The sequence below is a fragment of the Schistocerca cancellata genome, chromosome 4 (assembly GCF_023864275.1).
Source record: "Schistocerca cancellata isolate TAMUIC-IGC-003103 chromosome 4, iqSchCanc2.1, whole genome shotgun sequence".
NCBI classification, from domain to species: Eukaryota; Metazoa; Arthropoda; class Insecta; order Orthoptera; family Acrididae; genus Schistocerca; species Schistocerca cancellata.
Genome location: NC_064629.1, coordinates 202,297,733 through 202,586,090, shown reverse-complemented (window position 1 = coordinate 202,586,090; position 288,358 = coordinate 202,297,733). Strand labels below are relative to the sequence as shown.

General features: G+C 40.3%; 1 protein-coding gene across 1 annotated transcript; it reads right to left on the bottom strand.

Moving 5' to 3' along the window:
* Nucleotides 1-78,860: 78,860 nt before the first annotated feature.
* Nucleotides 78,861-271,166, bottom strand: LOC126183192 (uncharacterized). The gene is made up of 21 exons (XM_049924935.1): nt 270,716-271,166; nt 232,072-232,200; nt 231,517-231,678; nt 231,068-231,418; nt 214,555-214,695; nt 207,393-207,772; nt 206,826-206,985; nt 176,432-176,682; nt 165,126-165,320; nt 164,924-165,045; nt 164,631-164,839; nt 152,119-152,290; nt 138,345-138,731; nt 137,207-137,368; nt 121,859-122,092; nt 105,037-105,139; nt 101,007-101,573; nt 99,795-100,006; nt 88,571-89,116; nt 85,543-85,644; nt 78,861-85,167 (listed from the first exon to the last, which is right to left on the bottom strand). Exons 1-21 carry the CDS (start codon nt 270,743-270,745, stop codon nt 83,255-83,257), a joined length of 6,528 nt encoding a protein of 2,175 aa, XP_049780892.1. The 5' UTR covers nt 270,746-271,166; the 3' UTR covers nt 78,861-83,254.
* Between the last annotated feature and the right edge of the window lie 17,192 nt (nt 271,167-288,358).

The window sequence follows — 288,358 nt, the reverse complement described above, 5'->3', positions numbered from 1 at the left end:
AGGCGTCTTGTCGGGCCTAGGGAGGGGATTCTCTAACCTAAAAAACCCCCATGTGCACTCCACACGTACTCCGCTACCCTTGTAGCCGCTTCCGGCGTGTAGTGCACGCCTGACCTATTCAGGGGGACCCTACATTTCTCCACCCGATAGCGGAGGTCGAGAAATTTGCACCCCAGATCTCCGCAGAATCGTCTGAGCCTCTGGTTTAAGCCTTCCACTCGGCTCCAAACCAGAGGACCGCGATCGGTTCTGGGAACGATACTACAAATAGTTAGCTCTGATTCCACCCCGCGAGCGAGGGTTTCCGCCTTCACCAATTCCGCCAACCGCCTGTACGAACTGAAGATGACCTCTGAACCCAGACGGCAGGAGTCATTGGTGCCGACATGAGCAACAATTTGCAGTCGGGTGCACCCAGTGCTCTCTATCGCCGCCGGTAGGGCCTCCTCCACATCTCGGATGAGACCCCCCGGCAAGCAGACAGAGTGAACACTGGCCTTCTTCCCCGACCTTCTCGCTATTTCCCTAAGGGGCTCCATCACCCGCCTAACGTTGGAGCTCCCAGTAACTAATAAACCCCTCCCCCCATGTGCCTGCTCGGACCTTGCTGAAGGAGCAGCCACATGTCCCCTCACAGGCAGAGCGGGCGATGCCACACGGCCAGCCTCCACATTGACCTTCCGCCTCATGCGCCGCGAACGCCGCCGAACCCGCCACTCCCCTTGGGGAGAGGGTGGCCCAACCGTTTCTTGTGCAATAGCAGGTGGGAAGAATCAGACATCATTAGGTTATCCCCCACCACACCTATGTCATTACGACCACCTGAAACATCTCATTACCTCGAACAGCGACAGCCGGTCGCTGCCTCGGCAGTAAAGCTTCACGCCTCCTAGGGGCAGGTGCATCGAGTTTACAACAGTGGTGTTAGCCGCAATTTGTATCAGTCTTAACGAGTGGGTGTTTTGGCTGACAAGTAACTGTCTGTCATATTTCCGAGCACAGTTGAATTTTTTGATCCTGTGTGTAAACTGATTAAACCTGGTGCTGAAGGTAAAACGACTGCTTGTTTTTACACATCAGCGTTCCTCTAGTTCCCTACTATTAATTTAATACAGGTGTATTACCAAAGTGGTATTTTTAAATTTGCAGAAATGTCACGTCGTCGTGAATGTCGATATAAGCCGGACAACTTCTGCTACATCTGTGGGAAGTTCACTTTTGCCAGAAATAGGAAGAAAATTTCTTCAGTCATAAAGAAAGCATACAAACATTACTTTGGGGTAGAGGTAGGAGACCAAGATAAAGAATGGGCACCACATTTCTGTTGTGCTACATGTTACTGCAAACTAATTCAGTGGTGGAAAGGTAAAGAGAATGTGGCGTTGTTTGCTGTTCCCATGGTGTGGAGAGAGTCTAAGGACCATGTTACTGATTGTTATTTCTGTCTATCAAAAATTCAGGGTTTTAGAAATAAAAAGTCGAAGAGGCACATTGTTTACCCAGATCTGCCTTCAGCGAGAATGCCAGTGCAGCATTTGGAACAACCTTCCAGTACCTTCAAGGGCTCGAGGTAAATTCCGAGTGACAGTGAAATAAGAAGTACTGAAGAAATCACAGATGATGATTCTTTATATCACTGCACAAGTGAGTCATCGCCACATGTGTTAACACAGGCAGATTTAAATGATTTAGTACGTGATCTAGGACTAAGTAAACAAAAGGCGCAGCTCTTGATCAAGATTACAAGAGTATAATCTACTGCACCAAAGTACTAAAATCAGTGTGTTCAGGCACAGAGAACGTGTCTTTATTTCTTATTTTTCAACTGACGAAGCACTGACATTTTGCAATGACGTTGCTCAACTTCACTTATATTTCACAGGAGTGAAGACTTTTCATAGATGCATCGAAAACAAGTCTGAAGGGTGTTTTGCTCCATAACGGAAATAAAATACCGTCTGTTCCAGTAGCTTACGGTAGTTTGACAAAAGAGAATTACGAATTCGTACAGAGGATGCTAAATTCATTAAAATACAATGAACACAAATGGAAAATATGTGCAGATTTCAAGGTAATTGCTATGGTACTGGGAATGCAACAAGGCTACACAAACTATGCCTATTTTCTTTGCGAGTGGGATAGTCGAGACCGAAATTCTCACTATGCGAAAAAGAAATGGCCTAGGCGAAGATGGAAAGTTGACGAAAAGAATGTACAACGTAAAAGTCTGATAGATCCTGAATATACACTACTTACACGGCTTCACATCAAACTTGGCCTGATGAAACAATTCGTGAAGACCATGGATCCAACAGGCTGTGGATTTGCATATCTAGCTACCAAATTCCCCCGTCTTTCAGTTGCAAAAATAAAGGAAGGTGTATTTGTGGGCCCACAAATCAGGGAGCTGCAGAAGGATACAAATTTTGAAGCATGTTTAACTGATAAAGAAAAAACCGCATGGGACTGTTTCGAGATGGTGTCGGAAACTTCCTCGGAAGAAGAAGAGCTACTAACTACAAAGCAATAGTGAAGGATATGATCAAAGCATATCAGGATTTGGGGTGCAATATGTCTTTGAAGGTACATATGATGGACTCTCATCTGGACTACTTCACAGAGAGTTGTAGTGACGTATCAGATGAACATGGGGAAAGATTCCATAAAGACATTTCTACCATAGAAAGGCGCTATGAAGGGAAGTGGGTACCTTCTATGTTAGCAGATTATTGCTGGAATATCATTCGAGAGAAGAAAGATTCACAGTACAAGAGAAAAAAGTGATGTGCATTACAAGGCAGTGGCTCATTGTTTGTCAATTTTCTGTAATTTCTCATGTCAAATAAATGCTTCAAAGTGTATACACAAAGGTTACTGTGTTATATGTTAGATCCCACCCTCCACTAATGTGATGATCTTATAACATCATAAAGATGTGCATTTGTTTGTTGAATTTCACCTCACGTTTGCTGCACTATATCAGAAACTGAAAAGAGAAATAAAATTGCGATTACTCAGAAACTATCCATGACAGAAAAATACCAAAAACAGTTTTCAATTCAGCACTCAAAATACAACTAGTATCACAATATTGTTTATCAGAAATAGAGAAAAAGGTTTTTCTTTGTAGAACGATTATAATCGATAGATTAGCAGTAATTGATGAAGAAGAATTATCTGGAAACAAAAATTATTATAATGAAAAAGTTGGAATAATAAAATCGTTAAGAAATAAATTTAACGATTTTATCACTATTAATGTAAACGGTATACCATATATAATTAGATTTAAGAATAACCCGCCTCACGCATTTTGGAAGCTGGAAAAATATGGGAAAAGATTGGATAATACTTTAATTAATAAATTACCATTCGAATTCCATCTTCCTGGTTACAGTTATTGCAGTCCAGGAACAAAATTAGAGAAAAGATTAGCTAGAGCTGATACAGGAATAAATACATTAGCTGAAGCTTGTAAGAAACATGTCCTACAGGGATAAAAAAATTAGAAAAAAGACTTCTCAGCAAATAAATAACTTCAGTTAGCTGCAAAAGAAAAAAAAATGTATGCTGAAGATGCTTCAATTGGTGAAAAATTACCAGCAACAGCAGTTAGAGGAATACTGTTGGAAAACGAAAATTAGGAAGGGCTGCAGCCATGAGTGCTTCAGCTGTCGTTGTCTTGAATGAAGATGGCTGGGGATTATAAAATTCATTATGAAATTTTTAATCTATATAAATCTATAATTTTACTGTTGATTATACCTTACTTACAAGCAGTAAATCTAAACCTAAGCTTATTAAAATTAAACTAAATAATGAACAATTAAATAGTATTAACAATGCTTAAACTGATGCTCAAAAAAGAAAGAGAGACAAAGCGACAGATAAAGCAGTCCTAGGACAGCGTCCAAAAACTGGTGGTAATTTGCTCATAACATTATGTATACCTGTTGTGAAAAAAATTATGAAATACCTTACAAAAAAGAAAGACAGTTCAGCACCAACTGGAGCAGGCTTAAGCCTATGCCCAGGATTAACAAAACATGAAGGAAGTTTTTTACCAATTTTATTATCAGCATTAGATGGAATTGGTTCAGCAGCTGTTGGTGCAGCAACTATTGCATAATCTGTTCAGAACAAACAAAAAGATGAAAAAGAATTAGAAGAACAAAAAGGACGTAATTTACCAATAAAGAAAAATTTGCAAGACTAAAAAAGTAAAAAACTCCAGAAAATAAATCAATAATATAATAAACCTGTATCTAATTTTGATTTACAAAAATAAGGGAAATAATTGAAAATGAAATATTTTAGAAGTCTTTTATGATTGACAATTTGCATACTAAATCAAAAAATTTTGAATGTGACAGTTAATTTAGATATTTCTGAGAATATTGGTACTCACTGGATTTGTTAATATAAAACAAATAATACAAAAACTGATTGTAATTAATAAATGGGAAAAAATTATTTATATTATAATGTTGAAAGATTATAAACTTTTCATGAACATATTTCTGGTCATTTATGTTTATTTGTGTAAAAACTGTTGTCTTTGCCAACTAAAGCAGCGTTAGCTGAAGCAGGCTTAAGCCTGCAGCTGGGTATAGAACTGTGTGCAGATAATGATTAATTTTTATATTTCGAATCTAATAAATTGACATTTTTGGAAAGACACTAAACAAGCAGAGAACTGAAAAAATTGAATCAAAAATTTAAAAAAACAGGGATTAGTTTCTTTGGAATAAAAAATAGAAAATATACTAACTGATTTAGCAGACATTGATCCAGAAATAATAACTTAATTCAACAATTTCAAAAAGAATTATGTAAACATTTTAAAACAACTAAGTCTTACATTTCTTTTAAAGGGAGAAGATTACTAGAAGAGAGTGGTCCAAATAGTGGTTATGATGCTGTTACCAGGCAATACTTCAAAAAGAATTAAAAGATCTTATCACAAACAGCGAATACACAAGGATTTTAATATAATTCCATAATTGTATATTACCAAACAAAAATTAGCTGAATGCTACACAAAAAAATAAAAAACCGTTATCAGATTTTTTTTTAAAATTTATTTAACTCCACACATAAACCAATTAAGTAATCATGAAGATAAAATATGTGCTAAACAAATAATTTTTCTACATTTATGACTGGAAATTTTAAAAAATCATAATTTCAAGTACTGTTTTATTCATAAAAAGTTTTTGTTAGTGGTAAAAATGTAAATAAAAACTTATCGTTTAATGATTTCGATTTTTTGTTTGTTAATTTTTCGAACTAACTCCTACTATCCAGTCAATAATAATAGTGGATAAATCAAATTTGATATCAGTAAGACTAAACTTAAAGTTAAAACTGTCCCAGTAAATACACTCCTGGAAATGGAAAAAAGAACACATTGACACCGGTGTGTCAGACCCACCATACTTGCTCCGGACACTGCGAGAGGGCTGTACAAGCAATGATCACACGCACGGCACAGCGGACACACCAGGAACCGCGGTGTTGGCCGTCGAATGGCGCTAGCTGCGCAGCATTTGTGCACCGCCGCCGTCAGTGTCAGCCAGTTTGCCGTGGCATACGGAGCTCCATCGCAGTCTTTAACACTGGTAGCATGCCGCGACAGCGTGGACGTGAACCGTATGTGCAGTTGACGGACTTTGAGCGAGGGCGTATGGTGGGCATGCGGGAGGCCGGGTGGACGTACCGCCGAATTGCTCAACACGTGGGGCGTGAGGTCTCCACAGTACATCGATGTTGTCGCCAGTGGTCGGCGGAAGGTGCACGTGCCCGTCGACCTGGGACCAGACCGCAGCGACGCACGGATGCACGCCAAGACCGTAGGATCCTACGCAGTGCCGTAGGGGACCGCACCGCCACTTCCCAGCAAATTAGGGACACTGTTGCTCCTGGGGTATAGGCGAGGACCATTCGCAACCGTCTCCATGAAGCTGGGCTACGGTCCCGCACACCGTTAGGCCGTCTTCCGCTCACGCCCCAACATCGTGCAGCCCGCCTCCAGTGGTGTCGCGACAGGCGTGAATGGAGGGACGAATGGAGACGTGTCGTCTTCAGCGATGAGAGTCGCTTCTGCCTTGGTGCCAATGATGGTCGTATGCGTGTTTGGCGCCGTGCAGGTGAGCGCCACAATCAGGACTGCATACGATCGAGGCACACAGGGCCAACACCTGGCGTCATGGTGTGGGGAGCGATCTCCTACACTGGCCGTACACCACTGGTGATCGTCGAGGGGACACTGAATAGTGCACGGTACATCCAAACCGTCATCGAACCCATCGTTCTACCATTCCTAGACCGGCAAGGGAACTTGCTGTTCCAACAGGACAATGCACGTCCGCATGTATCCCGTGCCACCCAACGTGCTCTAGAAGGTGTAAGTCAACTACCCTGGCCAGCAAGATCTCCGGATCTGTCCCCCATTGAGCATGTTTGGGACTGGATGAAGCGTCGTCTCACGCGGTCTGCACGTCCAGCACGTACGCTGGTCCAACTGAGGCGCCAGGTGGAAATGGCATGGCAAGCCGTTCCACAGGACTACATCCAGCATCTCTACGATCGTCTCCATGGGAGAATAGCAGCCTGCATTGCTGCGAAAGGTGGATATACACTGTACTAGTGCCGACATTGTGCATGCTCTGTTGCCTGTGTCTATGTGCCTGTGGTTCTGTCAGTGTGATCATGTGATGTATCTGACCTCAGGAATGTGTCAATAAAGTTTCCCCTACCTGGGACAATGAATTCACGGTGTTCTTATTTCAATTTCCAGGAGTGTATAAAATTAATTTTATTTAGTGAATTGATTTTAGAAGCAAATGAAGGTGATACAACAGAACAACAATTATTTAATCTTTAATCTGTATAACTGAATAATCTTAATCACTTTGCAGACAATCTAAAACATGGACAGTTTAGTGACATACTTCATCCAAGTAGAGAAACAGCATGAAATGGAAGGAAATGAATTGAAGGTATTCGTTCAGTGTGTAAAACTAAAAAACGCGAATTTGTGAAAATAAATGGTAGAAATAGGTGCAGTACAAGGACTGTTCCAGCAATCGCTGTCTAAATATTTGGTAAAAAAATTATTTATGTATTATATAATCTCAGCAACCTGATTTGTATAAAACCTAGGACTATTTTTTCGTCAATAATTACTAATACTTGTTTACCGTTATACTTAAGTTTATTGTTTTTAAGATCTAAGAATCATTCCATTTATTAGAAGAAATTTTATTTTTGGTGTTTTTAAATTAATATTTTTTTCAGTTTTATTTTTTAATAATTATGATATCTAATGGAAAGATCAATTAAAGTGATTTTTTCCTTGTGTGAAAAAGAAATTACTAATGAGATAAAAATTACAAAAAAGGATTTACCTTAGAAATAGGTCATATTAATTGTATAATAAAGAAACAAAGTGCATACAACTTAGAACATATAAAAGTTCTTGTTATAACTGGAAATCAAAACATTTACTTAGCGAAATTCGTAAAAAAGGGGTTAAAATGTTTGCAAATATATTCGTAAATGTGATAATAGTCGACAAAAAAAGGAAGAAAACGTTTACATTGTAGCAATAAGGCTAGTAAAAAGTCAAAATGTAAACCAAAATATTTGAACAAGTCGAACGTTTTTTTGGAAAATTTCTGTCTAGACTCTATTTGAAAATGCTGCAACAGTTAGGTGAGCATAAAAAATATTAATAACAATCTGAATTAATTTTTTAATTGTTAAATATTTTCTTAGAATTTTATATTTTAAAAACGTCCTGTATATAAATTCATTACAATTCTTAAATATTTAATTCTTTTGAACACACACACACACACACACACACACACACACACACACACACACACACACACTTTTTAAGATTTTATATATTTCATGTTTTTTAAAATGTTTAAATTTAATTCTTTTACATTATTTAATTTATCTATTTTAATTATTATTTTTTAAATTCGTTTATACCTTTTTAAATGTTTAAATTATTTCCTTTATCTTATAATGTCCTTGTGGTGATGTAGCTATCCCCGTTTTTAATTTTTATCATAATCACTTGTATTTAATTCGTTTATCATCGAGTTCATATTTCTATAAAAATCTTCAGGTTTAATATCATAAATAAAAGAATTGGTATCTATGTAAAATAAATAGATATTTTCCCCACTTTTTTCAGAACATTATAATGAAAATCAAAACTTTTATCCTAGATGAATCTAAAATTCTTAAATAGCTCTATCGAATTGTAATGTTTTTTTCATTTCATGTGTACTGCTGCTAATATTGTCATGTATTCAAAATTTGGTTTATACCTGCATTTTATATATCTTTCTGTCTCTACTATTATGTTAATATTTCGTCTGTATCTAATAATTTCTATCATTTTAAGCCACAACTCTATGAACTTCTGTTAATTTTAATCCAAGATTTAGGCACTGTTTAAGATTTTGATAACATAAAATATATTCTTCTTTATTATTTTATGTTGGTAATAATTTATCTCCTAAAGGTACATTTTTGTGTTAGTCATGTAATTTTTTATGGTATTCTAAACCAACGTCCAACATAAATCCATATTTATAGTTGTGCAGTGTTTCATGTATTTCTTCAGCATTGCGATTTTCTGGCTGTAACCACTTCAAATTTCAAAATGGAAAAACCTGCGACATAGCTCAGCCATATAAACTATTTACATCAAATATGCTATATTTTGTGATTCTGTTTTAGGATTAAAGATTTTCATATGTTTATTATTAGCTTCTGTGTGTCATTTAATACTTTCGGAAATACCTCATTGAATTACTTTTTCTATCATTACAACAATTGCAGGATCTTTTAATACAGCTTGTTCAATTTTAACATAGTGCATGAAGCTGTATAATACCAAGTGTGTTATAAGATTCAGTACAAGTATTTCTAACCTTTTCGAAAATATTCAGTGATATTAAAACATCAGATTTATTATATATATTTTTATATTGTTCTCAGTCTTTAATGTCAACTTTTTTTCCAAACAGTCTTTGCACATCTATAGTGTTTTGCTTTTACATCTCATTAATTACACCTCGAATAAAAATTTTTTGTGAGGTAATTTTTTTTTGTTTTTTAATTTTAATTTTCTCCAGAATCCATATAATCGTATAGATAAACAATCATTAAATTTAATTTTTCATCATAACAATGCTTTGATGTTTCTCTAAATTGTTCTTTTTAAAGACGAGAATATAATTGATCAATAATTAATTGAATAAATCTAAAAGTATAAAAAAATTTAAATGTTGAACCATTTCCAACTACAAATTTTACTTTTTAAAGATTAGAAGACAATTGATCAGTAATTAATGGCATAAATCTAAAAGTACAAACAATTCTTAAAGTTGTGCATTCTCAGCTACTTAACGAAATTTATCTTTGTTCATTATTTGATATAGCATTTAGATTTTTATTATCTACCACTAATTCTTTTATAATCAAATGATCATCATAATTTGATAAATTATGAATATAATTTTGAAGAAAAGAAGAATTTTTATAATTTATATTACAATATCTGTGGATGGCCTCTCGAAATTTTCTCTTTATTTTTCTCCAAGAGTAAATGGTTTTTCACAAATAAAAAATATTTCAAAATTTCAAATTTATTCTACTTCTTTAGTCAATATTATTACATTTTGTACATATAACTCTTTTAATTGCTCTAGGTTCATGTTTTAACATTTCTAAAAATTTTGTGGTGTATTGTTACTAACATACATTATGGGTGGTTTATAATCTCCACTAGAATATTTTATATAATAACTAAAAGATATTGGTAAATGTTTTTGATATTTGTTGATATGAGATTTATCTAGATTTGGTTGACAAGTAGTAATATTTTTAATGGTCATTCGAAATCGGCATATATTTCGAATCTCAGCCTCAATAATTATTTATAATTTTTAAATCTAATTTTTCACCTTTTTAGATATATGTATTTTCACTTCTTTATGTTCTTTATAATCATTTTCATGGTTGCCTACTTTTTCTTGAGAATAAAAAATCTATCACAAGGAAATTTTTTTGATTTGTGCTTATTTGCTTGAAAAGAAATTAACCTAGATAAATCTTTTATCCAACAATAGTGCAAATTATTTTCATTTTGAATTAAAAGAAGATTAATGTGTGTTTCTTGTTAATTTTTTGTATGATAAAAAGCATATAATATACATTTTTCGCATAAGCATAAACATTAATGGAAATATTTTTTTCTCAAATTTTGTAATGTCTGTTAATTATAATAATAGAGTTATTGCAGCCAAACTGGCTATTTAGTGCGTGAAGTACAGGAATTATTCTCGTTTCACTGCTATTATTTCTAGTCACTATAGAATTTCACCAGTGATTCTATTCTCATCCTACAGATGATATCTCTCACACTGGTCACCGTACCTTGCACATATACTGCTCATGCTGGGGTTGTGAAAACTCTGGGTGTTGCACAGTTTGTGATGAAATTGATGCATGGAGAGTCTTGTCAATATGTGGCAGAGTTTGTATCCTCTCTGCGTCCATTCGTGGTTTGTCATGGCATCTGTAACATAGAAATCGTTCCATATTTTGTGTTTCTTCTCAAGTACTTCCATCAATAAGTCATGGTAAGCTATCATCACTGGTAGCAAGTGCTTCAGTCGCAGCTCTTCTATGAACAAGGTCTCTCTGGCCAATTCATACACAAGCTGCGAAAGTGTGAATGTGGAGAGACATAGCACCCTTTTTAAGTAAGTAACCTTCAGTTCTCTATTTGTTCGACATCTGTCTTCTTCAGATGAATCCATATGGTTTCTAATCCATAAATTGCAACAGGTTCAACTTTAAGTACAGACAGTTGTAGGGCTGTTTCCAGGGAAAGTTTGCCTATTGCCTTGATATCATTTATGGCTCTCGTTAGGGTGCTGGCTCTGTAGTTTATGTGGCGTGTGAATACTGTTCCCTGTGACTGAAGGGTAACTCCTAGGTACTTAAAACTGGTGACTAACTTTAGCGGTGTCTCTCCAACATAGAAACTGCTGGGTCTTCGTCCTCTTCTAAAGGTCATGGAGACTGCCTTCTCTTCATTCAAGGATAGGTCGTTTCTTGTGCCCAGTAGACTAACTGGTTGAAAGTTTTCTGCAGATCATCCTCAGAAACTGAGGGTAATGCCATGTCATCTGCATATGTGAGTAGATTTACATTGTCAGGTTTTATTGTTTCAATGGTGTCTGCCATAGCTAAGATGAAGAGTAAGGGGCTCAGTGGGTCACTTTGCAACACTCCAACTGTTTGTTGTTTCAGGCTGGACTTATCAGTACCATCATGTATTTCCACCCAGTTGTTAGTGAGAAGATGTCTAATGATTCGCAATAGGTGATGTCTAGGACCTAAAGTGGTTTCCAGTTTCTTCATTAGAATGGATCTGTTGATTATGTCGAACACTTTGGTGTAGTCCATGAGAATTGCATGAAGCTTTCCCATTCGGTTCGCTAAGTGCATTTCTATATCAGTTTAGAGACTGTATAGCTTGTGTCGTTGATCTCCCACATCTGAAACCAAACTGTGAATCAGGGAGTTTCTCATTGATGATATCTCTAAGACGCTTGCACAGTAGTGTTGTAAAGATCTTGAATAGGGTGTTCTCTAGTGCAATGATGTTTGTTAATTGCACTGGAAAATTAATTTTTTTCATTTTCAAAAATTTCTTCTACTGCTAATTATTTTACAATTATGAACCCTGTCAACATGCTCTTTTACTGGATGTAAAGCTGATTTTACCGAATATAGAAAACAATTTTATCATATTTTTAACATTAATTTCAGAATTACTTTTGGTAAATCGATACATGAAGAACCAAAAACCGGTTTATGTCTATTAACACATAATTCTAAATTATTCATAGAATTCTAAAGCCTATCCTGAGTGTTTTCTTTGCCTTTTTTCCATTTCAGTTAATAATTGTTTTGTTCACCTTTGGTAATAGTTTTCAAAATGAGTTGTTTCTAATAAAACTTGGTTTTTTGTTTTAAAATTAAACTCTTGTATTTCTTCATGTCTCTTAAAACTATAATAAAATCTAATAATAACTGTAATTCTCCTTCATAACAGAGTATTCTAAAATTTGGTGATTACTTCTTCTTTAATTTGTCTAAAAAGTTTTGTGGTTCTGCGATTTTGTTGATATTATAAATTTCAAATGTTATTATTCCAGATTAAAAAGCAAACGTTTTTATATTAATTTGTTTAGTTCTTTTAAATTCTTTATCATCAAGTTTTAGAAAGTTATGGCCTGAAAAAAATTTCTGACAGTTTTCCTGTTTGATTTATTGATTTTTGTCTATGAGAAGCTCTTTTAAAGATTTATTCTGCACTCTGTTATCATTATTATTACCCTTATCATTATTATTAGTGTTATCATTATGACTATTCTATCATTAAAATCGATTAATTTTTTAATATAATTATTGTAATTTCTATGTTTTTTACAAATTTCTCAAAACTCTTTTAAAGATTTATTCTTCAATCCATTGTCATAATTATATATATCTATAAATCTGGTAATGTATATAAGAGCTCTGGGTTGGAACATATTTTTGTTTTCTATTTACAATGTAAAAAATATATTAGATTTTTAAAATGAAAAATAAATGTGTAACACAATTTCATAAATCTAATGTATAAGGAGAAAAATTTATTAAGTTTTTTTATTGTAAATAAAATGAAATTTTCTTTTGGTGGAATTCAATAGCTAATTTCTAAGGGGAAAAATGGTTCAAATGGCTCTGAGCACTATGGGACTTAACATCTGAGGTCATAAGTCCCCTACAACTTAGAACTACTTAAACCTAATTAACCTAAGGACATCACACACATCCATGCCCAAGGCAGGATTCGAACCTGCGACCGTAGCGGTCGTGCGGTTCCTTACTAAAGCTCCTAGAACCGCTTGGCCACACCGGCCAGTTGTAAGGGAAAATTTTTATTAGATTTTTCTTTTTTAAATAAAATGATATTTTCTCATGATGGAATATAAAGATAAGATTTGGTATAGCCTGTCTTTAAGGGAAATTTTTTATTATATTTTTATTTTTTGAATAAAATGAAATTTTCTTTTCTTTTATTGGAATAGAAATATATATTTGGTTTACCTTATTTATAAGGAAGATTTTTAAAAATGAAAAATTGAACTTTTGGAATAGGAAAACAGAAAATCTAAAAATTATGAAAAATCAGTAAACCTAAAAAATTGTGGACCAAAGATGATGCTTTTTAAATTTTTCTTAAACAAAACTGTAAAGAAAAAGAATAAATCTATAATTACAGCTTTATAACAAAAAAGATTAAAAAAGCATTCCCCTGGTCTAGAATCGGCAAACTCAATCTTCTCACATTGAACTGTTGCACTACACCAGGCAAAAGGACGTCTGATATCACATTAGGGGGTCTCCCATGACTTTTGTCACATCAGTGTATAATTGGTCGCCCCTGAGAATTCTAAGTCCTTCCATATGCATGTTCTGGCAACACTGTGGGATGTGGAAGTATTTGGAAGATGTGCAGTCACTTTTTAAGAGCTGTTAGAGCGCTGTATCCGCTCATCATCTAGTGGTAAGCGCCGTGCAATGTAAATATGAAGTCTCAAGTTCGAGTCTGCCCTATTCCCTATATTTTTAATTTCTTTTTGGTTGACTGCTGAAGTTACCAGTCTATGTAGCCTCAAAGACAATTCACTTCACTTTCTATCCACCTGTAATAATAAAGACTTCCAGAAACTATTGCATCACACAGCTCACAGTTGCGACAAGATCTGAACAGTTTACGCCCATAACTGCTGCCACCTGCTGTTAGTACGCCATCCGCTGCCTAACGCCAGAAATCGTCATCAGGTGAATATGGCTTTGGCCTGTCAGTGTGTTTGTCAACTGTCATTTCCATATTTAAAGTTCTAATATTTATCTTGCAGTTACGTATTGGTTTTTGCATGATTGAAACTTATGAAAGTTGTTCGAGAGGTGTAAGACAGACTCGCAAGTGAAAAAAGACTTACGTTTGTGACATATTACTCGCTTTGGATTTAACAGAGGGGTGAAGGCAGCAGAGGCAGCTTGGAACCTTGTATTGAGCAATGTGGTATCTTTTTCTTTCTTTATGTTAAAGGTTAAGATGTAAATTACTCCCTCACCCATAACTGACAATTGTGAGGAAGCATATACTTAGAGAACTGCTTGCCCCAGTGCTGAGGCATGGGCAAGCATGTTGGAATGGCTCCAGCCCACAGGATGCTGGTGAGTAACATGGTTACACATGTACACATTTAGTTGTATGTGTGCATGTTATACACCTTTAACTTGTTATTCGATTACAGTTGACGGTATATATATATATATATGTGTGTAACCCACAGTATTTTCTCTATAATGTAATACTATTGTTTTTTCTACAAGAGCGCTTAATCCACCTGGATATGGATTCAGGGGTCCAGACCTTACGAAATACCACCTGCATAATTGACACTAGCATGGCTACCATGACCTGGTCCATCATTGCAGAAGACACTACCACCATCACTGTGCTTCAATCCTTCATCACAGGCAACTTCACTGCCACAACTCGCCACTGCACACTCCCTGCTGAATTATCTGACCCATCAGCACTGGGGACCACCCTTGAGCATCTTGGGCCGATGCCCACTACCAGTTGTAGTGAGCCTCTGATTAGGAGCAGTTCTCTCTCCCTTCCAACTGATAATGTAGGTACACGCCAGGTTAGTGGCACTCAGTGATTGCAGTGCTTTTGAAGCGTGGATCTCCTTTACTCGACTGCTTAGTATAGGGACCCAATTCAGTTTCTGAACACATGTAAACCCATTGTGCAAAGAGAGTTCTCCAAACTCGTTAACGATCCACAGTATCCTGTCATCATGTGTAATGCATTGTTATGCTGTGAACTCACACATCCTCAGAAATGAGACAATGGTGTTGAAGAGAAGACCATCATCCATATTTGTGGGAAAGACAGTGTGATAATGCAGAGCACTTCAACTGCTCAGTGGTTTCGAACTTTCACCTTGAGTGCCATACTAAACTGTTCTGCTGAGGCGAAGGTAAGAGGGTCTGGTAAGGCTTTCATCTGAGTACTGAATGTACTGAGTACAAGAACGCATGTATTAACGTCCAAAACATTAACGACCAGTTTTATTTTGCATTGTCAATCCTGGCTTATGAAAGAAATTTATAGAGTCATCCTGAGTGTCCAGCTAAATACTGGGTGGGTAATAATGTCGCTGGCAGTTATAACTTTGATGGTATCGAATTCCCAATTAAAGTTCAGGACATACCTAAATTTGAGAAGCAAAATACCAATGTGCTAGTTCATATGTATGATCTAAAGGGTAGCAAGCCAGATGATAAAGGTAAAATCACTAATAAAGTCATTGGGTTTTCTGATTTCGCCAGTCAGTGCAAGACGCATACAGATTTACTGGTATTCTCTGAGGGCGACAGTCAACAGTACTGCTGGATCAAGAAAATATCCAAACTCCTGTCCTCCTTAACCGAGTAAATATAATCATAAACGACATTTCTGTCCTATATGTGTCAACTCCTTTATTAAAAGCGAGCATTTAGCAAAGCATCTAATAGATTGCTCTTAACAGGAACTTGTATGTGTCAAAATGCCCACAGAGGAAAATAAATTCTTAAAGTCTAAGAATGCCCACCATCAGGAACACTGCCCCTTCATAGTGTACATTGAATTTGAGTGCCTCCTTGCTCCTCTGACACATTGTGAGGGTCATCTACAGCCTTCCACACCATCTTCACAGAATGACACATACCGTATGTGGCAGCATGTCAAGTTACATTCTCATATAAGCATAATTATATTGCCTCATACATTGGGGATGATCCTGCAAAACTGCTGCTCACTAATCTTCAACAACTTGCTTGGAATGTTGATTGGCGTTGTAGCAAAACATCCCCATGACCAAATTGTGGGAGAATGACGATATATATAATATTGTGGTTGAATGCCACATTTGTGATCTGTCATTAGACAGAGATGCGCAAACTCCATATAAAGACCACTGTCTTCCAACAGGAAAGTTCTGCGGCACCGCTCACAGAGCATGCAATTTGAAATATCAGTTACCGCAGCACAGATCCGTCTTCTTCCAGAATTTGAGTGGATAATATGCTCACTTCATCATTGAGATATTGGCTGATTTTGGCTTGGAGAATGATCAGGTTAGTATCCTGCCTGAGAGTGTTGAAAACTACACTTCGCTCTTCAAACGAATGATGTCTAAAATTACATTCCGCTTCCTGGACTCACTGCACTTTTTGCATGCACCACTTTAGAAATACGCTGAAACAATGCATTAGGAAGATATACATATTACTCGAGGTGCACATCCCAATGACGCAGTTCCAGCGTGTGACAAAGAAGGAGGTCTTCCCATCAGAATATCTGGATTCTGTGACAAGACTTGATGAAAGCATATTGCCTGACTAACCGTATTAACTGTCAAACTTAGTGGCAATGGCATAACTGATGTGGATTATTGGTGTGTGGTGAATATTTGGCAGGAATTTACTATCTCTAATTTACGAGGGTATGTGAGAGTTTACATGGATGCAGACATGCACTTGCTTGTAGACGTTTTCGAGAAGTTCCAAAGTGTATGAATGATCACATGTAATCTGGACCCTGCCTTCTATTACACCACGCAAGGGTTTTTGTGTGACAGTATGTTGAAAAAGGCATGTGTCACCACTGAGTTATTGACTGATCCTGACTTACTCCTCTTTTTCAATCAAGGGTTCTGATTGGGACTTTGCCAATGTGTCAATAGCCACACAAAATCAAACAACCCACAGATTTGTGAGAAGTTCAGTGCATCCAGTGAGCTGAGTAACATCCTGTACTTGGATGTACGCAATTTATACTGGCATGCCATGCCACAATTTCTGCTTATTGGGGAATTTTGATGGCTGTCCAATGATGAAACTACAGGGTTAGGTGAAAAGGAAGTCAATGATTGGGCTGTTGATTCTATTGTGGAATACATGATTGATGTAGAAATGATGTATCCTAATCGTCTGGATAATGCCTACAGCAATTTGCTGCTATGTGCAGAGCAACTAGTTCCATAAGTCAGGTCCCTCCCCAAGCTGATGACGTCCGTGGAAGACAAGGAGAGATACATAATGCATTACACAAACTCCAGCAGTGCATCAGTTTGAAGATGAGACATATAACAATCACCTGTTCTGTCTTCTTCAGGCAGTTACATTTGTTGAATCAATATATTCATGTAAACACAGAACAGAGGGCTCTCGCAATGTGTGACTTTGAAAAGGACTTTTTGACGCAAGACAATGGAGAATTTAAGAACATGACGCGAAATTCATTTAAGAACAGAGTGGGATGGGCATTATGGTGCAAAGAAATATGCCACCAGGCCAAATTTTAAATGGGCCACCATCTCCAACAAGAACTTTGTTGCTCTGGAGATGGCTAAACTTTTGGTACAGTCAGTAAGTGTATATTTTACCTATCCAAACTCCACATGTACCAGTTTCATTACAAGTTTGCGAAAATTCATTTCATAGACCTGCAGTTACATTATATGGGTATGGACAGGTTTGTCTATGAGGTGAAGGTGCGAGATCCATATGAAGTAATAAAGGGCCACCCACATGCATTCATAACATCTGCTATGAAGCTGATTATCCTTGTGGTATAATAATACCAACAACAAGGTTATTGGTCTCATGGAAGATGGGGAAAAGAACAAAAATATAAGCATATAGTACAGTGACAGGTGCCACTAAATGGTGGACAAATGGTGTGCATCGTGTGGCATCAATGGTGCGCGAGATTGAAGGCTACTTGGAGTGTCTGTCAGTGGTGTTGGTGGTGCTCCGCCTGAGTCACTGCATTTGGTATGACAAGTCAGTTTCCCATCATAGGGCCATGAGGTGTACACTGTATTGCAGCTGAAAATCAGTCTGTCGCCTCTTGACGATAAGCAGGTCGTTTGTGCAGACGAGACTGAAAAATCTCCCATTCTCACACTGTTCACTCAAGTGATTTTAAATAGCAAGTGTGTGTTTGTGTATGTGTGTGGTGAATAGTAGGATGACCTGTTTATCATAGTTTAAATCGTTTTGTGTGTGTCTGTGTCAGGATGTGCTATAAAGAAATGTATGTGTATATCTTATGTTGTGTGTCTGAGTTTATTGCACATTATATCTGTAAAGATTTGCAAGTATATATTTTTTCACATAAGTTTTTCTTCGCCTGCTGCAAAAATGTCTTCCAACATTGCAATAAGAAAATCTTTTTTCCATCGCGATGTTACAACAATCCAATCGCTTTTTTTTCCTGTTCTGTTTGAAGAGTTTCATAGGAAATGTATTTATTACTAGTCATTAATATTACCAAAAAAGTATCTCTCTATTGAAAAAAATGTATTGTTACTGATGCTACCAAAGTATAAGTGTATTATTTTATTGAAGAATAAAAAATGAAAATAATTTGTGACCATATACCCTTATTATTATTTGCAAAACCCCAGATCATATTGGTAGTTACAATAATTCAGTCAAAGTCGTGTAGTACATGAAGTGTGTGAAATGTGCAGATCAGACACTTATTTAACTTGAATTCTATTAAAAAGGTGTGATTTAAAGATGAAGATAATACAATTCATAGACGGATCCCTTGGGATTTTGCATACCCATCAGCACATGTAGGTATCTGGGAACAGGCAGCTTGTGATCGCCACTGTTTCCAAACATGCATAGAAGCCATCTCTAAAATTAAATCACCTGTGCTTGAAGAAAGCCATAGTCATCATATCTGGACAAGATCACATTATCTTAATGAAAGTAACTCATTAATAATGTGGTGAATTTGTTTTAAATTCATTTATTTAACAACCAATTTAAAAGTAATTTTACTTTTCTGAAGCTGACATAACACTATTTTGTTCATCTCCAGATTTTTTCTTGAGTTGCCTGAGGGCAGGACATCCATAGGATTCCATACCCCAGATAGTTGCATCCTGGTAGATACTACACATCCATGCTGCCTTCTTGATGCCTTTGATGTGGACAATGGTGTCTGTGAGGTAAAAAGTTTGAAGTGTTGTAACTGCATTCTTGTAAAGACTCATTGCAATGAATTCCATGGAAAAATTCTGTTAGCCATAATGCAGTTCCTATGTATTGCCACACTTCACATACTTGAAAGGTTCTGGTGATGCTATATGTCGTTATTATGCGTCTGTCATTTGTAAATCCAATTAATGCGATATCCACCAATAAAAATTCTAAAAAATGGTTCAAATGGCTCTGAGCACTATGAGACTTAACTTATAAGGTTATCAGTCCCCTAGAACTTAGAACTACTTAAACCTAACTAACCTAAGGACATGACACACATCCATGCCCAAGGCAGGATTCGAACCTGTGACCGTAGCGGTCGCGCGGTTCCTAGAACCGCTCGGCCACCCTGGTCAGCTAAATAAAAATTGTCCACATTCGTCGTAGAAACCTTGTGTGTCCGAAATGATGTTCCTACATTGAGGCATCATAGTGAAATGCTTTAGATGTGGCTCAGCACTTGTTCCTTTCTACAACTCGTTGCACAGTTCTGGTGAGAGGGCCGGCCGGGGTGGCCAAGCGGTTGTAGGCGCTACAGTCTGGAATCGCGCGACCGCTATGGTCGCAGGTTCGATTTCTGCCTCGGGCATGGATGTGTGTGTGATGTCCTTAGGTTAGTTTGGTTTAAGTAGTTCTAAGTTCTAGAGGACGGATGACCTCTGAAGTTAAGTCCCATAGTGCTCAGAGCCATTTGAACCATTTTCTAGTGAGAGGTTAACAGTTAATCACGCAGTAATGCAGAGCTAGAACGTATGCTCTGATACCTGCTGAGAAGTTTTCTGGAGATTTGAATTCAACATGTACATCCACAGGATCAGGTTCCACAGATTCGTTTTGATTTGAATAATCTATCACAATGAGTGGTGCCAGTTCTTAGAATTTCCGTAGGGTGAGCAGACATCGATCTTTTTCTTTAACACCCTCACAGTAAGAAGGGCGAAACCTTGCATAAATGTTGAATACTAGACTGTAGGTTCACACATGGCTCTAAGCACAATGGGATTTAGCACCTGAGTTCATCAGTCTCCTAGACTAAGAACTACTTAAACCTAAGTAACGTAACGACATCACACACATCCATGCCCAATGCAGGATTCGAATCTGCAACCGTAGCAGGAGCACGGTTGCGGACTGAAGTGCCTAGAACCTCTCGGTCACAGCGGCCGGCAGACTGTAGGTGTTACGATTCCACTCCGCATGTAAATTGTCATAGGGATAAGAAACTGAATTCAGGTAGGTAATGGCATTATTTACATTACAACTGTCGAACATCCTTGAATCATTTCGCAGGTTTCCATTTGTGTTGCTTTGAAATGATAATGAATCTTGGTTTCTCTAACTGTTTCATAACACAGATGTGATTTCACACGAGCCAGAGTGATAAACGTCGTAGACAAATGGAAATCAGTTTTGACAGCAACTAACACAGATACTGCATTTGTAAAGTTGTTCTCGTATCACTGCACTTTGAACTCAATAGAATTGATCTGAAGCCAAGATCAGACGTTTGTTGCGAGAAATAACAAGACATTTAAGCAACCAGACTTGCTGTAAATCACGCACGAAGCACTGTCGCTCATGACTGCCTAACGCTGGCGGGATGTAGAACAATGCACCATTAAAAAAGAGTAGAAAATGTGGCATTTGGATGGCTTCGTGGTTGCTGTTGTTAATCATCTTGTTATCAATGTATCAGTTTCAGTACTGAAATGTATTTCCCAGATTCGGATACAGAAGCAGTTCAGAAATTCCCAGATGACTGACTAAGAAATAACCTCAGTGGCTTCTATGTATACCTATATGGTGAAATCTCTGCAATACGCCTTTACATCATACTCAGATAATGCAGAAAAATTACGCTGAGGGCTGTGTTTAAGCTAGCAATTTTCATCACTCTTGTTTCTAATTGTGATACTATGTTACCTAAGAACGAGAGCTTATGTCTTCAGCCGGTATTACACGACGATCCGCCGCGAACGGTACTGGTCTATCGCGACAGCCATCTAGCGGTAGAACGGGTGAAACTACGAAAATTAGCAGACACATTATCTGCACGCAGGAATAAAGAGCAGTTCTAAACTGCCGTCAATCCGCGCATGAGCAGTAGGCAGCGATAATTCGCGCATGTGCAGAAGGGTGTACCACGGTGCTTTCTGCTTGTTTTTTGCTTATTGTTAGGCGTCTAGTGGCTAATTGCAGACGTTCTTATTCTGCATTTTTTTCAGTAAACAGGTTTTACAAATGCAGAAAAGAAACATTTTTGCGGTAGACTCTTATATACTAGCTGTTTGTGAAAGCATTTTTTCTATTGATAGCTTCGTATTCTAGAAATGAAGTCCGCCCGCGGTAGCTGAGTGGTCAGCGCGACGGACTATCAATCCTAAGGGCCCAGGTTCGATTCCTGGCTGGGTCGGAGATTTTCTCCGCTCAGGGGCTGCGTGTTGTGTTGTCCTAATCATCATCATCATTTCATCCCCATCGACGCGCAAGTCGCCGAAGTGGCGTCAAAGCGAAAGACTTGCACCAGGCGAGCGGTCTACCCGACGGGAGGCCCTCGTCACATGCCATTATTATATCTAGAAATGAAATGGAGCAGAGAGGAATTAAGCATCTGAAATCAGGCATACAGCGAGGAAAGGTGTATGTATGACCCACTGTATCATAATAAGGTAGTCGGAAATCGTTTCTTTCTGAGGAATATGCATATAACGTTATACGGTGATTTTCGATTTGTATCGTAATGTAAGGATGTAGAGGCTTGTCTCACTAGGGGTAAGATAGATACTACCTACAGGAAAATTAAAGAGACCTTTGGAGAGAAGAGAACCACTTGTATGAATATCAAGAGCTCAGATGGCAACCCAGTTCTAAGCAAAGCAGGGAAGGCAGAAAGGTGGAAGGAGTATATAGAGGGTTTATACAAGGGCGATGTACTTGAGGACAATATTATGGAAATGGAAAAGGATGTAGATGAAGACGAAATGGGAGATAGGATACTGCGTGAAGAGTTTGACAGAGCACTGAAAGACCTGAGTCGAAACAAGGCCCCGGGAGTAGACAACATTCCATTTGAACTACTGATGACCTCGGGAGAGCCAGTCATGACAAAACTCTACCATCTGGTGAGCATGATGTATGAGACAGGCGAAATACCCTCAGACTTAAAGAAGAATATAATAATTCCAATCCCAAAGAAAGCAGGTGTTGACAGATGTGAAAATTACCGAACTATCAGTTTAATAAGTCACAGCTGCAAAATACTAACGCGAATTCTTTACAGACAAATGGAAAAACTGGTAGAAGCCGACCTCGGGGAAGATCAGTATGGATTCCGTAGAAATGTTGGAACACGTGAGGCAATACTGACCTTACGACTTATCTTAGAAGAAAGATTAAGAAAAGGCAAACCTACGTTACTAGCATTTGTAGACTTAGAGAAAGCTTTTGACAATGTTGACTGGAATACTCTCTTTCAAATTCTAAAGGTGGCAGGGGTAAAATACAGGGAGCGAAAGGCTATTTACAGTTTGTACAGAAACCAGATGGCAGTTATAAGAGTCGAGGGGCATGAAAGGGAAGCAGTGGTTGGGAAAGGAGTAAGACAGGGTTGTAGCCTCTCCCCGATGTTATTCAATCTGTATATTGAGCAAGCGGTAAAGGAAACAAAAGAAAAATTCGGAGTAGGTATTAAAATTCATGGAGAAGAAGTAAAAACTTTGAGGTTCGCCGATGACATTGTAATTTTGTCAGAGACAGCAAAGGACTTGGAAGAGCAGTTGAACGGAATGGACAGTGTCTTGAAAGGAGGATATAAGATGAACATCAACAAAAGCAAAACGAGGATAATGGAATGTAGTCGAATTAAGTCGGGTGATGCTGAGGGAATTAGATTAGGAAATGAGACACTTAAAGTAGTAAAGGAGTTTTGCTATTTAGGGAGTAAAATAACCGATGATGGTCGAAGTAGAGAGGATATAAAATGTAGACTGGCAATGGCAAGGGAAGCGTTTCTCAAGAAGAGGAATTTGTTAACATCGAGTATAGATTTAAGTGTCAGGAAGTCGTTTCTGAAAGTATTTGTATGGAGTGTAGTCATGTATGGAAGTGAAACATGGACGATAACTAGTTTGGACAAGAAGAGAATAGAAGCTTTCGAAATGTGGTGCTACAGAAGAATGCTGAAGATAAGGTGGGTAGATCACGTAACTAATGAGGAGGTATTGAATAGGATTGGGGAGAAGAGAAGTTTGTGGCACAACTTGACTAGAAGAAGGGATCGGTTGGTAGGACATGTTTTGAGGCATCAAGGGATCACAAATTTAGCATTGGAGGGCAGTGTGGAGGGTAAAAATCGTAGAGGGAGACCAAGAGATGAATACACTAAGCAGATTCAGAAGGATGTAGGTTGCAGTAGATACTGGGAGATGAAGAAGCTTGCACAGGATAGAGTAGCATGGAGAGCTGCATCAAACCAGTCTCAGGACTGAAGACCACAACAACAACAACAATCGTAATGCCTTAGTATACGAAAGTTCAGGTTTGATTTAATTGCACCTCTTGCTTGATTTCAACATGCCAGAAAAGAGAAACTGGCTGTGAAAGAGAGAAAGTCCTTGCAGTTTGCCCCAGTGCGTCAGACGAGGACTGCAAAATTCTGAGTATAGTCCAAACTTGGAAAAATAACACAAGGTCACCTAAGTATTGGTCATTTAATGTGTTGCAAATTGCACTGCATACATCCACAACAACTTTTGAAGTGGTGGGCTGTGCTATTCTGTGGTTAAAAGCCAGACTCTTAAAAGATTCCCCATTCGCCAGGAAACGTAATGTTACAACCAGCCGGCCGGAGTGGCCAAGCGATTAAAGGCGCTACAGTCTGGAAACGCGAGACCGCTACGGTCGCAGGTTCGAATCCTGCCTCGGGCATGGATGTGTGTGATGTCCTTAGGTTAGTTAGGTTTAAGTAGTTCTAAGTGCTAGGGGACTGATGACCTTAGAAGTTAAGTCCCATAGTGCTCAGAGCCATTTGTTACAACCAGCCAGCGACATAGCAGGGCGTTCACCTTTTTTTTTTATTAATGATCTAGGCTGGTATGATCACAAAACATAACCATGTAATTCTTACTCTCTAGAAGGTGAGATAGCCTCCCTCATGACTGTATCACACTTTCTGTTTCCATCTTCTATCACAGACAGCAGCTTCTCGAAACAGGCCATGTCCATCCTAAAGAAGTTCCGAAATTCTTGCGGATCTTCGGGCCTCAGTTCTCTCATTAACAGTGAATATATTTCCCTGCCCTCCACCCTTCTGGTCAGCCAGGGTCGAACCCAACAACGTTTGACTTTTCGTTTTCGTCGCCGTTCTGCCCTAATGCGAAGATTTACTGTCACTGCCAGGGCAATAGCTCCAAAAACAAAAACAAGTGGATCCTCCATGTACAATATGCTGTATAAATGTAAATTTCGATATTCATATACCTGTGTAATCAAGTGTCGTAATATAAAACTGTTGCGTCTGTTATTCGGAACAGTACTAACCTACATTTGAGAAAAAACTATTACATAATACATAATGGTACAAAACAATTTCTTTATAAATAGGAACCTTGAGTTCACAAATAATTTGAACGTATGACGCTTCAGTATATCATTCAGTCACCCTTGAGTTGCGCGCGGTAGAACGAACGACTTTACAAGACATCAGGACATAAGACATCTATTTTCTTTTCGCGCATACAGTCTGCTGCTGCGAATGCGCCTTAGGTATATCCCGCGTGGATGGTGTAATAGGTCGGAAGTGAACCAGTCTGTAGTTACAGGTATGCACGTTAGGGGCGTTGGTGCATAGGTGTACGGTTAAGGCACATCGTGTAATACGGGCTTTCCGCTTGGTACCCTAAGAAGCATATCGCCAGTTTCACCGCATATTACTTCATTCCATTTAGAAATTAATTCACGATCGAAGCCATGTTGTTTCTCAGCTAGTCTCTTCCTGTGTCTTAACTACAAATGTTCACAGCACTGCAGGTTAGTTTGGACCAGCTGGCTACCCAGTGATGTTCTATACTGGCCGGGACAAAAGTAGAGTCCTCAAGGTCATGGCCGCTCCCTGCCGACAACAGGGGCTGCGGGCTGTGATTCGCCCGCCTCTCGGCTTTGTTGCCATGTAGATACCGTTATCGGTGCGGTAGGTCAGAGCAGCTGAAATCTCAATGTTACCATGATATATCGGGTGTTAACGTCTGACCTGTGTCTTACTGTCTTTAGAAAGGTGCTTTGACGTGTGTTCGGTGGTGAACAACAACGCAGGAGCAACGGCCTACTTGTAGTACTCCTCTGGTCAGTGTTTGTAAAGGGCGGAAACACATTCGTAAACAATCGAAAATTATCATATCGAATGTACTCAAGTTTTTTACTGATCTGGCCGACAATGAAGAAGCGAGGAATAACTTAAATTTTGCAAAATTCATAAACTTACTGCTAAAGCATGTGGTGTCTCCAAGTCAATTGTAGGCCGTATTAGCAAATCTGTGTCATTGGCAGAATCTGCAGACATGAATGAGTGTTTCGATTCTCCAAGAAAGGGATACGAATGTGAACGTAAATCAACCGACTTTGACGATTTTAACAAAGAGTTCGTGCGTAGAACTGTACTTGGATATTACGACAGAGAAGAGTATCCAACGGCTAAAAAATACAGGCCGACCTCCGTGAAAAAATAAATTTCTTGGGCTCAGAGACTTCCGTTCTTCGTCTTCTCCACTCCCTTGGTTTCCGATTCAAAAAGTGTAATGACGGACGGAAGTTCTTAATGGAACGCAGAGACATTGCAGCAGCAAGAGCGAAGTTTTTGCGTACAATGCACTTCTTGCGTGCTGAAGTCACCAAGCCTGTAGTGTACGAGGATGAAACTTGGGTTTCACAGAACCACACCAATAAGTATATACTGCACGACTCCAAAGGAAACGGCGGTTTGAAAGTGCCTACTGGTACAGGTGGCCGATTAATCATCGTCCACGCTGGTTCATCAACGACAGGCTTCGTACCAGAGGCCAAACTTGTTTTTCGCTGTGGGAAAAGTTCTTGCCAATCCGATTACCATTCAGAAATGAATGGAGAAGTTTATAAGAATTGGTTTATTCGACTGTTGTCTGCGCTGGAAGAAGGGTCAATTATCGTAATGGATAATGCCAACTACCACTCCATTCAGATAGAAAAGCTGCCACGTTCAAATTGGCGCAAGGCAGATATTATGGAATGGTTAAAGAGAAAGAATGTTTCACTTTCAGTCAATGAAACAAAGGCTGAAGTCCTGTCTAAGGAAGAAATCGTAGGTGCCAAAAAGACTTACGAATTAGATCAACTGGCAAACGAAATGGGACACCAAGTGGTACGTCTACCACCGTATCACTGCCAGTATAATCCCACTGAATTGGTATGGGTCCAAGTAAAGCGAGATGTAGTGAAAAGATATACTACTTTCAAACTTTCTGACGTCGAGAAGCTAACACACGAAGCTCTTGACAACGTTACTCAGCAGGACTGGGAGAGGTGCATAAAACACGCAGAAGCGAAAGAACATATCATCTGGGTGAGTCGCGTAAGACGTAACGATCCCCATTATTCCGGGGGCGATTCCACGTATCGACAAGCGGTGTTCGGCGAATCATAGCGGACTGTGGGGCGCATACGTTGGTACATGCACAATAATCACAACGTTGATATTGACCGAGATAATGAGGCAAGTACATGTTTTTTTAAATGGGACGCTGTACTTTTTTTACCATCATTCGAACGCTCTGGAAAAGACACGTATAGTGATGTAACGCATGTTGCTATTGTGATTCAAACTTCGCTTAAGAGACGCTGGGAAATATTGTACGATTGAAGGTCGATGCGGTCGGAAGCGGCTGCAGACTGTAAACACGCCTCGCGCGACACGCAGGCCGAGTTGGCGTGCTCTATGCAGCAGGCACGGACTACGCTACGTAGGTAAATCCTCATCCGCCCTCTTTTAAGCAAAGTTTGAATCACAATAGCAACATGCATTACATCACTTTACGCGTCTTTTCCAGAGCGTTTGAAACAACGTATGTGCCCCATAGTCCGCTATGATTCGCCGAAAACCGCATCCCGATACATGCAATCGCCCCCGGAATAAAGGGGGTGTTACGTCTTACGCGACTCACCCTGTATATATCCATCTTCATGGCTCACCGGCCATTTGACCATCTTCTACTGTGCAGATGCACAGACAGTGCCCGAACTCTTACGGGAATCGGCAGTAAAGCCGCGAATAATGAGTGTAATGCGCAGGGGCACTATGAATATAGTGCAGGACAATAAGTTGCGAATTTGGGTCTCACGGGAGGCGTACCAGAGATAAGTCCCTATACTCGCACTCTCGTCTGTGTCCTCGGTGGTTCAGATGGATAGAGCCTCTGCCATGTTAGCAGGAGATCCCGCGTTCGAGTCCCAGTCGGGGCACACATTTTCAACTGTCCCCGTTGACTTATATCAACGCCTGTATGCAACCATGGGTATTCATTTCATTGTAATTTCATTCTAACCAGCTGCATGGTCACCGATGATATCTGTTCTTTCGGAAATGTCCGAATGAACACGTCCGAAAGAACAGATACCATGTTCATATATATACATAGATGATTGATCTTTCGAGAATATGCTTATCGGCAGACAGTGCTCGATCTGTAAGGTCGCATTTTTTATTGTATAGCACGACATGTATCACGATCTCTATGCGACTGTGACTTTGTATGTATGAAGAGATTATTATTGGTGGACAGTTGTCTTTGCTCTATCTTGTTTCTGTGTGGCGAGCAGGTATATACAGGTTGTCCACAAAGTCTGGGTAAAAAGGGAATTCTAATAAATATTCTATATTCTATAAATATCAATAAATAAATAAATAAATAACAATAAAATAATTTCTAACAATTCTAATAGATTTTGTTTTTTCCAGATTGAATGGTTGCTCTGTCTAAAGAACGAGTACAGTTGGTACTCTTAAGTGGACGAGAAGAATGGTCATATCAAAAAATTGTGGCCGAATTTAGCCTCTGACGTCCTCATCGTCAACCTATTTCTTTTACTGCCATCTGTAAATTAATCACAAAGTTTAAAGAAACAGGCAGATGGACAAACCCCATCCCAGGCGACCAAAGACTTCAGACGAAACGAAAGATGCTGTCTTGGCCAAGGTTTATGCTAGCCCAGAGAAATCGATTTCTCAGACATCCACAGAGTCGAGTGTTCCAAGATCAACCATCAACAAAATCCTGGCAGAGGAGAGGTTTCAGCCATACAAGATACAGATATTGCGTCACTCAAATTAAGATGACCCCGATAGATGCATGTAGATGTGTGAATGGTTTGCAAATAAATTGGATGAAAATATCAATTTCACTAAAGACTGTGTTTCATGTTAATGGTGAAGTGAACAGATAAAATCTTCAATACCGGTCTGAAGGAAATCCACATTAGATAAGTCCATCCAAACAGCATGGCTGCCATAAAAGATAATAGTGTGGTGTGTTCTGTGGAAAGCTCATATGTTAGGACCGTTTTTCTTTGATGAACATGTAACAGATCAGACTTATCGAACATGCTGAGAGACAAATTGATGCCTCAGATTGAATGCTTGGTTGAGGGACTTCCAGACTGGTTTCAGTAGGTGAGGCCCCTGCCCCTGCAGCTGTTAGAGATTGGTTGAATGACAGGTTTGCCCAGTGGATTGGGAGGAAAGGTCATGTGGAGTGATCCCCTCGTTCGACAGACCTTTCTCCCCTTGATTTCTTTTTCTGGGGTACGCTGAAAGAGAAAGTTTACTTGATGAAGATTACAAATTTAAATCCTCTGAAAGAATGCGTTACCAGTCAGTGTGCTAAAATCGACACAGTGTAAACCCGTTCCATCGAGCTCACCTTAATCTTGCAAAGCACAACAAATTATGCATTGAAGAGCATGAAGATATTGCTGGAAATGTTATTTATTAACATTAAAATGACTAAAATGCGCCTCACTATTATTTATTAGAATTCAATATGTACCCAGATTTTATGGACACTCTGAACTTCAGATTATTTCCACATCTATTTAGAAGTCTTACAGCGACTTTGCGCTGTAATATTGCCAGAGTTACATGTTTGGAAATACAGGCAGATCTTGCCCACTGTCGACGAGGTTCCAGGATTGTGTTTTGTAGCCAATTTTTTTCTTGATGTACCCAGTAGGGTTCAATTGTAGGAGGGATATGTCACTTATACCAGTCCTACCCACGTTTTAAAGATACTCGTTATTAATGCACAGATATGCTTTTGTAGCAATAATTTTATAAACACTGTAGTGTACAGTGTCTAGCGTCTGTCTTTTCTGATTCTTAAGATCTGTCAGAATTACGTTAATAGCGATGGCCATACTAGGATTTTCCTGTAGTTAATATACAAGAATTCTAGTGAACTTGCCTATATTAATAATTCCACAATATTTATTTTGTTTAGACATCATAATTACGTGTCTTCATTCCTCCTGGGAGTTCTGCCTTGCTGAAAATGAAGTCACCTCCGTTATTTTTAAAAGCTTGATAGTTGGTTGAGGAGGGGCTGCATGTTTCTGATTGGTTCAGAGTGAATAGATTGTGGTGAGGGAAGAGCTTGTCGGCTCAACTGTTAGCAACGTTTATCCGCAAAGGTGTGCACAGATTTCCTCTGGCGAGCATGTAGTCTGCAAGTTACAGAGTCCAGAGGGAAGGGAGGAGGGTAGTGCTTAGCGCTTAAACTGTTATAAGCGTTTATCCGCAAAGGTATCCACAGATTTCCTTTGGATAGTGTGTAGGTGTCTGCAAGCTACGACTGGCTTGCCTATGTGTATCTTACTTTGTGCAAATTTCTCTACCATGCCTGGGGAGATTGTCTGGCGTAGTGTTTGGCGGAAATGTGGACTATCCCGTTCATAGCCATGCATTCGGTGGCCACCGCGGCCACTCGAGAAGTTCCATAACCCACCAGCGTCTCACTTGCCTCATTAGACATGTGAATGCTGTGGAGAGTTCCTCATAATCTAGGTGTGTATTTTTAGCTGTCTGTGATATTTCCACCGTCGTCTTGGAATCTGTTTGCCATTATTTCCATGAGTGGTAGATCCCTCGGCCAGAAAAGATATAGCAGCAGAGTCAGCCATTAGACTGTAGAGTATTACATCTATTATAATGCAATTTTCTCGGTCATTGCTGGCTAGTGTGTTCGCCATCATACTCCAAGCACCAGTGTTCTCTGCAATACACCCAAACCTCTGAGTCCGAGGGATGATCTACCTTGCAGGCGACACGATTTTCATTGAGGTGTTTTCAATTACTGGTCGACTTTATCTCTAGGTGCGTATTTTGTAGCAATGTGCTATGCATACAATATGTAAAATTTTGGAAAATATGGAAAATTGGAGTAATTATATGTCTGTCTAGGTGTGGCGTCTGCTGGTGCTTCTAATGACGAAATATTAATTTGTTATTAACAAACAGACACAGCCTACAACCTATCTCTATGATGACCACTCAGTTGTCCCAGTTATAAAAGATGGAGCTGGGAGGTGTGCTTCAGTATCAGTGATATCTAATTCAGGTGCATACTGTATTGTGATTGCTTGAGATGACAATGTGATGTTGAGAACACTGAGGTGGACAAAATGCCTAAAATTGTGGAAAACTCAGTAAAAATACTAAACCAGGGGAAAATGCGTAAGATTGAGGAAAACAGGTTAATATGGATAAATACATAAAAATCAGAGTACTTATATATCTGCCTGGATGTGGTCTCTGCTCGTGCCTCGAATGATGCATTATTAAACTGATATTAAAAGACAGAACTTAAGTGATATGACTTAACGTAATTAGTCATAAACAAATACACTCCTGGAAATGGAAAAGAGAACACATTGACACCGGTGTGTCAGACCCACCATACTTGCTCCGGACACTGCGAGAGGGCTGTACAAGCAATGATCACACGCACGGCACAGCGGACACACCAGGAACCGCGGTGTTGGCCGTCGAATGGCGCTAGCTGCGCAGCATTTGTGCACCGCCGCCGTCAGTGTCAGCCAGTTTGCCGTGGCATACGGAGCTCCATCGCAGTCTTTAACACTGGTAGCATGCCGCGACAGCGTGGACGTGAACCGTATGTGCAGCTGACGGACTTTGAGCGAGGGCGTATAGTGGGCATGCGGGAGGCCGGGTGGACGTACCGCCGAATTGCTCAACACGTGGAGCGTGAGGTCTCCACAGTACATCGATGTTGTCGCCAGTGGTCGGCGGAAGGTGCACGTGCCCGTCGACCTGGGACCGGACCGCAGCTACGCACGGATGCACGCCAAGACCGTAGGATCCTACGCAGTGCCGTAGGGGACCGCACCGCCACTTCCCAGCAAATTAAGGACACTGTTGCTCCTGGGGTATCGGCGAGGACCATTCGCAACCGTCTCCATGAAGCTGGGCTACGGTCCCGCACACCGTTAGGCCGTCTTCCGCTCACGCCGCAACATCGTGCAGCCCGCCTCCAGTGGTGTCGCGACAGGCGTGAAATGAAGGACGAATGGAGACGTGTCGTCTTCAGCGATGAGAGTCGCTTCTGCCTTGGTGCCAATGATGGTCGTATGCGTGTTTGGCGCCGTGCAGGTGAGCGCCACAATCAGGACTGCATACGACCGAGGCACACAGGGCCAACACCTGACATCATGGTGTGGGGAGCGATCTCCTACACTGGCCGTACACCACTGGTGATCGTCGAGGGGACACTGAATAGTGCACGGTACATCCAAACCGTCATCGAACCCATCGTTCTACCATTCCTAGACCGGCAAGGGAACTTGCTGTTCCAACAGGACATGCACGTCCGCGTGTATCCCGTGCCACCCAACGTGCTCTAGAAGGTGTAAGTCAACTACCCTGGCCAGCAAGATCTCCGGATCTGTCCCCCATTGAGCATGTTTGGGACTGGATGAAGCGTCGTCTCACGCGGTCTGCACGTCCAGCACGAACGCTGGTCCAACTGAGGCGCCAGGTGGAAATGGCATGGCAAGCCGTTCCACAGGACTACATCCAGCATCTCTACGATCGTCTCCATGGGAGAATAGCAGCCTGCATTGCTGCGAAAGGTGGATATACACTGTACTAGTGCCGACATTGTGCATGCTCTGTTGCCTGTGTCTATGTGCCTGTGGTTCTGTCAGTGTGATCATGTGATGTATCTGACCCCAGGAATGTGTCAATAAAGTTTCCCCTTCCTGGGACAATGAATTCACGGTGTTCTTATTTCAATTTCCAGGAGTGTAGTTACAGCCTGCAGCCTCTTCCTATGCTGCCCAGCTCCAGACCCCCCGCCCCTTCCCTCTAGAGTGTCCCAGTTATAATAGAAGAAGGTGAGGAGGGATTGCTTGATCCTCATTGGTCCAGTGGGGAGGAGGGAGTGGGAGTGGGGGAGGAGGGATAGGCCTAGGTGATTCACCTGAGTGAACTTGATCAATACTTGGTGGTTCCCCATGGAAGAGGCAGTGGGGATGACCTCGAATGTAAGTCGGCCAGGTGGGTAACCTGATAGTGGATATGTAACCTGATACCCATTATCTTACCACTGACCAGAATGCAACTTTTTTTTAATAGGCTTTTATATTTGACTGCTCGCACCATACATGCTTCAGCGATGTCTCACTGTGTATCCCAAACATGTGGGCTATTCATAGGGTGACTAACATCTGAACATTGTTTTAAGAGAGATAAACAACATCTGGCCATGATTTTTAAGGGAGATTTAGCATGCTGGTTGCAGTCAGCATTATCCCAATGACCGACACTGAAGTCACACCTGCATAGCCCAAAGTAAGCTCAGTTACATCGGAAGTCATGGGCTTTGACCAAGAATATTGTTCCTCCTACTTTTTCAAATAAATACAGGAGTACCGTACTGTATTTAATCTTCTTACGTCATGGAGTTTTTACATCTTCATTTTCACAGTAAGAGTGTGTGATGAAAACTGATTCATTTTAGGAGCATAGTAGGTACAATTACAGAAATATGACTATACGAATTGGAATATTTCATGTTGACTGTTCTCATGTTTCCGATTACTGTCAACTTGTACAGTCCATCAGTACTATCTCTTTTCAAGCATTGTGAAATGTTGTTGTGTTGTGTGAGTCAACTGAGAAATAAATAGTGTAACACGCATACATACATTAATCCTTGTTCCATAGATCATGAATTCGATATTTCGTAATGATGTGGAATGTGTCACTTTAACATAAGTTTTCTTTAGACAAAAAAAATTATTTTTTTTTTTTTTTACAGTTACTGCTTCATATCTAAGAATTCATCTATTGAGTAGAAGGAGTTGTCATTCAGAAATTCTTTTAATTTGCTTTTAAATGTTGGTTGGCTCTCTGTCAGACTTTTAATACTATTTGGCAAATGACCAAAGATTTTTGTGGCAGCATAATTCCCCCCTTTCTGTGCCAAAGTGAGATTCAATCCAGAATAGTGGATATCATCCTTTCTTCTAGTGTTGTAGCTATGCAATTCGCTGTTATTTTTGAATTGGGATGGGTTATTAATGACAAATTTCATAAGCGAATATATGTATTACGAAGTTACTGTGAATATCCCGAGTTCCTTAAATAAATGCCTGCAAGATGATCTTGGGTGGGCTCCAGCTATTATTCTGATTACACGATTTTGTGCAATGAATACTTTCTCTCTTGATGGCGAAATGCCCCCAAAATATGATCCCATAAGAAAACAGTGAATGAAAATAGGCACAGTAGGCTAATTTAGTGATATGTTTATCACCAAAATTTGCAATAACCCTAATAGTGTTACACATGAACATCTCTGTAATCCACTTTTGCAAGTACTTTTGCTTCCGTGTGTTTTTTATACCATAACTGCTGATTGGTATAAGGCAAACGCATCCATGAGTTACCAGTACTGATCAAGAAACAAAGAAATATTCCCCCTCTCACAATACCTAATTACGTGCAGGCTATGTCATTCTTTCTCCACTCATTGGATTCCTCTGAGCAAAAAACTCTCTGATTTCTGTAGAAGTATGAACACAAAAATGACTACATGTCCACTATAGTGTCGATTATTATATGAAAGCAATACGAGATCTGTTGGTCAAGGAATTTGAACTATCGATTGTACTTTGTGGGGCTGCAATTCATAACAGTGATCACAGAGGAAATATACGAGAGAAACAGCCGATCAATAAGGGAGATGGGGAAATTGCTATAATGTCTGAGATCCTGGGAAATACTGGAGAGTTCGTCACCCTAAGCTCAGTAGTCGCCAAACTGTGGCCCACATGCTGCATGCGGCCCTAATCAAGTATTTGTGTGCCCCGTGGTTCGCAGCCATATTTTATAATAGTATACTTCTAGCAAATAACACCTGAATGCAGAAGGTCAGTTAATGTTAAAAGCTTCTTAAGAGTGTAGTTTCCCTGCTCAGTCACAAAAAGCACTTACGGAGACGGTAATATTTTAAGATGTCCTTAATTTTAGTTGACATTGGTGAATTCGGCTATAAATTAAGTAAAGTAGGCTGCTTACTCAGGGAAGAGGGGTAAATAGTGCAGCCACTACAGGGTTAAAGGACATGAGAGAGGGAATGTTTTGTGCAACTCGTGTCGATCAGCTACTGTGATATAAATTTTTACATGGTAGTAACATGGATTTATGGATGTGCATTACACAGACAATCATCTTCAAATGCGTAATATTAAATTAAATTAAAGCTGTTGCAGTACAACACAACGAGTAGAAGAAAAATGACATTCAAAACATACGTGATAGTGTCTTACACTGAAGCGCCAAAGAAACTGGTATAGGCATGTATATTCAAATACAGAGATATGTAAACAGGTAGAATACGGCGCTGCGGTCGCCAACGCGTATATAAGACAACAAGTGTCTGGCGCAGTTGTTGGATCGGTTACTGCTGGCAGGTTATCAAGACTGATGTAAGTTCAAACTTGGTGTTTTAGTCGGTGCATGAGCAATAGGACACGGAATCTCCGAAGTAGCGATAAAGTGAGGATTTTCCCATACAACCATTTCACGAGTGTACCAGTAAGACATCATCTCTAACATTGCTGCAGCTGGAAAAAGATCCTTCAAGAACGGGACCAATGACAACTGAAGAGAATTGTTTAACATGACAGAAGTGCACCCTTCCGCAAACTGCTGCAGATTTCAATGCTGGGCCATCAACAAGTGTCAGCGTGTGAACCATTCAACGAAACATAACCAATATGGGCTTTTGGGGCCGAAGGGCCACTCGTGTACCCTTGATGACTGCACAACACAAAGCTTTACATCTTGCCTGGGCCTATCAACACTGACATTGGACTGTTCATGACTAGAAACATGTTGCCTAGTCAGACGAGTCTCGTTTCAAATTGTATCGAGCATATAGACATGTACAGGTATGGAGACAACCTCGTGAATCCATGGACCCTGCATGCCAGCAGGGAACTGTTCAAGCTGGTGGAGGCTCTGTAATGGTGTGGGCTGCGTGCAGTTGGAGTGATATGGGACCCCTGATACGTCTACATACGACTCTGTGACACATACATAAACATTCTGTCTGATCACCTGCATCCATTCATGTCCAATGTGCTTTCCGACAGGCCTGGGCAATTCCAGCAGGACATTGTGACAGCCCACAAGTTCAGAATTCCTACAGAGTCGCTCCAGGTACACTCTTCTGAGTGTAAACACTTCCGCTGGCCTCCAAACTCCCCAGAAATGAACATTATTGGCCATATCTGGGATGCCCTGCAACATGCTGTTCAGAAGAGATGTCCACCCCTCTTACTCTTACGAATTTATGGACAGACCAGCAGGATTCATGGTGTCAATTCCCTTCAGCACTACTTCAGACATTAGTCGGGGCTGTGCCACGTCATGTTGTGGCACGTCTGCATGTTCACGAGGGCCATACACGATATTAGGCAGGTTACCACTTTCTTTGGCTCTTCAGTGTAAGTTGCATAAAAAATTTAAATACAGTTACAACTACTGTTATTAATCAGGTAATCATCAGCTTATACACAAGACAACACCACTTCTTCAAGCAATTACAGTGTCACAACTTTGGGCCACTGAGGGTGGCAGCAATTTGAAACAAAGAGCAATCGACATGACGTGTTCTGAATGGTAGTGGTTTTTAAGGACCAGTACTTGGGGTCTGGCAGCCACGTTATTGAGCCCTACTGGTGCTAGTCTGTTCAGGGTTCATGATATACTAACTGATTTAGGTTATCAATTGAAGTACTGAGTTCAAGAAGCGGCCTTGTCCGCTATTTTACGGTATCTAACTTCAGAGTCATGCAGTGTATACCAGTGCAGTTGGCATTATTTAGCGTAAAAACGAGACTTGTTACACACTATGTTCACAGGAAAATTCGTGAGCTAAGTTGAAAAAGAGGACTTGTCAGTTGACAAGTCTTCTTCTTGCACTAAGTTCTCTACCGCTTGATGGGAATAGTGCCATGTGCTCACTTTCATTTGTTTTAGTGGTGGCAAGATGACCGACAGTAGCAGTGACATTGACACACCACGCTCTGAATTCTTTCGGGAAAAGAAACGGAGACCTGAAATTTGGAAAAAATATTTTGTAACTGAAGAAAGTAAGTGGTGAAGAACATGAAAATTCGAAAGGAGAGCTTGTTCCAGTAAGACAAACTGGTGCAGACAGCAAGTAAATACACCGACAGAAAAAATTTGCAACACAAAGAAGGAGTTGTGCAACATAAACGAAAGTTAGTAGGCATATTTCCACATGTGAAAGTTGATGTCTTCTCAGATTTCGCGCCAGTCGCACAAGAGTGGCCCTAATAGGCCGTGCAGTGTATACTAGTAAGATGTGGTGTGTGGGTGTTAGTCAAGAATGTCCTCAAGATGACAAAGACACCATTATAAACGCCTCATCGAGTTTCAACGAAGCCCTTGTAATAGGTCTTCAAGAAGCTGGATGTTCCTTCTGCAATATTGCAGAAAGACTTGGCAGGAATGTAGCAACTGCACATGATAGCTACCAGCGGTGGTCACAAGAATGTACAATCGTAAGAAGATTAGGTACGTTCAGAGTATGGTTCTGGTGCAATGTACTGCATCTGCATCAGCCGTTTGAGCAGCAAGTTAGCACCACAGTGACACAACAAACTGTTACAAATCGGTTATTTCAAGGACAGCTCCCAACCAGATGCCCTGTGGCGTGCATACCACTGACCCCAAACCGCCGCCATTTCGCTGGTGTCAAGCAAGAGCTCATTGGAGGGCAGGGTGGAAGTTTTCTGATGAAAGCGGTTCTGCCTCAGTGCCAGTGACGGCCATTTGCTGGGTAGGAGGAGACCAGGTGAGCACCTGCAACAAAAATGGACGTACAGATGGAGTTATGGTCCGGGCTACGATTTCATGTAACAGTAGCAGCTGTCTCGTGGTTATCCGATACACCCTGACTGAAAATATGTACGTCACTCTAGTGATTCAACATCCTGGGCTGCCATTCATGAACATCATACCAGTGGCGTAGCGTGGGGGGAGACTTTGAGACTTAGTCTCCCCTGTATTCGTGCTTAAAAAAGATTCAATAGTAATTCATAACAAAAATATAAATAACTTTCTGCTAAGAGCTCCAAATGTGCGAAGACATCAGTCTTGTAGCCCGCGCAGCACCCCGAGTATTGGTGTATTTGCCTGCTTGAGACTCGACTGCTCTCAGTCTCTGCCTCCCTTCCCTTACCTGGCTGTGTGTGCCTGCGCCCCCTCCACTTCCCCTCTTCCACGAAGGCCGGTGCGCTGCACTTGCTAGCAGGTATCGAGACTAGTCTCTGCCGCTTCTACGCAGGATTTTAACACGGAAGTGAACAGTCGCGCGGTTTGTGTTCATAGTCATTCTTGTGTGATTTTAGTGCATATTTTCGTTGTGTCGCCAACATGAGTGAGCGAACAACTGAACACCTTATAGAATTTTTATTAAAAACGCCTTTTTCTACATTAACATACCGTATGAAAAAAAGTGCGAATTGAAGGACAAACGACCTACTCCTATACTCAGTGTAGTTTTAAGTGAAGCCAAACAAAAACTAGCTGTTCAGACAGCCTGGTACGAAAAGTATACTTGGCTGACTGCGAATGCAGTTAATAACAGATTATATTGTTATATATGTCTTCTGTTTGGTAGTGAAAAGAAATGGTGCAATGAGGGCATTTGTACAATAAAGAACTTTGACCGGAAAGCACCAAAGCATCAGATATCAAAACGTCACCTGCAGAACAAAGAATCATTTCAGTTATTGGGCAAAAGTAGAACTGAGCACGCCCTTTCTGAAGCCGCTCGTCTGACAGCAACAAAATACAACGAACAAGTTGCATACAACAGGAGAGTATTGGCATGTATTATTCAGGCAGTTGTAATTCTTTGTAAACAAGAACTAGCCTTTCGTGGTCATCGAGAGGATGAATCCTCCAGCTACAAAGATAACTATCTGGAATTGAATTTACTATCTCAAGGAGAGCAGTTAATCCAAGACCATCTGTTATCATCTTCAACCTTTAAAGGAACTTCTCCAGATATACAGAATAATGTAATAGAAATGATAACTCTGGCAGTTAATGAGAAAATAAGATCTGAAATTCAGAACTGCAATTTCATTTCGATTCAAGCTGGTGAAATATTAGGCGTGTCATGCAGGAGTCAAATGAATATAATATTCAGATACTGTATTGCAGACAAAATTGAGGAAAGATTCGTTGGATATTACGATGTTTCTGGAGATAAAACTGCTGAAGGTTTGTCAAACATTATTCATGCAGTATTGAAAGAATGAAATGTGGAAAGAAAAGTAGTTAGTCAAACATATGATGGCGCTTCCGTAATGGCGGACAGAGAAAAAGACGATTACAATTGGTGAAGCAGTTCTCTCCCTATGCGCTGTTTATTCATTGTTACGCACACCAACTGATTTTGGTACTGTTATGTGCCTCCAAAATCATACGACAAGTACGCATGTTTGTAAGTGATTTTACTGCATTCCATTCGTTTTTCAGCAAATCATCAAAACGAACTGTATTGCTAAGAGAAAGGACTTAAAACTGCCACATGCAAAAAACACTCACTGGAACTTTCATTCCAGGGTAGTTTGAACAATATCTAGTCATTTCTCAGAGCTAGATAGTGTTTTCAATTATACAATTGATGATGCAGACTCTCAGTGGGACCCAGAATCTTAGAGTTAGAGCTGTGCTGTGAGAATGAAACGACGGATGGATGATCCTACGTTGGTCTACTTGCTTTGTTTCTGCCGAAGCTGCTTTGTTTATGTTGTTCAATTCTTTTATGTTCTTCAGTCAAAATCTATCAGTATAACTGCTTACCACGACGAAATAAGAACTGTTTTCAGAAACTTACGGCAATTAAGAACGGAAACATTACTTGATGAATGCATTAAATGCAGTTTGTGTTTGAATGGCAACTTATCATTCCGTGACAGTCAAAAGACATCTCTCAGGGCACTAACTTACGAGATACTGGATTTGCAAATTGTTCAGATGGAAAGAAGATTTCAAGAGTTTCCTCAAATTCAGTTTGTGAACTTTTGAACGAAAAGTGTTCCCCGAACTATCAAAAGAATTTCCAAAGTTGAAACTGCTTCAGTTATTAGAACAGTATCCATTTTTCTAACAAGGACAACTTGAAACATATACGCTGATGTGAAAAACACTTATCTCCAAGAGTACTCTTAAAGTACGTTGTCAACAATGATTTAGACACTGTTTATGAAGAAACAACGAAGTTCCTGCGTTTGGTTTTGACCCTACCTGCAACTACAGCAGGCAGTGAACGAAGCATGAGTACTCTTAAACGAGTGAAGAATTATTTAAAGAATTCAGTGTCCAACACCCGGCTGTCGTGTTTGAGCACTACTTGCAGAGTTATCCAGTGATCAGATCTTTGTAGACCGAGTTATAGACTCATTCGTGGAAAGAAAAGACAGGCACATTGCACTTGTGTACAAGAAAATATAAATGCTTCTTCTCTTGCTGCTAGAGTTCTACAAATTTATCATCTTTTCTTGAACAATTTAGTTATTATTATTAGTGGCAGCGGTAGTGGTGGTAGTAGTTGTAGTTGTTGTTTTATTTGATGCATTTTGTTTCATTTGTTTAAATTATTGTTTCTTGTACTATTTTGTCTACCTATAATAAATGTAGAGTCTCCCCAACCTTTACAACCACGCTACGCCACTGGTTATTAATGACAAATTTCATAAGTGAATATATGTATTACGAAGGCACTGTGAATATCCCGAGTTCCTTAAATAAATGTCTGCTAGGTGATCTTGGGTGAGCTCCAGCTATTATTCTGATTACACGATTTTGTGTAATGAATACTTTGTCCTTAATGACGAATTGCCCCAAAATATGATACCACATGAAAGCAGTGAATGGAAATAGGCATAGTAGGCTAATTTACTGATATATTTATTACCAAAATTTGCAATAACCCTAATAGCATAAGTAGGAACATAACTGTTTCAGCAGATCATCAATGTGTTTCTTCCAATTCAATTTCTCATCAATGCACAAAGCCAGAAATTTTGAGTATTCTCTCTTAGCAACAGACTTCTGTTTATAGTCTATATTTATCAACGGTGTTATGCCATTTACTGTACAGAATTGTACAAACTGTGTTTTCTCAAAATTTAGTGAGAGTCCATTTGCAGAGGACCACTTAATAATTTTCTGAAAGACATTTGTAGTTTCCTCAGCTGATTCTTGCTTGTTGGATGTGATTACTATACTTGTATCATCAGCAAAAAGAATTAGCTTTGCATCTTCATGAATACAGAGTGGCAAGACGTTAATATATATTAGGGACAATAAGGGACCCAAGACTGAACCCTGTGGGACACCATTCTTGATACCTCCCCAGCTAGCGGACTCTGCTGGTTTTTGCAGACTATCTGTTCTGTTAATTTCAACTTTCTACATTCTTCCAGTTAAGTATGAATTAAACTGTTTGTGCAATGTCCCACTCATACCACAATACTTAAGCTTATCCAGAAGAATTTCATGATTCATGCAATCAAAAGCCTTTGAGAGATCACAAAATATCCCAATGGGTGGTGTTTGGTTATTCAATGCATTTAATATTTGATCAGCGAAAGTATATATAGCATTTCTGTTGAAAAGCCTTTCTGAAAACCAGTTGCAGCTGGAAAAAGATCCTGCAAGAATGGGGCCAATGACGACTGAAGAGAATCATCCAAAGTGGTAGCAGTGCAGCCCTTCCACAAATTGTTGCAGGTTTCCATGCTGGGCCATCAACAAGTGTCAGAATGTGAACCATTCAATGGAACATCATCAATATGGGCTTTTGGAGCCGAAGGCCCACTCGTATACCATTGATGACTGAACAGCACAAAGGTTAATGCCTCACCTGGGCACATCAACACCAATATTGGACTGTTGATAACTATAAACATGTTGCCCAGTGAGTCTTGTTTCAAATTGAATTGAGTGGATGGACATGTATGGGTATGGAGACAACCTCATGAATTCATGGACCCTGCATGTCAGCAGGGGACTGTTCAAGCTGGTGGAGGCTTTGTAATGATGTGGGGCATGTGCAGATGGAGTGATATGGGACGCCTGATATGGATAGATACGACTCTGACAGGTGATATGTACATAAGCATGCTGTCTATTGTGCTTTCCGACAGGACTGGGCAATTCCAGCAGGACAATGTGACACCCCACAATTTCAGAATTTCTACAGAGTCGCTCCAGGTACACTCTTCTGAGTTTAAACACTCCCGCTAGCCTCCAAACTCCCCAGAAATGAACATTTTGAGCATATATGGGATGCCCTGCAACTTGCTGTTCAGAAGAGATGTCCACCCCTCTTACTCTTATGAATTTATGGACAGCCCGGCATGATTCATGGTGTCAGTTCCCTCCAGCACTACTTCAGACATTAGTCGAGTCTGTGCAACATCATGTTGCAGCACTTCTGCATGCTCGTGGGGACCCTACATGATATTAGGCAGGTGTACCAGTTTCTTTGGTTCTTCAGTGTATTATGAGCCAGAACAGAAACATGGAATAGTAACAGATTAATAATTTTATTCTGACTTAGGTTAAAGCTTGTTTCTGAGACACTGTTATATGCAAAGACATTTGTAGCACTTCATGGCATTGCGAAACGATGAATGGAAAGACTGTGTCAGCTTTCCAGGAGGGTGTGTGTTCACTATCAGATGGTTGAGAAAAACACAACCAACAGTCCAAGACCCCAGAGCATACCAGTGTTTTAATATGACAACTTATTTGTTCATTTCTGTATAGGATTGCGCATTATGGGAAAACCGGTGGAAGAAAGAAGAATCTATTGTGCAACTTGTCACTTCAAAATTATGGAAGCTGTTCTTGCAGAAATATGAGCCAGATATGTACTTAATTTATCAAGATATGATTAGATTTTGTATTAGATTAGATTTACTTTCATTCCAATTGATCCGTAGTGAGGAGGTCCTCCAGGATGTGGAACATGTCAGAAAAACAACAATACATGACAAATATTTACAACTAAAACAAATAAGCTAATGTACCATTCCACAGGTCCCAAGTGGAATGATCGTCATTTTTTAATGAACACTAAGAGTCATTTTACAAATACTAATGCACTGAATTTAAAATAAAGTTTTTTATTTATTTATAAGGTAATAAACATGTAATACAACTACAATAATACTAATTTACAATGAACACATTACTACACTGAAATTGTGCAGAAGTTATGTTGTACTTATATACAAATCAGTTGGTTTTACTAAGAAATTCATCAATGGAGTAGAAGGAGTTGGCCACCAATAAATCCTTTAGGCTTCTCTTAAACTGAATTTCATTGGTTGTTAAGCTTTTTATGGCTGCTGGCAAGTTATTGAAAATGTGTGTTCCTGAATAATGCACACCTTTTTGTACAAGACTAAGTGACTTTAAATCCTTGTGAAGATTATTCTTATTTCTAGTATTGATTCCATGAATTGAGCTGTTGGTTTGAAAAAGTGATATATTTTTAATGACAAATTTCATTAAGGAATAAATATATTGGGAAGCTGTAGTTAGTATCCCTAGTTCCCTAAACAGGCTTCTGCAGGATGTTCTTGAGTTCACACCACATATATTTCTTACTGCACGTTTTTGTGCCCAGAAAACTTTAGCTTGGCTTGATGAATTACCCCGAAAAATAATCCCATATGACATTATGGAATGAAAGTAAGCATAGTATGCCAGCTTTTTCATTTTTATATCCCCTATGTCTGACAAAATTCGCATTGCAAACAGAGATTTGTTAAGACGCTTCAGCAATTCTGTGGTGTGCTCCTCCCAGTTGAATTTATTATCAAGCTGTAATCCCAAGAATTTAACACTGTCCACTTCTTCTATCTTCTTGTCATCGTATGTTAGACATATACTCCAAGTTCTGAACTGCATGTAGTGTGTTTTTTCAAAGTTTAGTGACAAAGAATTGGCTAGGAACCAGTGATTAATGTCCACAAATATTTTATTGGCTGATCTTTCTAAGACTACACTTGATTTGCTATTTATTGCAATGTTTGTATCATCAGCAAACAAAACAAACTTGGCATCTGGTAATGTTACTGATGAAAGGTCATTGATATACACAAGAAAAAGTAAGGGCCCCAAAATGGAACCTTGTGGGACCCCACATGTAATTAGTTCCCAGTTGGATGATGCCTGATAGCTTGATACATGTCTCTTTCCTAATAACACCCTTTGTTTCGTGCCAGAGATATAAGATTTGAACCATTTTGCAGCATTTCCTGTTACACTATAATATTCTAGTTTACTTAAAAGGATATTGTGATTTACACAGTCAAATGCCTTTGACAGATCACAAAATATACCAGTTGCCTGCAATTTTTTGTCTAATGAATTAAGCACATTTTCACTGTAAGTGTAGATAGCCTTCTCAATATCAGAACCTTTTCGAAATCCAAACTGTGACTTTGACAGTATGTTATTTGAGATAAGATGGTTATAAAGACGACTGTACATTACTTTTTCGAAAATTTTTGAGAATGCTGGCAACAGTGAAATTTGACGGAAAATGTGAAATCCAATGGAACTAATAAAAATGTATTCAGTCCCAAAGTGAAATACCATTACTTCTACAACTGTTTCAAAGATCATTTCAGCTATGGATTTGATCATGCTACAGTGGATATATGTGGGATTTATGAACAACTTAAATGTAAAATCAACAGTGAAACGAACATAGATTCAAAGACACAATCGTTAAATGAACTTAAACTTCACAAGTTAAGAGTGAAAGCATTTCACGGTAGTATGACGAGCTGTGAGGAATTGGTTAAAGGGGATGAGAAAGGAGCAGAAAAAAATGATTACTTTCAGTTATATACAGAATGTTCCAGTTGCACGTATACCTGTCACAGAAATGTTCTATTACAGGCAATTTTGGGCTGTTGTTTTTAAGATACATGGGTTCTCTAATGATAAAGTGTTTATGATGAGACAACTGCTAAAAAGGGCCAGATGGAGTTTTTTTTCTGCTAATGGGTTTGATTGAAAGTCATATAGCTACTACTGTAAGGAAACTGTATTTTTCTCAGGTGCTTGTACAGGCCAAAATAGTTATGATTTAGTTGTTCATTTTTGGTAAACTTTAATGCACAACTGTAGGTTTCCAGTAGTATGACATATGTGTTCTTCACATGGCCATTCATATATGGCATCTTCAAAATGGTCTGACATATTATGTATTAATCTGACAAAGTTGGTGTTCCAAATGTGTCCTCAAAATATGTTTTTTAATGTTGCTGATCATTTTGATTCCTTTTCCAAAAAAAATCTGTACAGTGAAAGGAAATAAGTGGACTGTGACTTCGGTTCAAATATTTTAGTCTCCAGTAACATAAAAAGGTATAACAGTATCTCCTCATTGCAGTGGCCCTAGTTATATACAATTTCTCACTTGCAAAACCTGGTAGGCATCCTCCTATGTCCGGTGTGCCCCCAGCCTACTTTGACCTAGTACCAATAAAAGCTGCCAACGCCAATGATATTGTTTAAGTGCTGGAATTAATATTTTTAGAACACCAGCATTATTTCAAGGCCACTTTTGAGCGATTTTCCGATAAAGGACAACAACCAACACTGCAAGATTCAGAAAGTCATGGGACTTGGACTGATTTCAAATTTGCTTGTAATATTCATTTGAAAACTGCTGCAATGAATCTAATTTTGTTCAGTTATGTCAACTTGAGTGTGCCAGAGTATGAAGAGATTAAATATATAGTTAATATTTCTATTTTGTACTTATTCAAAATAAGGCCTTTCTGTTCGGTGCAAAAGTGGCCTTGTTGGCAGTTTTTAAACTCATTTTAATGATTGGAAAACTCCCTCAAATTCAAACATTTCTTCTACATACACTGCTAGAAAAAATTAGTATATCTGGAAGGACAACATCGATTTTGATCCGATGACGGCTTATGCCACCTGGGGGATAGTAGATGTACTGAGAATGGTTTCAACATTGTGTGCCAACAGATAGTGTAAGTGGCATAGCTAATAGAGTGCCATTTTTGTCTACCCTTTAAGAGGGAATGCTCACAGCCAGAAGGATAAGTGTGGTGCACATGTGTGAAGCAGGCAGGAAACCATATCACGGAGATGCACTCGTGCTTCCTACAACCATATGAACGGGTACAAAAGGGGTCAAACTGCGGCCTTCCGAGCAGTGGGATGGTCCTTCCAGAGAATTGCCAAACAAGTTGAATGTGCTGCGTCAGTTGTGCAACGATGCTGTTATCAGTGGCCATGTGAACATTCTCACATCTGTAAACTATTTTCTGGACATCTACGTAGCGCAGATGCCCGCCAGTATTGTTGTATTGTAAGGGCAGCAGTGGCAGATCATACAGCAACCACAGGACAGGTAAGAGGGCTTGTGAGCCCAGACATGTCAAAACAAACTGTGGCATAATGGTTATTATTTGTGAGATTACAGGCACTCACACCTCTAGCCTGTCTTCCACTCAAGCTACAGCATCCATGTGCACAGCTTGACTGGTGCCATCAGAGGATGGTGTGCCATGGTCTTCAGTGATGAAAGCAGATTCTGCCTGCATGCAAGTGATGGTTGTTCATGTGTACGGCGTAGATCTGGTAAGCGCTGCCTTGTAGAGTGCATTTGTTAAAGACACACTGGCTCCATCTCAAATCCTAGTGCATTTTTCAAAGACACACTGGCTCCACCCCAAGCCTTATAATCTGGAGTGCAATAAGCTGCAAGTCTCGTTTACCTTTAGCATTCTTTTTCTGTTCTTGCAACAGGAAGGTGATGTTTTGCTCCAACAGGATAACACTCACTAACACACTACCCATGAAACTCAATGTTCTCTGCAAGACGTGCAGCAAATTAACTGGCCAGCATGATATCCAGTCTTGTCTCCAATCAAGCATGTGTGGGATGTGATGGTTTGAGAAGTGACTTGCGTGACTCATCAACCACAACTCTTAAAGAATTATGTGAACAGGTCAAGCAGACATGGCATAACATATCATAGGACAGTATTTGCCATCTGTATGATTGACTGGATGCCAGTCAGCACCTGCATTGCCGTATGTGGAGGGTACACCACATACTAATACGGGTGCTTCAGTATGAGTCTATACCTGATACCTCAAACCCACTTGTGCTATTGATCTGTTAATGTAATCACTTCATGTACTCTATGTGCACTGTCGCAGCAATAAATCTTGAGTGAGGGTGTACTATTTTTTTTTTTTCCACCAGTGTATGTACAAAATGACATACAGCACCCAAATGTACAAAAAAATTAAGTCTATTGCAAAATTATGCAATTTATAAAGTTTTTGCTGTTTTTCTCAAAATGATTGCTGATGGACTAGTCACCTTCTTGAACTCAATGCTTCAATCAATCATAAGATCAGTATATATGTGGCTCGAGGTCCCTCATCACAATGTCAGTATTTGTGCTTGAGCAAAAATGTTTGACAACCACTGCCCTTGCTATTCCCAAATACCATAGAATCCCTACTGCCCATCTCTTTTGATGAATGATTGAACCCTACACAATTGCTGCTGCAAGATTTGTGGCATCTACTTTCCTTTGGGTGTGAAGCTGGCACAACACAGGTCAGCATTTCATGCAACCCCATGAGCACTTGTGATCAGGGTTTGGGGCTGAGGAGCTGCTGTGTGCAGTGGATGATAGGCTGGAGTGGCTGCAGGAGGTGGACGTAGACACGTTTAATGACTGTATTCCTGTACTACCAAAACACATAGATGTCATGTGTCCAATAAGTAGAATAGAGGGAGCACATGAATGTCCACAGAGTGAGTGAAGAACTGAGGAAGGTGGTAACACAGCCTAATTTGTAATTGCCATTTTCAATAATTCTTTGCAAAAATCATGATATGTAGAGAGCCATTTGGCAGCTTTCAAGACAATTAATTTACTTAAATTCATTATAGCCCATGTTAACTGTAATTATAATTTTCACCTCTAATTTCACAGAAAAAAGGTAGCACACAGAAGATATGCTTTAGGTATTTTTAATGGTACGAAGCAAAAGCATGAACATATCAAATCAATTTAATTAATTAAAAATTATGGGATAAACCTTATGTGAGGTGTAGGGGAGTCCCACCACATACACTCCTGGAAATTGAAATAAGAACACCGTGAATTCATTGTCCCAGGAAGGGGAAACTTTATTGACACATTCCTGGGGTCAGATACATCACATGATCACACTGACAGAACCACAGGCACATAGACGCAGGCAACAGAGCATGCACAATGTCGGCACTAGTACAGTGTATATCCACCTTTCGCAGCAATGCAGGCTGCTATTCTCCCATGGAGACGATCGTAGAGATGCTGGATGTAGTCCCGTGGAACGGCTTACCATGCCATTTCCACCTGGCGCCTCAGTTGGACCAGCGTTCGTGCTGGACGTGCAGACCACGTGAGACGACGCTTCATCCAGTCCCAAACATGCTCAATGGGGGACAGATCCGGAGATCTTGCTGGCCAGGGTAGTTGACTTACACCTTCTAGAGCACGTTGGGTGGCACGGGATACATGCGGACGTGCATTGTCCTGTTGGAACAGCAAGTTCCCTTGCCGGTCTAGGAATGGTAGGACGATGGGTTCGATGACGGTTTGGATGTACCGTGCACTATTCAGTGTCCCCTCGACGATCACCAGTGGTGTACGGCCAGTGTAGGAGATCGCTCCCTACACCATGATGCCGGGTGTTGGCCCTGTGTGCCTCGGTCGTATGCAGTCCTGATTGTGGCGCTCACCTGCACGGCGCCAAACACGCATACGACCATCATTGGCACCAAGGCAGAAGCGACTCTCATCGCTGAAGACGACACGTCTCCATTCGTCCCTCCATTCACGCCTGTCGCGACACCACTGGAGGCGGGCTGCACGATGTTGGGGCGTGAGCGGAAGACGGCCTAACGGTGTGCGGGACCGTAGCCCAGCTTCAAGGAGATGGTTGCGAATGGTCCTCGCCGATACCCCAGGAGCAACAGTGTCCCTAATTTGCTGGGAAGTGGCGGTGCGGTCCCCTACGGCACTGCGTAGGATCCTACGGTCTTGGCGTGCATCCGTGCGTCGCTGCGGTCCGGTCCCAGGTCGACGGGCACGTGCACCTTCCGCCGACCACTGGCGACAACATCGATGTACTGTGGAGACCTCATGCCCCACGTGTTGAGCAATTCGGTGGTACGTCCACCCGGCCTCCCACATGCCCACTATACGCCCTCGCTCAAAGTCCGTCAACTGCACATACGGTTCACGTCCACGCTGTCGCGGTATGCTACCAGTGTTAAAGACTGCGATGGAGCTCCGTATGCCACGGCAAACTGGCTGACACTGACGGCGGCGGTGCACAAATGCTGCGCAGCTAGCGCCATTCGACGGCCAACACCGCGGTTCCTGGTGTGTCCGCTGTGCCGTGCGTGTGATCATTGCTTGTACAGCCCTCTCGCAGTGTCCGGAGCAAGTATGGTGGGTCTGACACACCGGTGTCAATGTGTTCTTTTTTCCATTTCCAGGAGTGTATCATCAGTGGGGGAAGCGGTGGGGCCCAGATTTAAAAAAAAAAAAAAAAAAAAAAAAGACGCCTCACATAATCAATGGATGCCACTATAGCGCAGTATTAGTACTGTGGCTACATTCTTGTATCCCAACACTTGCCACATTGTCTGTTACTGACAAACAGTCAGGGTCTACTGTTACGGCAATGCTGGAGTAATACTGGTCATTCTTCATATTTTCCTGTCCCCGTCAATACCTATCAGTAAACAGAATGTCACACTAATCTGGGCAAACTCTACTGAATGGGCACATAAAACTCCATTTAAAAAACATTTTGTTTATATTGCAAAACAAAGTGACATTTTTCATCAACTACGGACATCACATAAAACACATGATTAGCAGTGTTTGGACCGACTCCATCTAGAAACTACAAAATGAAACTGCTAATATCTTCCAAAACATCAATCAATACATGCCTGACAGCACATGATAGAGCAGGCAGGAGGGCTTAACAACTAACTGATTTTGAATGAGAGCCCTCACCTTCTCAAGCACTACCAGTAACAGCGGAGAGGGGAGTGAATGAAATGCGTGCCAAGTGTGGTTGCGACAAACACTTCAGAAGCGTCAGCTGTGAAATGAGGGACAACTGTGCTGCCTAATAGAAGCAGTGGCAAGTCAGCTCAGTGTAACACTGAAAATACCTTTGCGTTTCAACTCCCAGTGGGAGGAGCCTAATTTTTTTTAACACAAAAAGATGGGTTTGCAAATTGTTTAGTGTCTGTCAACACACCAAGTACTTTTAGGATGTTTAATTTACAAGGCCACTACATTTCTTACCACATCAAAAAATATGGAAATGGAAAATGTGGAGGACCTGAGCATGTACAATAAAATTTGAAATGTAAAAGGAAGCTCTGTGAAGAGGAGGAAAGGACAAAGAAAAAGAGAGGAGTTTACCATTCACATGAGATACAAAAGTGCACCTATTTTAGCAAAGCTCTTTTTCCTTTCCATGGGCAGTGATTTAATAAACGAATGCTTTGTGGTTTCAGCTGAACATGTGTCCACTTAAGGTAAAACAGTTTCGCAAGGTGCCGTTATCATAGGAGAATCGTGTTGCATACATGATATGGCAGACGACGATCAGAAGCAGCTTGCAAATTTTTGAAAGTTTAGCCCTTGATGAAAGGGTAACCATCATATGCTACCCATTTTTATCAGAAGTGTAAAGTGTGAACAATTGTTTTTGACAATGAAGAACAGTAAAATGCAGTTGAGAAACTCAGTCAGAAGGTAATATGACCTAATTGCTATGTCTGAAATGCACACAAATGATTTCACCAAACATAGAAGCTCTAGTAAAAGTGAAGAAGAGCAGAAATATCAAGAGTGAAACAGCTGATTAAGTAAAATTGGAAATATGTACCTACTTAATAATAAAATTATATGGCAGCATTACGTTTTTTTAGTTTATTTTATAGTGGTGAACCTCATTAACAGTGACTAATATACTTCTCGTTGCACAATTAATTAGCCTGAGAAACACACAGTGTCTGCCTCATCCTCTCCCAAGTCTCCATGCGGCTCCCCTCTCCCTTGCCACCACTCAGACAATGGAGGTGGTACAGCACTCACTCCTCTACTACTATTACATGCCTGCACTCGCAGAGCACATTGGCGATAAAGTTATGTTAGGATAAGCAGCAGACTTGCACAATGAATAAAAAGGCTTACATTTTCTTTCAGGGTATATAATATATCTGTGACCACACAGTGAAAACCAGTGATAACCTTCAAAGTTGGTGGTGGAAATGTTGGAGATTATACAGGTGTATCAGAAAGAATCATCCAATTTTAAAAAAATCATAACTATTATGTTATTTGAGATATGTGCGTGAACAACATACTACCAGAAAGAGCAAACTCTCACGTTTTACATGGTTCTGCTAGGTAGCAGCAGTGTGTGCCCAGTTCAGTTCTAGTAAAAATGGTGTCGGGACAACAGAAAGTGTTTTGTGTTCTACATTTTGTGCAGTGCAGGTCAGTAATAACTGTTGAGTGTCACTTTTGTACTAGGTATGGTGTGGATCCTCCTACAGTGTGGAGCATTAGATGACGGCACGAACAATTCCGAGAAACAGGTTGTTTGTATAAAGGTAAATCACTGGGGCACCCCTGAGTGTCCAACACAGACATCAAACACATCCGCCATAGTTTCACAAGGAGTCAGCAGAAATCCATTCGTTGTGCAGCTCGACAGCTTAACACGCCCCCGATGTCCGTGTGGTGTGTGTTGAATCAACGTTTACACATGAAACCATGCAAAATTCGGCTACTGCAAGCTCTTTGTGAAGGTGACAAATAACAATGCATGAAGTTCTGTAATTTTGTTCTTGGCAAGATGGAGGATGGCGGTTTTCTTCCACACTTAGTGTTTAGTAACGAGGCAACATTTCATTTAAATGGAAAGCGAACCGTCATAATGTGAGAATATGGGGTACAGAACACGCACATGAAGTTGTAAAACATGAGAGGGACTCTCCAAAGTTTAATGTGTTATGTCCAGTTTCACAGGATAAGGTGTATGGTTCATTTTTCTTTGCCGAGAACACTGTTACAGGAAGCACATCTCAGCATGCTTGAGAACTTTCTTTTCCCACAGCGGAAGACTGATTTGAATGACTTCTTTTACCAACAGGATGAGGCAATGTCACACTGGCATCTGAAAGTGCAAGAATTTTTAAATCAAAGAATTACTGAACGATGGATTGGTGACACTGGACCAAATGATTCAGCCTTACATTACTCGCCTCCAAGGTCACTGGACCTGACTGTATGCGATTATTTCTTGTTGGGATTTATAAAGGACTCTGTTTTGTGCCTCCATTACAATGAATGAACTGTGACATCACATAACAGCAGCTGTGGAGGCTGTAACTCAAGACATGCTCGCTGCAGTGTGGGAACAATTTGAATACCGCATTGAAATATGCCATGTGTCTCAAGGGGGACATATTGAACAAATAATTTTTTTGAGTTTCCTGTTCATCAAAAAACGTAATTATTGTATATGTTTATTAGTTTCAGAAATGTAGATGTGCCAAATTGGATAATACTTTTTTGATACACCCTGTATAACAGAACAACAGTAATTGTTATTTGCAATAGAATAATAGAGTTTCTCAATATTTTAGAATGCTGTCAGCCAATCTGGGTTCAAATACATACATACAAATCTTGAGAGATGACTAACACTCTTTTGAAATAAAAACAAGCACCAAAAATATCATCAAAGTGAAATTCATAAAAAGCTAATTTACTACGGAATACAGTGAATTTATTACTGAATAGAATTGTGGGACCGAACCAACCTGTAAAAACTGAAGTGTGATAAGTATTTAATGATTTGCTAATTTATCAAAACTCACATTGCTATCACAGTTAGGTCCTGTTAGAGGCAGGTGGCCTAGAGTGTGATTAATCTGAGTGTCACACATCAGATATGTAACTGTATAGTCTACACAGTACATTACTGTGACGGCTGTTTCTTTCAATCAATTGCTTATTATGCTATATTAAACACGAAGACATACAAGTAGCAACAGTAGAGGCAGAAAAAATATTAGGGAAAAAGTTAAGAACAAAGAAAAATGGCTTGATCAGGCTAGTCTGTAAAAGCTGGAAGCAAAGCAAGAAAACTATATCTTATCTGCATGACAATCAGTGTGAGAGTAAAAGGGAAGAAGTCAAAAATCAAAAGAAGCAGATAGCTAAAACAGTGCACAGTGAGAAGTGGAAGTTCAGGTAGTAGCCGACAAAAGAAAGAAAGAAAGACAGACAGAAAGAGAGAGAGAGAGAGAGAGAGAGAGAGAGAGAGAGAGAGAATGAGCAGTAAGAAAGATAGCAGACAAATGTTCAAAAGAACATAAAGCAGATAATGAATGGATAAAGGAATCCAACACTGATTAATAACTGTAGAAGCAGACATGTTCACTAGTAAGGAGAAGATATAGGGCAGGTGTGTGAATATTCTGAATGTAGAGGATCCACTTAAGAGGTTCCCAGTTTCTGAGGATGTAAACAAGATGGAAGAAGAAGTTGAACTCACTGAATAGGATGTGAGTGGTGATTAGAAAATTTGAAACACAGGAAGACCCCCAGCCACAGTGAGAACAAAATAACTGCATAATTGTTGAAGACAGGAGAGAAAACACTGCAGAGCAAACTTCTAATCTCATTCAGATGGTGGTGATAATTATCTTAATGCCCAAGAAGAAGAGCAAAAGGGACTGTAAAAAAATATAAAGGGATGTCATTGTTGAGTGCGCAACACAAAATCCTTTCATTAATCTCATTATATAAATTGAAGAAACTGATTAAACAATTAGTTGGAGGTTACCAGGCACTGCTTCATACAGGAGGATCAACTATAGAGCAAAGATTTACCATGAGACAAATCTGGGAGCATTGGAAGTTGAACAGATCACTGCAAGGCACGCGATAGCATGAAATACACACTGTTGTAATAAGATCAGCAAGACCTTTTTTAATTTTTTTTTTTAATTTTATTTGCCGCTATGAGTTTGAAGCAGTGGCTCATTCTCAAGTGATATCTTATAATGTACTACTTGAGAATGAACCATTGCTAGAAACCAGTAGTGGCAATTACAATATAAAAAAGACAACTCTGGTGGATATTTTTACAACAGTACGCACTAATACAATCTGTTAAGACTGCAGAACAGCATACAGAAAATGTTCAAACCATATGACAATGTCCACCGTCAAGCCTGTAGAACTTCCTGATGCAGCATGGCATACCATGGAGTTGAATGACGCAAAATTGGATGTTGAGAAGTATTTGTACTTGAATGAACAACGTTCAGGGATTTCTGCAGCCCACAGCAAAATGTAGATGACATTAACCAGTGGACATTTTCAGTCTTCTCAGACTATATTTGAGCAAGAGTCTTCCAATCATTGTACTTAAATGTTAAAACTGTCTCAAGTCTTGTATGAGAGGCATTCAATAAGTAACATTTTTCTAAAAGCAGGATGGTTTTATTCAGCATTTCAATGCATCATATTATTCCCCACTCTTTGGACTACAAAACCCTATTTTTCAACATAATCTCTGTTCAATGTGATCGCCTACACCACCTTATTGGGGGGGGGGGGGGGGGGGGGCTGTATGCCCACGTGGTATCACTCTACTGGTTGAAATCAGTGCCAACATCTTGCTGCATCAATGACCACCAATGTAATGTGCAAGCAATTCTGCACTGATGATCCTTCATTCTATTTACAGTCTTCCACTAGGTGACGAAGAAGCCTGCAGGCACACACTCTGAGTACCCCAACTGAACGATGAGTGTGTCTCCACCACTAGAGACATCCAGTTGTGCAGCTATGCGTTTCATTGTGATCCACTGATCACCTCAAATGAGTGTGTCCACAGATTCCAACACTGCAGGAATCAAAGCTGTGTGTGGCCAACTGGCACGTGGGAGATTGAGCAACCTTGTTGGAATTATGACAGACACCTCACCCAACGACTCACTATGCTTTTGTTCACTGCCTTGTCTCCGTAGACATTCTGCAAGCACCTATGAATATCTGCAATGATCTCGTTTTCTGCCAAAAGAAACTCACCGACAGCTCTCCACTTGGGACATGCCTCCATTGCAAATGAATTTTGAAGCCTACATACAGTGCAGCCACCTATCAGAACTTCATGAAACTGTAGGGGGCTGAAGAGGGGATATTCCATAATGTTCCACAACAAACTCTGCATTTTTGCAATCAAAATAGGCCAAGAAAAAAAAAGTGTTGCATTACTTATTGAACACTCCTCATAAACTGACACTAAAGTTCTAATCCGGGTTTGATTCCCGGCGGGGTCAGGGATTTTCACCTGCCTCGAGATGACTGGGTGTTTGTGTTGTCCTCGTCATTTCATCATCATCCAGGAAAGTAGCGAAATTGGACTGAGCAAAGATTGGGTAATTGTACGGGCGCTGATAACCACGCAGTTGAGCGCCCCACAAACCAAACATCATCATCACTAAAGTTCTAACTCCATGTCACTAGAATCACCAACATTTTAACTGTTGAGAATAAAACAAGCTCTGTATTTGAATTTGAAACATTATTATTCAAATTAAGGACCTAAATAAACTTGTAAAAGGGAGCTGAAATGCTGACATAGCTGAACAGAACTGTAAAAATTTAAACGATCAGAAAAATAAAAAGAAGGGGGTGTTAACAGAGAGAGGATATCAGCGAATGCCTTACTGTCGGAGGGGTAAGTTGATATACATAATTTGGCAATGGAAATAGTAACCAAAGTTAAAATGCAGAGAAAGACCTTGATTGCAAAATGTATAAACTGCAGTAGAAGTATTTATTGTACCTTGAAGACAGGTATAAAAGGATGGTCAAGGCAGTAAGAAAGGACACCTGAATCAAAAGCCTTCTGGCAACATACATGTGGTTTCAACAGAGATTTGTGCACCTGTTAAAGTAATGACTGATCAGCTTCCCCATATCGAGTCTGATTCAGCAAACAATCTAAAACAAAGGCAACTCACATTAAACTATGAACAAACAAATAATTTGACTCCTGGAAAAGGCCAAGTTATTGAAACCTCGGCCTAAATTATGATAGGAAAATTAATTGTAAACAATGAGACCTAAATGAGAATGGAAAAACAGAAACATAATAAGATGGCTATAAAGATATTTTCCATTTAACCAGAATTTAATTTTCTAATTTTTTTTTTTTTTTGTTAGTGCAAAACACTGTTAATAAAATCACTCAGAGAAGAAACTGTTTCAGTTAAATTTAACCATGACATGGAATGTATTGATTAGGCATTGTGGAAGGAATCTGCTCAGAATTTGCCTAGGGTGGTATATGAAAACTGTTGATTACATCAGTTAGTCAGAATAACCTGCAATTGCTGCTTTGGCAAAAACAAGATATTTGTGTGGCATCTCATTAAGCATTCAGTTTTTTCCCTACACTAGTATGGAAACAATAAAAAAAAGCATGTACAAAGACATTAATAGGTTGTACTTATTAATACATGAAGAATTAGTTCCACTGTAAGGAAACCAGAGTACAGAATGAGAATTCTCGTTTTTTAGGTAAAAATTGGTTCTTGAGTGCTAGGAAAACACAGTGAAAACAAAAGGGTTTGGAGAATATTTCTCTTGTTGATAATTACTGAAGTGGTTGTGTGAATTTCCTGCCTCTGGTCAATCACTTGATAAATGTTACACTAATAAAGTAAATTCTGGTCCCTTTACTTTCACCTTATCTACTGCTGGTGATTTCTACGCAAGATTAGGTGTCAGTCTCGTCTTAATGGACCAGATATGTTCTTTCTTATTTCATTTGTTCAACACAACTAACTAGTTCCCTTTTCAACTCACATGTACAAACTCATTTACATCTTCACTTCATTTTTGTGCCCCTCCCCGCTTGTCCCACGCACTTACTCTCTTCTTCTAGTAACTGGATTGCATATTCATGTAACCCTACTGATTACGTGGTAAATAAGTGTATTAGTGTGCCATTTAAGTGTACCATTAAAGGTTTCATTTTTCTTTACGTAATATAGCAGAAAACGCGAAAAGACCGTACAGTCGTATTTTCTGTTTACGTTCTGCTGCAGCAAATCTATAGAATTTCGTTTAGTTGTTCCTTGCTCTCTCCAGCAATTTAACTTAGTGTACCTCTTCATTATTTAACTAGCATTTCCGGAAAGTAGCGTAAAGTTTAACTTGTTGTTTCAGAAACTTTGCACTTTTGTTTTTGTTTACACACAGTTGCATATAGGCCAAATTTGTGTAACCATATTTTCGTGTTTATCTGTAATTTAACTGACTTATTCTTAATAAACTATTACGTTTATCATGAGTGAAAAGTGCTTGACTTGCCGTAGAATTGTTAGGTCGGGGCTTTGGTGTGATGGGTGCTGTAGTTTTTTCCATGTGGGTGACTGTAGTGGCGTGGGAATGGGGGAAGTAAATGAGACTCATCAGTGGTTTTGTAGGATTTGTAGTAGAGATAGGAAGATACTGGAACAGGAGGGGAAAATTGCTGCCCTTCAGGCTGAGTTAGACAAGGCCAGGGGAGATCTTGACAGGTTAAGGAGGGAGAAGGGTAAAGAGAGGTGGGAAGTGGCAACAGGCGGAACAGGCTTAGAACTTTGTCTGACAGCTTTATGGTGAATGTGGAAAATAGATTTGACCTGTTGCTTCAGTTAGAAGCTGGTGAGCCTCAAGCAGTTGCAGGTGTAGACAGGGCACAACAAACTTTCAGCAGCAAATTGAAAAGTAAGAATGTAGGGAAATCAGTAAAGAGAAAGAAAGTGTTGTTGTTAGGTAGTTCCCATGGAAGAGGTGTTGGCCAACTCTTGCAGGATGAACTAGATCAGAATACCAGGTCACCAATTTTTTTAAACCTAGTGCTGGTCTGGAGCAGGTGACAGAGGATTTAGGATCACTTTGCAAAGATTTCACTAAGGAAGACACCGTGGTTATAGTGGGTGGGGCAGGTAACAGTATTGACAGAGATCCTGGGTACAGTATAGAGTGTGACCTGGCGAAGATTGCATCAGCATCAAAGCATACTAGTGTTGAGTTTGTATCTGTTCTTGGGCGCCATGACCGACCTCATTTGAACTCTTCTGTCAAGAGAGTTAATTTGGAGCTGGAATGGCTGCTCATGTCGGGTGCGGGGTCACACATTGGTGTGGTTCATCAGTAGGTGGGATTATACTAGGCATGGCCTTCACCTCAACAGGAAGGGGAAGGGTAAATTGGCTGGGGAAATAGCAGGAAAGTTAAAGGGGGGAGGCACTGTCATGAGTGGTAAAATACCAGTGGTTATAGGATTCAGAAAAGACCCTTTTTTAGGGTAGGGAGGACAGAAAGAAAGCAAATTTTAAGAGAGGTTAGAACTGAGACAAACCTTCAGTTTGAGAAAGAAATCAAAAAACATAATTCCAGCTTATTACATCAGCATAAACAGCCATTGGTTAAGAATTTTCAACTGTCAGCAGATATTTTAACTCCACCCAATTTTAACTCAGTCAATGTGAAATGTCAGCTATCTTTATTGCATCAAAATATTCGAGGACTGAGAAATAAAATTAATGAATTAACTATCTGCATAGATGAATTAGAGTCTTCAAACCCAGCTGACATAATCTGCCTCTCTGAACATCATGTGACCACTGGTATAGAACTTTTAAGTGTTACAGGGTTTAGGTTAGCATCTCACTTTTGTAGATCAGAAATGGAGAAAGGAGGAGTTGCCACATTCATCAGGAACTGTCATAAATTTAAGAACATAGACATTAATAAATTTTGCCTAGAACAGCATATGGAAGCATGTGCAACAGAATTAGATTTTCACAAAAAATCTTTCATAATATTAAGTGTATATCGAGCACCTGCAGGTAACTTTAATCTGTTTGTAAACCACCTTGAAGCTGTACTGGCCCATTTAACAACCAAAAACAAAGAAATAGTGGTTGCTGGTGATTTCAATGTAGATTTCCTTAAAGCCTCTCCCAATAAGAACTTATTTGAGTTAGTAACACTATCATTCAACTTAATTCCCACAGTAAAGTTCCCCACTAGGATAGCCACTTGCTCACAAACAGCCATTGATAATATCTTTATAGAAAAGTCCAATGAACAAAATTATATTACAAAACCAATAGTCAATGGCCTCTCAGACCATGACATGCAGTTCCTTCTGTTAAATGTTAATACTGAACAGGATATAAAATCTGTTAAATCTGAGCTCAAGAGGGTAATCAGTAAGCCAAAAATTGATTATTTTAGGACACTCCTCAGAGACTTTCACTGGACTGATGTTTACAGTGCTCATGGCATGAATGAAAAATATAACATTTTTGCTAATAAAGTGCTTACCTTATGCGAACACTGCTTTCCCCCAAAACTTACCAAGGTTAGAGCAAAGTCTACAAAGAAGCCATGGATTACTCGAGGAATAGGGGTATCTTGTAAAACAAAAAGAAAACTGTATCTGTCAATCCGAAACATTTCCAATGTTGATGCTATAGCACATTATAAGAAATACTGCAAAATATTAAAGACTGTAATACGGATGTCAAAGCAAATATATTACAAGGAAAAGATAGTCATATCAGATAACAAAATAAAGACAATATGGGATATAGTGAAGGAGGAGACCGGTAGAACCAGACATGAAGAGGAACAAATAGCATTAAGAGTAAATGATACATTGGTGACAGATGTGTATAGTGTTGCAGAACTTTTTAACAAACATTTTATAACTGTTACTGAAAAGATGGGGTTGTCAGGTTCGGTAGATGCTGCTATGGATTACCTTAGACCAGACATTTCAAGTAACTTCCATAATATGATTTTGACCCTCACTACCCCAACAGAAATAATGTCCATCATAAAATCTTTAAAATCAAAAACATCTAGTGGGTATGATGAAATATCAACAAAGTTAATTAAAGAATGTGATTCTGAGCTAAGTAACATATTAAGCTATCTGTGTAACCAGTCGTTTATCAGTGAAATATTTCCTGAATGGCTGAAATATGCTGTAGTTAAGCCACTGTTTAAGAAGGGAGATAAAGAAATAGCATCAAATTTCCATCCAATTTCACTGTTGCCAGCATTCTCAAAAATTTTTGAAAAAGTAATGTACAGTCGTCTTTATAACCATCTTATCTCAAATAACATACTGTCAAAGTCACAGTTTGGATTTCGAAAAGGTTCTGATATTGAGAAGGCTATCTTCACTTACAGTGAAAATGTGCTTAATTCATTAGACAAAAAATTGCAGTCAACTGGTATATTTTGTGATCTGTCAAAGGCATTTGACTGTGTAAATCACAATATCCTTTTAAGTAAACTAGAATATTATAGTGTAACAGGAAATGCTGCAAAATGGTTCAAATCTTATATCGCTGGCAGGAAACAAAGGGTGTTATTAGGAAAGAGACATGTATCAAGCTATCAGGCATCATCCAACTGGGAACTAATTACATGTGGGGTCCCACAAGGTTCCATTTTGGGGCCCTTACTTTTCCTTGTGTATATCAATGACCTTTCATCAGTAACATTACCAGATGCCAAGTTTGTTTTGTTTGCCGATGATACAAACATTGCAATAAATAGCAAATCAAGTGTAGTCTTAGAAAGATCAGCCAATAAAATATTTGTGGACATTAATCACTGGTTCCTAGCCAATTCTTTGTCACTAAACTTTGAAAAAACACACTACATGCAGTTCAGAACTTGGAGTATATGTCTAACATACGATGACAAGAAGATAGAAGAAGTGGACAGTGTTAAATTCTTGGGATTACAGCTTGATAATAAATTCAACTGGGAGGAGCACACCACAGAATTGCTGAAGCGTCTTAACAAATCTCTGTTTGCAATGCGAATTTTGTCAGACATAGGGGATATAAAAATGAAAAAGCTGGCATACTATGCTTACTTTCATTCCATAATGTCATATGGGATTATTTTTTGGGGTAATTCATCAAGCCAAGCTAAAGTTTTCTGGGCACAAAAACGTGCAGTAAGAAATATATGTGGTGTGAACTCAAGAACATCCTGCAGAAGCCTGTTTAGGGAACTAGGGATACTAACTACAGCTTCCCAATATATTTATTCCTTAATGAAATTTGTCATTAAAAATATATCACTTTTTCAAACCAACAGCTCAATTCATGGAATCAATACTAGAAATAAGAATAATCTTCACAAGGATTTAAAGTCACTTAGTCTTGTACAAAAAGGTGTGCATTATTCAGGAACACACATTTTCAATAACTTGCCAGCAGCCATAAAAAGCTTAACAACCAATGAAATTCAGTTTAAGAGATGCCTAAAGGATTTATTGGTGGCCAACTCCTTCTACTCCATTGATGAATTTCTTAGTAAAACCAACTGATTTGTATATAAGTACAACACAACTTCTGCACAATTTCAGTGCAGTAATGTGTTCACTGAAAATTTGTGTGTGTGTGTGTGTGTGTGTGTGTGTGTGTAAGTATAATCTAACTTCTGCACCATTTCAGTGCAGTAATGTGTTCATTGTAAATAAGTATTACAGTAGTTGTATTGCATGTTTATTACCTTATAAATAAATAAAAAACTTTTTTATTTTAAATCCAGTGCATTAGTATTTGTAAAATGACTCTTAGTGTTCATTAAAAAATGACGATCATTCCACTTGGGACCTGTGGAATGGTACATTAGCTTATTTGTTTTAGTTGTAAATTTCTGTCATGTATTGTTGTTTTTCTGACATGTTCCACATCCTGGAGGACCTCCTCACTACGGATCAATTGGAATGAAAGTAAATCTAATCTAATCTAACCTTCCACAATTTAACTGCTATTACTGACATTTTGATGCTTACATGTCCCTTAATTTGGTCTTGAGTTCCCTGTACGTTTACACTTCCCACTACAGTATGCTGAGTATTTTTTATTTGTCAGTGTTCAAATATTCCATAAAGGAGTGATAAGGTTACACTATATTAGCATTTTTGTTCATAAACTGTGTGACTAATCTATCATTGTGTTCCTGATGGAACCAGTAAGTTCCTTCAGATCAAGGCAAATGAAAATTTGGATCCAGATGGTTGGACTGTGATTATATTCTTTTTTTTCCACCAGATAAGTTAACGGCATTTCTTATCAACATTATTAAATGAGGAGAATGGTCCCCCCCCCCCCCGTACTATGGCACTTTGGAGCACCAATCCATAGAAATCAAGAAATTGCAACAAGGTGAAAATGAGGTTGAATGATGTTAAGGTGTTGAAGTTCAGGTATTGTGTTCTGTACTATTATGTCATATTATCGTAATACTGGATTTTCTAAAAGATAACTATTAAAAAAAATAAAAATAAATAAATACTCTCTTACATAAGAGAGAATACAGATCTGTGTAAATTAGTGTACTGCAGTCACCTTGAGAATGTATTTTAAATGCTGGGATTGTCTTCAATAGCAAGTGAACCTTGTATTTCCACAGCAATTCTAATTGACAGGAAGATTAAGAGGGACTACTGTTGAACATCCTTCTGATTATTTAATCATTTGAGACAGGGCAGTGGCTTGGTGTGGATAACGGTGGGCAGGAAATCAGTTGTGGACTTTCCAAAGATCCCAGATTTAGAACAAGAATCTGGACAGACAGGTAGGAAATGACATGAGCAACCGAGTCCACTGCCTTGACCACGACCACAATACCAGTTTAGTCAGCATATTCTAATGGACAGTAAGTGAAATTTGATAAAATAACGAGGGTTGGAACTTTAATAGTGGTAACTATTTACTTATAGCTTGTACAAAATAGATACGTGTTTCAAAGTTTTACTGACCTTCAAAGTAGTCACCAGCATTGTGTATAACTGATTGCCAGTGATGTGGTAGTCGTAGGATCCTCTTAGCAGTGCCAGTTGAGTTGACAGTTCGAACGGCGGGGTCTATTGCCCACTGAATTTGTAGCAGTTCTGAAACAAATGCTGTGAACTGTTTCCTTCAGTTTAAAAATTGAGTTGAACTTATGAGGGCTTAAGTCAGGGGAGTACAAACAAATCAGTAACGGCTTGCAATATACGTCCTTGAGCATAGTACTACAAAGTGTTGGTCAGGTCCTTGAGAAAGTGTCATCACTTCTGTCTCTAAGCTGGTCATAGGTTGTGTTCCAAAAATGAACAGCATAGAGACAGAAGTGATGACACTTTCAGCAGGACCTGACCATAATTTTGCAGGACAAAGCTCAAGTATGTACAGTGCAAGATGTTACTGATTTGTTTGATTGATGGGGCTGCTAAGTGCTATACCACCTACTGCACTCCCCCTGACTTAAGCCCTCGCAAGTTCAACACGATTTCTAAACTGAAGGAAACAATTCACGGCATTCGCTTCAGAACTGCTATAAATTCGTTGGGCAATAGACTGCACCGCTCAAACTGTCAACACAACTGGCACTGCTAAGAGTATCCTACAACTTCAACATCGCTGGCCATGGGTTATACACAATGCTGGTGACTACTTTGAAGGTCAGTAAACCTTTGAAACACATTTCTATTTTGTACGAGCTGTAAATAAGTAGATGCCACTATTAAAGTTCCAATCCTCGTATGTTTTAGGGTAACATCTCTGCCTAAAAGGCACTTTACGTTCTAAAAGTATTTTATGCCATATGAATCTAAATCAGTGTCTTCTGTTTCCCTCATCACAGTGTATCAGAGAAAAATACTTCACAAGTAGGTAAGAAACAAAGAGCCTACATCCATAACACACAAGCAAAATGTCAAATCTGTACGGTAATTAGGTTACCATTACTATTGTAACTGTTTTAAAGTAAGTTTAGTTTCAGATATTTATACTGTATACTTCAATACAGAAATAAACCACCTATCTGAAATGCAACAATGTCTTCTCATGCAACATCAAGAGTTGGTACACACAACAAATATAATACTGATATGAATATTCGATAGGTGGTAGGTAGCAAAACATGTAATTTTTTGTTTTTATAGATATAATGCACTAAAGTATTTTTCAAAAATTTGAATGAAATATTTAAAAATTCACAACTGTATAAAATGGTGAGAGGCACTTAGCACAAGAGAGTGCAAAAAGTAATTGCTGTAAATGTTTCATTTTCTGATTGTTTCTGTTGGGCATTAAGCTGTGATGAAACCATAAATAGTTTTCTGACACATTTCCATCTGACTCCTCTGAACTGAAAACAAAATGGAGGAATGGGAAAGGGGGGGGGGGGGGGGAGTGGAGGGGAAAAAACTACCTTACATCTCTGTGCTAATTGACCCACGTGACATACTCAACTTTACATCTGTTCACACAACCTACTCAGAAGTGTTGTTTAGAATGTACTTCATACTCAACTTTATTAACTTTACAAGGTTATCACTGCAAGACTAGTCTTAACAAACTGTAAATGTTAAATCTGCAAAATTTTCAGGAAACTGCCTTACACTACGCTGTCTCACTGTGTCCATAATGTTGGTTTCTTTTCTTTTCACTACAATATACAGACTGTCCCACTCAAACCTCCCTGATTTCAAGGACCCAGGAGAGAAAAACCACAGTAGATACGACAATGAAAGATGCACCACATTGCAGAGCATCTCAAAGAATTTATATTCACACATCAGAAGGGCCAAGTATCATCGCCAGAGTGCAGCATGGTCGCATGAACTGAAAATGGCGACTCCACAACAGTGCGCGCCAGTAGTCGTGTGGTTTGCAGAAACAAAATTGCAGATTACTGTGCAAAGAAATTATCGTCATGTGTATGAATATGATCCACCTTATGTGAAAACAATTAAGGAATGGTATAGAAAGTTACTGGCAACAGGAAGTGTTCTGAAACATTCTGGCAGTGCATGTTACGGAGTTTCAGAAGAGACAGTGGAGGACATCAGACAAACATTTCTCAGAAGCTCACATAAGTCAATTTGTCATGCATCTGGGCAACTTGATGGACCTTGATCAACATTGCATCGTGTAGTTCACCAGCGTCTTTGTATGTGTGCTTACAAAGTGCAAATTTTGCGACATCTGATGACAAACCATGCCAACAACAACTTGCTGCGGATATGCTGCAGTGTATTGATATGGATGCCAGCTTCCTGGAACGATGTTTATTCTCAGATGAGACAACCTTTCATCTATCAGGAAGGCATAATGTTTGGATTTGGGGTTGGCAAAATCCGCATGTTGTCATTGAACATGTTCATGATAGCCCTAAACTAAACGCCTGGTGCGGGCTTATGCACGAAAGGATTGTTGGACCGTTCTTCTTCACGGAACAAACAGTGAATGGGTCAGTGTATCTGGACATGTTGGAGCAGTTTATGTACCCTCAGATTCATGACTTGCAACCCAACATCATTTTTCAGCAAGTTGGAGCTCCGTTACATTGGTCAATGGCTGTTCGCAAATCCCTGAATAGGAAATTTCCTAATTGTTGAATCAGATGCAGAGGACCCGTTGCCTGGCCACCACATTCAGCCAACATTATATCGCTTGTTTTCTTCATGTGGGGATTCGTGAAGGACCGTGTGTATGCGATCAAAGTGGATGATATTCCTACGTTGCGACATCGTATCACTAATGCAATTGCAACAACAACAGAGGAAATGTTACAAAGAACTTGGCAAGAAATTGCATATAGACTCGATATTCTTTTTGCTACAAATGGTTCACATGTAGAGGTGCACTGATGATAAATAAATAAATAAATAAATTCTTTGAGATGCTCTACAATGTGGCGCTTTTTTCATTGCCGTATCCACTGTGTGTGTGTGTGTGTGTGTGTGTGTGTGTGTGTGTGTGTGTGTGTGTGTGTGTGTGGTCCCCCCCCCCCTTGGTGTTTGAAATCAGGGAGGTTTGAGTAGGACATCCTGTACTATTTAATAAATTATGGTTAGTTAAATTACATGAGAAGTAAACACAGATTTTTTGTATTTCACTTTAATTACATTTTAATACATGCAGAGCCCTGCACTTAGAAAAAAAAATGAAGACTATCTGAAGCAATGTACACTAGTTTCTTATAAAGTCTATATCATGCAAGAAAATACCTCATTTCTGACAAAAAAAGAACAATAAGTAACAGCTTTGCGCACAGTGAATGCAAACTTTCAAAACCAAGTTAACAGAGGTTTTGAAATAAAATTTTCACCACGATTGTTAAAAAAAGTGCATAGAAAAGATATTACATCACAACACTTTATTAATTTTGTCATACTGTACATGAACTGCTTTATCATTAGTGGAAAACCAAAGTCCTATCAAATCTAATAAACTTTTGACCCAAATCTCTAATGACAAGTATTTTGAAAACTGCATTCAGTATGCTGCTATGTAACTATACATTACCAAAGTAAAACTTTCAGTAATAGTCAAAATTACTGCTAAGCGATATGCATATATTTAGAATTACATGGTATCTTATTCTAAAATTGTATTTATTTATATCAGTTATTACAGTTTTGTGAGGTATACTCTTTCATATTAATTATGCATGGACTGACATTTGGTCCTCTTAATTATACTTAAATTTATGAACATCAGCTATTTGTAGCTGCTACTATTAAGAAGCTTGTATGTCACTATCAAAATTGAAGCTATGGTGCTTGAATACCTACTATCATACACTCTTTCTTTTAATCTGATGGGCAAATATAATTCCGAAAATCTTCTCAGTGTCTCAGCCAGCTGAGAAGTTGAGAAGGTTTCCCGAATTATACACAATGCTTATAAAATACAAATGTTCTACTTATGGTGATCTATATTTCAACAACGTATCTTAAAATTTCAAGTATAATATTCATAAGTACTCTTGTATTATTTATGTGCTACACATCATTTAATAAGTATTATAACCATCACACATATAATCTACAATTATCAATACAATAATTTTATTTGATTGTTCTTTTTACAAAATGAAATTTTTAAAAATGAATAATTGAAGTATCTGTTACGTATCAGTAAACAGATGATGTGCATTTTAATCCACTGATTTGCTCTAGCCCACATCGCAATCGCAATCAAGCACTCAACTGACATATTATCACTTGAAACTACAAGCAGCATCAAACACACAGTTCACACTGCTGTAAACATATGCACTGTCAATAAAGGAATCAGTTTCTTCATTTGCACATTCATACAAAACAGATTTTTTTTTAAAGTGAAAATCACCTAAAACTCCACATTTCATATAGGACTATGCATTTGTTAGTTTTATAATTGCACCACAGAACTCCATTATTAATGACTATTAACTCATATACTGAACATTGGTCAGTAATTCAGACGACAATTTGGTGTTGCTCCTGTATAGGCACTTTTTGACAATTTATATTGAAATAAAAATTACATTTTCAAAAACTTACATTTAAGTCATACCACGTAAACTTCAGCACTGATGCATAACTACATACTACACTCACCTTCCTGTTTCTCCTCATAATCGAAGTTTTTCCAAGTGTGTGTGTGTGTATGTACTCCTAGATAAAATAAATTATATTTCTTAATCAATTCACATAACTCTTTACAACATGCTCTGTTGTGTGAACACAGTAGGCTTTCATTAATTAATCATCAGATGCTGACAAGTTCACAAGTGTTGCCAGGTTCTTTCACAAAGGAAAAACATTAAAATGATTTTTTTCTAAATATTAATTCTGCCACAAGTAACATTTGTGGACAACAACTCATTTAAAGGTTCCTACAACAATGTAAATTGCTTTTCATCTGCTATAATAGATTATTCTTTTCTCCAAGACTATAAGAAATAACTCTCACTACATCTGCCTCTTTCCTTATCCTAAAGGCTATTTCCCTACATCAGCGCCAATAGCAGTTATTGGGACTCCTTTCTTGCAAGTGAAATTAATCCAGTGATCAGATGAAACCATTCTTGGTGTGAGAAAATTTTGCACAGCAAGTAATGCTGCAGCATTCCGCATTGAAAAGAAATCACTAACTTACGATAAAAATTAAATAATTGCCCTAAAAATCTGTTAATAATGTAATGATCCCATAAAAACAACATATAATTAGGGATAAATTTATTCAAAAAATTTTTACCTCAACACACATTTGTCTCATCCTCACTATCAGTATACTGTCTGCAGCATACTAATCATTTAACGTCTACCAGAATAATAGCAAAGCTGACTAAGGAACCAGACTGGATAATTATTGACTTGCATACATGCATTCATATACTGGCTGTAATTCTGTCAATTACAAATTTGAATAATCACTTTTAGTCTTGTTTAATATTAAATAAAAAGACATTAGGTTTTAAAACAATTATTGGATTATCTCTCTTCCTTAATTCATTCTAAGGGATAAACGTTTTAGAGGACCTAAATTGGAGCACCTGTCAGAAGCATGTGACGTCATCAGTCTCTGTTAATCCCTGTAACTGCACTAAATTTCTTGCAAATTTGGTACACCCCAAAAATGTTTCAAGATTATTCTAACCATTACACACAGCAATGTATACTAATTATCTACAACTTTGTTGTTTAACAGTAGGAAGTTAGTAGTCTCAGAGGTGAATCATTCTTTCACAATACATACAAATGTTTATATATCAGAAGGTATTTGTTAATTACTAAGCAACATGTTCCATCACTCAAGAAAAGAAAATAATGTTGACTGATTCATCACTTTTGTTTCATTGAGGCACCAAAACTATTACTATTGATTTCACTGCTACTGATTCTGACAACACTCGTGACCTTCCCAGTGAGGGTAGAATTTGTCCTTCAAGAGTGTTTATTATTTCATTTAAATCTCAACTGCATCAAGTTCATTTTCCCTCTTAAATAATGATTTCAGAAAGGCCAACAGTTCTAAAAGCAAACAAGTATTCTCATTGCAAGTTATGAACTTTTGCGTGGCAATATTATTATTTTTACTTCATTTGTAATTACATTCTGATACCATATTTCTCCCAAAGAACAATGACAAAGGCACAAATTACTAACTAGAAAATATTTAAAAACTCTCATTTAATTTTAAACAAAAATGTTACTATATTTGTACATAATGGAAGACTATTTATGAATGGTTGTCAGGTCCTGACGGACACCTGCAGCTCAGCTGACAGCAAACTGGTATTTATCCTGAAACTCTGCACACACTGTCCCCATGTTTTCCATTCAATTTAGAGATTATTACCCGAATTAAAGTTGGCCAACAGACACACAGAATTTTAAAATGGCCCTGTGAACACTTTACTGGCCAGGTATACTACCTAACTGAAGCCTAGATCATTGTTCACTCATCGCTCCTGATATCACATGGCCTTAAACTAGTACCAGCATACGCCTTGAGAATCCAAAGTGAAAATACTACCTTCAGTCAAATGGCATTTCAATTTGCTTCCGTTGCAATTCTGAGACACAGACTGACATTACCATACATAATTTCCGATGGATCATTCATCACTGCTCATTTAGAATATGTTTATGATAGGCTTGTTGGTCTGTATGTGAACTGAGATATAGAAGTAAAACAGAAAATTATCATACTGTCATCACAAACCACCAAGACATTCACATTCACAAAACCTGAGAGAAAAATATTTTCTCTTAATAAAGACATATTTGCTACAACTATTAGTAATTCCCTGTCCCCCTGGTGTTCACACTGCCTTTTAAATGTTAAGAAATCAAGAATTCTTGCTTATCTGGTGTTTTATTAAGGCACAGAATCGTCTTATGAAACATTTAACACTAATTATAAACTTGAGTTGTCTTCACAAATTAGGTAATCAGATGTTTAAAATTATATTAAACTTTTGTTCACATCTGTGTAATTCTATGCATCAGAATGGAACGACTTCGCCTGTAAGGAATATATGTTGCATTATTTTCAGACACAAACTGACCATTCCAACAATATGCATACTTCTGACTGAAAACTCATGCAGACCTCATACTCAAAAAGCTAAATCATAGCTGCAAACAAAATTTTCACCCGGGATCACTCTACAATCATGGTTAAAATAATTACAACCCGTAATGCAACTTTCAAAAGTTAATGAGACACATTTACATATTTAACATGTGTGTGAAAGATATGGCACGCATGAAGAAAACTCACTATTACAAATTTTGTGCACATTAATCTTTCAAATCTATAATAATGTGTCCTATGAGACATGCAATGCAAAACAACAGTTCTCGTTCTCAAGGTTTACCACAGTTGGAATTCAATTGCCGCACTATGACTAGTGCTCTTTGACACTCAAAAAATTGAGTACTGGCAGTGATCTCCGTGAGACAAATATAAATACATTTCTTTAACAGTACGTTTAAAAGAAAATGTGCAACTATTTTATCCAAAATACAATGACACACAAATTCACAGAAAACTTTGTGAATAACTAAATATACACTGTATTCTCTAACCCTTCCCCCATCCGGCACACTTCTATTGGGATTCATATTAGCCATTACAATGTTTGAGTGTGACAAGCTAAACAAATGGCTTAAAAAATTGAGGACAGTAAAACCATTATTTTCTAAAACACAAAATTTCTCACACTTACTTAAAAATTGTATCTGTAGCTGTATTTACAAATTGAAGCATTAATTTGAATTTTGCAGTTTACCCCAAATGGAACAACTGTGCCTGGTGACAGAAAGTACATAGTTCATCTCCGCTTGGTACTTTCGGATATTCATAAGCAATATTACACTAGTTATTGCTTTTTGTGGGCACTTCCATTGATGGGATGTAATTTTTTTTTGTGGTGATTTTTTTTTATCTTTATAAAATAACATAAATGTCATTTTAAATTCCTTGTAATTCTAGCCTCTTTCGGACTTCAAAGGATGGATTCATTTTCACCACGTTACTCCGCTATAAATATTTTTGTCACAACAGACTAGAAATCTAACTTGTTTCAATGGTATTTTCATACTACTAAATAGACTGAAGGTCAACAGCTACTAACTGCTTAGAAATTGTTGCTCTCCCAAAAATGGCATGTTAAAAGGAAGAAAATGGAGAAGTGAGTATATTTTTTGATGAGCTGCGTACAGTTCCCAATAAAATTATGTGTCCTGCTCAAAAAGGGTGTAGAAACACAAATTAAGTTTGTGAAAGTTAAGTTCATCATATGTATTTATCATCTATCTAATATTACCACTATATATGTAGCATCTAAAAGCAAATCATGCACTTCACACCACAACCTCAGCTAGTATCTGGTAACGAACTCATTAAATAGTTTCCAAGCACAGCAGGGTATGTCGCCCACCAAAGTGCTGCGCCCGTGCATGCACACACACGTGAGTGCACGCACGCACACACATCTATCTCAGGCAAGCAATGGATGCAGAAGTAATGAATGGTTCACGACAAATGATATTAACCTCTCTGTGTGTAGGAGGGAAGATTTGGGCGGCGGGGGGTGTGTGTGTTTGTAGGTGTAGCGGCAGCTGTCACGTGCATGGATCAGAGTAGTAGTGCATGCACACATGGGCATGTGGCAAAAACCCTCTCAATAGTTTTCAGACTTCAGCAAACCCACAACCAAAAATCATTCACTACTTATGTTGCAAAAAAAAGAATCCAATTATACTGAAACAACCCCTAAGGTAATAATAGTGAGAATGAACTGTAACCCACCATGTTACTTATTGAGATAGGAAATGAAATAAGCCTATAGCAATCATTCAATACCATGTAAAATTCAGGCTAGAAACCGCATTATTGATCAACCATTAGACACTTTTAGACATCTGCATGACGAGCAGAGATATTATGAGCAACACACATGTGATAGTACAATGATGGGCAAGCGAAGATGCTTCCAATACCAAACCATATGTAACCATTCATTCTGAAAGAAGAAGTAATAATCACAATAATAACGAAATGTGTTGAGGCCAAGCAAAATAACAGCTGGGAAAGGAAGTTTGGATAATTATCTTTAGTTACAATAGAAATTAATGGCTTTACAAAGCAAGTCATGCCCACTATTCGAGCAGATATTCGCATTGTGGCAATAACCTGATACACCAAAGTGATAAATAAGAAGAAGTGAATTTAAAGTGGGAAGTGACCTCATGTGGCTTCTCAGTTGGAAATGTAGCATTACAGAAATAGTTCGTTGTACTCAAAAGGTTGAATGAAATTTAAATAAACAAATCCATTACTCTAAATGTAATGCGTTGAGAAGTGGCTACAAAAACACGTTCATGTCAAAAACTGAAAGAAGTTATTGTATTAGACCAAATTGGATATACGCAGAACAAAATTGATATATAGTTGCCATTTACAATCAAGATCTCTGCCAAAATAGCAAACAGATCCTGCAAATAATATGCATTTCATAGTATTTTGTTAAGAAGCATTAGGATTCACAACCCAAATCATTATTTTGACATGTTTACAAATAAATTTAGGAAAATATATTTGACAATTGTTTAGGTGATGTTTACAAGAAAAACACTTATGAATTGATGAAAGATTTTAGAGAAGTACACTGTTCATGACACTTTCATATAAAATTATTTTAAGTGGAATTATACTCTCAGCTGGACTGAATGCAGATGGCCAGTGGTTCTTAAGAGTGAACACTGGCCATCAAACTGTATTACAGCACAGATACAAAACTGATGGACAATACACTAATGAATATTTAAGAGTCCTAGTTTCTTACAAGAATTATGACTTTAGGAGTCAATTACTGAGGGAAAAACACTTCCACTGCAATGGCAAATTAATGGAGCAACACTATCTTCTATTGCTGTTGCAAACAGTTACATAGCAATTTGTGGCAAGGAACTTGAAAATCATTTTAAAAATATAAAGAGTGTTAGCCAAGACATTTGCTATAAATGGCCTAATTCTCTTAATGTAAGGAATGAGCCAACATGGATGATACAGAAACAATAAAAGCTCTTTAAGAGAAAATTGTGACATGGAAAGTACCCAATCGCTTGTAAATAAAGCTACAAAATGAAAAAATTTTATCTGTGTGAAGTTTTCCATTTCTGTGGAATGGCCCAGGTAGGGAGAAGTGCAACATCATGCCAAACATTATAAAATATGAGAATCATAAAAAGGGCAATAACACACTAATACAGAACTTATGACATTTACAATTTGGCTAACACCCTCAAAAACAACTGCCAGTCATGATGTTTTCTATTCACACTGGAATTTCCTCATGAGAAGACTACCATAATGGCAAGCTCTAGCATAAGAACTAATTTATGATACTTTCCAAAATTTTAGCCAATATGGTATTTTACATGATAGCATCTAATGTATTAATTTATGATTTCTTCACTGAATCACGTATTTTGTAGATACAGCTCTGATACACAGCTGTCAGTTACTTACAAATGTGCAATTTGTGTTCTCTGTTAGTATACACCAGTCAGTTATCTCTGAATATATTGGAAAGTAGTATGAATCACATGGGAATTTAGGGGAAAAAAATCACAAATATCAAAAGGAAAATTCACCTGAGAAACATGAAAAATTACAAGATGAAAGTATGACTGGCGAATATTTACATTCTGGAGGTGAAATTCTAGTACCAATACTGCCAATAGACGCAATAGAAGAAGAAAAAAAAAATATTCCTACATTTCAGAACTGTCAGGTATTTCATGGAGAAAAGAGGGATGGGTTAGGTTAGATTGGGTATGTCAACCAGACTCCACAATGAGAAGAACCCATTCAATGCAAGGAGAAGGGGATTTCTCCCTCTTTCCAAAATGTAACTATCACTACTCCCTGAAGAAGGAACTATAACAGTTCTAAAAGCTGAGAATAGTTTTTCCTATCTTCATTGTGTTTACTGGAAGTATTTGAATTTTGTCTCACAAAGGTAAGCACTGGTTACCCATACTTCCACCATGGGGGAAAAAATCAAGACATATATGTGCCCAAAATAAACTGAACTCTGCAAATATTTATAATATAAGTTACACAGCACTCATGACATCACTCATCAAAACTGGACATATCCTGCTTGAACTGTTTAGGAACAGATAAAACTAATTTCAGCAGATTGTATCATGAACTTGTTAATGACTTTCTCTGTGACTTAAACAAACCTAATCCTGACATCATGTATCCCATTCATCAATAAAAACACTAACCGTGACATCACTCAAGTAAACACAGCAGTAAGTTTCAAAGTGACTAGGAAATTTTTTAAAAATGTATTAAAGGGCTCATTATTTTGAACTCTAAACCATAATATAAAATCATAGCTGATAGGAAACTGTCCTCATAATAATAGCATATTAATAAACAAATCTGTCACAGTATTACCAGAACCTTTTTTACAATGATCATAACTTTTAATCCAGAAGGGAATTTACTTTTAGACTGCACTTGAGCTTCCAACATTACACAAAACATGCAGTACTTTCAGTTTGAAACATTAGTTGTAAATCACAAGTTTTGTATGTATTCCTGGAGAGGATGATGATAATCATGAATGCTGAGAGAGGAGCCACATTTAATACCAATTATTTTACAAAACCGGATATGAAAAAAAAAAACTTTTTTCATCTGTCTCTATAATCTGCAATTAATTATTAATAAACCCACTATTTAACTTAATATACTATTGAGGTTGGTTATATGTTTGCCAACTCAAGCTGTTCTAAAAGAGAAAGCCAGGATGAGCATTCAACTGCAGGCAGTTCATAAGGAAAGGCAACTGTAAAATTCAAGCATTGTCATCCATTCTCATGTAAGATTAATACTAAATATGATTTCTATACACATATTTCAGTTATACCTACTTCAAAGCTTAAGTTACCAGATGTCTTGCATGAATATAAATGAATCTCACTAACCATTCAACTGGTACAGAAATGGATTATGATTTAAGATCCTCAGCAGAAATTTGAGAAAAATGTAGTATGCTACCAAATCTGAGTTTTGTTGTTGTTTTAATACAATAACATGGGGTTTGTACTTTTATCACAAAATCCTATACAAAGACTTAATAGGCTACATGACAGCTTCCACTTTCCACTTTATTAATCATAGCATTTCTTACTTCATGAAGAGAAGGCTGTCTGCAGTATGGAACTGACAATAAAGGCACCTCGGCTTCTTGTTCATATTCTTAATAGCTTCCATAACATACATACCATCCTGACACATTAAATATGTACATCAAATTACGGTGTATGTTTCCATAGATTAGTAGGATTACAGCCTACAAAAAATATGTCAATTTAGAATAAAAATGTTGCTCATTTTTCACTACGATATGCAGAACTGAGAACACGTTACATCAGCTATTGAATGTCTGTCGCCACTGAATATTATGAAACAGTGCAACAAAAAATTAGAAAACTCACACAACAGTCCTTTCATACAGTTCACATACCAGTCATATGAACATTGCTTTGACAATAGCAATTAAAAATCCACTCCATATATCACTGTTGTGACTATGTCTTTTATACTGTTTTCTTCATAAGAATCTCAATTTGTGATCACACATTACAATACCATGATTGGTAAGCTCAACTGAAGCAAACCAATGAGACGACTTTTTCTGGTGCTGTAGGTTGAAGAAAAATCTAAAAAAAGGTACAATATGAACAGGTGACTTATTTAACAAGAATATTTTTGCAAAGAGCTGATATGAAATAAATATATGTAGCCATGCTGCATCATACTTATGAAACTATAAAATGGAAGATTAATACAGAAATTCATCTGCAAAATACTAACATACAAAAGCCATATATATAGTGCAGCACTACCTTCATGATATTTTTAAGAAAATCAAACCAAATGAATAAACAAAAGTACATTTCTCATGCAAAACTGTACATTAAAAAGGAACTAACAATCTTCTTACAACTTAGGGTGCTGCATCACAGATAGTGCACAATTTTTTTCCCTTCTAGTTCAAATTCACAGACATGTCAAACTGTGTGCACATTTTTATACATACATGTATACTCTGCATAATGCTCATGCATGTAAGTCATACAATCATACAGACTGATATTAATTATTAGTTTTCATCAATTACAGAGTTATTACTAAACAATTTTAACAAGGGCACTTCCTAAACAAAATTCTGCACCCCATCCATAAATGAAAATTAAAGTGCCACAGTACCTTGCACTTGTCACTCAATTTGAGTGCAAGCACGAGATCCCCCTCCTCGATGTCAGGTGATGCAGACGTGAACACAGGAACACCTACCTTTGAAGTTACTTATGCAACTCAGGAGATAGCTAAATGATGGCTGGTTATTCAACTTAAGATTTGACAACAGATTGTTCTGCATCTGGCAATTATGTATTTACCAACCAACAAAGTTGCAAAAACTATGTAGTTGCGTTTGTAAGGACACAGAAAACCACACTGTGATTGGTTTAAATGTACATCATGGAAATTGGCAAACTCCTGTACAGCAAACAATGAACAATGCCTGCTATTACACTACCCATTATGTCACGAAAACTTCAGATTTTATAGTCACAGTAAGTCTATTACTTACAATGGTACATTTGATATGAATTGGTCTTTATCATTATCTACTAAATACAGTTAAAAATCACGCACACTGTGCTAAATCATGTTTTAAATTGCATTTAACATTTTTCTGGGTCCCATTTCTTTTCTGAGGGTTAAGTATTTCAGAAATGAGTAGAATTTAAATGAGAGAGCCACTAATTACCTATTCACTGGTGAGACTTTTTACTTTCAGATTTAAGCTATTCAGAGGAGTGTACACATTCGCATTCTCTGCCAAAAAGAATCAATGAGATGATACACACAGTGACACAGCAACTATAAACTTCTAACACATTGAAAAAATGCAGTAGATTCTCAATTATAAACTGTGGTATTGTTTTGTTTATTCGATTTATACTGCCTCAACATAATATTGAGCACACAGTTGTCCAAAATGCTGTTTCTTGATTAACTATGTTGGAATATAAAAATGAATTGCTTCAGATGATCTAATGAGTGCAGTCACTGAAAAATTTTTAATAATGAAAACTCATTCAGCAGTTAATGAATGACAGAACTAATAATTCAGGATGGAGAATTAATGCTCTTCTTCACAAAGACTGTCAGATGCAGCTGAGCAAAAAATACATTCTAGGTCAAGTTATTCATTGCGATTAAGGTCCTTTTGTGTCCTTTTGGCAAATCATTTTATTTATGTCTGCGTTAGAATATGAGTAGAAAGTTCACATTCTCCTGCTGTCTATGGTGTGTTATGGAATATCTTTTATATTACCTGTATGGGGGAGTTGAGGTTCAACAGGCCAGCAAATGAAGTAAAACATTTTTTCCTAACAAATATACATGCATGACTGATTTATTCTGAATACACAAAATGAAGGTGGTATCAGATGGTTACCATTCTTTAGGTGTGAAGTAATGGCAACAAACATGCCTGTAACATTTCTGGCATTCAGTTTGTGGTCCTCCAATATCCTTATTCAAATATTCTTAATTTCATGACTTTCAAAAAGTACTATGAATGGTCTGTTTTGCTTAATTTTTTGAAGCACAGCATAGTATGTTAACTTGCCTATGTATGACCTGATCGAGTACTATAAGAAATAGTTGGAGGTTAGAACATAAACAAATTAAAATTAATTAATTTAAAAGCAATTTATTTAATGAAGCTACTTTTAAATGAAAGAAATATTTATTTTCTGATTGAGAAGCAGGTCATTAGTTTTATTTTCTTTACAATAATCAAAAAGATATAGATCAGCATCTAAGAATCGCATAATTCATCAGAAAAACTGATGTATTTTATGAACATAGATGTAGAACAGGTGTCCTGATCATAAAGATGCACCTGAAGTATATTTTCACAATTTTGCTCATAATATATTATCCATGTTAGGTTCCATGTAGTTAACATTAGTAATATGAGTCAACTTCATCTCACAAAGGCAAAACACAGTATCTAGAAATCTTCAGTCTCTCACCTCATAAACCTTCTTACAGTTCAACAGCATATTTTAGTCACTTCAGCGTTTGCCTGTTGAAACCTCATTCATCTCACTCCCATGCACACTATTATTAATGGTGATAGTTACTTAATCTCACACAATACTGCACAAGTGTACGACTGGCACTGGTCATATTTCCTTTATAATCATGTCACTTAAACTAATTGTGTACACAGATAGACATTTCTATAAAGCCAGCAGCAATTTCAGCAAAATGTGCACTGTTTACTGACAAAAAGAAAAGTCCCTGAAATTTAATGAGTACTGAATTTTGTCTTGGGTATTTATCAGTACTAATATCAATAACAAATCAATTACACCAATATGTTTAATAAGTTGCAAACTTTCCCTTCTATCATACACATTTAGCTTACAAAGTTATAACTGAAAAAAAAAAAAAAACCCAACTATAGAAAAACTGTGCGCCTGAACTGTAATGGATTCTCTCTGAAACTGAATCCAACAAATACCTTGGGATTAGGTCGCCATAGTACAGAAACCCACAACAGACAAATATTTACATGAATGAACTAAGACCAAACCTGCAGGGTACCGAAACGAAATGGAAAACATGGAAAAATGTGCTGCAAAAATAAATTATACTTCAGAAAGATGGGGTTGTTACATGCTGACAGACAGCCAAAAACACTGACCCTCTCAGAGATGAGGGGGATAGGGGGGGTTGATGGGGGGGGGGGGTGATGGGTGGGGAGACAGAAAAGGAGAGGGGGGCAGAGGAAGAGGGTGGAAGGGACGGAAGAAGGGAGGGAGAGAAAGGAGGGGAGGGGTGGGAAGGGGAGGGGAGGGGAGGGGAGGGGAGGGGAGGGGAGGGGAGGGGAGGGGAGGGGAGGGGAGGGAGGGAGGGAGAGAGAGAGAGAAATGCACTATTGCCCACTGCAGATAATGTTTATACATACGTATTTCCTCCTCTGTTTATCTGATTGTGTCCATTCTTATTCTGATCAACTGAGTGTAGCAAATGTTATGGGCTGATAGACAATAATTGAGAGCTACTTCTTTCACTTAACCAATAACTAATTTGTCTATTTCTTTATATAAATTGTAAACCCAATTGCACAGATGCTTATCATTGGCCTCCAACTTCAGTAAAACAATGTTTTTGGTACAAGTCTATCTCTAGTGCACTCAAACAACTGTTTTATTTTTTTGAACCTTTTATATTCAGTATCAAAATAAATATTTTGTAATGCCCTAAATACTTAACTATCCTAAGAAAAGTGCCATCACCAAGCAGTGTTGTCAAGATTGGCAGTAACATAACAGTGTCAATGGTCAAGCTATAGTTCTTGAAACAGGTGTCACTTGTGCATTTCCTACCAGTGGAAAATAAAAAGATGAGATGAATAAAACTGGAACACAAAAAAAAGTACCCAACAATGGGTGTACACTCAGAAATGAAGTGTATATCCACCCCCTTTCTCCCACCATCACCATTTACATAAAACAAAGAAATTCTGGGTTGCAAATGGTGGTCAAAACATCATAATAGTGAAGTGTAAAAATAAAACAGTTTTTTAGGCTCAGAACAAATAGAAAGGCACAAAAACATTGGATTTTTATCTGAAGTTGTGTAAATATGATACTGCAAAGATTATGAAGTTATTTTTTATCAGAGTCTGACCTAGAATTACACCTAGTAAAAGCTATTTAATGTAAAATATCAGAACTCTCACTCCACCCAAGAGACTAGAATACTAGAGCACATGATACTGTCATCTAAAAAATTAAAAGAAATATAGTGTGCATATTACTAATGTTAAGCTGAATTAGGATTGTGGAGAACATTTTCTACTGTTGCAGCCAATATTTTGAAAAGAAACAACCAGGTAAAATGAAATGAGGATTGAGCACAAAAAAAAAAAACTTTCTATATGTATCATCATCATTTCCAAGAGCTGAGGATAGGGGCAGTAAAATAGCAGACAAGTATATTAATGATCTAGTGTACACCATTAGTTGTAGTTCAGAAATGATTTTGTCTTCATGGAGAGATTTAAAAACAGAAGACTTTTGCAGATGATACACAGGTTTTTCATGTGTTACAGTAACACTAGAGTATATCTGATGACAGATGAGAAATCACTGAACTACATGTAACATTTTACAGCTAAATCTGTCTCCGGCTTTTTCTGAAGATAAATGGGTATCATACTACTTATTGGCACTCTGTTCCTGTTTTTCAGCTGCTGTTTTTATGTATGCATTAACTAAGGCAATGATTAATACGAGTCCAATGTTATACCAAGACTTCACCACTTTACCAGCCATGAAAAGTAAAGCAAAATTTCATACATATGTAGATATGATTTACAACTGAATGGAAACTATTTTGGGCGACATCGCATGAAAATGTAATTTTTATGCTACAGTAGATACATCACCACAGCCATATACAACTGTGAAATTTGCGAAGTCTTTCAGTCACTTTTAAGAGAATTTAAGCATAGTGAAAGAGAAATTCAAGGTTTGTAATGTCATTGAGGTTCCCAATAATGGAATAACAAGAAAAGCAAGAGCATTCCCAAGTGCTTGCACAACACTGCATGTCTTGTTTGGTGTTCAGTAGAAAGCAGAGATGAGAAATTATTACAAAAATAAAGAGATATTTTCTATATGGTTATTCTACTTCATTCGTTACACTTTATGGACCACTCTCACTTTTTAAAATAACACTCCTAGCACACACAGAATTATTTACACTTTTGCAGAAAATGCTGCTGGCTTTATTGCGAAATTGATACATAACATCATAACTTGTAATGAATTAGAAATGGGTATGTACAAATAGATTTGTAAATATTGTACTCATTGTTTTCATTATACATTCCCGAACACTGACATGAATTGGGAAGCCTGACCTACACGACAGTGAAATTTATAATGTCAACTGAACAATTAAAAGAAAGGGTCCCAACTAATGATGACATTAAAAACTTTTAAATAAGGAAAAAGCTTCTGGATGAACAAAGGGAGGGAAATGAATGAGGTTTATTATTTATATAACATATCACTCCCAACATTTTGTCTTTCTATTGAGGGAACACATTGTGTCAATAATAAAAATAGTTCAGATTCTCAGATGCTATGTGGAAAGAAAGCATGTTGAAAACCAGCCATTTTGTAACTACTCAGAACAGTTTGGAAATGAAAACTTTTAATAAAACAACATTTTCATAAAACACTATGAATAAAAACTTGATCATAAACCAATGTGGTTATTCTAAAAAATAACTAACTCCACAAGAGTTGCTTGTATATATCACAGATAAAAATTTCTTTGTCTTTATTCAAAAATTGTCCTGTGTTCACTTGCATGCCTAAAAACAGTCTTTTAAGGATGGCAATTTTCGTGCACCTTGTACTTATAATTCTATTATAAGACTTAACAACATAATTAATTTTAACTGCAAATATGGTAAATTAATAGTATTTCACCATTACATTCATCAATCAAAACAAGATGGACGTGCACATTTCAACACAGAAACACTATTAAAGGAGCAACAAATTAGCAAAACATACAAAAATTATTAGTACACAATATTTTAAAATATTTGTTCCAATCTCCTCAGCAAGTACTCCTTTACATTACACAAGAAAAACACAGATATAACAAATGTGTGTCACACAAACACCATGGGGTGCTCACACATTTAACTGCACAGGAAGTCTTCAACCTAATACAGGCCTAAGCTATGATAAAATGTGACAACATATATCTAATCAAAATATCTCTTGAAATACTGTAACTGAAATACGTATGAAATTATGGGTTCCTAGGTATAATTTGTAGATCTGAAGGAAAAGTGCAAGCTTTACGTCATCATGTCAGAAAAAAGTCATTTTATGCTCTAAGTTGAAATCTTCAATGAAAAAAAGATCTGAAAGGGGAAAGGGCACAATGAGTCATGATGACTGGGGAAAATGAAATTACAGCTGAACAAGAACACAACTGTTCACTGTTATATATTAGGAGCAACATAATAAATTTTTGAATGACACTGTGTGTTTACCTTCTTTTACTTATATCACGTTGTATTTGATTCCTTTTTACAAAGAAAGTCACATTGCAGTCCTTAGGAAAAAATTAATTGACAATTAGAGCATTCACAATTGTTTTCTAGTGAAAAACAAAATAAATAAATAAATTGGGTCTGCACGTGTCCTACTTCTTTTTTGAACATGGAATTGACTTATTTCACTTGAAACATTTCCGAAAAAGTGACACGAGAATGTAAACATGGGATTATTAACATGCTTTGCCATTGAGCCACAAAAGTTTACATGCAAGCATTGTATTCTTTTGTTAGAGAGGGTTGTGTAAAAGAAGATACTGCAATTACAAAATTACCATTGACACATTCACAGGAAGTGCTCCTAGTGAGCAGCACCAACTTTTTGATGAAATTAACTGAATTTAAATACAGAGAACTATCACGTAAATGCAACTAACTGTAAGGACACCTGACAATGTGGACCGTTTTTTAAATGCGTAATACCTTTAAAAAAGTAAACAAAATCTGTGACTGATACAGCAAAACATCTTCATTCATAGGATGACAAGATTGAGATTTCTATTTTGGAGGCAACAGAAACAGAGACTAAGCAAATGCATTACATTTCCTTTCGAATGATTTTTATAAAATGGAACATATTGCAATGAGTCAACAGGAAAAAATTATACAAAAGAGCATAATGAAACAGAGAAATAGGATGGCTGGCACACATCACAAAATTTGTTGTTTCTAAAAACCATAGTTGAAGGAACAGAAGGGGGAAAGAATCTCACAGGCAGGTTTAGATATGAGTGCAAAAGGCAAACCATTAATGACATGAGGTGCAACAGTTATACAGAAATGAAGCGAATAGCTGATAAGTGACAAGAATCAACCTTGTGATTGGTGACCAAAAAGAGACATTGTTAACATAAGACAATAACTATCGTAAGCAATAAGGAGTGACCTATAACCCAATTTACAGTAATCTGATTCTTAAAAATACTGAATGATTGGGCATCAGTAAGTCGGAGACTACCTGTGCATTATTACTCAGTTAAACACTTTTATCAGTTTTCATTCCCCATGTTTCTGTGAATTAGTCTTGAGACTAAAACATCATTCACATTTAGTAGTTGAGGAAGAGGAATATCTGAAAATAAGAGTGTTTCAAAAAATTTTGCAGGGTAAGAGAAATGTATCAAAATATTTGTAAATATGTAGCTTATTATGCTGAAGTTTCATCACTATGAGACGCTTGAGTGACATCAGCATCAGACACTTGAGTGGTGTCATTATCAGATAGTTGAGTGCTTGGAGTTTGAGATACCTCAGTGGCCTCAGTACGAAACACATCAGCAGATTCTGACTGAAACACTTCATTGGTGTCTGTACTAAACACATCAGCAGTGTCTGTATTAAACACATCAGTAGTGTCTGTATTAAACACATCAGTGGCATCTGACTGATACGGCTCAGTGGTGTCTGTCTGAAATACATCAGTGGCATCTGTCTGAAATGCCTCAGTGGAGTCTGCATGAAAAGCATCAGTAGAATCAGCATGAAACTCATCAGTAGAATCAGCATGAAATCCTTCAGTAGAGTCTGGATGAAATGCACCAGTAGAGTCTGCAGGAAAAGCCTCATTTGGATCTTCATGAAAGGCCCCATTAGTTTCTTCACAAAATGCCCCACTGATGTCTTCATGAAATGCCCCATTGGTGTCTTCAGGAAACGCCCCATTGGTGTCTTCGTGAAATGCCCCATTGGTGTCTTCATGAAACGCCCCATTGGTGTCTTCGTGAAACGTCCCATTGGTGTCCTCGTGAAATGCCTCACTGGTGTCTTCGTGAAACGCCCCATTGGTGTCTTCATGAAACGCCCCATTGGTGTCTTCATGAAACGCCCCATTGGTGTCTTCATGAAATGCCCCATTGGTGTCTTCATGAAACGCCCCATTGGTGTCTTCACGAAATGTCTCATTTGTGTCTTCACAAAATGCCTCATTTGTGTCTTCACAAAATGCCTCATTTGTGTCTTCACAAAATGCCTCATTTGTGTCTTCATGAAATTCCCCAGTGGCATCTGTACGAAATGTATCGGTGGTGTCTCTATGATATGCCTCAGTGGTCTCAGTATGAACCAACTTAACGGTGTCGGTATGAACTACCTCAGTTGTGTCAGTATGAAGCACCTCAGTGGTGTTAGTACATACTACTTCAGTAGTGTGAGTCACTTTAATGGTGTCAGAATGAACTAGTTCAGAGGCGACAGGAGAATTAATCTGACTGGTGTCAGTATGAATCACTTCATTGGTGTGAATCATTTCAATTCCGTCAGGGAAATTGACTTCGGTAGTATCTGTATGAGACAGTTCTGTGCTGAGAAACACTTTGGAGGTGTCACCAAAATTCTTTTCTCTGGCACCAGAAAAACTCACTTCTGTGGTATTATCAAAATTCACTGCAGTAGATGACTCTTGATCATTTCCTGGTTCACCTTGGGAACTTACATGTGATTCATTATCCATGACTTGCTTTTGGTGGTCCGACTGATTGTTACTTGGACAAGGAGTGTTTTCCCCACAGTCTAGATCTGTTGCAGGCTCTGAAGTCACACATTTCTCAGAATTAACACTTTCTTTCTGTTCACGGTGCTCTTCAGATTTTATAGAACACAGTGATGTTTCATCTACTGCCCCTGACCTTTTAAACGTAGTGTCACTATTATTTTCCACACTAACTTCCTCAAACTTGTCTTCTTTAGGAGAAGCACTACTCCACCGGGACCGCCTATTACGATCCCTTTCTGATTTTCTAAATACCTTCTCCTCCTTACATTTTTCTGCAGATGGCAAATCCTCAGCTTTTGCACGCTTTGCTGGACTCTGAAGTAGTGGTGACTCCTCCTCACGTCTACGGTTTCCTGCATGAGGAGCAAATCCAGGTCCAGGTGTTCCAGGACCTCTTCTTGGACCCTGTCCACGGCCCCGTGCATGCCTCCCATCTTCCCACTGCCGCCGCTCCATGTCATCAAATGGTGGTCTCTGAAAGAATCCATCTGGCGGTGGGCCCTCGCCAGGAGGTCCTTCGAATCCTCTTGGTGGATACATAGGAGGTCCCTGATTATCCATCCACATACCTGAAAACACATAAACACTAAATTATACAGTTGTCTATTATCTATGAGATTATAAAATTATTAAAAAATTTGTATTTCAATAGCTGTAGTTGAAAACTGCAACAGTTTGATAATTTCTCTCTTTGCATTTCTATACAACAGAACACAGTGACAGTCTATAACCTAATTGTGCAGATATCATGCAAGCTCTTAAATCTGTTACAATTGTAATAAATGTTCTTACTAACAGAACAACAAAAACGAAATCATTAAAAAATTTCACAATGTTCTTTGCTCTCTAGCTTCCTATAAATGAAATGTTTTTTCCTAACCTATCCACACTATAGAAGAAAACAATATTATTAAAGAAAATATTCATTGAATAATTGTATTTACCAGGTCTTGGACCAGGCCCTGGTCCTGGCCCCGGTCCTGGTCCTGGTCCCATTCCTCTCATTGCCATTGGATGAGGTGGTCCTCTTGGGTGGAACATGGGTCCTACAGAGTTGCAGAAATAATGGACAAATAAGTTGGAAGTCATTTTAGACCATTAATAAACATACTGACAGCAGGACACAGTCCGACATTTATGTCTTTACATGTTCTGGTTTCCTACTTTATGATAAAATGCTGTAAGCTGATTCAATATTCTCTTAATTTTGACAGACGAGACAGCAATCGTTTGGCTAATAATAATAATGATGATGATGATGATGATGATAAATAATAACAACAATAACCTTCTGTTCCCTTGAAACAACGCATAACGATCTATATCAGCAGCACTACAATGACAAGAGATTTACACCAATGAGATATCAAATTAACGTTAATTAAATGAAAAATTTCTCGTGATGCAGACTCTCACAAAAATATCATTAGTAGTAGCATTTAATTTACTATATTAAGACGATTGTAGGGGAGATATAAATGCTAGTATTTACAGTACAGTCATCAATGTAGTTATTAAACATGAAACCAGCATGTAGTAAACTGCAGGAAGAGCTGCAGAAGACCAATATTTGATGGAGGAATTGACTGTTGACCATCAACATAAATAAATGTAATATATTCCACGTAAATAGGCAAAAAGGCCTGTTATTGTATGAGTACATGATTGCAGAAGAGTCACTGAAAGCAGTCACTCTATAAAATACCTGGGAATATATGCATGGGGCAATTTAAAGTGGAAAGACCACGTAAAACTAATCACAGGTAAAGCAGATGCCGCATAGATTCATTGTAAGAGTCCCCTAGAATTGCAGTCTACCCACAAGTTCATTTAGTATGTGTGAAAGTGTCACAAAGACACTCGGTCAACTCCAGTTGCAGATGCTCGATGCTATAAGTGAGGCATTGTGGATCATGGTGCGGTTTGCTGTAAAAATGTCAAGAGTGTACACTCCTAGTAAAGTCAATCAGTATAGTACTTACACCTCCATATACTGTATCTTGTGGAAAGACCATGAAGATAAAATTAGAGAGAGCTGAGCTCAAACAGAAGCTAAACAATAAACATTCTTCCCATGGACTATCCGCAGTTTATAAAGAAAAGGAAGGAAGTAATGATAGTGCAATCAGTACCCTCTGCTGTGCACCATAATGTGGCTTTTTGGGATGATGCAGATGCAGGAAAGTAATGGCGAATTGATCCCATGCCAGTTAAAATCCACACGTTCCTAATTATGCGTGATATCCCACAAAATATACAGAATGACCAAATTAGTAAAACATTACACTGAAAATACAGCCCTTACTTATTGTTTCTATCAATCACATACATACTTCAGGCATCATAAATGGTGAAATACAACTTCAAATCACACAGACTGTTGACATACTACCACCACACATTAGCCACCAAAAGTTCCAACCACTTAACATGAAAGATTTCAACTGTCATTATGAACAGTCCTGAAAGCTGAAAAACCTGGATTTGAAATAGTGACAGAATATTTCCATTTCTTATAAATGACTATCTTACACTAAGGCCATAAACAAGTTTACATTCCTGAACTCTGCTTTGTAAGCTCTATGGGAACTTATTTCATCCCGACACAACTGCCCAGCATAAAAAACAAAGTATGCCTACCACCTGATCAATTTTCAAAAAAGGTACGAAATCATGGAATAACAGAATGACTAAAGCTGTGGACTTTTTAAATGTAATTAAGAGTGTCATAGCGTTGTGTTTACATCATTGTGTATAACTACATTAGATCTGAAACTTCATGACAGATTAAAACTGTGTGCCAGACCGACACTTGAACTTGGGACTTTTGCCTTTCAAGGGCAAGTGCTCTACCAACTGAGCTACCCAAGCACGACTCACCGCCCGCCCTCACAGCTTCAATTCTGCCAGTACCTCGTCTCCTACCTTCCAAACTTCACATGGCTAAGCCATGTCTTCGCAATATCCTTTCTTCCAGGAGTGCTAGTTCTGCAAGGTTCGCAGAAGAGCTTCTGTAAAGTTTGGAAGGTAGTAGACTAGGTAATGGCAGAATTGAAGCTGTGAGGACGGGTCGTGCTTGGGTAGCTCAGTTGGTAGAGCACTTGTCTGCAAAAGGCAAAGGTCCCGAGTTGAAGTCTCGATCCGGCACACAGTTTTAATCTGTCAGGAAGTTTCATATCAGCACACTCCACTGCAGAATGAAAATCTCATTCTGGTTCTACACTAGATCTGTTAGAACAAGGGCCAACACAGTTAAGAACTGTACGAAGGAATACAGAAAGCAGTGGAATGAAATTTTGCCTGGAATGCAGCAGAAATAGAAATGAATGTTGTGGGAGTGATGGTAGTGGACATCATAAAGGAGCCATAAGTATTTGGCATCACCCACCTACACCTACAGTTCTAAATGATTAATGATGCACGACTTGCATGATTTCACAACACAACGAGAAAACGAAAATCCGCTGACATCAAGTACAAATGTTACACGTATATAACATGTGCCCATTTCTACCCACCATTACTATCAATTTTTCATGCCTTTAAGCAGGGAACAAACTCAATGGGAATTACACTTAGAATCTTAGTCTGTAAACACATATATTCTTCACTACTACTTTTTTCTCTATAATACTACCCTCTGTAATACTTGCACCTTATAACAGAAATCAAACAAGTTTCATAAAATGTAGTAAATACAAAAGCAAGACTGCTAATGTCATGTTTGATATTATTATTACCAAAAGGATAATCCAGAGAGGCATGATTACAACTAGATTACACTTTTCTTTCCCCTCTTCTTTTTTAAGTTCTGTATCACACTTACTATGGGTACAATAACCACCTCTTCTTACAAGATAAACAAAAATAATCTTGCCAACCATTACTGACACACGTTCCTTCTAAATTTCTTGGAATTTATATACGAAAGAACAACAGATAAACATTTTAATTGTAAGAATTTCAACTTACCAGGTCCACGCATTAGCATTGGACGAGGTCCAAAGCCTTCAGGTCGCATTGGACCTCTGGGGCCCATCATTCCTCTTGGTCCAAACATTTCTGGGCCTCGAGGTGGAAACATGTCAGGTCTAGGACCTCGCACACGGCCAAAGTCATCAGGATATGGGCCTCTCGGTTCAAACTCTTCAACAGGCGGTCCACGGGAAGGCCCTCGGCGTTCAAAATCGTCTGTTCTCAAAGACATATTGAAATCTTCTGCATGGTGTGGCCCCCTTGGAGGAAAATCTTCATGACCTCTTCTATGATCAAAGTCTTCCCTGTTCTGTACAAAGTCATCAGGTCTCTGTCGACCTTCAAACATCTCATGAGGTGGTGGTCCCCTAGGATCAAAATTCTCTCTCTCATGTCCTGGTGGCAACGGTTCAGTAACCCCTCTTGCTAAAAACTGTCCTGGACCTGGTGGCCTAAAACCCATTTGTCCTGGAGGAATAAACCCATCAGGACCTGGAGGCCTGAAGTCACTTCTAGGACCAGGAAACACTGGTGGTCCAGTAGCTGAAAGAAAATAGAAAGGAGGTGTTCACAATGACAATAAAAACTACCAATATTCTTAGAAACTGACATTATTTTATCATATGATGTAAAGAGAGTTCAGCAAAATTTACATCCTAATAAGTTATTACTCCAAGTGCCCATCACAAACAGTTGGTGAGAGTTTAATATGGTGTATTAGATGACCCAGTCCACAAAATAGTAGGCATTTGTTAGAGAGAACACATACCGATATGGGGTCAGAAAATTTACTCAAAATTTCAGTTTTTCCTGCTCCTTGGTATATTTTCCCATTTCAAAATAATCTCGGCCGTAGGTTTTGCTACCAGACCTCTTCCCAGTCATCAACATTAGTTTGATCTACCCTGCATGTTGAGGAGGTTAGGCACGGGCGAATTCATAAAATTCACACAGGGTCACTTGTGCACCACACCAATGGGTAAATATGACACTTAATTGGTTCACATTCCCAACACTGGAGGTAAGCACTTGATGTATACCAGTGGAATCTATATATAGTTCCCACTGTGTTATATTCACTGTTAAGTTCAGGGACAATCAACGTTCCAAATTATAGCTTGGGCACCTATATTTGTTATGGTGTGCTAACTGTGTGTAGTATGTCAGGGGGCATGCAGATGTTGTTGTACATCTACATTCTTGATCAATTAATGCAAAAGTATTATTTGTGAATGAACTGGATTGATTATTTTGGTAGCAAAAACTTATTTTTTGAATTCTGTGTTCATTGCATAAAATATTTACTAAAATGGTCAGCAGATTCAATCAATTACAATCATATTCAGAAAAAATCTCAGAATTACAGATGATTTAACAACTTAGAAAACAATGAAGTTAAAAAACTAAGACCAATAAAATAACGTAAAATTAATGGAAAGATGTTTATCTCAGGTGGTGAGCACAGACGGCAGTCAGAGCACGAAACATATATGCAAAGATACAAATGTCAGTTGCTGAAAAGCTTGAATACACCACAATTATAAATTTGAGCACTAAAAATTAAAAATAAAGACATTAAATTACATCAGCATTAACTGGTACAAGCCGTAGTTGATCAGTAAAACAATGATAAAAAGTAAATGCAAAACAAACTAGTAACAATCAGTTATATGAGTATTAGCTGCCCTGTGTGAACAGTATGTAAAAGTGTAAAACAAATCAAAGGAATACGCAGTAAAGACGATTAAAAGTGAAGCCATCGATTGTCGTGGAGATGGCACAAAGAGTATCAATATGGTACGTCATTGGTAAGCAGACCATAAACCAAAGGTGTAATGCCGACAGGTGACACAATCTGTCGCTACATGGACAAAGTTTCGGTGAACCACTATCGCATCGAAAAATGGATGCCACTGATCCCCGCGGAGATGTATACAGTTGATGAGACACCAGGAACTGATGAGTTTATAAGTCGTAGTTCTGGTATGCACATGTTGTGCCATTGTTGTTGTGGCAACAAGAAGATGCCACTGGACACGGTGGAGATGTGAAAATCAGTGAACAAACTTGAGTATGCAGGTTGAAAAGTTGTTGGCCTGGAACTTGAACACAGAAAACATATACCAGCAGCCAAAATATGCTGTCTAAAACTAGTCAGCCGGGAAATGGAAAAAATATACAAATAGCCAAAAATAATCAAAATTATCACTAACTGGGAAATAAGTACAGTTTGAGACCCTTTATACCATCTGTGGATCATGTAGCCCAAGAATAAAATAAGATTGAAACCAATAACTAAAAAATGTAAAAAATATATGTTATGTTATAAAGATAAAATAAGATAAAAAAGGGAAACGAAAGAGCAGGAATATTTACTAGCAGATCATCGAAAAGACAATAAAAATGTTTTTAAGTCCAGTTGCTCATTTAGTGAAGAAAGATGGCTCATTTCTGTAACGTGCATAAATCTCGATTTCCTCAAGGATATTAAGAAAGTACCCTTTGGGGGCATTATGAAGAATTTTTAAGTTATTCTGGAGAGAACCTTCAGAATGCATATTTTGCATAAGATGTTGGCCAAATAATGATTTGCCACAGGCACTACCTGTGTGTACTGTGAAGTGGATACGGAAACTTCGGACAGTTTGCCCGATGTTTTGTTTATCGAGCCATTACAAAGAACTTTGTAAATACCAGACTTTGATACTCTAGCTACCAACTGCAAGTTTATGCACCTTCTGTAGAAAATTGTTGGTAGAGAAAAATATGGTGATGTCAGTACTGTTAAATAATTTATTTATATTACCCATATCAGTAATTAAGGTAAATTTTAAATTCATTGCATTTTGAGAGTATCAATCTCCATAAGTTATTGACCAAATCATCAACTTCATTAGCATTGAAATTGTTGGCCGTAGCAATCTGTTTAAGAATAGCTATGTCTTTTTGGATTTTGTCTGACTTTAGCCAAAATTTTAATATTCTACGAATCATTGAATGAAATAACACTTTTTTATATTTGAGTGGGCAAAAAAAAAGTTTATGATAACATCTGTTGCAGTTGGTTTCCTGTAAATAGTAAAATAAATTTATGATTGTGTTTAGAAATGGTGTAAGATCAAGAAAACTGATTCTCCTGACATTTTCATTTTCATATCCTGCAACAAATGAAAGTTTGGGACCAATGTATTTAAAAGTTAGGCTGAAGTATCTGTTTCATCTTTTTTGAAGCAACAGAGTATTGTCACGGCATATTTCTTATAATTAATGATTTACTGGTAATTTCAGGATTTTCTTCAAACAGTTTAATTTCAAAATGATTAACAAAAATGTCTGCTTGATTCCCAGTTAAAGAATTCCCCACTGCTAATGCATTTTTTAAAATAAATTTTATCATTGAAATAAATGTAATCAAAAGCAAGTGTATTTTCAAGCAGTTCAGTACGTTCAATTATTTCTCCTATGCTAATTATATTGCTGTTGTTGTTGTTGCTGTCTTCACTCCTAGGACTGTTTTGATGCCGCTCTCCAAGCTACTCTATAGTGTGCGAACCTCTTCATCTCCAAATAACTACTGCAGCCTACATCATTCTGAATCTGCTTACTGTATTTCAGCTCTTGGTCTCCTTCTATGATACCCCCCACCCACTTCCTTCCAATACTATAGAGGTGATCCCTCAATGTCTCATAATGTGTCCTATCAACCGATCCATTCTTTTGGTCAAGTTGTGCCACGAATTTCTTGTCTCCCCAGTTCTATTCAGTACCATCTCATTAGTTACATGGTCAACCCATCTAACCTTCAACATTCTCCTGTAACACCACATTTCGAAAGTTTCTATTCTCGTTTTGTTTAAACTGTTTATCGTCCATGTTTCACTTCCATACATGGCTACATTCCAGGCTAATACTTTCAGAAAAGACTTCCTAACACTTAAATCGATATTCGATGTTAGCGAATTTCTGTTCTTCAAAAATGCTTTTCTTGCCATTGCCAGTCTACATTTTATATCCTCTCTACTTCAGTCACAATCAGTTACTCTGCTGCTCAAAAGTCATATACTATTTTAAGTGTCTCTTTTCCTAACCTAATTTCCTCAGTATCACCTGATTTAGTTCTACTACATTTCATTATTCTTGTTTTGCTTTTGTTGATGTTCATCTTATATCCTTCTTTCAAGACACTTTCCATTCTGTTCAACTGCTCTTCCAAGTCCTTTGCTGTCTCTGACAGAATTGCTGTCATCGCCAAACTGCAAGGTTTTTATTTCTTTTCCCTGACCTTCAATTCCTATTCCTATTTTTTCTTTGGTTTCCCTTGTTTAATGTACAGATTGAATAACATCGAGGACAGGCTACAACCCTATCTCAATGCCTTCTCTACCACTGCTTCCCTTTCACCTCATGTAACTGACGTCTGGTTTCTGTACATGTTATAAATAGACTTTTGCTCCCCATATTTTACCTCTGCTACCTTCAGAATCTGTAAAAGAGTATTCCAGTCAACATTGTGAGAAGCGTTCTCTAAGTCTACAAATGGTATAAATGTATGTTTCCCTTTCCTTGACCTATCTTCTAAGATACGTTGCAGGGTCAGCATTGCCTCGTCTGTTCCTACATTTCTCCGGAAACCAAACTGATCTTGTGTGAGGTTGGCTTCTACCAGTTTTCCACTCTTTTGTAAAGAATTCATGTTAGACTTTTGTAAACATAACTTATGAAACTGATAGTTCCATAATTTTCCCATCTGTCAGCAACTGCTTTCTTTGGAAATGGAATTATTAAATTCTTCTTAACACCTGAGGGTATTTCGCCTGTCTCATACATCTTGCACACCAAAAGTCTTTGAGACTGTGAAACAAATCCATTCTACTACATGCTCTTTGCTTTCCATATTTTGAGAGATGGTAGCATGGACCAAAACAAGGAAAAAATGTCCAATAATCATGGGCTCTAATGTGCATACCTTAAGAGCTATGAGCACATATATATCTTCCCTACTATGAAACACCTCTTCCACTGAAAACGTGCTCATAAAACTTGAAGTATGTGCTTTAGAGTCTACGTTTACTCGACTTTTTTGCTTTGAATGAGCTTTCCTTTCATATCCCTGAATATTGACCATTCCTCCTGGGACACCCTGTATAAGTTCTCTAATAATAGAAGCCATGAATGGAAGAAGTCGCACTGTACTTACGAAGTTTCATGTTACTGATGATATGAGAAGTCATTTGCAGGTAACGCACAGCTCACATCTAGTTATCATAGTACATAAAATAATCTACATATCATTGTATATGCCCTGGCAATCATAAAATACAGAATTTTGTGGTTTTGTCACTTATTCTTACTTACAGTTCCGTAGGATTATCAAAATCATAACTCTGATGGCTATGAAACAAAGAGGCAAGGTTACTGTAAAAGATGTCATTGATGAAGAGATAATTAGGATTGAAGTACAAGCTCACATTGTACAAGAGAGTGGAACAAAATTAGTCATATAGTTTTCAGAAAGCACATCCTCACATTCATCTTGAGTAATTCAAACACTTATGGAACAAGTTAACTCATCACAACATACAAGCAGTGTTCACAGAAGTTACATTATCACTATTATGGAACTTGAATTGTGGTGGTAATCGCCTTCATTGGTGTATATATATAAATAATAAAACCATCACTAAATCATGGTTTCTGTAGTTAGTTATATGTTCTGTAGGTCATTTGAATGATTATTTTATGGAAATGATATGGAACGAGTCAGTTTGTGGGATATGTATACATGATTAGTATTAACATGAATGATCATATTTATCATTTTATTCCTACTCATGCTTGAAAACAAGCTGCATTTTTAAAGTAGAAATTTGCCAGTGGAATAGGACGAGTTGTCCAGGATAAATAATTTTCCTTTTTGAGACACTGACAACTTTAATAATAAAGGATATTTTTCCCTCTAGTACTGTGTGTATGTTCCTATTCCTCTCAAACCGTAAGGGATTATTTACGATGAATCCCATTAGCGGAAATATGTACTCTGATGGCATAGTTAAAATGCCTTGCTCCTTCAACAGGTACCTACACGACATTCATGGATGAAAACGACATACTATTCTTACTGCTCGCTTCTGCGCAAGCAATACTTTCTTTCTAAGTGATGAGTTACAAGAAACAAGATGAGTTACAAGAAAAGTATTCTGTATGGCATTATCAAGTGGAAATATGCAAAAGATGTCATGAGGTTGATATGTCTTGTTTCCAAGATTAGCAGAAGCAGATGAACTTAATTGTTTGAGAAGCTCAGTAATACACTTATTCCAGTTCATATTTTCATCAATGTGTATACCCAAAAATTTGGAGCATTCTACTCTACTTACTGACACACACTCATGTGCTACATCAGTTGTTGGTATGAGTATTTGTTGTACAGAACTGACTGATATAGGATGTCTTTGTTTTCTTTTCTTTCTTTTTTTTCCTCCCCCCTCCTTTCAAAATTCTGAGAGAGTCCATTATCAGAGAACCACTTAATAATTATTTGGAAAGTATAATTTACAACTCTTCTGTTTCTGTCTCTCTAAATGGATTTACTGTAACACAAGTATCGTCTGCAAAACATACGAATTTTTCTTGTAAGTGGAAGGTTATTCACATATACAAATAATAGGAGTGGATCCAAAATTTTACCCCCGCCACCAAAATTTTCTACCTTTCTAACACTGTCTGAATTATGCAGAAAACATCTTGCATTCTGTTTGTCAAATATGATTCAAATCAACTGTGTGTGAAGCTTTCAGTTCCATGAAACTAGAGTTTTTCTAAGAGTGTATCATGACATTTGAAAGACTTTGAGGGATCGCAAAAAAACAAACTGGCTATATATTATTAGACTTATGAAACGGTAATGTAGAGAAATTTATTTGTGCAAGATAATTTTGTCAGGTGTCATGACAATTTCAAAACTTTTGATGGAATTTAATACCAAGGCACAACAAAGTTATATGGAAGAATTGTGTAATTTTCATTAAAAAAAACGTTTTTGCAATTATTTAGGTTCTTACATTAACTTAAAAGCAGAGAAACACAATATATTTCACAAAACAAAAAACAAACAAACAAAAAACTCACTGTGAATAGGGTACAACTTTTTAACTTAACACAAGTTTTGGGGGTGTTTATGTAAAATCAACCATGTTCCCACACACACACACACACACACACACACACACACACACACACACACACACACACATATATATATATATATATATATATATATATATATATATACTCCTGGAAATTGAAATAAGAACACCGTGAATTCATTGTCCCAGGAAGGGGAAACTTTATTGACACATTCCTGGGGTCAGATACATCACATGATCACACTGACAGAACCACAGGCACATAGACACAGGCAACAGAGCATGCACAATGTCGGCACTAGTACAGTGTATATCCACCTTTCGCAGCAATGCAGGCTGCTATTCTCCCATGGAGACGATCGTAGAGATGCTGGATGTAGTCCTGTGGAACGGCTTGCCATGCCATTTCCACCTGGCGCCTCAGTTGGACCAGCGTTCGTGCTGGACGTGCAGACCGTGTGAGATGACGCTTCATCCAGTCCCAAACATGCTCAATGGGGGACAGATCCGGAGATCTTGCTGGCCAGGGTAGTTGACTTACACCTTCTAGAGCACGTTGGGTGGCACGGGATACATGCGGACGTGCATTGTCCTGTTGGAACAGCAAGTTCCCTTGCCGGTCTAGGAATGGTAGAACGATGGGTTCGATGACGGTTTGGATGTACCGTGCACTATTCAGTGTCCCCTCGACGATCACCAGTGGTGTACGGCCAGTGTAGGAGATCGCTCCCCACACCATGATGCCGGGTGTTGGCCCTGTGTGCCTCGGTCGTATGTAGTCCTGATTGTGGCGCTTACCTGCACGGCGCCAAACACGCATACGACCATCATTGGCACCAAGGCAGAAGCGACTCTCATCGCTGAAGACGACACGTCTCTATTCGTCCCTCCATTCACGCCTGTCGCGACACCACTGGAGGCAGGCTGCACGATGTTGGGGCGTGAGCGGAAGACGGCCTAACGGTGTGCGGGACCGTAGCCCAGCTTCATGGAGACGGTTGCGAATGGTCCTCGCCGATACCCCAGGAGCAACAGTGTCCCTAATTTGCTGGGAAGTGGCGGTGCGGTCCCCTACGGCACTGCGTAGGATCCTACGGTCTTGGCGTGCATCCGTGCGTCGCTGCGGTCCGGTCCCAGGTCGACGGGCACGTGCACCTTCCGCCGACCACTGGCGACAACATCGATGTACTGTGGAGACCTCACGCCCCACGTGTTGAGCAATTCGGCGGTACGTCCACCCGGCCTCCCGCATGCCCACTATACGCCCTCGCTCAAAGCCCGTCAACTGCACATACGGTTCATGTCCACGCTGTTGCGGCATGCTACCAGTGTTAAAGACTGCGATGGAGCTCCGTATGCCACGGCAAACTGGCTTACACTGACGGCGGCGGTGCACAAATGCTGCGCAGCTAGCGCCATTCGACGGCCAACACCGCGGTTCCTGGTGTGTCCGCTGTGCCGTGCGTGTGATCATTGCTTGTACAGCCCTCTTGCAGTGTCCGGAGCAAGTATGGTGGGTCTGACACACCGGTGTCAATGTGTTCTTTTTTCCATTTCCAGGAGTGTGTATATATATATATATATATATATATATATATATATATATATATATGAATTTAGTCTCACCACGTGGCAAAACCATAAATCAGGTATCCATTGTAGACATTAATAGTCCAAAGTATTAAACATACACTATTTCCTGGTCATTTGCAAGCTGGATATTGAATTGAAAACCAAGTACAGGAGAAACAGCAATAGACTGTCTGGTATTAAAAGAAAGAAACTGAACCACAATAAAGTAAGTCTTGGTTACAAATTGTAAATTAGGAATCAGTTTGATAACTTACAAGAAAGAAATGAACCAGAGGGTGAAGGTGCTGAATAAGGTATTTGATGACGAAGACAGTGAAGGCAACTATTGGACACAACAGAAGAGAAATTAATTAAAAGCAAGTCAACTTGTTTAAATATCTGGGTGTAATGTTGCAAAGCGATATGAGATGGAAGGTGCATGAGAGAACTGTGGTACGGAAAGTGAATGGTCAACTGCAGTTTATTGGGAAATTTTTTAGGAAAGACAGGTTCACCTGTAAAGGAGACTGCATATAGGACACTGGTGCGACCTATTCTTGAATACAGCTCTAGTGTTTGGGACCCGTACCAGGTCAGATTGAAGGAGACATCGAAGGAATTCAGAGGCGGCCTGCTAGATTGGTTACCAGTAGGTTTGAACACACACACAAGTGTTATGGAGATGCTTCAGGAACTCAAATGGGAATCTCTGGAGGGAAGGCAACACTCTTTTCAAGAAACACTAGTGAGAAAATTTAGAGAATCAGCATTTGATGCTGACTGCCAAGAAATTCTACTGCTGCAACATACACTTTGCGTAAGGACCACCAAGATAAGATACGAAAGATTAAGGCTCACATGGAGGGATGTAGACAGTAGTTTTTCTCTTGCTCTGTGAACGGAACAGGAAATTAAATCAAAAGTAGTGGGACAGGGTACCCTCCACCATGCACTGTACAGTGGGTTGCAGAGTATCTACATAGATGTAGATGTCAACACACAACTGATTGAGAAGGAGGAGAGTTGAATGACTAGCCAATGCAACCATTGACAGGAGGAAAGAACTTTTCTGGGAGGCCAGAGGGGGAAACGAAGATTAATACAATCAGAAAAAGTAAGTCGGTGACAAATTGAGGCAGCTCTTCTAAGCAATTAAAAACTCAAGAAGAAGAACTGAAATGAGAGCCACTTTTATTCTAGATAGGAATAGTTGCTTAGTGGCCAGTAAAGACAAAGTTTTAAAGACAACACTTCACCACATAAATTAAGCTCCACTAAGATCAATATAACGTACTGAGAAAATGGAAGGTGAGATGGGAGATGAGACACCAGCAGTCAATACAAAAAAACTGAAGAAGAGAATCACAAGGTTAAAGAACAACATGACATCTGGAGAATATGAAATTGTGGCAGAAATGGTGAAAGAAAATAAATTTGTGATCCATAGTAAAATACTGCATCTCATTCATAAGATATGAAACACAGGAGGAAATGTCTGAATAATAGAAATAACTCTGAAATACACATTCTCCAAAAAAAGCCAAAAGACAAACTGCTACAACTACCAAGGCATTCCCTCTGTAACATAGTATACAAAATATTGTCTACATATACAACTAAGGGCAATGTATTCACTCTGAGACACCTATGGGAAAAGTGTTATGAGCATAACATGAACTTTTCACCCTATACATCGACTTTAAAAAGGAACAAAACAGAATTCACATAGAGAGACTAAATAATACTGCAAGAGTTTTTAATGACACAAAAATCTGGTCAATCTAACAAGAATGTGCATACAATGGTTTGCAGTGTGATGGAAATGTGTCAGACACTTTAAATGAAATACAGCTCAGAGAGGGTGACACAATTCTTCTTCTTCTTCTTCTTCTTCTTCTTCTTCTTCTTTTTTTCCCCAATCTAAAGCTGCAGTGGGCCATAAGGAATGCAGTGGTTCAGAATTGAACGTGCCCCGTACATGGTGGATGTATGTAAATTATAATGTAGGAATATGTCAAGACAAAGATGAGCTGAAAAATGTGACAGAAGAAATCATATAGCATGCTGCACAATGTGCAACTGGGCCACCTGGTAGTTAGAATACAGTGCCTGTGTCTGCCCATGAGTGAGCTGATGTGCACCCTTATCCAACGGGGCACTGTAGAACACCCTTCCCCAGGATTTCTAAGTCCTGGCACATACAACAAAGATAAAGATAGATAAGACATCATCGTCAACCCATTGTAACATACAGCTCATATGTAGAAAGATAAGTATGTAGAACAACACTTGCTTTCTTCAGTACAAGGGTTATGACAAGGATATTCAGACCAGTTAAAAATTAAGATGAGTGGAGACAACAAAAAAATAAAGTAGTCTATGATATGATGGATAGGCATTAGATTACATACACTGTTAAAAAGCAAGCAGACCTATTGAACTAGTCACATAGCATTGTCACAACAATTCATGAGAAGTAAACAGCATATTATTAGACTACTCACCATCCCTTTCTCGATCCCGGTCAAGATCACGTTCACGGTCTCGATCCCGATCACGTTCCCTGTCTCGACTGCGTTCACGATCTGGTTCACGCTCCTTTTCTCTATCGCGGTCCCGACCACGATTACGGTCCCTCTCACGATCCTTAGGCCGTTCTCTTTCAGCAGATGTTCTTTCTTGTGTTGCTTTACCCTCTCTTATGTTGAAACCATGCCTGGCAGAGGAAGTATGATCTAGTCAGTCATTGTTTACATGAAAATTAAAAATCATTCACATCAAAAACATTGCAATTTACAGTATTTTAATGATACACAGAAGTACATCAAGGAAAAGTTTTGCAATATGACTTGAGATGAACAAGGCAGAAGCAAATTTTTGTTTCTGTTTGGGCCATCCATAAATGCACTGCAGCCAGAAGCTTTACCTTCTCCAGGCAGTATGGCCACAGCTATTATTGGTTAAGATCGAGTAACGTTACAGAAGAAGAAAGAAGATAAATTAGTAGTTTCACAATTTGCAACAGACTGACAGCTGTTCAATGCTCAGGGGAAATATTTCCTGTGTTTGCAGAAAACTGTCTTCATTGTTCCACCATATTCCAATGGTTCAATGACAACCACCTTCACTGGTTCTTGAAGGGAAACTAATGAAGATAAAATGTTATGTCAAAGAGATGTAGTGCTAACAACAACAACAACAATTATTATTATATATTATTTATATTATCATTATCATTATTATTATTATTATTATTATTATTATTATAACAATAATTAAAGTTGTTAGAAAGTGGTGTGCAGGACAATGAATGCCTTGAGTTGCAGACGCCTAAACACCATCCAACTAACACCGAGAGCCAAGAGTTGGATCTTTAGTCACAATGGTGTTCCAACACATTGGTTAAAATTCATATTGACTCAGTATGCTGCAAGATTCTGCGGTCCCTTCCTTGATCTTCCCCTGTGTGACTGCTTGCATTTTCAGAAGTGAAAATTTTGTATGAAGGAGGGTTGCTTACCAGTGTGAAACAATGAATGTGTTCAGCAGATTGAAGAGATTCAATTATTTAAAGAAAGTAAAATAAATGGGATAATATGGAAAACTGTCCTATCATATTCATAGTCAAATAAATCTGAACTAGCTTAACTCACCTACCTCCTCCATGACTGCTACATACTTGAAATTAAGGAGCATCAATTAAAATTTTGCTTTACCTGGCTTCCTCTTTGTTACAAGTTGCAATTCCATCATTTGCTAGGCTCCTTAGGCGTTCCAGAAGACTTGGTTTCTCTCCTCTTTCTGACCATGGTGTAGAAGGTGTATCAGGAGCTGACGGATCTTTCCTATCTGGCCTGTCTCGATCCCTATCACGATCACGGTCACGATCTCTTCTATCCCTATCTCTGTCACTCCATCTACTGCCACGATCTCGATCCCTGTCACGTTCACGATCACGGTCTCTATCACGATCACGATTTCTGTCACGACCTCTGTCTCTATCACGATCTCGATCACGTTCACGGTCCCTTATATCTCTTTCCCTATCTCTGTCTCTGTCACGGTTCCTTTCTCTGCCGCGAACCTGTCCTGGATAATCCCCACTGCCCTCTTTCAGGGAATCCAACTCATTTACAAGCACTGAATTATTCTGACGACTATTATGATCACCAAGATGTTGACCAGAGTTCTGATGGTGTGACAATGGGCCCATGTGATTTGGCGGAGGTGCCGAAAATGGTGACATTCCATGGCCAACACCTGCAAGAATTTGACCAGCAACCCTGAAAAAAAAGGATGTATAGTAAAAAATAAAATTGTGGGAGAGTTGTCAAATTGATAACATGAATACATCAAAAGAATTAAAAATGTTTCCACACCACAATGATGAAAACCGCGTCTCATAGTCAAAGTTTCCAGTAAATAAAAATTCAAACCAGAGTGGGCAGCGGGGGAGAACGGGGAGGGGGCAGAGAGATGGGAGAGAGGTGGGAGGGAGAGTACCAGGAGGGGGAGGGAGAGCCGGGAGGCGAGACCAGCGGGAGGGGGAGGGGCGGGAGAGCCGGGAGGCGAGACAACCGGGAGGGGGAGGGGCGGGAGAGCCGGGCGGCGAGACCACCGGGAGGGGGAGAGGCGGGAGAGCCGGGAGGCGAGACCACCGAGAGGGGGAGGGGCGGGAGAGCCGGGAGGCGAGACCACCGAGAGGGGGAGGGGCGGGAGAGCCGGGAGGCGAGACCACCGGGAGGGGGAGGGGCGGGAGAGCCGGGAGGCGAGACCACCGGGAGGGGGAGGGGCGGGAGAGCCAGGAGGCGAGACAACCGGGAGGGGGAGGGGCGGGAGAGGCAGAAGGCGAGACAACCGGGAGGGGGAGGGGCGGGAGAGCCAGGAGGCGAGACAACCGGGAGGGGGAGGGGCAGGAGAGCCGGGAGGGGGAGGAGCGAGAGAGCCGGGAGGGGGAGAGGCGGGAGAGCAGGAAGGAGGAGGGGCGGGAGAGCAGGAAGGAGGAGGGGCGGGAGAGCTGGGACGCGAGAGAACCGGGAGGGGGAGGGGCGGGAGAGCTGGGACGCGAGAGAACCGAGAGGGGGAGGGGCGGGAGAGCTGGGACGCGAGAGAACCGGGAGGGGGAGGGGCGGGAGAGCTGGGACGCGAGAGAACCGGGAGGGGGAGGGTCGGGCGAGCTGAGACGCGAGAGAACTGGGAGGGGGAGGGGAGAGGGAGGGGCGGGAGAGCCGTGACGCGAGAGAACTGGGAGGGGGAGGGGAGAGGGAGGGGCGGCAGAGCCGTGACGCGAGAGAACTGGGAGGGGGAGGGGAGAGGGAGGGGCGGCAGAGCCGTGACGCGAGAGAACCGGGAGGGGGAGGAGTGGGAGAGCCGTGACGCGAGAAAACCGGGTGGGGGAGGGGCAGGAGAGCCGGGAGGCGAGAGAACCGGGAGGGGGAGGGGCAGGAGAGCCGGGAGGCGAGAGAACCGGGAGGGGGAGGGGCAAGAGAGCCGGGAGGCGAGAGAACCGGGAGGGGGAGGGGCAAGAGAGCCGGGAGGCGAGAGAACCGGGAGGGGGAGGGGTGGGAGAGCCGGGAGGGGAGGGGCAGGAGACCCAGGAGGGGAGGAGCGGGGGAGCCGGGATGGGGAAGGGCAGGGGAGCCGGGACGGGGATGGGCGAGGGGGAGGGGCCGCGAGAGCTGGGAGGGGGGGAGGGCAGGGAAGGGGGAGGGCTGGAAGGAGGGGGATGGCTGGGAGGAGGGGGAGGGCTGGGAGGAGGGGGAGGGCTGGGAGGAGGGGGAGGGCTGGGAGGAGGGGGAGGGCTGGGAGGAGGGGGAGGGCTGGGAGGAGGGGGAGGGCTGGGAGGAGGGGGAGGGCTGGGAGGAGGGGGAGGGCTGGGAGGAGGGGGAGGGCTGGGAGGAGGGGGAGGGCTGGGAGGAGGGGGAGGGCTGGGAGGAGTGGGAGGAGGGGGAGGGATGGGAGGGGGGAGAGCCAGGAGGGCTTCACATCACCTCCCCCTCCTCTCACCTCCCCCTCACCGCACCACCTCCTCTTCACCTCCCCTCCCCTATACACCTCTCTGGCCCCTCTCCTCTCTGGCCCAGCTCTCTCCCCCTCCCCACTCTCTCCCAAGTGGAGATGGAGTGGGAGATGTGAAGCTCTAGGGAAAAATTTTCACGTCAGATATATACTTTCAAGATGGATGAAATGTAAGTTTTGTTACATTGGCACATTTTGCAGTAACATGTCAACTTGATTGATGGAATAGATTTGTTTGTAATTTTTGTGTGTACTGTCTATTTTGTGCAAAAAATAAACTGGAACACCAGGCCACTAAAAAATGATTTGCTCCATATAATTTATCACTAATGCAAATTTATCCACAGTCTGTGAATATTTTTTAGGAATCTACACCTTTACTTGGAACATAAAAGAAATGAGCACTGAAATCAAATGTGGCCTTACTGCTCAGAATATGATGTGCATGGAAGACAACCCAAAAATACCACCACATATGAATTCATTATAACGGGGCACAATATAGTATTGAACAATTTGTGACTAAAGATATATGAAAAACCTTACAGCAAGGCTATGTTAAAACAATGAGTATGATTTATTTTACATGAAGAATTGATAGCTTTCAGTAAGTTGGGTGTTGCGTTTGCTGAATGCTGAACCAAAACAAATGCGAAAAGAATTTCCCAGCAATGTTAGGCTTCAAAACAATTCAACTGACATTATGTATCAATGTGCTACTGAAGATAACATTTAGATTAATTACTTAATATTAGAAACAAAACAGCAACCATAATTGTGTGTGGATGTTGTGCCCCTGCACCAATGTTGATCTGTTAGGAAGAATATAGCCTTTGTTTTCTGTGACTCTTACTGATTACTTTATGACGGTTGAAACAGTAAGAGGAATATACTGAGCACGTTATCTGGTATAATTTGATGAAAATATGTGACCACAATTGTTTTGGCAATGGTAAAACTAAGCAAACTGATGTACAAATCGCTGGACCATCCACTTTATTAACCAGGTTTGGCAATCTCCAACTCCCAGTTATTAATACATAAAATGAAATTTGTGTCCAGAACGCTGTTTTGAATCAAATGAAGAAGTTATGGCAGTCATGAATGGGTATTCAGCACACCTTCCAAAATCACATATCAATGAATGTGTTCACAATGAGAAAAAAGTGGTTGAACAAAATACACTCACCTCAAAGGGGGTTGTGTCGGAAAAGAAGTGCATTTTTCACTTAAGACACACAGTTTTAGACCATGAAATGTTTCCCCTGACCCTGTATATAGTCTTTTGGGCACCACAGGCAATACCCGATGATAGTTTGGAGCTTAAATAAAATAGACTTAACAGTATTGCTTGAATACTACAAGCTCCAGACTTCTTAATGCTAACTGGAAAATTATGTCAGACTAAAAAATCCAAACTATTTATGATAGTTTCTTTGCATGTATGTCTCCTACAAAGGATATCAGCAGATGAGGTGTAAACTGCTTGTGGCTAAAATAAAAATATCCTTATGATCTCAACAGTAAATTATCACAGTCTAGCCTTAAAGCATAAAACTTTTAATTTAAGGGACAAGCTTGAAGAGACGTGTGTCTGTGTGTGTGTGTGTGTGTGTGTGTGTGTGTGAGAGAGAGAGAGAGAGAGAGAGAGAGAGAGAGAGAGAGAGAGAGAGAGAGAGGGAGAGCGGGGGGGCGGGGGGCAGATGCACAGCAAAATTAGATGTCTACCTGGATGATGAGTCTGCAGAACTGTTTGCTTTACCATCAATATCTTCCATATCCATATCCATGTTGGAAGTGTCATCACGGCTAATTCTAGGCACCTGAACACCTGCAAATAAACCAAAAATGTTATACACTCTTAACGTGTGTAACTCTCAAAGACCCAACTTACTTCTCCACTCCAGAGATTTTCTTTGATAATAACAACTGACAGCACAAATAATAATAAAGGAGTTTCTCTGCCGCTTGAAGTCTCAGTTAAGTATATCGTCTCCAGAAAGAATTCATCAGATGAAATTTTTAAATGCCAGTTATCAGTTAGGACAATTAAAATGTATCACCACTAATGATCATAACAGTCAACTATTAACTGCTAATGACTCATCATAAGTGGAGGATAATGATGAAAACTGATTGCACGGGAAGAGCAAGGATTAACCTTTTGTAACATACCTGGTAGTGAAACAAATGACGAAAGTTACAGCACCTTCAAGAATAGAAAAATTAAGTCCACGATATACATAGAACTACTTACACACTCCCGTCACAGTGAAAAATTGTAGTCACATATCATATCATAAAGGTTAGTAATAAACATGGTAATGGGCTCAGCTTGCTCATACATCACTAGCTAGCACAATTCACATAAAAAATATGCATTATATTTGGTATTACTGTCAAGTTAAGTTACAACTTACTTTCACAGATATGAATTCCACGTGTAAAATGAAAAATGCAAACCGTATGCAGGTCTTTGTCACTATGTCAGTGTAAACTACACTGAAATCCGTTAGCTCACATTTCAAATAAAATTGCACATGACATGTTCAAAATCCAAAGTTCAAAAGACATTCATGTCGAATTTTACTGGCGCAATTGTGTCATCATAGATATGAAAATAGCTTAAACAAAAAGACATGGTCAAAGCCATATGCCTGAACTACAAGGGGTGTTCAATAACCAGTGAAACACTTTTAGCAGGTTAGTTCTATTCAGGATTCCAACACACTATATTATTCTCCACTCTTCTGACTACAAAACCCTATTTTCCAATACAATCTTCATTCAATGCGATGGCCTTACACCACCTTATTGGGAGGGCCTGCATGGCCACAGGGTAGCCCTCCACTTGTTAACGTAGGAGCCAATGTTTTGCTGCATCAATGCCCTCCCTATCATCCACATACTTCTTCCTGCAGAGTGCATCCTTCATTGTCCCAAACACATGGAAGTCGGCAGGTGTAAGATCACAGCTGTAGGGCAGATGAGGAAGAACAGTCCAATGAAGTTTTGTGAGTTCCTCTCGGGTGTGCAATTTTGTGTTACCACACAGAGGAGCAGTTTGTTTACATTATTGTGGCAATGAACATGCCAAAATCGTTTCTTCCGTTTCCTGAGATAGCACAATATGCTTCAGAGTGGACCGCTGCACCATGATGAAAGACGTAAATCAGAATAATCCTTCAGAGTCCCAGAAGACTGTCACCATGACCTTACCAGCTGAGGGTGTGATTGTAAACTTTTTCTTGAATAAGATGCGGTGTGGCGCAACTCCATGGATTGCTTTTTTTGTTCCTGTTTCAAAGTGATGAACTCATATTTCATTGCCCGTGAGGATGTTTGACAAAAAATAATCACGATCAGCATCATAATGTGCAAGGAATTCCACACAGATAGGCCTTTGTTGTTCTTTATGGTCCTCTGTTAGGTGGAGAGGAACCCAGTGGGCACACACCTTTGCGTACCCCAACTGGTGGACAAGTGTGGCAGTAATACCAACAGAGATGTCCAGTTGTGCAGTGAGGTGTTTGCTTGTGATTCATCGACCACCTCGAATGAGTGTGTCCACACATTCTGGCATTACAGGAGTCACAGCTGTGTGTGGCCACTGGAATGCCAGAGATCAGAAAGGTTTATGCAACCTCGCTGCAATGATGACAGACACCTCGCCCAACAACTCACTGTGCTTTTGTTCACTGCCAGATCTCTCTAGACATTCTGCGAGCCTCTGAATATCTGCAATGCTCTGGTTTTCTAACAACAGAAACTGAATGACCACTCTTTGCTCGGAGCACACCTCCATTACAGCCACCGTTTTGCAGACTACATTTAACACCACTATCTATCAAAATTTTATGAGATTATATGAGCTGACTATATCACACTGCCACACAAAAAATTCTGCATTTCTTCAACTGAAATTGGCTGAGAAAAAAATGTGTTGCATTACTTCTTGAACGTCCCTTGCCAATAGCACAAAAGCATGAAATAAAGTGTTTTCTTTACAAAATAAAAACAGCCTATGTAGGGCAGTGACTTCCTTCATGAAATTAGCAGCGGCTCTGGACACACGTATACAAAACACTACGCATGCATTACCTCATGAGGTATTGGGTAAGGAGCTCAAATACCACTGAAAAAAAGTTAAAATAATTCAGCGTATAGAGAACATTCATTTTAATAAGATGTGTTTGAAAGACAAGCTTGTTCCTAACTACACTGCAGTTACTGCGTAGCATGGAGCACAGACACACGATGCAGGCCAGGGCACAACTACACAGAATGGAGCAGTGTGTTCATTGTTGCGCAGCAATGTTCCAATGAGCATCAATAAAGTTGGAAAACTAGAAGAGCCGTCCAGAGCACACATGAACAAAACAAAAAATTTCCTTTGATATACCAACACAGTGCAAAACCTGTTCACTGTTGTGCAGAGTTACACAGTTTCAAGTGAACAATGCACACGCCATGCTGCACTGAACCTCTTTCCTTGGTTTTGTGTGTTACAGTAAAATGCATAAAAATGTACTGTGAAATTAAGTGGTTTAAAGAGGAGATTCATTATCAATTTAAATGTAAAACTGATTACATTGTGATTTGTATTTAGCTCGTATGGCGTCAGGTACATCTCTGACAGACACACAAGTTGACACGTGTACAAATAATGGAGCCAATACTTTGTACATCTGGTAAACAAGAGGTCAGTTCTAGGCACAAGAGGAAGTTAGATGATCTCTATACCACTAAATGTATACAAGTTAGTGACATTAAGGATGAGAAAATAATGTTTCCAACTTAAATTTAGTAAACAAGGAGAGAACCTAACAAACATAATATTTTTCTCAATCTGAGCTTAACCTACTCAAGAAAGGCCTTAAATTTAATGTAGAGCCCACATTTAAAGACAGTGTGATCAACCACTTAACAGCTAACACAAAAGTAGCACTTGACAAGACTCGCCTGCGAATTTACCAAAAAAATAGAATTACAAGCAAAATCGCTATCTTAACTGAAGATCTGCTAAAACATGACAGGAATACCAAACATAATAGAGATTACATAAACAAAGTAGTGTGGTATGAACAAGAACGTAGTACCACAGTACAAGCTTTTGATAATAATAATGTTATAAATCTTGAGAAAGATTTGACAAATAAATTTAATGCAATGATTAAAAAACTCCCTGAAAAACTGTGGAATGATATTCTCAGCACAATAGGTTAGGGTCTGTGTAGTAATCAATCCCAGAACTCCCACCCTCAATCAAAAATTCACAAGCAAACTGCATTAACAATCCTGCATATCTAATTAGTAAAAAGTCGAATATAATAAAAATGAGTACGCTTTTGAAACAAATTACTCAGATAAAAATGTTGTGAACACGGTGAATGAAATAAAAATAGTGGAGCAAAATTTGTCTCATTTGATATTTTAAACTTGTATTACAATGTGCCAGAAACAATTAATATTATAAAAGATAATCTACTTCCTTACAGAAAGGTTATCATAGCAGAGATAGATGAAACTGTAGGATTAGGGCAGTTGATCTTATCATTTAACTACTTTTTATTCAATGAAGTGTACTCTCAACATGAAGGTGTTGACATGGGTAACTGTATAGCTGGCACATTAGTGGATATTTTTGTAACACACACTAAGAACAAATTTTTTAACGAATACACACGCATAGGTGAAAAGATAATTTACTACAAAAGATATGTCGACAACGCACTTGTCTTATTCAACTGAGGCACACATGAAATCAATACAATGGTGGCTCAACTGAATAGTTTGCATCCTAAGATGAAATTTACAGTGGAAATAGAGCAGCATTGTAGTGTTACCTTCATTGACCTGACCCTCACCAACATTAATAGTAGCCACTATTTCAGTATTTATTGAAAACAAACAACAGACACTGTCAGCCACAGCCAGAATTACATAAGAAAGCTAGAGCCCTGAAAATGTCCATCAGACAGGAAGAGTGTTATATTGAAATAAGTCACTGTTACGAATGGATATGAAAGCAATATATTGATCAGTTGGTCACAATGAAGAAACATGGTCACTATAAGATGCGTTCACAAATGGAAAAGAGTAAAGAAATACCAAGATATGCTGTACTGCCACACTACAACAAAATATCTGACAGAATAGCTCATTTGCTCAGTAATATGGGCGTGCACGTCAGTTTCTGAACCCTCATCTCTTTAGGCAAGACAATCAGGCGTGCTAAAAAGAAAATTACCGAGTTGGGATTTACAAAATCAGCTGTGACACATGCGATAATTTCTAAATCAGAGAGATGATTTAATACAAGATTGAGGGAACATATTCGTCTAGCAACAGCAACACTTCATCAGAAGTCTCCCCTGCATAGTAAGAGCTATGTCACTAAAGATACTGATGCTGCTGTGGATCTATCACATAAGGTAGGCAAAGGATGTCTCATGAATATTTTAAAAGAGATCGAGACTTATAGTGATTTTAATAAACACACAGAAATCAACAGAATTGAAAAACAGATGGTTTTTAGACCATTCTTATACAACTTTGAAACAGTAATAATATTATGTTGTTCTTCCGTCTCACTCGGAATGCATCTCCCTATCTGTAAATGTATATGATGTAACTCTTTTATAATGGACCTTCCTAAGATGTAATTATCACCATTTGTAATGATCTCCTGCCACAATTAGTAGACGATTCCCAGATATCTGTATTATTTGTATTATTATTTTAAGAGATCCCATTTTGCAAGGTAACATGCAACGGTCATATGAAATGGTCCCAACGGCTGAGGGAGGACTGCATGCCATCACTTACTGAGACAGTAGAAGACTTTGAGAACGCAGTCCCTTGTTCCACGTATATACTGTAGCAATTTTGTGACTGGGCCATGTTTTGATAGTGTTTTGACTAGCTCTTTGCACCCTAAAATATGCAATAAAGACCTGCACAATCCCCGTCTAAATCATAAAATTTTTTGGAAGTTTCAAAGCTTCATGTGTCCCCAATATTAGCATGTTTCACTTATGAGATTTTCTGAATAACTTTTAGTGATGCCTTTGACCAAATGTGTATTTCCACTGTTTAAGCTATTTTTATATCTCTGATGATACAACCATGCATTAAAATTCGTTCAAATGTATGTCATTTGATTTTTGTCGTTGACCATATTATGTTTAGTTTTATTTGAAATGTGAACTAACAGATTTTAGTGTGGTTTACAATGGCACAGTGACAAAGAACCGCATAAGGATTGCAGTTTATCATTTTACATACCAGAATTCATATCTCATAAGCTATATTTTTACATTTTTATGTGAATTTTGCTAACTAGTGATGCTCATGCAGGTTGTACCCATTACCACAATTTTCATTAGTAGTCTTCATTAGAGAGAGCATTAGATGGAGCTTCCTGCACACTAATGTGTGGAAGATACGATACGTGACTACTGTTTTTCACTGTGGCAGAGGTGTATAAATAGTTTTTATGTATTTTTCTGACTTCATTATTCTATTCTTGAAGCTGCTGTAACTTTTGTGGTTTGCTTCACTACCAGGTAGCTTGAAAATACTTGGAGGAGAAAGGGGGGGGGGGGTGGAGAGAGAGAGAGAGAGAGAGAGAGAGAGAGAGAGAGAGAGAGAAAATTAGCTAATAGTGTAAAAGCATGACATAACACATTTATTTCCACTATAAAAACAGCCTACACAGGACACTAACTTCCCTCACAATATTTGCAGCAGCTGTGGACTCATACACACAAACAACTATGTACGAAAAACATTGGCCGCTGAGATTTGCAACAATGGCTGTAGCTCTTTCAATATGACAAATCTATGACACACTATGACAGAAATAGTGAGAGTGTCTAAGTAAAATACACCACTCACTACAGCATTTCTTCCTCATCCAAATGTTCTTAATCACTTCAACATTATTATATGTAAATTCACATGAACAGTGATCTACATTAAATAATATAAGATAAAGTAAAAAATACATTTGGCCACCATGACAATACAGATGTTGAGAGTGAAAACAGTGACAATTCCTAAAAATGCTGAACATTTCTGGTCAACACTACTACTTGAGTATCAAAACGATTCAGCTTCAGTTTAAGGGTTTGCAGCTCATGTTCTAGTGGTTAGAGTTGCTGCCTCTGGATCACGGTGTACTGGGTTCGATTCCTGGCTGGGTTGGGGATTCTCTCTACCCGGAGACCGGGTGTTTGTGTTATCATCATCATCATCATAATCATCATCATCATCATCATCCATGACAGTGGCTAGACTGGATTGTGAAAAAATTGGACTGTGTAAAAATTGGGACTTCATATGGGCACTGATGATCGCGCGGTTGAGCACCCCACAAACCAAACATCATAATCGTCATCATCATCATCATCATCATCATCATCAGTTTAAGGTCACCCATTAAAAAGCAAACAGATTACCCACATCATGGAGACCAGCATGAGGCATATCTAATAAGACAGCAACAGAGACTGCTGGGTGGCAGCACTGACTGTAGTGGACCAGCCCACCAGCAAGCCAGAATGAACGAAACATTGTTTGGCCACTCTGACACAACAGATGGCTGATACACTCCACAGAGGGACTGATATCATGGGCACACTGGCTGTTCTGGAATCTTTCTTACACCATTTTAAAGAAACTATTTGGTAAAAAAAATTATTCTTTTTTATCATGTAGCTTCAGTCTTCATCATGTAGCTTCAGTCTTCAGTTTCACAGTGAAGTGCCCATCATTTAGTAAATGGTCATACTTACTGTGAAATTTCCCAATGAACTAACACACTGCACAAAATTCAAATAGATTGCGACAAAAAATAGGAGTTGCTATGAATTTACACTTTGTGCAGGTTATCTAACATACTCAATTTTTCTTTAAACTTGGGAGGAAATCTATATCTAACTACAATCTCATGAAAATGGATTTTACGTAGAGGGTTCACTTCTACTCATGCACTCTTAAAAGTACAGTGGTAATGAAATATTCATAACATCTGTTGTATCTTCTAACTTGTTTGAGATACTGAAATTGGTTTCTCGCACACAAAGAGGGGAGTCTTTCACTATACGATTAACACAAAATCATAATTAATGGAATAATCATTTTTTACAGGGACAGCAATAGCTGGTGGAATGAGAATTAGTGTGGCTTTGTAACAACACAAGTGAAGAAATTACATACTTATTTTTATCCTGAGAATGTGGTTTTTCATAAGCTGTTCACCTGATTTGTCCTCAGTTCCTTATTTTATTAAACCACTGTTTCGTGATTACATCACAATTGCAACTGCATTAACATGTTAGTGGGATTCTTGTGTAAACTTCACTGTGTTTTGCACAAGCAGTAAATTTTAATGTGACAACAAGAGAAATGTAGATGTTACTCAAAATTCACCACTGACGACACTTCTCTGAATGTAAAGAAAGGTTAATAAGTCAAATGAAAATAAACAGCTCCTTCTGCTTCAATTTCAATGGAATCTGTAACCCTGTAAGTTTCTAATAATGAACAGCTTGGGGTATGGTGGGTTATTCTCTCATTATCCATTAAACAATCAGTCCATGTGCCTAGATAGGCTTAAGGTTGTCTGCCCCTTCAGGCTGCAATGGTAGATACTTGTTTAGCTGACAAATGCAGTGTTGACGAAAATTCGACTACATACCTACCACGCAAAGGCCACATAACTCCAGTCCATGAGCAGTAGCTGAAAGTTAGTTAAACTTGCAGGATTCATTTGAAAAAATGTCTAAAATTTCCTTTAAGTTGGTTTGTTGTCATTAAAACACAGAAAATACCTTTCAAGCCCATATTTAATATCCCGACATCATTATGCAATTCTACTGACGTCTCTGTTAGTAAAGAAGTGCTCACTACAATGTCTCGTAATCAGCAGGAAACACACCACGTGGAGTTTATGTACGACATGTGATGTTCAAATATGAATATCTCCTAAAATCAACTACTCTCAAAGCTCAAACTTTCCCAAAATACTGGATACTGTACTCGCTTTTCGTCAACGACACGTAGAACCAAACAAACTGTGCGAATTTCTTAATTTTGGTATAAATTTGATCAGCATGGTTTAACGTAGGTGTTTACCAGAAGATTGCTCCCAAGCGACTATACTGACTCATAGATTTTAGGCACAGAGCCCGACTTGAATGTGCGGAAAATGCTAAATTCCTACTAGCTAGTATGTGAAGCAGCCAATCTAATTACCACAAGTAATTTAGACTACAAATCTCATAATGTTGAAACTAAATAAAATTTAATGAAAAAATAAATACAATTACTTTCCACAAAATAAATTACTAATAAATTTAATACTCAACACCCCTTCTGGCTGCCTTTTACAAAATCACGTTGACTCAACATACATCACAAATCCTCCTATTGCACAACAACCTTCTCACATACATTTACACAGTTTCAATAAAATACCACATCCTCACTTTAAGTATGCCCTTCATTCACTCTCCCCAAAACACTCACACCACCACAACACGATGAAACAATAATTTCCCAAAGTACTTTTAACTATTTCAGAAATTTGTGGTAATGAAACCAAACATAATTCCAGAAAATCAGATTATAGGAACCTATCATCATGGCTGTAGTTTCAAATGAAACTATAGATGTATACATTACAGTTCCTTATTCAGTTTCTCAATGCCAGCACAGGTATTGTGTGTTTTAGGTAAAGAATTATATCTCCTAAAGTACTGAAGTTATTGATTTGAAATTTTAACAATAGGGTTGTGTTACCCATAGAATTTGGTATACTAAGTGTGAAAAAGTTCGATTAATATTTAATGGTACTTCTTCAGATGCACAGAGTGTATGTGTAATGTACTGCACGCAGTGCCAAGTAAGTATCTGGCTCGCTCAGCCCAGTAGCCAACACCAGCTGTATCAGTGTGAGAACGAAACATCAGCTCTCCTCCCAGCTCCATGGCAAGCTATGCTTTCAATGCAAGATGACAACTCATAATAATCTGCTATGTTAGAACATGGTACTGAAACTTAGAGAAGTATTCACTTTCTACACCTCAATGATCTGAGAAATATGAAAAATTCACACCATATTTTTGGTCCTATGACGCAAGGACTAAACTTATTCACCTCAGATATCTTTTAGTTTATATAAGATACTGACAATCTATTTTCCCCTTGACAAGCAGTTGGCATGATGCTGCAAGTCAGTGAGGAGATAACAGCTTCAAAGCTACAACATACATTGCCTCAACAAGAAGTACTATTCTGGAGCCAAAAAGGAGCATAGTTCTATTTGTTAAAGCACCGTTAATTTCTTTTATATGCTGCTGTAACTACTCATCAAGGCCAAAACAGATTATATCTTTAATATATCAAAAAGATCTTTTAGGTGAAATAGTTCAGCAACACCATTTAAATGGGGATAAGAACTGTGTGCTGCGAATTGTTTTCGTATTTCTCACTGGAGCATAGAAATAAAATCCCTCAGCCACTATTCATTATTACACACACACTGGGTTACCAGAGTTGACTAAAACTGCAACAGGAGTTATTTATTTTCGCTCAACTTACTGAACTTACTTTACTTTCTGAGAAGCAACATCAGTGGTGAATTTGGAGTAACACTAACATTTCTCCTGTTGCCATATTAAAATTTGCTTATTCTGCCACAACATAGTGAAGTTTACATAATGTCTCCTCACTAACATGCTACCGCTGTTGTGATAATGACAAAATCCTGAGAGAGAGAGAGAGAGAGAGAGAGAGAGAGAGAGAGAGAGAGAGAGAGAGAGAGAGTTTAATTAAACAAGGAACTAAGGGGAAATCAGGTCAACAGCTCATGAAAGAGAACATTCTCAGAAAAAAATAATTATTATCATAAATGTGCATCAGTAATTTCTTCACTTCTGCTGTTGCAAGGCACACTAATTCTCATTTCATCAGCCATTGATGACTCTTAAAACATTTTATTAATCCATTGAAAAAGTGTGCAGTTACTGAATATTGAAAGAACTGTGACAGACGCCCAAACAACAGGGAACTGACATGCATTGAGACTACGAAATAGTGCATTGATAATGGCTAGGCACAAGTCAAAATCTGGATTTGCCAAATGAAATCTGCAAAAAAGGATGACTGACTGCTGTGCTCTATCATTTATAAATCAGATCACTGTCGCTGAGTGCACCCACGTTCCTTATGGAAGGTAACCTGATGAATTTCTACAGAAACAGAAACTACTACATAATAGGTATAAAACAAAGCATAGGGCTATAGACAGAGATGCTGAATGAAACACATTTGTCAGGCAAGAGAGCAATGCGTAAAACCTTCAGTGACTTACTGTAGCAGAATATTGTCAAATTAGCTTTGACAAAACCCAAAGAAAGTTTCATCATATGTAAAGGCTGTTAGTGGCACCAAAGTTAATGTCCCATCACTCACTGACAAGACTGTAACTTAAGCTGAGAGTAGCAAAGCAAAAGCAGAAATGCTCAACTCTGTTTTCAAATATTTCTTTACAAAGAAAAACCCAGTATTTCCCCAACTTAATTCTTGTACCACTGAAAAGATGAATGAAATAGATATTAGTGGCAGTAGTGTTGAGAAACTGTTGAAATTGTTAAAAATAAACAGAGCTCCAGTGTCCGATGGAATTCTTATTAGATTCTATACTCAATTCACTGCCGAGTTAGCCCCTCCGTTAACTGTAATCTATCGTGGATCCCTCAAACAAAAAACTGTGCCAAGTAGTTGGACGAAAGCATAGGTCAGACCTGTCTACAAGAAGGGTAACAAAAGTGGCCCACAAAAGTACCATCCTATATCCTAGACATCCATTTGTTGTAGAACCTTAGAATATATTCTGAGCTCCAATGTAATGAGGTATCTCGAATAGAATGACCTCCTCCATGCCAACCTGCAAGGATTTCGCAAACGTAGATCATGTGAAACCCAACTCACACTTTTCTCACGTGGCATCCAGAAAGCCATGGATCAAGGCAGTCTGGTAGATGTAGTATTTCTCAATTTCTGAAAAGCATTTGACTCGGTACCACACCTATGCTTTTTATCAGAAGTTCTATCACAGGGGGTACCAGATGAAATATGTGACTAGATTGAGGATTACTTGGTAGGGAGGACACAGCACATTATCTTGGATGGAGAATCAGCAACAAATATAGAAGTAACTTTGAGTGTACTGCCCGGAAGCATGTTGGGTACCTTGCTGTTAATGTTGTATATTAATGATCTTGCAGACAATTTTAATAGTAACCTCGGACTTTTCACAGATGATGCAGTTATCTACAACAAAATACAGTCTCAACAAAGCTGTACAAGTATTCAGACAGATTTTGATAATATTTCAAAGCGGTTCAATGATTGGCAGTTTGCATTAAATATTCGAAAACGTAAAATTGTGCGCTTCACAAAAATAAGGTACCCTATGAATGTAATATCAGTGAGTCACAGCTGGAATCTGTAAACTCAGATACTTACATGAATGACTTAGTAGGGACATGAAGTTGAATGACCACATGGGCTCAGTCATGGGTAAAGCAAGTGGCAGACTTTGGTTTACTGGTATAATACTAGGGAAATGCACTCCGTTTATAAAGGATACTGCTTACAAATCAACTGTGCGGCCCATCTTAGAATACTGCTCAAGTGTGTGTGGCCTGTACCAAATAGGACTGGCAGAGGCTATTGAACGAATACAGAGAAGGGTAGCAAGAATGGTCATAGGTTTGTTTGACATGTGGGGGAGAGTCACTGAGATGTTGAAAGAACTGTACTGGCAGATTCTTTAAGATACACAGAAACTGTTCCCAGAATTTCTACTAATGAAGATTTGAGAACAGGCTTTAAATGATGACTCTGGAAATATACTACAGCCTCCTACATATCACTCCCATAGGGCTCATGAGGATAAGATTAGATTAATTACAGCATGGACAGAGGCAAAGGAACATACCCTCTGCCACACACTTCACAATGGTTCACAGAGAATAGATGTAGACATAGAACAGTGTCACATGACTTCACTTCACGAGACACTGCAGGGAGGTTTGGAATTTAATCCAAGACAATGGTGGAAAGACTGGTGATCGGAAACTTTACACCACCACCTTTCCTCTCCTTGACGGAGAAATATTGGCAGTGAAAATTTCATCCCCGGTTTGAACCAGCTTACCTCTGAGTCGAGTGCTACCCCAGAGGCACGAGTTAGTGACCTTGGCTATGGAGGCACGTAAGTAATGCACATTATACAATAAAAGATTACTTAGAGGACTCAGAGTAGACAATAATGATGAAAAGAGAAAACTAAAACACCGTCAAATTATACTAAATAATGACAATGCAATACTCTTGTAAGAAAATGTGCCAAGGTCTATAGTGCATAACTATTGTCTTGTCAATCCTCTGAATTCAAAATCTCGCTCCTCAGGGAAGGAGGAAACTCAGATGGACTGAAAGGAGTGTGTCGAGACATACATGTTCTTGGTCCTGGAGTAACCAGTGGGTATTATGACAAATCCTGTATTATTGTGAGATGAGCCCTGGATGAGTAAGTAAAAGATTACTAGCTACCAATTAGTACAGCACCGTACACACTAATGTACCCCCTAGACGGCCGCAGTGGCCGAGCGGTTCTAGGCGCTTCAGTCTGGAACTGCGCGACTGTTATGGTCGCAGGTTCGAATCCTGCCTCGGGCATGGATGTGTATGATGTCCTTAGGTTTAAGTAGTTCTAAGTTCTAGGGCACTGATGACCTCAGATGTTAAGTCCCATAGTGCTCAGAGCCATTTTTTAATGTACCCCCCTACCAGGTGCCATCTTTGGTTTGGTGTTGGTAGACTAAAGGAATGTTTATACTCAGTTCACAGTGAAATAATTTGCTACCTAACTGTGGTTGTAGACAATGTGACACTTGAGGCAGTGCACCAATGCTGTGCCAATAATAAAGATGAAGATTTTGAAACTTCTGTTCACTTCAACCCATCTTCTACTCATGCATACACCTATCACTAGAGTACAACTGCATTGATGAGCCAAAACACTATGACCACTGCCCACTGCAAGACTGACTGTTGCCTAGTGTCTCTGTCGGTACATGATGCAGTACAGAAAGTATGTAAGAGGAGCAGGGATGAATGGGGAAATCCACTGACATAAGCGACTTTACCAAAGAGTAGATTGTTTTGGCGCAGCTCCTGGGAATGTGTATCTCTGAAATGGTGTAGCTGGTTGGGAGTTTTCATTCTATTCTTATAACCATCTATGGAAAGTGGTTTAAGGACAGTGAAACCATGAGTGAGCAATTAGATGTTGGACTCAAAGCCTCATCACAGAATGTGGAGGTCTGAGGATTGTACACACTGTCCAAGCAAGATAGTAGGTGATCTGTGGCAGATCTGATGCCAGAGTACAATGCTGGTGCAGGCACAAGTGTTTTGAAGCACACCTTTCAGTGTACACTGTTGAAAGTGGGTGCCTGCAGCAGACAAATACTGTGTGTTCCCTTGCTGACCCACTAACATCATCAATTATGATGGCAGTGAGCACAGGATCACTGAGATTGGACCATGGAGCAATGGAAAGATGTTGCCTGGTTGCATAAACCATGTTTCTTGTTACACAAGGCTGATAGTAGTTTATGGACACCCTTTCACCGTGGAGAATGGTTACTCAAAACACGCACTACGCCGTGGACACAGTGCAGTGGGAACAGCATTATACTACAAGGGATGTTCACCATAGCTTCCGTGAGACCTCTGGAAGTAATCAAATGCACCTCAACAGCTGTGGACTGTGTGAACATTATTGCAGACCATCTGCATACCTTAATGCTTTATTTCTTTCCTGATGGAGATGGCATCATCCAGCAGGATAACTGTATGCCTCAGAATGCCACAATCATGCTACAATAGCGAACTGACACTTACGTCCTAGACATCAAATTTGCTTGATCTGAACCCAATTGAACATCTGGAACACTATAGATGTCAGTTCCACACTAACAAATCACCAGTCTGTCATTTACGAAAATTGCGTGGCCTGTGCATAGACATCTAGTGCCACATACCTTCAGAAACCTAGCAAGAATTGTCAAATCCACGTCATGTAGTCTCGCTGCTGTATTGCGTTCCAAAGGTGGACCAACATGGTATTTATTACTTGGCAAAGTGAAGTGGCAATCTCACCAAGGTGGCAACACTGTCGCACTTATGCCCAAGAAACAAAAAGGGGACGCAATACTTGTGCACACACCAGTATTCTTACAAGTGGAGCACTGTTACATGTAGTCTGTTTATCACCGCTTATACATAACACAATCTGTGGAAGATGAAAATCTAATTTTGAAATCAGTATCTGATGTCTGCTATCGTGTTTACATGTTAGGCCTGAAACTATTTTGCTAAACCAATCAAATATCGGTTTTTTTATGTCACTTGTCAAATATGATTTTTTTTTACGGAGAGAGGAGCAAGAAGAGATATTCAAAAGTCTTATCCATGCAAGATTGTTTTATTGCTCTCACCAGATCACTTGCATTATGGAAACTGAACATTATTGTAATGAAAAATTTTGGACACTTACAATGGCTAAAAATATTCAAAATGGATATAAATATTGTCACTAATCACAAAAACTATTTCACGTGACGTTCTACACAATTAAAATTAATATTCATGTTCAAAGCATTGGAACAGCATGGTAGTTAAGATACAATCACAACAAGCAAAGGCTTGTGGGTTGGAATAGTGTCAGGTGGTTTGAAATTTTTACTTTTTAATCCTTAGGAAAATGACTTGATTACTTATTTTTACCCAATTAATTGTATTTATTTTAGTTTCAATCCTTTGTCATGTCATTTAACCACTGTGTTAAGTTTCTATTTGCCCATTATGCTACAGATGGTTTCAAAAAGTCGATTCCACACCTTCCCTTGTAAGTTACCGGATATTTTGTCACCAGGAAACGAATGTGGACAAGGGCATTTGCCAGTAAGAGAAAGTGGGTATAATAATTTACAAATTAACCCACAACAAAGGATAATACAGCTGTCATCAATTAGTCTAATTTTGTTAGTTGAGAAGGTATTTCAGCATGTGTGTATCTAGTTTTGTAAAAGAAAGAGAAAATTTGATTCTCCTCAAATAGATAAAGTAAAGACTTCACAATTAGCAAAATACTTTTCTTCCCTTTACTCCCCACAAAATCACTTCCTCCAAATAATCAAGAGTTTAAAAGGCAAGAAGAAATCTTGTAACTGCCGTGTTGCAGGCAATTTGTTTTTTGACTCATATATGAGAAGTGAATCCAAACTGAAACCCACATCACTGCCTTGCATGCAGAACAATAGAATACTGACCAGCACTTTTCTTCAACAATACTCACCTGACACTGTCATTTTGCCAACATTTGTTTACAGTGCAATGTGAGTGAGTCCGTGTTTCATCAAAGTAAATCTCTGTCCATTTTGTTTCTGGTGCTTTTGAGTGTTGCAGAAATGGCATACTACATTAGGTCCCATTAAAACCTAATATAATATGCCCTTTCAGCAACTATGTCCTCTCATTCACAGATAATAGCACTTTTATTTTGGCACCTTTTAACACTAAATCTCATACAGAAAACAATTTTTCTACAAGTTTCTTTGCTAGCTTTGAAGTTTGGTTATGTATAACAAAACTTGTGTGGTTTTTGCAAAGTTGCTATCTTTTTTATGTTGTTTGCAATAGCGTACAATTGCTGCCTGATGATACCTTTCTTCGCACTGTCAATGGAATACTTCTTGCAAGGATCTTGCTTCTCCTTCCTTAGCACCGAAACTTGAATTCCAGTACCTCCTTCCATAATTTGCAAACCATTCTGTTGCTTAGTTTTTAACTTTCTGGCTGTACGTTCCATCGCCTTCTCAAACAGCACAGTATGTCCCTTCTCTTTCTCATTGTCAACAAATTTAATCACATTAACCACAAGCAGTCATGCCAGCCCACAAAGACTTTTTTTTTAGCATCCATCTTCTATGCTTGCACTGTGATGAAACAATGCACACTACATTAATTGGAACGTGGTTGTATCTAGTAATGTGGTTATGTTAGTTCCTGATATTGCTGAATTACCATTTTGCCTTGCCAAGTACTAGCACGTGATGATAATGGTTTGGCTCATCGATGTGTGAATCACACACGCCCACCATTTCACCACCATGAATCATATTAAAAAAATACTAAACATTTGACCTGTTTAAAATTCTAGAAACTCACCACATAGTACAGTATAGTGTTGACAAGGCTTAGCAATCTCCCCTGCTCTACTCACCACAGATAATTACAGAAACAAAACTTTTACCATAAACATAGTGACTGAATTCAGTGGACACTGTAATATCATATAAATAAAATATCCTCTTTCTTTGACCCTCATTATTTAACATCTGGATGCTTCAATAAGAAAATTTATACAACAGTACAAGTCAGTTAATGTTTGAGATGCCATGCTTACCTGCTAGTTGTTGCATCTGTGCAGGTACTCCAAAAGGAACTCTGAGCAAAGCTTCACTAATGCCTGGAAGGTTTGCCTCCGATGTGGGAGGTGGAACTCCAACAGGAGCAGGAGGAGTAGCATGTGGAAGACCAGTTGCTGTTTTATCCTGTGGAGCAGCAGGTGCAGGCAATGGGATCTGTGAAAGCTGTCCATGCACTGGGCCTGTCATCATTCCCACTGGGCCACCAGCAGCTGGAATGTCAATCACACTGGAGATTCACTTAACCATTTTATACACAGTACAGTAAATTATCTTGTTATATATAATTTTCACTATGGGCAAAATACATACACTACAAATCTTTAACAACTGCACATAACTTGGCAACCGTAAGCACACTGGTCTTAGATTGTTCTTACATACTCACTGGTGCACGAGACTGGCCATAGGCGATACTGCATGATGTGGGCTGAGGTCAGTTCAAGCCCTACATTCATAACATCCAAACTCTACAGCAGTACTCTGAATAGTGCCAAGCTGGCTAATGCCAGAGGTACACCAATCATCCTGCAGCGTTTGGGAGGTTTCCTCCTTTACCATCACATCATACTTAGCTTGCTACAACTTGCAAATAGTATTGTGTGAACACTGCAAAAATGTGATGTCCTTTGACATATCTTGATTGACTATCAGTCACCTCTGTGGATTCTGTCATTATTATTCGAAGCACTATGTATCTGTAGGCGGTATTTCCTTCTTTCTGGTAGGTTTCTTAGCAATTCTGGACTCAGAATATGATGGTGATGACCAAGGTGAAAGCAATTAAAATAAATAGGAATTCATACATAAAAAATATATAAATCATAACTTATGCTGTGTTAACAGTGGCACTGACAACGGTCGCCAGACACAGTCACCACAGGCTGCCTGATAATACTGGCCAACAGTTTAGTCACAGTACGTCCAATCCCAGTCGTCAGTTTTGGCAAGACTAAGGAGGTTACAATCTTTTCGAAGGGAGAAACATCCTATTACATACTTGAGATGATTGGTGGTGCCTTTAAAAAGCAATATTATAAACACACTGCACAATTCCAAATAAATTCAGGAAAACAGACACACATCAATCAACCTTTAATGACTGTTACACATTTGGCTTTCAGACAAAGCCTCCTTAAAACACACACACACACACACACACACACACACACACACACACACACACACACACACACGGTTGCCATCTCCAGCAGCTCGGACCGGGATTGACAGCAGGCCTAACCTTGTTGGCAGGGATTAGTGATCACAATTTCACTATAGCGATGGTGGTTATTCCAGTTAATATAGCCATAAGGAAGGCCAGGAGACTATTTGTGCTAGAACAAGCAGATAAGCAGTTGTTAACATCCCACTTAGACAATAAATGCACATCATTTAGCTGAATACAATGGATGTAGCAGATTAAGGGTAACGTTTAAACTGATTGCAAATCATGCTCTGGCGATGTATGTGCCTAGTAAGTGAATTAAGGATGGAAAAGACCCTGCATCATTTAATAATCAAATTCAGAAAATCTTAGGAAAGAGAGACTGTTGCACTCTTTGTTAAAAAATGAATGCACAAATGTTTACAGGTAAAAGTAGAAAATCATGCGTCCATAAGATCAATGCAGGAAGCATACAATAATTTCCACCATCATATGTTAGCAATAGATGGTGCGAAGAAACTGAGAAAATTGTGGTCACATGTAAAATCGCTAAGCAGATCAAAGACTTCTATCCAGTTATTTGTCGATCAGTCTGATGTGGCAATAGAAGACAGGGAAAGCAAAGCTGAAGTTTTAAATTTCATGTTTAAGAAATCATTTAAGCAGGAGGAATGTACAAACATTCTGTCATATGACTGTACGTTTTACAGAGAGTACTCCGCAGCACTGGCTCTTTACTTAGCTTGCTTTTATTACGAATCTCTTGCCCAGAGCAAAGTCCCATGCAGCGGGATAAAAAAAGTGCAAATGACTCCTGTTATAAAGAAAGGTAAAAGAATAGACCTACATAATGACAGACCAATACCCTTAACATTGGTTTGCTGCAGAATTCTTGAACACATACCGAGTTCAATTATTACAAAATTCCTTGAGAAAGTAAATCTTCTGTTCACAAATCAGCACAGATATAGACAGTATTGCCCGTGAGAAACTCAGCTTACCCTTTTATCACATGATATTCAACAAACTATTGAGGGAGGGCAACAGGTAGATTCCATATTCTTAGATTTCTGGAAAGTGGTGACACGGTGCCCCACTGCAGACTATTGACAAAGGTCCGAGAATACAGATTAGGTTGCCAGACACGAGAGTGGCTCAAAGACTTTTCAAGTAATAGTACATTTTCCTCAACAGCAAGTGCTCATCAGAGCCAAGGGTGTTGTTAGGAATGCCACAGGGAAGAGTGATAGGATCACTCTCATTCTCTATATAAATAAATTATCTGCTGGACAGGGTGAACAGCAATTTACAATTGTCTGCTGATGACGCTGTGGTGTGCGGGAGGGTGTCATCATTAAGTGACTGTAGGAGTAAACAAGATGAATTAGACAAAATTTATAGTTGGTGCGATGAACGGCAGCTTTCTCATGTGGATGAATAGGAAAAACACCCTATAATGTTCGATTACAGCATTAGTAGTGTGCAGTTTGACACTGTCACATCAATTAAATATCTAGGTTTACTGTTCCAAAGCAATATGAAATTGAATGAGCACGTTAGGTTGGTAGCAGAGAAGGTGAATGCTCAACTTTGTTTTATTGGGAGAATTTTGGGAAACTGTAGCTCATCCATAAAGGAGACAGCCTATAGAACACTAGTGTAACCCGTTCTTGAGTACTGCTCAAGGGGTTGGGATCCCCACAAGTTTGGATTAAAGGAAGACATCGAAGTATTTCAGTAGCGAGCTGCTAGATTTGTTATTGGTAGGTTTGATCAGCATCCAAGTATCACAGAAAGGCCTCATGAACTAAAATGGGAATCCCTGGAGGGAGGATGAAGCTCTTGTTGCGAGGCACTATTGTGAAAATTTAGAGAATCGGCATTTGAGGTCAACTGCAGATTGATTCTACTGCCCTCCAATGTACATTTTGCGTGAGAATCATAAAGATAAGACGTAAGAAATTAGGGGTCACACAGAGGTTTACAGAACGTCACTTTTCCCTTGCTCAATCTGGTATTGGAACAGGAATGGAAATGACCAGTAATGGCACGTGTAACCCTCCGTCATGCACCATAGATGTAGATATATGGTGTAATACATCCACAATCAACTTCTTGTGACTTCCCACAGTGATCATAGCAACCCAACAAGCCGTTGTAAAAATGAACTGAAGCCTAAAAATGATGCTACAGTTTGATTTGTTATGTATCACACCACCATTCGTGTTGCTTCCCAAAATACCAACTCAGTTGCTCAAATAGATGTACAAACATTTTTCTGTGTAGCTCGTCTATCAGTCAATCATTGGTAGAGACCTGGAAAATCTGTTTGTAGTAAATACAAATATAGATAAGAATTCTTCCTCAAAATAAAAAAATGCAAAATTACCTAATAAATACTAATTCACAGCAAATCGTACTGAGGTACTATTTTATCAGAGATACTTTGAAACAGATTTATTTTCAGAATGCAAATATAAAATAGCAACAAATTTTCAGTTACTGGTATCTCACAACTTTTGGCAAAGCTCAATTAGGAAAGAGTATGAACACATTTGCAAAATAAAGAGGGCACTTGTACACGAAAGCAAGGACATATCAGTGCACCTGTTTAAGTCATAAACTGCTGCCACATCAATTCCATGAGATTTAGCATTTTAGAAGAAACAAACACATACATCTAGCTGCTGGCTAAACCTGGTATTTAAGCAAGCACTTCAATGTGCCAGTTTTAGGTGGGGATATTTTGAATTGTGGTTGTGTAATATTCCAGAAGAGGTTGGGCCTGAACTACTTCATTTACAATGCTGCAAACCTCAGCAACCCGGTAGTTCATTACCAAATGCTACACACACACACACACACACACACACACACACACACACACACACACACACACTCTGTTTTGATTTGGGTTGTGTGTAATTTTATTTTCTTAATAACGGCCAACCACGTGGTTCAAGCGTGGCACACACAATAGCAGGAGGGATTGGTGACCACTGACCATGTGACAGTTCTGCTTTCGCAGAAACAGAGAACACAGATGTATGCTGGCTGCCCATCAGTAGAGCGCTGCATCTGAATGGCAAATCTGTATGAGCAGCTTTCATTTACATCAATCCCTGCGCATGAGCATGTAAAATTATGTGGCTGGCAGTTCACTCATTGGGTAACACATTGTGCTCAGTGATGGAGTGACAGGCAACAGCTGCATGGCCCTGCCATGGGGCTAAGGAACCAAAGCCTCTACCTATACAGCTTTGACACAACGTAGTAGCATTAATGGGCCTGGTAAGTAATCAAATGTGTTTAGAATTAGAGTTTCTTTTAAGCTGTCAATTTTCCATGTTTTATATAGAGAAGGTGTGTGCTGTACACCTGGGATTCACCACGTGTTACAACAGTACCGTGAAAATTAAGTGATAACCAAATATTGAATGTTATTGTTTCAGCTCTGGAACTGTATATTTCCAGGAAATAATAGTTAGTGAGCTTTCAGTCAGCTGCTAAAATCACATTGGACTTTTGAACAGAATAAACCCAAAATAATTATTTTGAGGAGTGTGACAATAGACTATAATTGTCAACTTTGTTCATAATTAACAAAAGAAACTTCAATCTAGCAACACCATATGCTTTCATGAGTAAACTGAGCAAATGAACTACAGTAAAACCCCATATTAACGAACCTGCTTTTAAGGAAATCCCGCTTTGAAGTAATACTTTTGTTGGTCCCGGCGATTACGCCATAAAAACAGTGTTCCTGAAATTCAGTTTTAACAAATTGCACTTTCTTTTAAATCCCACTTTTAAGGAATAAGTGTGTTACAATTCGCATATTAAAATATGGTCTGCAGCTGCATTTCTTGTTTTCGGACATTAAACCGTAACGTTAGGCTTTGATCATTTGCATTCTTAAAATCAATGTCCGCGTTAGCGTTCTGATATTGGTCTCGTATCGATAGCTGTGAAGTTATCGAGATTTGAAAACACAATTCTTCCGCACTACTGCGCTCCAGCTGACGTGTCTGACGCTATAAAGTGAAAGCATTAAGTGTATACGGTAGTTGTGTAGTCTACTTACAATAGTGTTTTTGTACGTGTAATATGGCCAGAAAACGAAGAAAACTGACAATACAGCAGAAGCTAACAATTATTCGGGATTTTGAAGAGAATCGCAATACCTGTATGAAATTATGTGATGTTGCAAAGAAGTACGATTTGCTTCAAAGTCACCTAAAGTCTTTTAGGATTAACTCTGAGTAAGTTTGCTGTTAGAATATGGAATAGTTTTTTTTTTATCCAACATCTGTTTATGCAATTACGCAGAGCTCTGAGATTCAAAAATTTCAGAAGAGACTCTGAGTTCAAGTATATAAAAGAGTTCGTAATATTGCACTTGCAACTTGTGTACTGTGAAAGTGTCAAGATACAATTAAAAAACATTTTTGCCATTCTATACCGAACAAAATTCTTGAAGTAAAGTCTTGGCTGGCTCTGAGCACCATGGGACTCAACATCTTAGGTCATAAGTCCCCTAGAACTTAGAACTACTTAAACCTAACTAACCTAAGGACATCACACACACCCATGCCCGAGGCAGGATTCGAACCTGCGACCGTAGCAGTCCCGCGGTTCCGGACTGCAGCGCCAGAACCGCTAGACCACCGCGGCCGGCAGTAAAGTCTTACATGTGATTCAAAATAGTTGTAGTTCGCCTCTGTTGCCATTTATGACCAATGGAGGATTACAACAAACTTCCAGCATATAATAGCCAAAGAAATGTCAAAGAAATTGGGTCACGAGTTCTGAGTGACATTATGATGTAAAAGTTTTTGTTTGGAATGTGAGTTGAGCAGCAAAGTTAAAGTGGCATCATACCAAATTATTCAATTTTTTTTTTTTTTTTTTTTTTTTTTTTTTGTGGTTTTAGGGCGCACAACTTCAATGGTCATTAGCGCCCTGACTACTCTAAGAATGCACCGCGAGGCACAAGTTGACAACAACAACTAAAAGGGAAAACACGATAAAAGAGACTGACAGGCATAGGATGAAAAAACAACATCATCAAATGTCCTTAGCGAGGTTCGTCAAACTGATAAAACAAAGAACACGAGCAGCTGCTCGTGGGTCATCCGCTAAAATCGCATCGAAAGTATTAGGCAGCTTAAGATCGAGGCGCAGTTGGTTAAGATCTGGACAGGACATTAAAATGTGTCTAACCGTCAGCAAGTGCCCACATGGGCAGAACGGCGCTGGCGCAGCCGTCAGCAGATGGCGATGGCTGAACCGGCAGTGTCCAATTCGTAACCTTGCTAAAACGACCTCCTCCCGCCGAGAAGGGCGTGAGGAGGACGTCCAAGCCACGGGAAGAGGTTTTAAGGCCCGAAGCTTGTTGTCGGTAAGTGCAGCCCAATCGGCATGCCACAGCGACACAACGCGCTGACAAATGACCCTGCTAAAATCGGACGAAGGGACACAACAAGAAGCTGTCCGAGGCTGGAGGACCGCAGCCTTGGCCGCGGCATCTGCAGCTTCGTTCCCAGGGATACCGACATGGCCAGGAACCCACATAAAGCTAACCGGCGGACCGACGTCCACCAGCCGCTGAAGAGAGCGTTGGATCCGGTGTACGAAAGGGTGAACCGGGTACGGATCACTGAGGCTCTGGATGGCGCTCAGAGAATCTGAGCAGATGACATAAGCAGAATGTCGGTGGCGGCAGATGTAAAGAACAGCCTGGTAGAGGGCAAAGAGCTCAGCTGTGAAGACCGAACAATGGTCATGGAGCCGGTATTTGAAACTTTGTGCCCTGACAATAAAGGAACACCCGACCCCGTCATTGGTCTTAGAGCCATCTGTATAAATGAAAGTCATGTTGATGAACTTCGAACGAAGTTCCAAAAAAGGAGTGGTAGACCGAACCGGGGGTGACCTCTTTTGGGAGCGAGCTGAGGTCAAGGTGAACGCGGACCTGAGCCTGGAGCCAAGGTGGCGTGCGGCTCTCGCCCACTCGAAAGGTTGCAGGGAGTGAAAAATTAAGGTGTTGAAGGAGGCGACGAAAACGAACTCCAGGGGGTAGCAGGGCAGAGACATACAACCCGTATTGAAGGTCAAGAGAGTCGTCAAAAAAGGAACGATAAGACGGATGGTCGGGCATTGACAGTAGCCGACAGGCATACCGACAAAGCAGTATATCGCGCCGATAAGTGAGTGGCAATTCGCCAGCGTCAGCATGAAGACTCTCTACGGGACTGGTATAAAATGCTCCGATCGCAAGTCGTAAACCCCGATGTTGTATGGAGTTGAGGCGGCGTAAGATGGATGGCCGTGCAGAGGAGTATACGAAGCTCCCATAATCCAGCTTGGAGCGGACGATCGACCGATATAGACGAAGTAGGACGGTTCGATCCGCTCCCCACGACATACCACTGAGAACACGGAGGACATTTAAAGAACGGGTACAACGGGCGGCCAAATATGACACATGTGGAGACCAGCTAAGTTTCCTGTCAAAGGTAAGGCCTAAAAATTAGGTGGTCTCCACGATTGGGAGAGCAACGGGACCAAGTCGTAAGGACGGTGGGAGAAACTCTTTGTAGCGCCAGAAGTTAATACAGACCGTCTTCTCGGCAGAAAAACGGAAGCCATTGGCGACACTCCAGGAGTAAAGACGGTCAAGAGAACGCTGAAGACAGCGCTCCAGGACAAGTGTACGCTGCGCGCTGCAATAGATGGTAAAATCGTCCACAAAAAGGGAGCCTGATACATCAGCTTGGAGGCAATCCATTATTGGATTGATCGCGATGGCGAACAGAGCGACGCTCAAAACTGAGCCCTGTGGCACCCCATTCTCCTGGCGAAAGGTGTCGGACAGGACAGAACCCACACGTACCCTGAACTGTCGATCCATTAAAAAGGAACGAATAAAAAGAGGGAGGCGACCGCGAAGGCCCCATGTATGCATGGTGCGGAGAATGCCCGCCCTCCAACAGGTGTCGTAAGCCTTCTCCAAATCAAAGAACACATCCGCGGTCGGGCGCTTCCGCAAGAAGTTATTCATAATGAAGGTCGACAAGGTAACCAGATGGTCAACAGCAGAGCGGCGCCTACGAAATCCACATTGGACATTGGTAAGTAGGCGTCGAGACTCGAGCAGCCAAACCAATCGAGAGTTAACCATTCGCTCCATCACTTTACAGACACAGCTGGTAAGTGAGATAGGTCGATAACTGGAAGGCAAGTGCTTGTCCTTCCCCGGCTTAGGAATCGGGACAACAATAGACTCGCGCCAGCATGCGGGAACATGTCCCTCAATCCAGATGCGATTGTATGTACGAAGAAGAAAACCTTTACCCGCAGGAGAAAGGTTCTTCAGCATCTGAATATGAATAGAATCAGGCCCTGGAGCGGAGGACCGTGATCGGCCAAGTGCGGTTTCGAGTTCCCGCATGGTGAATGGGGCATTATAACTTTCACAATTCGAGGAGCAAAAGTCAGGTGGCCTAGCCTCCTCTGCCTGTTTGCGGGGGAGGAAGGCAGGGTGGTAATGAGCGGAGCTCGAAACCTCTGCGAAAAAGCGGCCGAAGGCATTGGAGACAGCCTCAGGGGCCACAAGGACTTCATTCGCGACCTTCAAGCCAGAAACTGGGGAGTGGACCTTAGTGCCAGATAGCCGGCGCAGGCTACCCCAGACAACAGAAGAAGGAGTAAAACTGTTGAAGGTGCTTGTGAAAGCAGCCCAGCTGGCTTTCTTGCTTTCTTTAATAATACGACGACACTGAGCACGTAAACGTTTATAATTAATACAATTCGCCACTGTAGGGTGGCGTTTAAAGGTGCGTAAAGCACGTCGACGAGCACGTAAAGCGTCTCTACATGCTGCGGTCCACCAGGGGACCGGTACGCGACGTGGAGAAGAAGTAGGGTGAGGGATGGAATATTCAGCAGCAGCGAGAATGACTTCCGTGAGGTGTGCGACCTGACGATCGCAGCTTGTGAAGGTTTGATCCTGAAAGGTCGCCCTGGAAGAAAAGAGCCCCCAGTCTGCCTTGGAGATGGTCCAACTAGAGGAGCACGGAGAGGGAGTATGCTGCAGGAGATGGATAACACACGGGAAGTGGTCGCTCGAATATGTATCAGCAAGTGCATACCACTCAAACCGGCGTGCAAGTTGGGGAGTACATATAGAGAGGTCTAAATGGGAATAGGTGTGAGATGTGTCCGAAAGAAAAGTAGGGGTGCCAGTATTGAGGCAGACAAGATTGAGCTGGTTGAAAAGGTCTGCGAACAAGGAGCCCCTCGGGCAGGAGGCTGGAGAACCCCAAAGGGGATGGTGGGCATTGAAGTCTCCAGTTAACAAAAACGGTGCAGGTAGCTGAGCAATAAGTTGCATCATGTCTGCCCTGGTAACGGCAGAGGACGATGGAGTGTAAACGGTACAAAAGGAAAATGTAAAAGTGGGGAGAGTAATGCGGATGGCAACTGCCTGCAGGCCGGTGTGCAACGTGATGGGATCGTAGTAAATATCATCCCGGACCAGCAACATAACCCCTCCATGAGCTGGGATACCTACCACAGGGGGTAGGTCAAAACGCACAGAGGTGTAGTGTGCCAAGGCAATGTGATCGCATGGGCGTAGCTTCGTTTCCTGGAGGGCTACGACGAGCGGATGATGCAAGCGGAGCAGCAACTGCAAGTCCTCTCGGTTGGAGCGAATGCTGCGAATATTCCAGTGAATAAGTGCCATCGTAAGAAAAGGAAGAGGAGAGAAGGGGTCACCTCGAAGGCCGCTTAGGGCCTGGCTTCGAGCGAGCACTGCCGCCGCTATCAGTAGGCGGACAGTCATCGTCCATGGGGTCTATAGGGTCATCGGCCATCTCGGGAGGATGGCCGGGAGGGGGAGCTTCCTCCGCCGGTGAACGGCCAGATATACGGCTACCAGCGGTGCGGCCAGGCGAAACGGATGACGGCCTGGGGCGGCAACCGCTGGGTGGCGCAGGAGAAGAAATGCGCCGTGGCGGAGAAGGAGAACTGTGCTTCCTATGCACCTTTTTGGAAGGACATTTGGTGGAAGTACCGGTCGAAGGCTGGGAGGTCGAGGGACGGAGGAAGTCTGCACGGGATGGTTCCTTCTTGAAGGACCGTGCATCTGACTTCGGGGTCTTCGACTTAGCAGAAGCTGAGGAAGTGGCTGGTGTCTGTGGTGTGATGGGAGGAAGAGGAGACGTCGACCGCGCGATCTTAGCACTGGCCGAACGGACGACCGTGGTGCTGAAGGTCAGATCGCATGTCTGGGTTGCTACCTCCCGGGTAGTCCGAGGAGAGGCGAGGACAGTACTATATTTCCCCGCTGGGAGCAGCGTGGGCTTCCTACTAGCCAATAGCTTGCGAGCAGCCGAGGTGGACACTTTCTCTTTGACCCGAATTTCTTGGATGCAACGTTCGTCCTTATAGACAGGACAGTCGCGGGAGGATGCGGCATGGTCACCCTGACAGTTCACACAACGAGGAGACGGAGGTGGACAGTCACCCTCATGGGCATCCCTGCCACAAGTGACACATTTAGCCGCATTGGAACAAGACTGTCGAGTGTGATTGAAACGCTGACACTGGTAGCAGCGCGTAGGTGTCGGGACATAGGGGCGAACAGAAATAACCTCGTAGCCTGCCTCGATGCGCGATGGCAGCTTAACACTATCGAAGGTCAAGAAAAGTGTCCGGGTCGGTACAAGGTCGTTGTTGACCTTTTTCATGACCCGATGGACAGCCGTCACGCCCTGCTCAGCGAGGAAAGATTGAAGCTCCTCGTCAGTCAATCCGTCGAGGGAGCTAGTATAGACTACACCACGAGACGAATTCAAAGTTCGGTGGGCCTCCACCCGGACAGGGAACGTGTACAGGAGGGTGGCCCGAAGCAGTTTTTGTGCCTGAAAGGCACTCTCAGTTTCTAGTAATAAGATGCCGTTACGCAACCTGGTACAAGATTTGACAGATCCGGCTATGGCATCAACGCCCTTCTGAATAACAAAAGGGTTGACAGAGGAAAAATCCTTTCCGTCCTCAGTGCGAGAAACTACGAGGAACTGTGGGGCAGGCGGTAGTACTTTTGTCACTGTTGGCTGGTCACGTTTCCGTTTTTGGGTCGAAGTCGAGACAGATGGAGTAGAATCCATTGCGGAGGAATCCCCCATGATTGCCAGCGTCTCCGATGGCGCGCTCCTTCCTTGTGGGGACCCTCTCAGAGGGCACTCCCGCCTTAGGTGAATGTTTACACCTCAGGTCACACCTCCCGAGAAACAGACGGAGGGACCAATCGGCATGGTCAGAAGGTATCAGCTCAGGCAATCACCCCTCCCCGGGCCTGGCCTTTACCAGGGGGTACGCGCGTGCCTTACATGTCTACCCAGGGCAGGGACTTACGCGTTACCCCGTCACCGGCTACGCGTGCGAACGCGTGGGTCGGCCTTCAGACACGCACAGGGAGGAAGGAAGAGGAGGAAAAAGAAGAGAGAGAGGGAGAAAGAGGACAGACTGTCTCAAACGCCAAGGCGGAGACCAGAGAAGGCAAGGAGAAGAAGGCAATGAGAAGGCAAGGAGAAGAAGGCAAGGAGAAGAAGGCAATGAGAAGGCAAGGAGAGAAAGGCAATGAGAAGGCAAGGAGAGAAAGGCAATGAGAAGGCAAGGAGAGAAAGGCAATGAGAAGGCAAGGAGAGAAAGGCAATGAGAAGGCAAGGAGAGAAAGGCAATGAGAAGGCAAGGAGAGAAAGGCAATGAGAAGGCAAGGAGAAAAAGGCAATGAGAAGGCAAGGAGAAGTCAAGGGAAAGAGTAAGGAAGACAATGAGGTGGAGAAGAGCAAAGAAAGGAACCAACAAAAGGAAGGAAGAAACGAGAAGTGAAAAACCAAAAAGACCACAATAATAGGTCGAGGAACCGTCCGTCTCCGGACGCAGGCGCTAACTACCCCCGTGAGGGGGATGGACTCCTTTTAGTCGCCTCTTACGACAGGCAGGAATACCTCGGGCCTATTCTAATCCCCGGACCCGCAGGGGGACAAATTATTCAATGAAAACTACCGCGGGATCGATGATTTCTCAATGTTTGCTGAAGAAGCTAGTGAGCTGAAAGTCACGCAACGAAGTCATGATTAAAGATGAATTCCAAAGTGCATTGCACGTGTAGAATGTATTACTTTATTGTCACAACAGTAAATCTCTGTCAATCAAAGTTTCTGATGAGGTGTTTCAAAGTAAGAGTTTTTATGACCACTAATTTAAAAGAAATGAGAAGTACATTCATTTAATAAATGATAAAGAAGTGAAGCAATAAATGCAGTAGGATTTCAACTTTATCTATTATTCTTAACACTTTTTGTTCACCGATACGAATAAGTGTTTTCATTTGTGTAAGTGAATAATGTTTTGAATAACATTTGTTATTCACAAATAACAAAGAGTAATTTATATCCTCTTTTCAGTATTCGTATAAATTTTGCCATAGTCTGGTGCTAAGTGAAGTTCAAATGGTTCAAATGGCTCTGAGCACTATGGGACTCAACTGCTGTGGTCATAAGTCCCCTAGAACTTAGAACTACTTAAACCTAACTAACCTAAGGACAGCACACAACACCCAGCCATCACGAGGCAGAGAAAATCCCCGACCCCGCCGGGAATCGAACCCGGGAACCCGGGCGTGGGAAGCGAGAACGCTACCGCACGACCACGAGATGCGGGCGCTAAGTGAAGTGCACTGAGCATGTGCACACTACAAATTCACAACCTATGCGTAAGTGAGTGGAGGCATGTGAAATTCCCATGACTGTGGACAAGCCCTCATGCACTGTGACCGCCCCGCAGCTGGTGTACATGTGCTCACGCAATTGTCATTATTGTCTATCATCTTCAGCAACTTCCACCAATGTATGTGAAGTGTATTCACACTCTCACTTGCACACTGCCAAGTACATACGAGCCGCCTGCTTGCAGGGCTCTACCAGGTGAGGAAGAGGTGGAGCTTCTCCATGCTGCTCCTCGCCCCACAGATGGTGTAAGTTCTCATTTGGTTATGCTTGTGACCGATTATAGTGTATGTACTATACAGTCCAGAGACAAAACTGGTAATGTATTTCGACCACACCGAGTCTTTCTGTAAGCGTAAACCAACACTATTTGGTCCTACTTATACTTAAGTACCTTGTCAGTTCTATCTGTAGCATTGTCAAATGTCGATTATGAGTTGCACAGCTTTGAATCACCATGAAAAGGCTCTCTAATATGCTAATCAGGGGCTATAATGCTACTGGTTCATAATCAGTGTTCTACAGATCTTTAAATAATCTAAAAAGATGCAAAAAGATGAATAATGTTGAGAAGAACCTGAATTCAGAAAACGATGTAAGAAACAGAAAAAAAAGTGTTAAAGGTTTTGTAGAAGCACAAAATGCTGTTGCTATAAGGATTAAAAAATATTTATTCTCTTTTGTTTTATCTTCAATCACCAGCATTCAAATTAAAATGTTGAAACTTTTGCAGGTACAATGCCTAATATTTTCTGGAGCAGCCTTTATGGCTTGGTGTGGAGTTGCATGTTACGTAGAAAAGATATTATTTGTTACTTTTTAAAATGCTTATGCACATGCATTACCTATGGGACAATTTCCATTTTAATGTATCTGTGCTTAGTTGTGTTACTCCTATTTTATGTGTTTACTGGGTTTTCTTCCATTGCAAGTTCCCTTCTGGCTAAACACTTCAACTCAGTACAACACACAATTCATCTTTTTCCACCATATCTCTATTCAATCAGATAATGGTACTGTCCTATTGCCCATCTCATACCTTCTGTCAAATGCGGCATAAAAGTAAGGCAGCAAAAAAGTGAGAAGAGTACTTAACGATCGATGAAGTAGCTACACATTCAAGATGCATAGACATGATTTACCTTGAGTCATCGGAGTTTATGATTAACACAGTAATTTGTTCCTTTCTGCAATTTTTAGCATGATTATTGTCTACATAATGAAGATGCGTGACAACAAGATGGTTGGTTGGTTGGTTGTTTTGGGGAAGGAGACCAGACAGCGTGGTCATCGGTCTCATCAGATTAGGGAAGGATGGGGAAGGAAGTCGGCCGTGCCCTTTCAGAGGAACCATCCCGGCATTTGCCTGGAGTGATTTAGGGAAATCACGGAAAACCTAAATCAGGATGGCCGGACGCGGGATTGAACCGTCGTCCTCCCAAATGCGAGTCCAGTGTCTAACCACTGCGCCACCCCGCTCGGTGACAACAAGACATGATCTTTGGTTGTATAAGCATAACTGCTTACAAAGGTTCTTTCCATGTGTAACATGTCCATAACAAATACATTTTCTCTAACACACAAAACACTTTCACAGGTGTGATGAATCCTTAAGGTGTCTTTACTTCCTGAAGGTCAGAACTCTAGGGATGAAAAAGTGCATCCATATAAAGAGCACATAGTTTGGGCATGTGATGATAAAAATTGCCAAATGTACACATTATAGACATTTCATTTATGCAGCTTCCAACTGTGACATCTTTTAACACTTCTGCCACCAGTGAAATTGATAAAGACACATATTAACTGACATAACTGCTTCCTCTTAGTCATTTATCTATGACACAATACACTTATTACACCAATACTATCACTACAACAATAAATGCAGATAGTGGCCACTCAGTTCTAAAAATAGAACTCTATCAGACACTAAAAAACCTGAAAAACATGTCACAGCACAAATTTCTCAACAAATTCTGGAACAATTTCACCATATTCTGCTGAATATTAGAAAACTGCACTGCTATTTTTTATTAGAAATTTACAGGCAAGGAAAACAAAATTTCAGATGGTATTCAAACCAATGACTGATGTTAAATCACCAGAAAACCACATACATCAATGCCAACATGAGGAGACATATAAAAACTGTCCACAAATTTATCAAACTACAGATTGTCATTGTTTACATCAAGAGTTGGACGAGAATTCCCATTCCTAAAATTTGTAGATGTCACTATTATTTTCTGAATGCCGTACCTATACAGCACTTACAAATTATGATTCTAAATTTTACAACGATACAAACTAACAATATGACAGCACGATATGCCTCTTTGTACATCTGTTTCACTCACTTGAAGTAAATGGGGAGTTCACTGGTTGAGGTACCCCACCCATCATCTGCTGGTGGTGGACCATCTGATTCCCAGGCATCAGCAAACTCTGCATACCTGGTGGTGGTACTCCAATTGGCACACTAGGCATAATACCATGTCCCATTGTCATGCTAATGGGTGCTGAATTGTGAGAGGAAACATCACATATTAGAACTGCTACAAAAAGTGAACATTATAATCTTATAAAACAACTAGCAGAATAATCTAAGTTCACATGAAAAGTACATCCCCCACAGGTATTAATAGCATATAATTAATTAAATGCAATAGGAAATTTTCAACAGATCCATAAGCAAAACATAATGCTATGTTAATTCACTCACATTTCTGCCATTAGGTTGATTTATCTTGGTTTATTCTCTCTCATCAGTCTTTAAACATATTATTATTCAATTTCTGTCATTCAAAAAATTATAAAATTTATTACCAATTATTTTTGTGCACCACAACTATATTGAGAACACAGTGCAAACTGGTTTTTTGTTACCAATACCCGTTAACACTCAATAAACAGATGGGCTAAAATATCTAAACTTGCCTCGGTCAACAGTCATTAACAGCAGTAACGTAAAGTATGAATAATGGAGGATGATTTTTCTCTAAACAATATCTGAAGAAATACAAAATATTACATCAAATCATCAGTACAGCTGATCTTCATATCTATCTCATCATAAGTTAGCTGAAGGGGGAAAAAATTCTTTAACTAAATATTGCAAAAATTTGGCTTTGGAAATATCAAAATCAAAGAGAAATCAGGAGGTAAACTAAACATCACCGATTAGATTGCCTTATTATCCTTACTGTGTACCCAATTGATGCTTTTAAGGGTATTCATTTTAAGGGACATTAAAGTCGAATTGCTACTAACAATCAATCAGATTTTGAAATGACAGTTTTAACTCTAAAACACTTGAAATTTTCCACTTTATTCTCAAGATAACTTACTGTGAAATATTCCTCAGTGCTTTTTACACACATCAAAAAGCATTTTTCACTTAAATGACTATTCATTAATAATCGATTACAAAATAATCTGCAACAATCCGAATACGATTTTTATCAGTGACATCGATACGACAAAAAGACGACTTACGAGGCACATTAGGAATCCCAAACGGTGTTACAATGGGCACTGGAGGTCCAGAGGGTGGAGGAACAGCAGTAGGAATTTGTGCAGGCAGCCCAGGAACTCCAGCTGGAGCTGTTACACCAGTTATATCAGCAGTTCGCAGTGGAGGTGGCTGGGAGGTGTCAACATTTTGGGCAGCTGTGCTCGGTACAGGAATTCCATCTGGTAGCGGAATATAAGCTGCTGGAGCTGGGGCTGGGGCTGGAGCTGGGGTTGGAGCTGGAGACAGAGCTGAAGATACTGCTGGGTCTGATGCGGTGGTCTGCTGTTCTTGCTGCTGCTGCGGCCCAGGTGGCGGGGGAGGTGGCGGTGGCGGTGGTGGCGGCGGCGGCTGCTGTTGCTGAGTCTGAGCTACAAATGTATTTACACAAACATATTTTTCATTGTATAGTTAACAACGCCATTATTTTTGGATAAAACCTGCAGAATAACAGATTGTGGGCAACACATTAGTTCTGAGCATTCTGCCTCTTATCTCTAAGCAAATACAAAGTTTATTACCATATTAAGCACAAAACCTCTGACTGTTTTATAATATATTGATCATTGTCCATAACAATAATAAGGCAAATGTTGATGCAAAGAAAAAAACTGTTACTTTTTTAATTATCTTTATTGTGTCTTCACCTTGAAGAAGTTAAGGGGTCGTTAGGCAGAAATTTCTGTTTGACCACAAGAAACTTTTACAGTACCATGAAAATCAGAGAGTGACAGTTTTCTACAGGGTGGAGCCAATTTTAAAATCTCTGATGTAGATTAGGATCTACATTTTAGTCATCAAAGGATGAATTTGCACCAAGAACTATTAAGATAAAATACAAAAATGTTAGAGTAAAAAATTTAGTGAAATGAGGATTTCGTCGTAGAAATGAATTAAACACCATATGCGCTGAATAAAATTTGTGTGAGAATGGGACAAAGGTTTAGATGATGTACAGGATTTTGTGTTTGCAGTAAAGTTCTCATTCCCTCTACACGTTATGTCAACAGCTTCCCTAGTTGTCATCCTCAGGCATTTGCTGCTTGCTATGTGCTACCATAGTTGTTTCCTGGCACCATTAAAGAAATATAATAGAGGGAAACATTCCTCGTGGGAAAAATATATCTAAAAACAAAGATGATGAGACTTACCAAACAAAAGCGCTGGCAGGTTGATAGACGCACAAACAAACACAAACATACACACAAAATTCAAGCTTTCGCAACAAACAGTTGCTTCATCAGGAAAGAGGGAAGGAGAGGGAAAGATGAAAGGATGTGGGTTTTAAGGGAGAGGGTAAGGAGTCATTCCAATCCCGGGAGCGGAAAGACTTACCTTAGGGGGAAAAAAGGACAGTAACAGTTTTTTCTTTGCATCAACATTTGCCTTATTATTGTTATGGACAATGATCAATATATTATAAAACAGTCAGAGGTTTTGTGCTTAATACGGTAATAAACTTTGTATTTGCTTAGAGATAAGAGGCAGAATGCACTTTCATTTGGTAAGTCACATCATCTTTGTTTTTAGGTATATTTTTCCTTCGTGGAATGTTTCCTTCTATTATAACCATATCATTAATTTGAACCCAACAATTACGTTTGTTATTGTCGCCTTTGCATTTCGAAATCTTTCCTGTCGTCTTATTTCTTTTTTTTCTCTTTATTTTCTCTTTCTGTTTTTACCAGTAGTTTCACTTTGTATTCACCTTCCCCTTTTACCGTAATGTACTATACAATTTTATCCCGCCTATATATGCTCAACAATACGTAACCCACTTCCCAACCATAACCAAAAAATTTTATTTTCCGCTTTCAACACTACCGCTGCTATAAAATCCACCGTTTCTAGTTCAATAACAGCTGCTTTCACGTATTTAACAACCATTTCGGCTAGTTCTAATAACTTTAACTTTATTTCCACTTCCGTTTTTCGCACATCACTGATCATTTTAGCCGCTCCCCACAGGTTTTAACGTCATTATTTCTACAATTGTTAGCCCCATTTTCGTAATCTTTCACCACAACACCACTCCTTTAATACGTTTTTTCGAAATTTTCCCGAATTTCTCCGTCCTTTAACGTGATTTAGCGGCAACACAACCACCTAACCTTTTTGCACATCGCTGTCTACCAACCCAAGTTCACCACAGGATCAACTTAACCAACACTTTTTCGCCTTTTTTCATACCAGAGCTCCAATTGCTTTCTAGTTCACCTTTATCTCTCCCCATATATTTCTATCTTTCTTTTTCATTTCAACCTCATGTTAAACTTTCCACCTTCTAATACCATGTCACCCTCACAACACCCCCACAACGACCCCATTAAGTTTTATTTACATTCCCTCCGCAAACATGCCTTCACCCTAGCCAGATTACGCTCACATATTTTATTTTCTCAGGCTTGTCTGACATTTGGCATAACCCCCAAAGGCCTCACACTTAAAGTTCCCATCTCTGGCAGCAACCCTTCTTTCCATCAGTCCCTATACCAGTTCCAAACTGAACAATCCATTGCCCTCACCCACCTAATCCTTCACCTACACATCAACTCAGCCAATGAACACACCCGTCAACTCCTATCCTTAATAAAAGTCCTCAATCTTTCCTCTCCCACATCCACACCGGCTATTTAGAGCATCCTCCTACAGGCCAACCGCCAATTAGAACAGCATGCCACCCTTCACCTCAAAAAACTATCCAATCTCCTGGTTTCCCACCTCCGGAAAGGCAACTCACTCACCCTTCACAACCTTTCCAGCAAACCTCAAACACCTCTCATTGCACACAAACCCAGTCTCTCCCATCTACTCAATCTCCCACTTCCAGCTCCACTCCCTCCAAAACCTCAAAATTCCGATCAACACAATCTGGCACCACAACACCTTAATTCAGTAGTTAACCTTTCCTCCAAACCTCTCTCCCAATCCGAAACCTCTGTCCTATCCAAAGGCCTCACCTTCAGCCCCACTCCCAGATTCAACCAAACAGCCCTCGTCAAAGATTTACTGTCCTAAACTCGTACTCTCTGCTGGAGGTATCACCTTGCCACGAAGAAAAATGATCCTAATCCTACCCCTAATGATCCAACTCCCCAAGACACTATCCAAATTGAAACCTGCCTGGAACAGTTCCGTCCTCCGTCACAGCGGGACCCACCTCCTCTTCCTCAAAATCACCCTCTCCAAACCTTCCAGGAATTTCTGACTTCCAGCCTTGCCTCTCAATCCTTCTTAAAAAACCTTAATCCTACTCCCAACATCACCACTGCTGAAGCCCAGGCTATCCGTGATCTGAAGGCTGACCGGTCCATCATCATTCTTCCGGCGGACAAGGGTTCCACGACCGTGGTACTTGATTGTCGGGAGTATGTGGCTGAGGGACTGCGTCAGCTTTCAGACAACACCACATACAAAGTTTGCCAAGGTAATCCCATTCCTGATGTCCAGGCAGAGCTTCAAGGAATCCTCAGAACCTTAGGCCCCCTACAAAACCTTTCACCTGACTCCATCAACCTCCTGACCCCACCGACACCCCGCACCCCTACCTTCTACCTTCTTCCTAAAATTCACAAACCCAATCATCCCGGCCGCCCCATTGTAGCTGGTTACCAAGCCCCCACAGAACGTATCTCTGCCTATGTAGATCAACACCTTCAACCCATTACATGCAGTCTCCCATCCTTCATCAAAGACACCAACCACTTTCTCAAACGCCTGGAATCCTTACCCAATCCGTTACCCCCAGAAACCATCCTTGTAACCATTGATGCCACTTCCTTATACACAAATATCCCGCACGTCCAGGGCCTCGCTGCGATAGAGCACTTCCTTTCACGCCGATCACCTGCCACCCTACCTAAAACCTCTTTCCTCATTACCTTAGCCAGCTTCATCCAGACCCACAACTTCTTCACTTTTGAAAACCAGACATACCAACAATTAAAGGGAACAGCCATGGGTACCAGGATGCCCCCTCATACGCCAACCTATTCATGGGTCGCTTAGAGGAAGCCTTCTTGGTTACCCAGGCCTGCCAACCCAAAGTTTGGTACAGATTTATTGATGACATCTTCATGATCTGGACTCACAGTGAAGAAGAACTCCAGAATTTCCTCTCCAACCTCAACTCCTTTGGTTCCATCAGATTCACCTGGTCCTACTCCATATCCCATGCCACTTTCCTTGATGTTGACCTTCACCTGTCCAATGGCCAGCTTCACACGTCCGTCCACATCAAACCCACCAACAAGCAACAGTACCTCCATTACGACAGCTGCCACCCATTCCACATCAAATGGTCCCTTCCCTACAGCCTAGGTCTTCGTGGCAAACGAATCTGCTCCAGTCCGGAATCCCTGAAGCATTACACCAACAACCTGACAACAGCTTTCGCATCCCGCAACTACCCTCCCGACCTGGTACAGAAGCAAATAACCAGAGCCACTTCCTCATCCTCTCAAACCCAGAACCTCCCACAGAAGAACCACAAAAGTGCCCCACTTGTGACAGGATACTTTCCGGGACTGGATCAGATTCTGAATGTGGCTCTCCAGCAGGGATACGACTTCCTCAAATCCTGCCCTGAAATGAGATCCATCCTTCATGAAATCCTCCCCACTCCACCAAGAGTGTCTTTCCGCCGTCCACCTAACCTACGTAACCTCTTAGTTCATCCCTATGAAATCCCCAAACCCCCTTCCCTACCCTCTGGCTCCTACCGTTGTAACCGCCCCCGGTGTAAAACCTGTCCCATGCACCCTCCCACCACCACCTACTCCAGTCCTGTAACCCGGAAGGTGTACACAATCAAAGGCAGAGCCACGTGTGAAAGCACCCACGTGATCTACCAACTGACCTGCCTACACTGTGATGCATTCTATGTGGGAATGACCAGCAACAAACTTTCCATTCGCATGAATGGACACAGGCAGACAGTGTTTGTTGGTAATGAGGATCACCCTGTGGCTAAACATGCCTTGGTGCACGACCAGCACATCTTGGCGCAGTGTTACACCGTCCGGGTTATCTGGATACTTCCTACTAACACCAACCTATCCGAACTCCGGAGATGGGAACTTGCTCTTCAATATATCCTCTCTTCCCGTTATCCACCAGGCCTCAATCTCCACTAATTTCAAGTTGCCGCCACTCATACCTCACCTGTCATTCAACAACATCTTTGCCTCTGCACTTCTGCCTCGACTGACATCTCTGCCCAAACTCTTGTCTTTAAATATGTCTGCTTGTGTCTGTATATGTGTGGATGGATATGTGTGTGTGTGTGCGCGCGCGAGTGTATACCCGTCCTTTTTTCCCCCTAAGGTAAGTCTTTCCGCTCCCGGGACTGGAATGACTCCTTACCCTCTCCCTTAAAACCCACGTCCTTTCGTCTTTCCCTCTCCTTCCCTCTTTCCTGATGAGGCAACAGTTTGTTGCGAAAGCTTGAATTTTGTGTGTATGTTTGTGTTCGTTTGTGTGTCTGTCGACCTGCCAGCACTTTCATTTGGTAAGTCACATCATCTTTGTTTTTAGGTATATTTTTCCTTCGTGGAATGTTTCCTTCTATTTTTATATATATATATATATATATATATATATATATATATATATATATATATATATATATATATATATATAAAGACATAACTAAAGCAAAAGGTAATGATACAATTAGAAAAGTCTTCATAGGATATAGAGCCTCATTTATGCGATTTAAAATGTTTACCCAATGAGATAACTTTGTATATTTTATGAAGAGTTACTTATAGTGTCAATATTTTCCGAGTTAGGATACAAAAACTGGTAGCAATTATTAAATTATTAAGCATAGCATACACTTTTAAAACATAATAGGGGTTTGAGTACAAAAACATTATGTCTCACACTAAGTTTAACTTAATTTTGTTTTCCTCTGGAATAACAACTCAAAATTTTGCTCTTATTATTATTATTATTATTATTATTATTTTGTCCAGATAGCCCACATTATGAAAAAAAGTTTTCCGAAATAGTCAATGAAATTCTTCAACTAAAATGGACTACATTACCTTACTGAAGAAATTTGCTAACTTTAATAAGATATTGTACTTACATGGGCATAAGAAAAGTTTGCAAAGTAGCAGCATGATGATGTTAACAGGCTATAACAATAAACCTCTTGCCTTGAAAGAAAGGTCCTATGAGCCTGAACAATCTAACAGGCATAGTCCGTATCAATTCAGGCAGGCTGGGAAAAAATCTTACCTTCATAGTCTCAGATGTTATTGAATTTAGCATATGTTAAAATGAAGGACAAAGTAAGGAACACATGTTTTCTGCAAAAAAATTTCTGCTCCAAGATACAGCCCGCCAACAATGACACTGCGCATACCATTTTGAAGATGTGGATTTTCATACCATTTTGAAGATGTGGATTTTGGAAAAAATCTTAAAATGCTGTCTCTCTGGAACACTTGAAACATAATTGCTTTATGATTACAAAGAGATCCTCCATGTGGACTTATCTGCCAAAGTTCTTTTACTATAGCATTCTGAACTTATTTCATAATTCATGAAAAGAATTTGTTTTCTTCAAAATACCAATCCATAAAATTTTGATTTTTTTCTGTTGATTAGTGCCATATAGTTCTACATACCCTCAAAAGGAGAGCTTCCACTTTTAGGCTGAACAGCTTTTATGAACAATTGAAATTTTTGCCATACATAAAACCTGTTTTAGTACCACATTATCACATAACAGGCTCACAAAAATCAAAACATAGCCTTATTTAACATAATTTTAGTTTTGAAAGATGAGAAAAAGACTCATTTTTCAAGAATTTTAAATAGTTCCAAAATGTATGTGAAAGGTCCAAAGACTTAAAGGTTTTAATTTATACAACTTCTGAGCACTCTGTGTTCCACTGCTTCAGTATCTTCCTTGTCTGCCCCCGGTAACTGAATGGTCAGCATGATGGACTGTCAATCCTCTGGGCCCAGGTTCAATTCCTGGCTGGGTTGGGGATTTTCTCCACCCAGGAACTGATTGTTGTGCTATCCTCATCATCATCCTATCATCCTCATCGACTGTAGGTCGCCCGAGTGGCGTCAAATTGAAAGACCAGCACCCAGCGAATGGTCCGCCCGACGGGGGCAGTATCTTTTTTTGGTACAATGTGATGCCTTCCTGTTGAACCAATAGGAACTGGAGCACTTACGAACTTCAAAACATTGTGAACAGGAAGTGAGCACTGATGGAGTTGTTGCTGTCCTTCAGCTGGAAACCTATATCCAGCAGCTAGTCCAAATGGTAGCATAAAGTTCACTATAATTTCGTTTAACTCATAACTGGTGTTCCATAATCTCTGCAATCCACAACTCATAGTCATACACACATGCCACAAACATCCCCCTTCAAAGATTGTGAATCTGAATATTACCTTACTGTTTCTGTGGTGTTGGTCAAACGAATGAAATTTCTTCTGTTTTGCTCTTTCAAGTGTGTGCAATATGAATTTGCCCATCACTTTGAGTCCAAAAATGTGTATTTTGACTTTCTTTTACAGGATTAGTTTGTTTGGACTATTATTCTTTTTTCTGCTCATGCAATTCTTCAATTTCCTCTTTGGGCAAAAGAAAGAGGGCTGTGGATGTGTAAGATTTCACGACTCTCATAAAATCCTCAGCATTCTGAATCACAGCTGTATTTGGTCTGCAAAGATTATGTTTTGTAGTATGGTGCTTCAGTACACTACACCATAACATGACCCCTTCCTGTGACCAGTAGCACTGTATACCCAGTCAGTTTCTGCAAACTACTTACTCAATTCAAACAGCTGGTAATGATTTTTAAAATTACTAGGAGCACAATCAGAAATAATAATGATCTTCTCGGCCCCTGTTTGCAGTTGAAGAATTTTGCGCATTGCTTGCAAAGCTTGGGCTGAGTCATGTTCTGTGCCATCACTCACTCATAACCGCAACACTTGTGGTCTTGTTTTGAAAATATGTAAAAATTGAAACCTGGTCATTACTTCAATGATACCCTTGTACTTCTTTTGGGAGAATTACAGACCAGTTCTCAGCAAAATCACAGTGAAGCACTAAACCTAGTTCTTCAGCCTGTACACACCCTTTCACTTCTGCAATGTGCTGTTGTTGCAATTTCTTCAGATGCTGGTGTGTTACTACTTTCACTGACCATTTACCAGGTTCATCAATGAAACTGTCCTTTATTTTCCTTCAATGTCGCATATGTAATTTTTGCAGAGTTATCTACTACGTCTTCCAGGCCAAGTGTCTGTAAAGACATTCCTCCTTTTCCAGGGCAGTCAGCTTCTTGAAACAAACAAGTCTCTTGTTTTACGTCACAGACTAATTACATCACACACACAACCAAGTAAGGTCTTCAAAGTTACCACACAAAGTTCAAAATTCGCGCAGTAAACACATAAACAGACATCTCTAGATGGGTGTGGAACTACCCTCTTAGGTAGTAGTGCATAAAATTGTGATCTTCCAGTATGATAAGTTGTATAGTTGCTCTTATGAATCGCAAAAGTTTCTTTAATACTGTGAGTCATGTACCTCTTCGCTTTCACAACTTTTTGACCTTCAACTGTTACAGTTCTAATGTCGTCCTTGTTGGCACTCTCACGAGAACAGTCCCAATTATCTTCCAGATAAAATGACTGCACTATTTGAACTTGAGCTGCTTCTACAGAATACCATAATAGGGATCTGGTCTTCCAAAGACTCCTTTTACAGACCTCACATTTCTTGATTTGTCTACCATTTACTTTGATACTGATGGAATGTGATTAAAAAAAATTTTTTTTTGAAAATTTTTCTGGAATAACAGTTAAAACTGCCATCTTTTCATTGTAAGGTGCACAATATTCAACAGCTGAATTGATATTTGTGAAAAATTCCTGGCAAGAGGTGCAAGAGTGCATTGGTTCATTTTCTTCTGAAGATGGAATTTCTACTGTGAAGAGTGTGGTCAGTTTTGCTGTAGTGTATTCATCCACACTTTAGTCATTTCTCTGTGCTTTCTTGATGCATAGAGCTTACGACTTGACTTCACTGACCACAGTTTCTTAACAAGACTAACACCTACCTCTGTAGCTGACTGATTCAGGGTATTTAATTCTTCCTCTACTGATGCAAAATCTGCATCATATGAACCATTGGAGGCTTCACTCTTTTCAGATACTATCATTGTTGTTATTCTGTCAAAACATTTAGAACACAAAAGTCGTCACTGGAAACACCTTCACTTTGAAACAGTCTTCAAATGAGAACACTTTATTACCAACCTGAACAAAGTCTGGTTTTTTGTTTCTCTTAAATATCACTCTTTTATGGATGTGCAAATAGTCAGCACACTCCACTCTCCTATGGACCCAATCAGAAAACATTTTGAACAGCCCTTTCCACAAAACACTGCAACTGTGTCCACTGGCAAATTCCTCACGAAAACACAGAACCCACTGGATGGACTCAGCTTTCTTAAAAGCCTCTTCAGTAAACAAGTTAGCACTGAACGACTACAATACAGAAACTTACTATGAACAAACATGACAAAGAAACTGACAAGAAACTACAACAAAGTGTAAGAAATATCTGCAACAATGAAAGTGAAAAGAAATAAATGCAACAAAGAAAGTGATAAGAAATAAATGCAACAAAGAAAGTGATAAGAAATAAATGCAACAAAGAAAGTGATAAGAAATAAATGCAACAAAGAAAGTGATAAAAAATAACTGCAACAAAGACAATAGAAATAAACATTGTAACAAAGAAATTAGTAAGAAACAACTTCAGTGAAGAGACACATTACCCTTGAAAGTTAAAAAAAAGATTTTTTAAAAATAAAACCTGTCCAACTTAAAAGTAGAAGCTCTCCTTTACAGAGAATATAGTACTACATGGTACCAACCAACAGAAAAAAAATCTAACTTTCCTGGATTGGCATTTTTAAAAAAATGGAGGATACCATTGAAATCAAAAAGCAATTATTTTTCAAATAAAAAAACTCTAGAATTCATTGTCCCAGGAAGGGGAAACTTTATTGACACATTCCTGGGGTCAGATACATCACATGATCACACTGACAGAACCACAGGCACATAGACACAGGCAACAGAGCATGCACAATGTCGGCACTAGTACAGTGTATATCCACCTTTCGCAGCAATGCAGGCTGCTATTCTCCCATGGAGACGATCATAGAGATGCTGGATGTTGTCCTGTGGAACGGCTTGCCATGCCATTTCCACCTGGCGCCTCAGTTGGACCAGCGTTCGTGCTGGACGTGCAGACCGCGTGAGACGACGCTTCATCCAGTCCCAAACATGCTCAATGGGGGACAGATCCGGAGATCTTGCTGGCCAGGGTAGTTGACTTACACCTTCTAGAGCACGTTGGGTGGCACGGGATACATGCGGACGTGCATTGTCCTGTTGGAACAGCAAGTTCCCTTGCCGGTCTAGGAATGGTAGAACGATGGGTTCGATGACGGTTTGGATGTACCGTGCACTATTCAGTGTCCCCTCGACGATCACCAGTGGTGTACGGCCAGTGCAGGAGATCGCTCCCCACACCATGATGCCGGGTGTTGGCCCTGTGTGCCTCGGTCGTATGCAGTCCTGATTGTGGCGCTCACCTGCACGGCGCCAAACACGCATACGACCATCATTGGCACCAAGGCAGAAGCGACTCTCATCGCTGACGACGACATGTCTCCATTCGTCCCTCCATTCACGCCTGTCGCGACACCACTGGAGGCGGGCTGCACGATGTTGGGGCGTGAGCGGAAGACGGCCTAATGGTGTGCGGGACCGTAGCCACCGTAGCTTCATGGAGACGGTTGCGAATGGTCCTCGCCGATACCCCAGGAGCAACAGTGTCCCTAATTTGCTGGGAAGTGGCGGTGCGGTCCCCTACGGCACTGCGTAGGATCCTACGGTCTTGGCGTGCATCCGTGCGTCGCTGCGGTCCGGTCCCAGGTCGACGGGCACGTGCACCTTCCGCCGACCACTGGCGACAACATCGATGTACTGTGGAGACCTCACGCCCCACGTGTTGAGCAATTCGGCGGTACGTCCACCCGGCCTCCCGCATGCCCACTATACGCCCTCGCTCAAAGTCCGTCAACTGCACATACGGTTCACGTCCACGCTGTCGCGGCATGCTACCAGTGTTAAAGACTGCGATGGAGCTCCGTATGCCACGGCAAACTGGCTGACACTGACGGCGGCGGTGCACAAATGCTGCGCAGCTAGCGCCATTCGACGGCCAACACCGCGGTTCCTGGTGTGTCCGCTGTGCCGTGCGTGTGATCATTGCTTGTACAGCCCTCTCGCAGTGTCCGGAGCAAGTATGGTGGGTCTGACACACCGGTGTCAATGTGTTCTTTTTACCATTTCCAGGAGTGTAGCACATTAATATTTAGCTTTTACTGATTACAGAAACCTTTCATACAGCCTTGAGGCTGTAGTGTGCCAGAAATCTCACACAACTCTTTCTTCAGATTATAAAAATACTATGTAGTGTAAATAAAACAAAACTGCAACTGGAATATAGCTTAGTAATTTAGTTACCTGAAGAAACTGAAACCACATATAGCATCTGATATTAACTACTAGATTTACTTTAAAAAATTACAGGAGTTGTGAATAATCTTGAATAGAGCTCATTCTTTATGATACATATTGATCTCACCACTGTATCCACTGCTCAAAACAATGTTTTAAAAGTCAATTGTTGAAATAATGGAAAGCTACCATGACAATCCAGTAACAATCTTGAACAAAGTTTCCTTCATCCTTTTCTTGTTTGTTTGGACAATGAAAAGAGGCAAGAAAAATAATGTACACAATAGTAAGACAAAATTCTCTCTCAGTAGTTTTTGTTAAAGCATGCTCCTGATCTGCCACATTTAACACAGAATTTGATGTATATCCTCAACTCGTCCAATGACAAATGTGACTGATAGCACTACCGGTTACAAAAACAAAATTTTAAATTAGTAAAAATCAGATATACCATGGTTTGTGCACTACAGGTTTAGAGGAAAACCTCAACTCAGGCTGCTTAAGTTTACATTACTCTGCTCCAGGTTCATGATAGCAAATGAAACAGATGATAATGTGTTTACATTTGAGATTTAAATAAATTTTAGGTTATTGTGTCTTGAATGAAGTGTACAGTTGTTGTGAGTTACCTGATAAGTTTTCAGTTTAACCAACACAGTATGTTCATGAGAGTAGTCAGATTATGATATTTACATACAGTCATGCACATAACAACAGACTTATGGCTCCACACCTGTATCAAAATATGTTCCTAGATGAAAGATACCACCTTTCATGGTATTTATTTCAATACGTCTGAGACAGGATATCTACCATCGCAAATGGTGAATCAAGGTAGACCGACATTTGCTTGTACCCCTGAATACAAAGACTGCATCATGCAAGCTGTCTATGAAGATCCAGTGCATGTGAAACTTGTTACAGGACAGAATGGAGGGCATTTCACGTATTCACATTATCTTCAATGTGTCTAGAGTCTTCCATTGATGATCACTGACCAAAGAACAATTTGTGCTGATGGTTTATTGCATGAACTGCCAATCTATAGTCTGTATCTTCCATTTTATTTACAAAAAAATGGCTCTGAGCAATGTGGGACTTAACAGCTGAGGTCATCAGTCCCCTAGACTTAGAACTACTTAAACGTAACTAACCTAAGGATATCACACACATCCATGCTCAAGGCAGGATTTGAACCTGCGACCGTAGCAGCAGTGCGATCCCGGGCTTTAGCACCTAGAACCGCTCGGCCACAATGGCCGGCATTTTCTTTACAGATGAGGTGACTTTTGAAAGAGGTGAAAGAGCAAATTTTCATTACATATATCTGTAGACGTATGAAAATATCTGATGCAATTTAAGCTGAACATCAGCAGCAATTTAAGATTAATTTGTTGCAGAAATGCTGGTTCACTGCTGGGTAGATCCAAACGTTCTTCCATCACATCTTGAAGATGTGGTGTACAAGAACATATTTGGAACCCTCTTCCCAATTTGTCACTATAATAAGAGGAAAGATATGGTTTGCATGTAATGGAACTCGAGTACATTTTGGTCATATTGTTTGAGATACTCTAGATGATATCTACCATGACAGACAGACAGTTACAAGAAGATTAGTTTTATGGCCTGCACATTCAACTGACCTCAATCCTTTCGAGTAACTGTCAGACAATTGAAACAACTGGTTGTGCAGTCATGAAAGGTTGTGAAACCATCTGACATTGCCCTTGGTTTCTTCAAAATAGTGTGACAATACATAAACCAATAAATTAATTCATATGTTGAAGCAAATGGACATTTTTATTGTCTGTTACAAATTTCTGCTTTGAGAACTATATAAAACACTCCATCATCAATAACTTTTAAGAAAATGAAGGACTTTGGAACATTATGTTCCCATGGACTCTTTAAGGAATGACAAAGACATAATGACTCATTTTTCTAGTTTTTGTCCAAGGAATACTGCTCCTCCTCCTCCTCCTCCTCGTCTTCTGCCCCCCCCCCCCCCCCACCTCTCCCCCAAAAAATTGTGTACTCCCTGTATGAAAATTGACCTGAGACACAAACAGTGAAGAAACCTGTCACATGTTACCATTTAGAATAGCACTTTCTGAAGGTATCACATCAAATGTAGTGTATTTTATTGTGCAATTATTATGAAAATATTAATACATACCTTTCAGAAAATCAGGCACAGTTTCTTCATCAATCATGCCACCTTCTTCTAAAGCATCTAAATCTGCTGCTTGAGTGAGCTTATCCCAAGGAATGTAAGATACTCCTAAATCAACTTCCCAGTAATCCTTCCACTCTTTCCCCTTCACTCCTTTACCTGGGGCCCACGCAAGCTAAAAATGAAATTCACACTTTAAAACTCATCTATGTACATGAAAGACTATAATGTAATGAAATACTACAAAGCAGGGCATGACCCATGCTTTTAAGTAAAATTCTTGGTTCATTTGCGATTTAAGCTCGATCATAATAGGAGCACTCCAAAATTATGAGAGTTTAAAAATCCCAACTCATTGGGAATCCTGATTAAATTCCAGAAGACAACAAACTTCAAATGATGTGTTGCACACATATCTTCCAAATAATCATCATACAGTTGTTTGCATTTGAGTAACAGCACATTAAAACAATTGGGAAAGTTGGAACTCCTAGCAGTAATGAAGTCTGATCAGCAGTTAGGTGTATTAGTGTGATTGTGTAACACATTGCAAATTGTGTGAAACATATGACTATACAAAATTTATTACATGAGAAATGATGCCATGGCACCATGAATTGGGGAAAGCCAGTCAAATTTTCATGATGAAAAATGTGACATGCTTTGAATATAAATTGGCAATTTCAATTTCATGGTGTGTACAACCAGGAAAGTGAAATTTTCACCCTGGATCATTTATCCTTTCAGGAAGTTTCAATTCCAAAACAGTTCAAAATTTTAAACGTTATGAAGTGCAGGGGGCAATTTTTCCTAGTTTGTAGTCTTTACCACATGGTGCAGTTTCACCATTAAGTTTACTCACATTCAATGTGGCTGACTACCTCACCTGCCAAAGCTATCATAGTGAACGGCCTACAGCAATTTGTTTGGCAGTAAAATGCTGTTGCAGGTGCAGATGTATCTTATAATAACTGAGAGTTTTTTCAGCATAATAATGACAACACACTAAGCACTTTAACTGAAGCTGTAATCCTCTCTTTCTGCACTTTAGTACAAATAGTAATGGATCATAGACCGAGGAGAAACGAATAAAATGAGGAGGCACCTGGTAGAATTTTGCACACAGTACAATTTAATCATTGCTCGTACTTGAATTAAGAACCATGGAAGGGGTTAGTATATGTGGAAGAGATCTGAAGACACTGGAAGGTTTCAGACAGAAAAAGAATGAGATTTTGAAATGACATTTTAAATTGTAAAACATTTTCTGAATCTGTAGACTTTGACCATATTTCATTGGTTATGAAGCGTAAGTTAAAACTTGAAAATTGCAAAGAGGTAGGAAAATAAGGAGATGAGACCTGGATAAATTGAAAGAACTGATGTTGTTGAAAAGTTTGAAAAATAGAATTAAGCAATGAGTAACTAAAACAGGGGATAGTAGTAGCGAAATAGAAGGATGGGTAGCTTTCAGATACAAAATAGTGAAAGCAAATGAGGATCGCACGAAGAATAAGAGAAGACCCAGTAGAAATAAATGGATAACAAACAAGATACTGAATTTAACTGACAAAAGGAGAAATATAAAAATGCTGCAAATGAAGTAGACAAAAAGGAATATAGATCTAAAAAAAATGAGATTGACAGAAAGTGCAAAGTGGCACAGCAGGAATGGCTAGAGGAGAAATGCAAAGCTATAGAAGCATGCATGAAGGAAAATCAAAGAGGCCTTTGGTGAAATGTGAAGCATTGGTACGAATATTAAGATCTCAGATGACAAGCCTGTACTAAGTAAAGAAGGGGAGACTGAGAGATGGAAGGAATATATAGAAGATTTATACAAGGTATACAAGGTTGTAGACAGTATCATAGAAAGGTAAGAAGTAGCAGATGAGTATGTGATGGGAGACAGGACAGAGCGTGAAGAATCTCACTGAGCATTGAAAGATCTAAATCAATACAAGAGCTCTGGAATAAACAACATTTCCTCAGAATTATTTAGAACTTTAGAGGAACCAGCCATGACAAAACAATTCTACCTGGTGTGCTAGATATATGAGGCATGTGAAATACTTAATTTTTTTGTAAATATGAATGCAATTCCAATTTCAAAGAAAGTAAGCAGTGACGTGTAAACATTATCGAACTATCAGTTTAATAAATCACAACTGCGAAGTACTGACACAAATTATTCACAGAAGAGTGAAAAAAATCTGATAAAAGCCGATCTTGGCCAAGTGAGTTTGGGTTCCTGAGACATACAGAAACACGTAACACAATACTGACCCTATGATTTCTCTTAGAAGATATGTTGAAGAAAGGCAAACTTAAGTTTATAGCATTTGTAGATTTAGTTAAAGATTTTGACGAAGTTGAGTGCACTACACTCTTTGAAACTCTGAAGGCAGTAGGGTTAACATACGGGGAGTAGGGGGTTCACAACTTGTACAGAAAGCAGACTGAGAGCTACAGGAAATGAAAGGGAAACAGTGGTCGAGAAGGGAGGGAGGGAGGGAAAGGGGGGGGGGGGAAGAGAGAGAGAGAGAGAGAGAGAGAGAGAGAGAGAGAGAGAGAGAGAGAGAGAGAGAGAAGGGGGGGGGATTGTAGCCTGTCCCCAATATTACAAAAAGTGTACATAGAGCAAGCAGTTAAGGAAACCAAGCAGACATTAGGAAAAGCAACTGAGGTTCACGGAGACGAAATAAAAACTTTGAGGTTTGCTGATGGCATTGTAATTCTGACAGCGACAGCAAAAGAACTTGGAAAATCAGTTGAAGGGAATGGATAAGATCTGAGTAGTAGATGAGTTTTGTTATCTGGGAAACAAAATAACAAACAATTGCCAAAATAGAGAGAATATAACATTCAGAATGGCAACAGAAAGAGAAGCATTTCTGAAAAAGAGAAAGAATACTGAACATAAAATAACATTTTTGGAAGTCTTTTCTGAAGGTATTTGTATTGTGTGCAGCCTAGTTAGGCAGTGAAACATGAGCTATAAACAGTTTATATAAGGGAATACAAGCTTTTGAAATGTGGTGCTACAAAAGAATGTTGAAAATCAGATGGGTAGATCGAATAACTAATGAGGTGGCTGTGAATTAAATTGGGTATGAAAGAAATTTGTGGAAGAACTTTACCAGAAGTATGGCTAGATTGATGGGACACATCCGGACTCATTAAGGAATCATCAATTTATTAATGAAGGGAAGTGTTGGGAGCAAATATTGTAGAGGGTTACCAAGGAATGGCTACAGTAAGTGAATGAAGCTTGCAGTAGTCATGCATATATGAAGAGGCCTGCACATGACAGACTATCATCGTGAGCTGCATCAAACCAATGTTTGGACTGAAGATCACTGCACTGAGGAGCCAAGCGAGATAATTAAAAGGCCCTGTCAGGTCAAGCACTGCCTACTGAGCACCTGTATGTAAGCATCGTGTCTGATCACCTGCAGCCATTCATGTCCACTGTGCATTCTGATGGACTTGGGCAATTCCAGCAGGACAATGTGACACCCCACATGTCTACAACTGCTACACAGTGGCTCCAGGAATTCTCTTCTAAGTTTAAACACTTCTGCTGGTCAACAAACTCCCCATACATGAACATCATTGAACATATCTGGGATGCCTTACAATGTGCTGCTCAGAAGAGATCTCGAGCCCCTCGTACTCTTACGGATTTATGGACCACCCTGCAGGATTCATGGTGTCAATTCTCTCCAGCACTACTTCAGACATGCCACGTCATGTTGAGGCATTTTGCATGCTCACGGAGACCCTACATTATATTAGGCAGGTGCTACAGTTTCTTTGGCACTTCAGTGTATAATGTGCCTTTTGTGGGTTTCTGGAAGGCTTTATAGATCCCTCACATTGCAAGCACTTTTTTAAACAATTTGAAAAATGAAACAAAATACACTCAATTAACAATGGTTACTCTGAAATTACAATCCTTCACAACTGCATGCGCCAGCATAATGATCATGTACCCTGTGAGTATCACCAATCTCTTCCAGTATCACAACACATGTATTACATTTTAACAGTTTGAGGAAAAAGAAATTGAACATTTCAGTGCCACGTTGACAAAAATACCAGGCAACACACTTCTAAGTCAATGGTTAATGACTTTGTTTACACTAAAACTACCATTTTATTTGCAAATTTCTATTTATTGGATCTACATTAATAGCCAGTTTCGTGCCAATAGGTCACTTTAATGAGCCAACAAATGTAAATCAGTGTATGAATGCAAAAAGAAAATGTTTAACAGAGGGTTTGAAAAGAATTGTTGTGAAGCAAAGAGCTTTTGAATGAAAGTGTGGTTACATAGAAAAATGAAATGCATATGTACGATACCTGAAAAACAAAACTTTTCATTTTCATGTTTATTATTTCTACACAGCTAATCAGCTCATGTTCCTGGCGTATTCCCCTTATATACCAGGACACAATTTTTCTTCTTGTAAGAATGCTTGTAATGGAAATTTGTGACTATTAAGCCAGATTAACGGTAAGAGTTAAAAAGCATGTACAATAATGTATACAATCCACACTTTCTGTAATCCTTCAAGTTTTGTGGTTAAAACTGCGAAACTTTTTTGAGTAAATCACTCTGTTTTTTTAAAAAAGAGAGAGAGGCAAATATCTGATCTGGTACAGAAAAATTGCACTAACTTAATCATACATTCTTTAAAGGAAAACTTCATCCCCTGAATGTTAGTTCCAACTTTCACAATCATTTTATTATTACTGGACTTGAGAAGTATATACTAAATAACATCGTTGTGTCAGTTCTGCAGTCCATATGCCTTACATGCTAGACTACTACATTCCTTTCACTGAAGCTGTTCAAAAACTGAATATGAGGCTTGTCCAGATATTAAGAATACGCAATTGTTTACAAATTGAAAAGACAATATATTTGTGAAAAACTTACAAATTCACAAATTTACATGAAATATTGTTTTTCAACAGTGTCAGCTTCATTTCCAATCCATGAGCTGAGGGATGAGATTCCTTATACCTTTTTCAAAAAGTCTCCCTTCACCACTTTGGCGAATTGTTTGACAGTACTCTGGACCTCAGTGTCAATAGAAACAACTTCAGGGACCTGAAGATGCCAGATCAGAGCTGTGAATGGGGTAGCTGATGATGTCCCAACTATTGGCTACGTGTGGACGTACATTGTCACGCAACATGCACAATCCATTTGATACCATCCCCTTGTTTTGTCCTGTGTTGTCCTCCAAAGTTCTTTTAAGCTTTCACAGTACTGCACAGTATCAACTGTTTCCCCTGGGCAAAAAATTCAGAGAGGAGAAACCTTTTTACAGTCCCATAAAACTGAGGCCATGATTTTTAAGGTCAGAACAAGGGTTTTGAATTTTGCACTGACAGAGAGGAGGGATGTCGCCAATGCATGGATAGTCTTTTCACCTCAGGGCTCTAGTGGATCACCCATTTTTCATCACCAGTAACAGTAGTCAAGGAATTGTTCATATTCCAGTTTGAACCGATTGTGAAGTATCCCTGAAGATACAATACTGTTGATTTCGTATTGATGGGTAAATTGTTTTGGTATTCAATTCTCACATAATTTTTGAAAACCATATGTTTCAGTAATGACTTAATGCAGAGACATTGTGTTCATCTTGTCTAAAGTCAATTGAAAAGGCAATATATTTAGGAAAAATTTCATGTCATCGGTCATAATTGACGGACACCCACTCCTTTGCTCATAATGAACAATCATTCTGCCAATTTTAAACTCGCAATATCACTTGAAAATATCAGTATGATTCAACACACCACACCCATAAACAGTTCCAATTTCATTAAAAATCTGAAACAGCACATTTCACTTTGCAAGAAGAGACTGGATTATGCTCTTCACTTCACAGCTGGTGGGATTCAGAACACACACACTTATTTCAACATGGGCCCAAAACATGAGTTTTCAGTTGACTGAGACAAACAAGCATGCACTCTACTGCCAACACATTATCCTTGAGAACAGTACTGGCAACTGTTGAAAAAATTCCCTTTGAGTGTAGAAGGCACAGTACTCTCACTTTCTGGACATGCCTTGCACAATTAGGCCTGAGTGGAAAGAACTGCAGTCCAGCACTAGGAAAGAATAAACCACAGAACAGGTTGCAATACAATGTAAGGTTGAAGAACACACATCTGTTAAATAAATAATAATTTTAGTACTTATAAAGCTTCAGACACACTTATATGAACATGGAACCACAACAAGAGTTTTCAGCTGACTGAGACAAAGAAGCATGCATTCTATTACCAACACATTGTGTCTATCCAACACACCTACTAGTACATTCAATCTGCTCTTGGAATCAATGGCAGCTGCCCGTAAAACCTTCATGTCCAGAACATTTGCACATGCACATCACACTATTCCAGGGATAGAAGGCTCTGTATATAATGTTCTCTAACAGAACCAGAAGCATTGTAGAAGGTGGAAACAATACCATGAAAAACTCTATGCAGGAAATACTGAAGATCTGGAACTGGAGAATGCTGAGAAAATCAAGAGTAGCAACGAAAGCACCTGCAAACAGATGTGAACAACACAGGACTCTCAGTTCGGTAATATATGCCTCGAAGACCTTGATCTCTATCATTTTATGGCAGACAGAAGGCAAGATAGATGCATTGATAATGGACAACCAGTTTGGCTTTAGAAGAGGTGTACGCACAAGAGAAGCAATACTCAGCTCATGATTAATTTTTGAGAAAAGAATAAAGGATGGTCAAGATACACATATCGCCTTCATCGACTTAGAAACAGAATTTGATAGGGTAGACTGGTCACATAGCCTTTTAAAAAGCTGAGAGAGATTGGCATAAAGTATAAGGACAGAAGAGAAGAGGTGGGTTGGATAAGGTCTGGAGAACATCAAGAAGAAGCTACTATTATTAAGCAGGGTGTACAACAGGGTTGCTCACTCTCTCCTGTCTTGTTCAATGGATACATTCAGGGGGCAACAAATGAAGCTATGGAGAAACTGGGAGCCATAGGAGGAATTGAAATTCATGGTCCGAAAAAAAAAAACCACATGCTGAGACTTGCTGTGATATCACAGTGTTAAGTGAATATGCAGAACAATTAGAAATGGTGCTGGCGCAGATGGAAACCACTCTCAGCTCTTCCTATAATATGAAAATAAATACAGGTAAAACAAAAATCTTACTGGTGAGCAGACAAAACACTGTTGCCCAGTGCTCACACAACAATGAGTGACTGGACACTGCTTACAGAGGGAGTAAAAATACATAATATGAAAGGTCAAGGAAGGATATTGCAAACCAGGCAAAAGCTGCTTTTAACAAGACGAGATATCTTTCCACGTCCAGCAGCAAAGACAAACATCTTAGGAAAAACCTAATAAAGACGTTTGTTTGGAGGGTGCTGCTGTACGGAAGCGAAACATGGACACTCAGAGAAGCAGAAAAATGTAAAATAACAATCTTCATGATGTGACGCTACCGCAGAATGCTCAAAATTTTCTGGGTAGACAAGATATCCAATGAAGAAGTGCTCCACAAAGTGGATGAAGAGAAGCCTTTTCTCCCGAAGGTAAGTGAACACAGAAGGCACTATTAAGTTGGCTAACTAATGAGACATGATAGTATCATTAAAAGTATTGTTGACAGGAGAGTAAAAGGGAAAAGTATGAGAGGAAGATTGAAACTAGAATACATCAACTAGATCATGTAGGATACCAACTGCACCACCTACACTGCTGCCAATAGGAAGGTCATAGACAGAAATACATAGTGAACTGCTGATAACCAACCTGATGGTTGAAGACCTAAGAACAATAACAGACGCTCAACAGGTATAATTATGATATTCGATATCTTAACTTGTAATTAAAGAAGGATGTATCTATTTGTAATTGAAATGAAGCAGGAGTCATCAAAGGACACTTATCCAATACAAAAGAAGAGAGCGAAGAGTGTTACCAAAAGAAAAGAACACTGTAGTTTCTTCAAGGCAACAGAACTTAACTGTCAAAATTACACTACAAGAAGACACAGCAGTAAAAATTAACTGTGTCTGCTGTAGTGAGCTTCCTTCAGCTTTCCAAACAAGTAGCTGGAAGTTCAAAATCCATATACTTCTGCATCTACATCACAAGATATCTGCCCCCTTAAGCTCCCCCTCTGTGCTAAAACAAAATAACCAACTGTACAGATTGCTAGAATCCTTGGAACAAAATGTTTCTGCCTTCAAATTAATCTGGAAAATCACATCACAGTGTGTTCACTACATGGTTTAAGACAGTGTAATGTTTACTGTGTAGTGTATGTAGCGAATTTAGCTTCACAAACAATTTAAAGAACCAAGAATTTTAAATTTTTTGAACTCACTGTCCTAATGAGTCCTACCGTATTTACTCGAATCTATGCCACACTCGATTCTAAGCCGCACCTGAAAAATGAGACTCGAAAGAAAAAAAAAAAAAAAAAAAAAAAAAAAAAAAAAAAAAAAAAAAAAAAAAAAAAAAAAAAAAGATTTCCGAATCTAAGCCGCACGTGAAATTTGAGACTCGAAATTCAAGGGGAGAGAAAAGTTTTAGGCCGCACCTCCAAATCGAAACAAAGTTGGTCCAGTATAATATGAGACACAATTTAGGTCGAATGAATGACGATACAGTTACAGTAGTTTGGTTCGAGTCTTAAGCTTAGCAGTTAAGTTTTACCAGGTAGCCATTGCTATGCGTCAGGTGCTCCGACCGTATTTATACGGGAACCCTTCCTTTTTCACGTGCTTCGTCTGGTTTGAATCGATTGCTTATTTTGCTTTGATCTGATAAGTGCCGTTTTCTTTGTTATAGGTGTTTACGTCACTCTAAGCTGAAAATGCATTACTGTACTGTGTCATGCATTGTCTGTTGCATTCTGATAGTGCGTGTTTACGGCCTGTTGCCGCTCGTGGCATGGATTGCTTTTGTGCGCGCTACCGCCGCTTACAATTAAAAAAAAAAAAGAGGAATCGTCTCATTAGCGAAACAATGGCAAGAGACTGCTATTTGTTGTTACTTACACTGCTGCTTTCTTTGATAATGATCACCAAGAACCAAATAATAGACTGCGTATGACAGAACATGTTCTGAACGAGAGTTCGGCGAAAATTTTTCTCCGTTTGAAAATCTTTGCGGCCGCTTCTTTAGTACATCAAATTCTGTACAGAAATTAGAATCATCTTAGATTTAAAAATCTAGTCAGTTGCCGTGCTTCATTTATGACTGTATCACTATTAGGCATAAGAATAATACAAATATAAACATGACACGATATGTATATTCTTCCGCGTTTGCTGTTGTCTCACTCTAGTTTCGTAGTTTATTAGGCAGACAGGATTTAAATGAGATAGCAGCAAACACGAAAGAATACATGGCAAAATGTTTATATTCATATTATTCTTATGGTGAAGAGAATACTGCATGTGATTCACATTTCATCAGGTTCCTATTAGCAACCATCTCTTCTCACAGGTAGGGAAAAATTCAGAATGTAGAGTTGGCCATACTGACAAACATCCCAACAGTCTCGCCAGTCGGATTTTCGTAGTACACTGAAATGCTGCTACACTCGAAGATGAACAATATGGAATTTGTATTTACTTCCTTGGATAATGTATGAAAATGCAGTGGTCGAAACTTGGTGCGGAGAAAAAAAAGCTCGTCTTCCATCTTTTTTTTTTTTTTTTTTTTTTTTTTATTACTTTACTGACGCAGAGGTTTTGGCGCCAGTATTTATCTTTGTGCCTACAAAGCATGCCTATGTAGCGCTACATATATTCGACAGCAGAAGTTAGTTGTGGCGGCACCTACCAATATTTTTCAGAACTTCGCTTGCTTTGCACTCGATTCTAAGCCGCAGGCGGTTTTTTGGATTACAAAAACCGGAAAAAAAGTGCGGCTTAGATTCGGTATGCCTTTCTATGCTTATAGCATTTATTACTTTTCTTTATATGGACAACTGTGAAGATTTTATATGAAAATGAGGATTTCCATGGCAGAAATTGTGGTAACAAATAAGTACTATTAATCTTTTTCGTATGTACTACTTTATATACAGCCATTAACCTAACAATATATGTCCACATTTTTCTGTAGTTGGCTTTGCTTTCTTTTTGTTGATACAGATACTGAGAAGATGGTATATTACCAAAATCAGTAGTAATAATAAAAAAGTATTAATACAGTTTTGTGCAATGAATTTTTTGAACTATATTACTGTTGTTGCAAATCATCTTCAAAAAATAATGTTCATTTAAGAAAAATATTTTCAGAAGATATGAAGGATTTTTATATATATAAAAGAAGCAGACATTTGCATTACTTTCCCCAAAGTTTGGGAGTAGGCCTTACTATTAAATCTACAGTAACAATATTTCATTCGCCCTAAGTCTACTACACAGGGTGAAGCGAAATTCGCGCACTCGGGCTTCGCAGCGTGACTCCTTACATGCCAGTGATGAAAATAGGTCTCTCACAAAATTTCATCCAGCGAGTACATCCAGCCGAAAACGGATGTTAAAAAGTGGAAATCTGACAACGCTGTAACCATTTGTATGTTAACAGCCTCTGTCAGTAAACAATAATCGTGCTGTGCAGTTGGTGCAGTGGATAGTTTTGGTTTAGCATGCAGGTCAAGGGTTCGACCCTGGGTTGGGGCGCATTTTTTTCTTATTTGCTAATCTCATTCTGACATTTCATTTCATACTATAATATACACCATTTCTTAGGTCACATGTATCCTAAATTTACAACATTTTGTAATGTTGAACATAACAAATATGTGATTAAACAAATAAGAAAGAGACAGTTGAAACAAATGACTTGTCATAGGGCAGAATAACTACAAAAACATTATCAATTTCAAGATGCTAAAGACGACAGCACAGTAAAATAACACATCTACTTGTCATTTATACTACATGTAATACGAGCGCTCAGATGATGCACATTAGCAAGCGGTGACAGTAACAATGTCCAAATTAATGACTGCATGACCTTCACAATAGAGTACTTTGTCCTCAGAACAACAGATTCCCAAAGCGACCTCCAACCGCTGTGCAATCCGCCGCAGCTCTGCACCCTTCACAGAAAATCTGCATCCACAGTAAAAAGAGCAGCATGAACAAGCACTACCCATTCTTCCATATTCATTGGCAGAGTACAGTACACGTGCTCCTTCAGGCGTCCTCACATGAAGAAATCCAGGGGATTTAGATCAAGTGAACACGGTGGTCATACAACTGGACCTCCACGTCCAAACCATGTCCCTGGAAATGTTCTGTCCAAATACTGTCGCACATTAATTCCAGTGTGTGGAGGCGTACCATTGTGTTGCAACCATATACTCTGCCGAAAATGTAATGGAAGATCTTCCAGTGCATCAGGAAGATAGTTTGAGAGGAATGAATGATACCTTTGTGCAGTCAACTAGTCAGGCAATATGTACGGCCCAAACACCTGTTACCCAATATTCCGGCCCAGACATTGATACCAAAGCAAACTTGATATCCACAGTCGCAGGTGACGTACAGGTTAACCACACACCAATGGTAGGCATTGTGCGAACTGAAGACACCCTAAAGAGGGAATGCTGCTTCATCTGGCCATGTTACAGTGTTCACGAAGTTGTCATTGGCTTCCTGTTCTTGTTGGAACCACTTACAGTATTCGCAAAGCATGCTGTTAGTCCAACTGGTAACATAAGGCCCTAACGAAATGTAATGGACCTGAACGAGGCAAGAATAATACTCGGTATTAATTTATGGTACCATTGGAGAACGATACAAAGAAAACAAGTTTCGCATCTAGTAAATGAAGTGGTGAGAATAAATTCACACCCACAATGTGGAAAGAGCTGCTTTAAAAACTGACCAATCTTCCACCTTCTACGACTGCCGTTTGGAACTGCAAATGTCTTCTAGAGGACCCGCTGTAGTCATTGTTGACAATTAAGATACCAAGTACCGTACCACCTGCACTACATTTACCAAATTAAAACATATGCCTCAAACCAGGATCGAACCATTGACCTCCTGCATGCTAATCCAAAACCCTACCCACTGCACCAACTGTACAGCACAAGTAATGTGTGCTGACAGAGGTAGTTACCATAGATGTGGTTACAGTGTTGCCAGATTGCCACTCTTCAATGTCCGTTTTCTGCTGGATGTACTCGCCGGACGAAATTTTGAGAGAGACTTCTTTTTATCGCTGGCATGTATGGAATCGCGCTGCGAAGCCCGAGTGCGCGAATTTCGCTTCACCCTGTTTACAAACGATAATGCCAAGGTTTTTACACACTGAAACTCTCTGCTTCCTTCATAATGTAAACACATGGAGATTTTCTGAAACAGAGCTTTGGAAACCTGTTTTTGGCCAAATATTCTTCATACACGTAAGCATAGCCTTTAAATGAAAGTTATATTGTGACAAAAGATGAATTAGTTTTCTTACTGTAATAGCCTTTCCTTGTAGTTTGTGATTTTTTAGTTTTTGTAGTGCTCTAAAAGCATCCTGTCGTCGATTCATGCATATGAAGGCACAACCTCGAGGTGGTATCAAATCTATTGATACTATATCACCATATTCTCCAAAGGTGTCTGATAATTCTTCCTGATGAACCAACTTTGACAAATGTCCAACCCAAAGAGTTGTGCTACAAACTGAAAAGCAAAAATTTTTTCACAATACATTTTTGAATACACTTCCATTCATACAAATGCACAATGTATGAAATGAATCCTTACCACTCAAATGTTCTTTCTTACATGGTGGCAGACCTTTTTTTCTTCTCTCCCTCTCCTTCTCTCGTTCCCTCTCTCGTTCTTTGTCCTTCTCTCGATCACGTTCTTTGTCTCGTGACCTTGACCTATTATTAAAAAGCTAAGTATCACAAATTTTCTCAGAATATTATCTAAATAGAAAAAAAACAATTTTATCACACTATACCTTCTCCTCCTTTGCCTCGACTGTGATCGTGCTCTGTTGTCGGATGATTTCGACCTGGATCTTCTACCATGGCGACGATCTCGTGACCGAGAACGACTGTGCCTACGCCTGTAGTTCTTTGAGTTGACTGATGGACTGCCAGATCTGCTGCGATCGAGGTTTATTATTTCCACTGAGTTCCCATTCTCCTGTTGCCTGTTATTGGCACACACACACACACACACTTGGAAATACACCTATTTTATGATTAACATTTTTGACACTAAAATGCTACAGAAATAAGCAAAGTGATTTACCATGTTTACCAGAGTATAAGACGACCCTGAATAGAAGACCACACCCTCCCTCCCCTTTTTTTAAGGCTCCTGAAGAAAGTTTTATTTTTAACATATTCCAACTAATCAAAGGTACAAATTGTTTTACTGGTATAAAGTACCTGGCTAAAAATTTTAACATTATAACTATTCTAAATTAATGCTGTTTATTGATTGTGTACATTCTGATAATACAATAAGAAACAAAAACAAATGGCTTACCACCACCACCACCACCACCACCACCACCTCCCTCCTCCTCCTCTTAAGCCTACTGGCATTTCTTTCTTCCTGATACTCCTCTCACAGTATGTCATCTTATGAGCAATCCGGAGCACTGTATATGCAGCACTTTTTGAATCCTTTCATACTAGATTCACTCAAGATTCTACCACAAGCAGTAAGGATCCACCAGCCCAGTCTGGATATTGACAGTTTTCTATAACTTCCCCTCCTGGAGAGAGGTGACGGTCTCCTTGAAGCAGCCACTCAGCATAAGGCTGTTGCAGGTGAGCCTGAAAAGGTCTATTCACGACAACATCCATTACTCAAATTATGAGATTATGCCACCAGGAATTATTGGCAGGTCTTTGTTGTTCTTTGCTATCAGATCTTTAACTTCCTGGGTGAGGTATCCCCTGAAAGAATTCAGCACCAACATTTTCCTTCTGTTAAGCAAAGACCCTGGTATTCTGTTCCAAGGCACCATCACTTCCTTCAGCAGTTAAAGATAACTTCTGCGGGCAGTTTTACTTTCGCTATCTTTTCCCTGCAAAGAATCACATATGGGGAGAGCTCTCTTCCATCCGCTAGCACACCCAGCTTTACTGTTATTCTGGCCTCTTCACTGCCAAACCTTATAGGAACACTTAATGCTGTTCACAGTGGCAGTAACATTTGACAGCATATCAAAATAAACAGGCACCTGATTGGCACTGACCATATGGCCTAGCGAATGGTCGTACCGTTTCCTCAGACTGATTATGTGACACTGATATACAACTGGTTTTTCATCATACGCCGTGGGAAGTCACTGGGCTAGTTTTGTTCTGCGTCATAATGTTAGCCCTGCACTCTCCATCATCCTTATGCACCAGCTAGTACTCACTTTGAATCCCACAACACATGCAGTTTGAAAATTCTTCTTGATCTCCAGGGTCTTCATTCTGATAATTTCTCTAGTAACCAGGATACCTTCATTGCATTTCTCTTCAAATACTGAAAAATCTGCTGGTACAGTTTGCGAAACTTTGGCTGCTTTGGTCACCTTAAAGTTCGGTACATAGGTCTGGTGCTCTTTCATTTATTCTGCATCTGTGGCAGTAACAGAGTTGCTTCTGGCTTCTGCTTCATGAATCACCCATTATTAACATAAAATTAGTTTCATATTGTCTGTGTGGACTAGCGGCGAACTGTGAACTTGTAGATCCGTATTTCTCAAAAGTCACAGCTGTAATTTGACATTAATTATAGAGTTCTTGCAGCACTGGAAATATAAGCAAATTGAATAACAATACCGTAACTCATCCTCTCAGCTCTCCCTACAGTTGAATGGGCAGAATTCTCAAGACTTCTATAATACTGTAACAAATCATGAAAATCAACAGTGCTGTACAGCTGTTGCACTTTTATTTGTTGTGTTGTGTTTCAGGTGTTCTGTATGAACACATTTTTGTTAGCATTAACTTGTCTCCTGGGCTATAGCTTACACTGGGGCCACTACCAGTCATGAAAGAGTGTGTCTAATGCTCACAGGTTGGCAATGTGTCAGGTATGCATTGTCAATGAGATGACAGTTTCACCTAGCGATTTTGCATCTGCACACGATGTATCAAAAAAGACTGTACAACTTTGAAAATTAGTAAAAACTTATTCATATGACTTACACATTTAGTCTTGGTGTCATCTTCAAGGAAAATAGATCAATTTTTGACTCACGTGATATGCTACTATAGAACTGCATGAACGCAAGCACTAGTGGCAGCTGCAGCAAAGATGACTGCCTTTACCGGTCCCGAGTATTCTCGTTGTGTGTTCTGGTTTGAAGAGGAAGTTTGCGACAACTGTGCAACATAATTTTCGTACAGTGTGTGGTAGAGATCCTCCCAGTAGGCCTACTATTTATGGGTGATGTACATGTTTTATTAAAACTGGATGTTCAGTAAGACATAACAAATCCTCAGGTTGTCCCCATGCATCTGACGACATTGTAGAGCAAGTGAGACACAGCTTTGTGAAAAGTCCAATAAAATCAACCCTGTGTGCTTTGCGACAGCTGAGCACCCAACATGTGACTGTTTGATGCGTGCCAAGAAAATGGTTGAATCTCAAACCATGCAAGCTTACAATGGTGCACAATCTAAATGACACAGATAGGATGACTCTTAAGGACTTTTGTGTGGAAATGTTACATCAGTTGGATGAAGATTTCAATAGAAAGATTATCTATAGTGCTGAGTCAACTTGTCACCTAAGCGGTAAAGTTAATACACTCAACTGTACGATATGGTGCTGTGAAAATCCATGGAAATCTCTGGTACATGACAGCCCAAAATTGAACGTGTTTTGTGCATTAAGAGAGAGCAAAGTTAATGGATTGTTCTTTTTCCAAGACAAAACTGTGAACATAACTGTGTACTTAGATATGCTGGAAAACTTTTTAATCCTCCAGACTGACATTGGTGACCAAGAACGCAGTGTACAGCTTATACAATATTGTGCACCATCACAACTCTCCGACGACATCCAGGATTTTCTACATGTCCGCTTTCTAGGAAAGTGGATGGGTCGAGATGTGCCAACTGCATGGTCCCCATGTTCACCAGACCTGACACCTCTTGTCTTTTTCTTTTGGGGATTCATCGAAGATATCATGTTTTTTCTACCATTACCGGTTCCTCTACCGGAGCTCACAGCTAGACTATCTCGCAACTGAACAAGTCATGCCTGTCATACTGCAGCAAGTCTCGCAAGAAATCAACTTCAGATGGGATATGCAATGCATAACCAATGGAAGTCACATTGAAGCTGTTTATGTGAAAGGTTAAAAAGCTTTATGTATTTTGCTATAAATGGACACCAAACCATTTCTACCAGTTAAATGAATACATCAATATCAGTTTTCGAAGTTGTAAAGTCCATTTTGATAAACCTTTTATAGATGTGAGAATGTGACAATATTACTTCGTCTTTGTTTCCAAACATTCTTTTGTTCCCATCATATCTCACAGTGACAACTGTGTTACACAGGGCAAGAAAGTATGCCACTGGCCCCTACCTAGACTTTTATCATCTCCTGCAGAAACACACACTATTGTTGAGAATTTGTCCAATTTTAAAGTCAGTTCAATTCTGACTGTAAGTAGGTTCAGGTAAACTGCAGTTTAAACATGACAGATGTTAACAAAAAGCCGAGGTATGTGTTACATGGTTGGCAGCATTACGAAATTCATCTGTTCATCTCTCCCCTCCCCACATTTGCCCTAGTTCTCTGCCTAGCTGGTGTCCTAGTTCCCTCTTCAGTCCTTCCAAATTCTTCAAAATAAATCAGCACATGACCTCAATTGCCAAAGCTTCATCTGCAAATGTAAGATGACCCTACATTTTTTGCATGGCAAATTTAGAGAAAAACCTGATCTTATAATCAGGTAAACATGGTATACACTGCCAATATATATAGTGTACCATCTATCTCTCAAAAATCCTGTAACTTAAGCACTCCTTCTACACATCACATTTTTTTGCACTTGATAATTACAAAAAAATTGTCAATTGTTGCAGAACAATATTATGAAAAGGAAAATTGCTACTCACCATACTGCGGAGATGCTGAGTCACAGATACACAACAAAAAGACTGTCACAAATAAGCTTTCAGTCAGTAAGGCCTTCGTCAGAAATAGGTCACACACACACACACACACACACACACACACACACACACACACACACACACACACACGTGACAGTGTCTTCAGTTGCCAGAGACTGCAGTCACATTTGTGTCACCTATGTTTGATGAAGGCCTTGCTGGCTGAAAGCTTATTTTACGACAGTCTTTTTGTTGTGCCTATCTGCGACTCAGCATCTCCGCACTACACTGAATAGCAACTTTCCTTTTCATAATATTGTTTATTACAGCCTGCATTTTCCAATTGTTGTAGAGTCAGTGAGTCAGTACAGTTAAAATGTAAGAAACTCAGTTTTCTGCATTTCATAAAGCCTCCCAAAATAATTTGGGAAATCTAATCTGCAAAAGTAGCCCCATCATTTCATCTACACAAGGTCAACTATAGGCCACCATTTTTTTCGTCCCACCACTTCTTGCATCTCCCAAGTAAAAATAAATACAAAATAAAAGATATTGTAAGTACCTAGATGTTAAGTACACATTCTTGCTAGGTTCAATCACACAGACTACATGATGGAAAACACAGACCTCACAATTATCTATAAATACTACATGACATCCTGCCATGGGGAACAAGATCACCACTGAACAGTCTCTGTATCAATTAAATGGAATTCAGAATCCTCCCACGTGAACTATAATGATTACTGTCACAATCATCTGCAATTTACTTAATAAAAAGTAAGGCGTTAATTTTAAAAAAAATGAAGTGGCATTAAGCTAAACAGGGTTTCTGTAAGTGGAAGGTGGTTCTTACAAAGGATCCACTCCAGATCTCTCATAATAAACGCTATAGCCAACAATTTTATGGCTCTATAACTGCATCATCATCTTAAATTACTATGATCTACATAGATTCCAGAACAAATACAGGTAATACAATGATAAAATTATCAGAAAGACCATAAAATTTATGCTATTCTACCCTAGTTTCTCTCATAAGGAATAAATAAAACTATGAGCTTGAATAAAGTGACTGTACTGAGAACTTACTGACTGAAAGAACCCAATAAATTACCATGGAGGCAGATCACCAGAAACAAATGTAACTATAAGAGTGCTCCAAGAAAATACAAAGGGCTGCTGATATTCACATTACACACAACTGATTCAACAGAGATCATTTTAAATATCAGTTTGTGTGTGTGTGTGTGTGTGTGTGTGTGTGTGTGTGTGAGAGAGAGAGAGAGAGAGAGAGAGAGAGAGAGAGAGAGAGATATTCTGATTCTGTTTACTGTGGTGCTAGGCTGACAATGAAGCTGTAGTGAAATATAGAATATGTAATAACAAATATCTGCTACACTGAGCAGTAGCTGATAACATCTCAATAAAATGTGTCACTTGCCACAAGCAGATGCAAAGTTTGACTATCAGCATTAAAACAAAATTAATAACATTACACAACCTAAAGTGTCCACTTGAACTAAAATAGTGTGTAAGTGACATACAAAGAAAGCTTTAATGTGGCATATCTCATCCGACTAGGGTTCATTGCTGTCAAGACTGCTGACACTGTCACAGCATAAATGATGCTGAAATGAATCCTGTATCATTACATTTCCCATGTAAAACTGGAAGGGTGTGGCCACAGAGAATGTCTATCACAATCAGTTAAAAAATCAAGCACTGCAACACAACTGACGTGAAAGTACATCACTATATTTTATAAATTAAAATCTCCTGCCACATTTTTCTGTTTGTATGTGAAGATTAATCTCAGGAACTACTGCAGCAATTTTTATATTGTTTTCACTAATATACAGCATGATTCAAGAGGAAGGTTTGTGAGTACAATTTATTAGGGCTACACCAGACAAGTTGTCCGGCTATTGGTACCTAGTGCTGCCCATGTGAAGCTGGCACAGGTCGTTGGTTACATTGTCAGACAAATTGCAAATGATAGTTTTATTTAAACTTAGCTCAGTATACAACTTCAATGCTGAAACAGAAATTCATCGTGAGGAGACTTGCTCTCTAACAACGAGCACAATGATGCTGGTGTCAACAAGGTGCATGGTATTTCTAAATCAAAATGTGATTCCTATATAGGGCGACCAGCTGTACTGAGTGTGCAGTCAACTCGGTAGATACCTGTTGTTCTTCCTATTTTCATCTATTTCTGTATGTCACTTTTGCATTTGCACAGTGATCAGTGACTGGGAATTAGGCCAAAACATAAATTTCATGAGGCAGAATTTTGTATTTCACCCTCCATTTTATGATCTTTCTTTTTGGTGCCATCATGATGAACAAGCAATCCAACAGGTAACTTTGACAATTCACAATTTTACATAGGAGCCAAACGTCTACAGTTTCTTGATAGTTTGGCAGGTCAAATCTTGCTTTCAAATTTGCTGAATGTTTTGCACTTACCTGCCCTTATGTTATTCAGCTTGGTTTGCCAGCAAAAATTTGGCTTTGAATGTGCCACAAGGATCCTTGCTTATGTATGATGTTGTTTGTTGTGGTCTTCAGTACAAAGACTGGTTTGATGCAGCTCTCCCTGCTACTATGTTCATGTAAGCCTCTTCATCTCTGAACAACTATTGCAACTCACATCCGTTAGAACCTGCTTAATGTAATCATCTCTTGGTCTTCCTCTGAAATTTTTACCCCCCACACCTCCCTCTGATTATAAATTAACGATTTCTTGATGTCTCAGAATACTTTTTATAAACCAATCCCTTCTTCTAGTCAAGTTGCACCACAAATTTCTTTTCTCCCAATTCTATACAGTATCTTTTCATTGGTTACACGATCTAACCATTTAATCTTCAGCACTCTACTGCAGCACCACAATTCAAAAGCTTCTATTCTCTTCTTGTGTGAACTGCTTATCGTCCACATTGAACTTCCCTAAAAGGCTACACCTCAGACAAATGTCTTCAAGAAAAGACTTCCTGTCTCTTAAATTTATATCCAATGTTAGCGAATTTCTCTTCATCAGAAACACTTTTATTCTCATTGCTATTCTACTTTTTATATCGTCTCTACTTTGGCCATCATCAGTTATTTTACTGCCCAAATCACAAAAAACACGCACTACACTGCCAAACACAATTATAGGGCCACTTTTTTGAAAACCCATCTCTTCTCTCTTCTGTCCGATTGTAACACAGAAGTTCAAAACTTGGCTCAAAGGTTGCCTACAACATTCCTCTGTAATGGCGCAAAAGTGCAGTACTGTGACATCACCCTCAGCCGTGACAATGCTCCAAACAGTTGGGTTTCAACACATGCAAAAAATAAGCCAGAGCTCAGAAGTTCAAGTGAGGTGTATGATGGGTTAATGATGTCACACTGGCACCAAATTCACCACAATTCTGCCCAATTCCACTGTGGACATGTCACACGAAAAGAAGGTCATCACATCCCCTCTTACCCACATTTCACACCTTCTTTTGATGCCTCTATGCTGTAGGTCAGTACTACAACACCCAGCATTGAAGCCACAGTTTTCTTTTTGGTGGCCTGAGGAAAACATTTCAGATACACCACTGCTCAGTTTCAACATGAAAAGGCCTCAGAGGGTCGCATTAAGGACATCGATAAAGCCACCCCTTCCCTAGGGGGCATTGATTCCCACACATTTTGTGGTCAAAAACCACAGTTCTCAGTGAAATGAGCAAAAAGATGACATTCTTGACAATCTCTGACATTGCTAACACCCAACAGCTCCCCCGTCCCCCACCTCGACAATTCAACCCTTCTCTAAGGACGTTATGGGTCTGCCAAGTGATCACACCCAGGGTGGAATTACTAGGGGCATTCAAAACCATTTGACAACATTTGAATGTGAACCGAAACAGCAAAGGGTGTTTATACTTATTCAGCCCTCCTGTTTCACACCTTCCCTGTGGAGATCGTGGAGGAGGCTGAGGTGTGCAACACTGACACATGTGTGACTAAAACGTTAAAGGGTCCCTCTGAGATCCACCAGTTCGGCAACATCCTCAATGCCACTCACGCACCTTTGATGAGCACTTTAAAACTGTAGCTGTAGAAAGACAGGTAGTCACTGATTATTAGGTGCTGGTGTGACAGACAACTATTTCAACACCCTTGATTTGAGTGGCCCTATGTTGCTGAACTAGCAGCCGCTAGCCAAATGTGAAATCTAGCGGTTGTCCAACAGGATGATTGTCATGCTGGTACCCTATTATCAGTGACTGACTGTCTCTGAAGTTTGGGGGGAGGGGTTGCATTGCAATGGGAGACAAATACAGGGTTTCAAAGAAATGACCCATTTAGTGTGTTGTGCAGTGTGCTTTTGGTGTCTAATTTCCTAATTTACTTTCCTCAGCATCACCTGATTTAATTGTTTCATTCTTCTACCTTTGTTTTGCATTTGTTAATGTTATTCTTATATCCTCCTTTCTAGACGCTATCCATTCCATTCAAATGCAGTTCTTTGCTATCTTTGGCATAATTACTACATCATCAGCACAACTCAAAGTTTTCATTTCCTCTCCCTGCACTTTAATTTCTACTCCAAATTGTTCTTTGGCCTCCTTCACTGCTTGCTTAATGTACAGACAGAATAACATCGGGGATAGGCTACAACACTGTCTCACTCCCTTCTCAAATACTTCTTTCCTTTCATGTCCCTCCACTCTTATAATTGTCATCTGATTTCTGTACAAGTTGTAAATAGGCTTTTGCGCCCTGTATTTTACACCTGTAACCCTCACAACTTCAAAGAGCATGTTCCAGTCAACACTATCAAAAGCTCTTGCTAAGTTTACAAATGCTAAAAATGTAGGTTTGCCTTTCCTTAACCTACCCTTTAAGAGAATTCACAGGGTTAGTATTGTCTTGCATGTTCCTACTTTTTGCCGGAATCCGAACTGATCTTCCCTGAGGTTGGCTTCTACCAGTTTTTCCATTCTTCTGTACAGAATTTGTATTAGTATTAGTATTTTTGCAACCATGACTTGTTAGACAGACAGTTCAGTAATAATCACACCTGTAAGCACCTGCTTTCTTTGAAACTGTAATTATTACATTCTTCCTGAGGCAGGAGAGTATTTCACCTGTCTCATACCTCTTGCACATCAGATGGAATATTTTTGCTATGGCTGCCTCTCCCAAGGCTATCAGTACTTCAGATGGAATGCCATCTACTAGACTTGTTTGGGCTTAGCCCTTTCAGAGCTCTGTCAAAGTCTTCTCACAGTGTCATAACTCTAATCTCACCTTTATCTAGGCCTACTTCCTCTTCCCTTTCAGTAACATTGTCTCCAAGTTCATTTGCTTTTAGCACCTCTGTATAACCGTTCCCTCTTTCAGCTTTCCCTTCTTTGCTTAGAACTGGTTTTCCATCTGAGCTCTTGATATTCATACAGCTGCTTCTCTGTTCTAGAAAGGCCTCTTTCATTTTCCTTTTGGCAGGATCTATCTTTTCCCTAGTTATACTTATACTTGTCCTGTGGCAATACCTAATTGGCCATTTTGCACCTTTTGTCACACTCATTTTTAAACGTTTGTATGCCCTCTCACCTGCTTCATTTGTGTCTATCTCGGCTACAATAAGTGTTCACTATGCTGCTGCATCACAGCTTAACAGCTTTCCTATTTTCTTACTCATTGTTACACCTACTCCTGCATTACCTCTATCTGATTTCATATTTACAACCCTGTACTCACCTGACCAAATGTCCTGTTCATCCTCCCATCAAACTTAACTGATCTTCACTACATCTAATTTCAATCTCTCCATTTCCCTTTTTAAATTTTCTAACCTATCTACCTGATTAAGGGATATAATATTTCCCATTCTCATTTAACTGTAAAGTACAGCTGCATGTCCTAATGGCTGTAATTCTCCCTACGTTTCAGCCATTTGCAGTACCAGCACCAGCACACAAGGCCGCGATGGCTGATGTTACAAGGCCAGATCAGTCAATCATCCAGACTGCTGCTGAAACTACTGAAAAGGCTGCTGCCCCTCTTTCAGGAAACAAATTAGCCTCTCCACATATACCCCTGCAGTATGGATGCACCTACAGTACTGCTATCTGTATCGATCTAATGCTGCTCCTTCATTTGTATTGAAAATTTCCGGAGTATATTTTTGAGAAAGAAATTTAGTACACAGTAACCTGAATTATTAGCCTTCCACTTGTTCTAAACAGGTGCTTATCTCTGTATACAGCTAGCAAATTGATCTCTTTCCTCCTATTGTTCAAATGTGTGTGAAATCTTATGGGACTTAACTGCTAAGGTCATCAGTCCCTAAGCTTACACACTACTTAACCTAAATTATCCTAAGGACAAACACACACACCCATGCCCAAGGGAGGACTCTAACCTCCACCGCGACCAGCCGCACAGTCCATGGCTGCACCGCCGTAGACCGCTTGGCTAATCGCGTGCGGCTCTTTCCTATTATTATAAAATGGTTTGACAATTTATGTAATATATAACAAGCTGTCTCTAAAGAATTCCACTGCTTCGATGTGTGATGTGAGTGGCCAAGAGAAACGTAACTATTATTGGTTCCACTTTTTTCACTTGAATTCAGCCAGATAATTTGGATTTAACTCTGTATTTGTCCCATTACTGAGTTTTTACAGCCGTACGCACATTACCATAATTAGAGTCCAACTTATCTCTCAGAAATATATTCCACTCAGAATATAAGGTTTTGCTGCAGTTTATTTGTAATCCCAGGTAGCTTTCTGTTCAAACTATTGTATACTTGTTAATAGTGTTACTAAGTGAGAGTAATTTTGGGACCTTTTCTAAATGTTTATATAGCAATCTCACGTTAGGTTTACATTTTCTTTTTCTGATCTCTACAGATGTGTGACACCTCTATAGCCATTACAAATGCCTTGGCTCCCATAATGCTCATTGGGTATGCTTAGCACTGCACTAAAAATAATTTCAAATACAAAAGTATTACTATTTTCTCTTACATCTACGTGGAAAGTTACTTCACACACCAGCAATAGAAATCTGCAATAGAAATTTAGCTTACATGTTCACAAAACATGCCGAAGTACTGAGAAAAAGTAGTTCTATTGCAGCCCATGAACAAATTTTAAAACAGAGCAAAAATGTTTACATGTTTTTACTTACACAGTTCTGTCAACAAACTCCACTTCAGAATCAGCATGTTCACCATCTTCCAGTGGACTTTTGTGACTATCAGTTGTTGCAGCATTACTGGTTTCTGATATGAATCCTGGTGGAGGATGAGACATGTTGAGAACTGGATATGTGTATGCAGGTTTGTGCTGTTCTATTTCAACTTTTTCAAAAGGAGTCGGAGTAGTGGTTTTAATGTCACCTGCCGTTCTAGGATCACAGTCTGAAGTGAAGGGGTGGCTCTGAAAGTAAAGATACAGATTTCTAAGCACCTAAGTACAAGAATGTCCTCAATTACAGCAGTAACAACAATAACAATAATTGTGATACAATCGATGTAAGTCCTTTCTTGATGTTTAAAGATGTTAACAACTTGTGTACAATTTCAAACTTCGTGCATCTCATTTATTCGATTCTCCACTGCTAGTATCTTTGCCTTGGTTTTCATTTTACACAATACTTTGCTGAATGTGTGTCACTGTGTTACCATACACAAAACGAAAACATGTTCTCTGCAAAAAAACACCTCAATAGTTTTTTGGCCCAGTCAAATACGTCTTGGAGTACTTGAGATGTTAGCAATTTGTTAAGTACAAATACCCTGTCGAAAAACTGCAGTTTCAGTAGTGGCATGGAAATGGATACAGCAAGACTCATAAACATCAGGTAAGTTGAAAGAAGAATCTAATTGGAACACATTGAGGTACAAAACAAGTGTGTGTTTGAGAGGTTATTTCAGGAATATTTGATTATGTTGAATGTAAGTTAGTAAAACCAAACATAGTTGCAGAAGGTACATACCTGACAGAAAAATCAGGACATAAATCTGCTCTGGACACTTTTTTTTTATCCAGTTAGATGGTTATGTGACAGAACAGTTGATAATCTGACAACACAGCTGGTAGCTTATGAAATGACTTCATATAAAAAAAGACAGAAACATCTACATCACAAGGGACACAAAGATACAGAAGTTGTACTGAGCTCAAGCAGAAGGAGAAAATAATATAATTGCTACAAAAAGGCAATTCATGTGATTGATGTTGAAAGTGGATAGCAGATGGAATGCCAGCAAACTTGGAGCAGCTTGCTGTAATATCAGTTGTGATGTAATCTGACTCCAATAACAAAAGATGGTAATTGGATACAGATGAAATCTGAAAATCTTTATACAAATAAAGGCCAGAAATAGATCTACAAACATTTCACTTGCGCTACTGATAGAAATAACATATCACTTATTCCTAACGTCCTTACTGCCATAATTAAAAACAATCACATGGAGTGTGGCTTGTTCCAGCTCATTTTTTTTTTTTTTTTTTTTTTTTGATAAGATAGAATGTCATTGCCCAACCTCTGGTGGATACTGTGCATAATTTTGCTTGCATGCTTAATATGAGGTTACATATATAATCAGGACTTCCATGATACATTAGCAACGGTGTTTGGGGCTGCATAGTAAGTTTGTACTTGGCAGCAGTAACAGTGCTGATCCTTCTTCTTCTTCTTCTTCTTCTTCTTCTTCTTCAATCAGTATTAGCAGTACACTTGTTTACATGTAACATTCTACTGAATTACTTGAAGTTAGTTAAATGGATTTTGCTGAAACAATAAGCCAAGAGTCATGAAGTACTGACAGATTATATTCTTAATAAACTTTTTTTTCTTTCTTTCTTTTTCCCTTGAAGGTTATAACAAATATAACGAATCACCCTACTCTATCACCACCTTTCTTTTTATAGAGATAACCGACACCATGTGTACTATTGATTCTTGCATAGGTTAAAATTATCTCAGCTGTTTCACTAAAAGAATTCATGCGATTTTGCATACGGTGTATTGAATTTCAGACTAAAATGTATAAAAAAGAAATTAATGTGTTACAATCGATATGTACTAACAGTTAAAATTATTCTTCTTTCAAAAATATTAGAAATTACAAAATTTCTGGTATATTTAAAATTCATATTATTAATTGTACACTCTAACTCTGACTATTAATTTTATTTATGGATTTATGTATAAAATAATTTATAGTTTGGTGAAGATTATTCTTTGATAAAGAAAGTTTGTAAACTCTTTTGCCTTGTAAATTCTTTGGAATAATTTGAGTACCGCAGAATGTAAGTAGTGGTGGGCATGCCTCTGATGAAAGTAGACTTTTCTAAATTCGTCACCAACAATGTAATTACTGGTTTTTTGAATGTGGAAAATGTAAAAACAGTGTGATGTTGAAAGATGTGACAAAGAATAAAATTCAAGAATAATATAGACAAATCTTCATCAGTTATTTAGTCATCAAGAACCTACAAAATCGAAATTTCAGCTGCAAGAATGTACCCCTAGACAAGACTCTGAGCCATCGACAACAACCAGAGATAATGAAGATAAGTAAATAGTTATTCTTTCATATATCTTATGCCTCTTAAAGCTTGCAAAATTTGTGCAAAGACAGGGAATTTTAAGAGTGATGTGTGGGAGGATAAGATTACAAGGTGAATTGCTGACATGTCTAACTGTGAGTAATACTATTACCATACACAGGTGTTCAAAATAAACATTTAGGTGTTTTACGAAGCAACCAGATGCAACAGCTGCATCTCTGAGCAGTTTTATTCTGGATCTCATACATAATGTACAACTTCATGTATCTCAAAATGACACTGTGTAGTAATAGAAACCTGTTTCCCAAAATTTGTCATTACTGTGTGTGTGTGTGTGTGTGTGTGTGTGTGTGTGTGCGAGCATTCCATCAACATCGAGGTCATTAGAAATGGAGCACAAGCTCGGATTGTGTCAAAGATGGGGAAGGAACTCAGTCATTCCCTTTCAAATGAACCATCCTGGCATTTGCCCAGAGCAATTTAGGGATACGAGTTTGAAACGTCATTCTTCGGAATGTGAGTCCAGGGTGCTAACCACCATGCCACCTCGCTTGGTAATGGAAGTTACAAATTTGTGAAATAAGAAGTGAACATATGGTTCCTACAAACAAACACAGGAAATTACTATTATGGTGTTAATAATAATTAAATTTTTTGTTATGAGACATTTTTGTTTACAGGGCTGTGACTATGGCCACAACAATTTTATGCTAATATTTTTAACTTCAGCTCTCTTCCTCAAATAACTTATATTCTTACTTTAGACTTAAGTGACTAGCCTTTATTACAAAATTATTTTCTACAAACAGAGATTTTTTTAAATAAACCCTATTTGTGGTGTTGCCGATAGTCGATAATACCGCACTGAGGTAAACCACTGCAAAGATACTGCAAGTCCAAGAAGCATCACTGGCAGATCAAATCTGGACGAGGCGAGAGCCGTGCCTCCCGGAGCTGCCAGACACCACTATGGTGCGAGTGTTAAAAAACATAACTGCAAGGATCAGGAGAAAGAGTTCTGTGTGAGTTCCAGCTTCGGCTACATCTCTAGTTGGTGTTCTAATTCTGCCTCCAGAGCACAGAGTCAACACATTGGCACTCTGCTGAGCTATAACCCTTTGGCTGCCGCAGTTGCATGTGCGACTGGCCCGTTGAGCGTGCTCTTGAGGTCGCCTAATCCGTTTGTCTGTGCTGATAGCCATCTTCGCAGACTGCTGTCTGCCTGAGCTCTCTGCTTGACTGACCTCGCCCTGTGCTGAGTATTTCAGGAGCCAGTGTGATCGCGATTGTCTGGCAGTCTGAGAGATCACTGACATTACAAATAAACACAGTGTATCTGGATATTTATTCCATAGCTTTGGATCTGCAGATGAATTGCACGGCTGATATAATGTACACTGAGACTGCCAATGCTGCTAACTCCTCATCAAAGTCTTTCTTTCATCTGCATGAAGTTCTTGGGAATCACATAAGGTTTCTGTATACATCTGAGTTTCATTTGATGTACTGATACTTCTGGCTCTGAGCACTATGGGAATTAACTTCTGAGGTCATCAGTATACTGATACTTAATTGTCAGTTTTTTGTACATAAATTATGATGTAAACGCTGGAGAATCCGTAACAATCAAACGTTGACATTCATCTGTAATTTGCCCACAAACAACTTTTGACAGAAGAGACTGAATGCCAAGACACACTTTTTAAGCTAATTGCTATATTTTGGGACCACTAACTCAATAAATTACCTCCAGAAAAACTTCAAAACCAAAAAGTCAACATTTCTGAATTCTTTTTATACAGTAGAAACAGATGATGATGTACAACCTTTGTTTAAGAAATCAATAAAGAAATACTGAAATTTCTACACCACCTAATTAAATGTCACTTCTTTCTTTGTTGAGGATTTTAACAATTTTCATTAGTCGCAATTGAAACGATCGACATGAATAATTGTTTTTCTTTTTATTTGTTCATTATTGTCCTGGACTTGAAGCATCCGGTCTGTGTGTGTCAGCGCACAGCGACTACACTTGCATTGTAGTCGACAACACATTGCGGCTTCATTACTTTCTCGACAGTCTTCCTGATGTTCTTTCCCATGGCATACATTTCTATAGTGTTACAGGTAGTCAATATCAACACTCCTTCCTTGTCCCATGACTTGATGGCAAGCATTGTGTCAGTTGACATAAATTCAACTTCTCCCCGTTTCAATTTCTTCTGTAGCTTCGGCAAATTGTGTTTGTTGCTATGTACAGTTCTGCATGCTGTTGTTCTATGGATGTGCAGCCAGAGGAACAAGTCGGGACTTGTATACCAATTGTTGACATACAGTGTATGTCCACGTTCACAGTATGGCTCCTTTAGTGTCGCCACTATACAGCGGGATGTACCCAAATTATGGACTTCAAAGAGAACCACTTGCATGAATATCAAGAGCTCAGTTGGAAACCCAGTTCTAAGCAAAGAAGGGAAAGCAGAAAGGTGGAAGGAGTATATAGAGGGTCTATACAGGGGCGATGTTCTTGAGGACAATATCATGGAAATGGAAGAGGATGTAGATGAAGATGAAATGGGAGATACGATACTGCGTGAAGAGTTTGACAGAGCACTGAAAGACCCAAGTCGAAACAAGGCCGCGGGAGTAGACAACATTCCATTAGAACTACTGACAGCCTTGGGAGAGCCAGTCCTGACAAAACTCTACCATCTGGTGAGCATGATGTATGAGACAGGCGAAATACCCTCAGACTTAAAGAAGAATATAATAATTCCAATCCCAAAGAAAGCAGGTGTTGACAGATGCGAAAATTACTGAACTATCAGTTTAATAAGTCACAGCTGCAAAATACTAACACGAATTCTTTACAGACAAATAAAAAAACTGGTAGAAGCCGACCTTGAGGAAGATCAGTTTGGATTCCGTAGAAATAATGTTGGAACACGTGAGGCAATACTGACCCTACGACTTATCTTAGAAAATAGATTAAGGAAAGGAAAACCTACGTTTCTAGCATTTGTAGACTTAGAGAAAGCTTTTGACAATGTTGACTGGAATACTCTCTTTCAAATTCTGAAGGTGGCAGGGGTAAAATACAGGGAGCGAAAGGCTGTTTACAATTTGTACAGAAACCAAATAGCAGTTATAAGAGTCAAGGGACATGAAAGGGAAGCAGTGGTTGGGAAGGGAGTGAGACAGGGTTGTAGCCTCTCCCCGATGCTATTAAATCTCTATATTGAGCAAGCGCTAAAGGAAACAAAAGAAAAGTTCGGAGTAGGTATTAAAATCCATGGAGAAGAAATAAAAACTTTGAGGTTCGCTGATGACATTGTAATTCTGTCAGAAACAGCAAAGGACTTGGAAGAGCAGTTGAACAGAATGGACAGTGTCTTGAAAGGAGGGTATAAGATGAACATCAACAAAAGCAAAACGAGGATAATGGAGTGTAGTCGAATTAAGTCGGGTGATGCTGAGGGAATTAGATTAGGAAATGAGGCACTTAAAGTAGTAAAGGAGTTTTGCTATTTGAGGAGCAAAATAACTGATGATCGTCAAAGTAGAGAGGATATAAAATGTAGACTGGCAACTGCAAGGAAAGCGTTTCTGAAGAAGAGAAATTTGTTAACATTAAGTATTGATTTAAGTGTTAGGAAGTCGTTTCTGAAAGTGTTTGTATGGAGTGTAGCCATGTATGGAAGTGAAACGTGGACGATAAATAGTGTAGACAAAAAGAGAATAGAAGCTTTCGAAATGTGGTGCTACAGAAGAATGCTGAAGATTAGATGGGTATATCAAATAACTAATGAGGAGGTATTGAACAGAATTGGGGAAAAGAGGAGTTTGTGGCACAACTTGACTAGAAGAAGGGATCGTTTGGTAGGACATGTTCTGAGGCATCAAGGGATCACCAACTTAGTACTGGAGGGCAGCGTGGAGGGTAAAAATCATAGAGGGAGACCAAGAGATGAGTACAATAAGCAGATTCAGAAGGATGTAGGCTGCAGTAGGTACTGGGAGATGAAGAAGCTCGCACAGGATAGAGTAGCATAGAGAGCTGCATCAAACCAGTCTCAGGACTGAAGACCACAACAACAACAACAACAATATCTGTACAAACCATCAAGTTTCATTTTATTTCCTCCTCCTCTTTTCAGTGTTTCACTTTTTTTGTCAGGCAGTATAAATGGATCTGTTTGCTACACTCATGTTTAATGGAAAGCTGGAAAAGAAATCTTGATTCATTAAGACATGGAAGATTATCATATGTCATCAAAAAATAAATTAATCGGATCAAGAGATATCATTCTCAGGAAAAGACATCAACTTCAGAAGAAAGGCGTGCCTGTTATAGTAACTATGGATACTCCTTATCAAGAATTTCAGGTAAACTCAAACTGAAGATAACCCTGAAGCTGGCATTCAAAGTGAAGATTGCAAAAGAAAACTGACAATGATGCTACAAGACAATAAATAACAGAAATACAGTTACATGATTGGTCAGCACTCATACAGCAAATAACAAACAAAGTTTATATAACTTCTGATTTAAAAGATTGTGAAGAGCCACAAACATTTCACAAAATCATGAGATTAGATAAACAAGACAACTGGAAGGAAGCACTCGACCAAGAAATAGATGCACTGCAAGATGATCAGAGCTGAATTTTGGAAGCTGTTCTTTCAGGGAAAAGAACCATTCCTTGCAAATGGATTTACAAAAAAGAAATGAACACTGATTGTTCTGTTGATAAACTTAAGGCTAGATTGGTAATTAAGGGTTTTTCACAACAAAAAACTGTTAATTATGATTAGAATTTTAATACAGTGGCATGTACATCCCCTATTTGCACATTAGCAGTTGTGGCTACAAATGAGCATTTTAATTGTTGTGACAGTGCCACGAGATTTAAAAGTGCCGCTACGTCAGTACGCAAACAGGGCGATAGAGGTGCTCTGCAGCTCGGCTGAGCGCGGGAGCGCCACCTAGCTATGAACGGCGCCGGCCACATGTCACGGCACGGCAGTTGAGTGACAGATACGGAGTTGGTAGCATGAAACCCACTATTGTTTCTACGTTTGTATATCCACGCAATTTATTAGTGAATTAAAGGTTATAACACTTTTTGGCGATGAGGTCGGATATTTTTTTCCCGCGTTGGAGTATTGTGCGTTCATGTCTGGGCAGACATGGAACAGCTTCTGCAAGCACTCATTGAACAACAAACACAGCTGACGGCTGCTATTCAGGCGTTGTCGACGTCGCTTACTCATCGTCTGTCGTCCTCTTCTCCGCCTCCGTTCCCTCCTTACGACGAGGCTGCTGAAGACTGGGAGGATTATGAGAAGCGTTTGCGGCAACACTTCTTGGCTTTCGGCGTTGTCGATGCTCCGATGTGTAAGTCGTTATTTCTATCTTGGATTTCCCACGGATCTATCGGCTGCTATCTCAGTTAGCCCCTCTGCGGGAACCTGCCTCTCTGTCCTTCCAAGAAATGTGTGACTTATTGTCTAACTATTACCGAAAAACACCCACGTCGTTGTCGCCCGCGTGGTGTTCTACCGGTGTCATAAACAGCCCCATCAATCTTACCGGGCTTGGGCGGTGGAACTCCACGGCCTGAGTAGGAAATGTCAGTTTGTCACGAACACTCATCTTGAGTCTTATGCTGATTCAATGGTTAGGGATGCTATTCTACGGCTTGCTCCTGATAAAGAAGTTAGGCAACGTGCCCTACAACTGCCAAACCCATCGTTGTCGGAAGTTCTAAGCATCGCTCAATCCTTTGAAGTGTCTCACGCTGCTGGCGTGCAAATAGACGCGTGGTGTGATATAGGCGCTGTACAATCAACTTTCGATACGGACAATTTGCCTGTTTCCCAGGAGAACGAAGATGTGGCGGCGGTTCACTCGCGTAAACAACGTCGCGTTGGGTCGCAACGCTCGCAGCGAAAACAGCAACCACAGAAACAGGTTCGTTCCGCCCTTCCTTCTTGTCCACGTTGTTTCGTACAGCATGACAGGGCCGCGTGTCCAAAACGTTGGGCCACATGTAATTCATGTAGGAAAAAAGGCCACATTGCTTCTGTGTGTCAGTCCCTAAAGTTCCTGTCGACGAGGACGAGGCATCGGACATGGATGTTAACTGTGTGCTTTCTCAAACAAATAAGTTGTTTGTTACTGTTCATGTTCTGGATAAAGACATTCGCATGCAAGTGGACACTGGTTCTGCAGTAACTCTCATTAATTCTCACACGTATTTGGAGTTGGGCTCCCCTCCCTTGTCTCCAGTTACGCGAAATCTGAGAACTTATAATAAACAGAAAATTCCTATCGTTGGCCAGTTTGATGCTTCCACTGCCTACAAGTCTGTTGTTCGGCCCCTCACGTTTTATGTGGTGGATCATGCGGGCACTGAAAATCTGTTCGGTTATGATGCTTTCCAGTTGCTTGGGTTCTCCATTGATGATGATGTGCACCTCATATCTGAGGATATTCCGTATCAACAGCTGGATGGATTGTGTTCTGAATTCTCGTCCGTGTTCTCTGCTGGTCTGGGTCGTGCCAAGGATCTTGAAGCCCACATTACTCTTAAACCTACGGCTCGCCCTAAGTTTTTCCGGGCACGCTCTATTCCGATGGCGTTGCATGCACCTGTCAAGGCTGAGATAGACAGGTTAACAGCTTCAGGGATTCTCCTTCCGGTTACCTCCAGCGAATGGGCATCGCCAATCGTGGTGGTTTCTAAACCAAACGGGAGTCTGCGATTGTGTGGCGATTTTAAAGCCACTGTCAACGCTCAGAGCCTCGTTGACACTTATCCTCTTCCCCGTCCTGAGGAGTTATTTACCAAGCTCGCTGGGGGCCAGTTCTTTTCCAAACTTGACTTATCGGAGGCGTACCATCAGTTGCCGTTGGATGCGTCTTCCAAGGAATTTCTCGTCATCAACACTCCTTGTGGGTTGTATCAGTACCAGCGGTTACCATTTGGTGTCGCTAGCGCGCCGGCCATTTTTCAGCGGTTTTTGAAACAGCTCACGGCTTCCGTTCCTGGCTGCATCAACTACCTGGATGACATTGTTGTCACGGGGGCCTCCACTGAGGAGCACCTTCGCAATTTGCGTTCATTATTTCGGGTTCTGCATTCGGCTGGGTTGAAGTGCAATCTGGACAAGTCACAGTTCTTCCAACCCTCCATTGTGTATCTTGGTTTCCACTTGTCCCGTGAAGATATACGTCCTCTACGTCAGCACGTTGCGGCCATTACCGCTCTCCCCCGGCCGTCTACGGTCAAAAAACTTCAAGCATTTCTAGGGAAGATTGCTTATTATCACAAATTCATTCCATCCGCGGCGGCGGTGGCTCATCCTCTGCATCAGCTGTTACGCAAAAACGTTCCTTTCTGTTGGTCCGACGAGTGTGAGCAGGCTTTTGTCCACCTGAAGGCTCATTTGCAGTCGGCGCCTTGTCTTGCCACATTCCGTCCGGGTCAGCACTTGGTTCTGGCAACCGACGCGTCACAGTATGGCCTAGGGGCTGTTCTCGCCCATCGGTATGAGGATGGGTCGGAACGACCCATCGCCTATGCTTCCAAGACCCTCAACGATGCCCAACGGCGTTACTCTCAAATCGAAAAGGAGGCGCTCGCTATCATTTATGCTCTAAAAAAGTTCAGCGTTTTTTTGTATGGTTCTAAGTTTCACCTCATCACCGACCACAAGCCGCTGGTCTCTCTGTTCAGCCCCTCGGCGTCGCTTCCGGATAAGGCAGCTCACCGCCTGCAACGTTGGGCCTTATACTTGTCTCGTATTCACTATCGCCCCACGGCCCAGCACACCAATGCTGATGCGTTGTCGCGTTTGCCGATGGGCCCCGACCCGGTTTTCGATCAAGATGAACTACTCTGTTTCCACATTGATGAGGAAGAACGTCGTGCGGTCGAGGGTTTTCCGCTTACAGGTTCGCAGGTCGCGTCGGCTACTGCGCGGGACCCGGTCCTGCGTCAGGTGATCGGTTTTGTTCAACAGGGTTGGCCGGACAGGACCAAGGGCCGGGCATCGAATCCCCTTCGCAACTACCATGCCTTGCGCCTTCGTCTGTCTGTTCGTGAGGGTGTTGTTCTTCTTGCCACGGATGGCGCATCTCCACGGGTTGTGGTGCCAGCTGGTCGTGGTGCCAGCTTCTCTTCGCAAAGATGTTCTCAAACTATTGCATGAAGGCCATTGGGGGATTTCTCGGACTAAGTCCCTGGCCCGCAGGCATGTTTATTGGCCCGGTATCGATTCGGACATCTCCCACATGGTCGCTGTGTGTGGTTAGTGTGCTCAACAACTGGCTGCGCCCCGTACAATGCCCTCTCCGTGGCCTGATCCGGCGCAGCCATGGGAACGGGTGCACGCTGACTTTGCCGGCCCCTTCCTCGGCACTTATTGGCTACTGTTGATTGACGCCTTCTCGAAGTTACCGTTTGTGGTTCGATGTCCGTCATCCACCACTGCGGCGACGACGCTGGCTTTGTCCAAAATCTTTGCGCTAGAAGGTCTTCCATCCACGATTGTCACGGAAAACAGCCCTCAGTTCTCTTCGCAGGCCTTCCGTGATTTTTGTACTGGACAAGGGATTCATCATGTTACAGCACTGCCCTTCCATCCCCAATCGAATGGGGAGGTCGAGCGCCTTGTCTGCACTTTCAAAAGCCAGATGAAAAAATTCCTTACTGATTTTTCTACCGATGACGCTCTGTTGCAATTTCTGAGTTCTTATCGCTTCACGCCTCTGGGTGCTCGCAGCCCTGCTGAACACTTGCATGGCCGCCAACCGCGCACTCTACTGCACCTGCTTCACCCTGTCAGGCCTAGTACTGTGTCCCCTAGTGCGGGAAAATACTCGGTGGGCGCCGACGTGTGGGCACGAGGGTATGGATCTCGCCCTAAATGGATTCCAGGGGTGGTCAAGGCTCTTCGCGGCCGCCGGCTTTGTGAAATACGTATGGACGACGGCATGGTTGTTCGCCATTACGACCAGATGCGCCCACGAGTGGTGGCCACGCTGGTGCCACCACCCCTTCTTTCGCCTCCACCAGCCCGAGAAACCAGTCCTGTCGCTGCTGCCGATCTCCCGTGCGTGTCGCTGCAGCCAACGTCGCTGCCGCTTCCGCGTATGCCGGAACCGGTCAAGTCGCGACGCCGCCTTCTCCGGGACCCATCTCGCTGGAGCACACCCCCAGGTCCACGACACCTATGGATGCTGCTCTAGAGTTTTCACCCATCATCTCGTCCAGGAGGTATGTTCCACGCACAAGCTTCCGTCCTGGACATTTTCGACCATATTCTCATGTTTCTCCGCAGGATTTTCTCGGGGTCTCCCAAGAGGCCATGGATGTCTCCGCACTGTCCGTGTCTCCACGGAAGTGAGTGTCTTTTTTTTTTTCAAGGGGGGAAAAGTGTTGTGACAGTGCCATGAGATTTAAAAGTGCCGCTACGTCAGTACGCAAACACGGCGATAGAGGTGCTCCGCAGCTCGGCTGAGCGCGGGAGCGCCACCTAGCTGTGAACGGCGCCGGCCGCATGTCACGGCACGGCAGTTGAGTGACAGATACGGAGTTGGTAGCATGAAACACACTATTGTTTCTACGTTTGTATATCCACGCAATTTATTAGTGAATTAAAGGTTATAACATTAATATTACCCAAATACATGTCTCTACTACTTTTTGTGTAGAGATTTGGAGCAGACCATATATGTGAAACAATCCAAGATGATGTGAAACAATCTGAGATGATGGCTCTGATAAGGTGTATCATTTACAGAACATTTTATATGGACTAAAAAAAGCTTCTGATTCTTGGAATAGAATATCCAACAACCACATTACTGAGCTAGGATTTGAAAGAAATGAAGCTGATCCTCGTCACTTTGTGAAGCTGAAACACTCCAGTCACTTTCCCCCACTTACAGTGACAGTGACTTAATACATTAAGATGGGACTGCATGTCAAAATTGATGAAATTTTACATTTCCTGTTTTCTATTCCATGATGTACTTTATCTCCTGAACATTTTCGTTTATCATTCACTGAAGACAAGACAATTTTAAGATCTTCAAATAATTATTTTAAATTTGACATGTGACTGACAATTTCCACCACCTCATATACATTTTCAGAATTGAAAAATCATATTTTGGGAACCACACAGCCTAGAAGGCTGAGAATGCCATGTTTCCATGCCACTGTTATGTCTCAGTAGTTGACATTACAAATAAACTAATCAGTCCTTCATTTCTGGCATGTGTTTGTAAGAAAATAATGTCCTATCCAGTGATTTCTGTAGTTTACTTGCATATATTGTTCTTCTATATAATGACTAAGCACAAAAGAAATGCCAATTTGTGGGTAACAGATATGTGAGAATTGAAATTGCATCTCTATTTGTAGAAAACTTGTGTGTAAGCAGTGAAGGGAGCATAAATAACAAGAATAATGTTTCTGGAGTGACCATGTTCCATAGTGTTTGGAATAAAGTATAGGAAAGCCGAATTTTCTGGTAACCTAAATGTATGTATACATAAACATTCTCTTCCTTTGACAGTAATGGTGGCAATCAAACCTATATTCACAGATTTAGCAAATCCAGAACTACTACAGAAATGTTTGCATGGGAAGACACAGAATGTGACTGTTTCCTTCAGTAATGTTGTGTAGTGCCACATGCTAACAATGTTATTTTTGGTTTCATGACTCTGAAGTTAGCAGTGTCTATTGCTGTAATAACATGAACGCTGGGAACTATAAAATACTGAAGGTTCTGGAGAAGTTCAGGGAAAACACAGGGGTTATGGAGAAGTTAAGGCATAACACACGTAAAGGACTATGAAAACTACATGTGCTTCACATGTGTCAAGCAGAGTTTGCTGTTCAGTAAATGACAAAGGAAGCACGACAGTAAAGAAGAAGGCTAGCATTAGGTGATTGTAACACTGAAGAGGGCACAGAATATTGTCCAAGACAATTCTGGAATGACAGAGTCAGGGCTGGCAGTGTGTATAAATGTCTGTAATTAAAAAAATTTGTACAACATCCCTGAACTACTTTTTATTTTCCTTCTGTAAATGACCCATTACCTCAAAAAGCACTGTACATAGATACATGAAATTTTTAAAGCATGTCAAGAATAACACTTAATACATACGGGAACTAAAATAATAAAAATATCCTATTTTGTTTAGTTTTTATGTTCATTTATTTATAAAATTCTGCCTGGAGAATTAAGTGATTGTGGAAAATATTGTAACACACCACATATAGAATTTTTGTAATAAATCTAGTTCAGTTTATCTAAAAAAGTACAGTCATTAATTGTGAAAAATAGGAAGTAGTTGTCTTGAAAACTTTATAAGATAATTGGTCACAAAGTTTGACACTTTAACATTGGCAGCATAGGACAATGTTCCCTTCATATGTGATTTGATGAAAGAGTTCAGAATTGCTTCACAGCCAGTGTCATTTAAATTTGGCTTGAAAATTCATCAAATGTAAGATGGATATCTACAAATGGGTCTGTTTCATTGCACGAAGAAAATTTTGGAATGCTTTATCGTGAGTGAGCATAAGCCTACAGCAACTAAACTCATTGAGGACAGTGATACAGAAGAAGGGTCACCTAATGATTCCCTTACAGGCAAGCAGCAGGAGTTTTTGTGTTCCTGATATGTGGAACTTGACCTAATACAGCATATGCAGTAATAACAATACCTAGAAATCTAGAAAATCAAATAGTTCACAACGTAATCCAAGTCAAAGAAATCCTTCAGTATCTGTAGGGCATTTCTGATCAAAGTATAATGAACAAAACCAATGCCAGCACAGGGATTCTGGTGTGTTATAGTAACACTGATCACAGTGGTGATCTTTGTACACGACTACCCACATCCAGAGGATTTTTGTCTTTACACTGGTGTGCCGATTATCTGTACTAATTGACAGCAAACATCAGCTGCAGTATCCGGAATACCAGCTGAGATTATTGCCGATAGTAAAGCAGCTGTAGAAATCATTGGACTACATGTCTCCCAACTGGGCTTAATAAACTGATCATAGTGACAACGATAAGAGTTGACAATGAAGCTGTTACTGGAATTATTCAGAATCAAGGACTTACAAAACAATAAAATGTGCGAATGGTTCTTGAGCACATGGATGGAAGCAACTAGGATAGATAAAGAAGCATCGAAAGCAATAGTCAGAAAACTGGAAATAGCTTTCCAAACTTCAATAAACATTTGTGCTTTCACATAAATAGCAAAATAATGTAATTCTAAAATAGAGAAAATCAAAATACAACATGAAAATATGGAGTTTGGTTTAATGGTAAACTACAAAGAATGAAGGCCTCCAGATAGATGAACTACATCTTCAACATGTAGAACAGTAATAAGCTGATACATAAATATTAAAAATGATCAAGAAGAAATGAGTATCTGACCTAAAGATGACAGATCTAAAGCCTCTTCATGACAGCTATCAAAATGAACAACATGATAGATGCAGTGAATTTATGAAAAACATCTGATTGTGGTCCTTAGAGAACTAATCTACAAAATAATAATAATAATAATAATAATAATAATAATAATAATGACAGATGTGAATGAGGCACCAAAATACATGAAAACTGATAATGACAGAATAAAGAAGGCCACAAAATTTAATTATGTAGGTGAACTAACACAACCAAATGCTTTGGACAATGAAACTAACTTAGCAAGGACAATGAAAATGGAAGTAGCTTTTCAATTAACAAAACACCTATGTAACACGAAATCTATTTAAATGCCACACTCAGGCACTACAACAACTACAACACTATCATTAGACAAGAATGTCCTTATGCTTCAGGATGCTTTTTGTTAAATACAGACACACAATTGGTGAAATAGAAAAGAAGCAAAGGAAAATAATCAGGAAAATCTTGGGATCAAAACATGACAATAGAAAATGGAAATTAATGAGTAATAAAGAAGTTTACAAAAGAATAAATCCAATATTGGACACAATGAGGAAGAGGAGAGTTGTACTCTATGGATACCTAAAAAGCCTAGGTGAAAAAAAGAACAAAAAAAAAATTTACAACAAAAACAATTTTTTTACTTTTCTGACAGGAACTCAAAAACATCAATGACGTGGATCCTCAGCAGACCTGAGGAAATAGAAATAATGGAAGAATAAATAGGAGAAAGTGAAAAGTTCAGGGCCAAAGTAAAACGTTTCACAGGCTTCCCCAAGAAAACAAAGAAAAAGTGCAGTATGGACAGAAGAAAAAAGAGAAAAACATAGGAAACAATAAAAAACTACTGGAAAGAAAAAGAATGAAAGAAAGATGTTAAGTTATTTCATATGGTCCTCAGTACGCCAAACAAGACAAAATAATAATACCCACTTCACCCTACATAAAATAAGTACCAAGAGTCTATTCTGTGGTTCTGTTAGAATATGGGTAGCTAAAGGGCAATCTACAAGCACTCCTGCTACTTATCTCGCTTATTTGTGATCTCATCTACAGCCTTTACTAAATTTCAGTAAACACTCAAAAAATTTGAAACTTTTATGTTGTTTTCAGGAAATCTTTCAGAAGTTTGTTTCTCGAAAAATTAAACTCACTACCACAGCCAAGGTGACTTAGCACGTCAGTGTGGTGGCATTTAAACCCTAGACAGTTAAATCATATCTATGTAGTGTAAGAAATTTTCATTATCAGAATATGATCAGTGAGGTGATAATACAGGGAGAGACATGGTGACTTACCTTCCAATCAGCAGACTGTGCACAATGTCTTGGGTTAAAACCTATTTCCTGTAGCGCATTGTGGAACAAGACCATGAGACAATGTTGGTGGTGACTCATCTCTTGTATGGGAACATGAAGGAAAGGAGCCAAAGATCTCTTATCTAGGTCCAACATCAACTGGAAATACCATTTCACTAAACAACCTTAACCCACAATCAAATAACTGAGACGAACAGTTTCAACCCAAATCCCATTGGGATTCTCCTCCTCTCCCCCAGGATTTCGGGAATTCCTCACTTCTTTCAGTTTTCCAACCCTTCCTGAAAGGTATGACAAGAGGGGAGTACATGGCAAAGAAACTTAGCTTTCAAGCACGCACAAAACTATTCTTAATGACTCTATTCTTTCCATACAGACCAACCTGCAGGAATGCCAGAAAGTGTGGGCTCCTCTAAAGGTGATCATATCTGTCTACACAGAACTCCCAACCCCCCCCCCCCCCTCCGCATAGCATATACCATACACACCGGGCAGCCACCATTCTTACATACATGTACTGCGGGTAGCCACAGACCTGTCCCACTAGTAACACAAACCCATAAGATCGCACAAAAATGGCATACATCAACACAAATCAGGCTGCTTTCAACCAAGTTTCACATAGCCTCCACGGCATTGGGTGGCGCCAGCCATGCCGATACGCAGTGCATAGATCGGAGTAAACAGTGCTGCAGTCACAGGCACCACTTTCCTACAGGAAATCACATGCCCTATGAATGCCCCACAAGTATGCATCCATTGGTGGGTATTTAGCACAGACTCCGGGCTCAAGGCTGGCGGCATCTGCAGCCCATCAAATGGAATCATGTTCGCCATTGCCCCGCCATGAACACCAGCTGTTCAACATATCAATGGACTTCCGTCAACGCCATGGAGTGCCTCATTACATTGGACCTGTGTCACTGCCATAGTGAAGCTCAACACAAAGGACTTTTGTATCAACTGCCCACAAGCCTACGGCCTTGTGAGACCTTATTGCTAATCATCCACCATCACCCAATCTGCTCACTGCCGACTACGGGGGACAGATGACCTCAGATGTTAAGTCCCATAGTGCTTAGAACCATTTAGAGCCAAGCCGACTACGACATTCTTGGACCTCATCATTGTGAGCACCTATAAGGCAACCTCAGAAATTGGCTTTTCAGTTTGGACACTCACCCACAGAAACAATGTCCCAAGTTCCATTTCTTAGTTAAGAATAAACAGTTGTTATTACTAGCTGTGCATTTTAATTGTGACCTGTTGCATGCCTTGGCCATGGACACTAAATCATCCATTTCACAACTCTTACCGTGTGTGTGTGTGTGTGTGTGTGTGTGTGTGTGTGTGTGTGTGTGTGTGTGTGAAATAAAATCCTCATTGTAGCAGGTTTCAAAGTCCCTGTCAAACACATCTCAGGCCTAGTAAACCTTCAAAACCCCTCACTCGGAGCCTCCCATTACACAAGAATGACGCTAATCAAGCTCTGATCAGCCTCAAATCCAATCCCACTCCTCTTTCACCTGGAAATCACCTGAAAGCATCTAAAAAAAAAAAAAAGTACTGTCATCCCAGACCTACTACCCAGTTGTTGCGCATGCTCTACCATCCTGACTGAAGATACCCACTACTAGCTCGCGTGAACTTCACAGATGGGAATTTGCTCTCCAACATATCCTCATATACTGTCACCCTCCTGAACTTCATCACTACTACCCCCCCCCTCCCCCTCCCCACCCCACCCCAACTCTCTTTTTCCCAATTTTTCTTTCTTTTCCCTTTCATTGTAATTTTCTTCAGTTATTTTCTCAATTATTCACTCAGTTACTTCTTGGTTTTCATCTTTGTGACCCCACTTTTTCTTTACTTTTTTTTTCATTTTCTTTCTCGCTTTCATCCTAACTCTTAACCCTTTCACTGCTGTGGACGTGTACACACATTCTGCTACGTCATTCCCCAGGTGTTGTGCACATGTAGACTTGCACCGCTCGGGTTTTCCTACACTGCTATGGACGTCCATATGCATCTTGAGCCACTGACCTCTCACCACTGCAGGCGAGTTACTTCCATGTCTCAGTGAACACTTAAGTTTCAAGTATTTATCATACAACATCTGTGCCTCATTGTGACATATCATTTGCATAACACACACACACACACACACACACACACACACACACACACAACAAAAACAAAAACTTGCTTCAATATCTTGAATCATTATGAGATATGAAAATTGTTATGACCACATGATTTGTGATGTGCAAGGACGTGAATGCGTACATTGCATGCAACTGTCTGTCAGATACAAAACCCAATAACTTGTGAATGAAATGAGATATCATTCTGCTCACAATTTTGTATAAAATTTTGATATCTTGTCTACACGTCATCCACTGCAATGGATGAGCTAAGATCAATCACATTCAAAGTTTACGCAATGCGTTTTTTCCTCTGCAAACACTTTAAAATTTTGTAAAGATATGCAGAAATATTTTTTTTTCAGCAAATAGTTTTTAGAAAAATTGGATGATATGTATTTCACATAAGCTGGAACGTTGCTCCTCAGCACAGGCACCAGCATTTCGCAAGCAGGACAGCCATAACTAAAGCCGCCCTCAGCAAGGAATGCAGACAGCATGTCTGTACCATGAAAGGGTTAATTTCACTATTCATTTCATTTCTCATTCTTTTGGTACTTTTTTTCTCCTTACTTCACCTTCTATTAAATCTGGAATAAAACCAGGACATTGCTTGCTAATGTACTGCCTTTGAACTTCTACTTTCCCCGATGTCTCACCCTTTAGATTATCTCCCCTCACCCTCCAGGCAGGCAGATCTCGCTCAACCTGATGTCTATTTGGCCTTCCCCAACCAATCCTCCTTTCCTCTCTGAGGAAGAAACTAATGGTTTCAAAAGCTAGGATAGTATCTTCTCTCCCCCCAACCCATTTTCATATCTGTCTATTGTCAGTACAAAGAATTTCGACTCCTGAAAGTTACGTGCTTCTCAGTAATCCATAACACATAATGAAGTAAATGTATAAATTGATACAAAAATTATCAAATTATTCTAGCACTTATACAGTGAAGCATACCATTAGTATCTGACATGACAATGTATGGTTTGTATGATGTAGCACATGAAAAGCAGCAATAGCAAAATTCGCATGTTACACCATGTTGTGAGGGAATTGATGAGTGAAGTAATCTCCACATTGGCAGATTAATTTAGTCAGGCCTGACAGAATGGGAATAGTTCCAAGGATGTTATTAAATTAATTCAGTACTTATTCTTAAATAACACAAGTGTGCTATTTTTTCTATTAGCAGTTCAGCAGTTTCAAGCATTATTAGCACTTCATTATTAGCAGTTCAGCAGTTTCAAGCATACCATTAGTATCTGACATGACAATGTATGGTTTGTATGATGTAGCACATGAAAAGCAGCAATAGCAAAATTTGCATGTTACACCATGTTGTGAGGGAATTGATGAGTGAAGTAATCTCCACACTGGCAGATTAATTTAGTCAGGCCTGACAGAATGGGAATAGTTCCAAGGATGTTATTAAATTAATACAGTACTTATCCTTAAATAACACAAGTGTGCTATTTTTTCTATTAGCAGTTTCTCTAACAATATTAACTTTTTTCACGTAGTGTTTTAATTTCTTTTAAATACATCTAGTACAGGTGTGTTTGTTTAAAAAATCACATTTCTTTGCAACACCAGTACGCAGATGATTACCAGAAGTGTTGCAAGTGTCCTGAACATGTTTCCTTCTTTCTTTCTTTCACTATTTCATCTGTGCTATTGAGTCTCACATGTGGACCTGCAGTTTAAATCTTTAAAGGGGAGAAAATAATGATTATGTATCATATTTCACTTAAGATTTAGCAAAATATGCAAACACGTCAAATTGTGGCCAACGACTTGCCGCATATGCCATTCAACATGGTGTGCTTGTGCTTGGCTTCAAAGGGTGCATCACAGCTTATGTCCCTATGAACACCACCTTCTCTGAATTTCTAAAATGTGCATGTGGAAACTCTCCTGAAACGTATCCCTGATCCCTAAAAGACTCCTTGCCTAAACCCTCACTTGTCCACATACCCTTCATCTACATCACATCTACTTCTACATAGATATTTCACACGTCAACATACAGTGCGTGGCGGAGGGTATCCAGTACCTCTACTTGTCATTTCCCCTCATGTCCCACTCACAAATTGAGCAATGGAAAAATGACTGTCTGTACGCCTCTGTACGAGCCCTAATTTCTTGTATTTTATCTTCATGGTCCTTATGTGTGATGGTTGTTGGCAGGAGCAGAATCATTTGGCAGTCAGCTTCAAATGCCGGTTCTCTAAATTTTCTTAATAGTGTTTCCCAAAAAGAATGCTGCCTACCCTCCAAGGATTCCCACTTGAGTTCCCAACATATCTCCATAACACTTACGTTTTGTTCAAACCTACCGGTAACAAATCTAGCACCCCTCCTCTGAATTGCTTTGATGTCTTCCTTCAATTGGACGAGGTACAGATCCCAAACACTCGAGAAGTACTCAAGAATAGGTCACACCAGCATCCCATATGCGGTCTCTTTTATAGGTGAACCACTCTTTGCTAAAATTCACCCAATAAACTGAAGTCGACCATTTGCCTTCTCTACCACAGTCCTCACATGCTCATTCCATCTCCTATCGCTTTGCAACATTATGCCCAGATATTTAAACGAGCTGTGTCAAGCATGGCACTAGTAATACTGTATTGTAAATTACAGGTTTCGTTTTCCTACTCATCCACATTAATTTAAATTTTTCCACATTTAGTGCTAGCTGCCATTCATCACACCAACTGCAAATTTTGTCAAAGTCCTCTTGTGTCTTCCTATGGTCAGTCAACTTCGACACCTTACCATACACCACTGCATCATCAGCAAACAACCACAGACTGCTGCCCACCCTATCCGCCAACTTATTTATTTATATAGAGAAAAACAGAGGTCCTATCACACTTCTCTAGAGCACTCCAGACAATACCCTTGTCTCTGATGAATACTCACCATCGAGGACAACATACTGGGTTTTATTATTTAAGATGTCTTTGAGCCACTCACATATCTGTGAGCTTATTCCATATACTCGTACCTCTGTTAACAGCCTGCAATGGGGCACCATGTCAAATACTTTCTGGAAATCTAGAAATATGGAATCTACCAGTTTACCTTCAACCCATCGTTCTCAGTGTATCATGAGAGAAAAAGGCAAGCCAAGTGTCCATGAGTGATGCTTTCTAAATCCATGCTGATTTGTGCACATAAGCTGCTTAGCCTCAAGAAACTTTATTATATTTGAACTGAGAATGTGTTCAAGGATTCTGCAGTAAACAGATACTGGTCTGTAATTATGCTTGCCTGTTCTTTCACCTTTCTTATACACTGGAGTCACCTGCGCCTTTTTACAGTCGCTTGAGACTTGGTTCTGGGCGAGAGATTAATGGTAAACGCAAGCTACGTAAGCGACCAATGGCATAGTGTACTCTTCTTAAAATCGAACTGGGGTTCCATTCAGAACTGGTAATTTATTTGTTTTCAAATCTTTCAGTTGTTTTCTACCCCAAGTGTGCTTATTCCTATGTCGTCCACACGGGAGTCTGTCCAATGGTGATGACGGCATGTTTGTATGGTTCTCCTGTGTGAACGATTTCTTGAACATAAAATTTAAAACTTCGGCTTTCACTTTGCTATCTTCAACTGCCACACCAGTCTGGTCACTAAAGGACTGAATGGAACTCTTAAACCTGCTTAGCAATTTTACACACAACCAGAATTTTCTTGGGTTCCCTGCCAGATCTTTTACCAAGGTGTCATGGTGGTAGCAGTTGTATGCTTCACGCATTGATCTTTTCACAGACACATGAGTCTCTACTAACCTTTGCTAGTCATCATTTGTGCAGCCCCTTTTGAACCTAGAGTGCAACAGGCTCTGCTTCCTCAGCATCTTACAAATTTTGTTATTAAACCATGGTGGGTCTTCTCCATCCTTTATCCACTTACTAGGCACATAACTCTCCAGACCATGATCTACAATCTGCTTACACTTTGTCCATAATGCCTCTACATCCGTCTTACTGGTGCTACGTGATGCTGTCTAAGTAAGATGTTAATAACTGCTTATCCGCTCTATCTATAAGAAACTCTCTCCTAACCTTCTTGACTGATTTATTAACTTTTGTAATCATAGTCGCTATAATGACATCATGATCACTAATCTCGGTTTCTATACTGACATTGTTGATCAGATCTGGCCTATGTGTAGCTACAAGGTCTAAGATATTTCCATTGCATGTGGGTTGCTGAGCTAGCTACTCTAGACAACTTTCAGAAAACATGTTCAAAAGTATTTCCCATGATTGTCTATCTGTACCCCGCCTCCCCCCCCCCCCCCCCCCCCACCCGCAATAAATCCATACACATCCCAGTCTATACTCGGTAGATTAAAGTCGTCACAACTACTATTGAATTATCTAAGTATTTACGCGCTATTGACCGTAGACTTTCTTTGAATGACCCTAAAACTGCCACAGCGGAATCAGGTGGCCAGTAAAAACATTGAAAAATTAACTTAAGTTTCACTTACACCTATTATATGTGACCAGACAGTTTCGCTGTCACACCCAACTTCGGCCTCAATAGAGACAATGATTTTGTCAACTGCAGCGAACACATCCCCTCCTATGGCCTTTAATCTGTCTTTCCAATATATGTTCCAGGATTCGCTAAATATCTCGGAGCTTTCCACTTTGGGTTTCAGCTAGCTCTCAGTGCCAAGAATAATCCGAGCACGAGACCTTTCCTGGAGGGCAGTAAATTCAGAAACTATATTACAAATACTTCGACAGTTTACAAATAAAATTGTGACGGTTGGTGTCTTTATTCTGAATGCCATTTGACTTCACTTGCTGTAAATCAACTGACGAGCAACGCAAACTACCGCCTAGCTTAAGAAACCCTCATGTGCACTTCACAAATATTCTTCTACCCAAGTAGCTGCTTCCTTTGTGTAGTGCACTCCTGACCTATCAAGGAAAGTCCGTCACAGAGTCGACGAAGTTTTTGGTTAAGATCTTCCACTTGGCTCCAAACCAAAGGACCCCAATAAAACTCTGGGAACAATTCTGCAAATTGCGAGCTCTGCTTGTATCCCGTGGACGAGGCCAGCAATCTTCACCACCTCCGTCAACCACCTGTACGAACTGAGGATCGCCTCAGAACCCATGCGACAGGTATCGTTGGTGCTGACGTGAGCCACAAATTGCAGACGACAGCACCCTACACGCATGATAGTCACCAACAAGGCCATCTCCACATATTTGATGAAGCCCCCTGGCAGACATACAAAGTGCACATTGACTTTCTTTCCAGCCCTGAACGCTATCTGCCTAAGGTGCTCCATAATACACATTACACTGGAAGTCCCAATAACCAGTAAACCCCTCCCCCTGTGAGCCTGCTCAGACCCTGCTGAAGGATCGGCCAACTCTCCACTAACAGGGTGAATGGGCAAGACCAGACAGCCAGACCAGGCAGCCAGCCTCCACATTGGCCCTCCGCTTCAAGCGACGTGAACGCGTTACCACCCGCCACTTTACCCTGCTGTGAGGGCAGATCCACTGCATCGTGCGCGCTAGGAGGTGCCTCAGGAGCTCAGCCCGTGCGCAAAACAAGTGACACCTGAAATGTCCCATGCAACACACCAGATTCTCCTTCACCACTACACACCGAGGCAGCAGCCTGAAGGTGACTGACCATACGTAACAGCACGTTCACCTGTTCACAAACTGCAGCCAGGTCTTACTGCATCCACACACAGCATGCACACATCCTACCCTTCCGTGCTCCCACTTCATCCTCACATGTCTACTAGCCCCACCCAGATTATCAGTATATATTTTTCCCTCTCTATGCTTCTCGTCTCACTTCCCTCCACCCCTCCCCCCAGCACACCACTCCCAGTGCTGCAGTCTAGCAGCCCAACATCCTGTACCAGCCATGCCTCAGTTCATTCCTACAGGCTGTGCAGCAGCATCTTACTCCACCCTTAACCTATTATCTCTCCACCTCCCCTCAGCTCTTCTGGATCCACTACCTACCTCATCTCAGATTGGTACTCGTCACAGCTCCAAAACTTAACAGTGGCCCTGCGTGCATGCATGCAAGTATGTCAGAGTGATAAAGGACTTTCTCTGATATCTACAGGGTTATTACAAATGATTGAAGCAATTTCACAGCTCTACAATAACTTTATTATTTGAGATATTTTCACAATGCTTTGCACACACATTCAAAAACTCAAAAAGTTTTTTTAGGCATTCACAAATGTTCGATATGTGCCCCTTTAGTGATGCGGCAGACATCAAGCCGATAATCAAGTTCCTCCCACACTCGGCGCAGCGTGTCCCCATCAATGAGTTCGAAAGCATCGTTGATGCGAGCTCGCAGTTCTGGCACGTTTCTTGGTAGAGGAGGTTTAAACACTGAATCTTTCACATAACCCCACAGAAAGAAATCGCATGGGGTTAAGTCGGGAGAGCGTGGAGGCCATGACATGAATTGCTGATCATGATCTCCACCACGACCGATCCATCGGTTTTCCAATCTCCTGTTTAAGAAATGCCGAACATCATGATGGAAGTGCGGTGGAGCACCATCGTGTTGAAATATGAAGTCGGCGCTGTCGGTCTCCAGTTGTGGCATGTGCCAATTTTCCAGCATGTCCAGATACACGTGTCCTGTAACGTTTTTTTCGCAGAAGAAAAAGGGGCCGTAAACTTTAAACCGTGAGACTGCACAAAACACGTTAGCTTTTGGTGAACTGCGAATTTGCTGCACGAATGCGTGAGGATTCTCTACAGCCCAGATTCGCACATTGTGTCTGTTCACTTCACCATTAAGAAAAAATGTTGCTTCATCACTGAAAACGAGTTTCGCACTGAACGCATCCTCTTCCATGAGCTGTTGCAACCGCGCCGAAAATTCAAAGTGTTTGACTTTGTCATCGGGTGTCAGGGCTTGTAGCAATTGTAAACGGTAAGGCTTCTACTTTAGCCTTTTCCGTAAGATTTTCCAAACCGTCGGCTGTGGTACGTTTAGCTCCCTGCTTGCTTTATTCGTCGACTTCCGCGGGCTACGCGTGAAACTTGCCCGCACACGTTCAACCGTTTCTTCGCCCACTGCAGGCCGACCCGTTGATTTCCCCTTACAGAGGCATCCAGAAGCTTTAAACTGCGCATACCATTGCCGAATGGAGTTGGCAGTTGGTGGATCTTTGTTGAACTTCGTCCTGAAGTGTCGTTGCACTGTTATGACTGACTGATGTGAGTGCATTTCAAGCACGACATACGCTTTCTCGGCTCCTGTCGCCATTTTGTCTCACTGCGCTCTCGAGCGCTCTGGCGGCAGAAACCTGAAGTGCGGTTTCAGCCGAACAAAACTTTATGAGTTTTTCTACGTATCTGTAGTGTGTCGTGACCATATGTCAATGAATGGAGCTACAGTGAATTTATGAAATCGCTTCAATCATTTGTAATAGCCCTGTATTTTAAAAACCACTAACAGTCTACTTTCAAATGTGTCTGAACAATGTTCAACATCTCCTTTACATGGTAGGTAGCAATTTATCCAAATTCATATTGTTATTTTACTGTTTTTGTTAATGTTATAACTTGGACACACAACACAACCAAGAATGTTAGTACAACTTTATTAGACTGTAGCATATACACCAATCACCATAACATACACTGAACACAACAAGGTAAGCCAAATGTATGCAAGCAGTAATAACATATAACTGAGCGTGAGCGTAGTGCGGCAGGGTTTAAATAGGCACTTGACTGTGGTGGGCTCTATTGGAAGTTCACAACATTGCATTTCACGGCGCACTCTCACGGATGACAACATGCTGCTAATGTGCACGGCTATCAAGTGTGCGAGCAATACTCCATTCCTCTTCCCTTGGGGAACAGCTCCAATTCTTGAGATGTCCATGGCATCTTCCTCCATGAGGCTCTGACTGAGATGACATGCTGCTACTGGGGCATATCGTCAGGAGTACATGTGGTGTCAGTAGTGTCACAGTCTGCCTTCTAACGTCAACCCAGATGGTAGGATGGCTGATGGAGTGAGCTTCATGTCCACATAATGTCCAGGGCCTGCTGATGGTGGTGCCCCAACAGTTGGCAGGCTGAGGCGGAGAACACGGTTCCAGTGTAGACAGCAGCCACACCGTTACTGGTCACGGTACTGGAGATGCTGCACCAGGTTCATCCACCAGTGATAAGGGATCCCTTGTATGTCATGGCAGGGACTGAGCCATATCAGGTGATCCATTGAATGACGCAGACTGGCATGGCAAAATCAGTGTCCCAGCCAGGGTCGTCCTTGTCCACAAGCAGGCGTAACTGGTCATAATCACATACACAGAGGCCCTACTCCGTACAGACATCACAAGAGACAGTGGCCGCAGCATCAGGAGATCACAGTGAGAATTCATTTTGGGCAACAATCAAACCTGCATGCCCAGACAGCCACACTGGGCTGGAAATGGGCCAACGGCTGCACACATTGGTGTACCTGGCTGGGCTACAGGAGATGCAGGAGTTCCCGGGGTTGACATCCGTGGAGCAGTTTGGCGAGACTGTCTTCGCAGAACAGCGTGAACCAATAGGAAAACAGAAACTGATCCAAGGCCACGTCAAACAGTGACCAAGTCACATACTTTTTCCATTTGCATTTCGAATGTTCTAACTAACCTTTTGGCCTCAACATTGGACTGCAGGTGGAAGGGCGGGGCGAAAATGTGGTGAATCCCACAGGAACTGCAGAAGGAGACAAAACTCCTGTGATACAAACTGAGGGCCGATATCAGAGACCTTCAATGGAAAAATTTTTTTTGACAGGGCTTACACGGTGGTAGAGGCTGAAGTTGACAGGCAAAAAACAACATACGGGAATCGAGAGTATGCATCAATTACTATTAACCAATACGCATTAAGCAAAGGGCTGGTAAAATCAATGTGGAGACAGTCTCCGGTCTGCGAAGGTTGGGTCACAGAGACAATGTTAGTCACGGGGCAGCTTGCTGCATGTGCATTGAGAACATACCATAACCAGCGATGTCGCTGTAGAAACCAGGCCAAAAAACATGACCAAGGGCTAATGCCTTGGTGCATGACACCTCTCAGTGATCAGAATGCAGCAACTGTAGGATCTCCAAACAGAGAGCCAAAGAAACCACTACACGAGGATTTCAATAGTCCATATCAAAGGATAGAACACCATCAAATGACAGAGAAACGATACCAAAACACACAGTAGTTACGGAGGGGGTCGGAAGCCTGTGATGGAGGCACATCAGGCCATGTTCTTTGCAATGTATCACTTTCTGCAAAATCGGATCGGTACCACTAGCTTGTACCACCCAAGCACTGGTGATTGGAAAACAATCTACAGTTTGTCAAGCGCATTCATCAACGCAGAAACAGAATAGCTCCTACCAATCAAAAATGGATCGGAACCAACCAGAAAATGGGCAAGTGTGTCAACATTTGCATGTTTAGCCATGAGGTGGAAGTGAATCTTGCAGTTGTACTGAGAGAGGAATAGTGCCTAATGTTGAAGGATATGTGCTGCTGTCTGACAATGACGCTGACGGGTTAAACAGCAACACAAACGGATTGTGGTCCATGATGAGATGGAATTTTACACCACACAGGAAAACATGGAACTTCTTAAAAGCATTAATAATGGCGAAGGTTTATTTCTCTATTTGTGAATAGCTAGTCTGAGCCAAATTAAGTGTCTTCGACATGTATTCAATACGTGTTTGGAGCCATCAGAATATTTATGAGCTAATATCGCCCCCAGTTCATGCTAGGACACATCTGTTACTAACACTAAATGTTGACCCACTTGGTCATTTATGAGTCAAAGTGCAGATTGTAACACAGACTTCAATTTGGTTGATCTTGGAAAAATACTGAGCACCAGTGAGCTTAGCAAAAAGTTCATCAGGGCACACCAAAGAATACAAGTCAACGATAGACTGTGCATTGACAGAAACTTTGAAACCACCGACAGATTCTTGACAATGACAATAACTAGGAGGGTAGTCCATTTGCTGGATTTAATCAGTTGGTCAACCCCAGAGGCCGTGAGGCTGTCGAGCTCTGCCTTGACTTGGTCATGGAGTGCCATTGGCACTGGGCGAGCCCGAAAGAAACTGGACCTGGCCGAAGGTTTCATGGTGATGTGGGCTTTGAAATTATTGGCAAAACCCAAGCCCACAAAAAACAGGGCAGGAAATTCAGAGCATAAAGAGTTGAGTTGTGTATAAGGCACTTGATCAGAGATGAGATTAACTTCATCAGAAATAGTAAACCTGGAAAGTTAAGGGTGTCCAAACCAAACAAATTTTCGGTGTATGCCACCAGAAAAGACAGTGGACGAACCACAGATTTCTATGTGATTGGGCCCGAGAAACTACCCAATATCAGAATGAGTTGTTTACTGTAGGTGACTGATGTACATGACACTGGTGGTAAAGGGCGAGAAACCAAGTCCATGTACAACTTACATCTGCAAAACCTTCTGATAAATCCTGACATCAATAAAAAGACTATTATTTGCAATGGACATTGCCAATACACAACTGACATCCACGTCAGCATCTGCAATAGACTGTTGGAATTTTGTGTTACAAACAGGAGCAATGAGGACCGTTTTCTAATACTGGCGGCAAACAGCGCACTGCTTAGAACAATCTCACCTATCATGAGTGACAAAACACGATGGACAAGAGGAACACATGGAGCGCTTGCACTGTCGTTCATTATTGGGCCTGCTGTGCTACTGCTGCAGGTGTGGCTGCCGCAGTGAGTTGGGGTGGCTGTCGAGACGTTTCACTTACGTGCGGACCACTGCCACCGTATCGTCTCCCTGTGAAACGTCTGACAAATGGCGGGGGAAAGTGGGTTCAACTTCTGCAACCTCACACTACGATTCAAATTGAGTACCCGCAGCCCTCGAAATCCCAAACGATTGTACAGTAGTCAGAACGTTGGGGAGGAAAGGGTTTTCACATTGAACGAACCTCATGACTGGGGGCCAACCAAATGATCGCATCACGAACCGTTTAGTCATCGTACAACTCCTTACTTACATCAGCGACAAAGACGGCTTAAACCATGAAGTTTAACTGCCCAAGTTTTATATGTATGTTCCAATTTCTTGCAGCATAAATAGAAATCAACTCAAGTGGCAATAACATGTGTCTGTTTACATTAGTACTTCGAAAGTAGGTTGTACATGTTATCAAAAGAGTGTAAAGATGGATCCCGCAGGGGGAACAGTTGACAAAGGAGCTGATAAATGCGAGGCAGCAACCAAGACAAATAGAAAGCTCGGCATAAGATCCGTCAATCAATCCAAATGCATGAAAATGCTGCTGGAACCGTTTTTCGTAGGCTTCCCATTCTTCGACATACTCATCGTAAGCCGGAAACCGTGGGGATAAACGACCGGCGTAGTGACAGGCAAAACAGGAACAGGAGGTGCATGGGGTGACAGCGGGTGACGTAGACTGAGACAGACCCAAACAGAGGCAACCATTTGGAATACCTGGGTTTGATTGTGTTGTGCTGTGGTGAACACCACCCGTTTTTGACAGAGATGCTGCAACGCTGCAGTAAGAAATCCTTGCTGATCAACAAGCCAGCGTAAAAACTCGTCAGTGGTACTGTCAGGTATTGTAGGCGCAACAGAGGGCTAACCAGATATTGAAAACCGCACGGACAACAATCTCACACTCATCTTCACTTGTGTTGTAACTTGCACACACAACACAACTAAGAACATTAATAAAACTTTATTAGACTGTGCCGTGTATGCCAATCACCATAACATACACTGAACACAATAAGATAAGGCAAATGTATTTCAGCAGTAATAACATGATAACTGAGCGAGAGCGTAGCACGGCAGGGTTTAAATAGACACTCGTCTGTGATAGGCTCTATCGGAAGTTCACAGTATTGCTCTTTTGCGGCACACACTCGCAGACGACAACACACTGCTAATGCGTGCAGCTTTCATGATCTTTGTTCACAATTACCTGCACTGTTTGATTCAAATGCTTGTCAAATTCCTCTTCTTGCTGTTTCATTTCTTGTAACTTCCTTAGGTTATCCTCAGATTCTTGATTGACTGGTTGGAGTGATATCTGCTGTTGTATGTTCTGAAGCTGCCGTATTAGTTCTGGGTTTGATAAAATGCTGTAAAAGTATCTCTATTAGAAACTATTACGGTAAATACTCCTTTACGGTACAAGTAACTGAATCACTGCTTCACTTCATTAAAAATTAAAATTACTTCAGTTCCTTACAAGCATGATTTATAAATTTCAAATATAACTATCTGAAGGCAGTTTTTGTTAGCCAAAACTGTAAGGAGATGACAATTATTCATCTTGCACAACATGTGGTTGACTAGTTTCAAAACAGAACAGCAAACATTTTCTGCTTGTCAGTGTATATCACCCATAATATCAGTTATGCCGGTTAAGAAGTCAAAATTAGATGCTTCCACAGAAAAAAGAAATAACGACCTGGAACTGAAATTGTTTGGATCTATAACTCCAAACGAAACTGTTGCGAGTTAAAAAAAATACAAAGTACCAAACCTGTCAAGTCCAGTAGCTGATGGCTGTGAAGTAACGGCAGATAATATTGTGTGAGTCTGAGCTTGAGTTTGAGACTGAGCCTGTGTCTGCTGCGGCACTTGCACAGCCTGCATTTCAACTGACTGCACTGTTGTTTGGTGCTGCTGATTCTGTTGCTGTACTTGTTGAGACAATGGAGACTGTATTTGTGGTTGCTGCTGCTGTGGCTGCTGTTGTTGCTGCTGCTGCTGTTGCTGCTGCTGTTGCTGTGGCTGTAGCTGTGGCTGTTGCTGCAGCTGTAACTGTGGTTGTGGCTGTTGCTGCAGCAACTGCTGCTGCTGTTGCTGTGACTGTTGTATTTGATGTATGGGCAGCTGCTGTGTCTGCTGTTGTACCAGCTGCTGCATGAATGTATATTACCATCACAAATTTCAACCACTTAAAACTTGATAACATTAAAGTGACAGTGTCTAGAATGGCAACATCTCACTATTAACAAAGAACGATAGTTTATAAAAAAATGCAGGTTCGAGAAAATGGCAATACAGTCAAGTATGATACATAAGGTCAAGTATGATACATATGACTGAAAAGAATTTTATAACACAGATTACAGACACAACATACAAGCATGCCAAACCACCACATTTGCATTTTTCTGCTACACTGTCCAGCAACCCAGACTGCTTGATAGCATTCAACACAGTAGTGTCTATCGCCTGTGCGCCTATCACTGTGGAACAGGTGAAAGTGGGATCCATCTGAAAACAAAACACTTTGGTGTGCAGCATATCAGCAACAGCATTGAAGAGAGTGCATGCTGATGCAACAGCATGCATACCATCTATCCACCCCAACAGTGTTGTGCATATAATCAACACATATACACCCACCCCAACTACACTGCTGGTTCTGCAAATATGAGTGTAGGAATGTGCCCTGTATAAGCCAAAAATGTTATGGTATGTCAGTTTGTCGCATGCTTATCACTGTCCCATTAACTCCCTCATTCTCTGAGACTGTAGCCTTTGATGTCAAAGAGGAATAAGGGTACTTGCTGCTTCATTTCCCCTTTGATATCTTTTAAATGACAGAATGGCATAACACTGACCTTCCACATAATATTAGAGGGAGTTCTACTGGATCTCAGTCATCTTGCACACTTATTGCTGGTACACTCTTCCACATATCTTCACAGTTTGGATCGAATGAGACCATTCTTTCAGGGGGTTGCAATATTCACAAATAATGCTGTACATTAATCTGGAGATTCAACAGAACAAGGCCCCAGTAGCTACTAATCTTACTCTGGATTTTTTTCATTTTAGAGTTCTAGCTGAACTTGCGAATAACACAAATAAGAAATAAAATAGGTTTTCTCTACCAACCCTCTGAAGTAGAGGAAGACAAAGGAAGGGAAGGAAAAAACTGCAGGCTGTTGGCATCTAACTATTTATCTCTCAGGTGACAGAGTTAACATTGTAGTGGTAAATGTAACTAAGAGTGCTTTCCACTGCTTGGTATGTTTACCTACAAAATTGTTGTAACAAGTTTACGGAGAAAAGTGTTAAATTTTATGAATGGTTAGATTATTGCAATTACCCCCAAAATAAAGATACATTTATCACAAACAAGAGAAGGGCCTTGCTGAATTAGTTACTGTTAAGGGGAACGTAAATAAATCTATCTTCTGTACACAATTTACCATGTTAACTTTTAACCTATTTGTATACCAAATAAACATGTGAGGCATTTCATGATCGAGCTCCAACTTCCCCTTTTCTTTCCAACTTTGTGCTGAGACTATAATGGGTAAGAGAGACATGAGATTTTGTCTCTGCCTAACACGATTTGTACTTCTGTTCTAGTTGCTCACATTAGTTATGTTATATGTTGTCAAATCAGCATTTTTGGTCCCATTTCCTCCAACTCAGTTTCAATTTTGACAAGATTTTGTTTGTGGGAGGTAGTGAACACACACAGGTAGGCACAAGGTATTCTGTTTATGCATGACATGGAGCACACATTGGAATGAGGGTTGGTAACTATCTTCAGTGGCATAATGCTGAAAGGGAGAGATGAATTGACAGTCGCTGTACTTAATGCTACATCAGTGTAGGTTTTGTTACAACTAAATTAAAGATTGAATCTTTCAATATTGGTGTAACAGAGATGTAAAAATTGGCAGTTACAATGCTACACTTCCCAAAGAGCAAGTACATTGTTTTCTATCTTGTCCTCAAACACTGGTTGTCCATATGTGCGACTGGTCTTGGGCACCTGTACTAAAATCTAAAATACAATACTACATTTCCCAAAGAGGAAGCAGATTGTTCTCTCTTTGGTCTTCGAGAATTGGTTGTCCTATTGTCCCAATGGTCTTACGCACATATACTAAAATCTTTTAAATACTACAATTATGTTTCCAGTCTGTTATACAGACTATGATAAAAAGCAAGAATTCATTTAAATTACCTAAAATATTAAAGCAGAAAAATGTGGCATGCAGATTCATGGCTTAAAAATATATGAGCCTGCTACTCTACAACATATTAAACCCTTGAACCTATAAGCTTAGGCTTGAGTCTCAAAGTGGTCTGGTCACTTGCAACCAGAAGTGATTAAAGCAAGGAGGAAATTATTACCATCAAAACTGAAAGTGGAGATATGCAAGATATGGTGTTTTATTCATAACACCATTCACAATCTTGTTAAACATTTATAACATTCTCCACTGAGGTGAAACAAAATTTCTATTAAGTAAATGTTAAAATGTAATAGTATCTACATCTACATCTACATTTATACTCCGCAAGCCACCCAACGGTGTGTGGCGGAGGGCACTTTACGTGCCACTGTCATTACCTCCCTTTCCTGTTCCAGTCGCGTATGGTTCGCGGGAAGAACGACTGTCTGAAGGCCTCTGTGCGCGCTCTAATCTCTCTAATTTTACATTCGTGATCTCCTCGGGAGGTATAAGTAGGGGGAAGCAATATATTCGATACCTCATCCAGAAACGCACCCTCTCGAAACCTGGCGAGCAAGCTACACCGCGATGCAGAGTGCCTCTCTTGCAGAGTCTGCCACTTGAGTTTGTTAAACATCTCCGTAACGCTATCACGGTTACCAAATAACCCTGTGACGAAACGCGCCGCTCTTCTTTGGATCTTCTCTATCTCCTCCGTCAACCCGATCTGGTACGGATCCCACACTGATGAGCAATACTCAAGTATAGGTCGAACGAGTGTTTTGTAAGCCACCTCCTTTGTTGATGGACTACATTTTCTAAGAACTCTCCCAATGAATCTCAACCTGGTACCCGCCTTACCAACAATTAATTTTATATGATCATTCCACTTCAAATCGTTCCGCACGCATACTCCCAGATATTTTACAGAAGTAACTGCTACCAGTGTTTGTTCCGCTATCATATAATCATACAATAAAGGATCCTTCTTTCTATGTATTCGCAATACATTACATTTGTCTATGTTAAGGGTCAGTTGCCACTCCCTGCACCAAGTGCCTATCCGCTGCAGATCTTCCTGCATTTCGCTACAATTTTCTAATGCTGCAACTTCTCTGTATACTACAGCATCATCCGCAAAAAGCCGCATGGAACTTCCGACACTATCTACTAGGTCATTTATATATATTGTGAAAAGCAATGGTCCCATAACACTCCCCTGTGGCACACCAGAGGTTACTTTAACGTCTGTAGACGTCTCTCCGTTGATAACAACATGCTGTGTTCTGTTTGCTAAAAACTCTTCAATCCAGCCACACAGCTGGTCTGATATTCCGTAGGCTCTTACTTTGTTTATCAGGCGACAGTGCGGAACTGTATCGAACGCCTTCCGGAAGTCAAGAAAAATAGCATCTACCTGGGAGCCTGTATCTAATATTTTCTGGGTCTCATGAACAAATAAAGCGAGTTGGGTCTCACACGATCGCTGTTTCCGGAATCCATGTTGATTCCTACATAGTAGATTCTGAGTTTCCAAAAACGACATGATATTAGAGCAAAAAACATGTTCTAAAATTCTACAACAGATCGACGTCAGCGATATAGGTCTATAGTTTTGCGCATCTGCTCGACGACCCTTCTTGAAGACTGGGACTACCTGTGCTCTTTTCCAATCATTTGGAACCTTCCGTTCCTCTAGAGACTTGCGGTACACGGCTGTTAGAAGGGGGCCAAGTTCTTTCGCGTACTCTGTGTAGAATCGAATTGGTATCCCGTCAGGTCCAGTGGACTTTCCTCTGTTGAGTGATTCCAGTTGCTTTTCTATTCCTTGGACACTTATTTCGATGTCAGCCATTTTTTTCGTTTGTGCGGGGATTTAGAGAAGGAACTGCAGTGCAGTCTTCCTCTGTGAAACAGCTTTGGAAAAAGGTGTTTAGTATTTCAGCTTTAAGCTTGTCATCCTCCATTTCAATGCCATCATCATCCCGGAGTGTCTGGATATGCTGTTTCGAGCCACTTACTGATTTAACGTAAGACTAGAACTTCCTAGGATTTTCTGTCAAGTCGGTACACAGAATTTTACTTTCGAATTCATAGCCCTCCTTACGCTAACTTTGACATCGTTTAGCTTCTGTTTGTCTGAGAGGTTTTGGCTGCGTTTAAACTTGCAGTGAAGCTCTCTTTGCTTTCGCAGTAGTTTCCTAACTTTGTTGTTGTACCACAGTGGGTTTTTCAGGTCCCTCACAGTTTTACTCAGCACGTACCTGTCTAAAACGCATTTTACGATTGCCTTGAACTTTTTCCATAAACATTCAACATTGTCAGTGTCAGAACAGAAATTTTCGTTTTGATCTGTTAGGTAGTCTGAAATCTGCCTTCTATTACTCTTGCTAAACAGATAAACCTTCCGCCCTTTTTTTATATTCCTATTAACTTCCATATTCAGGGATGCTGCAACGGCCTTATGATCACTGATTCCCTGTTCTGCACTTACAGAGTCGAAAAGTTCGGGTCTGTTTGTTACCAGTAGGTCCAAGATGTTATCTCCACGAGTCGGTTCTCTGTTTAATTGCTCGAGGTAATTTTCAGATAGTGCACTCAGTATAATGTCACTCGATGCTCTGTCCCTACCACCCGTCCTAAACATCTGAGTGTCCCAGTCTATATCTGGTAAATTGAAATCCCCACCTAAGACTATAACATGCTGAGAAAATTTATGTGAAATGTATTCCAAATTTTCTCTCAGTTGTTCTGCCACTAATGCTGCTGAGTCGGGGGTTCGGTAAAAGGAGCCAATTATTAACCTAGCTCGGTTGTTGAGTGTAACCTCCACCCATAATAATTCACAGGAACTATCCACTTCTACTTCACTACAGGATAAACTAACAGCGACGAACACTCCACCACCGGTTGCATGCAATCTATCCTTTCTAAACACCGTCTGTACCTTTGTAAAAATTTCGGCAGAATTTATCTCTGGCTTCAGCCAGCTTTCTGTACCTATAACGATTTCAGCTTCAGTGCTTTCTATGAGCGCTTGAAGTTCCGGTACTTTACCAACGCAGCTTCGACAGTTTACAATTACAATACCGATTGCTGCCTGGTCCCCGCATGTCCTGACTTTGCCCCGCACCCGTTGAGGCTGTTGCCCTTTCTGTACTTGCCTGAGGCCATCTAACCTAAAAAACCACCCAGCCCACGCCACACAACCTCTGCTGCCCGTGTAGCCGCTTGTTGCGTGTAGTGGACTCCTGACCTATCCAGCGGAACCCGAAACCCCACCACCCTATGGCGCAAGTCGAGGAATCTGCAGCCCACACGGTCGCAGAACCGTCTCAGCCTCCGATTCAGACCCTCCACTCGGCTCTGTACCAAAGGTCCGCAGTCAGTCCTGTCGACGATGCTGCAGATGGTGAGCTCTGCTTTCATCCCGCTAGCGAGACTGGCAGTCTTCACCAAATCAGATAGCCGCCGGAAGCCAGAGAGGATTTCCTCCGATCCATAGCGACACACATCATTGGTGCCGACATGAGTGACCACCTGCAGATGGGTGCACCCTGTACCCTTCATGGCATCCGGAAGGACCCTTTCCACATCTGGAATGACTCCCCCCGGTATGCACACGGAGTGCACTTTGGTCTTCTTCCCCTCCCTTGCTGCCATACCCCTAAGGGGCCCCATTACACGCCTGACGTTGGAGCTCCCAACTACCAGTAAGCCCACCCTCTGCGACCGCCCGGATATTGCAGACTGAGGGGCAACCTCTGGAACAGGACAAGCAGCCATGTCAGGCCGAAGATCAGTATCAGCCTTAGACAGAGCCTGAAACCGGTTCGTCAGACAAACTGGAGAGGCCTTCCGTTCAGCCCTCCGGAATGTCTTTCGCCCCCTGCCACACCTTGAGACGACCTCCCACACTACCACAGGTGAGGGATCAGCCTCAATGCGGGCAGTATCCCGGGCAACCACAGTTGTAGCCCGATCGGGGGATGCGTGGGACGAGCTGGCCGTCCTTGACAAACCCCCATCCGGACCCTCACAGTGATGCCCATTGGCAACAGCCTCAAGCTGTGTGACCGAAGCCAACACTGCCTGAAGCTGGGAGCGAAGGGATGCCAACTCAGCCTGCATCCGAACACAGCAGTTGCAGTCCCTATCCATGCTAAAAACTGTTGTGCAATGAACATCTGAACTAATCTACAGAAAGCGCAAACAAATCGACACAAAATTTAAACGGTTATTAAAATACGAGATTGCCTAGTAAATGCAGTAATGCTGCCACTTGTGCACAGGAGACTACGCGATTTTACACTATTCAGGTACTAAAACGTGATGCTACAACTCTCAAATACTATAATATGCCCGAAATTTATGAATTAAACAATGCAAGTACCAAAAACACGCAAAGAAATTAAGAATTAAACTATGTAACAAATGAGTGAGCTAGGAGTATACGACTTGCTGCTGCAGCTGCTTACCCAACGGCGGCAGGGAGCTACATGCAAAACGAACGATAAAAATTTCACTCTAATACTACATTATATGTAATTGAAGAGCCTACAGATATAAAAAAGATTCCTGTTAGTAACTAAATAAAACAGCATACAGTCACTCAAGAACCAAATGTGAAAAAATATATTTCATTTTATTTTTCAGTTAGTGGTGCAGAAATATTACAGAAAAGAGAACTGAATGTTACCACACAAGGAAACTTACCTGATCAGTTTGAGATCGAGAACCAGACTCCTGCTGCTGCTGCTGCTGCTGCTGCTGCTGCTGTTGTTGTTGTAGCAGTAACAACTGTAAGTGTTGTAGCTGTCGTATAAGAGCCGGGTCACATGCTCCATTGCCAGAGACCTAATGATTCAATCCAAAGAAAAAGCAACAATTACCTTAAGTGGAACAACAAACCTACCTCCCCCGCCACCCCTCCCTCCACTTACTACAAACCAACAAAGTGCGCAAGACCAAGAAATGAGCTCCAGTCTGGGCCTATATACTATTCAATGTTGCTTCTACAACATACGTTATCTTTCTTCATAATACATACCTCAGTTACTTCTGTACTAAACAAGAAGTAACTGTAAATTATTTGTTAAAGATTTGCTATTAAAACTGTCCGCAGTATTAGCTACATTCTCAGCTAATAGTATTGCACACATCCTCTCCAAAATTATATTCACCTATGCTTCCTTTTCATTGACATTTGGTGACAGTAGCAATACTTTGGCATCTCATTCTGGTACCATTTTAAACATTTACAAATATGGTTTCACAGTGTATCTTCAGCAACTGATGTTTCTCCATGTCAGTACTACACATTTAGTCAGTTGACTACACTTATGTGAAAAATTGAACTTTTTCATGTCAAACTCTGCATTTTTTGGGTTTCTAAAATTTTTCATTGTCTTACATACAAATTCTCCTTATACGATACCTTTTAACTGCATCAGCATGGCAGGCAATTGAACCCAAACATAATCCTTTCTGTTTACATGTTTCAGAATGTATATACTCTCTTTTTATTTTCTACCAAAAAATGGAGGATAGTATATGCTTTCAAAAGGGTCAAAAACACAATATGAATTGACGTGCCAAGAAACCCAAAAAGATTTCGCTCAACATGCCTATCAAGGAAATTAGCTACTTTCAGTAAAACGTGGAATGCTTCACCTCAAATGAAGGTAAGTAATTTTCCAAATTAACTATGCAGTGACAATACATAATTCTTTCAACAGTACATAGTCAGCTGAATTATCGCTTAAATGCTTCTTGGTTTCAAGTTTTCTTTTTACTGGCACATACAAATACACGCTGTAAAGTAATACCAGGTGTAACAATGATTTAGCAGGCCCACACCTGAGAACTTTCTGCAATGAATACATACAGCTATTGGTCTTTTATTTTATTATATTAATATGTTATAGCTGCAGTTTGTCATCCACAATGGATACAAAGAATTTTTGGAAGGCTCAGACAAGGGCCGCCTGAACAACTTAACTATATGTCACAATTTCAGCCTGTCTGATACAGAAATATAGCTTCCTCAGACTGTGGAAAATATCTTTATTCAGTACAACACAGTCAAAAAATATCTCATTACGAGAACATAGTTGAGAGAAGTCTTACATGCGAGTAGTAACACCCTTTTCAGAACAGTAATGAATCTGTACTTAAATAAGCTATTCACTTCATTGATGTAGTATTATCAAATCAGAGAATAAATGGAATTGTCAATGCTGAATACAACACCCGCAGCGGTTGGCGTATAAGCACTTTGACAGCTGCAGTGCCGACCAGAGTGGCCGAGCGGTTCTAGATGCTACAGTCTGGAACCGCGCGACCGCTACGGTCGCAGGTTCGAATCCTGCCTTGGGCATGGATGTGTGTGATGTCCTTAGGTTAGATAGGTTTAAGTAGTTCTAAGTTCTAGGGGACTGATGACCTCAGAAGTTAAGTCCCACAGTGCTCAGAGCCATTTGAACCATTTTGAACAGCTGCAGCAAAAACAAACACACAACTCAAATGCAGCAGACGGCAAAACTGACTGCTACAACGGTCTCTTCGGGGAAGCGGACCATCATCCAAAAAAACTGCATCAAAGTGTGTGCATCATCTGGAACTTGCTGCGTGTTGTGGAAGCAGATCTGGGTTGGGGAGTATTGGTACTTGTTGCTGAGGCTGGTTCTGTGGTGCATCAGTTGGCAGTGCATCTGGGAACACAGACGCTGGTTGGACTCTGTCAATGGAAACTGTAGAGGGTTTGCTGTTTACTGTTATGTCCAGTGTTTGTGCTCCTCTTTGTCAGAGACAATACAGACCTGTGTAAGGTAGGTGCTGAGAGCTTAACACAACCCCTATGTAGCATAACATGTATGCACATTTCCAAGCTTTGCGAGGGCAAATGCTGGCTATATGACCTCTCAATTGATGAACAAATTCTGCCTTGTCTTGGTTAGAAGGCTGCAGGAAATTTGTGTCAATAAATTCTCCAGGAAGCCGTAGCACTTCACTGTAGACTAGATCTGTTGATGAGAAATCCAAGTCAGGCTTGTACGCATGCATTCCACAGACCAAGTAGAATTATTGCTAGAGCTGTCATCCAATTAGTTTATGACACATCAGTGCTGCTTTTATGGAATGGTCCCAACATTCAATCACTCTGTTGCTTACCAGATAATAACTTGTAGTTTTGTGTACACACTGCCAGAAAGTTTGGCAAGTTTGGGCACACAGATCACATTTGTATTGTCAGCCACAGTCTGTTGCGATGTGCAGTGGGCAACCAAAACGAAATATCCAACTTTATACACAGGCAGAGACTAGCATTTGTTTACTTACAATATGCTCAATTACATAATATTTGTAATGCGTAGAGTGTGTGTGTGTGTGTGTGTGTGTGTGTGTGTGTGTGTGTGTGTGTGTGTAGTGACGTTGGTGAGAGAAGGGAGTGGGGGAACCCCAGTGCCAACACATAGCCTACTCCTCGCGAATAGCACGAAGGGGGCCGCCAAGCTTAATGTCCCCATCCAATGGACTGATCACCATCAACAGTGTCATATGTCCTCACTTAATGAGACAATGTGGAGAGGTTTGGTATTTAAATGAGGACACTGGCGAAAAGTATGGTGAGTAGGAACTTTACGCCACCACCTCTCCTCCCCTCACTGACCAAATACTAGCAGTGATAATTTTTTCCACCACCATGATTCAAACCGGCCTACCCCCGGGTCGGGTGCCATTCAAGCATGCATTAGTGATCTCGGCCATAGAGGCAGGTAGGCTAGCATTTCTGCTGAAATGTTGTCAACTGGCACTGCTTCCAGCCAGCAGGCGAAGTGATCAATCATTTTTAGAAGGTAAAGTTGACCATTTGATGGAGGTAGTGAACCTACAACATCGATGTGCACATGCAGCAATCGTGAAGTTATCTAAGTTGTGTCGTCAAAGTCTCCCACTGATGAATGCAAGTGACAGAAGTGTTGACACTGGAAACACGCACAAGTCAATTTGTAGCAGTCGTTTTGCATTCTAGGCCAAATAAATCATTTCAAGACCAGATTAAATGATGGTCTGACTCCTGGGTGACACAAGTCATGCAAGCAGTCAAAGGTGCACCTGTGAAATGTAGTTGGTAAAAAGGGGAGAGGCATTCAACTTGAGACATCGCAGTATAACTTGACATCTCTGCCAGGAATGACAACTAGTTGCAACTCCAAGGTTGATGATATGTCACTGAAGAGATTCTGGAGCCCCTTGTCTGTATGTTGTGCCTTGGGAAATTGTGCGAAATGAATGGTGCTTGATATATTGATGATGCAAGAATGACAATCAGCTACCACATTGTTGTTGCCCAAAATATGCTTGATATCGGTACTGAAGTGGGCAATAAATTGCAAATGATTGTATTCATATGGTGAGCAATTGTTGTTTTGTCAAAAGGAGTAAGTGAGTGGCTTATGATCTGTGAAGCTGGTGAACACACTGATTTCTAATTATGGGCAAAGGTACTCAACTGCCTCACAGACAGTGAGAAGTTACTGATCATATGTGCTCCACTTGTGCTGCAATGGTGACAACTTATGCAAATATAAAGCGAGTGGCTTTCATGGGCCACTGTGTAATTGTTCCAACGCTGCACTGACAGCAGTCCGGCTCGCATCTACCAATAACACGAGAGATGCATCCATTTCAGGGTGTGCCAAGAGCATGACAATCACTATGCTCTGTTTATAATCACTATGCTCTGTTTTGCCACTTCAAAGGCAAAGCTCATTGTATCTATCGACTGAATTGGAGAATTTACTTTGGTTTTGGAAGCAGCAAGTGCTGCAGTCAGCAACTCCTGTACTTCAGTGGAATGTGGCAAATAGTGACGATAAAAATTCGACATACACAAAAAGTGGAATAATTCTTTAACAGTGTTTGGTCATGTTATCTTCAAATTGGCTTCTACTTTTTCTGGTAATGCCAGTGAGACTGAAAAGGAATCTTTAACAGTGTTTGGTCATGTTATCTTCAAATTGGCTTCTACTTTTTCTGGTAATGCCAGTGAGACTGAAAAGGAATCTTTAACAGTGTTTGGTCATGTTATCTTCAAATTGGCTTCTACTTTTTCTGGTAATGCCAGTGAGACTGAAAAGGAAATCCAGTGGCATAAAAAGTTAATTTGCAACTGCCCCCCCCCCCCCCCCCCCCCCACACACACACACACACACACACACACACACACACACACACAGCAGTGTTCAGAACCACTCCACTCTGTTCCAAGTGTTTGAAAATGTCGATTAAGCGTTGTTAGTGATGCACTGCAGTGGCCAAAAAGACATGGATGCCATCCAGATAGGTGAAACAAAATGGTAGACCCTGCAGTACTTAGTCAATAAACTGTTGTCATGACTGCAGCATTACCTAGGCTCAATGTCATGAAAAGACTCTCAAATAAACCAATTTGTGTGATGATGGTTGCTTTAGGAATGTCCTCGTCTGCCAGTGACATTTGAGCCTCAGCACACTCCAGCACACTGAACACAGTTGCACCATGTAAAGCATAATTATAGTCCTACAACAGGGGTAACATAGAATGGTCCGGTTCTGTGCCTGTGTTTCTGCACGGGTGATATGCACCATACTTCTTCGGCAAAAGATGGAAAGGAGTTGACCATGGACTAATTAACAGGCAAATAATGCTTTCCTTGAGCATGGAATCAAATTCTGTCTTTGCAGTGTCCAAATGGTTGGGAGCTAATTGGCTGGGTCCACACGAGATAGGTGGTCCATCAGTGAACAACGCTATGCACCACTTGCCACTTGGACAAACTTAACGGTGTGCATTGCTGCACTGCACCGGAAACCCATAGCGGTCAGGATGGTAACACTATCAACGAGTTTTGCATTCGCCATGTGTGGCAGCAGGTGGTAGTATGCTAGGAAGTCTGCTCCAATTATCAGTTCTGTGATGTCAGCACTCAAAGTCCCATGCTAAGGAACAGCATAATCCAAAATCTAACTCAAACTGCTGCGTACTATATGTTGATATTGAAGAACTATTTGCCACAGACAAAAAGAACAAAGTCTGTGGTCGCCAACCATGTAACAAGGTACAATACACAAGTGTGATCCAGTGTCCACCAAGAATCTCTAACCCGACCTTCAATCACTGATAAATAAGCGCCATGACTGCCTGGCAATAGGCTGCAGATACAATTACATCCCACGGCAATGTGCAAGGTGAAGTGCACTTGCAAGTCTTGTTTCCAAATTTTTTGTGATACAAATAAATGGACTGCTGTTCTGCACCAGGAGTTGAAGAATTTGTTGAGGAATAGGTAAGTGACCTCTTGCAGTAGTGTCCCCTATCATTTCTAGAGTCACAATGAGACAACATTTCACCAATTCGTTTCGTTAACACATGGACCTTGGCTGTAAGAGAATCATTGTCCATGTGTGTAAAAATTATGCTGATACACTGTTACATGGCACTGTCACTATACGGATAGAAGTGGGTGTCATGGCTTCTTGTATTTTGTCAGCCAGGTCTATGACTGTGTCTAAGGGCACCTCAGCTTGTGACACTATAATAGCCTTGACTTGCAGTGGAGGTGGCTGCTGCAGAAGATGAGTAGTAGGTTGTCTGGCACAACGTCACTATTAACTTTGCTTCTCAAAATCTCAGGTACTTTGGTGGTTTCCTCTCGCTGACGTCTTCCTGTGTCAAAACTTGGCAGAGACTCTGCAGAGCAGTTCTGCCTCGAGTTTTTTTTTTATAGGAGTTAATCACAGGTCCTGAACCTCTGCAGTGAAATGGTGATCCAGTTGACTGACCACTAAGGCACACTTCATGTAATCTGTGGAGATTCCAGCATAATGCAAACTTGCCTTGACTTGCGCAGACCATAGTGTGGGGTTGTACAGCCAGCAAGGCAGCAATCGCATGGCAAGTTTGGACACTGAAAGAATTGTCTCAGTCGGTTCATCTATCATCTTTTGACTTGATTTTATGGAAATTCTTGCATTTTCTGTGCTGTTTATCCAGTCATGTCGGAGGCACCAGTTTCAGAACGCTAAGGTGAGGGCCGTGTGAACAACTTAACTGTATGGGTATCATAATGTTCAGCCTGTCTTATAAACAATACTTGAGTTCCATGCACCAAGGAATTACCTTTATTCAGCGTAACACAGAAAGAAAATATCTACATCCATGTAGAAATGTCACTTCTGAAGAGTAATGGATCCTTAACAAAACAAGCAATTAACATCAATGAATGCAGTAGTATCAAGTCAGAGAATAAACAGAATTGTTGATGCCGAACACATCGCCTCTCGCAGTCAGATTGTAAACACTGACAGCCACAGTAAAAACAAACAAATAACACAAAACAAATTGAGCAGACGGCAATCTTTGCTATAGAATGATAAGTGCTCCATACTTTAAAAAATACACTTATCATCGGGAATTTTATACACTGTTTACTTCCGCACACATCACTTCTGCTTACCCCTATGACTACCTTTTCTCACAGCCATTTTCTTTCATTTTCACTTCCCTCCATGGCATAAAAAGCTTATTTTACTTTCAGTCATGTTCCTCACTGATCTGCTGCCAACAATCAACATCACTTGGCCTGAAATCATGATACTGATCTGCTTTGAAATCCATACTACTAATCAAAAGGCAACTGTATATACAGAATTTGTGTCAGCCATTCTGTAAATTATATATGAAGACGGTATCTGTTCTTTCGGACATGTCCATTGGTGATCTTGCAGCTCTCGAAGAATGAAAGTACAATAAAACCCAGACCATTAGCTGCTTACATGTGTTGATAAATATCAACGGGGACAGTTGAAAACGTGTGACCCGACCGGGGCTCGAACCCAGGACCTTCTGCTTACATGGCAGATGGTCTATCCGAGTGAGCCAGAGGATAGTGTGACTGCTGGGATTTCTCTCTGGCATGCTCCCCGTGAGACCCACATTTCCAGCTTACTGTCCACACACTACATTTGCAGTGCCCCTGCCCACTATACTCATTACTCGCAGCAGTCAATCTACCGATTCCCATAAGAGTTTGAGCAACATGAGTGCATCCAACTGAAGATCACTGGCCAGTAAGCCTTATCTATATATGAAGATGGTATCTGTTCTTTCGGACATGTTCAGACATGTACCTTATCTATATACGAAGATGGTCTTGCAGCTCTCGAAGAATGAAATTACAATTAAATCCAGACCATTAGCTGCTTACAGGCATTGACAATTATCAACGGGAACATGTCCGAAAGAACAGGTACCATCTTCATATATACGTAAGTCTTATCGGCCAATGATTTTTTTCAGTGAGAATGCACTCACACTGCTCAAACACTTATGGGAATCGGTAGATTGGCTGCCACTAGTAATGAGAATAGTGGCACTGCAAGTGTAGTGTGTGGGCAGTAAGTTGGAAATGTGGGTCTCACAGGGACTGTGCCAGAGATAAGTCCCTGCACTCGCACTATCCTCCGTGTGCTCGGTGGCTCAGTCGGATAGAGAGTCTGCCATGTAAGCAAGAGATCCCGGGTTCGAGTCCTGGTTGGGGCACACATTTTCAACTGGCCCTGTTGATATTTATCAATGCCTGTAAGCAGCTAATGGTCTGGGTTTCATTGTAATTTCATTCTGTAAATTAGTGTCTGATATAAAGACCACAGAACACAGTATGTTTTGTGTCTACAGTAATAATTTACCCATATTTTTGCCCTACAAACTACTCAATAATGCGTTTCAAGACACAATACTCTCAGGTTGCAAAACTTTGCTCATGACATTAAAACCCTAATACATCTACCAACACAATTGTGGTATTCATAAAATAAAATGGAATCAAAACACAGTGGACTATGGATCCTCCTCTTATAATAAAACTGATGAGTTCTGTCTGTGGCTGTCCCATTTGGCACTGCGCAATGCATCAGGCCACATCCTACTGATCTGCTCTGGGCTCCAAGAATGTCATTTCAAGCTTATGCAGAGGTCCAAGGGTTGTTTGTTGTGAACTGACATGCCTGTAGTACTACCAAGTAATCACAGCTATTGGCTCAATCATAATTCTCTTCTATTGGTCACCTTCTTTTACTCATTTCCTACATTTACGGTTGTCAGCTTCCAGCTATTTTGTTGAAGAGGCATTGTGTATTTATAATTATGAATCTGCCTTGAAATAATTCTACAAAATTACTATTTACATTAAGAAATCTCATTCCACTGTCATTACATTATGCACCCACAATATTGTCGTGTTTCTTTATAAATGGTGATCTCCAATTCTTCCAGCAAGTTTAGTTTCCTCCATTTATTTTCTACATGCAAGATTTCCAAGTTATCTTCTATTCCATTAAGGGGAGGGCCTGTATATATTGTTCACAACAGCTGATTTGCCATAGTTACTCAGTCTGAATGCAACTTTACCTTCCTTGTAGCTGATCGAAAATGTTCTTCCTGTCTGTCCAATATACTTTGCATCAGAGGATGCACTATGAATTTTATGAACTCCCAACCTAGCAAACTCATCTTTCTTTTTCTTTTCTTTTCCTTTTTTTTTATATTTAAAAACACCGTGCAGCTTAAAATGTTCATGATCTGTTCCATAACACAGCATAGTGACCCTTTTCATTTTTTTCACAAAGTTTATTCTTTCCGTTGTTATTACCTTTGCATAGCAATTTATTAACAATTCCTATACTTTAACTGTTATTAACCACTACTGTCTTAATGGTGCCCCCTCCTGCTCATTGGCATGTTAATTGTCCTGTCCACTAAACTACCGAAGGAACATTCTTTATGAGCCCTATGTATGGTGGAACAGTTAGTTGTTGTCAGTTTCTTATAAACGGTGAACACATGCTTATTACCCTGGCCTTTAATTTTCAAATCGAGGAATTACAAATTCCTGTCAATTTCATGCTCCACGGTAAACTTACTGTTTCTATTGGCATTGCTGAACTGCTTTGTTATTTCTTGTATATCTTCCTCATAATTGTCAATGAGTAACTAAGTTTCAGCTACACAACATTTACAATAAACAATTTTACCCATAACGGATTGGTCGAAGTTTAAAACTCTATCTTCTAGGTCACTGATAAAAGTGTCAGCCATCCATAATGGATAATATTAAAATGTTATGGGTTACTGGATAAAGCATACTTTACGAAGGTCATAAGAGAGAAGATTAATTCAGATTTCAGTCACATCATACTAATATGGGAGACCTGGCCACAATACAAACCACAACAATCACAATACTCTGATGCTGGCATTTATAAAACACCTTGAACACCAGTGTATAAGAAAATGAAATTCTCTAACTATGGTTGGTGGGATAACTTCCTTGCAAAATGATTGCAGATAAAAAAAATAAAAATAAAAAAAACTGTAGTATAAAATAGAACAACAGTAATGCCAACTTACATTAAAACCAAGACACCACCCATTTTTGAACTAGCTGCCCTACCCTCTCCTCACCTCATCCCTATATGCTCCCACAAGCAGCACTTTACTGGCCTCCACCCTACCCACCCCAGCTTCCTCTTTACCCCCACCACCCAGGTTACTTCTATCATCATGTGCTGCTGCTAGCAGTCTGGCCTCAGCAGCTAGAGACTGTGGTTGCAGTTTTTTTTTATTATTATTTTGTGTGTGTGTGTGTGTGTGTGTGTGTGTGTGTGTGTGTGTGTGTGTGTGAGATAGAGAGAGAGAGAGAGAGAGAGAGAGAGAGAGAGAGAGAGAGAGAGATTCCGATGAAGGCCTTTCTGTCCAAAAGTTTATTTCTTTAACAGTCTTTTTATTACACCTATCTGTGACTCAGCATCTCCACTATATGGTGAGTAGCCACTATCCTTTTCATAATTCTGTCATCATTCCATCCTGGATTTTCCATTGTATCATTCTTGAACTACTGTATACAAAATGTGATGTGAACCAAGTAAAGGAGACTCTGAAAAAATAATTAAAAACCAATATTTCTTACATAACAAAAGTTGACCACATACTTAAGGAATTTGGACTGCTACCTGTGTTCTTTTGTTCTGTACTTTAAACATTTACAAGATCACACAATGTCCTTGAACCAGCTTACCCACAAACTTCTTAATACATGTGTCTCTTGTAATGTGTACATTGTACACAATTTGCACAAACTGAATTAGATTTCTCCTTACTGATTTATCTGCCTAAAAAGATCTGTAAATAACATATAGAATGAATATGAAATTTGCTCTGTAAGATTACCTACCCTCAGCTGGTACTACTGATACCACACAGCTGAAATAAACTGCACCACATAGTAGGGTGCAAAGACAACAATACTATACCTAGATCAGCATGGTAAAAGTGACTGACAGTTATTAGTTTTATTAGGTCATTTTCGCATGTATGGAAACACTTGTTTACATTATAAATATGAGGGATAATCAGTAGGTGTAGCTTACCATAGGTTATTGTTTAATTTGTTAATAATATTCACTAGACAGCCCCTAGCAGTTTATTGTAGGTCACTGTCTTATTCTTTAGTATTCACTAGACAGCCCCTAGCAGGAAAATAAGCACCAGATCTAGCTTCTACCATACATTTTTATTGTTTTTCATTGTTGAGTGTCCTTTCTGCCAACTAGAGTGTACCTGTTAACCTTGGGTGGCAGGAGGTTTCCGTAAGTTTCTTATAGTAAATCAGTTATTAGCTAGATGGGTACGGACTGTGTCTTTTGTCTGCAGATGCAGGAGTAGGTGGCCAAAGTCCAAACACACCTGCAAGCTTTGTTGGCCACAGTCAACAAGCTCCAGAGTGCCACCTTGAGGTGTGACGGGGATGAGGTGCCTGGGGCAGCCTCTGCTGTGCTAGATGTGCATGGGGGGATGTCACAGCTCTGTGTCACTGAGCCGGCCAGCCAACTCTCACCTCAGTGTGGGTGGTGGACTGTGTCGAGGTCTCGAGCCTCAAGGCAAAGGCTGAGGCTGCATGGGGGACGCAGGCTCCTGCCAAATCCCATGCACTTTGATAATAAATCCAGTGTGCTATCTGATGCTTGGTGGTTTGGGAGGGGGGGGGGGGGGGGGGGGGGGCCTGAGCCGGATCAGAATGATGCACCTTCTGCCACGATAGTGGCCGCTCCTTCAGCAAGGTCTGGACAGGCATGTGGGGACAGGGGTTTGTTAGTTATTGGGAGCTTCAATGTTAGGCGGGTCATGGAGCCCCTCAGGAACATAATGACTAAGGTGGGTGGGGAAGATGTCCAATGTTCACTCTGTGTGCTTGCTGGGGGGCCTTGTCCAGAATGTGGAAGAGGCTCTTCCAGCGGCTATCAAGCATGCGGGGTGCAGCCAGCTGCAAATTTTTGTACATGTTGGCACCAACGATGCCTGTCGTCGGTGTTCTGAGGAAATTCTTGGGTCCTTACGGCAGCTGGCTATATTAGTGAAGGTGGCCTCCATCTCCTGAGGAGTGGAAGTCAAGCTGACGATCTGCAGCATCGTATCCAGGGTGGACCGGGGTCCTCTGGTTTGGAGTCTGGTCCTCTGATTTGGAGTCGAGTGGAGAATCTAAACCAGAGGCTACATCGACTCTGTGACAAAAATGGTTGTAGATTCCTCGATCTATGTTTTGGGATGGAAGGTTGTAGGATGCCCCTCTATAGATCAGAGGTGCACTACACACAGGAAGCAGCTACATGGGTAGCACAGTACTTGTGGGTTTTTAGATTAGGTTCCTCCCCATGGGAAACAAACAGCTGGCCTGAAAAGTTACCAGTTCATGACACTGATGTGGGTCTGCCAACTGTAAAAATTGTTATTTCACCTAAACAGGTATTCCAGAGGATTTAAATATGCTACATCTCATGTTAGTAAACTGTCGAAGTGTCTGTAACAAGCTCCCAAGTTACTCTCTGAAATAAACTGTAGCCATGCCAATATAGTATTAGATACCGAAAGCTGGCTGAAACCAGACAAAAATAGCAGTGAAATTTTGAACTCTGATTGGACAATGTTTAGGAAGGATAGGACTGATGCTACGGGAGATAGTGTGTTCATAGCAGTTAAAAGCTGTTTAAACGCAGTTGGAATCGATACTGGGTCAGACTGTGAAATAGTCTGGATAAAGCTGTCAATCAGACAAGGAGTGACCATTGTATTAGGATGTTTTTATAGACCACCAGCATCCGCAACAAACGTCGCAGAATGTTTCAGGGAAAGTCTAGAGTACATAGGAAATAAATATCCAAATTATCTATTAGTTATAGGTGGAGACTTTAATCTGGCATCCATTGACTGGGAAAATTACATATTTATCACATGGGGCAGAAGCAAAGACTCGTGTGAAGTTATTCTGGGAACGCTCTCAACATACAACCTTGAGCAATTGGTTAGAAAACCAACTCGGGATGGGAACATATTAGATATCTTGGCGACAAAAAGACCTGATCTTTTTAAGGAAGTTTATCTAGAAGAAGGTATTAGCGACCATAATGTCATTGTGGCTTCTATATCAGTGGAAGTTGCAAAAAAAAAAAAAAAAAAAAAAAAAGGGGGAAGAAGAAGAAGATTGTTAGGAAGTTGCTGAGAAAGCAGAGAATTTTGCACAGTCATTTTAAATGTAGTCACTGCCCCGCTGACAAACAGAAATTATGCGAAATGAAAGCAGCTGCCAAAAGGTAATGAGAGATTCTTTTAATGAATTTGAAAGCCATATTTTCTCTGCAGATTCCAAAATAACCCCAAAAAATTTTGGGCGTATGTAAAAATCTATCAACGCTACAAATAATTCAATACCTTCTCTTGCTGACAGTACGGGTAAAGTAACAGATGATGATAAACAGAAGGCCGAAATTCTAAACCAACCTTTCAAAAACTCGTTTACGGTAGAGAACTGCAGCACCAGTCCCCCTTTCATTTATCGAACAAACACAAGGACGGCTGACATAGTGTTTAGTGTATCTGGGATTGTAAAAAAGTTAAGATCCTTAGACGCCAGGAAGGCATCTGGCCCAGACGGCATCCCCGTAAGATTATATGTTGACTATGCTACAAATATAGCACCATGCTTATCCATCATCCATCAAAGATCACTGGAACAGCGAAAAGTTCCAAGGGACTTGAAGAAGGCCCAGGTCATAGCAATCTATAAAAAGGGGAGAAAATCGGATGCACATAATTACCGGCCAATTTCACTGACATCGATTTGTTGTAGACTCATGGAACATATTTTGTGTTCAGACATAGTGACCCTTCTAGACTCTGAGAAGTTCATCTTTAGAAACCAGCACGGTTTTAGGAAACAGCAGTCATGCGTGACACAGCAGGCCCTCTTCGTCCATGATATACAACAGGCTCTAGATACTGGCTCCCAGGCTGATGCCATATTTCTCGACTTTCGAAAGGCATTCAACTCAGTTCTGCACTGTCGCTTACTCTATGCGGTTGGATAGAAAGTTTTCTAACAGACAGAGAGCAGTATGTCGTCCTGAATTGGGTGACTTCAACAGAAACAAGCGTAACTTTAGGTGTGCCCCAGGGCAACGTAATAGGTCCACTGCATTTTACGATTTACATAAACGATCTGGTTGATGGTACCAACAGTGGCATTAGACTGTCTGCCAGTGATGCTGTAGTCTACAGGAAAGTAGTATCACATGGAAGTTGTAAACAAATCAATGAGGATTTGCAGAAAACAAATGTGTGGTGTAATGACTGGCAGTTATCTCTCAATATTAGTAAGTGTAACATACTGCATATAACAAGGCGAAAATGCCCAGTCTTTGGAAGCGGTAACACCCGTCAAGTATCTGGGAGTGACTACTCGAAATGATCTCAAATGGAATGATCAGATTACACAAGTTACGGGCAATGCGAGATCTAGATTGTGGTTTATTGGTAGAATCCTGAAGTGATGCAGTCCTTCAACAAAGGAAATTGCTTACAATACGTTAGTTCGTCCAGTCTTAGAGTATTGTTCATCTGTATGGGACCCTTACCAGATGGGTCTGATTCAAGAGACTGAAAAGGTCCAAAGAAGAGCGGCAAGATTCTTGACTGGTACATTTAGCAATCGCAAGAGTGTTACAAATCTCATAGATAGTTTGAAGTGACAGACAGACGGCCTGCTAAATGGAAGGGGCTGCTCACTAAATTCCGATATCCGATCTTCGCCGAGGATGTAGAGCATATATTATTACCACCAAATTTCTAACTGTGCAAAGATTCAGACAGTCATTTTTCTCTCACGCGATCCACAAGTGGAACGGGGGGGGGGGATATGACTTTGGCGCGAATTGTGCCCTCCGCCACACACCGCTTGGTGGCTAGCGGAGTATACATGTAGATATAGATGTAGAACCACAGCAGCAGCCAATCAGAGAATGAACTTGGCTATGGCTTCTGTTCTGTAGAACAGTGTCATAACAGTATGCTATATCAGGTGCCAGTTGCCACTGTCAGTTCCTGAAAATACTTACAGCTGTAAAAGTATTTGGTTGATTGGTTCACTGGGAGTTAAGGGTCTAAACAGCAAGCTCATCAACCAATCAATCTAGGAGTAGTTCATCCAGAGTTAGTGACCATCCACAAGGAACACGTTCTGATGACGAAACTACACATAAGCGGTAAAATCGAGGCTTTGAAAGCAAAGCTGATGCCATAGCCAGTACATAGGTCACAGCAGATGAGGAGTCTCTGAGGACTCATTCTTGGTGAGAGAAACCCCGTGTCGCAACTGACCCCTGCCAACCCGATGAAGTACGAAGGCAGTTACAGCACAAAGAATGCCTTCTAGTCGGCAGATTTATCAACTGGACTACCAATAATAAAAACAAAATGAGAGAAGTAGGTAAAACAGCAAGTGGGTGTCCTTGGGGCTCTGCATGCAACCCTATAGCCATCCCATCACTGATACATCATTGTCAAGGTGCTAAAGAGTGCCCACTATTCAACAGGGTGGTACCCCAAAACGAAAAATAGGATATAACAGAAAAGGAAGCAAACTGCATTTAAAATAGAATAAAAGGGGGAGCTGCTCAAAGGTTGACAAAACAGCATTGATCCCCTGCAAAGTATTTGATCTAATTTGTTTTTGTCATGTGCTTTGTTTCTCTGTGCAATGAAATGAAATGAAATGTGCCTAAGGCTTTTGAAGCTGGAATCACCCTTCTGGGTATTTGGCAATCAGGTGCAAGTTTTTTTAGTTGATGCCACTTCGGCAACTTGCCCATCGATGATCACCACCACCACCATCACGAAGACAAAAAACACGCACACAAGTGCAAAGAATCCCCAACCAAGCCAGCAGTAATCAAACATAGGGCCCCGAGATCAAGTCAGCAATACTAACCACAAGACCACAAGCTGATGACTCTTTGTGCACTATCTTCATTTAATATAACAACATGTCTGACGGTATCAATAAAAATGTGCAGAAAAGTGATAAGAATATCATGAATCCACAAAGTGAAATTCCATCATCATCTTAAATTTTTATGCTCTGTTCTAATGTTCACAAAAAATAATGATTAACATGGTCTGCATTTCTGCAAGAACATGTTTCCAACTGTTGTGACATCTTCCGTGAGTGTGTATTTACTACTTCTTATATTACACTTAGTCTTTCCTGTACCTGGTTACCACTTGCAGGCACAGGTCTATGCTGCATGTAGCTTAGACCTGTAATGGAAAGCAATAATAAAATCACAGGAAAGACGTTATGTAATGAAAGTAGAAAAAAATGACCCCTGAACATGCCACAACAGTGGTGAAAAATGGTTGTGCATAAATAAGAATAAAATTGTGTTTTTACTAAGAGTTGGATCCCATTATGCAAAACTGCTTGTTAAAAGGAAGCTTTTGACAGTATTCAGTACTAAACCAAACAACTGTGGCCACAAGCTATACTGCACGAGCAAGTAATAGCAAACTTACAACATTGCCTTTCTTCATGCTTAACCAGGTTCCATTATCAATCATGTAATTATTCTGATCCAGATACAGGCAGCAGAAATTAATTGCCAGACAAGGAAATGGAGGGGAATGGGGATTTGCTTTTTTCCAGCTGCAGATAGTTCATTTCACATCTAACTTTTAAGCTGTCATAATTTTGGACTGAACTGTGAGAGCAATACTTCCTTTGTTCCTTTTCAAGTAGCAAGTATGTGTACAATCAAATATAACTAATAGCATAAAACTGCCAATTGTCTGTGGACTCACCACTTCTGCACACACCTGATTGCTATTCAAACTTGCAGTGTCAACAGCTTGGTTTGAAACTTGAAGTGAAGAACTGTTGCTTGAATCACTTTGAGATGTCCACAAAGGTGTGCTGCTATCAGTTGATTTATTATTTGATGAAGGAGTCTTGTTTGGTGTTCTGTTTAACTGAGGTGGTGTTTTCCCAACATTATTCATAGTTGTTATTGAGCCATTATTTGGGGTGTTTACTTGCGCCTGCTCCTTGTGTATCGGATGATTTGGATCCGCAAGATCAAAAAGAGGTTGTATAACCTCAGATTGGAAAACTGAGTTCTTCTGCCACAAATTCAGCACCCTGACAATCTTGCTCTGTAACAAAAAAGTCAACATTCACAAATAGTATAACAATAATTCGAGGACTACTCCCCCTCCTAAAAGTAGCCATGAAGTAATAGCTGACAACCAACCTTTTCTTCTGGTGGGCACTTGAAAAGATGTACAAAAGTATTTTGCAGATTTTTTGCAAATCTGGGAGCAAAAACATCTTTGTCAGCTCCAAACTGATGCCTCGACTGCCGAACAATTGAATCAATAACATATAGTCCAGGAACCTTATACTCAGGCCGGCACTAAAAAAAAAAAATCAGTTACATCAGTGAAAAATAGTATCACATTTAAAATAATGTTATTTAACTTTTACCACATAATGAAATAGAGACCACACGTGTCTTGAGTGTGCCTATCTGGGCAAATGGTACTGATATGAAAAACACGATTTCATTAATTATTTTAGGAAAGTTAAATATAAAACTTAATATCTCAGTAATAAATACCTCACTACTAAGTATATCAGTCTGTCAATGTTGTCCCATTGCAATTAACAGAACATGTTCTTCATTATTAATCACACATTAATATTACTCTAACTAAATGAGCGTACTTTCTACATATATCAGCTTGATAAGAGATGTGAAAAACAAAATAAAGCAAAAAAGGTCAAAATTGATTATCATTCTAAATACCTTCTGAATGAATTTTTCAACACTTTGAACAACATGTTTGTAGAATTTTATGGCTTTGATAGCTCCCTTAGTTATGCTGGTCATTTTGGCTTTTGATATAGGTGGTTTCACCTCATACAGAGCTGACAGCTGCAACAGAAGAAACAGACATCAAAGGATATTTATATGTCAACTATGTTTGGTTCCATAGGGAAGTAGTTAGTCAAATGACGTTGATTGCATATACAGATTTTGGTCACAGTGTGGCCATCATCTGTGCTAAAAAAGACATAAAAAGAAATCGTTACAATAAGGTAATGTGCATGCCTCATTAAATGTAGAGTTGTATAAGCTTTAAATGTGTCAATCAGAAATACATATCAATAAATGCAAGTTAAAAGTTTAAAACCACTTTATATGCACAGTCCCAAATGGACTATTCATGTCAAAGGCCAATTTTGCACTGAGATTGCTGTTTAAAGTTACAATGCAGATGGCCTCAGCATTCTTCATATGAATCTACAATGACCTCTTTACATGTGTGATGTGATACAATTTTACTTTACTTTACAATTAGTAAACTCCCATGCTATTATTTTATACTTTTTAAAAAACTTATTTACATAAAACAAACAAGTTGTAACTACAAAAGGTGACTAATGTTTTTCAGTTAACAGTTAACTTATTGTAAATGGTTCTTTGAGCAGTGAACATGGCCACACAGTGACTGAAGTCTGGATAAGCAATAAACATTATTTGCGACTGACTACTGTACCCTTTACTATTTGTTGTGTGTCAACACTTTTAGTGAAAGTGAATGTGCTTGCTGGGGGGGAGGGCGGAGGGAGGGGGAAAGAATGGGGGGCGGGGATGCCAGGCATATAGGTTTCAATAATTTTTAATGTTCACAATAATGAAATGCACTTAGTTGAAAGAAAAGAAGCAAAGTGAATAAAATTCTGATATTACATTCAAATTACCAAAACATTTATTTTTCATTTAGTCAATCACATAAGGCATGTAATATACCCAGAATCGTTTAAAATAGAAATATAAAAACAAAATGCTGACTATGAAATAATAATAATAAACATACAGCATAAGAATGTACCTCATTTCCTCACACTTAACAATGGGATATGAAAGGGAAACATGTCAGCCTTTGCCCAATGTTAGGAACTATAACGGTATTCACCTGGAATTAACGGGGAAAACCCCAATTGGCATAACTGGATTACATAAACAAGCCTGAATCTTCTTTACATCAACAGTTTCTTTAAATTTTGAATTCATTTTAATAGTTAACAGTAACCATACTTTCATGGAATGATACTAAAATATTTAGAATTTTTGTCCACTATCCCATTCATTTTAGTGAATTCATTAATAAATCACAATTAAGTAAAGGTTAAGGATTCCTGGACGGAATAAAAGTCACCTGCTCGGAGAAAAGCTTTCAGTTTCAATTTAAAAAACCTGCAGTTTTTCTCGAACAGCCTTCATCTGTTGTAGTTGTCTACTGAAACTGTATACAGCAGAGTGCTGTGCAATCTTTTAACCTTACTTAAAGATATGCTCACGACAAAAACTGTTCGTCATCTTACGACCAACTGAATAGCTATCACTGCCCTTGTTAACCAAGTTCCTACTGTCAATCACAAATCTCATAAGTGAGAAGATTTATTGTGGTGCCAGTTTAAGCTTATAATATAGAGGTTAGGTTGCTCACTTTCTGGTTAAAACTATTCTTTGTGGTTGAGCAGAATTGCCCACAAGATGATATCATCTACCACATCAAGGAATAAAAGTATGCCAATAGGATGAGGAATTCCGTCTTATGCGAGACACCAGACATGTTTCAGCACTTTTTGTGCTTCAGTGGGTTATTTTATTTTCTTAGCTTACATGAAGTTATTGGGTATTTATGTTGATAACTAGTCTGCTACACAATGTAAAACTTGTCATGGCTTTGATAATATAGTGTTTTCTCATATGTTACGGCGAGGTGAATACGCTGATTTCTGTGACTTATGGTCGTTTGATAATGTACTTCCTATGAATTTTCAAACATGGGTAGAGTTTTTTCACTATTCAATGGAAACACTACAACATCAAAGCCATGACAAGTTGTAGATTGTGTAGCAGATTAGCTACCAACATAAATATCCAATAGGTTCATGTAAGTTAAGAAAATAAAATAACCCACTGAAGATACCACAAAAAGTGCTGAAACATGTCTGGGTAAAATGAAACTGAAAAGGTGTCTTATATATGGTGGAATTCCTTGTCCTATTTTCAAAGACGTAAGAAGAACTGCACCACCACAAGATGATAAAATTATGCAAAATAAACAAGTTTTAGTTTGTCACTGGCATTAACTGTTGAAAACATTTTAACTGTAAATACAGTGGCATTCAGTTTCTGCAACAGTTCATGAAGATGGGCCTTTAGTAAGGGATCTCTATCTACTATCAATACCATATATCTGGTATCCTCTACCTAAATGATCAGATTACCATTGTAAGAGAGTTGAAGGACAGTGTAAAAAGGAACTTGCGTAAGAAACTAGATGTTCTGAGTTTTACTGCACTTACAAGCCAGCCTCTTAGCTGTGAATCAAGAGTTGCTTCCCTCCTAAAGATGAGATTATGTTATTCCTTTTCTTACCTGAATGTGAAACAAGCCTAATGGCTATATTTGCAAACAAACCAATTTTAGAGTTGTCAGCAACAAATCAATGCAAGGCACGACTAAATATTAAGAAAGGATGCAACCTGAGTATGGGACTTTGACGAAGATTCCATTACAGCAAATTGCTGTTCTAAAAACCAAAAAAGCCAACAGCATATTTCTTACAAAGATCCTTGTGTTGCTGTCATGCTATGGCTGCCTTTATTTTCAAATAAATCAAATTGAGAAAGCAACCCCCAGACTGGGTAAATACATAAAGTTGTCTCTCTTGGATGATTGTATACTGCCCCCACCACTGCTGCATTACTATATCACAAAAGCATTATGTGATGTAGCAAACCACACAATACATAGCTTAAGAAAGAAGCTACAAATGGTAATTTTGTGAGTAACTTATGAAAACTCTACATGTTGATACGAAAGACACAAAAGCATAATTTGGCATTTATTCTTTCTAGATACGCTGTTTAATGATTTGCATCTGCAAATATCCGTTTATCGACAAGATGGCAGAGAGCCTCTGAATTCGAAACTGTTGCATACGTGATAGGACTTAGACCCTACTATGACTTTCAGAGTCCCAGGTGGCTGCTGTTTTTACTTGACTTAATACAGTTCTGCATTGCCGTTTAGTGAACAAAATATGAACCTATTGAGTATCGGCCCAGATTTGTGACTGAATTCAAGACTTCCTTGCAGATACATCAACATGTGACTCTTAATAGGATAAAATCTACAGATGTAGAGGTAGTTTGCAGAAGCTCCATATTGCTGTTTGCAGATTATGCAGTTGCTTATAACAAGGTATCAAAGCCAGAAAACTGAAGTGAATTATAGGAGGACCCGCAGAAGAGATCAATGATTGATGCAAGGGACTGGCATTTAGCATGGACATAAATAAATGTAACATATTTTGCATTAATATGCAAAGAAATCCACTACCATATACTTCAACTATTGGCGAGAAATCATAGTAAACAATAACTACTATAAAATACCTATGAGTAGCCATTCGAAGTAACAAAGGTGGAATGACAACATAAAAAAATTATATGGAAAGCAAATGCTAGACAATTTCATAGAAAGAATCTCATGGAAATGGATTTCATCCAAGAACGAAGTGGCTTACAAACCACTTGTTCAACCTATACTTGAGAACTGATCATCAGTCTGGGACCCTTACCTTAACACAAAACCCAGAGTTATCTCTTTTTTTATTATTATTATTTTGACAGAAACTTAAAATCTGGAGTATACTTGGACAACTTAAGAACAGAGCTTTGAAAAAATAAAACCTTGCTTATAACCATTTCAGCACTGATAGTTATGTGTTCGGCCACAAGAGAGCATCTGGTCCTACATTTGTAGACCGGCTGTCATTTTATGATTAAGGTGGTTGCCACTAGATATTGGTAGTTAAATGACGAGTGTTAAAGGCTAATACATTTGTTATTAACCTATGGTCAGTGAGCTATTAAAAACCTGAAAATGGCCAGCAGCCAGCCATATTCACAAAAAATCATATGTATGTAGCATGTGTGCAGCTTTGGATACTAGACAACGAAATGCGCACTTTCTGTTCTCTCCTGCATTGTCGTTTAGACAATGGTTTCAGGAAACTGTTGTGAAGTAAATAGTACAGCTACACATAAACTAAAAAATTGACTTCAAGTTTCAGGCTATTATAGTCAAAGTCTAGTGCACGAGTATACTCAAGATTTTATTACCGGTGATGTTCAAAACTTTGTAACTCATTATTTTGAACTTTAAAAGCTATCTTTATACATCTATATGTAATGCTGTTCATTGTGCGATGTTTCTCATTAATAAAAAAAAAAAAATATTTTTTGGCACATAATTTGAAACAAATATCAATATGTTAAGGGGTTAATAGAAGAACCAGAGAAGCTCCAATGATGACTAATATGTTTCTTCTTGAGCTTGAGAGTGTTAAGGAGATACTCCACAACCTCTAATGGCAAATGCTACAAGTGAGAGATGATGTGCATCATGGAGAGGATTACTATTGAAATTCGGGGAGAGTTCTCTCTTTTTTTTTTAATTGTAAGCTGCGGTAGAGTGCACAAAAGCAAGCCATGCCGCGAGCGGCAACAGGTCGTAAACACTCATTATCAGAATGCGACAAACAATGCATGACACAGTACAATAATGCATTTTCAGCTTAGAGTGACGTAAACACCTATAACAAAGAGAACGGCACTTATCAGATCAAAGCAAAATAAGCAATCGATTCAAACCAGACGAAGCACGTGCAAAAGGAAGGGTACCCGCCTGACACATAGCAATGGCTACTTGATAAAGCTTAACTGTTAAGCTTATGACTCAAACCAAACTACTGTAGCTGTATCTTCAAACCATTCGACCTCAATTGTGTCTCATGCTACAATGGACCAACTATGTTGGAGGGGCAGTCTAAAACTTTTATCGCCACTTGAATTTCAAGTCTCAAATTTCAGGTGCAGCTTAAGATTCGGGAAAATCTTTTTTCCTTGATTTTGAGTCTCATTTTTCAGGTGCGGCTTAGATTCGAGTAAATACAGTACCATACCTCCTGCCCTGAATATGTTTATGAGTCCACTGCATCTGCACTGAAGCACCTCAAGTTAATATCGCAATGCAGAATGGGTGCCCTCATCAGAACTCAATTTTTGGGAAAATCAGTACTGAACTTGGGGCCCTGTATGTTATGATAAGCCAAGCTCATCAATGAATAACAGAGCTCTTCAATAAGTTTTATCTATACATCGCGTAACTACTTTTAAGAGTAACTTCTGGTTGCAGACCACCACCACCACCACCAAGGTATTTGGAAATAATATCTCATGTGTTACATGTGAAAATTGGTAAGTCAATAGGAAATTTGAGATGTTTAATGGACAAGGTCCTCTGTCTAGCACTGGTAGTACCACCTGGAAAATGGATGATGATTAAAATTTCCAGACAATGATCTTTAGTTTCTTATGTTGTATCAAATGTATACATTAAGAGGGCAGTATACGCCTCTCATGGCAAAGGTGGAGGAGAAATTAATAAAGCTTTGTACAAACAATTTTGGTGTGTATTTATATTAACTCTAGAAAATCACAAGAAATTATAGCTGAACACTCAGAATGGGACTGGAATCCTTTCCTCTAAGGATTCCGAGAACATTTTGCATGGACCAAATAACAAAAAAATCAAAGAAGTTGAAGGTATTTGTAAAAGTATTTTGTAAAACATGGTTTATAAACCATGTTTTACAAATACACTTTGATTGTAAGAATATGGAAAGTAAACCACACAAGGGCTTGTTATAACACACTCAATGTGGAAGGAAGAAAGGTTGGTTTTCACCTATTAATTTCTACATTATGCTCTATAAATTCCATACTAAAAGAGAGCCTTCAAGGGTGTTCATCAAGTCTAATCATAGGTTAATTAGCAGCTTCTGTAAACTATAGCAATGACTTATTACAACTAACATTAATCTGCTGAGAATCCTTCCGGGTTGTATGGCCGTGGTCCATGGAAATCTTCTATCCCTGACGTTTCGTCCAAAGTTATGTTGGACTTCTTCGTAGGTGTTCCTGGTTGTGCCGAGTCTTACCGACTGACGAGATGGACATCAAAGAACAGCCTAAATACCGTGGAAAGTGGTTGTGGTTTGGATTTCACGTGATAGCAGAGATAAACCTCGTCAAGGATAAAATATAAATATCAATCATAGTACGTCAAAGATAAAAACTTCTCATCGATTCTGTAGCGCCACTGTCCATATATCGCTGAGTTTCATAGCTTCCTCTTTTCGGTTAAAATTATCCCCATGTTTATATATTTCGATGGCTTCTCTATATAGACGTGGATTTCGATGGCTTCTCTATATTGACGTGGATAATAGTTCGTTCAGTTTCTGAAAACTTCACTAAGTGATCACCTGACTGAAGAGCATGTTCCACCACGGCTGACTTGACTGTTTTCCTTAGTTGGCAAAGACTTTTATGTTCTTTCAATCTTGTATTCACACTTCTCTTTGTAGTTCCAAATGTAGACCCTACCACATGTACAAAGAATCTTGTATACACCACTTACAGACAGAGGGGGACGTTTATTCTTAACGGAACAAAGTGCTTGGCCTATTTTCTTATTTAGTCTGAAGGTTTTTCACTGCTATCAAGTGAAATACAGACCACACCTTTCCACGGTATTTGGGCCATTCTTCGACGTACGAGTCGTCAGTCAGCAAGACTCAGCACAACCAGGAGCACCTCCGAAGATGTCCAACATAGCTTTGGACAAAACGTCAGGGATAGAAGAGTTCCATGGACCATGGCCATACAACCTGGAAGAATTCTCAGCAGCTGAAACATCCGGTCGTGAAAGCCTTGATTGTATAACGTTAATCTACTCACACTGGTAATTATGAGAATAACTTCTAGATTAATTAAACTGTACCTCAACAGAAAAGCAGCTACATTAAAGAGAGATAAAAAATAAAAAAAAAAGCTCTTTCTCTTGGCGTTTCTATCTAAAACTTCAAACAAAGCATATAATAACTTTACTGAGAACACTACCAGCTTTCTATACACTGAAAAAGTTAAAAACATGTTTAAGGTGAATGTTAATGTAAACTGGAATTTACTTACCAGTGTCCAAATAATCCAACCAATAATAGTAAGAGTGGCAAATAACATTTTCTTTTACTTTAGTTTTCAATATCAGAGCAGTTCTAATTCCCTGCCTGATGCCTGCCAGCAACCCATAAAAGAGTTTAACATCAGAATAGAAAACTAATTTCTGAACTCTAAATGTAAGTGCACAGTCTATTTGTAAATTATTTTTACGTCTAGTATTGTGGATGTGACTTTTACACTTCACCCTAAATTCACACTTATAATAACAACAAAGACCATTAGGGATTAAATGTATTCTCACATTAGTGTAAGAATTGCAAGGTCCCTGGCAAAGCTTCTACAGCCTGTAGAATAAATACTAGTTTTATCCTTAGCTATATTGCTCTTGACAATTATGCAATAGGACAGTACTGACAAAGTCTGAAATGTATGCCAGTAAATCACTTCTGCAGGTCAACACAAAGAGAGATTTCTAAATGCAAATCAAGCAGAACTGAACTTTTTCCATTAACTTATCCATGTACTTGAGTCATCTCAGTGTATTATTCATCTGGATGCCTAAGAGCTTCACACGCAGAGCCTCATAAAGGTAGTTCTACTTCAACACGGTCCAGTCACATTAATGTGAGCACCACCTATGTTCAACGTCAACGTGCAATAACCACACGCAGGTGACACTAGCAGTGGACGGTATATAAAGTGTGCTGGGGGGTCGCAGAAAACAGTGCAGTCGTTTTTGTAATGTGGAACCGGAGTGATTTAGCTGACCTTGAAAATGCCATGATCATTGGCTTTCGGGCCAGTGGAAGCATTTCAGAAACAGCTAAGTTTGTAGGCCGCTCATGTATAATCATGTGTAACATATACCATACATGTCAAAATGGCACCATGCAAAACTGGCACCGAGGTAACTGCAATACACTACAGGCCATAGATGACAAGAGTGCATGATAGATGTGTACGGCAAGTCAACATGTAACTGTTGAGCAACTGACCACCCACATGAACCACGGAGCTGCCATCAGTGTCTCCACAAGGACCATTCGGTGAGTGTAGCTGTGTATGGGCTTCCACATCAGGCACCTGGTTCATGTACCCATGATGACATGCTGACTGCTGTTCATCAGCAATGAAAGCTGGAAGGAGGGAGCATTATGGTCTAGGGAATGTTTTCATGGCATTTCTTAGGTGATTTAGTCATTCCAGAAGGAGCACTGGATCAACACAAGGGATCATGTCCACCCTTACATGCAGTTTGTTTCTCCTTGGCATACCGGCATGTACCAGCAGGACTATGTAACATGTCACACAGCTCGCAATGTACACGATGTATTCAAACACCACCACAATGAGTTTGTCTCACTCTCGAGGCCACCAAACTCCCCAGATTTAAACTCAACTGCAAATCTGTGTCACCACTTCGATCGGGCTATACACTGGAACACACTCGTCATTCTCAATTATTTTTGGCCAAACACAACACAGCTGTAGCTTGCCAGCCTAGCTATTTCCCTGACCTAGCACCGAGTGTCTTCTGGCTTTTCCCTAAACTGAAAAAGAATGTGAAAGGAAGCAGATTTTTTAACAGGGAAGATATTATGCACAGAATTCAATGGAGCAGTTCCACATCATACAAAAAGGCACTTTCCAGCAGTGGGAGCAACGTTGGAAGGTGTGTGTAGAAGCTGAAGGAGATCACTTTGAAGGTGATTGATGTCAAACAATTTTATCTGAATAAAGATTTATTTACAAAATCAAAGTCATATACTTTTTGACCATCCCCTAATGAAATCTGTCAATGATGACAAACTGATAGGAACAATGTTGTTCACTGCTGCAACAACATAAGGAAAAAAGTTACATTTATTACCCACCACTAAAGGTATCAGTGTCTCAGAAAGGAGACTAATACACAGGCAAAAATATTATCGTTTGTCCAACAATCTATAATGTCTGATGGATAGCAAAACAAATTTCAAATGTAGACTAAAATAATTTCTTCTTGATAACTTCTATCCCGTAGATGAATTTTTAATTAAAAAGTGATAGTAAATGTAGGTTAAAAAATAAAAATTGGTAGTTAAATGACGAGTGTTAAAGGCTAATACATTTGTTATTAACCTATGGTCAGTGAGCTATTAAAAACCTGAAAATGGCCAGCAGCCAGCCATATTCACAAAAAATCATATGTATGTAGCATGTGAACTGCCAAAATATGCATAAGTTGGAAATGTATTGTTCTGGAGCTACAGCCATAAAACGGCTGCCTGCAGATTAACAAGTGTATGGTATAAAGATAAATGTTCCATACTATTCAGCATCTTACGAGTGACATAGGAAACATATGACAAACATCGTAAACAACATGGAGACTATAATACGATACCAGTGGCGATATTTTCGGATTGGCTAAGCTACAAATCAGTCACCACAACCAGATTTCTCTGGTTTCACATACATCGGCTTCAACAACTAACAATCAAATTGTGAAAGTAGGCACCAAAAGGTGATGTAACAGCAGCCACTGACATTACATCACTGGTCAATGCCAATGACTAGTACTGAATATTCCTCTTCACCCACTGTATGGAAGTAACTTGCCTGTTATGCTAAGAAGCACAGATAATGGTTAATTTGCATAAACCAAACAGTTAAAGTCAGGAAAATTTCAGATTTGTAGCCAAGGCTGGTAACAGTAAATCCAATTTTTTCTGGGATGTACACTATGTGATCAAAAGTATCCAGACACCCCCAAAAAACATGTTTTTCATATTAGGTGCATAGTGCTGCCACCTACTGCCAAGTCCTCCATGTCAGCGACCTCAGTAGTCATAAGACATCATGAGAGAGCAGAATGAGGTGCTCTGTGGAACTCATGGACTTCGAACGTGGTCGGGTGATTAGGTGTCACTTGTGTCATATGTCTGTAGGCGAGATTTCCACACTCCTATGCATCCCTACATCCACTGTTTCCGATGTGATAGTGAAGGGGAAATTGGAAGGGACATGTACAGTACAAAAGCGTACAGGCCGAACTTGTCTACTCACTGACAGAGACCGCCGGCAGTTGAAGAGGGTCATAATGTGTAATAGGCAGACATCTATCCAGACCATCACACACGAATTGCAATCTGCATCAGGATCCACTGCAAGTACTATGACAGTTAGGCGGGAGGTGAGAAAACTTGGATTTTATGGTAGAGTGGCTGCTCATAAGCCACACATCACACTCGTACATGCCAAACGGCGCCTTGCTTGGTGTAAGAAGCATAAACATTGGACGATTGAACACTGGAAAAATATTGTGTGGAGTGACGAATCACGGTACACAATGTGGTGACCTGATGGAGGGGTGTGGATATGGCAAATGCCTGGTGAACATCATCTGCCTGGAGTGTGTAGTGCCAACAGTAAAATTCGGAGGCAGTGGTGTTATGGTGTGGCCATATTTTTCATGGAGGAGGCTTGCACCCCTTGTTGTTTTGCGTGGCACTATCACAGCACAGGTCTACATTGATGTTTTAGGTACCTTCTTGCTTCTCACTGTTGAAGGGCAATTCGGGGATCGTAACTGCATCTTTCAACACGATCGAGCATCTGTTCATAATGCATGGCCTGTGGAGGAGTGTCTACATGACAAAAACATCCCTGTAATGGACTGGCATGCATAGAGTCCTGACCTGAATCCTATAGAACACCTTTCGGATGTTTTGGAAGACCGACTTCATGCCAGGTGTCACCAAATGACATTGAGACCTCTCCTCAGTGCAGCGCTCCATGAAGAATGGGCTGCCATTCCCAAAGAAACCTTCCAGCATCTGACTGAACGTATGCCAGCGAGAGTGGAAGCTGCCATCAAGGCTAAGGGTAAACCAACACCATATTGAATTCCAGCATTACCGATGGACGGCACCAAAAACTTGTAAGTCATTTCCTGCCAGGTGTCCGGATGCTTCTGATCACATAGTGTATATCTATTAAATTAGCTATGTTAGGAGCACCATAACTTCAAAAATTTGTTGCACTGCACAACAGAAACAACAAAACAGTGAGAGAGTTGAAATAAAATACTGTATGTTACAATGCTGTTAATAATGAAATTTAGAGGCAGCATGTATTAATTTTTAACATAATAGTGGTAACAGCAATGAAATTTCATCTGAAGTGCAGCACAGCAACTGCAGCAAAACACAATACAACAGCTTACTAAAACAAGACTATAACACTGAACATGGTCAACCTTATCCTCTGACGAGACACACTACTGTGCACTTGTCACTGTCTGCTGGCATTTTATGGCTGCAGCTGCACTATTGCAAAGTTCTGGTCTACAGCTATTTGACCAAATTTGCTTGATTTGATTCCCATTATACTGCTATGACATTAGTACCAAGATTTTTTTTCTGTGCCCTGTATATGTCTGAAGTAGTGTGTCTTATCAAAAAGAGGGTTATAACTGAGAATATTATGAGTAAGCACCTTCGTGATACACAATGTCCTTTTTTAAGCATCTGCCCTGATGTTTGTTGAGAATATCTGTAACATTCTCATTTTAACAAGATAAATCTGGGACGAATCACACAGTCCTTTGAATCTTTTTCTCTCTATACTATTACTTCTGCTTGCTAAGGATCTCAGATAATGAAACAATACTGAAGTGTATATCAGAAAAGCATTACTTAAGCAACTTCTTTTGAAGTTTATTGTACTGAAACATAGTGTGGTGTATTCTTTCCTAACAACTAAATCTGTTGTAAATGACAATGGCTCAATATAACATTACATTTGCTTATATTGAGATTCAGATGTCACCCTTTGATGAACTGCTGATAATCTGTACAGCTTCTAGCATTTGCAACAATAATGTGCCAATGCCACTTCTCTGTGCAGCAATATTGTTCCAAACAAGCTCAGAGAGAGGCAATCATCATCTATTACATTATTATTAGATATTGTGAAAGTCTTTCAACACTTTTTTGTTGCACGCTCAATACTATTTTCACATTAATGAAGGTTTTGCAATCAAGAAAAGAATGCTGAACACTGAGTGTTACAAAATCTTCAATTTAGTCATGTATCTGGTGTGATTTTCCTTTTGTATTTTGTTTATAAAATAATTATGAAAAAGTGAATCACAGCCCTTCTGCAAGGTGAGTAACAAGGTGCAAACATCTTGTCACTTTCTACAGTTTTCTTAGTGTGTTGAATGAAATAGGTGAGCTGAAAATCTTACAGCTACAACTCCTAAATCCATGTTGGCTCTAATACAATTCTTTCGTCCCCAAAAGTCATTACAGTCATTAAAAATGAGTTCAGTAATTATATAACAAACCAATATGAATGAAACTTATATATGCATAACTGGCAATAATTGTGTCTTTTTTTTAGTTTTTCCAGCAACATTTAACAAATGCTGGCTCCAAGTTCTGTTGTGTAATCAATATAGAATCTACTAGGTGTCCCATCATGTACCGCAGCCTCACTATATACCAGAGTGGCTACGCGAACTTGGGAAAGAAAAAAATCCCTGAGAATTCCAGATGCGAGAAGGAAGATAGTGTCAAGAAGTTCCTGATAAATTAATCATGAGCAGCGATGGGGAGGGGGGCAGAGGGTGGGGGTCCAGCATATGACAGTAATTACTTTAGTTTCTTCTCAGCTCTGAGCTATACGGCATCCACAAGCAGCAGATTAACAGCAGTTTTCAAACATTGATAATTTATATGAAATAATATTCATATAATTAACACACTTTGAATTAGTAAGTAGTTTAAAATTTGTGGTTTGTAAGTCAATCAAATTCAGTTTCAATACTAGGTTAAAAGTGCAGAATTCCCTGAGATTTCCCTGATTCTTCCAGGTAAAACATAATACCCTGAGAATTCAGAGTTTTCCAGGAGAACCACCACGCTAAGTCATTTATACACACACCAAATAAAAGTTTTGCATCACCTCAGTTCCGAGAGTTCTGGAACATGTACAGAAAATTGGAATAGAGATCAACATAAACATCATTTCTGCCCTTTTTACTGCTCATGAAAACAACACATCGCATGTCGTACCACCATACAGCGAGACCTTCAGAGGTGGTGGTCCAGATTGCTGTACACACCGGTACCCCTAATACCCAGTAGCACATCCTCATGCAATGATGCATGCCTGGATTCATCATGGCATACTACATACAAGTTCATCAAGGCACTGTTGGTCCAGATTGTCCCAACACTCAATAGCAATTCGGCATACATCCCTCAGAGTGGTTAGTGGGTCACGTCATCCATAAACAGCCCTTTTCAATCTTTCCCAGTCCATGAAGACGAATGCCTTGCCAATAAGCTGCCGATATGGTTACACTATCGGTCGGAGGATGGCATTCAAGTAGCGTACAGCCAGTACTGCACCTTCCATGACCACCAGCAGCGTAAGTCAGCCCCACATAATGCCACCCCAAAACAGCAGGGAACCTCCACCTTGCTGCACTCACTGGACAGAGTGTCTAAGGCATTCAGCCTGACCGGGTTGCCTCTAAACACGTCTCCGACGATTGTCTGCTTGAAGGCATATGCGACACTCATCGGCAAAGAGAATGTGATGCCAATCCTGAGTGATCCATTTGACATGTTGTTGGGCCCATCTGTACCATGCTGCATGGTGTCGTGGTTGCAAAGACGGACCTCGCATTGGACGTCAAGAATGAAGTTGCGCATCATACAGCTTATTGTGCACAGTTTAGGTCGCACAATGTCCTGTAGCTGCATGAAAAGCATTATTCAACATGGTGGCGTTGCTGTCAGGGTTCCTCCGAGCCATAATCCGTATGAAGCGATCACCTATTGCAGTAGTAGCCCTTGGGTGACCTGAGTGAGGCATGTCATTGACAGTTCCTGTCTCTCTGTATTTCCTCCATGTCCAAACAACATCGCTTTGGTTCACTTCCCTTGTTAAAAGCCCTCCCTGGCACAAAGTAACAATGCGGACGCGATCAAACCACCGTATTGACCATCAAGGCATGGTTGAACTACATACATCACGAGCCGTGTACCTCCTTCCTGGTAGAATGACTGGAACCGATCAGCTGGTTGGTTGGTTTGTGGAATTGAAGTGACCAGACTACTAGGTCCATCAGTCCCTTTTTCCACGAAGTTGAAACACCCACAAAGAATAAGAACCAACAATGGAGATGACAAGAGACGACACAGGACAAGAAAGACACAGACAGAGATCAGAAAAAAGGAATTAAAATCACACTGAGTGTGACAGTGGTTGACCGACCATAGAAACAAAAATAGAAAAGCCGACCACCAAGAAACGCACTAAAAACCCCAGTCTTAAGTTGTAGGCCAATGGCCATTCAACACAAAAAAAGGGCCAAACACTTATTAGATCAAGCGATAAAAACCCCCTGCACGAATATAACTCAAAACTAAATCTGCCATCGCAACGTCATCTGATAAAAGTGCAGGAAGCGTATCAGGCAGCGCAAACGTCTGCCTGAGCGGAGTGAAAAGCGGGCAGTCCAACAAGATGTGGACCACCGTCAAAACTGACCTGCAGCAACATAAAGGTGGGTCCTCGCGGCGCAGTAAATAGCTGTGTGTCATCGAGGTGTGGGCAATGCGCAGCCGGCACAGGACAACAGAGTCCTTGCGAGAGACCCGCAAGGAGGAGCACCACACACCGGTAGCCTCCTCGATGGCCCCAAGTTTGTTGGGTGAAGGAAGGGTGTGCCATTCTTCACCCCAGGTGTGAAGTACCTTCTGCTGCAAAACTGACCTGAGGTCACTCACCGAAATGCCAATCTCCAAGGCTGGTGCACCAACAGCCTGTTTGGCCAGCGTGTCAACACGTTCATTTGCCAGGATGCTGACATGACCCGGGGTCCACACAAAGACCACAGAGCGGACGCAACGGGCAAGAGTATGGAGGGACTCCTGGATAGCCATCCCCAGACGAGAACGAGAGAAACACTGGTCAATAGCTCGTAAACCACTCAGGGAGTCACTACAGATAACGAAGGTCTCACCTGAGCGGGAGTGGATATACTCCAGGGCGCGAGAGTTGGCGACCAGCTCGGCAGTGAAAACACTGCAGCCAGCCAGCAATGAGTGTTGTTCATAATGATCCCCTAGAGTAAGAGCATAACCGACACGACCAGCAACCATCGAAACGTCAGTATAGACAATGTCAGAGCCTTGAAACACAGCAAAGATTGAAAGAAGCAGCGACGGAGGGCCTCAGGAGGGACTGTGTCCTTCAGGCCCTGTGCCAAGCAGAGCCGAAGGCATGGGCGGGGCACACACCATGGGGGTATACACATAGGGGCCCAGAAAAGAGGTGGAAGAGGGAAAACCTCAAGCCCAGAGAGAAGACCTCTGACGCGAACTGCAATTGTACACCCCGACTGGGGCCGCCCTTCCGGAAGATGGACAACTGACTGAGGGAACAGAAGACGATAATTGGGGTGCCCAGGCAAGCTACAAACATGCGTAGCATAAGCGGCCAGTAATTGTTGGCGGCGGAATCGCAATGAAGGGACACCTGCCTCCACAAGTATGTTGTTGACAGGGCTTCTATGGAAAGCTCCAGTGGCGAGTTGGATCCCGCTGTGAAGGATGGGGTCCAGCAACTGCAACGCGGAAGGGGATGCCGAACCGTAAGCTAGGCTCCCATAATCTAGACGGGACTGAATTAACGCCTGGTACAGCCATAGAAGGGTAGACCGACTGGCACTCCAGCTGGTGTGGCGCAAGCAACAGAGTGCATTAAGGTGCCGCCAGCACGTCAGTTTAAGCTACCGAATATGAGGGAGCCAAGTCAACTGGGTTTCAAAAACCAATCGCAAAAACCGATGCGTCTCCACCACAGCAAGAGGTTTACAGTCACGATAAAGCCATGGCTCAGGGTGAGCAGTGCACAGCCAGCAGAAATGCATAACGCAGGTCTTGGCAGCTGAAAACTGGAAGCCATGCACTACAGCCCAAGACTGTGCCTTGCGAATAGCACCCTGCAGTTGCCGTTCAACAGCTGCAATGACAGTGGAGCTATAGCATAGGCAGAAGTTGTCAGTATACAAGGAAGCTGAGACAGGCGTTCCCACTGCCGCAGCGAGCCCATTAACTGCAATTAAAAAGAGGCAGACACTTACGACAGATCCTTGCAGTACCCCATTCTTCTGAACTCAGGAGGAACTATGGTAGGCCGTAACTTGCACGCGGAAGGAACGAAGCGACAGAAAATTTTGTATGAAAATCAGGAGCGGACCCCAAAGACCCCAACCATGAAGCATAGAGAGGATGTGACGTCGCCATGTTGTATTGTATGGCTTCTGCATGTCAAAAAAGACGGCGACCAGATGCTGACAGAGGGCAAAGGCTGCACGGATGGCAGACTCCAGGCACACCTGATTATCGGTTGCAGAGCGGCCCTTACGGAACCCACCATGAGACGGAACCAGAAGGCCCCAAAACTCATGTAGCCAACTCAACCTCTGGTTCACCATGCATTCAAGCAACTTGCAAAGAACGTTGGTAAGGCTAATGAGGCAGTAGCTGTCCACCTCCAGTGCGTTCTTGCCAGGTTTACGATTCTTCCCCGCCACTGCGACGGGAACCCACCCTTAACCCAGATACGGTTGAAAAGGTCTAGGAGACGTCGCTGGCAGTCCACCGAGAGGTGTTTGAGCATCTGACAGTGGATGCGATCTGGCCCGGGAGCTGTATCAGGACAAGCAGCTAGGACACTTTGGAATTCCCACTCACTGAATGGAGCATTGTACGATTCAGGGTGGCGCGTGTGAAATGAAAGGCTCCAACGTTCCAACCACTCTTTCAGGGAGCAGAAGGCCAGTGGGTAATTCACAGGAGCGGAACTCTGAGCAAAATGCTCCGCTAAGCTGTTTGCAATTGTGTCAGAGTCAGTACACACTGCTCCATTCAGTGAGAGCACAGGTACACTAAAGGGGGTCCGATAGCCATAGAGTCGCCTGATCTTGGCCCAAACCTGTGATGGAGAGGTACGGAGGCCAATGGTGGAGACATACCTTTCCCAGCACTCCTGCTTACGATGGTGATTGAGGCGGTGGGCTCACGCACAGAGCTGTTTAAAGGCGATGAGGTGTTCCAACGAGGGATGCCGCTTGTGATGCTGGAGTGCCTGCCTGCAATCTTTAATCGCCTCAGCGATATCGGCCGACCACCAAGGCACAGTCCTCCATCGTGGGGACCCAGAAGAACAGGGAATGGTAGATTCTGCGGCAGTAACGATGCCGGTGGTGACCGAGTGAACCACCACATCAATTGCGTCATTGGTAAGAGGCTCGATAGTGGCAATGGAGGTGAACAAGTCCCAGTCAGCCTTATTCATAGCCCATCTGCTGGGGCACCCAGGAGAGTGATGCTGTGGCAGTGACAGAAAGATCGGAAAGTGGTCACTACCGCACAAGTCATCATGCACACTACATTGGACATATGGTAATAGGCTAGGGCTGCAGATCGAAAGGTCGATGGCTGAGTATGTGCCATGTGCCACACTGAAATGTGTGAAGACACCAGTATTTAAAAGAGAAAGGTCGAGCTGTGACAATACTCGCTCAACAATGCTGCCTTGGCCTGTTGCCACTGATCCACCCCACAGACGGTTATGGGCATTGAAGTCGCCCAGTAACAAAAAAAGATGGCGGCAATTGGTCTATCAGTGCAGCCAGGCCATGCTGCGGGACATCACCATCCGGTGGAAGATAGAGACTGCAGACAGTTACAGCCCGAGGCGTCCACACCCAAACAACGACAGCCTCTAAAGGTGTTTGTAGAGGTACAGACTCGCTGTAAAGAGAGTGAAAGGCATAGATGCAGACGCCACCAGATACCCTCTCCTAAGCCGCCCCTTTCTTATAACAACCCCGATAGCCACGGAGGGCAGGGGTTCACATCACCAGAAACCATGTTTCCTGAAGAGCAGTGCAGAGGAAAGGGTGAAGGCTGAGAAGTTGTCGGAGCTCAGCAAGATGATGGAAAAAACTGCTGCAGTTCCACTGGAGGATGACATTGTCCATGGCCGAGAAAGGTGTGACGGGACCGAGGAGGCAGATTACGCCGCTAGGTCACCTGCTGCCACCGACTGAGTACCAACGGGAGCGACGTCCATCATGTCTGAGGGACCGGCGAAATCTAGGCCCTCAGCGGATGCCAGAATCTCCACCGCGTCCTCAGATGCAGAGCTTGTAGGTAGCGGTGGAGTGGGTGCCACCACAATTCCCTTGGTATTAGGGGTCTTTGATTTCGATTTCTCATGCTGTTCCCTTGGTTGCCCTTGCTGGGAGGCCTTCTTTGATTCAGTCTCCGGGACTGAGGAGGACCGCGAAGCCCTACAACCAGCTACCTGGGGCTCCTTCAGCCCCTGGCGGATGTCTAGTTTGCCACTGTTAGGAACCTGGAACCAAGGGATCCCTTCCTACCGAGAGAAGCCGGAGAAGACTTACGCTTCTCCGGCTTAGAAGTGGGGACTGATGTCCCTGATGGTTGAGGGGATGCTGCTCCCAAGGTAGGTGGTGTGGGAGCAACAGGGAGGGAAGTGCCCCTCACCATCAAAGAGGCAGGTGTGATCCTTTGGCTCTGAGAGCTGACTGTATGTGGTGCAGCGGATGGACCTGTAACAGGAGTGACAATGGCAGCATAAGATGACGTCATATGCACGGGATGAAGCCGTTCAAATTTCCGTTTAGCCTCAGTGTGGGTCAGTCGGTCCAGGGTCTTGTATTCCATTATTTTCCGTTCCTTCTGTAGAATCTTACAGTCCGGCAAGCAAGGGGGATGGTGCTCTCGGCAGTTGACACAGATGGGAGGCGGGGCACATGGAGTATCGGGATGGGATGACCACAATCGCGACATATGAAGCTGGAAGCACAATGGGAAGACATGGCCAAACGTCCAACACCTGAAGCACCGCATCGGGGGAGAGATATATGGCTTAACATCACAGAGGTACACCATCACCTTCACCTTTGCGGGTAATGTGTCACCCTCAAAGGCCAGGTGGCAACCTGATTATCCCTCGGACCCCGGGGGATGCGCCAGATGAAATGGACACCTCGTCGCTCTAAGTTGGCACGCAGCTCGTCATCGGACTGTAAAAGAAGATTGCTGTGGAAGATAATGCCCTGGATCATATTTAAGCTTTTGTGGGGCGTGATAGTAACAGAAACATCCCCAAGATTCTTACAAGCGAGTAATGCCTGTGACTGGGCAGAGGCTGCTGTTTTTATCAAGACTGACCCAGACCGCATTTTTGACAAGCCCTCCACCTCCCCGAACTTGTCCTCTACATGCTCTACAACGAACTGAGGCTTTATGGACACAAAAGATTCCCCATCAGCTCTCGTACAGACTAGATACCAGGGCGAATATGTCTCGCTGTCATTCATAGCCTTTCGTTCCTCCCATGGTGTGGCCAGGGAGGAGAACGAATTGGGGTCATACAAGTTTGCATTAAAGTGAGCCCTCAAACGCTTAGAGACTGCTGGTGGTTGGCTACCAGCAAGAGAAGATGTGCCATGCTTCATTGCGTGTCACCCACCCTGATGCCACCTACACCAACCAAGGGCCCTCCCCACGGGTGCCACCCAGCCATGGCAAGGGCCACTTGGCAGCATGGCTATTGCCGGGAGTCCCGATGCCCCAGGGAGACAGGCATCCACTCCTTGGCATATGTGGGGAGTTAACAGCGCAGGCATCAGTAGAGCGATCCCTGTGTTGTCAGGGGGCTACAACCAACAGGGTACATGGCGGCCCCAGCACAACGGACTGGCTACCGTGCTGGGTATCAGGTGCAAAGAAGTCCATGGTCATCGTCAACACAGAAATCGGCACTGCATAGTGTATGGTGGAAGATGCACCCAGGAAGGTGTCCTCGCCCAAGAGATGGAGAATGGGCAGGACTGCAATGCGACAACGAGAAAATCGGCTAAGGATCTCAGTGCACAATGGATACAATGCACCTTGTAAGGCACCCTTCCCCAATTGGCTCGCTCTTCGGGAAAATTTTGAAGAATGAAGGTCAAACCGTACAGGGGACCGTCACATAAAGGCCAAAATGTGTGAAACTCCTTTTAGTCGCCTGGTACGACAGGCAGGAATACCTAGGGCCTATTCTAACCCTCGGAACTGCAGGGGAGGGGGGCAGGGGGGGGGGCAATTAGCTGTCTGACACCCTCTGTATAATAGGCACTGCTCATGCGTGGTTGTTTACATCTTTGGACGGGTTTAGTGACATCTCTGAACAGTCAAAGGGACTGTGTCTGAGATACAATATCCACGTCAACGTCTATCTTCAGGAGTTCTGGGAACCGGGGCAATGCAAAACTTTTTTTGATGTGTGTATTTGCTATTCTATGCTTCCTAATCTCACTGGGAAACGATGGTTAATTTTTCTCATTATTCACTTTCTTTACAAAGTGAGAATGGCACTTCTCACGGCACTGGATTTAGGATAAAAAGGGTTCAAAATTCCAGTCAGGCCTTCCACAACTCGGTTTTCCACAGTTTCCTTAAACTGCAGTAGATGAATGTTAAAATGATTCTTTTAAAAAAGACACAGCTGAGTTCATTACCCAGTCTTTTCCAATTCCAGCCTGTGCTCAATCTTAGACAATACCAATGGGATTTTCAACCTGTCTCGCATTTTCACTATCTTTTATAGCATGTATTTATCTTTCACATAGCTTAAATACGTTTTATTTGGAGATATAGATACTCCACATATTTATTCTCAAAGCTGAATCTTTTATGCTGGGTGAGGGGGACAAGTAAACAACAATCTGTTTCTTTCTGATGCTGCTGGATAAAACACACAAACTGAAAGTTATACGCTCACATTGAAATGCAAGTAATTTGCACCGACTATACAGACTGATCGAGTTTTTTATAGGAAGTGGGAGGGGGAGTGGGGGGTAGGCTATCAACTGCAGCATGCTGTATGCATTTCCTGGAAAAAAAATAGTATCAGTTGTGTTACAATGTTTCCTTTGTACTTCTCAGTAAAGTTTCTTTACTCTTGTCACCCGAGGGGGACAAAATGAGCCTCGAGTACATCTTTTAACCATTCATTGGTTGGTTGGTTAAAGGGACCAAACTACTAGGTAATCAGCCCCTTTTTCTTAAAGCAGACAGGTCTACATGACTATATATCAGAGATGGCCCACCATGAAAAGCCTAGGGGAAGAAAACCCCAAGGTCCACCACAGATCAACAAAGGCTAGGAAAAAAAAGAAGAAGAAGAAGAAGAAGAAGAAGAAAGGGGGGATATGGGAAGGAAGACAGGCAAGGTGCCCCATCTAGGGAGCAGCTGGAAGCCCCCAGAAAGCAGCATAAGGAGGTACCACACTCACTCAGAAATTTCCTAGGAAAGACTAGCAACATGGAGAGGGGAAGAGAAGCATGGATAGACCTAAGATGAACAAGTTGAACAAATCATCCAGGAAGGGAAAGGGGGGGGGGGAGGGGGAAGAGTAAAATAGCGGGTAGGGTGAGGGCCGGGGTGGACCAGGAAGCCTGGACAGCAGCAGCCCAGTCTGAGAAGAGGAGGCATCAGAGTGTTCTACCAACCCCTCAATGGGCCGATAAGGTTAAGTGGCACTCCCTTAAAGAGACTGGTAAAAGCCCCCTTCATGAATAAAACATAAAACTAAGTCAGCTGCTGAGGGATCGTCTCCTAACACCAGAAGTAGCAAGTCTGGAAGATTGAAGTGTTTGCCACAGGGTGGCTATATCTCGACAGTCCAGAAAAATGTAGACCACCAACAAACAAGAACAAGAACAACAACAACAACAACAACAACAACAGTGAAATATGGGTCCTCGTGATGGAGGAGATTACGAGTCAGCCAAGTACGGCTGACGCGGAGTGCACAAAGGACGGTAGAGTTCTTGCAAGAGGCCTGCATAGAAGACTGTGTAGTCTCGTTTATCACCAGTAATTTCTTTGGTAAAGTCAAAGTGAGCCATTCTGTATCCCAGATCCCTCATACTTGATGGTGTAATGTAGATCAGAAGTCTGTTTCTGGAATACTGATCTCAAGAGTTGGCTCACTGGTAGCCAGTTTGGCCAAGCTATCAGCAAGTTCATTCCTCGGGATCCCAACACGGCCCAGGGTACAGACAAAAGTCACTTAGTGTCCACACTGTTCAAGGGCATACAGAGAATCCAGGATAGCCATGACCAAGGGATGGCGAGGGTAACAATGGATGAAAGCTTGTGAACTGCTCAAGGCATTGCTGCAGATGAGAAAGGGCTCACCAGTGCATGAGTGGATATGCTCAAGAACACGAAATACAGCTACCAAATCCATGGTGTAAACAGTACACCCATCTGGCAAGGAGTGCAGTTCAGTACGTCCCACCTGAGTATAAGCAAAGTGTACGTGACCAGCAACCATCAACCTATCAGTATAGACTACTTCCGAACCCTGGGATGTGCCAAAAATGGAGAAAAATTGGTGGTGGAGGGCCTCAAGATGAACCAAGTCTTTCGGACCTTGTGATAGGTCAAGATGAAGCTGTGGGTGAGGGATGTGCCACAGATGTGTACATGAGTCGGCCAACAGGAGAGGTGGTAGAGGGAACAACTGGAGCTCAGAGAGGAAGGACTCAACGCAGATTGTGATTGTAATCCCTGATCTAGGTTGCCACTGCAGGAGATTTGGATACAGGATGATACTGTGGGAAGCGGCAAGTCAAACCCGGAAAGTACGGTGTGATAAGAAGTTCTGGATAAAAATCGGTAGTGGACCCTGGAGACCCCATTCATGTATGGTAGCTAGGATTCAGTGTAACCATGTAGTGTCATAAGCCTTTTGCAGGTCAAAGAAGGTGGCTATAAGCCATTGACGTCAGGCGAAAGGTGTTTCGATGGCAGACTCCAGGTAAACCAAACTATCAGTAGTGGAATAGCCCCAGCAAAAACCACCCTGGGATGGAGTCACAAGACACCGAGACTCGAGGATCCAACAAAGCTGCCAGCTCACCACATCACAGAGACCATTGGTGAGACTAATTGTGTGATAACTATCCATCCCTATAAGGTGCTTACCCGGTTTCAGTACTGGGACAATGCTGCTTTCCGCCACTGCAATGGGAACTCGCCCTCACTCCAAATGCGGTTAAAGATGGCAAGGGTATGACACTGACAATCCAGCGATAGGTGCTTAGTCATTTGGTTGTAAATGTGGTCCTTCCTGGGGCAGTGGGATAGGACACTGACAGATTCTCATTTGCTGAGCAGAGCATTATATGGCTACAGATGGCGCCCAGTAAAAGATAATTGCTTTCGCTCCACCCACTGTTTTGGGACACGAAAGGCATGTTGATAATTCTCAGACACAGAGACTCGAGCATAATGCAGAGTAAAATGTTTGACGACAGCATCTAAGTCAATGTAGGCAGTGCCCATTCAAGCTAATACGAGGTACACCTGCAGGTGTCTGGTATCTGTAGTGATGTCCGATCTTGGCCCAAACCTGTGAAGGAGATGTGCATAGCTCGATGGTTGAAACATTCTCGCTTCTGTTGTTTTATTCGGTGACGGATCCAGACACAGAGCTGCTTACAGGCAATGAGGTGCTCCACTGACAGGTGACACTTGTGGCATTGGAGAGCCCCACCTTAAGATCTCTAATGGCTTCTGTGATTACTGATGACCATCAAAGTACTGTCTTAAGTTGGGGTGGGCCCAAGGAACAGGGGATCGCTAAATCAGCTGCTGAAAGAATGTCTGTAGTTGTATTGTGGATTGCCTCATTGATATTTCCATGTGGTGGGCTGCCAAGGGTGACAGCAGAGGTGAAAGCACCCCAGTCAATACTATTGAGAGCATTTCTGGGCAGGCATCCAGGGGAGTGACATTGAAGGAGCAACAGAAAGATCATAAAGTGGTCACTACCACAGGTCATCGTGAACCTCCAGTGGATGGATAGGAGAAGACAAGGACTGCAGATGGAAAGGTCAATGGCAGAAAAGTTCCGTGTGTCACACTGAAGTGTGTGTGGGCTCCAGTACTCAAGAGGCAAAGGTCAAGTTTTGCCAGTAAGTTTTCAAGGTCTTGACCATAGCCAGTGATCGTGGTTCCACCCCACTGAGGGCTACAAGCTGAGAAACTATTGCAAACAATATGTTCTGAGACACTTCACCACTGGGAGAGAGGTAAGAACTGCAGATAGTAATATCCTTAAATGCCCTTACCTGAACAGCCACAGTTTCCAAAGATGTATTAAGAAGCACAAGTGTGCTATATAGAGTGTCCAGAGCCATGCAGAAACTGCCTGCCACCCTGTCATATGTAGCATGATTCTTAAAATAGACCTAGCATCCACAAAGGGCTGTGGTCCATATTGCTGGAAACCTAGTTTCCTGAAGGGCAATGCAGAAGGCAAGGGAAATGCTTAAAATATGTCTTGGTGCAGCCAGATGATGAAAAAAAAACTACTACAATTCCACTGGAGAATAAGGTTGTCACTCTACTGTGAGGCCATGAAGAGATCAAGGAGGCAGGTTATGCCACAGGGTCACCTGCTGCCACTGGTTGAGGGGTTATGGCATCAACACACAAAGGTTCTGGCTTCCGTTGTGTGGTGCAACCTGGGGACTCAGGGGCTGCCGGACTCTCCGCCTGGACTACAGGAGTGGAACATGTGGGATCTGGTGGTGTAGGGGCCACTGGAATCTCCTTCTTGGAGGTCTTTCCTCTCCTTAGAGAATTTGTATGATTGTGAGTGCTTCTCTGAATCAGTTTCAGGTAATGATGATGATTGTGGTGGTGGTGGTGGTGGTGGTGGTGGTGGTGGTGGTGGCGGCGGCGGCAGTGAAGCCCTGAAACTGGCAGTCTGTGGCTCCTGTAGCCACTAGCTAGTGCCCATCCCCAAGTATCTGGTTTTTTTTTTTGTGCCTAATGTAAGTGGCTGGCACAGAAGTGACATCAGGTGGTTCAGATGTAGCCCCCTCAAGTGAGCTGTATACCTCCAGAGAAGCAGAACTCTGAAGAAGAACTGCAAAAGCAGGTGAATGGACAAAGGATAATAGTCATCAGAGACTTTAATGCACGTGTAAGGAGTGAAAGACAGGGGTATGAAATGTACTGGGAACAGAAGGGTGGGAAAGTAGAAATAAAGAAGGAATTCTGCAAGAGGAATGGTTTAGTAATACTGATTTTGGAAGAAACAGATCCACAAAGTAATGAGGTACAGCAGGAATATAGGGCAACAATATTTGGTGGATTACATGCTCTATGACTGGGAAACAAAGAGGACTAACGGATATAAAGCTACTACTGTCTGCGGCTAATGGCTGGTACCCCTGGCTACTGGTGAAGAGTATGAGAATCATGAAGAAACCATAGACAACAGATAACCAGGAAATGAGGACTAGAGTACGGAAACTGAAGGAAAAAAAGAAGTCTAGGAAGAATATCAGGAGATTATAAGGGAAAGATTATCAAAGGATGAACCAAAAACCTGAAAAGAGGAATGGGGACAATTTAAAAGTGCTATGGTAGAAAGTACAGTAGTTGTATGCAGAAGGATGAGTGGCAGAAAACTGTAGAAGGAGACACCATGACGGAATGAAAGAGTCAAGAAGGTCGTGGGAAAGAAGACCAAGACCTTCAGGCTGTAGTTCCACGAAAGTACCAAATTAGCAAGAGAGGAGTATAAGAAAAAGAACAAAGAGGCAAGTAAGAGGGTCACTGAGAAGAGAAGAAAGTGGATGGAAGAATGGACAAAGATGACTGAGGCAGCTAGCAGAGGAAGTCAGAAAGCACTATATATGGAATGGTCAAAAGTAAGAGGAGATGTTTGAGAGAGGATGCAACTATGATGAATAAAAATGGGAAGGAGTATAATAACAGAGAGACACTGAAGATATTGTGGAAGGAGTATTCTGCTAAATCCAAACAGAGTTGGAGATGAGGATAACAAACTGGAGGAGGTAGAAGTAAACTCGGGGGGAGGAGGACCTGAAATGCACAAAATGAGAGGAGGAATAGAACCAAGTATGGATGGGCGAAGTGTCGAAATGGTGAAGGCAGCAGGAGAGGTTGGGAAACAGTGGCTGTATCATGTGATGATGGTAGTATGGAATGAGAAGATTGGAAGAGGGCACCAACTGTCCCTATATTCAAGAAAGGTAGTAGGAAGGATAGTAGAAACTACAGGGTAGTCACACTGATACCACACTGTGCCAAGGTGTATGATGTACAGGATGGGGCGTATGGGCAGGCGGTGGGCGTTGTGGAATAATAGGGTAATTTTTAGAGAAAGGCCATTTATTGGCTAAAGCATGATGAAAAGGGGCTACATAGGCCTAGGGAGGTGAGGGTGAGCCAGAGCTTATAATTTGGCGAACATTGTTCGCGAAGCTACCGAAAGTGGTTGTCTGCCAAAACTAAGTCCACAGTGCCGCAGCACCGGGGAGAAGCGGGAGATGTACAATGCTACAGGGCGCGCATCCGACTCGCGGGTGAGCAAGAATACAAGAGAGCGGGCCCGGCGACGGGCGGCCGGGTATGTTCGATGCACCACGCGGCTTCCTCCGCCGATTGGTCAGGACCGAGCAAACCGTGCGGGCAGCATGGAACTTTCCAGAGCGTTGCCTGCTAAGCGACGCCTGGGGCGGCGTTACCTCGTCAGCACACGAGAGAGGTGTGTGAACAAGGTGCCCTTTCTCGGTGCTGACTTCCTGTTACTAGACCGTGGGACGAAAGAATTTACAGGCAGCTAACACTGCCGGCCGTGGCTTGGCCGCAATAGAAAAATGAAGTTACCGTTTGGAACCACATATAATAAAGTAAAATTTCCTACTGTCTGGCTCATCCTTTACAATGAAAAGACCCTGGAGGGCAGAAGTTGAACAAGAATCGAGAACAGATTGAGGGACAAACAGCACGACTTCAGATCTGGCAAGTGAACTGTTGATATATTTGCAGAGAGGCAGCTCCAAGAGCACCATTATGAATCTGGGGAAGACGTTCTGATGGCCTTTCTCGATACATTTGATAGCATCTGCTGAAGAAATGTCTGGCAGGGACTAGAAAAGAAGGGAGTGGAAACAGAGACAACAAGCAGAGTGGTGGAGGAGATGTCTCTTCAAGTATGACTTGTGTGAAAGTGGGAAATGAAGGAGGACAGATTGGTTCTAGCAAACAATTGGTGGGAAACAGGGCAGTGCATTGCCACCTCTCCTCTTCATTGTGATCTTGGATGAGATAATGACTAAGATGGCAGAAAAAAAACTGGAGAAGACAAGATGAAAGCAATGTTATTTGCATATGACTTCATGATCTGGGGAAAGAGGGAGAACGTTCAGGAACAGCTGGACACCTGGGAAGAAACTGTGAGACAGTACAGAATGACATTTAATGTGAACAAATGAGAGATCCTTGTTACAACTAGAAAGAAAAATAGACCAACTAGCAGAATACGGATTACAGGTGAAAGAATGAAGAACATGGAAAGCATCAAGTACTTGGGAGGTGCGACAGAGGAAAATGGAAATGGAAGAAAGATATCAGTGAATGTGGCACACAGGCAGAAGAATTCGCACGAAGTGTTAGGAGCCTGATTTGCAACAAAGACATCTCTCTCTCTCTCTCTCTCTCTCTCTCTCTCTCTCTCTCTCTCACACACACACACACACACACACACACACACACAGACGTAATAACCAAAAGTTACCACATCCCAATACTGACCTACACATCTGAAACATGGGTAATGGAGAAAATAGATGTAAGCAGATTAGCAGATTACAGGCATGTGAAATGAGGTTCCTCAGAATTAGGATAGGAGTAACAAGGAGAGACAGGATGAGGACTGAAAAGGTGATGGAAATATTGAAAGAGAGGGCCCCTGCAGAGCAGGATAGAAAATCAATGCTAAGGAAGAAAAGGGACTTAAGCAGAAAAAGAAATGAGGATTCCCAAGAAGGTACATGAAATGGAGATGTGAAGGAAATTAACAAGAGGAAGGCCAAGGGATAGATGGCTGAAAAGTGTGGAGGATTATGTTGAAAAAAAGGAGGTCAGGACTGGACCACAGTGAATACAGATAGTGGGAAAACAGGTCTAGATGGTGAGGTTTATGTTCCAAACTGATTCCGCCTGGGGCTGGAAACTGTTCAAGATGATGATAATTATGGTGATGATGCACAATGGGTGTATTTGTGGAGCACAAATGTAGATGTAACTACAAACAATAATTTCTCAGCAATCCCCTAAAATACAGATTGTCTGCAACAATTCCTGGAAAAAAAAAAAACCCCTCTTCTTACAAGCAAAACCAACTTTGTAAGAAACTGCTATTCCAAGACCATAAAATATACTAAATGCAAGTATAAAATTGTCAGAGGGTAATTAAGTATTATGAGCTATGTGGAATGAGTATGGCATATACTTAACACTGAAAACATCAATTAAGAACCAAATATCTGTTTTTCTTTATTTTTCTTGATGAAGTGGAAATGACATACACTGCTGGATTCTATAGCTAATATGATGATTTAATTTCATTTAGATTAAATTTCTGCAGCATGTATCGAAAATTTACAAAATTAGTCAAGTCATTAAAACACCAACACAACAAGGAAAAGGCAACACAGGAGGAAGATGGAGTAGCACTGAAAAAATATGAAATAACAAAGAAATAAGAGAAACTGAAGTTTTTACACGACCCAAGTTAGTCAATACAGTCAGTCCATGTCAAATCACTTAGGCCTCCCTCCCCGACCGTCATTGATTTCATTGAAATTTTGTGTGAACATTTACACATCGCCCCAATGAACATTGGTAAACTTTGACATTCGCTGGAGCAGTGTACGGCAAGAAACAGTCACTTATGTATGAATTTCTGGAGTCTTTGAGCTGTTATCCCTCGGGCAGTAATTTGTTGAAAGAAACGAAATTTTGCCACCTTTTACAACTTTATACGCTCTCTTAAAAATAATACTATAAAGAGTTACAAGTCATATTCAGCCAGAAAATTTTAGACAAAATCGCCAGAAGAAATATCAGAGTTTTGCTTCTTATATCTCAGGAACTAAAGGTATTATGCAAGTGAAACTTGGCATGTAGTAAGCGAATGACACAAGGTTTGCAAGCACAAAGTTTCATGTATGCACTACTTTCCCATAATGAATAAATGAAGTGCAAAATGAAAGATTTTGGAAAAATAATAATTAAAAAACACTGTATTTTCAACCTGATTTTTCCAAAAAACTATGTCCTGTGAAATTTTATAAACTGAGCTCATTAGAAAGACCATAGTTTTAACCACCAAAATAGTGTATTTGATTATCTAAAGCGTACTAACAATGCGAGATAGTGTAAAGCAAAGTTGGGCACAAAAATCCCAGCATGGAAAAATGTAAACTTGAGATTCTTATATCTTGTAGAGTAAACACATCCTGAACATTAAACTTAATACACAATAACTTGGCGGCATAACGATGTGGTATACAAAATTTCATTCACTTACAATTAAAGATGATTTTTGTGAAAACGTAAAAATAGGGTATATTCGACACCTCGTTTACAAATACCATTTTCTATTACAGCTTCAAAACAAGTCTTATTTGAAACGTGTTTTAATCCATGCCTCCAGCCCCAAAGAGAGGGTTTAATTTCCAACATGGACTAGCAATGCTACATAAATTGAAGCAAACCAGCCAGAAGTATCGTGCTGTGGATAAAGTTTTAACTTTTGCTTCTTATATTTTGTTGATTAAAGGTATGATAAACATGAAACTTTGTAGGCAACAACTTAGTAACATAAGGTTTTCCAATATAAAACACCATTCACATACTGATTTCTAAATTTCTACAAAGTCAGTCCAAACTTGATTTTCGTAAATATTACGATGATAGGTCACATTCAATTTGCTTTTAGAAAATCTGTTTTCCATTAATGATTTTAAACTAATCACAGTTGGAAGGAGTATGTTTTCAACCATTCAGAAAATCTCATTCTACCTTCCAATGTAGGTTAACAATACCTGAAAATCACAAATTTGAGGGACTCTTATCAAGCAAACAGGCTATATTGCAACAACCTGTTGTCCATGTTTTGTTGCATGTGGATTTTATTTTTAAACTGTTAAGTAATATATCACTATATCACATTGGTCCATGGAGACATTGTCACTACCAGTTCAATAACACAAACCAACAACCCCAATGCCACAGGGATCATGCCCAATAGCTGTGCAATACAAGCCACTGGTGGGTTTCTTCATCCAGGTTCCCAAGCCTGTAATTTGGTTTCTTAATTTAGGTTCCAAAACCTTGTGGTGATATCTGTCTGCTTACAAAGTCATTTGTCATGTACCTCATTTCTATATCTTATTAAAAAAAAAAAAAAAAAAAAAAAAAAAAAAATCCACGACACACAGAGACAGGTTGCTATAATGTAGAATGGCTTGACGGGCTCCCTCAAATTTGGAGGTCATTTTCAGGTATTGTTAGCCCACATTGAAAGATAGAACGTGATTTTCTGAATGCTTGAAAACACACACTTTCCAACTCTGATTGGTCTGAAATTGATTACAAAAAAACAGATTGAATATGATTTATTTTTGTAATATTTACGAATTTCAAGTTTGAACTGATTTTGTAGAAATTTAGAAAGCAATGTGTGAATGATGTTTTTTATTGGAATACTTTACGATATTAAGTTGTTGCGTACAGAGTTTCATGTTTATCCTGCCTTTAATAGTGAGATATAACAAGCCAAAGTTAAAACTTTATCAGCAGTGTGATTTTACCTGTTAGTTTGCCTCAATTTACACAGCACTGCTAGCCCATGTTGGAAATCAAACCCGGTGGGGTGGGGGTTAAAACACATCGTTTCTAATAAGACTTTTCTGTAGCTTCAACATAAAACTGTGTTAGTAAAATGAAGTGCTGAATACACTATTTTCACCTTTTCACAAAGATCATCTTTTTGACTAATCTACAGATTACTGGAACACAGAAGGTGAATGAAATTTTGTATGCCACATCCTTGTGCTGCCAAGCTATTGCATATTAGGTTTCATGTTCATCATGCATTTATTCTACAAGATATAAGAATCTGAAGTTTATGTTTTTTCTGTGCTGAATTTTCGTGCCCAACTTTGTTGTACACTATCTAGCATTGTTAGCGTGTGACTTGTTTTGACTGTTAAAACTATGGTCTTTCTAATGAGCCCGGTTTATAAAATCTCACAGTACACAAGTTTTTGGGAAAATGAGGTCGAAAATATTGCATTTTTTTACATTTTCACAGAATCTTCAACTCTGCACTTCATTTATTCAGTATGAGAAAGTGGTACATAAATGGAACTTTGTATTTGAGAACCTTGAGTTGATTGGTTACTACATGCCAAGTTTCACGTGCGTCATACATTTAGTTCCAGAGGTATAAGAAGCCAAACTTTTAATATTTTTTGGACAACTTTGTCCAAAATTTTATGGTTGAATATGACCTGTAAAATTCTTTCCATTATTATTTCCAACAAAATGCATGATGCCATACAAGATTATCAAATGTTGTTATTTTCAAGAAAACATTGTCAGAGATATAACAGTTCATATTCACCAGAAATTCATCCTCTGTCTGCGCGAAGTCGCGCATGAAGTCAAAGAAGTGACTATATCTCAATGAGTATTTCTTTGACGAACATGAAAGTTTACAAATGTTTATTGGGGCCATGTGCGAATGATCACACAAAATTTCAATGAAATCTAAGATGGTCGAGCAAGACAATGTTCCAAATCGGCAATGAATGACCCAACAGAAATATGAAAAAAAAAGGGAGAATTCTACATAAAATGAGCTCCTTAAAACCAAATTCAGTAACCAAGAAATCTTCAGGATGGTTAAGTGGCACACTAGAGGGGGTAGTTCCCTAGCTGCTGCCAGGAAATTAGTTTGTGTAGGTCATTATCAATACCAACTGAGAATACATAATACTATAGTGTGGGTGTCAATTGTACAGAAGCAAAACTGTATGTGGATACCTGAACTTTCTTTCCCCAATAAATGTCTAAACCATAGAAAAATTTTTTATAGTATCTACAGAGTGCTAACAATAAATTACCTAACTCAACCATAATAATAATTTCAATCTACAAGATAGTAACTCAAGAGACATGCATCACTCATAGAGAATAAATGGAAGGAAGGAAAGGGACAACAGTGTGAATATCTAAATTACACATACATGCATATTCCGCAAGCCACCGTATGGTGCGTGGCGGAGGATACCCTATGCAGCTATGCAGTCTTCTCTTTTTCTGTTCGAGAGGGGGGGGAAAAAAAAAAAAAAAAAAAAACGTCGCCTTCCCTCCAGGGATTCCCATTTGAGATCACAAAGCATCTACGTAACACCTGCATGTTGTTCGAACCTCCCGGTAACAAATCTAACAACCCGCCTTTAAATTGTTTCTATGTCTTCCTTTAATCCAGCCAGGTGTGGATCCAAAACACTCGAGCAGTACTCAAGAACAGTATCCTAAAAATTCTCCCAATAAACTGTAGTTGACCATTTGTCTTCCCTACCACAACACTGGCATGCTCATTCCATTTCATATCTCTCTTCAACATTACATCCAGATATTTAAATGACATGACTCTGTCAAGCAGGATCTACTAACACTGTATTACGGGTTTGCTTTTGAGCAGTCCTATCACATTTCTCCAGGGCAGTCCTGGCAATACCTTTGCCATCAACAGCAACATACTGGGTTATATTAACAAAGAAGTCTCTGAGCCACTTACATATTGGGAGACCTATTCCATATGCTTGTACATTCATTAGCAGTCTGCAGTGAGGTACCGTGTCAACTGATTTTTGGAAATCAAGAAATATTTAATCAGCCTGTTGCCCCTCCTCCATAGTTCGTAGTCCATCATGTGAGATAAGGACAAGCTGTGTTTCACAAGAGAGATGCTTTCTGAAACCGTGCTGATTTGTGGACATAAGCTTCTCAATCTCTAGGAAATTTATTATATTCGACATCAGATTATTTTCTAGAATTCTGGAGAAAACCAATGTTAAGGATATTGGCATGTATCTTTGCAGGTCCATTCTTCTGCCCTTCTTGTACACAGGAGTCACCTGCATTTCGTCCAGTCGCTTGGGACTTTAAGAAGTGCTGGGTGAGAGATTCATGATAATGCAAACTAAGGGCCTAATGCCTTAGTGTACTCTTTGCAAAATCAAATTGGGATTCCATCCGGTCCTGGTGACTTATTTGTTTTCAACTCTTTCAACTGTTTCTCTACGCCAGGGACGCTTATTACTATGTTGTTCACACGGGACTCTGGGTGATGGTCAAATGACGCGTGAATGATTTCTTGAATGCGGGATTTAAAACTTTGGCTTTCGTTTTGCTATCTTCAAATGCCACACCAGACTGGCCAATGAGTAATTGGATGGAAGCCTTAGACCCTTTTAGCGACTTTACGTTGGACTAGAATTTTCTGAGGTTCTAGGCCAGATCTTTTGCTAAGATATGACAGTGGAAGTTGTATGCTTTGCACTTAGATTTTTTCACAGATGCTTGAATTTCTACTAACCTTTGCCTCTTATCATGTACGTGTTCTCTTTTGGCAAGAGTCCACGAACAATCTTCGCTTTCTCAGCATTTTCCAAATCAAATTTTGTTGCTAAGCCACAGTGGGTCTTTTCCCCATCATTAATCCACTTACTAGGCACATACTTGTCCACAGGACGATTTACAATCTTTTTAAACTTTGCCCATAATGGCTCTACGGAATTGAATGATCGCAATTCATTGTCATTCGTGTGAATATTATTTCTAAAATAAACAATGAATCCTCCAAATACAAAAATGCTTACTGTATAAAGCACGTTTAGTTTGAAGTAAAATTATAAAGCAACAGATAAATTATTAACTACCAAGATTGCATAATTGTAAAGAAAAGCAGGAAAAATTTCTTTTTGTTGGCTGGATCTGTTAAAACCATAATCATGAAATAGCTGAAGTGTCCAAAAGAAACATGCATCACTGGCAATAAAAGCATGGTGAAGATACTGGATAAGTATGTGGTAGATATTGAAAGGTAGTAAATGTCCATCATAATTCAACAATTATAGTAACTACAGTGTTGGCTGCACTATAATTTCGAAAGAAATTCATGGTTTTCAGATAAATAAAACTTAAATTTTGCTCATTGTTTAAATTAATTTTTGAGGTGATATTTGCAAAAGTAGCCATTTCTACTGCTGCAGCTAAGGAAAATGGATGGATAATTGTGGATATTAAGAACTCCTCAGACACACTTTAATTTCTCAGTTCTCAAGAACTATCATAAGTATAAAAAATATATATAGGCAAATACTGCTTGAAGCAAAAATCATTCAATGTAAAATTAATATATAATGCAGAAAATAAAGGCAAAGTAGTGTGGGAGATTATAAAACAAGAAACTGAAAAAGGCAGACACAAGAATAACAACATACAAATGAAATGGAAATGAGTGTTTGGCATCATTGACCAGGAGGCCCCTTGCAGGGCAGGACCGGACACCTCGGTGCAGGTCTTATTACATTCGATGCCACATTGGGCGACCTGCACACTGGATGGGGATGAAACACAACACCCAGTCCCTGAGCGGAGAAAATCTCCGACCCAGCCGGGAATCGAACCCCGGCCCGTAGGATGGCAATCCGTCACGCTGACCACTCAGCTATCGGGGCACACAACATACAAGTGAAAGATGGGGATAAAACAACAGAAAGTCCTCAGGAATTGGCAATTTTTGTCAATGATAATTTCTCTGGTATTGTAGAGAGAGAGAGAGAGAGAGAGAGAGAGAGAGAGAGAGAGAGAGAGAGAGAGGGGGGGGGGGGGGGAGAACAAACTGTGTCCATCTTTAAGTACTTATATATTGGTCATACAAATTAATATTTTGCTCCACAGTAGTTCAGTACTGTGAAGACAATTTTTCTAAACCTGGTAAGATCAATGTGTGCCTATGGATAATGAAAAGCAAATTAACTATATAAGTTAACATTGTATTTTCTTTTCTCTTCTAAGAACTATGCATTATCTCACAAGTTAACCAATGGTAGTGGAATAAAAGTTATTACAAATAACACTCAGCTACTGAGTCAGTATTTGAAAGGTGTGATTATTAACACAAAGCACCATTATGAGCATTCATCTACCAACTGATTACTACATTAAAGCTGTTACTTAGTATTGAAAACACAAGCTTTGTGTTTTGAGAGCCTAGTCACATTTGTACACTTACTGAACATATACTCCATACTCAATTTTCAGTGCATTGCATAAAGCATTTTGTATCAGTATCAGATTTCCTGTTCCCTTCCATTTGCACATGGAGTGAGGTGAAAAATGACATCATACACTTTGGTACAAGTCCTACTCTCTCTTAACTTATTCCCATGGTCCCTTTGTGGAATGTACGATGGAGGAATCAAAACTATGAACAGTCTTCCTCAAATCACTGTTTGTTATATTTACCCAGCAGTTTTTTCCCCAAGAAGTGTAACTTTTATTATAAACACCCCTACTGACGTACCCTAAGTATCTGTGTTACACACATTTTGCACGAGCTGAACGAATCTTACGACCATAGAAGCCTGCCTCACAATTAGTTTGTCGTCTGCTGGCAATTGTATCTGTTAAGGACTCCAAATGCTAGAGTAATATACTAGAAATGGCCACACTACCCTCTTGTGTGTGGTCTTATTTATTCTTACAGCAAAAGTAGTTGAACTGAAAGAGGCTATATGTTTTTTTTTTTTTTCCAATTCTGAGCATCCACCAATATATGTACTTAAGAATTTAAGTGGTTTTTAATCTTGTATAGTATTTCCTATTGGTGCCATATACAGTTTCCTTTATTGTCGCAGTACTTATTTGTAATTTCCCTCATCCTCAAAAATATTAGTCTTTCCCTTCGCTTCCCTAGTACTGATTCCTCGTATTCAGTCCACTTCGTATTATTAGTCCTAAGATACTTAACACTCTGACAAATAACAATCAGAAATTTAAGAATACAAAGTCTACATGTTTGCCTCCACCTAATATTTTCAACACATGGGGTGTGTGTGTGTATGTGGGGAGGAAGGGGGGGGGGGGGGTTAGGGGGGAAGCAGTGCTTCAAGAAAGCTGGTTTTGCAAACATATGCTGAGATTTTTTGAGATGCTTGTTTTCCTCTAGTGCTGACGCAATTTTTGGGCAAAGAATATGCTCTAAGATTATGCAAAACTGATTTTAGTATTACTGCTCTGCAAAACTGCCCAAATTGTCTCAAAACCATTTTTATACATAATAATTCCATGCACTTTTTTCCAATCACATGGGGCTATTCTACAAATACAAGCCAATGTGTTAATTCAACAGTCTACTAGGTATAAAAACCTATCTGAATTCTGTCAGGGCATGGTATCTTGTTTTCTCTGAATAATTTAAATTGGATTTCAATTCCAGGAATACTTGGTTCAATATTATTCATTTCTGGGTTTGTGCAGAGGCTAAATATTATAGTAGTTCAAATCATATCACTTACAACTAAGTACTGATCTCTACCGTATCACACTGTTCTATGGATACAACACTTTTAGACAGCTCAATGAGTTTCTAAAGTATTTTACCTCAATAATCCCACCAAATGCCGAAGAACACTATCCTCATTTGCCATACCTGAAGTGTTTGATATTTTAACATCTGTGTAACAGTTGCTACATTTCCTGCTTGTGTAAGACCTCAGTAAAACAGTAAATCATATTCACTACAAAGTCATGCATTCATGCAGGTTTATTCACATTAGCACAAAATTTTCAGGTTTTTCCAATTGGTATTCCTGTAACTCTGAACAGGATACTGGCACAAATGTTTTGGTGATCCAAGAGCAATAAAACACTGAATAATTTACTACTAGTCTCCACACACAGAAACTGCATTCAGAAACTCAAAGGTGAATTTTAGTTGATGAAAAGGGAGAGGGTAGTGTATACCAGAAAACATTAATCAATGCAAGAAAAAGTATCTTCTAAACATTACACTACACCAATGATGTGTATTTAGAAGTGTGTTAAATTGCAGAAATAAAATCTGTAATGCTTATGGAAGCTAAATAAATGCCTGTTAAGTTCACGACATAATGCACAAAGTGAACATCATGATATTTGTCAATATTTACAATACTACATTTACAGTATCAATACAGACAACTGAAGTAACATGGCAAAGCAAAGGATTAAACTTTTACTGCGACTGACTTTTGGTGTCGATTCAAAACTCTACATTGCTCCAATACACAGAGTCAGTCTTGGACATATAGGCCTATTGTGATTTCAAAGTACTCTCCTGGGCAGTGACATGCACAGCACACAATTTAAAACCATTTAGGCCTAATGAAGATTTATAAAAGGTAACGTAGGGGAGAAGGGAGAAGAAATTCGTAATGTATTAATTAGCACAAGACTGATGATGTATGAAAAATGTTAATGCAATAAGTAAATAAACATTAACCAATGCAATAATTAAATAAACGTTAACCATCATACTTGGGCAAGGTATAAAATAGGCAGTACGCTATCACCGTTTCTTTATACCAAAATCATCAACGACAACTGAAAAAAATACTTTAATTTGTCCGGGCGCCGTTAGTAATTATAATAGGGCACAATACTCCACGTTGAAAAGAATTTTTGCACTTGACCAGCTGTTGAAAACAAAAACCACGCGGGAAATTTATGCGCGGGAGTCATGAAATAGTACATAGTATACATTTCACACGGGAAGCAAAGAGATATTTTTTATCTTTTATTTTAGTCTTTTTTTCTTTGCGGAACCACGGCGGTGAATTACTTCAGTACATGTATTCCACCATTTCATAGACACTGTACGGTATCCTGTATGGAAACTGCTCTATACTAGGTATTTTAAGTGATTAAATACAGAGGTGAATAAAAAATACGATATGCAACTATTTACATATAAATTAGCGGAGCCACAATCAACCATGAGACTACAGATAATTTGTTTTACGAGGCAAGACATGGAAATACGGATCAGCGTTACGTACATTTGAATACAACATTTAGACAGGAATTTGAAGGTGCAACAAATACTCTACTATTTAAAAGAGTACAAAACATCTTTTTACACGAAACAGAATTCAGAGAAAGGGCAATTAACGATGTGTTGACTGGCAACCGGGTATAATCTATCTGGCTTCAACACGAGGCAGGACATTTCGAAAGCAGTGTACAAACAATAAAAACAAGTAAATACGTCACTTCAGAACTATCTATATAATTTAACTAACCTCTGCGTTGAATGCTCGGACTGAATCCATGGTTTTCTTTCTTTAGGACATTGTAATAATTGTAAATTACTCCTTACACGTCTTTAACATTCTACTAATATAATTAAAATAACACTAGTACACTTGTTCATCACTTAATTATAAGAAATAATACATATATTGGAGTCTTCATTATTGCGAACAAATATACACCACCGTCCTGAGTACAATTTTCACAAAAACCTTCACACGACGCTAGATGGGTTACGTCATGAGGAATGGCGGAGAGTTTTCGCAAGATGATTGAATGCGTCATATTTTCCAGCTAAAAGGCGTGATTGAACGTAAATGTTGCCATCTAACATTGAAACAATATGGATGATACAACATGATAGAAATAAACACATGGATGCACATAAATAAGCAGAAAATAAACATTCAAGACTCTACGACCCGCGTGTACCTCCTTCCGACCTCAGTCGGACACTGAACGATGGGAGTTAAACAAATGCCCGTTACTTCTGTGGCGCGAAATTCATTTCTAAAGTGCAGTCGTTTTTTATAATTAATGTGCAGCTGTGCCGTAAAACAAATACATGAGATGGTTGCGATTAATACCAGTCAGCTTGCACACTGCTAATTCACTGTATATCGTGCTATAAGGGCCCGTTACCAATAAGCATGTTTTGTTTCAGACCGTAATCCTACATTGTTTTGTAAGCTTTCATTATTTTGGAGCGATTCATCATCGAACTGATTGTGTTTGTGCAAACGTCACAGTTCTTGCCAGCAGCGGTTTCTCAGCCAATACTCAGAAAACTATGTTTCATGCCGACGTACTACTTCCAAATGTTTTTAAGACCTCAATCATTTAATCAATTTCAATCAAAATTCTTTGAGCAAAAAAAAAAAAAAAAAAAAAAAACATGATTAGTTCTCTTCTTTATACTTTCTGCCAGTGTACTTCTGCACTGAGTCCAATATGTCCAGTGGATTGTGAAGAAGTAGTTGGACTGAGCGCAATGTGTGCAGTGATTCGTGGGAAGATCTGAATAAATGGGGTAACATTAGTTTAAGGATTTACTAGACCCTTAAGTTACCGTATTATATACTCGCATGTTTATTAACTTTTAATTGTTTTCTTGTTGTACCAAATTAACATTTCTAATACAATTGTAAAATGATTACTGCTGGCTGCATGGTCAATGTTGCTTATACACAAATTAAATAAAACAAGTTTAAAATGTTCTGTGGTTGAGTAAACAACTAAGCTAACATACCTACAAACATTCTAATGATTTTTTTTTAATGCTGTCAGTCAGCTTGATATGTTTTATTGGTTTCTTGATGTATTTGTGGTTTGCAATTTGGTCGAATCTCACTGTAGAAATACTTGGGTCTTGGTCATCTTATAACTTACCGATACTTACTTCAATCGTACTAGGCAAGACGGCGCCAACACAAAATTGCTTATATTTTCTCTGAAATAATTGCAAGAGGAACGAGGAAAAATGATCAACACCTAAAGAAATGAGATGTCTGTTGTGATGGAATGCGCTGGACGAGTTTTACTGTCAAAACAAGTGGCAGAGAAGAAATGCAGCGACACAAATGAAATCCCACATGAAGCAAGTACTGTAAATCGTTTCACAAAGCGTGAGGGCTGAACTAATGGGTATCACTTCTAGTGCGTAAATGCCAATTCGACGTGAAAGATGTTGTATTGCTGAAAATGTAAGTATGATAGGAGGAGGGAGAGTAGCTGAACTGGTAGCTGAAAAGATAAGGGGAATGGGGGCATCGTCAAAATGACAGAATTAGCCTACTCTGATTTCAGATGTTAGAGGTAAGCGTTTTCTACTTCACCTAAAGAGACTGCTGTAAAAGAAGTCCGGATAATAGGTCACACGCAAATGAAATTTGTTCAAATAAGCTTATCCTGATCCATCAGGACGTCAGAGGAGAAAACAAAATAAGTTAACAAACTTCTTATCTGTTTATGCGATCTAGGATGACAACACAAAGCTGATGTACGGTACTATGTTTGAGCATCATGTAAACACAGGACTCTAAATGTTAAATATAGACACGATAAATTAGAACCTCTTTCTGTAGGTAAAATATGGAGAAAGGAGTTGTCGTGCATAAAAAAAATAACATGAAATTCAACTCTGCTGAAACCAGTTACATTATTACAGTATATGAATCTCCACTGGAAAGTTGTTAAATATCCTTAGGGAAATTTGAGTGAGAGACAGAAAAAAATGATAGTGCAAATTTTCGTATTAATTCTCTGAAAGATTCTTAACCCTCCTAATACCATGGGGTCTATAATGACCCCAGGCCGTAATTTTCTGTAAAATATACCTTATTTCCTATTCCTAAAAATTACGAAAAATTCTGACATTTCCTGAATTAAGTAATGGGTTCGTAATATATTAATATAACTTTTTGAAAATATTTAGTATTGCAGAAAATCAAAAGAGAACCACTGAATACCACTGGGGTTAAATGCGACCCCATTTCTCTCTTGCGGCATTATTGGGTAATAATGCTGCATTGAATCCCTAACTGTTGCTATATTTCCTTTGTTTTATTCTTGTAAATATTGTTGTAACGTGTGATTGTTGCCAATACCTTATAAGCCGACAGTTATTTGTTCCATACAAGTGGAGACTACTATTGTGTGTTTTGCATTTAGTGAAAAAGTCTCGTCATCTTTCCGAAGACGAAGTGCTTGAAATATTAGTGCAGGATAATCCTCTATCTGGAGAATCAAATAGTGATATCAGCGATATAGTTTCTGATGTCTCATGCAGCGATGGAGAAATTGATGTCTTAGAAGAGAATATTCCTGAATCACACGGAAGTTCAGAAGAAGATTTGGACAGCGCAAATGTCCAGCCTGAACAAGAAGTAACACATATTTCTGACATATGTAAGTACACATAGCATTTTCGTAAATGTGCATTAGGGTCTAGCGCCAAGATATACCCTTCGTATTTTTTATTTTTTTTATTTTGTGTAGGTCTAAAAACAAAGAAGAATTGTGGCACAAACACGAGTTGAGAAGAGCTTGTGGAAGAGAAGAGAGATGGGACATAATGCTAGTAAAGCGGGGTCCAACAAAATTCGCAGTGAAAAATGTAGACTCCATAGAATCAGCTTTTCAGTTGTTTCTTAGGAGAAACATTGTTGATGTAATTCTAAAGTGGACTAACAAAGAGGGTAGTCTTGTATATGGCAGTAAATGGAAACCAGTAGATGCCATTGAACTGAAGTCCTTTATCGGTGTCTTGACCCTAGCAGATGCTTACAAGGCCCATAATGAAGCAGTTACACATCTGTAGAACAAAGAGGATGGTAGACCCATTTTTAGTGCAGCAATGGCTATAAATCGCTTTACGCAAATTTCAAGGTGCACCCGATTTGGTCGACAAGAGAATGAATCTCGTGAAGTTGGTCAAGGCAAGAGAGTTGCTTTAGATATGGTGAAAGGCTTAGAAAACAGTGGCAGAAATGTAACAACTGACAATTTTTTCACTAGCCTTAGTTTGGCGAGAGAACTTCTGAAAATCAACCTCACACTCCTAGCAACAATTAGAAAAAATAAAGGAGTACCACAAGCTTTCACTCAGACCAAAGGTCGAGACAAATATTCATCTATTTTTGGATTCCATATTGCCCAAAAAAAGGAAAAGTTGTAACTTTGATCAGTACAATGCATTCAAGGAAGGAAGTGGAAGATCGTGAAGAATGCAAGCCAGTAATGATTTTGGATTATAATAAAACAAAATCAGGAGTAGATATCATGGACAAGCTGGTTAGAACGTACACTACAAAAGAGGATGAGCAGAAGGTGGCCAGTGGTATTATTTTACAACATGATTGATATCAGTGCACTGAATGCGTTTATCATATGGCTACATCTTACACCAGACTGGGTAGAAACAACCAACTACAACAGACGGACATTTATCATAGAATTAGGAAAGCAACTCGTTGGAAGAAAGCCAGACAAAATTATTTCCCCATCACTTCCATCAACACTACAGACAAAAAAAAAAAAAAAGAGGAAGGTGTCCGTTTTGTAAAAGATCTGAGCATAGAAAATTCACAGATAAATGTTCAAAATGTTGATGTTCTGTGTGCAAAAAACCACTCTGCAATTTATTGCTGTAAGTGTAATGAGTCATAAATGTCAATTCGGAATTTAATCAAAAATGTTAGTAGATTCAGTAGAATCGTTTGTAAATTTTACAGAAATAAATAATTTTAAAAAATATGCATTTTAATTTAATGTAATGTCACTGACATCATGTTTTAGATTGTGGAAAAAATAAGGAATGTGATTTTATTCTACCATTATTAAAACAATCCTAATAAAAAAATAAATTCCGTTGGGGTCACTAAAGACCCAAATGGTACTCAGTGTAACAAAAAATACTCGGTATTAGAAGGGTTAAACAAGAAACGACTTCGAAACGGTATTCAACACTTGTAAACGTAGTTCCCTTGTTAATTATCCCTCGTTAATTTCACTGGAAAACAGTAAACTAATAGGCAACGTATTTGTACGTGATACATTTAATCAGTGATAATATAAGTGTTCAGCTAGTAGGGAATGGATTCTCTGTCCATAGTGCATAACTAGCTATACTAAATAACTAGCTATACTAAATAACTCTACTAATTACAACGAAGTGGTATTGTGAAAAAAAACAGTTTCAGTACTTTCCAAAAAAGCAACGGAATATTTCAAGACAGCCTTACAGGAAGCTGACTAGCCGGGGTTTTACAACATGACAGTTATTAATGCCAAATTTAATGTATCTATAGATGGGTTTCTGTCAGTCTTTAAGAGCTGATTTCTCATGAAAATCAAAAAGTTTCGGATTACAAACGGAAAAATGAAATGAAATGATCGTATGGCATTGTTGGCCAGGATTTCGTGATTGTTCGTTCTATTTGTTAGGGGCGGACGTCCCATGAAGCTTGTTCAAGTTCATGTAGTTCCATTAACTCAGTTTTTTATTTACAGACAGCGGTTAACCGTCTGACTGAACACGCTGAGCTGCCGTGCCCGTTAATCAGCTAAGCAGGCGGACATTACAAATGTAATTAAAGTATATGGAAAGAATAGGAAATTAAATGAAATGATTAGGGAAAACAAAGAAGTGGGACTGATTTCATGTTACAACAATTAATTTGCTGTCTTAAGGAATATTACAAAATACAAAAAAATTACAGTCGTCCTCCGGTCTTCTCTCAACCATGGCATCTTACTCCCGACAAGGGAGGACCAAGGCGGTACTCATTGCAATAATTCACACAGGCACCGAACAACTGTCAGAAAGCAAGTAGATGTTGCGACTGCTGTTGGTAGCAAAGAAGCCTGTTTGTTGGCGCCCGTCCAGTAATTAATGCTCTTACGATTCTCAACTGTTACCTGTAGTGAAACATTGGATTTCTACATGTCACCTTTCCGGTTATCTGGAAATTTTCACACTGGATCTTGTCAGGGACTAAAACTGAATCCCAGTGGCCCCAAAGGACACATAAAAACGGCTATTACAACACTATTTTCAGCCTTTGAACTCCCTTATCTGTCTTACAGGTTGTGCAACGCTACACACATTCCAAATGTTTATTAATGAAGTGTTACGGGGCCTAGACTTCTGTATTGCCTACAATGGTGGCATGCTGGTAGTATCATCTCCGCTAAAAGAACACAAACATCTTCTCTGAGAAGTTTCTCGTCTTTTTGACTACTATAGAAAACTACTGGATTCCACCAAATGTGTTAGTGGCACTATAGAAGTGATCGTCATCGGATTAAAGATATCTGCTGCCCTTGGAGATTATCTGGTGACAACAACAATGTGAGAACTGTATGGATGTCTAGGCATGGTATACTTCTATCGCCATCTTATACCTCGGGCTGCGAGTGTCAAGATGTCACTCCACATGGTCCTTGCCAGCTGGCCCCACACTTCCATATCTCTCAAGCTGATGTCAGGAGAGATTCACACAAGTTGCTTTTCTTGCGCATCCGTTTGCTCTTGGCAATTTTTTTCAGATGCTTTAATTCGTTCTTTCAGTGTGGTTCTGCAACATCGTATGAACAAAGCATTTGAAACCCTTGGGCTTTTCTCCAAATAACCGCCTGAAAAATGGTGTTCTTGTCTATCATATACAGAGTTCCCCGTTACCTATAAAGCCATAAAAAGTTACTGGTTTACAGCCGAAGGCCACATTTTCACCATACATACCATCCATTAACTGCTGATATTCACATTTTTCTGTCCCAGAGCAGTTACGTGCCAGTCTAACTTAACCATCTGAATTTAATTGTCCACTTCACAACCCACATTAGTGGTGCAGAAAATGTGATTGCTAATGTCTTGTCCAGAGTTGGTGCCATATCTCAGACAACAGATTTTAATGAGCTGATAATGGCACAGAACTACAATGCAGAACTGACGTAGCTGCTGAAAGGAATGTTGCTTGCCACCACCAGGCACCAATGTCACCCTTTAATGTGACAAAACCACAGGCTGGCTATCTTTGTATGTACCTGCATCACTATGCTGCCAAATACTTAGTCCTTGCACGGACTAAGTCAAAAGGCAACAAATAGGCATCTGCTCTACAATGACATGGGTGCCACAATGCTTTGTGTGACCTGGTGTGCTGCAAGATTGCCATTCATGGACCCTGGAATGCAGCCCCCCGTCAGAAGGGCAAAGAGACATGTTACGAACAAGTGCCACATGGGACCTTTGTTAACACCAATATAATTTTGCACATCTGTATGTGGAGCCATTTGGCCCACTACCTCTTCCCCGCAACTCCTGAAACTGTCTCACAATGATTAAAAGGTTCACAAGGTGACCAGAAGTTTGGCCACTACAAGATCATTCAGTGGAAATTATGGACTGTGCCTTTAGCTTAGGCCAGATAGCATGTTTCTGCTGTCAAGAATAGGTGATATGAAACAGAGTCGCCAATGGAAGGCAGAGAGCTTCTGTATCATGGTACTATTGTTCAGCAGAACAACACCATATCAAGCAGCTTCTAATGGCATGGAAGGAGGAATTTCAGGCATCTGTGGTAGATCTCACGTATGGTGAGACCCTGTAGTCACCACATGAGTTCTTCCTCCAATCTGTCACACCAGGCTGTACAGCACCTAGATTTGTAACGAACCTCCAGAGGACGATTTGCAACCAACGCCTGCCTTGCACCATAATGAACATCTCATGTTTGTTTTCAAAGACCTGGCAGCGATGAAACATGTCTTCTTATACTAAGTTACACTATATTAACACATTCTGGTCGCTGCCCCCAGAAACTATGGGCGCATTGTGATTTCCCTAATAATCGACGCACGAAGAATTTCCGCATGTGACTTCCCTAAGTGTTAATTCTAGATGCATTATTTCCGAACAGTAAAGGTGTGGAGTTAGTTGTTCGCTCTTTTAGTAATTTTGAAAGCCGCTAAATTGTTGTTCGTGCTTCCACAAAGTGCTACACGACTTAAAAAACACATTATGGGCATAATAACCTCCCGCATAATCGTTGTTGCTGTGCGCTTCCGTGGTTGTCTCGATCACAAAAGTTTGTCGTAAAATGGGAGACAGTTTGACTGATGAATATCTGAGGCTGCTTGAAGAGTCTGGTTCTAAAATTGATGATAATGCTTTTGAAATCGACGACAGTATTTCTGAAATGGACAGTATTCTGCTTGAATACTTCATTTATAAGCAGGAGCCACACAAATAAGCCCAAAAAGTGTATGACATCTGGGGGGGCTGTAACAGTGACTGTGGCTAGACTGGAGTGTGTTAAGCATTGGAGCTGCTTTACTAAGGCCCCTTCCTGGCCATAATTCAGGTTGATGGGGCACTGACAATCCATGTAAAAGAAGAAAGAAAATCGTGCCCATTGATCGATTTAAAGTGGCATACCTGAATGCCATTGATGTTACTGGATCACATTCCATGGCTTCACAGGCCCAACAGCACTTCTCATCCCTACCAATTCAGTCAGCACCAACGCCACATCCAGACATGGGCACTGCATCATGATAGATCCCAGAAGACAAGGGCGCAACGGTGATGATGCAATATGGATGAAGACTGCAGTTCCACCTTGACCCATAAGTGATCTTATGCGCTTGCCATTATGATTTATTTCTCATTTCGCAGGAAGTGGTGTGGTAGTGCAATGTCCCACAGTTAAACTTTGCGGAATCAGCAACATCAGGGCACAGATTTACCTGGTATTACGAGAGACCACCCGCAGTGAAGGAAAGCTGCCGTTTAAAATCTCGTGTTTAAAGGTTTAAAGAATCATTCGTGCAGAAGGACTATACAGACATACTACCATTTGACTACTGTATGGAGGACATACATTGATCAGTCAAAACATTATGATCACTGACCTACTATCGATATAAACCCATCCAGGCGATAGAAACATCACCTGGCGAGGAATGACTGTTAGTCAGACACACACACGGTGTATGTAAGTATCAGTGAGTGTGCTGCCCACGTGTGGAATGGGGAAGGCAGACGATCTATCTGAGTTTGGCCGAGGACAGATTGTGATGGCCCAGAGGCTCGGTACAAGCATTTCGCAAATTCCACTTGTCAAATGTTCGAAGAGTACTGGGCTGAGTGCCTTCAATACATGGTGAAACTAAGGTGAAACCATGTCCAGGCATCATGGGGTTGGGTGCCCAATTCTCATTACAGATGTCAGACGTCATAGGCTGGGCAGGCTGGTAAAACAGGACAGGCGGCAAAATGTGGCAGAACTAACATCAAACTCTAATGCTGGGCAGAATATGAGTATGCCTGAACACAAAGCGCACCAAACACTCATAAAGATGGGTCTCTGCAGCCGATGATCCACGCACGGGCCAATGTTAACACCACGACATCGGTAACTATGACTGCAATGGCCACTTGACCATCACCATTGGGCGTTAGTGCAGTGGCAGAGCACTGCATGGTCTGCTGAATCCCCATACCTTCTTCATCATACCGATGGGAGGGTGTGAATCCATCGTCTTCGAGGGGAACAGGTCCTTGACACCTGTACTATGGGACAGAGACAAGCTGGTGGCGGCTTCATTATGTTTTGGGGAACATCCACATGGGCATCCATGGGTTTTGGAGCTCGTGCAATGTGCCATGATGGCTAAGGAGTATCGTACACTGGTTGCAGATCACATACACCCCTTCATGACGGCCATGGTTCTTGTCGACAGTGGCACTTTTTAATAAGATAATGTGCCATTTCACAAGGCCAGAAGTGTGTTAGCATGGTCCGAGGAATACAGTGGCGAGTTTCAATTGATGTGCTGCCCCTGCCCCCGTCCCCCCAAATCGCCAGATCTGAATCCGGTCAAACACGTCTGAACGTGACGTCAGAGGTCATCGATCTTCTCCCCGGAATTTTACGGCAATTAGGTGACTTGTGTGTGTGCAGATGTGGCGCCAACTCTCACCATCGACCTGCCAAAGCTCAAAACGGCTCAAATGGCTCTGAGCACTATGGGACTTTTTTAACATCTATGGTCATCAGTCCCCTAGAACTTAGAACTACTTGAACCTAACTAACCTAAGGACAGCACACAACACCCAGTCCTGCCAAAGCCTCACTGCTTCTAAGCCATGACGCGTTGCCGCCGTTATCCTTGCCAAAAGTGGACATATCGGCACTTAGGTAGGTGGTCATAATGTTCTGGCTGATCAGTGTAAAGTAGACATCCCTAACGTTGAAAAGCAACGGAGAGAGTTGAAAAATAATAAGTCATTAGGTCTGAATGGAATCCTTTTCGGTTCTGCTGAGAGTACTACTCAGCATTGGCACCTTACTTAACTTACATTTATCTTGAAACTCACGTCCAGAATAAAGATCCAAGCAAATGGAAAAATCAGAGGTGACTCTGATGTATAAGAAGGGTAAAAGAACATATCGACAAAATAACAGACCAATATCCTTAACGCTGGTTTGCCTGCGAATTCTTGAGCATATTCTATGTTCAAATGTAATAAATTTCTTTATGAGGAAAAGCGTTTATCTAAAACTCCGCTCGGATTTAGAAAGCATCGCTCGTGCGAAACTCAGCTTGCTATTTTCTCTCATGATATTCTGCAAACCATGGATTACAAGCAACAGGCAGAAGCCATATTCTCAGATTTCCGGAAAGAGTTTGTCACAGTGTCACAAAGCAGACCGTTAACGAAGGCCCAAGCATATAGAATAGGTTCTTAGGTACTTGAATGGCTCTACTATTCTTTAAGTAATAGAACACAGAACTTTGTTCTGAGATGCAAGTCTTATCAGAGACAAAGGCATCGACAGGAATGCCCTAGGGAAATGTGATAAGACCGTTCTTGCTCTTTGTATTTGAGCCTGTTGCTAATGATGCTGTAGAACACGAGAAAGTTTCGTCGTTGAGCAACTGTAGGAGGCTACAGGATGACTTGAACAGAATTTCTGTTAGATATGATGAATCACAGTATGCTCTAAATGTAGGAAAAATAATACTTCAATGCTCGAATACAGTATTTATTAGTGTTGTAATGCTTGACACAGTCATGCTGATTAAATATCTAGGTGTAACTCGCAAGCGACATGAAATGGAACGAGCACATAATGTCAGTTGTAGGAAGTGCGAATGGTACATTCTGGTTTATTGAAATAATTCTAGGAAAGTGTAGCTCATCGACATAAGATGTCTCGTTCAGAACACCTGTGTGACCCATTTTTCAGTACTGCTCACCAGGTCAAATTAAAGGAAGACAATGGAGCAATTCACAGGGTGCCTCTAGATTTTTTACTGGTAGATTCAGTTAATGAGCGGATATTATGGACGTGTTACATGAAGTCAAATAGGAAACCCTGGAGGGAATAAAAAGTTCTTTACACAAAACAATCTTGAGGAAGTGTAAGGAAATCGCATCTGTGACAGACAGCAGAACGATTTTATTGCCACCAAGGAACGTCTCATATAAGATCGACAAATTCAAGACAAGAGAAATCAGGGTTCTTACAGTAGCACAGACAGACATTCGTCTCTCCTTTGCTCCATTTGCGAGAACAGGAAGGGGAATGACTAGTACTGACACAAGACACTCTCCGGCATGCACAGTATGGTGGTTGGAGGACTATGTACGTAGATGTAGATGTAAGATGGGCAGTCTGCACCTATGTGGTTACCAAGCTGGATGCTGTTTGTAAGCGCTACTACGAGGTCGGTTCAAACAATTCCGGAATTTTGTCCACAAAATTTTTCTACGCTTACCTTTTACTTATTGTACACGGTCTCCTTCGAAAGACTGTCCTCGACAATTGATACACCGCTCCTAAAGCCGTTTCCAATTCCGGAAGCAGTCATGGTACGCCTCCTGCTGGATCACGGGAAGCGCCATCTGCGAATTTTCTTTTGTCACGTCTGTCGTTGCAAATCTTCGTCGCGTCAATGGCGTTTACAACTTTGACCACAAAATAGTCCGCAGGGGCCAGGTCTGGTAACTACGAAGGATGAGCGGAGTGATTTCGTTTTTTGTGCTATAGTCATGCACCAACAGGGACGCGTGTGCTGGTGCGTTATCGTGTTGCAAGGACCATGAATAGTCTCTCCCCATTTCAGGCCATTTCCTTCTCATAGGATTTCAAGACATGATCCAACTGAAATTTTACATTCTTCTACAATCTCTCAACCAGTCAGTCTTCGGTTGCCACGCACAATTTCGTGACGTTTCTGACAAAAACGTCGGTAGACGTCGAAGGGCGTCCTGGATGAGGGCCATCTTCAACTTCCGTCTGGCCATTTTTAAACTGTATAAATCATTCATAACACCAGGTGTGGCTTAAGCACTCATCACCGTAGGCTTCCTGTATCATTTTGTGCGTCTCTGTAAAGGTTTTCTTGAGTGTCACCCAAAATTGGTCTCCCTTTATGATTTTTACCCTCCACACTGCAGTACTAAATTGGTGATCCCTTGATGCCTCAGAACATGCTCTACCAACCGATCCCTTCTTCTAGTCAAGTTGTGCCACAAACTCCTCTTCTCCCCAATTCTGTTCGATACCTCCTCATTAGTTATGTGATCCACCCATCTAGTCTTCAGCATTCTTCTGTAGCACCACATTTCGAAAGCTTCTATTCTCTTCTTGTCTAAACTATTTATCGTCCATGTTTCACTTCCATACATGGCTACACTCCATACAAATACTTTCAGAAACGACTTCCTGACACTTAAAGCAATACTCGATGTTAACAAATTTCTCTTCTTCAGAAACGCTTTCCTTGCCATTGCCAGTCTAGTGACAGTCTGTCACTAGAGGGTTTCAAATTGTAGTGTGTAACATGATGGTGTGTAATGTAACAATGTCAGTGTGTGGGAAACAGCGTGAGGCAATCGAGTTTCTCACAGCAGAAAACGTGCCTCCACTCATGGTGCACCATCTCCTTCAGCATGACAACGCCACACCATACACAAGCGCTGCGACATCTGCAAGAATGCAACGTCTTAGGTTCACTGTCATTGATCATCGTTCATACAATCCGTCTTGACCCCCTCCGATATTCATCTGTTTCCAAAACTTAAAGAACACCTTTGAGGACTTCACTTTGATAATGATGAAGCAATACAAGCAGAAGTAAGGTTGTGGCTGCGTCAACAAAGTCCAAAATTCTACAGTGACGGTATCAACAAACTGATCTCTCACTGAGAGAGGTGTGCTCATCGTATGTTGAGAAATAAATATATGGACATGAAGAATAACGATGTAGGTAGTTAATAAAGTTTATTCTATTTAAAAAGCTTAAGAGTTTTCACATAAAAAATTAGGTCGCACTATTTTTCAGCACACTCTCTTGCACTAAACATTAGAGTGCTGTGGTCTACATCATGTGTCAGCAGTCACGAGAGAGAGACTTGGGCCACTGGTATTTGAATGATAGGTATGACTCTGTAGAGTATTTGTTTGGCATGCACGCCAATTATGTAGCAACAATCCTGAACTAGGATTTTTACACGTCTCAGTCTGTATTGTGAAAAGCAAACTCTTCTCTACCAATGACTGCTAAAGTGTTGACTCGCTGACTAAGTGCCTTTTGCAAGCCTTCAACTCATCAGGTCTCGCTGATATGAAAATGCTTATGGACATTTCGTCTATTGATCGAATCAAATGTCTTGTGTAAACTAAAAAATGAAGAGTATGCCAATGCCATTGCGTTAGTGTTATATTAAAGAAACATGACAGACATATTTTTCGCCACAATACCATCAAATAAGACTCTTACTGAACTATGATTTAATTCTATCAGCATGTTATTCCGTAAGTCTTAAGAAAAATAACCAGTATGTAGAATAAGCTTAAACCACTGCATTTAACAAGTGTGATCTAATGCCAACTGTTATCTGTCTGTCTATAGTTTTAATTATTTAATGAGGAAATCAAGACGTTGTTGTATAGGAGGTGGTATTACGTACTACAGCACATGTCTGATCTTATTACACTCTTTTGTGTGTTTGTATGTCACTGTTGTATAGGATGTGCTACCACGTTTTGCAGTATGTGTCTGATCTTATTACACTATTTATTGTGTTTGTTTGTATGTTACGCTTCGATTTATGACTAAAGTGTTAGCCCTACACATACCAGGAAAATATTAATGGAATAATGTTATTCCTGAAGCTTGTGCTACTGCAGTGCAGGTACACTGTAATGACCTTAATATGTACACATGCCGTCCTTGCCATGTTCCATTCCATTGTGTTTATAATTATTTCGTTGAGACTGTAAATTTGCATGTCATGATGTATAGGAGAAGAATGTACGTCAACGAAGTAACTCCTGTTTTGCGAAACATACTATAATGCTTCACACAAACGCCTAGCATTTGCCAAATAGTACCTCGTTTATTACTCTTCTGAAATCCATGGACATAACTGTCTTTGACACGATACTGTCTATTCAGTGACTCGTGCTCTTCTGGTCTTCTGTATCGAGTCATATGTTCACAAAAAATTAAGCTCCACTTCCAGTACCCTTGCAAACAAGTAGCTTGAAATGCAATGATACTTCCTCAACACATTGGAAATAATGATCTTATGAGAATCTAAGCTGAAATTAACTTAACATCAACATGTCTAACAAATGGGTATGTTCACATGAGAGTATTAGCAACATTATATATTACAGAATGTCAGCTAAATCACACAGAGTATTGTGAACGAGCAGCCATCGAAGGAAGCTAGCCTCACATCATATGTTCAAAATGTAGGGCGAACAAGCCCAGTGTATTGCACTGCACGACGATGCTGATTCAAGAGATGAATGCAGGTGTATTCCGATTCTGCACAGACTACAAGTGACGTACAATATTTGACTCAAAACAGCTGTGACTCAGACATCCATTGTGTTAGGGAGAGTGTTACCTTCGAAGCTTCTTACGTATACACTCGAAAGAGTCAAGACTGCAGAAAACTAGGCGACATGAAGAAAATGTTTTAGTAAGATGATTACATATTGAGAAATGGAGGCGATGTGTAAAAAATTAGAACGGAGAGAGAAATAAAAAGTTTAACACCAAATGTGTATTTCACATTTTTTCATGATTCAGGAACATTTACTACTACAAGGTAAAATCCGTAGTCTCCATCGCATTTACTCTTCCACTATAAAACATATTTCCATTATTGAGGAATACTGATTCCTCCTCACTCGTCTTGGAAAAGCGCGAGAGAAGAAACACTTTTTCCATGATCAGTTCCACAAGTACAGCATGTCCATATGGTGTGGTTACTTTTTAGCTTTCATGACTTGAAACGTCTTGTTTATGGGTAGGACTGAAAGCCTTGTGACAGGTTGCCAAAGGCTGACTCCACTACCAATAGCGTTAAGTTTCTGCAAAGAAGAATTCTTGTCTTGAAATATAAATAATGTTTTCTCACTGTAATATTAGTGTTTAACTGTACTGAAATAATTGTGTGTACTCTCATTTCCTCATAGTAGATGAAACTCCTCTGCAGTATATAACGCTGATGTCTTATAAAAATGTCAAGACATTCTTCCATTATACCGGGTGAGTCACTAACTATGGCCACCAAGAATAACTCTGAAAGTATGATAGTAGCTGAAAAGTTTGTGGGACAAATGTTGCATGAGACAACGGGGGCCGTAATATGATGTAGGTGTTTTTTTTTTTTTTTTTTTTTTTTTTTTTTTTTTTTTTTTTTTTGCTAGGTGAGGTCACGTCAGACATATGAAGGTCAACCTTTTTTTTTTTAATGTTATGTCATAGTTTGGTACTTATTTCCTGATAGCGGCTATCGAGACGAATCCAATGATGTGTAACAGTAAGGCCTTTGAAGGTCAACGAAGGTCACAAATGTGGCATGAACGTCCATTTACAGAAGGTGTCCGAAGTGATGACGATTGGTATCGCTGCATTGCTGCGATCTTCTTATGGTGGATTGGGTGGTATTCCTTATCACTTCGGCTCTTACCGAAGCATATGCTCCGACAATTCTCTCTTGTATATCGTGCAAATAGCAAATATTCGCCGAATACGGCGTGTCCATCTTCCGTGCCACTTACATGTAAACATCATTCTACGGTTTCGCAATACAACACTAACAGGAACGGTAAGACTAGTATCGTCGAATCAAGTGAATGTGAATGATGTATTCGCTACGGGCGCAGGTTCGAATCCCGCCTCGGGTATGGATGTGTGTGATGTCCTTAGGTTAGTTAGGTTTAGGTAGTTCTAAGTTATAGGGGACTGATGACCTCAGAAGTTAAGTCCCATAGTGCTCAGAGCCATTTTTTTGAATGATGTATTCCTTCCAAGAACAAGTCGATATGCTTCTCATTTACGGAGATTGCCAACGAAATTCAGTGAGAGCTAGAGACCTATCCGCTGAAAAATATCCTCAACGTACTCACCCTACACGTCGTACATTTAAATATGTGTATGATAAATTGAGAACAACGCATCGGAAACATATCCGGCAAAGGAAAATTACTAACGAGGAAACGGAAATTGGTACTCTTGCTACTGTGGTTCGAGATCCTTGTGTTAATTCGCGTCAAATCGCAAGGCAATCTGGCATGAGGCAGAGTAGTGTTGTTCGTGTTCTGCATCCCCATAAACATGATCCTTACCGTATCAGTCTCCACCAAGAATTAACTGGTACGGGTTGTATGCGTCGCACTGAATTCTTCCGATAGGCTCAACTTCAGATTTAGAGGGATGATACGTTTATTAATTTGATTTTATTTACAGACGAGGTTACATTCACGAACCATGGAAATGTTAATTTGCGTAACATGCATTATTGGGCAACTGAAAATCCATGTTGGCTGCAGCACGTTGCACACCAAAAACCGTGTTCGGTAAATGTATGGTGTGGGATTATGGAGGACAGAATTATAGGCCCCTATTTCATCGAAGGAAAGCTTACTGGTAGGAAGTACACCATATTCCCACAAGGAACATTAGGTCTGTTGTTGGAAGAAATACCTTTAGGAACAAGGAACAGAATTCGGTACCAACACGATGGGTGTCCGGCACATTTTTTGCTGATGGCTAGAAATGAGCTTCAGAGACAATTCCCAAACCGTTGGACTGAACGCGGAGGAGATGTGTCGTGGTCGGCTCGGCTCGTTCGCCAGACTTGACGCCTCTGGATTTCTATTTATTTATTTATTTATTTAAATGTCAAGTTCCGTAGGACCAAATTGAGGAGCAAATCTCCAAGGTCATGGAACGTGTCAGTACATGAACTTACAACATAAAAAGTAATAACAGATAAAAATAAATGTTCATGAACCTGAAAGAAAATCAGTCCATAAGTTTAAGCAAACGCTATCAGCAATACAATGAGAATCATCTTAATTTTTTAAGGAACTGCTTGACAGAATAGAAGGAGTGACCCTTGAGGAAACTCTTCAGTTTCGATTTGAAAGCGCGTGGATTACTGCTAAGATTTTTGAATTCGAGTGGCAGCTTATTGAAAATGGATGTAGCAGTATACTGCACACCTTTTTGCACAAGAGTTAAGGAAGTCCGATCCAAATGGAGGTTTGATTTCTGCCGAGTATTAACCGAGTGAAAGCTGCTTATTGTTGGAAATAAACTAATATTGGTAAGAAGAAACGACAATAAGGAATATACATATTGAGAGGCCAATGTCAAAATACCCAGACTCGTGAAATGAGGTCGACAAGAGGTTCGTGAACTCACACCGCTTATTGCCCGAACCGCCCGTTTCTGAGCCAAAAATATCCTTCTAGAATGGGAAGAGTTACCCCAAAACATAACACCATTCGACATAAGTGAATGAAAATAAGCAAAGTAGACTAATTTACGTGTCGAAATATCACTCTCTTTCGATACCGTTCGAATAGTGAAAATGGCACTATTAAGTCTTTGAACAAGATCCTGTACGTGGGCTTTCCACGACAGCTTACTATCTATCTGAACACCTAGGAATTTGAACTGTTCAGTTTCACTAATCATATGCCCGTTCTGTGAGATTAAAACGTAGGGTTTTGTTGAATTGTGTGTTAGGAACTGTAAAAACTGAGTCTTACTGTGATTTAACGTTAGTTTATTTTCTACAAGCCATGAAC

Coding starts and splice junctions, on each gene's coding strand:
- LOC126183192 (XM_049924935.1), bottom strand. CDS start 270,745: ATGGATTCAGTCCGAGCATTCAACGCAGAG. Junction 165,046..165,125: donor TCGAGGCAAAGGAGGAGAAG/GTATAGTGTGAT, acceptor TTTTAATAATAG/GTCAAGGTCACGAGACAAAG. Junction 137,369..138,344: donor TGGGATTCCTAATGTGCCTC/GTAAGTCGTCTT, acceptor CTCACAATTCAG/CACCCATTAGCATGACAATG.